The 245,821-nt window shown below is 45.1% G+C and overlaps 2 protein-coding genes across 6 annotated transcripts; one reads left to right on the top strand and one right to left on the bottom strand.

The window, feature by feature from the left end:
• Positions 1 to 66,190: 66,190 nt before the first annotated feature.
• Positions 66,191 to 85,650, bottom strand: SCD (stearoyl-CoA desaturase). Its single transcript, XM_084845150.1, has 6 exons — positions 84,968 to 85,650; positions 81,021 to 81,294; positions 76,841 to 76,971; positions 75,747 to 75,952; positions 74,186 to 74,418; positions 66,191 to 71,220 (listed from the first exon to the last, which is right to left on the bottom strand). Exons 1-6 carry the CDS (start codon positions 84,992 to 84,994, stop codon positions 71,021 to 71,023), a joined length of 1,071 nt encoding a protein of 356 aa, XP_084701276.1. The 5' UTR covers positions 84,995 to 85,650; the 3' UTR covers positions 66,191 to 71,020.
• Positions 85,651 to 117,249: 31,599 nt separating this feature from the next.
• PKD2L1 (polycystin 2 like 1, transient receptor potential cation channel) lies at positions 117,250 to 241,867 on the top strand. 5 transcript variants are annotated; one of them, XM_084845142.1, is made up of 16 exons: positions 117,279 to 117,419; positions 118,849 to 119,001; positions 152,227 to 152,340; positions 171,806 to 171,933; positions 172,501 to 172,754; positions 197,594 to 197,818; positions 208,127 to 208,355; positions 211,246 to 211,416; positions 212,961 to 213,142; positions 222,135 to 222,255; positions 232,413 to 232,511; positions 234,725 to 234,846; positions 235,040 to 235,157; positions 235,792 to 235,928; positions 238,833 to 239,034; positions 241,108 to 241,640. In XM_084845142.1, exons 4-15 carry the CDS (start codon positions 171,817 to 171,819, stop codon positions 239,002 to 239,004), a joined length of 1,947 nt encoding a protein of 648 aa, XP_084701268.1. In that variant the 5' UTR covers positions 117,279 to 117,419; positions 118,849 to 119,001; positions 152,227 to 152,340; positions 171,806 to 171,816; the 3' UTR covers positions 239,005 to 239,034; positions 241,108 to 241,640. The 5 variants fall into 5 exon arrangements, with proteins under 5 accessions (XP_084701270.1, XP_084701268.1, XP_084701266.1 ...); XM_084845140.1 differs by having other exon boundaries at positions 117,307 to 117,419; positions 238,833 to 238,959; positions 241,108 to 241,867; XM_084845143.1 differs by lacking the exon at positions 197,594 to 197,818 and having other exon boundaries at positions 117,307 to 117,419; positions 238,833 to 238,959; positions 241,108 to 241,867.
• The last annotated feature ends 3,954 nt before the right edge of the window (positions 241,868 to 245,821 follow it).

Here is a 245,821-nt window from a genome sequence, read left to right as displayed (position 1 = left end):
GTTTAACTATGTGATGTGTGAAGAAGTACTTCCTTTTAGCTGTCCTGAACCTCCCACCAATCACCTTCATGGGATGACCCCGGGTTCTCGTATTTTGACAGAGGGAGAAAAATGTCTGCCTAGCCAGATTCTCCACACCATGCATAATGTTGTAGACCTCTATCATGTCTCCCCTTACCCTCCTTTTTTCAAAGCTAAACAATCCCAGCTGTTGTAACCTTCTCTCATAGTGGAGATGCTTCAGCCCCTTAGTTGTCCTTTTCTGCACCTTTTCCAGCTCTGCAATATCTTTTTTTAGGTGTGGTGACCAGAACTGTACACAGTAATCCAAGCGTGGTCACACCATAGATTTTTTATAGGGGCAGTATGATGGTGGCAGTTTTATTCTCAATCCCTTTTCTAATTATGCCTGAGTGATATGAAATACAGCAGTGAGACTAAAAGGTGTGTTTTTACTTTTCTAATCATCTTGCTTTTCTTCAGTGTATTATTTCATTAATCACTTAAATAAATGCATATATCTTTTGGTCTGATCCAGCAAGGTGACTGTTACATTGTTATGACCTTCAATGATAATAGAGGGTCAAAATATTATTTTCATTTGCCATGAATCTTTTGAGTTTTATTTCAGCTTGGCTGGGTTACAGATCAGGTGTAATAGTTCTCCTCAAATATACTGATGATATAACTATTGCTTGCAGATTTTACCATGAGTTAAGGTGATGCATTTGGTAGCTTTTGCTGCTCATTTTGCGGAGATTATCTGATTGTCTAATTTAATCCTCATTGCTAGAGGGAGAGAGAGATGCATTCTCTACACAAGGATCATTTCTAAGTGAAATAAATATTTCTGGTCTTTAAATAATGACCGGGGTGTGTCGGGGCATTGGGAATATTATTGGATTCCTTGAATATTTGTGGCTGGTGATTAGCAATCCTAACAAGATGATATGCCCATGTTAATCAATTAAGGGACAAGGAATAGATACACATAAGACACAAATGTGGTCATCCACATGATCTGCTCACTTTCAGGGTGCTTCTAGATGGAGGGCTCCTAGTACTACCAATTAAAACGCATTGTGTACCTATTCTGTCTTTTCCTCCTTCATGGATGTTTTCTGGTAAGAAAAAAAGATGGAAGAAGCAGCTGGAAACCTGGGAAGGTTAAATATGAGGGCAGATAAGGACTTCTGGACCCCCATAAAATTCTGTATTTCGAACAAGGCAATTGCAGGATAAAAGCCTGGTCTTGATGCACCACAATCTCATGAAATACAACACTCCAACTGTGCAAATTGCATGTATAGCTTCCTCTCATAACACACAAATGCCATAATAAGAATGACTCCTGGAGTTACCATGCCTGAAAAATATTTTTCTGGAACCATCCTAATTTTCTGGCTACCAAACTCCCTTAGCGCCTTCTTCTCCAATGCTAATGCAGAATGTATTGATTCCCTTGTAGTAATTTCCTTGTAGATTTCCTAGTAGACACCAGATATGTCTACTAAAAATTTATGGAAAGGTTCACTCTTTCTCTGATTACACAGAAACTGTAACATTTATTTTATTAATCTGCTTATCAAATAAAGTTTTAATAGCAGACTAAAATTTGCCCATTGATTACTTGGCAGAACTGTGGTGGAGAGGCACAGGGCCATAGATGCCTCATAAATGCATAGGACACCACTGCCACAGTTAATGAAAAAGGATGGATCTCCCTTCTTGGTTATATTTAAAGCCAGAAGATACTGTGCTGTTCTGGCTTTTCTTCTGGCTATAATAACCGCAGACAACTGGTTGGGATGGGTTGGGAAGGGACAGGCCCAGCAGGTCATATTACTTGAGTTTCCAAAGACTAGCCTATCATGGCCAATGGGCTTGGGGGTGTTGACAACGACAGGACTCCCTCATGGCAATTTAGGAGGTGTGGCAGGAGGTGCCAGGATCAGGTTTTATACTGATAAGCAGCAGTAAGCCAGGATGGAGTCAGTCTGAAGTGATGGGGCTGTAGCAAGTGAGAAAATGGTGCCTTCACAGACCAAATAGTTACCTGCACTGATAGGTGGATTAACTTTGTTAACAGGATCTGGAAAGAAATAACATTAACAACAACATGTTATTTCTTTCCATGTACTGTTAACAAAATTCAGTGTTGGCCCATATTTACATGGATGGCATGTATAACTATATAAGTAATATTGAAACTCAACTAAATGCCTTGACTTTTCATTCTTGGATCTGGGCAAAAGTGCAAAATATTTTACTGAATAAAAAAGCTCAAGCCTGATGGAGTTTGGGATGAGTAGCTTCCTGAGCCTCAGCAGTCTGGGGTAATTGCCCTATATTGCTGGCTGCTGAGGTTTGGCGCGACAGGAATAGGAGTTGTTCATCTAATCCTGAACCTGATCCAATGCCGGGTGATACTTACTTCTTCCTGTCTATTGTATATGAGAGAGAGTTTGCGGAGAAGGGAAATTGTGCTCACAGAATGTGCACTTCATATCCCCTAATTTCACTCCTCCTAATATACTTTCTGCTATCAGGGCTATGTTTGTTTCTCAACTTAAAGGGTCCTTGGAGGGGTGATTAATTCAGATAGGAAGAATTTCCCTCCAATCCTAACTAATTCCACCACCACCACCCTACCATACCCAGGCTTTCAGCTTCAAAGTGGTCAGAACTCTTAAAAGTGTATACCAACATCATGTTGCGCATCTCCTGACCCTAATCCCCCCATAAACTGTAAGGAAATTGATCCCCACCCCCTTTCTCTTTTAATTTACCTTTTTTCAACTGACACCCAGTTGCTGTAGCAGCTCCATTTTGGCAGTTGGTTTTCTTTTAATTAATAAATTAATGTTTTTTCTGCATTTGTCTGGGGAGTCCCCCATGTATGTAGAAACCATTACCCTAATTATGGGAGGCCCCATGTCACTGCCGAACTGATAGGCATGGGGCAGTCAAGTTTCCCACTATAAGTTCTGGTTATGGTTTATCCCCACCCCCAACAGGAATTCCCCTGTTGAAGGCCTGGAACGGAGCCTTTCAGCACTGTTTGAGGCTAGTAGGGAAGACGGAAAAAGAACCCTTTCTTCTCTCACCTCCTGAAACCTCTCTGAATAATGCAGAGAAGAGTTTCTGGCCTCCTGGGGCACACATCCTTCCCCCAATCCGCCTGCAGTGTTGGTCCCACTGAAACTACTTTGACTTAACACAAGGGGCTTCAGACATTCCAACAAACACCGACAAGCAGATGTCCGAGTGACCAGTGCCTGCGCTGGCGCTTGCACCTATTGTGCTTCTGCTGAAAAAGAGCAAAAGCACAGAGCATCTTTATATATCCCCAAGTGAGCTCTCCTTTGGATGTTAAAGAAGCAGCATGAGTCACTTCAGCAGTTGCGTGAAGCTGGACTGGACTCAAAACTTACTACCCCTACCAAAGCAAAGCTGATTTCTCCTGCTGTAATTATCACTCTCTCCGCACTTCTGAAGAGCAATAGGGTTGATACCCAAACCATCATTACACTTACCATGTAGTGTGATCTCAGCTGAGTTAAGCTGTCTGAAGGAATGCAGAATGCATTGAACTGGGATGAATTTAGTGGCTAATTTTAGCCCCATACTTTCAACAGGCTGCAGAAAACTAGCTTGCTAATAGCATGGCAAGAACAGACTCCATCAAGCACTGAACCCCCTCGTACAACTTAGTTCCACACAGTTGAGAGGGTGGCAAATGAGATCAAGTGATGGCAGACCCTTGTTGCCTGATTCTGCCTAATAGCAAGTGCAATGTAACCCGAAAATGTATACGGACTCACACCAACAAGCACAGGTCCAATAAAAGAATGCATTGCCTAGTGTCTTGTGAGTGCAGGTATTTGTTTCTCTGACATCCTTTCCAGAATTCAAAACAGAGCAAAACAATTTCTAAATGCTGTACTAGAGTTGCATGAACTCCATATTTTCTGGGTCCCACCTTACCGAACCTTAGCCCTTGGTAATATTTTCAGACTATACAACAAAAAGATAGACCATACAGCAGAAAGACCCAATCTGGTAATGATCAGGCTTTAATGGCTGCCATGGGAAACCTATGGGAAGATATTAACAAGTCAGAAAACTAATATTAAAAGATGCAACCAAATTTCAGGAGCTTCTCTCTCACAGTTTTCTTCTTTATCCCCCTTATTGCTCCATTGTTACTGAACTGTTGACAGTTCAGTAATAATGAAATCACAGCCAAGAAGCTGTGATTTCAATGGGCTCATGTGAAATCAATGCTATCAAAATTATTATACCCATTTGGGAAGGTAACAACTGAATTGCTGGCTTTTGGTTGCCTGGTTAAGATCATAAAGGAGAGAGAGAGAGAGAGAGAGAGAGAGAGAGAGATTAAAGGTGAGTGCTGTATATCTTGGAAACCTTCAGCTAGAAGAAACTCCAGCTCCGCAATTAGCTCATCCTGCAAATTGGAAGTGATGTCCCAGAACCTTTATAAATAGCTTCCGTGGGATTCCTGTTGATTTATCCAAGTAGTGGTCTGAACTTTTGGAACCCAAAAGGGATCTGCCTTTGAGTGATCTCAGAGTTTAAATAAATAAATAATACATAACAATCCCAGGGGAAAAGAAAGGGGGTGATGATTACTTATAGCAAGGGAGAAAAGTACTTGATTCTGCACAATTGTATCCCAACTGCCTGTCTTCAGTGCAAAGCAAAGAACTGAATACTCACCAAGGATGGCTGAAGTGGAAGAAGGACACAAGAAGCAAGGTGCCTGGATAAAAGCCCATCTGAAACATAATCCACGCCCCAAAATAAAAGAAAGAAAGACTGCAAAAGAAGATCTTAAAATATTAGAAAGGTAATTTGAGGGGGAGGGAGAAACAAACTAGAAGAAGAGCGAAATGAGCTTCTAGCCTCTGCTCCTAAAGTGTGTAGAGAAGTTGAAAGACCCTGAATCCAAACTATGCTGGAGGACAATCAATCCTGAAGTGCAAGCAAAGGGGATTGGTGAAATGGAGCCACTGAAATTTGTAAGAAGAGATTATCTTCTTAATTAAAGATTTCCCCCCCCCCCCAGTGCTTCAGCCAATCAGGACTCAAGTGCCAGAGAAAGACTGAACTGATCAAAAGAACACCCCAGGTCCCTGAAAGACAAATGCACCAAGAAAGGGGATAGGGGGAAGGAAGGAAAGAGAGAGAGAGAGAGACAAAGCAATTCCCTCCAATAGTCATTGGCTGCGATCTCCACCATCAGCCTCCCTGTAACATCCCCAAAGGCAAGTGGGAAAGACTTAATAAAAATCTTTGATCTTTTGCCTTGGAGACCTCTGTTGCAATCAATACTTATATGCGTGTTTTTGTGAGAACATGAGAAGAATTACATGTGTTCTTAAGAAATGAGGGAATGGAGCTGCTTTGGAAAGAGGCTACTAAGAATGCAGAGGAAGACTGGAAAATTTATAAGTCATCCCTCAGAGTGCTGGACAGAAAAGGGGTCAGTACCAAAAGGCAGGTGACTTTCTCCTTTCTACATGATGTTCCTTCTGGCCTTTTCAGCTCCACTTTTGGAGCATATACTCTAGGAAGGGATAACACCAGCAAGGTAAGGATCCATGATCTGTCCTACTGACATGGATTCTCTTTATACAAATTAATAGTGTGGCACAGGACAAGACCACACAGAAGTGCTGCTATGCAATAATAAAACAGGGACGTAGGAATAGGGCCTAGGCAAACACATCCCCAAGTGGCTTACCATGGAACTAAATGAACATCTAATGCTTGTTTCTTTCTTAAAATATTAGTCTTTTTAAAAATGAAGAAGGAAGGTAATTGCAATCAAAAGACATTTGAGATGAGACCAAGAAGATCCTGTAGGGATGTTTTGAGGCTCCTCCCAGATGTTATGGGTACCATTTGCATCTCGTATTGCTGCTGCATTCTATTGCTGTACATAGAAGAATAAGAGTGGGTACACAGTTTTCGCCAGTTTTAATCTCTCAGAAGTTTTACACAGGCACACAGCTTTACATATACTTATGTGTCTAGAAATGAATGATCTTGCCATGACTAGTTGAACTACATGCAAATGAAACTACAGAGTTACATGCCCCACATTTGGAACTAGGAAGAACAAACAAGCAAGCAGGGAAAGCAAGAACGCTATCTGCTCCTCTCACAAACAGCACTTGGTAAAAACATTTGTCTCTTCCACACACTTTCCCCATTTCCTTTCAGATGTTTCTAGTAATTAGGGTGTACCTAAGTGGGGGGGGGGGTGTTCCATGACAATGGAAGGAGAAGTGAATAGAGGAGTACCAGATTTTTTATAAGGAACCAGCTTTGCTGCACTTTGGTCCATGCAGGGCTCCATGAGCGAGTGCTCCGCAGCAGTAAAAATTACTTCATGGAATATACTTCTGGGTGGGGGTTGGAGTGAACGTCATCTGACTGGCAGGGGCTGCTCAACCAATAAGAAAGGCTTCCCCCCTCCCCCCTTTCTGCTTTCCCCTGAAAGTCCAGCTGCACCTGCAGTTCAGGAGCAAGCTCCACTGAGCACAAGGGGAGTTACTTCTGCGTAGACACGCATATGCTTGTGCTGGAAAGACAGGGGTGGGAGAGAGAACACAGGGATGGGAAACCAGCCCCCTTTCTAACCCGATGCTGTGCAGGATCTCTATAATGAAGGTGTGAAGTAGTTACTTGCTAAGGCGATAAACCAAACAACAGAGAATCGGAGGCTCAAGGTCGCACTTCAGAGCATTTAGGGAATTCGTGCTTTAAGCTGTGCCATTTTAATTGAGGGGGATCTCCGTACATTCTGATGTAGGCATTCACGGGACAAACCTCACTGAGCACAATGGGAGTTACTTCTGAGTAGACACAGGGGAAACACAGGGACAGGAAATACCCCTTGACGAGGGTCATGGTGAAAGGCACACCCCTGGGCAGGGCTAACATACCCCAGGTAAATGTGGGGGTTGGGGCAGACAACTATACCGCCGAGAAACCTACTTGAGGAAAAGAATTGGACTTGAAGCAGTCTCAGGAAATCCGTTTTTTCCATGATAAATTCCAGGGTAGCTGCTGGATGGCCACAACATCATGTATCCCTAACAACCTCAACACACAGCCAGCTCAGAGTTAATCACTGGTGGAGACACCCCCTGGGTGTACTTAACATTTTTTTAAATCTCCACACGAGTGATATCAGTGTTGGGGCTCCTTCACACCAGGGTTTTATCCTGCGATTGAGATTGCTCCTTCATGGAAGTTTGCAGGCTCTTTACAAAATGCCGTGACCCTCCTGCACTAAATGCCCTTTGTTCCATTTTTAAATAGATCGCAGATAATGAGCTATCAAATTACCCGGTTGTGTTCCGCTTCAGTTTCTTTTGTGAAAAGAGGGAAAGCGGCAAGGAGAAGAGCGAGATCAATGAAAGATAAGACTCAGATACATGGGGCCGGTGTAGGAGGAAGGGCTTGTAAAGGGAGCCAGTGGTGATCCTGCATTTAAAACAGAAGCAGAAAGCCCTGTTTTAAATGCAGGATTTTAGGCTGGTGTAGAAATGCCCTTAGTGAGTCTTTGCAAATAGACTAGTACAAAAATGCTGGGCTGCACAAACACAATTGCCAAGTGATGAATGGTGATCTCCCACCCGCTCAGCACAGGAATCCTAACAATATTGATAGATAATCTAAATATATATTGCAGTTCACATCTTAAGGGTCAGGGGAGGAAACCCAGGTGTGGGGAGGGGGAATTGGGCTGCTTTTACTCTGGGAGTTGCAGCCCAAAGCATCTGGAAGGCACCAAGTTGGGGAAAGTTGGATTATAAAGTGCTGGAGGGAAGATTAGGGCCAGGGGTGTATGTGCCATGAACTTTAAAACTCCCCTCCCATACCAGGGGAAATTTCTGAAGGGGAAGCAGGCACTGTTTGTCTTTCCCACTACAGAAATCTCCCCACCCCCACAGTTAAGAATCTATCTTCAGTCAAATTCTGTGGTGGCAATGGCAGTGAAGAGATCATTGTGTCATTACACCGACTGTGTCTTTTGAATGGTGAAGGCCTCTGGTATAGTACCTGGGATGCAACAACATGAACATTTGAAGGCTCCCTGTGACAAATATGCTGGATATTTTCCAGTCCTTCTTATCCATGGATGCCATTGTTTTGACAGAGTCACAGACAGGTGGGACTAGTACATTGTCTAGTCATGTTATTATGGATACCCTTCTGCTTGTGCAGCCTGAAAACATGGACAAGCTGTTTTGAGGATTGAGAACCACCACTTGTTCTCTGGACCCTTGTCCATCCTGATGTGAAATCAGCCAAGGCTAGGCTGGGTATCTGAACCTCTGAGGTTGTCAGTGCCTCCTTGAGTGATGGTGTGGTTCCCACTAGCTTGAAGGAAGCAGTGGTGAGGCCACTGTTGAAGAAACATAGCTTAGATCTAGTGGTTTCTGATAATTACCACCCAGGGCCAAATTTATCATTTGGGCACTTGTGTTGGAGTATTGGACTGTGTGGAGACTTCTCAACTCTAGATAGTGTTGGATGGTGCTGAATATTTCGATCCATTCCAATCTGTTTTCAGCCTGGTCTTGAGATGGATACAGCCTTGGTCATCCTACTGGATGACATATACAGCGGACAACCCTGTTGGTTCTTCTGTACCTCTCAACAGCTTTGAGATCAACCACAATATCCTTCTGGGTTAGGCTTAGGAGGCATGGTATTACAGTGGTTCTGGTCCAGTACTGGGAGAATTGTGTTCCACTCCATGGCCTTTGGCTTGAAGTGTCATCAGTACGAGGATGATACTTAGCTCTGTCTGCCATTTCCATCTACTAATCCCAGGGAGGCTGTAGAACTCTTGAACCATTACTTGGAGACAGTTTGGGGATGTAATGTAAACAAGACAGAAGATAGAGGTTTACAACTGATCCTAGATGGGATTGCACTCCCCTTGAAGGACAACATGTGCAGTTTGGGAGTTCTCCTGGATTCCTCACTAACTGGGAAAGCTCAGATTGCAGCAGTGAGCAGCAGTGCCTTTTACCAATTTATGCTATTACAACTGTTTGAATAGCAATACAATAGGATCACACCAATAAAGGTGCCAGCTTAATTTGTTAATTTGTTCTTGGAGTTTTAAAAGAAGTTAGCTGGTGCCATAGGAAGGGTAACTCAGGGTGCAGAGTTAATTAGCAGCTCTGGAGGTATCAAAGAGCCTTGAGTGCAAATGGGGATCTCAAAGGGAAGGAATGCTGCCTACCAGCTTGGAGGAGCCAAATAAGTTTCCTTTCTAGCTGTGTGTGTGTGTGTGTGTGTGTGTGTGTGAAACAACACTAGCATGTTCAGTATGTATTGTAGTGGTAGTGGTTTCATTCTATTACAAGCCTGGCCTAATTTTCTCTGCTTTTTTATACTTCTGGCCGCTTAGCCAGAGGACTATCTGTTTTATTCAACCACTGCTGCTGACAACACCACCTGTTGCTATGCACTAGTGACATAAAGGCTGGATTACTGTAATGTGCTCAGTGTGGTTCAGAAATGGTTCAGCTGATATAAAACACATCTGCCAGAGTAGTGGTAGGAGCTAGGTGGTCAGATCATGTGATACCTAATTGTGTCATCTGCACTGGTTGCCAGTGTGTTTCTGAGCCCAATTTAAAGAGTCGGTTTTAAACCTCAAAGCAAGAGTGGGAAACCTTTTTCAAATTGATTCTGAGCAAAATTGTCAGGGGCCATAAGCCAGCAGTGGGTAGGGCCACCCCACTGCTGGCATGCAGCACTAATATCATTGCCCAGACCTGATTCATTAACACCTTAGGTATGGCCTCAGCCCTTGTATTGCCTCAGGAGGAGTACATCTGATGGTGCTGCATGCTCCTGAGGTTTGCTTCAGGGATACCTGTAACAGAGCATGTAGTGTTGCAGCACCTGCCCTCTGGAATGCACTCCCCATTGAAATTAGGCAAGCATCTTCACTCTTGATCTTTTGAAGTCTGCTCAAGACCCACCTCTTCATGCAGGCTTTCCCTGAGGGGTGACCCAGCTAGGTTGGCTATAGTCAACCAGTGATTATTTTATTGTGCTCTTGTCATATTTGATGTTTTTATCATTTCTGTTAACCACTTTGACAGCCTATTGGAAAGCAGTATAAAATTTATGTAATAAATAAATAAATATGCACTTGTATACACACACACACACACCACCCCTCCCCCACTGCTATTGGGCTTTTTAAGAGGCAGTGGAGACATTTAAAAAGCCTGATTGCAGCAGGGGAGGAGTGATGGTTGGACTTGATGGTCTTATAGGCCCCTTCCAACCCTACTGTTCTATGATTTTATGAGGGGGGTCACAGCAGTAGAGAGAGGAGGGTTAGCCCTTCCCTCCCTAGCAGTGTTCCCCCAAAATGGTTTATTTTAAAACTGGCCCTGTACTGTAATTGGGCTTTTTAAAACCTCTACTGTCACTAGCAGATGCTTTTTTTTTTTTAACCCTCATTTACAGTGTGGGATGGAGGAGGGGAAATCCCACATCTCCAATCTCTGTTTAGAGATAAGGGTACGGACTGGATGGGGACCTCCTACAGGCTCTATCCAGCCTGCAAGCCTCAGGTTCCCCATCCCTGCTTTAAAGCCTTATATGGTTTGGGTCCAAGTTACTTGATAGACTGTCTTTACTCATATCAGCCTGCCCACACTTTTGAGACAAGCAACAGAGGCCTTTCTCACTTGCCTGCCTTTTGACGCAGTTAGGTGAGTAAGTATGAGGAAGAGGACCTTTTCTGCAGTAGCCCCACTCCCTTGGAATGCATTTTCATCTGCCCTCATCCATCAGGCCCTCATCATTGCATGCCGCTAGGAAGGCCCTGAAGACCAATTTGTTTTCTTTAGCTTTTTCTTTAGCTGTATGTTATTTGGGCTCTTTATGGTTCTTAGCAGCCCTGGTACAAAGTGGGAGAGTACACTTGAGGTGGGAGAGAACATGTGCTGCCACTGCTACATCATGCCCCTTCCTGCCCATCGCATCACACCCCCACCCCTTTCCCCTTTCCCCATTGTGCAACCCTCTTCCCCTTACTTTTGCCACCACCACAGCAGCTCAGTGGAGAGCTACATGGCTGGAAGCAGCAGCTACAGGGCTCTTGCAGCAGTGGCAAACATAAAGGGAAGGGGGGCATGCAATGGGGTGGGTGCTCCAGAGAGCTCCACCAACCACTCTCTTGCTGCAGCAAATGCCACAGAGGGAGAGTGGCAGGCAGCGCTCTCCAGAGCATCCACTGGAGGTGGTGGGGTGGCTGCAGGCCCTCCTGGCACAGTTCACCGCTCCTCCGGTTCTGCTGCCTGATGCAGGTACCTCACCCTGCTTTATGGAAGGGCTAGCCCTGGTTCTGAGCTGCTTTCATTTACTGGATTTTAGTATTTTCTGGACTGGATATTTACTTTATTATCACTATCTTTTATTAAAATTTGAATGTTTAATATTGTTTTATTGTATTTTATTGTGAAAGCTGCCGTAAGAGGGTTTTACTCTTAATGGAGATCTTTAAAAATGAAATAAATAAAATGAAATAATATTAATTAAGAAGCTAGCTTTGAAGCTGAGCTTTTTAGTGCTATAGAACACAGTAGGGGACAGGTTCAGAGGGGAGAGAGAGAAAGAAAGAAAGGCACTTTTTTATTACCGTCCCTCCCTCTGAAAGCTTCAAGGCACACAGGAGTACTATAGTTAGGGCCTGTTTGATAAGAATACACACACACACACACGTAAATGAAGGTGCATTCTAAAGACACAGATACAAGGTTTCTCTACATGAGGCATTTATCGTGCGCTCATCATTCCCTACTCTTTGTTGTTTATAACATTGTGATGCTCCAGTTTAGCTTCTGTGTCTAACCAGCACTTTTGGCAAGTTTTTTTAGAGCAGGGAAAATGCAGCATTTAATTGTGAAAGTGAAAGAAAGCACTAGTTCCTCTTGTGTATTTGTGCTATTCCACTATGCCACACTGCCACCTAGAGGCTATGTAGGAGAAAAGCAGAAAAGGAAATGTTCCTCGCATAGTGTTCTGATCTCAATTCTGCAACAAAACCAAAAGTAAATACAGTGGATTAACAGCCAATTAACAGCCTCATGTAGAAAAGCTCACCCATTTCTGGCTGAAGACATAGATACATGTGTCAGTGTTACTTTTCAGACTTTTCTAATACACAGGATGGCTTGGAATACTTGTACACCTAATTTCAGCATTCTAGCTGGCATGTAACCCAGTATTTGGAATTTTACTTAAGTCCAAAGTAGGTGTTACAAGACAAGTTCCCAGCGTGTGTTTTTCAAATGATAAAAAGTCTTGGAGACTGTGGTCAGGAGTCAAGAAATGATGAGTGAGAAGAAAAGATACAGGTAACCATGATATTGAGGTGAAGTATCATCACCTGGTAAGATTTATAGAACCTTGCTCTCTGCAAGGTGAAGGACCAGTTAGGCTGGTTCTTCCCTGGAGGCTGATGGCCTTTAGAGGATATACACATGACATGGCTAGTATGCCTATGGAAGCTCTGTTTGATCTGTGGCATACGAAGCGTACCAGTGTGGCTGACATGATTGCTCCCGAACTTTCTATTCAGCTGAATAGAGCTCTATCAGCTCCATCCTACTCCAGGGAGTTTGAGGCAATGAAGCAACAGTAACAATGTCTGGGACATGAGTGAAGGAAGTCTCTATGTGAACCTCATTGACCACAGACTACAGCTCACTTCAGAGTCTATTCTGTGGTATTGATGGCAGAAAACAGGGAATAGTTTTCCACCCTATTTTCATCTATGCAGCACCATCCTAGGATGATCATAATGAGTCTCAAATAAAAAGAATTCAGAAGAGATTAATGTCCTGTGGAACATCCCACCATTTAATAGGTGATTATGAGAAGGTGGTGTGAATCAATCAATAGCTAATAAGGTAAGGTGATGGAGATAGATAGTGGAGTATCTTATTTATTTATTTATTAAATTTATTAATCGCCCATCTGACTGGTCACCCAGCCACTCTGGGCGATGTACAACCCACCATAAAACAATTTAAAACAATAAAATTTTACCATAATTTTTTTTTAAAAAAATACCCTAACCCACCCCAAATGCCTGCCTGAACAACCACGTTTTTAATGCACGACGGAAGCTCATTAAAGAGGGGGCATGACGGAGTTCCCTAGGGAGGGAGTTCCACAGAGTGGGGGCCACCACAGAGAAGGCCCTCTCCCTCGTCCCCACCAGTCTAGCTGTCCTGGCTGATGGGACAGAGAGAAGGCCATCTGAGGCTGATCTTGTTAAGCGGCCTGTCTGGTGTTGCTGGAGGCGCTCCTTAAGATAGGCTGGGCCGGAACCATATAGGGTTTTAAAGGTCAAAACCAACACCTTGAATTTGGCCCGGAAAACAACTGGTAACCAGTGCAACTCCTTCAGCACTGGAGTGATGTGATCTCGCCGGCGGCTGCCTTTAATCAGGCGAGCCGCCGCGTTCTGTACCTGCTGCAGCTTCCGAACTGTCTTCAAGGGTAACCCCACGTAGAGCGCATTACAGTAGTCTAAACGAGAGGAGACCAGGGCATGTACTACCGATGGGAGCAGATGGTCGGGAAGGAATATGATTATAAAAGAATATGGTAGTGTAAGGCTTATTACTAGAGACCTTCCAGACCAATTTTGCTCTGTTTTGTTTTAAACTGACACTTGAGCAGTGTTTATGTGCAGAAAATGTTGAAAGTTTGAAAAAGTTTAAAGCTTGAGCTTTAATAGCCAAACAGCATGTTAACAAGAATAGCCTCTCTGCCAGAAGCAAAAATGGCACTTCTTGCTGTTGCCACGTTAACACGCATAGCCTCTGTGCCAGAAACAAAGATGGTGGCTCCTGCTGGTCAGTTTTTTTCTCCCTCCCCCTGCCTCTGTTAAAAATGAAAAGCCCATCCCGGCCAGAAGCAAAGGTGGTGTGACCTGCTATCACCCCTTCAAAATGAACAGCCTCTCTGTCAGAGACAAAGATGGTGCCTGCCGCTGCATTTATCCTCCCCTCAAGCACTCCACATGCACTGTGCATGTGCAGAAAAGACTTCCCCTGACCGGAATTTGATGAGGGAAAACTTTATTGATATAAAAGTAAATAAAACAGGGAAGGAGGAGGAGGGGGCAAGATAATATTGGTGAATTATGCAGTTGAGCTATCACCTTCCTTGGATAAGGGCAAATGTGGCCTCCTGGAGGTGAGAGAAGAGGAAACCCTCCATGCCCTCCTCTGTCCACCTCCCCTTCCACCTCCCCTTCAACCCACCCCTCAAATGAATGTGAGGAGGGAAATCTGGTTAACTAATGAACAGAACACCATCAACCCCCCTCAGAAAAAGAAATAAATGGCAACAATGCCCTTTGGAATGTACAGCAAGCCCTTCCCCAATGCCCCTGATCTCCTCATCCTCCTATCTTTAAATGACACACCCCCCCAAAGAAGGGGCCTCCTCTTTCCTCCTCTATCTCTCAGGGGGTGCTCTGGCACCCACATCCAACTGTCTTTTTCTCCCCCCCCCCCCGAGAAGCCCTCTTTCCCACTTTCCTTTTAGGGTTGGGATCTTCATCATGACCCCATTCTTGCTGCTTCCCAATTCCCTTCCTCGGGTATCTCTGTTTCCAATGGCACTTTCTTTCCAGCCTGCCTAAAACATTTTAAATTATTATTATTATTATTATTATTATTATTAACAACAACAACAACTGCCATTACTGGATGAAGGAGAGTCGCAGCCTGGGAAGAGGCAGCCCCCACAAAGGCACCTCCTCCTCCTGGCTCTGCTCCAGCCTCGACTAGGAAGGTGCATGGAGCAGGCCAGGCCGTGATGTAGGCCAGGCACTTCTTCTTCCGCGGAGTCGGGAGCGCATCACCCGCGCTGTCTGCTGGTACAGCCATTTTAAAAGTTCAGCTCCTCTCAGGCTTCCCAATGGGTGGGATTTTCTTATCGCCCAACACTACACAGAATAACAATTCACAGTATGTTTTGGCCTCAGACTACTAGCACACATGGCGACAAGGGCTTTACACTAGTGAAACAGAAAGAAACAAAGCCGTGTGTGGGTCTCTCGCAGGGCAGTTAGGAAAGGAGACGAGTGTGGAGAGCCAGGCAGAGACAAAAGACCTGCAAGGAGGCCACTGAGCTCATTTGGGGACGCAGTGCTGACAGTCGTTGTCTTTATGAAAGAATGCACTGATTAAGTACTACACATCTGAGGCTGCTGCCAATTTTAGCAGGAATGAAAGCGATTCCGTTCTTCTGAATGTCACCCCGTTCCGTTCAAAATTTGTGCATACCACAAGCAGAACTAAGTTATAACAGAATGCCGAGGTAGACGCGCTCCTGTTGGGGGAATACAGCTGAAGAAGCCGCGGGCGCCCTCTGGTGGCCCAGATTATGATAGGCGCAGACAAGGAAAACGCAGCGTGAATTTCAGGGCACTCAAGCGCGACTAGCGCCTAACTATCCGGTGGTGTAATTAAATGCTGTCCTGTCCAGTATTCCAGGCCAGCAGCTTTTACACAGTCTTTTCTCAAAGTACTTGGAATGACTATGCAAACCCCTTTTCTCATTGGTCCATTGGACGTAACTGCCAACAAACAGCAGAAACAGTTTCTCATCTCAGGTCTAATATTTTCCTGGTACTTTGGCCATCCCCAGTGTATATAGACATATCATCTTGATGTTGTTTCTGTGTCTTGGTTGCCTATTGTAGGTGTTGTTGCCCCCTTTCTGACACTGGTCTGTAGGCTTCTACAGCTGAGATATAAGCTGTTAAATCCTCTTCAAATCCAGAGGAGTCCCCACGTGGCACTGAGCCTCTTGACAGTGTATTTGCTATAAGCAGAGTCTGTCCTGGGACAATTCAACATCAGCCTTATCAGAATGCTGACACTAACATTTCAGTTGTGTTTGAACATAGAAGAACTGTGCTGGGTCAGATCAAAGGCCTATCTAGTCCAGCATTCTGTTCCTGCAAGCAGAATGAGAACCAAAGTCCACAGGCAGGACATGAATGCACCAGCACCCTCCCACCTGCATTCCCAGCATCTGGTATAAAGCAGCATACTGCCTCTGATACTGGAGGTAATATATTGCCGTCATGACTAGTAGCCCTTGACAGACTCATCCTCCATGAATCTGTCTGATCTTTTAAAGTTGTCCAGGTTGGTGACCTTCACTACCTCTTGTGGTAGTGAATTACATAATTTAACTATGTGCTGGCTACTGTGTGAAGAAGTACTTCCTTCTATCTGTCCTGAATCTCCCACTATTTAGCTTCATTAGATGATCTGGATTCTAGCATTATGAAAGAAGTAAAAAAATCTCTCCATACACTTTCTCTCTACTATGCATAACTGTATGCACCTCTGTCATGTCCTGCCTTACCTTTTTCTAAGCTAAAGAATTAGCAACGGTAGATGGTCAGTTTGGCAGTCCTTTTCACTAGAGGGATTTGCCAGATTCCAGTGGATGCCTCAGATTTAGAGAAGATGGCTGCCCATGCTATCTTTGGGAGAAAATCTTCTAGTGTAGGGAGAATGAATGTTATCTAACCATTATCTAGCCAGTTTTAGATCCTGATTCTGATTTTTCCCACCTTAAAAACAACAACACTGGCACCATAGGTGCACACCATGTGGTTGGCTCTGTTATTTTATCTATTACCTCCATTTCTTCCATTCTCTTTAATTCAGATTCTACTTTGTTGAACAAAGCATGGTGAATACACACTCTCTGTGGTGTATATTCTCTATGTTGAATGCACACTATGTGGTTCAGCAATATAATTCAAAATAATGATTGTATGATTCTATGAAAATCTCTGATTCTATAGTAGTAGCGGGTTCTCTGTCACTGGAGGTCTTCAAGCAGAGACTGGACAGCCATCTGTCAGGGATGCTTTAAACTGGATTCCTGCACTGAGCAGGGGGTTGGACTCGACCCAAATGCCCCCTTCCAATTCTATGATTCTGATATCCACAGATTTTCCTTTTTGAAGTCCAAGATCTGCAAATGGTCCATGAACACATTCTATTTTTTGTAGAAGGCCCGTCTTGACACCCGTACTGCAGGTGAAGAAGTTATTATTGGCTTTTGGACCTGTAACCATGTTATTATTATTATTATTATTATTATTATTATTATTATTTGCATTTCTATACCGCCCCATAGCCAAAGCTCTCTGGGTGGTTTACAGAAGTTAAAACATTAAATACAATATAAAATACAACACTGATAGTGGTGGCTGGTAACTTCTATGGCTGGTGAGGCAGAGGATGGGTCACTACCTGGGGTAGAGCCAGTGTGAACCCAGAACTTAGCATGTATGGCAGAGGTGAAAAAGAAGGCTGCCCTCAGGGCAGCTGATGGCAGTTCTGAAGGGTTCCCTAGACAAAGTGCCTCCTGGTGTGCCCTCTCCTACACCAGTAGGTTTTCTTGGTGGAAGCAATGAGCAGGGACAATAGCATTGCTCCAGAACAACCCTTCCCAACCCAGCAAGCTAAATTTAGACCCTGGACCTAATGGTTTGCAGCCTTAGTATCTGTTCAGGTTGGAAGTTAAAGTCAGTGGTTGTTTGTGGCTTGTAATGCTTATACATGTTTTCTGCTTTAAAAAGATCTGGAGAACTTAAATTATTATTAACTGGCATGTTTGAAGCAGAAGTAGATCAGTTCTACGAGGATCTGCAGCACCTACTGGATAGTACGCCAAAAAAAGATGTTATTTTCATTACAGGAGACTGGAATGCTAAGGTGGGTAGTCAAACGACACCTGGAATTACAGGCAAGCATGGTCTGGGAGAACAAAATGAAGCAGGACACAGGCTGATAGAATTTTGCCAAGACAACTCACTGTGCATAACAAACACTCTCTTCCAACAACCTAAAAGACAACTTTCTACATGGACTTCACCAGATGGTCGACACCGAAATCAGATTGACTACATCCTTTGTAGCCAAAGGTGGCGAACATCTATGCAGTTAGTAAAAACAAGACCTGGAGCTGATTGTAGTTCAGATCACGAACTTCTTATTGCGCAATTTAGAATCAGACTAAAGAGAATAGGGAAGACCCACAGATCAGTTAGATATGAGCTCACGAATATTCCTCATGAATATGCAGTGGAGGTGAAGAATAGATTTAAGGGACTAGATTTAGTAGATAGGGTCCCGGAAGAACTATGGATAGAAGTTCACAACATTGTTCAGGAGGTGGCAACAAAAAACGTCCCAAAGAAAAAGAAAACCAAGAAGGCAAGATGGCTGTCTTCTGAGACACTGGAAGCAGCCCAAGAAAGAAGGAAAGCAAAAGGCAACAGTGATAGGAGGAGATATGCCCAATTAAATGCAAAATTCCAGAGGTTAGCCAGAAGACATCAGGAATTATTTTTAAACAAGCAATGCGCGGAAGCGGAAGAAGATAATAGAATAGGAAGGACAAGAGACCTCTTCCAGAAAATTAGAAACATTGGAGGTAAATTCCAGGCAAAAATGGGTATAATCAAAACCAAAGATGGCAAGGAGCTAACAGAAGCAGAAGAGATCAAGAAAAGGTGGCAAGAATATACAGAATATCTGTATAGGAAGGATAATAATATCGGGGATAGATTTGACGGTGTGGTCAGTGAGCTAGAGCCAGACATTCTGAAGAGTGAGGTTGAATGGGCCTTAAGAAGCATTGCTAATAACAAGGCAGCAGGAGATGACGGTATCCCAGCTGAACTGTTTAAAATCTTGCAAGATGATGCTATCAAGGTGATGCATGCCATATGCCAGCAAATTTGGAAAACACAAGAATGGCCAACAGATTGGAAAAAATCAACTTATATCCCCATACCAAAAAAGGGAAGCACCAAAGAATGTTCCAACTATCAAACAGTGGCACTTATTTCACATGCCAGTAAGGTAATGCTCAAGATCTTGCAAGGTAGACTCCAGCAATTCATGGAATGAGAATTGCCAGATGTACAAGCTGGGTTTAGAAAAGGCAGAGGAACTAGAGACCAAATTGCCAATATCTGCTGGATAATGGAGAAAGCCAGGGAGTTTCAGGAATACATCTATTTCTGTTTTATTGACTATTCTAAAGCCTTTGACTGTGTGGATCATAACAAATTGTGGCAAGTTCTTGGGGGTATGGGGATACAAAGTCATCTTGTCTGCCTCCTGAGGAATCTGTATAACGACCAAGTAGCAACGGTAAGAACAGACCATGGAGCAACGGACTGGTTTAAGATTGGGAAAGGAGTACGGCAGGGTTGTATACTCTCACCCTACCTATTCAACCTGTACGCAGAACACATCATGCAACGTGCTGGGCTTGATGAAGCCAAGGCTGGAGTTAAAATCGCTGGAAGAAACGTTCACAATCTCAGATATGCAGATGATACCACTTTGATGGGTGAAAGCGAGGAGGAGCCTCATGATGAAGGTGAAAGAAGAAAGTGCAAAAGCTGGGTTGCAGTTAAACCCCCCAAAAACCAAGATTATGGCAACCAGCTTGATTGATAACTGGCAAATAGAGGGAGAAAACGTGGAGGCAGTGACAGACTTTGTCTTTCTAGGCACAAAGATTACTGCAGACGCTGACTGCAGCCAGGAAATCAGAAGACGTTTACTTCTTGGGAGGACAGCAATGACAAATCTTGATAAAATAGTTAAGGGCAGAGACATCACACTGACAACAAAGGTCCGCATAGTTAAAGCAATGGTATTCCCCGTAGTAACCTATGGCTGCAAGAGCTGAGCCATAAGGAAGGCTGAGCGAAGGAAGATAGATGCTTTTGAACTGTGGTGCTGGAGGAAAATTCTGAGAGTGCCTTGGACTGCAAGAAGATCCAACCAGTCCATACTGCAGGAAATAAAGCCAGACTGCTCACTTGAGGGAATGATATTAAAGGCAAGACTGAAGTACTTTGGCCACATAATGAGAAGACAGGATACCTTGGAGAAGACGCTGATGCTAGGGAAAGTGGAAGGCAAAAGGAAGAGGGGCTGACCAAGGGCAAGATGGATGGATGATATTCTGGAGGTGACGGACTCGACCCTGGGGGAGCTGGGGGTGGCGACGGCTGACAGGAAGCTCTGGCGTGGGCTGGTCCATGAAGTCACGAAGAGTCGGAAGTGACTGACTGAATAAACAACAAATGTTTGATGTGGCATGTAATTGGGTGAACTTTATTCTGTGTTGTGTAAGATGTAATAGTTTTTTCCTGCAGGTTTGATGCAGTCTGTTTAGCCAAAATTAGTTGGGGGTGTGGCTGGCGGTTTGATGTGATATCTGTGAGTGAACTGTATTTTGTACTGGGGGGGAGGCTGCTCTGTGTTGTGTCTAAGCTGTCTTTATGTGGTCTGGGTAGGGGAACGAGCAAGTGAGACAGAAAAGCAGGGCTCTGCCCATGTAGCCCCAGCAGACCCACTGTCTGTGCATATTGACATGGAAGCTTTGAGCCATGGATATAATGTATCTGCAGAGAATTATCCCATGCAGTCAAGGGATCTCCAGAGTTCTTTAAGGCAGCGTCAGCAGGTTTCAACATACGAGGTGGATCGAGGGAATAAAATGTTCTTTCTGATATTACTATCACATCAACACCTGAATCAAAATGCTATGGGCTCACTGTCACTGTTTAGTTCTACCTTTGTTGTTAGCTCTGTCACAAACTGCTCACAAGCACCTTTCTCCCCCTCCCTGCTCATGATTTCCTCCTCCTCTCTCCCCTGCTCATGAACTCCTTCCCCTCCACTCAAATTTCCTCCCCCACGCCCAATTTGTGACTAACTCTTTCCCCCACTCACGACCCCCTTCTACTCCCCCCCTCACCTGCTGCTTCTGTCATGAACACCTTAGGCCCACGGCAGTGGGGAAGGAAAGGCCACAGTGGGGGTGGGGAAAGGAGTGGTGGTGAGAAAGGTGGTGGTGGCAGTGGGAGGAGCAGCAGCAGTGGGGAAGGAAAGGAGGTGGCAGCAAGCGCACAAAGGAAAGGAAAGGCCACGGCGGTGCATGGGGAGGACGTCCCTGGGGTCAAGTAGGGTCTGGCGGGTGCACCAGTGCATCCACGTGCATGGCATCGCTCACTTCTGCTCTGAACAATAATCTGTTCTCATTCCCAGCTCTCCAGTTACTGACCATCCAACTACCTTTCTTCTTAAGATACAGTTATCATCACATCACTCTTGTTTTTTCAGTTGATAACAGTTACATCAGACTCTAACTCCAAGAATCAAATATCTCATGCAACATAATCCTTCAACAATCTTGGTGGTGCTCTGATACTTCTGGACTATCTTAACTCTGATCCTTGACTTTCCATTGTGTCTTGTTGTTTTTAACCTTTCTCTCATCTAGATGACAGTTCCTCAGTCCCACGCTCTGGACTCTAAAGATGTAGATGATGGCACCAGTTGTAATTGCCTTCTATTTCTTCTGTTTACAGCTCCATTATCCCTTTCCACCTCAAAAGAATGTGGAGCTACTTGTGTGGCTACTGCTGCTTCATGACTCCAGCATTTGCCATTATCATCATCATCATCATCATCGTCTCCCCTATACTGCCCAGTAGCTGAAGCTCTTTGGGTGGTTCACAACCATTCACAAGATAAAAATACAGCATAAAAAATAAATATACAAAATGTAAAAAAATTAAACAGCTAAAAAACAATTTCAATAAAATACTAGACATGTTAAACAGCTGGCATAAATACCGCATCATATGCCATTAAATGCCTGGGAGTAGAGGACAGTTTTAATATGGCACTGAAAAGATGACAGTGTTGATGCCAGGTGGGCTTCAGTGGGGAGATCATTCCACAATTGGGGGGTGTCCACTGAGAAGATCCTCTTCCTTGTTGCCACCTTCCAAGCCTCCTTTGGAGGTGGCACTCGGAGGAAGGCCACAGACAGATGTTGATCAAAGTAGCTGGGTAGGTTCATGTAGGGAGAGGCACTTTGTCAGGTATTGCAGTCCCGAGCCATGTAAGGCTTTATAGGTTAAAACCAGCACCTTGAATTGGGATCAGAAACATACAGGGAGCCAATGCAAGCAGGCCAGAATTTGTGTTATATGCTCAGACCTTCTGGTCCCAAGTATTAATCTGGCTGCCACATTTTGCACAAGCTGCAGTTTCTGAACAGTCTTCAAGGGCAGCCCCACATAGAGTGCATTTCATTAATCTAACTTGGAGGTTACCAGAGCATAGATGCCTGAAGCCAGGTTGTCCAGATAGGGGCATAGCTGGGCCACCAAATGAAGCTGGTAGAAGGCACTCCATGCCACTGAGACCACATGAGCCTCAGGTGACTGTGATGGCTCCAGGAGAACCCCCAAGCTACAAACTTCAGGGGGAGTGCAACCCCATCCAGAACAGGTTGACCCCCCCCATCCAGTCAGAAGAACCACCCACTAACAACATCTCAGTCTTGTCTGGATTGAACTTCAATTTATTAGCACTCATCCAGTCCATTGCTGCAGCCAGGCACTGATTTAGCACATACACAGCCCCATCTGAAGAAGATGAAAAGGAGAAGTAGAGCTGCGTGTCATCAGCATACTGATGGTAATGCACTCTAAACCTCTGGATGACCACCCTCAGCGGTTTCATGTAGATGTTAAATAGCATGGGGGTCAAAACTGACCCCTGAGGAACCCCATACTGGAGAATCCACGGGGCCGAGCAATATTCCCCAAGCATCACCTTCTGGAGCTGACCATCCAAGTAGGAGCAGAAGCAGTACCTCCCAGTCCCAGCTCAGACAGTTGCCCCAGAGGGATTCTATCCTGCCCTATATCATTAAGATCTCAGGGTGGCATACAGATAAAATCAATTTAACCAGTATAAACTATTACAGGATATTAAATTACTAGAATTACAACATTAAAAATGGATCATGGCACACACTCCAAAGTCTAACCAGAAAAAGAAATAAATTGAAAACACTTGATTTAGGCAAAGTAGCTATGAATCTACAATATGTTAATCAGAAATATTATGAATTTGGAAATAAAAATTTTGGCTAATTATATTAGAAAGAGAAAATCACAAAATAAAAGATCAGAAATTAAAAATGACAAAGGGGAAAAAGAACATCGCAGAGCTTTTACAGAACTAAAAGTCCCCTTAGTAGTTGCCCCTGTGGCAGTCTTGCTCTCAGGCGCTGTAATGCCAAAAGATGGTGACATTCCCCTAAAAGACCGCGGGGAAAGGAGATCTGATACAGCTTTGAAAAAGGCACACGAAGCTGCAGCACTCTCCTTAAGGGCCTTAGCAGAATCAGCTTATTTCGCAATAGCTTCTATCTTATGGGTGGAAGATATCATAAACAATAAAGAATTAGATCAGACCACTTTATACAGAGGGCTGATCAAACTGTCTAAATCTTTTGACTTCCTGGCTGATGCCACACAAGGTGTACTCCAGTTTTCAGCTCGCTCCATGGCAGCTACTAATGTAGCCAGATGTTCCATTTGGCTCAAGCACTGGAATGCTGATCTTCCCTCAAGGGGAAATCTTGCCACTGTAGCCTTCACGGGGGCACACTTTTTGGGGAAAGGGCCTTAAAAGATGTGCTCATAGAAACTAAGGAGAAGGAAAAAGTTATGCCTTCCTCCTCTCAGCGAGAAGATAAAAATCCCCTTGCCTGATATTATGTATCCTTTTGCCCATTCCAGAGCACTAACCAGAATTCTTCTTGATCCAAAAGATAGAGGTTCCCAAAACCAGCATGGTCCGGATCCCACTTCCAGCCCAGAAGTGCCAATTCCTCTAACTCCTCTGCCAAACTCTCTTCTACTTTCCAGACCTCCAGGACTGGACAAAAACAGTTCTGACGCCAGAGAGCCCATTGTAGGAGGAAGACTCCAGCATTTCCTCCCAGCATGGAACAATCCACAGAGGATTGCTTGGTCCTGGACACCATCTCCTGCGGTCATCTCATAGAGTTTTGGAAACAACCCCCTCTTTGGTTCATCCCATCCCCCACATCACAATCCACTGTGATGTGGGGAAATGGAACACAGAGGGAAAATGCCACTGGCTGGAGCTCAAGGCAGTCCACCTGGGTCTCAAATCCTTCTCCCGCTAGCTGCTACATTCTCACGTCCTAGTCAGAAGAGACAACACAATGACACGAGCCCACATGATGTGTCAAGGAGGTACCAAATCCCGCTCCCTCCACCTGGAGGCCCAGTGCATCATGTTATGAGTCAAGCGGAACTTAGCCTCCATATCAACCCAACATATCAAAGGGACTCTGAACCATACAGCACACTAAGTCGGCAACAAATAGAACTGGGGGAATGGAGCCTACATCCAGCAGTCTTCCAGGAAATCATACGCTGCTTTGGTCCACTCACACTGGACCTGTTTGCATCCAGACACAATCACAAGCTGCCAAGATTTCTCTCCAGATTCCAGTCTTACAGAGCCTAAGGAATAGATGTGCTATACATCCACTGGCCAAAAGAATGGCTCTATGCATTCCCTCTAATCCCCTTGTTAGCCAGAGTTCTGCAGAAAATCAGAAAGGAACAAGTGACTGTAGTCCTAGTAGCCCCCTTCTGGCCTTGACCACCCTGGCTCTCCGAGATCCTAACCCTAGCAATTTAGGGTCCATGGTTCATGCCCCAGAAGTCAGAGCTCTTGTCTCAGGGTCCGATACTCTACCCAGACCCAAATGGCTCAAACTAGCCACCTGGCTGCTGAAAGGTCCATTTACTTAACCCTGGGCTATTCTGAGGATGTCGTATACACCCTGATGGCATCCCACAAGGACTCCACTACTAGAATCTATGAAACAAATTGGAAGGCCTTCTGCAGATGGAGTGAAAGGGAGAAACTTTATCCACGGGTGGCAGGCAGCAAGGAACCCTAGCCTTTCTCCAGGAAGGCCTCCAGATGTGTTCGAAACCAGGCACCCTGCACAGACAAACATCAGGCCTGTCATCAGTCCTTTCCAAACCAGGTAGGCAGCCACTAAGCTCATACTTTCACATCAAAAGATTCCTCCGCAGAGCAGCACTCCCACAGTCCATAGGTTTCCTTCCTGGAGCCTAGAAGTTGTACTTTCTGCATTGACTAAACCTCAATTTGAACCAATAAGATCTATCCTGCTACAAATTCTGTCACATAAAGTTCTTTTTCTGGTTGCCATCACATCTGCTCACAGAATCTCAGAGTTATCCACCTTCTCAATCAGAAAAGGCTGCATCCCCTTTGATAGGGATTCCATCGTCATTTGAACAGAACCGACCTTTATCCCTAAGGTCAACACGCTATTCCATAGGTCACAGGAGCTTTTTCTGCCTTTTTTCTGCTTTAAACCTTCTGATCCACAGGAGAGGGCCTGGCACAAGCTAGATGTCCACAGAGCAATTAAAGTTTACCTAAGAAGGACAGAGTCCTTTCAAAAACCTGACTCACTGTTTGTTTCCTTTCAGCCTATTGCTATGGGCAAGAAGGTTACCAGATCTATGTTAGCTCGATGGCTAAAAGCATGCATTGTTTTGGCCTATGAAGCTTCACACCTCCCCAACCATTAGGAGTCACAGCTCACTGCACTAGGGCAGCAGCCCCATCAGCCACCTTAAGTGCTAATACTCCCCTGGCAGAAATCTGCAAGGTGCCCACCTGGACAAGTCCTAGTTCCTTCATAAGGCATTACAAAATAGACACATATGCCTCAATGGACACCTCCTTTGGCAGGAGAGTCCTCCAGCAGATAGTAACAATACAATAGTCTCAGCTTTATATTTTTCCCACCCAAGCAAGGGTTTTCACTTTGTTGTTGTTCAGTCATTCAGTCGTGTCCGACTCTTCGTGACCCCATGGACCATAGCACGCCAGGCCTTCCTGTCCTGCGCTCTCTCCCGGAGCGTGCTCAAGTTCATATTCATTGCATCGGTGATGCTATCTAGCCATCTCATCCTCTGTCGTGCCCTTCTCCTTTTGCCTTCAGTCTTTCCCAGCATCAGGGTCTTTTCCAGAGAGTTTTCTCGTCACATTAGGTGGCCAAAATATTTGAGCTTCAGCTTCAGTATCTGTCCTTCCAATGAGCACTCAGGGTTGATTTCCTTTAGGATGGACTGATTGGACCTCCTTGCAGTCCAGGGGACTCGTAAGAGTCTTCTCCAGCACTACAGTTTGAAAGCATCAATTCTTCGGCGCTCAGCCTTCCTTATAGTCCAGCTCTCACAGCCATTCATTACTACTGGGAAAACCATAACTTTGATTAGACGGACCTTTGTCGGCAAGGTGATGTCTCTGCTTCTTACTATGCTGTCTAGGTTTGCCATAGCTTTCCTCCCAAGGAGCAAGCGTCTTTTAATTTCATGGCTACAGTCACCGTCTGCGGTGATCTTGGAGCCCAAGAAAGTAAAATCTGTCACTGCTGCCATTTCTTCCCCTTCTATATGCCAGGAAGTGATGGGGCCAGAGGCCATGATCTTTTTTTTTTAATGTTGGGTTTCAAACCAGCTTTTGCACTTCCCAATTTCACCCTCAACAAGACGCTCTTGAGATCCTCTTCGCTTTCTGCCATTAGGGTGGTATCGTCTGCATATCGGAGGTTGTTGATAATTCTCCCAGCAATCTTAATTCCGACCTGTGATTCATCCAACCCGGCGTTTCTCATGATGTACTCTGCATATAAGTTAAATAAGCAGGGTGACAATATGCAGCCTTGTCGTACTCCTTTCCCAGTTTTGAACCACTCGGGTTCCATGTCTGGTTCTTACTGTTGCTTCTTGACCCTCATACAGGTTTCTCAGGAGACAGGTAAGGTGGTCTGGTACTCCCATCACTTTAAGAATTTGCCACAGTTTGTTGTGATCCACACAATCAAAGGCTTTAGCGTAGTCAATGAAGCAGAAATAGACGTTTTTCTGGAATTCTCTTGCTTTCTCCATGATCCAGCGAACATTGGCGATTTGATCTTTAGTTCCTCTGCCTCTTCGAAACCCAGCTTGTACTTCCGGTAGTTCTCGGTTTGCATACTGCTGAAGCCTAGCTTGTAGGATTTTGAGCATCACCTTGCTGGCATGTGAAATGAGCGCAATTGTGCGGTAGTTTGAACACTCTTTGGCGTTGCCCTTCTTTGGAATTGGAATGTAAACTGACCTTTTCCAGTCTTGCAGCCACTGTTGAGTGTTCCAGATTTGTTGGCATATTGAATGCAGCACTTTAACAGCATCATCTTTTAGGATTTTAAATAGCTCAGCTGGAATACTGTCATCTCCGCTAGCTTTGTTGTTACTAATGCTTCCTAAGGCCCACTTGACTTCACTCTCTAGGATGTCCAGCTCAAGTTCAGTGACCGCACTCTCATTGGTATCAGGGACATTAATATCTTTCCTGTATAGTTCTTCTGTGTATTCTTTCCACCTCTTCTTCATCTCATCTGCTTCTGTTAGGTCCCTGCCTTCTTTGTCCTTTATCATGCCCGTCTTTGCACAAAACGTTCCCTTGAGCTCTCCAATTTTCTTGAAGAGATCTCTAGTCTTTCCCATTCTGTTGTTTTCCTCGATTTCTTTGCATTGTTCATTTAAGAAGGCCTTCTTGTCTCTCCTTGCTATTCTCTGGAACTCTGCATTCAATTGGATATATCTTGCCCTTTCTCCCTTGCTTTTCGCTTCCCTTCTTTCCTCAGCTACTTGTAAAGCCTCATCAGACAGCCACTTGGCTTTCTTGCATTTCTTTTTCTTTGGGATGGATTTCGTTGCTGCCTCCTGAACAATGTTACGGACCTCCGTCCATAGTTCCTCAGGCACTCTGTCTATCAGGTCTAATCCCTGAAATCTGTTCCTCACCTCCACTGTATATTCATGAGGGATATGATTTAGGTCATACCTGAATGGTTTAGTGGTTTTCCCTACATTCTTCAATTTAAGCTGAAATTTTGCAACAAGAAGCTCATGATCTGAGCCACAGTCAGCTCCAGGTCTTGTTTTTACTGACTGTATAGAGCTTCTCCATCTTTGGCTGCAAAGGACATAATCAATCTGATTTCGATATTGACCATCTGGTGATGTCCATGTGTAGAGTCGTCTCTTGTGCTGTTGGAAAAGGGTGTTTGCTATGATCAGCGTGTTCTCTTGGCAAAACTCTATTAGCTTTTGTCCTGCTTCATTTTGTACACCAAGGCCATGCCTGCCTGTTATCCCGGTGATTTCTTGACTTCCTACTTTAGCATTCCAATCCCCTATGATGAAGAGGCCATCTTTTTTTGGTGTTAGTTCTAGAAGGTGTTGTAGGTCTTCATAGAACCGATCAACCTCAGCTTCTTCGGCATCAGTGGTTGGGGCATAGACCTGAATTACTGTGATGTTGAATGGTTTGCCTTGGATTCGTACTGAGATCATTCTATCGTTTTTAAGATTGTACCCCAGTACTGCTTTTCCCACCCTTTTGTTGACTATGAGTGCTACTCCATTTCTTCTAAGGGATTCTTGCCCACAGTAATAGATATGATGGTCACCTGAATTAAATTCGCCCATGCCTGTCCATTTTAGTTCGCTGATTCCCAAGATGTCGATGTTCAATCTTGCCATCTCATGTCTGACCACCTCCAGCTTACCTTGATTCATTGATCTGACATTCCAGGTTCCTAAACAATATTGTTCTTTACAGCATCGGATTTTCTTTTCACCACCAGACACATCCACAGCTGAGTGTCCTTTCGGCTTTGGCCCAGCCACTTCACTCTTTCTGGCGCTACTTGGAAATACCCTCTGCTCTTCCCCAGTAGTATATTGGACACCTTCCGACCTGAGGGGCTCATCTTCCGGCGTCATATCTTTTAGCCTTGTGATACATTCCATGGGGTTTTCTTGGCAAGAATAGTGGAGTGGATTGCCATTTCCTTCTCCAGTGGACCACATTTTGTCAGAACTCTCTGCCATGACCTGTCCGTCTTGGGTGGCCCTGCACGGCATAGCTTATGGCTTCACTGAGTTACGCAAGCACCTTCGCCACAACAAGGCAGTGATCCATGAAGGGGTAAAGTTTTCACTTTAGCATGTCCCATTGTGGGATGCCTTCCTCACACCAACCTGGAAAATGGAACATTGGTACTTACCGAGAAGGTTCCTTCTGGGTTGGTGTGCAGAAGGCATCCCAACCACACCCTGCAGTACCACCAAGTCTATCTGCATAGGTAGTCAGGCCACTTGTCTCTGCACCTGGCTGGCCGGACCTTCTCCTAAGGATCCTCAAAGTTTGTTTTCTCAGATTGATTTCTAGATATTTTCTAACAAACTATCTGTTCCTCTGTGGTTCTTCCTTACCTATGATACAAAGAGATGTTTTCTTCCTCAATTTCTGAGCTTTAGCCATGGACAGAACTGGCTAGGAGGAGCTTCGGACCAGTACAGTGTTTAAAACTCAGTCACGTGGGTCCCTGCTTTTCCTGGGCGATAGGAGGAGCTAACCCATTGTGGGATGCCTTCCACACACCAATCCAGAAGGAACCTTCTTGGTAAGTACCAATGTTCCGTTCTGAGGAACTCCATGAAACAATTAAAAAATTAAGAGTAACAAAGCACTAAGCACAGATGGTTTCAGTGGACATTTTTATAAAGTATTTGAAGAACTTCCATCCCCATACCTGATGAATTTATTTAATCATGTTTTGGAAAATAATTCCATTCCAGCATCTTGGCAAACGTCAAGAATAGTTCTCATACCAAAACCAGGTAAAAATCCAAATGATCCAGATTCCTATAGACTGATCAGGATTGAATCAGGATTATAAATTTTTACAAGCCTCCTAGCAAATAGATTAAACAATGTGGCCTCAAATTACGTACATAAAGACCAATCTGGATTTATTAAAAATAGGCAAATAGCCGATCGTATAAGACAACTCCTCAATATAATTCATCATAGTACGAAATTTAAGACCAAGCCATTTGTAATTTCTTCCCTGGATGCTTCTAAAGCATTTGACAAGTTGGAATGGCCCTTTTTGCTTGAAACGTGCAAAAGTTTAAATATGGGCACACATTCTATAAATGTACTTCACAGACTCTATGACTCCAATCAGGCAATAATTCAGACTAACAACTATGATTCACCACCAATCAATATGCAGAGAGGGACAAAGCAAGGATGTCCTCTTTCCCCTTTACTTTTTGCTTTTTCAATAGAATCTCTAGCACATGCTATTAGAAAGGAACCATCAATAGGGATCCAAATAACACATTATTAATTTATATGCAGATGATATAGGCCAATCTTTGTCAAACCCCAAAAGTGAGTTACCAAGGATACTACAAATCATAGCAGAATATGGAAAACAGGCAGGTTTGACAATCAGTTACCTAAAATCCAATATTCTAAGTTTGAATATGGGAGCTGGCAACAGAATGGAATTGAATAAACTGCATAATATCTCAACATATTCTTCATACATAAAATACCTGGGAATCTAGTTACCTGGCAAGCTGCAAAAGATCATTAAACTGAACTACAGCCCCTTATTCAGACAAATAGAGAGCATATTAAGAGCATGGATAAAACTCAATCTATCATGGTTAGGGAAGATAGCAGCTATTGAAATGGCAGTTTTGCCCAAACTGTCTTATCTATTCCAAACCCTTCCTATCCACATGTCAGATGGTTACCTGAAAATATGGTAAAAATTAATTATGCCGTTTATTCACAAAAATAAAAAAATCTAGACTTACATATAACTTACTATATTGACAAAATAAAGCAGGGGTTTTTGGGATACCTAATATAGAAATTTATTATGCAGCTTACCAAATTACGCAGCTGCTGCAAATTATAAATCAAAAGCAAGAAAAATCTGGATTCACATGGAAAGAGACCTGAAATCTATAGAAGAAATACAAGGCTTGATACACAGAACAGTTGAATTTTAAAAAACCCAAAAAGAAAAGTAAATCCATTCCTTAAGTGTACATTACTAGTTTGACATAAGTGGGAAGATAAACTCATGCCTGACCCCATTATCCCCATTCTGTTACATCCCTTGTTTTACAACAAAGATAAGCTTCAACAATTCCAGTTATGGGGCTTGAAAGGTTTATACAGGATAACAGATCTATACATAGGATTAACCCCCCAACCAGGAACAGAAATCACAAATCAGCTACAGGAAGTAAAATTCAGTTGGATGCAAATAGATCAAATTCTCAATTTTTCTAATAATCTAACCATAAAGGCACAAACAGTATACCCACTAATGGAATATGAGACATTAGTAGAAAAGGAAAACATGGAAATCAAAGGAATAACCTAAATCTTATATGGGCTTATCTCTGATTTGCAACTTGGAAATACAGAAGGGATCAAGCAAATATGGTAAAAAGATCTGGGCATGCAAACTGAGCAAACAAAATGGGTAAAATTATGGCGACATTTGAAATCCAATAGATTTCCAATGAAATATATTTCTACAAAAATAAAAGAAATCACAATTACAGTTTTGTACAGGTGATGCTTAACACCACAAAAGTTAAACCAGATACAAATTAGCCACCCTTAAGTGTTGGCAGAACTGTAATATGACTGGTACATTTTTTCCTATGTGGTGGCTGTGTGTTGTTATTCAACAATTTTGGCAGGAGGCGTTTGTACAAGCTGGTAAAATAACAGGGCAAATGACTGATCTCTCTCCTGCTATAGGGCTGCTATCGATATATGACAAAGTGATGACAAACTACAAAACAAAGAACTACTGACTTTCTTATGGGCAGCAGCCCAGATGGAAATTGCAGCCAGCTGGAAAGGAACACACAAACCCACATTACAGCAACGGTACCTCAGAGTTTGGTAAATTGTTCTTATGAAAAAGCTGAACCAAGTCAAAAGAGCAACTAGGAATGTTAACTATAAACAAGGCTTCTATGCAACTTGGTATCAATTTATAATGCGTATGATTAGGCACAAGGAAACATTAAAACCACCACAGACTCATGGTCAATTATGGAAAAATTTCTTAGGATAATAGGATATGAAGGGAGTAGGATAAATGAACAGAGTATAGGTGAGGCAATCTCTGCATTGTAATGTAGGATACTGATGAGAGATGGTAGTCGGTGTATTCCCAAATTGCCTTATTGTTACTAATGTTTTATTTATTAAAAAGATAAAATAATAATTATATTAAAAAATACACGAGTGGATACTTGTTCATGTATGGGAATGGGCCAGTCTCCTGGGCCAGCTGAAAACAAACAGCAGTAGCTCTATCATCCACAGAATCTGCATACATAACAGCAGGAGAAGCATGCACTGAATTAATGTGGTTGAAACAGCTGCTGATGGACTTTGGAACAGATGAACAGAAACTGATTCAGATTATTGAAGACAAACAGAGCTGTATCACACTTTCTCAAACTGAGAAAATTCAGGCATGCACCAAGCATATTGGGGTAAAGTACCACTTAGTGTACAACTTAGCAGAGCAAGGGATTATTGAGATGAACTACTGCCCAATTACAGAGATGACAACAGACATCTTAACCAAGCCATTACCAAGAGAACACTTTGAGAATTTGCAGCTCAAGATGAAGCTTCAGGACTCTTGCATTCAATGTAGTGGGCTCTCCCAAACTGGAAGCATTCAAGATGAGGCTGGACAGCCATCTGTCAGGGATGCTCTGACTTGGATTCCTGCGTTGAGCAGGGGGTTGGACTCGATGGTCTTGTAGGCCCCTTCCAACCCTACTATTCTATGATTCTAATGTTGAGAAGGAGTGTTGGGAATATTGCAGCCTACACCAGCCTAAAATCCTGCATTTAAAACAGGGCTTTCTGCTTCCGTTTTAAATGCAGAATCACGACGACTCCTTTTTTCACATGCTTCCTTTCCCCCCCACCCCTTCCTCCTCCTTCTCACCATATCTGAGTCTTCCATTCTCTTTCATTGATCTCGCTCCTGTTCTTGCTGCTTTCCCTCTTTTCATGGAGGAAACTCAAGCGGAACACAATGGGGTAATTTGATAGCTCATTATCTGCAATCTATTTAAAAACAGAAGGGCATTTAGTCCAGGAGACACCTTGAATGATCATGGCGTCATGTAAAGAGCCCGCAAACGTCCGTGAAGGAGCAATCTCAATCGCAGGATAAAAGCTCAGTGTGAAGGAGCCCCTTGGCTACAAGTTGCAGGAAGGGGGCAGTGTTGTAGTTAGTTAATGGATGGGTATAGCTAGCCTTAGGATCTCTATATCCTACAGTGTGGTTTTAATCATTTCAGAATGCCTTGATTGCAACGTGAAGGTTAAGTTGATCGGCATTTGCCACCTGTTTGAGTTCCCTGCCCAGGATGGCTATTCTGTTTTTGTCTTCAGAATTGCAGTTTTCTGCCATCTCATACAGGCCTCTCACAAAGGACTCTTTTAGCACACCACTCATCTTTCCCTATTGGCATGCAGGGGAGTAAGTGATCAGAGATAACTGTGGGGATTCTGCTTCCATGCTAACCATCAGGCTTGAGGAAGGGCTTGGGGGGCTCACATGGGCCCCCACAGGCTGAATGAGCTGACCTGGAAAGCCACATTTGGCCTGTGGCCTCAAGGTTTCCCATCCCTGCTTGAGCCTAGCAAAGAAACCTTGCTGACCTTTCTTTTCATTCCCCAGAATCAAACTATCGTTCCCTTTCTTCTCACCCATCCTGACCCATGTCTCAGAGCTATGAAGCCATTGTACCCCCTGTTTTGAAGCCTATAACTGCCCTGGTGTTCAGGCACCAGTTGTTCTTTCCAATTCCTTAGGTGTCCCTCGTACTTGTTGATTTAAATTGAGTTCAATGTCTTATTTGCTTCCTCTCTGAATTTTCTGTTACCAGCTGGAGAGACAGTGCCCAGAATGATTTGGGCTGATCTTCCATAACAGAGGAGGGATCAGTGTTCTTCCTCACTGAATGCCACCCACACAATCTTCACACATTCTTCTCCCTCCGCCCCTCCCCCGGCAATGCGAAGAATGATCTCCGCGTTGCTCAGCACTGTAGCATGCGCTTGAAAGCAGGTAGAAGTGACAGCCGCCAGGAGCGTACATGCTGAAGCACACTTCTGTATCCCATCTCTACAAACTTGACAAAGGACGTAAGAGATTCTGTCTTCTTGGCTGAGGAGAAAAACTCACTGTATATTTTGTGGACAAGCATTTCTACATCAAAACTCAATGCCCTTATCTCATGTTTGAGGCAATTGTGGATCATATGACATTTGCATCCCACTTGTATCAGGTGGTCATTAAGTTGTTTCAGTTTTTGATACACTGTTTTCCAGAATTTGCAGAGGCATTGTCAGCCATATAAAGAGGACACACTGCTAACGCTGAGGCCGTTCTCCTGTAGAACGTTGGAGATCCATTTCACAATTGCCTCACTTGTCTTATCACTGTCATTGTAAAAAGCAAGCAAGCCATGCTTAATTCCCTCTGTCACAGAAAAGTAGTGCACAGTTACTGGGAAGAATTTCTTGTGTCCCTTGTTGGAGGCATCAGATCCAACTGAAACAAAAAATGTGCACCATCCAAGTCCTTAAGCAAAAGTTCTAGCGATTTTGGTGACAAAATATTTTCTTTTATGCTTGTTGTTTTTGTGTGTCCACAAGTGTTTGTACGGGGTACAGCAATACTATCTCAGTTCTGCCCACAGTACAACCTATGGTTGGAATGCCTCCCTAAGCAAAGGGAATTTTCCATCGTGTCTGAAAGAAGCAATTGTTAGACCACTTCTGAAGAAGCCCTCCCTTGATTCCCTGAACTTCAGGAGTTACAGGCCAGTAAGTAATTTACCATTTCTGGCAAGGTAATTGAGAAGGCAGTGTCCATTCAACTCCAACCAGTCTTGGATGGAATTGATTACCTGGACCCATTTCAAACTGGCTTCAGAACAGGATATGGAGTTCAGATAGCCGTGGTCACCTTCATGGATGATCTTCACCTGGGAATCGATAGGGAGAGTGCATCCCTGTTGGTTCTTTTGAACCTCTCAGTGGCACTCGATACCATCAACCCTTCTGGATCGCCTGAGGGAGTTGGGGGTTGGGGGCACTGCTCTGCAGTGGTTCCACTCCTTTCTTTCAGGATGGTTCCAAATGGTGTTGCTCGGGGATAGTTGCTCCTCAAAAAAGGAACTATTATGTGGAGTCCCTCAGGGCTCTACCCTATCTCCAATGCTGTTTAATATCTACATGAAACCACTAGGAGAGATCATCAGAAAGTTTGGGTCTGAGTGTTATCAGTATGCTGATGACACCCAAATCTATTTCTCCTTATCATCTCTATCCAAGGAAAGTATGACTTCTCTGAATGACTGCCTGAAGTTGGTAATGGGCTGGATGAGGGAGAACAAGCTGAAGTTGAATCCAGGCAAGCCAGAGGTGCTCATTGTGAAGGGTCCTGATTCAGGCATTGAGGCATGCCAACCAGTTCTGGATGGGGTTGCACTCCCCCTGAAGGAGCAAGTTCATAGCTTGGGGTTGCTTCTTGACCCAACGCTGCTCCTGGCACCCCAGGTGGAGGCAACGGTGAGGAGTGTTATCAACTTCAGCTGATATGCCATTCCTGGAACATGTGGACCTAATGATAACCTAATGGTAACCTAATGGTAATGGTGTTGCACATGCTGGTAACCTCTAGGCTTGATTTCTGTAATCTGCTGTACTTGGGGCTGCCTGTATATTTAGTTTGGAAACTTCAACTGGTACAAAATATGGCAGCCAGGTTGGTGTCTGGGACATCCCGTGGAGACCATATTACACTGGTTTTAAAATCTTTACACAGGCTGCCAGTTGGTTTATGAGCAAAATATACAGTGCTGGTTCTTACCTTTAAGGCCGTACATGGTATAGGCCCAAGGCACCTTAGGGAGTGCCTCCTCCCCTACTTCCCAGTCCGCTGCCTGATGTCCTCTGAGGGCTCTCTGCCGCAGCTGCCTAATGTGAGACTGGCAGCCACATGCAAGAGGACCTTTACCTTTGCCGCTCCTCAGCTGAGGAATGACCTGCCGCTTGAAATGCGCCTGCTGACCTCGTTGAAGGTTTTTGAGCGGGAATTAAAGACTCTATTATTTCAGCAGGCCTTCCCTTTGTACAACTCTTGTTCCTCTTGTTGACTATTATATACTGTTTTTATGCTGTATTGTTTTTATTGTTGGGTTTTTTGTTAAAAAAATTTTAGCTTTGTATGCCACCTAGAGTATTTGTATATACATTATAAATAAATTATAAATTGAATAAATAAATAAATAAATAAATAAACAAACAAACAAACAATCATAGCAACATAACAGTTAACACTCTCAGTTACATCAACCTGGACAGCAGACACACATGTCCTGGGGAGGATCTACATGGAAACGGAATAAGAGGCTCTTTCTGGTTATATCTGGATTTTTAAAAAATTGCTTTGGTCCATCAGGGGCACATGAAGCCAGAAAGGTAGAGTATTCCAGCACCTAAAAACCTGCTTTCATGGGTCACATGAAAGCACTTCTCATTCCAGTTGGCGGAGTAGAACTGAACATCATCAACCCCATCAACCCTGCTCAGAGAATGAGATAGGCTTGTTCCCCACCCCTGTCCATGCTCCCCACTGTGTGGGGGCAAGGGGAGGATTTCCTGCAGAAACAAGAGTTTGGGGCTGGGGAAGCAGAGGCTAGCAGAGGGAGGCAACTCTAGCCCTTTCCCTCCATGCAGGCCACCTGTCCCTGGGCTAGTTATTCACAATATGCCATGCAAAATAAAGAATACACAGTTAGGAAGGCTAGGGGGCAGCCAGTAGCGGGAGCTTTCAGTAGTGGCATTTTGCAGTTGTGTTACTGCGATCTGCTGAAAAGTAAACAATACAGGGAACCCCGGGAGACCCACCACCACCACTTTAGTTCCATGCTGCTCAGTCCTATGCATACTTCTACTCAGAAGTAAACTTCATGCTGTTCAAGGGAGGCAGTGTGCCTGAGTTTTGCAACTGTGAAGTGTCATTCTGCGCCTTTTTACTCAGGAGTAAGTCCCACTGTATTCAGCAGGATTTACTCCCTGGAAAGAGCACAGAGGATTGCAGCCTTGCTCTGTCTGCATTCATATACCATGAACCTTCCCACCCCACCCCTAGCCCCATTTTCTGTATAGCCTGGGATTGCCAGGCATGTGTGATGTTGCTCAATCTTGTATCAGGATCATATTCAAACTTAACTGACTGGAGGCTGACTGAGGGAGGACAGGAAGCATGCTTTTATGAATGGGAAACAGGGGCTAGTTACTGTGAATGGGGAAAGCTACTACTGTGTAATTCTGAAGGCTAGGAACAGAGCTTTTATGAACTGGAAAGGCAGGCTAGTTACTCTGAGTGGCGAAAACTACTACTTCACTATCCTGACTCCTCAAAAATGTGCAACTGCGGTATTCTGAATGGGAAACACAGCCTGTAGACTGTGCACCCTACTGCCAATGGGGAAAAAGAGTGAAGAGGGGGAAGGGGTGGCCCCACCCCTTACCCACATCACTGCCAGGTCACAGCCATGTTACAGAGGTAAGACCACAATTTAATGTGGGGGGATGGGGCACATTGCAGTGGAACCGCCTGCAAGCCACTTTATGTAAAAAATACAGACTAAAAGGACTTTCTGAAAATGGAGCTTTTCAAGAGGGAAGCTGCTGGTTGGCTGCAGATTGGCGACAACATCATCTGTTGCAAATGACCCTGATGTGCTCTCCCTTCACATTAAACTGGTCATGTAGATTGGCTCCAGGTCTTCCCCACTTTGGTGAGATGTGTTGTATTTTTCTATCATATCATATTAGTAGCAAGATGAATCTATGTAAAATATTGGGGGGGGGGGGAGAGCCTGAGTTTCAGCGGATAGTACATCAGACTTTCAGATCTCATATGTAAGACAAGGATGATGAATTCCATGAATTGGGAGAGAAATAGGAGCCTTGGAGAGGGTTGGGACACTAAACAGGTCATTCCTTCCCCTTTTTCTAGTTATTAATGGCTTAACATTTAATTTAATGGCTTAACATTGGCTTAGCATTGGATTTGATGTACACCCTGTTCATCTAGGGTGGGGAAACTTTTTTCCCATGAAGGGCTATGGACCCCTGGGAAATGGCAATCAGGGTCACAGCTGACAACAGGTGAAGCCAGATCCAATAGTGGGCAGAATTTGCAGAATGGCATAGTGTGCGTTCTCTCTGTCTCTCTCTGCCACCCCATGTGAAGTTAGGTCAAGAGCTGCATGAAATTAGGCTGAGGCCACATGCACTCCACAGGTTATCCACCCCAGTTGCATACATTTACCTCGGCTATCCACAAAGCCTTGCTGGCTCATGCTGGCCAGGGTCCGTGGTGGAGATTCCCTGTGAAATGCCCAGCAGAATGTGAGTCTTCTGAATTCCTCCCCTCCCCACAGCATGCACACACTGAAAGCAATGGGAGAGGGAGTTAATTACTGCAGCTCCATGCTGGCATAATGAATGAGCCCAGTCCTGCCCCCCCCCCCCCCCGGGGGAGACAGGGCTTTGGACTCAGAACACCCTGGCTGTATCTACACATAGCAGTTATACTGTTATCATACCGTTTTCATAACTATTGGTGCCCATTGGTGTCATGTGTCCCAATAGTTATGATAACGGTATAAATACTGTGTGTAGATTCAGCCTGTCTCAGGGCCTACCACCCACTGGAAGCACTGCTTTCAATAGATATACACCCACAGTTCTCAACAGGCAGCGCAGGGGCTGCTGGTGCCAGTGGAGAGGCACTACTACCCCATCTTAACTCCTTCTAACCTGAAGACCTGCAGGTCAAGATTTGCTGTCTTCATTGTTTACTTGTTTGTGTGTGTGCTTTGATTTTATTTTTCTGTAATTGTAAATGTTTGTTATAACTTTATATCGAGATTACAAATATTTTGAAATGGTCAACATTTGAAGTATATATCCAAACTTATAAAATAAAACTATTTTATATAAGGTTGGTGTAAAGGTTCTTCTAGTTTTTTGTCATCGCCATTGATATTGAGAATTGATATCTAAGCACATCCTTGAGCTTTTATGAGTTGTTTTTCTTTTTCTGTATCACTTGTTGATTTGCATTCCATCTGTTTAATACATTTTTTAAAAATTCAAATAAAAAATGACCTCGTTTCATCAGCTTTGCTTTCAGCAGACGTAGCCTAGCAATTGGCCAGGGGTAGTGGAAGGGGAGGAGTCTCCACCTTCATCACAGCTCTTATTTGTCATCGCTGCTCAGGTTTTCAATGGTGTAAAAACTTTTGCTGTGCCCCCCCCAACCGTCCCTTATTTTATGATTCCTATTCAGTTTGATAGAAATTTCTTTTGAAAAGAAATTCAAAGGAGAAGAACATTTCAGAGAAATTCTCATGAGTTGGGTTCAGGTTTCTTGTGCGTATGAGGAGGCCAAGGAGTGTGCAGAAGTGACCTGTCCTTCATTGTACAAGCATCTCTCTGGCAGTCTGTAGCCTCCTCAGCTTCCCACACTTTAATTAAAGCCCAGGGGAAGACATCATGGGGTAATTCTTCCTGTAGGGCTTTTTCAGATCAGGAAATGCAGGCAGCCTGAGATGCTTCAGAACAATGGGGAGATGTGGAATAGAAAGAATAAAAAACACAGCACCCTCAGCCACCTTGCAGTGATTGGGTAAACTCAGAAACATCACAAAAAGAAATTCAAAAGAAATTATTACACGCCCTGACAATGAGGCAGAAAAATGGAAGCCTCTTTCATAGGGGCTGAAAACTTTCAGGAAATCAGAGGACTGATTTTGGCACAGCACTAACTCCGTCTCTTCCCCATTGCTGGACACAACAACATTGCCTCCCTCATACACCTGCTACAGGGCTTTCAGGGAAGTAACATAATTATATTCATCTGCACTAGAGACAGAATATATCCTCAGTCAGCTCTCAGACATTTAATGTTTGGAAGACCCTGGGGAAGGGATGAACCCTGAAGAATGACAACTAGAATTGAGTCACAACTTCTCAGAAGCCAGTTTCCTCAGAAAAGCTGTGAGGTTTTTCTTTCCTTACCCCCCTAGAAATACAAAGCATCTTTGCAGAATTTTCTCAAAATTGTCTTCATTTGTTTTGGGGTGGCCACCTTCCATCTTCCCTCCACCCAATGCCCTAGAACTAGATATGGGGCATTGTGGAGGATGCAAAATGAGGGCCAGGCTGCAACACCGTTGTTGCTGTGACCACTTGCAGTGGCGGTGCAAAACCCCTCAGGGAAATAGAAAGAGGCTGTGCTACAACCTCTGTCAAGGGGGAGTCCCAACTGTAAGAAACTGTTGGAGAATTTCTCCTCCCCCTGGACAAGTTTGGTGAAATTGTCTACCCAATTTCTCTGCCCAAAAATAGGGTGGCGAATTTCGAGGGGTCACTTGCACATAGCTCTAGTAAAAACTGCTGGCTGGCATATTGGATAGTTAGGCGCTAGTCGCGCTTGAGTGCCCTGAAATTCACGCTGCGTTTTCCTTGTCTGCGCCTATCATAATCTGGGCCACCAGAGGGCGCCCGCGGCTTCTTCAGCTGTATTCCCCCAACAGGAGCGCGTCTACCTCGGCATTCTGTTATAACTTAGTTCTGCTTGTGGTATGCACAAATTTTGAACGGAACGGGGTGACATTCAGAAGAACGGAATCGCTTTCATTCCTGCTAAAATTGGCAGCAGCCTCAGATGTGTAGTACTTAATCAGTGCATTCTTTCATAAAGACAACGACTGTCAGCACTGCGTCCCCAAATGAGCTCAGTGGCCTCCTTGCAGGTCTTTTGTCTCTGCCTGGCTCTCCACACTCGTCTCCTTTCCTAACTGCCCTGCGAGAGATCCACACACGGCTTTGTTTCCTCCTCACCCCACTATCTATCTCCATCACCTTACCTCATAAACTATTGACTGATTCACACCACCTTCTCCCAATTCCCTATTAAGTGGTAGGACTTGTTCCACTCATCTCTTCGTTTTCATCTCTTCCATTCCATTCATCTCTTCGTTTTCTTCGAAGTTCATTAAGATCATCCTAGGGACCCACACAACTCAGACCTTGTACCTTCCAAACAATTCCTCTACATGGTACTGCACAGATGAAAGAAGGGTGGACTATTCCCTGTTTTCTGCCATCACTACCCTAATCTGTGGTCAATCACCTTCAGACTTTAGCCCTATGCAAGTTTTTGCCTGCTCATGTGTAGGGCTAAAGTGGGGAGGGGTGGGTGGATGCACACATAAGCCCTGCCCCCATCATCCCTGTATGCCCACCTGCCAGTTAGAAGTACAATAGCATTATAATGGTGTGAACCCTGCCTTCACAAACATGGGAGCTCAGCTGAATGTGCTTACACAGGCCTTTTCAACCGGGCTGAACGGGCAGCCAGGCAGGTGGAGACACTGGGGTGGGGCTTATATGTGCATCCCCTTCCCCTTCCCACTTCAGCCCTATATGCAAGCAGGCAGGCCGGCTGGCTGGCCGGCCGGCCCTTGCATAGGGCTAGAGCAGCGGTAGAGAACCTTTTTAGGGCCATGTGTGCATTTGACATTTTGAAAACGTGTCCTGGGCACCACTGCAAGTTGCCTTGGGGGTGGGATACAATGTTGGGAGTGCCTCCCCTTCTCTGGATATTCACTTTTCTTGCTGCTCCTCAGCCATATTTTTGGCAGGGGAAAATATTTCCCACCTCTGCTTAATGTCAACGGAGCTATATGATTGATGACACATGGTCATCAATTTTTCTGGTAAAAGAAGGGAGAGGGAGAGCAGGGCCATTGCACCAGCCCTGCTGAAAGAAAGGCTTAATTCCCCCCCCCCTTCACTCCTCATTCCTTTTTCCTTGTGTGTCATGTCTGTTTCTGTTGTAAGCCTGTGAGCAGGGACTGCCTTGTTTTAGGAATTATATATACAAGCTGCTCTAGGAGCTTTTTTGGCTGAGGGGTAGGATAAAAATTAGAGCTGTACACAAATGGTCCCTTGAAATTCTCCACCCTACTTGTGGGCAGAAAAATTGGGGGGATCATTTCACTAAATTTCTCCAGAGGGAGAAGAAATTCTCCAACAGTTTCTCTCAGGTAGGCCTCACCATTGGCAGGATTTGTAGCAGAGCTTCTTTGTTTTTTTCCTAAGGATTTTTATTTTTTTTATGCTTCTAATTGTATTGGCAGCCTGGCTCCCATTTTGCATCCCCCACAGTACAGATATGAAGGGGGCAGTGTTGTGTCTAGCTCTAGGGAAAAGGTGGAGCTAGTGCTGTGCCAAAATCTGTCCTCTTATTTCCTGAAACTTTTCTTTCCCCCATTGTTCTGCCTCATTCTCAAGGTGTTTTATGGGATGGGGAAGCCAAGGAGGCTACAGGCTGCCAGAGAGATGATTGTACAATGAAAGACAGGACGTGTACACATTCCTCAGTCACCTCCTAAGTAAGAAGAAACCCTAGCCCAACCCATGAGAATTTCTCAGAAATTTTCTTTTTCTTTGAATTTCTTTTCCAAAAAAAATTCTTTTTTAATCAAAGTGACTTGGAATGGTTGAAAAAATGTGGAAGAAAATTTTTGGCACAGTACTAATAAAAATACAAACAAACTATCCCGTTGAGGTAGGTTGGGCTAAGAGATGGTGACTGCCAAAGTGCACCCAGTGAGCTTCATGGCTGAGCAAGGATTTGAACCCAGGTCTTCCTGCTCCTGGTCTGGCATTCTACCCACTAGACCTTACAGATGATAACAGTGACTTGTAAGAGTTCTTCTACCCATTTTCACTTAAAAAACACTATATTTGCCACCAAAAGAAGTGTTCTGCATGCACTCTCTCTCGTTCATGAGTTGTCACTTCTCTCCATTTGTGTGTCAGCCATCTTGGAAAATGCCATGCACCAGAATGGGCATGTCTACCGAAGTTAGGTGTGTTCCTACATGGGCCTGAAACACATACAAATTTCATGATTCTCTGCAAATCTATTTTTATGGGCGTCTATTGCAGACCCTGTACTATTTATGTACTACATTTATATCCTGCCCTTTTTCCTCTCTCAAGGAACCCAAGGTGGTGTACATGATCCTTTCCATTTTAACTTCACAACAATCCTGTGAGGTAGGTTAGGCTGCATGTCAGTGACTGGCCCAAAGTCACCCAGTGAGCTCCATGGACAAGTGGGGACTAGAAACTGGGTCTTCCTAGTCCTAATCTCTAACCACTACACCACGCTGGCTCAAATAGCGAGGGAAGTCATGGACTCTGCCCAGTACCTGCCTTCCTATACCTTGCTTATTCTGGTCACAGAATAAGTTAATTAAAAAGGCACCTTATAAATGAGAGGTAGGGACAGCCGGAGAAGTGGAAAGGGACAACCAAGCTGCCAGGCAGGGCTGGCAATGGGCTTGCCTGACACTTCTGAGAAAAAATATTTGGAAGGTGTTGGAGCTGGTCAACTCTGTGGAATGATTCCACCTTCCCCAGGGAAGAGAGAGGTGAACAGGCAAGCTAACCTGACCAATGTGTCCAATGGGCTTCCTGGGCAAATGCACACCTTCCTCTGAACCTCCCTTTAGGGCAGTGCACACTGAAGGAGAGGCCTTCCTAAAAGGTGCCAAAACTGAGGAAGCCAATCTGGTCCTCCTGCGGCTGCTGCTGCCTCCTGTCAGCAAGTCACTCAGTTTTAGAGCAGACCAAACAGATCCCATATCGATAAAAGATCTGTAAACGTGGCTGAGGTGAGAAAACACAGAAGGATTACTTTATGCAGCTATGTCACATAGGCAAGGCTAGATCAGGCATCATCCGATCCTAATCAAACCTCCTAATGTGCCCCAAAGCAGGAAAGGGGGTGAAATTAGCCAAGGTTGGCACATCATTTGCACTGTGTCATGAATAGGTTTTCTCAATATGTATAGTTGAGACAGCCAACTGTATTAAGTACTCCTTTTGTGTAGCTTTTGCAGGAAGGGTGATCAAGTCCTTTGTCTTAGGGCAAGTGCCACTATTTTCAGCATTTGGACAAATTTTGCAGGCCTTTACTCAGGGTTTCACACTGGTTGTGACATCCATTCCTTTGTTTAAAAGCATAAAAAGTCAGGTTTCTAGTAGCATGTGGTGCTGCTTTCTTGGGGAAACTGGTTACAGGTGTGGCTGATTGAATCCCCTTTCAATCAGGGCATTCTCACCACAGGCATCTCCTGGACACTGGGTTCATCTAGTTCAAGGGCCAATCTCCCAAGGGAAAAGGCAAACACAGCATCCATTTGCCCTTGGACTAGCCCAGCTCAAGAGCGTCAGCAAGGGTACTGTATGCTGTGGTTCTGTCTGTCTTTCCTTGCGTCTTTTATCCACCAGACTAGCAGTAGCTTGGATGAAAAAGTCTGAGTTGCTCGCAGGAGGACACAAGCTTCATTTTAAAAAGGAACACATTTTTCCTGTGCTGCTGCAATCCAGGAGTGACAATGCCGCCTGGTATCCTGTTTTCAGGACTGGGTCATTCAGATCCAAGGAATGGTATACAGCTCTTTGAGGTCCTGCTAGAAATCCTCCCTTTCCCTCTATCCCCACTTTTTGTGTAAGCATGTGTTCAGGTAAATTGACTCTAATCTTTGAACTTGTATTTGGTGGAAGCCCTGGCCACTTCGTGCAACCTGCACGGGTAGTCCAATGGCAACTGGGGCACCTACTTGGTTGGTGTATCTCTGATGCCTCTTTTCTGAGCCACTTGTGATCAAGACAAGGTATCCAGTGACATTGTCTCAATGTATGCAGTGGCTCAAAGGCTTTCATCAGAAGGAAGACACCAGACATGCATATAAAGTAGAGAATATGTTGCAAGCTCGGGGTAAACCCCTACCCATGATCTTGTAAGCTATAGTGAGTGAATGCCAGGGGTAGTCAGATCACAACCCCCTCTGCATTAGAATAGCTTTCCCTCCAACCTCCTCCATCCATACCACTACTAAATGCTCAACCAAGCCCTCTATCCTCTTTCTTTTCCTACTCCCATGAGTGTTAGGGACTCCACTGCAGTAGTGTAGTGGCAAATTCAGAAGTGCAGGGCCCCTTCATGACAGCCACGCCCCCTCACAGCCACATCCCTTCTAAGATTGTACAACCTTGTAAGATATGCAACTTTCAACCGGGATCCAAAATCAGTGCAGCTGAGAGTAAGGCAGGGGTATTTCAATTGGACCCCTGAAAAAAAATGCAGGGGTGTTAAAATCTTTTTCACCCACTCAGTCACTCACACAACCATTTTAGGTTTTCAAAATATGATGCTCTATGGAAGCTTCACCCTCTCAACTCAGCCCTCATGGACAGATCCCATCTCATTTAAACAGCCCCCTTGCACACTCCCTTGGCGTCCCAACATTACCCACTGGCTTTCCCTAAGCTCCTCCTTCATTATATCTCCCCCCTCCCCCAACAGAAACCTCCACACACCCAGCTGGATTGAACTACACACGTGCGCGCGCACACCCACCCACACACCTTTCTCCGCTCCCCACAACTGATTTTTTTTTCTGTTTCCCTTCCCTCCACCAGGGTTTGTTTGCCCAGATACATGCCAACCTTTTACCAAAAAGTGTAGCTGACAGAGCAGGTTGCATTTGGCAAGTCTGCTTACTGTAGAAATTAATGTTCAAGAACTAACGGTGCAATCCAATGTTTATTTCAAATTAATCATAGAATCAAATTAAATTTACAGAGATCTTGGGAAGGCAGCTAAGGCTGCAGTCCTACACACACTTACCTGGGAGAAAACCCAATTGGCAATAGTGGGACTGACTTCTGAGTAAACATGCATAGGATTGTGTGATAAATCCTAAAAATTGGCACAAACCAACTCTTACAATGAATATTAATAATTCAATAGCTGAACAAGACATCATCTTGCTCCTCATTTACACCACCCATCTGCCTCCTCTTTTTCATGTTCATCAAGATGTGAAAGAAACTTTTCCATAACATTTCTCCAGCCCCCACCACCACCACTACCACTGTAAAGCACAGAAAGGCACTAATCCTAAGCACACTTACTGAGGGAGCTGGCGTACTGCTGTGTCCCTGTTCTCCTTTCCTGCCCTGGAACTGTGGGAGTGGGGTAGGAGGGTGCTCTAACTGGCTCTAGCTGCTGGTACTGGGGTATAGTTTGGAGAACTGCCAAGACCAAGTTTAAGCATCAGGAGTTTTAAGGGTGATGCAGAAATGAGCCCCCACCATAAACAAACCTCAGTTAAAGGTATGTAAATCAGCTTTACGTGTGTTTTTCAATAAAAGGTACAAAACAATGGGAGCATATTTTCAAGAGGAGGACAAGGGTCTAGGCCATTCACATTTCCACACCTTAAAGGCATATTATATCTAAATGGTGTGAGGAAAAAGGAGAACATGATGATGACGACAACGTGTATAATCAAAAATTAAGTTTCAAACAGCTATGTAACTTTAGATTACAAATTAAATTTAAATTTAGATTGTGGCAGAGACATGACTTTTTTGGTTATGATTCTCTGTAAAGTACCACATATATTGTAAACACCAAAGTCTGTGCATCTTCCGGAAGCAGCTAAAGACATGTTTTATTCAAACTGTCTTTTGGTGACCAGCAATAAGGAAAGATAAAGTAGATTGCTTAGCATATTGTTACCAACCCTTAGCCTTTGGGATGAAGTAGACTATACATCCCCCTTCATGGATCACTGCCTTGTTGTGGCGAAGGGGCTTGCGTAACTCAGTGAAGCCATAAGCTATGCTGTGCAGGGCCACCCAAGACGGACAGGTCATGGCGGAGAGTTCTGACAAAATGTGGTCCACTGGAGAAGGAAATGGCAACCCACTCCACTATTCTTGCCAAGAAAACCCCATGGAATGTATCACAAGGCTAAAAGATATGATGCCGGAAGATGAGCCCCTCAGGTCGGAAGGTGTCCAATATACTACTGGGGAAGAGCAGAGGGTATTTCCAAGTAGCGCCAGAAAGAGGGAAGCAGCTGGGCTAAAGTTGAAAGGACACTCAGCTGTGGATGTGTCTGGTGGTGAAAAGAAAATCCGATGCTGTAAAGAACAATATTGTTTAGGAACCTGGAATGCCAGATCAATGAATCAAGGTAAGCTGGAGGTGGTCAAACATGAGATGGCAAGATTGAACATCGACATCTTGGGAATCAGCGAACTAAAATGGACAGGCATGGGCGAATTTAATTCAGGTGACCATCATATCTACTATTGTGGGCAAGAATCCCATAGAAGAAATGGAGTAGCACTCATAGTCAACAAAAGGGTGGGAAAAGCAGTACTGGGGTACAATCTCAAAAACGATAGAATGATCTCAGTACGAATCCAAGGCAAACCATTCAACATCACAGTAATTCAAGTCTATGCCCCAACCACTGATGCCGAAGAAGCTGAGGTTGAACGATTCTATGAAGACCTACAACACCTTCTAGAACTAACACCAAAAAAAGATGGCCTCTTCATCATAGGGGATTGGAATGCTAAAGTAGGAAGTCAAGAAATCACCGGGATAACAGGCAGGCATGGCCTTGGTGTACAAAATGAAGCAGGACAAAAGCTAATAGAGTTTTGCCAAGAGAACACGCTGATCATAGCAAACACTCTTTTCCAACAGCACAAGAGACAACTCTACACACATGGACATCACCAGATGGTCAATATCGAAATCAGATTGATTATGTAATTTGCAGCCAAAGATGGAGAAGCTCTATACAGTCAGTAAAAACAAGACCTGGAGCTGACTGTGGCTCAGATCATGAGCTTCTTGTTGCAAAATTTCGGCTTAAATTGAAGAACGTAGGGAAAACCACTAAACCATTCAGGTATGACCTAAATCATATCCCTTATGAATATACAGTGGAGGTGAGGAATAGATTTCAGGGATTAGACCTGATAGACAGAGTGCCTGAGGAACTATGGACGGAGGTCCGTAACACTGTTCCGGAGGCAGCAACGAAATCCATCCCAAAGAAAAAGAAATGCAAGAAAGCCAAGTGGCTGTCTGATGAGGCTTTACAAGTAGCTGAGGAAAGAAGGGAAGCGAAAAGCAAGGGAGAAAAGGGAAGATATATCCAACTGAATGCAGAGTTCCAGAGAATAGCAAGGAGAGACAAGAAGGCCTTCTTAAATGAACAATGCAAAAAAATCGAGGAAAACAACAGAATGGGAAAGACTAGAGATCTCTTCAAGAAAATCGGAGATCTCAAGGGAACGTTTTGTGCAAAGACGGGCAGGATAAAGGACAAAGAAGGCAAGGACCTAACAGATGCAGATGAGATGAAGAAGAGGTGGCAAGAATACACAGAAGAACTATACAGGAAAGATCTGAATGTCCCTGATAGCCATGAGAGTGCGGTCACTGAACTTGAGCCGGACATCCTAGAGACTGAAGTCAAGTGGGCCTTAAGAAGCATTAGTAACAACAAAGCTAGCAGAGATGACAGTATTCCAGCTGAGCTATTTAAAATCCTAAAAGATGATGCTGTTAAAGTGCTGCATTCAATATGCCAACAAATCTGGAACACTCAACAGTGGCCGCAAGACTGGAAAAGGTCAGTTTACATTCCAATTCCAAAGAAGGGCAACACCAAAGAGTGTTCAAACTACCGCACAATTGCGCTCATTTCACATGCCAGCAAGGTGATGCTCAAAATCCTACAAGCTAGGCTTCAGCAGTATGCAAACCGAGAACTACCGGAAGTACAAGCTGGGTTTCGAAGAGGCAGAGGAACTAAAGATCAAATCGCCAATGTTCGCTGGATCATGGAGAAAGCAAGAGAATTCCAGAAAAACGTCTATTTCTGCTTCATTGACTACGCTAAAGCCTTTGATTGTGTGGATCACAACAAACTGTGGCAAATTCTTAAAGTGATGGGAGTACCAGACCACCTTACCTGTCTCCTGAGAAACCTGTACGAGGGTCAAGAAGCAACAGTAAGAACCAGACATGGAACCCGAGTGGTTCAAAACTGGGAAAGGAGTACGACAAGGCTGCATATTGTCACCCTGCTTATTTAACTTATATGTAGAGTACATCATGAGAAACGCCGGGTTGGATGAATCACAGGTCGGAATTAAGATTGCTGGGAGAATTATCAACAACCTCCGATATGCAGACGATACCACCCTAATGGCAGAAAGCGAAGAGGATCTCAAGAGCCTCTTGTTGAGGGTGAAATTGGAGAGTGCAAAAGCTGGTTTGAAACCCAACATTAAAAAAAAAAGATCATGGCATCTGGCCCTATCACTTCCTGGCATATAGAAGGGGAAGAAATGGCAGCAGTGACAGATTTTACTTTCTTGGGCTCCAAGATCACCGCAGACAGTGACTGTAGCCATGAAATTAAAAGACGCTTGCTCCTTGGGAGGAAAGCTATGGCAAACCTAGACAGCATAGTAAGAAGCAGAGACATCACCTTGCCGACAAAGGTCCGTCTAATCAAAGCTATGGTTTTCCCAGTAGTAATGTATGGCTGTGAGAGCTGGACTATAAGGAAGGCTGAGCGCCAAAGAATTGATGCTTTCAAACTGTGGTGCTGGAGAAGACTCTTACGAGTCCCCTGGACTGCAAGGAGGTCCAATCAGTCCATCCTAAAGGAAATCAACCCTGAGCGCTCATTGGAAGGACAGTTACTGAAGCTGAAGCTCAAATATTTTGGCCACCTAATGCGAAGAGAAAACTCTCTGGAAAAGACCCTGATGCTGGGAAAGACTGAAGGCAAAAGGAGAAGGGGACGGCAGAGGATGAGATGGCTAGATAGCATCACCGATGCAATGAATATGAACTTGAGCACGCTCTGGGAGAGAGCGCAGGACAGGAAGGCCTGGCGTGCTATGGTCCATGGGGTCACGAAGAATCGTACACGACTGAACGACTGAACAACAACAACAAGACTATACATCCAATTAATTAATTAAATAAATAATACATCAGATGTGGACAACAGTGATGATGTATTTTTTTCTATCTCAGATAAAATAGTCACCCTATCATATGGATCGAATAAAGCCTCATGGCCATGGGGCTTACTCTCAAGTATGGGCACTTACTCTCAAGTAAGTGCAAAGAAAATATATGGAGGAAATGAGTGTGTGGGGGAGAGGGAGAACAAGAGAAAAGCTGTTTTACTTAACAAATTTATTTATAGACCATTAGGGTTGCTGGTAATGTGTACTTTAGGCCCTCACCCTCTGCCAGAACAGCCAAGAAGAAATGCAGCAGGCTGCAGCCTTCCCCAACCTGGTGCCCTCCAGATTTGCTGGACAACAACTCCCATCGGCTCCAGGCAGCATATTGGCTATGCTGGCTGGGAGGGGGGATGATAGCATTTGCAATCCAACACATCTGGAGGGCACAAGGTTGGCAAAGGCTGGGTGAGAGATGCGATAGAGAAATTCTGTGGCCCCCACCCAGAGTTGTGCAGAGGCAGGCGAGGCAGCCACTGCATCGGGGCTCCCAATATCCACATACGTCTTCCTAGAAGTAAGCATATAGATTTCAATGGGGATTATTCCTAGGTATTCCTTATCATTTTAATTTAATTTTTAAAATTTCATTTATTTTTCACTCATATAGATGTCCTCCTTCTTCTCTCCACCCTCCCCATGCCCCACCCCCACCCTGCTGCCTTTTTTGGCTGCTGTCGCCACCACCACCCAACAAACTGACTAAGCTGACCTATCTGAGTCTGATGTTGGCCAGCATGTTCTCGGGCGCATTGCGTCTGCATGCTGGGTTGCCACCGCTCTACAACTGGCTGAGCTTGCTGGGGGCATGGGACCGACGATCAGGATCAGCATCTCCAGCAAGAAACTTAGCCTGGCCCACGTGCTCCCGCCCTTCCCTGAAACCAGATGGTGACGGTGCAGTCTCAGGCACTGGCGTGGTGGCAGCTCCTCCATCAAATTAACCCTTTGCTAGGCCAGGCTGCTTTGCCCAGCAGCCTGGGCAGGATAGGGGAGGGGGGAATTCACCGTTCTTCCTGCCCCATTCCTGGAGCTTTGGGGGGAGTAGCTGCTGTAGCAGCAGCAGCGCCTGCTCATAACAGCATCTCATCTTCCAGCTGCCTGCCCCACAGCAGTAGGCTGGGAGCAGGAGGGACCCGCTGCCTCTAAAATATCCGGGTTCTAAAAAATGTACCGGGTCTTCGTCCCGGTGAGACCCCCCACCCCTGCTCCACTCTATCCACCCTTCCCTTGCCAAACAGAGAGTTCAGTCATGTTGACAGCCATGTTTTGGGCTCTAGAACCAGCCTTGCCAAGAACTCAGCTAATTTCCCCACAGAAGCACAGATCTCATTGAAGGCTCACAGGCTCATCATCATTATTATGCTTGAGTTTAAATTGCTATTGCTGTACAAAGTTAATTACCCCAAAATCAACTTGTGCATTTTAAATTCATGCTTGTGATCAATAAATGTGCCAAGTGGCTTTCTCTGAAATCGTGTGTGTGGATTTCTGGGTGGAGTCTCCTCTTAACCACAGACACTCTATGGCCAATATCAAAAGATTCCTTGGTTTAGCAAATGCTTGTCTGTGAAAATGTGCACAGGGGTATAGATATGTCTACACAAGCAAACACATTTGGTAACATGCCCCTTTCCCACTGCTTGCCATGTGCATTAACTGCTGCCGCTGCCCCCTATTGCCTTAAACATAGAAGTACACTAAAAAAACAGCTGTGTTTGTGGATAACAAGTAAGAAATACCAGTGTCAAATATATGTTGTGCCACAAACAGGCAGCCCTAAGAATCTGGACTCTGGAAAGACAGTGAGTTACCAGAGGCAGGCAGCAGAAAATGGGACTGTCCCAGGAAAATCAGGACGACTGCAGGGTGTGCAAGAGGCCCCAGCCGGCTGGATGTAATTGCTCCAGTAAGTAACACTTCACTTACGGAGGAAAGCATTGCAGTAGTTCTGTTGCATGGCTGCTCTTCATTTCCTCAAAGGCTATTTGGGCAGGAATACCGAAGAACTCTCTCTAACTAGGGGCACAAGGTGCTCTCAGGCAGGATGAGGCAGCCCACTGGGGGGGGGCAGTTTTGGGGGTGCATCCCCTTGCTGAGGGCTGCATGCCAGGGGTGGGGCTGGAGCCAGTAGTGGACAGGGGAAGGGCCCAAGCATGAGAGTGGGGGGGTGGTACACGTTCTCAGGGCCACAGATCCACCAGGACCTGCCCAGACTGCAACCCTATTACCATGAGGGAGAAGAATGAGCCAATCAGAAGCAGTGTTAGAGCAGAACAAGCAACATTCTGAACAGCGAGTTGCTGGCTCAGGCCCTCCTCCAGAACAGAGCGCGCTTGTGCAGTTAAACCAGGGCGTTGCGTTTGAGAGACAGAGAGATCTGTGCTTACGACATGCTCTCTCACGAACGACCAGTTCCAGAGAGCTGCTTTTGCATAGGGAGGAGGAGGGGCCAAAGCACTGTAATAACACTGATACCAGGGATAGTAAATCCTGCCAGTGCTGGTGGTAGGATTTGCAGACCGTGTGTCTGCGTGTGTGTAATAATCAGGATAATACCTTTGAATATCAATACCAATGAAAAGATTTCAAAATAGTCAGCAAGCTTTCTTTGATATCAGGGCGGATGTTATGTTAAACAAGAATAGCAAAACGGGGTGGATGGGACATGGTAGAAAAGTGAAGAACACAAGGCTATTAAACTTTGCACATAATGAGATTCCTGCCAAAAGATTATGAAATGAGATGACCCTCCAGGTGCTTTTCATGTGCCCCTGGACCATAGTCAGGAAATGATTTTGCTGCATTGGGGTGAGCTTGGCTGACCTATTAGTTTATTAACACTATTTTGGACAGATGTCAAATAAATGGCTCTCTGTAGATGAGGCAATCAATCTTCTCGTCTCCAAAAACTTCATCCACCAGCAGCCATTCCACTTGGTTGCAACAGAAGGAGAGATGAGACAGTGTGGACCTTTCCCTTGGCGTGACTAGGTTCAACTGTCACTCTTCAGAACCGTCTCCTGCAAGGGCCATTCACCTGGCCTGGTCATTACCTAACTTCATTATGTGGCATGATGCAATGGTTTAGGCAGCAGTTACAACAGATAGTGTTGTACATTTTGTGACAAGGTACATTTTGGTCCTGCTTTTGCCTTATAAAGCTTATTTTATGGGCGGGAGAATACACACACACTTGTTTCTTTAACAAGATTGACTGATTTATAATCTCAGCAAGGATAACGGTATAGAATACAAAGTACATAAATGTAACATAAGAGCTTAACAAATAATAAAGAACCATAAACATAATTCTTTTTTAAAATCATACTCATAACTATTATCATCATTATCGTTATTATAAAAATAATTGTTGAAATAATAACAAACACTTGATAAAAAAAACTAAACCACGGTAAATATTAAGTAGCCCTCCAAAATAAATAGGGCCGGACTGCATCCTGACTTCATTTCTCATTCCAATGAAAAAGAAAAAGGTTCCATTTCTCTATAAAATTATTATCCATTGACCTCTCTTTTCTAACTGTAATTATATGGTTAATTTTGCCATAAAGGCCATGTCCCACGCCCTTACACAGCACTCATCTATTATTGGTAGATTAACTCCCATCTGTGACTAATTGCCATATATGCCACTATCAACAAATAAATCATTTCCATATCCTCTAGTGCCGCTATCTCCTTAATATAACCAAGTAGAAGTACTAATGGTTGTAAAGGAGGCTTATAGCCAAATTTTTTTCCTGACGACTCTTACCATTGACCAAAAACTTATATTTGGGAGCAGAATCAGTAAAATATGAAATATATTTGCTCTACTGCAGCCACATGTCCAACATTTATCTTCTACCCACATATAATTTTTTACTGAGTCTGGAAGGTGCTAAATACTACCTGTATACTGATTTATAAAAAGTCTCATTGCAATTTACAGCCATGGGGGATCTGGATCAAGACCACAGCATGGGGGGAGGCTTTTAAGCCTTTCCACTATCAAGTAGGAAGGAACCTCTGACCTTTATTTCATTCCCCAGAGTCAAACTTTTGTTCTCTTTGTCTGCTCCATCCCTAGTCCAGCCCCAGAGCCATTGAGTCCTTTGTACTCTTTGTTTGAAACTTACAACTGCCCTGGAATTCGGGCAGCAGTTGTGCTTTCTTTTTTGCTTGGCATCCCTCATGCTTGTAGGTTTGGCTCAGCTGTAAGGTTAACCTGGGGTTAGATTGTTACTTGTGATCCTTTCCTAGCATGACCCTCTGCTCCTCTCTGATGATAACCCTACATTTCCAGTTCCAGAACCAGAGTTCCTGGAACCACTTTCTTCCCTTGTTTGCCCAGAGAGATTTGTTTGCCATGTGCTTCCAGAGAAAAAGCTTTCCCCCCTTGGTAAAGCACCCATGGAGTCAAAAGCCAAGTTCCATACATTGCAGGGAAATGGCTTTCCCTGTGGGGCCATGCAGGAAGCTTGCGGCAAATGTGTGCGCTGTCGTCTTTGACAGTAGTATGGTAGTAGCCAAGCAAGGATCCTAGAGCATTGGGAAGCTGCAACCAAAGGCTTCAGAGGGTGCAGCCATGGACATCTTTGCTAGATCAGATTGCCTTCCGAATCCTCAATAGCAGCAAGGCAGGAAAGGGATCACATCATCTTTAGCTGAACTGCTGGGCAACTGCTTCTAGCCTTATTTTGCTTTTTATCTCCTGGCTCCTGGTGGGATGTCCCAACGGCCTGGACGGGCTCCCCACTTGCCCGCAAAGGGGAGGGCGGGCAGGCCTGAAGCTCTTGGCTAGTCTGGAAGATCCAAGCAGGATTTCTTGTCCTGTGCTTATATGTGCTGATGAACTCCAGGCCACTGTGAACCCCATGTTGGGGCTGCTCGGACTTTTTTTCCTGTCCTCCCAGGTCTCTGCAGTCTCCTGCTCTTGCCATGGCAATGGCTTGTGTATTGGCTGGGGCAGCGTCCAGGAATTCAGAGCCTAAGCGCCAGGAATCCCGCATAACATCCTGCCCAACTACTTCCACATGTGACCAAGCTGACTGCATCACTCAGACTCCAGGGAGCCCTTGGTGGCCCATTTCCTGACAGTGAATAAAGCAAATATCACAAAGACACTATGGGCTTTTCTACATGAGGCTGTTAAATCTGCCTGCATCTACTTGCAGTTTCATCGCAGAATTGAGATCCAAGCACTACACAAGGAGTGTTTCCTGGTTTTCTGCTATGTAACGTCTATGTAGCACTGTGGTATAGCGGAATAGTGCAAATGCACAAGAGGAAATTGCACTTCCTTTCACCATCAGAAATAATACACCATTTTCCCAGCTCTAAAAAAAGTGCTGTTTACAAACAGAAGTGAAACTGGAGGGTCACAAGGTTGTCTAAAGAACCTGCAAACAACCATGAGTGCCTTGTGCAGAATAAGTCCCTAGTCCTCTCTCATCCAAAGGAAATCAACCTGGATTTCTCCCTGGAATGTTTCCTGTTCTCCCTGGAATGTTTCCTACCTGAGGAAATGTGGTGTGCTTTAACATTACTATATTTTTCTAAAACCCTACGCTAGATGTTTGCTGGCATTTTATAAGCAAAAAGATTAACAAAGAGATCGTCTCTGTCTCCCATAATCCTGGAGCTTAACAAGGCTCACAACAACACACCATTCTGCTCTATGATGTAATTTGTTTGTCACATGCAGCAAAACAGGTGAAAGTTGCCTGCTCCATGGAAACAAATGAAACATTCCCATTTACTGGCAGTTGTCAGAAACATCTAACTAATCCACAGGGTATGGTGTCATACAGTCAACTTCAGTATAGACTGGCAGGGTGGGAGGGTTGGTGGGGGGACATGATAGCATTCATCAAGTACCTTTAGAGCTCTCACATAGAAGAGGACAAAGACTTGCTCTCTGCTGCCCCAGAGGCAGGACTAGATCTAATGGATTAACTTACAGGATGGTAAATTTCAGTTGAGCATTAGGAGAAACTTTTTAACAGTAAGAGTTTGTCACTGGAACTAACTGGAGGGGCAGTGGGCGCCCCCTCACTGGAGGTCTTCAAGCTGAGGCTGGGCAGCCGTCTGTTGGGGATGCTCTACCTTTGGATTTCCTGCATTGAGCAGGGGAATGAACTAGATGGCTGACAAGACCCCCTCCCAGTTCTGTGATTCTGATTTTAGGCCTGATTTACATGTTACTGTTGGCAGCAGAATGCGGGGGGGCACTCTCATGCTTCCACACCACTATGGCAACACATGGAGGGACAAATGGTCAGAGTAAATTGCATAGTCCCTGCCTGGGGCCAGGCTAAGTTTATGTAGGAAAAAATCACACCATTCAACCCACCCACATTGTAGTCCTTCCACTTACACTACACTTGGCCAGAGTAGATGGGGGTCAAGACTTGCTGGAAAGCAGCTTCCACGTCAGTGCAGTAATGTATGAATCAGGGGCCAATGCTCATATTAGGAATGTGGAGCCCTAGGAAGGAGCAGCTGGCCAGGCTGCTGAGATCCCACAAAGAACAGTTGTTGGGTAGCTGGGGAGTTACCTGTAAAGGCTGAGAAAGTGGTGTCAAAGAGATGAACCTGCAGATCTTTATTACCATAAGTTCTAAATAGGGTGCTACTTGCCACTGGCAGAGTGTGGGTCAGTACAGTCAGCCAGGGAAAAGTGCAGGATGCTGCAAGGCATACACTGAAGCCAGGACAATGCAATGTTCTGCTACTGGTCTTCAGATGTTCAGTGCAGAACTGGAAACTTGACTGATTCCAAAGAGCAGAGAGGTGGGGTCTGTGTCACTTGTGGGGCCACAGGATAATGCTTAGCTTTTCCTTGGCACGTTTCCTTACATGCTGAAAGCATGCCATATACACTATCTCAGCAGTCGTTACAAGAACTCTCTATCAGAGGGCAATATTGTTATCTTTGTATTACAGACATAGAGCTGAGACTAAGAACAGCCTATAGCGGCCATGCCCAACAACATCCTACATAAATGCCAACAGCCTGCTTCTTTGTCGGAGTGGGTGATCTGCAACAGAGAAACAGCAGGGGGACCTTAGCATTTCCTCCCCAAAGCTCCCTCCAGCTGCTTCCCTTCCCGTTCCCTGTGATTCCAGATATGTAATGTACCTTACAAATATTTGTCTATGACTACATGGGGGAGGAGGCAGGAAGGAGGAAGGTAAAGCACCCTCCCTCTGCTGCTGCTTTGCTCTAAATCTCCTCCTCCCAGTGATGCTTTGCTGTATGGCCTTGCTTTCACACATTCATGTGTGGCAATTCCAACAACAAGAAGAAGAAAAGGTGGAAGACAACAGAAGAAGCCAATGTGGCTTCACAAAAAGCTTAGGGATGACCTGAAAACAAAAAAGGACACATATAGGAAGTGGAAAGAAGGCCAAGTAACAAAGGAAGAGTACAGGCAGGTAGCAAAGAATTGCAGGGATGGCGTCAGGAAGGCTAAAGCTCAGAACGAGCTGAGGTTAGCGAGGGATGCTAAAAGCAACAAAAAGGCTTTCTTCAGCTACGTGCATAGTAAAAGGCAGAGGAAAACAATGGTGGTTCAACTATTCAATAAGGATGGCAAAACGATAACAGATGACAAAGAAAAGGCAGAGGTGCTCAGTTCCTACTTTGGCTCAGTCTTCTCCCCAAAGAGGGTCTATGACCCCCCTGGCAAAGGTGAAGTACAGGCTGAAGGGGCAAGATTTGCAGCTTGAGATCGATAGGCATATGGTCAAGGAACACCTAATTACTTTGAATGATTTCAAATCTCCAGGGCCAGATGAACTGCATCCTAGAGTCATAAAGGAACTGGCAGAAGAACTCTCAGAACCGCTGTCTATTCTCTTTGAGAAATCATGGAGGATGGGGGAAGTGCCAGATGACTGGAGGAGGGCTAAGGTCCCTATCTTCAAAAAGGGTAAAAAGGAGGAACCAGGGAACTACAGACCAGTCAGTCTGACATCAATCCCTGGGAAAATTCTGGAGCAGATGATAAAGCAATCCATCTGGAAGCACCTTGACAACAATGACGTGATTACTCGAAGCCAACATGGATTTGTCAAGAACAAGTCCTGCCAGACAAATCTGATCTCATTTTTTGATCAAGTCACCTCCCTTGTGGACCATGGGAATGCTGTAGACATCATATACTTCGACTTCAGCAAAGCTTTCGACAAAGTGCCCCATGATCTCCTGATGAGCAAACTAGCTCCAAGTGGGCTAGATGAAACAACGATCCAGTGGATCCACAGTTGGCTACAGAATTGGACTCAAAGAGTGCTTATCAATGGGACCTTCTCAAACTGGGGAGAGGTAACGAGTGGGGTACCGTAGGGCTCAGTCCTGGGCCCAGTGCTCTTCAACATTTTTATTAATGACTTGGAGGAGGAGGTGCAGGGAATGCTGATCAGATTTGCAGATGACACAAAATTGGGCAGGATAGCTAATACCCTGGAAGACAGATACAAAACTCAAAGTGATCTGGATAGACTGGAGTGCTGGGCAGAAAACAAGAGAATGACATTTAATAGGGATAAATGCCAAGTTCTGCACCTAGGAAAAAGAAACCAAATGCACAGTTACAAGATGGGGGATACGTGGCTCAACAACACTACAAGCGAGAAGGATTTTGGAACTGTTGTCGATCACAAGCTCAATAGTAGCCAACAATGTGATGTGGCTGCAAAAAAGGCAAATGCTCTTTTGGGCTGCAAAAGAGCCCAAAAGACTATTTTCAGCTTTCTTTGGGCAACCAGAAGTGGTCATTCAGGGATTTGGAGAAAGGTGCCATCAGTACACTGATGAAATCAAGCTCTATTTCTCTGAAACATCAGACTCAAGAGAGGCTGTTCAAGCCTTGGACTGGTGCCTGGATGCAGTGATGGGCTGGATGCAGGCCAATATACTGAGTCGGAATCGTGGCAAGACTGAGGCTCTGTGCGTGAGGGGCTCCCCTGTCCAGGAACTGGGTGAATTGCCTGATTTGGAGTGGGTTAAATTCCCCCCTGAAGGAGCAGATGCATAGTCCTGGAGTGCTCACTGAGCCAGCACTGTCACTGGAGGCACAGGTCTCTTCGATGGCTAGGAGCTCCTTTTACCAGGACCAATGGTTAAGGGCCATTACTAGGCACTTAACAGATTCAGGACCCAGGACCATAGGACACAGATCTGCATAAAAGTTGCTTATCATAGAATCATAGAACCATAAAATAGTAGGGTTGGAAGGGGCCTACAAGACTATCGAGTCCAACCCCCTACTCAGTGCAGGAATCCAAGTCAAAGCATCCCTGACAGGGATAGCTTGACCACTGGGATCTATGCATTGTTGTTCTTCTTCTTGTTGTTGTTCAGTGTTAAGTCGTGTCCGACTCTTTGTGACCCCATGGACCATAGCACGCCAGGCCTTCCTGTCCTCCGCTCTCTCCCGGACTGTGGTCAAGTTCATATTCATTGCATCAATTATGCTATCTAGCCATCTCATCCTCTGCCGTCCCCTTCTCCTTTTGCGTTCAATCTTTCCCAGCATCAGGGTCTTTTCCAGGGAGTTTTCTCTTCGCATTAGGTGGCCAAAATATTTGAGCTTCAGTATCTGTCCTTCCAATGAGCAGTCAGGGTTGATTTCCTTTAGGATGGACTGATTTGACCTCCTTGCAGTCCAGGGGACTCGTAAGAGTCTTCTCCAGCACCACAGTTCGAAAGCATCAGTTCTTCGGCGCTCAGCCTTCCTTATAGTCCAGCTCTCACAGCCATACGTTGCTACTGGGAAAACCATAGCTTTGATAATGCGGACCTTTGTCAGCAAGGTGATGTCTCTGCTTCTTACTATGCTGTCTAGGTGTGCCATAGCTTTCCTCCCAAGGAGCAAGCGTCTTTTGATCTATGCATTAGTAATCTCCAAACTGGATTACTGCCATGAACTTTATGTGGGGCTGCCCTTACAGATGGCCCAGAAGCAGCAGCTGGTGTAGAGTGCTGCAGCCAGGTTAGTAACAGGAGCAGCTTATCATCAGTATATTACACCTATGCTGAGGGAACTGCACCGGCTGCCTGTAGCTGCCAGGCCAGGTTTAAGCTTTGGGTACTCATTTACTAAGCCCTAAACAACTCAGAGTCAGGACCAGGATACTTAAGAGATCACCTGATCTCCCACCGGCCTGCTCAGTTGCTGTGCTCAGGAGATACCCTCCTGGTGGTGCCCAAGATATTGGAGGTTTGGTCTACCATGGCACGGAATAGGGCCTTTAATGCCACAGCACCCCCTCTCTGGAACTCCCTCCCACTACAAATAAGGCAGGCACCAATCCTTCTAGGTTTTCAGTCCCTACCGAAAACACTTTTCCCAACAGGCATTCCCAGAAAGGTAGTCTTGTCCTTTGTGTGAAGACTTTTTTGTGCTTTGCTGAGACATTTCTTTTAATATAAACAATTCACAAATATTTTTAAATAGATCAATTTAAATCACATGCCACCCTCACACATCTGTGCTTAAGAGGAAGAGCCTCCAAGATCAAAATATTCAGGTCCCAAGCAAGCAGGAGCCCCCTCCCCCTCATTTCATCTGTGCCCTATTTCAAGAAAGCACAAGAACACACCCCCTTGCATTGCAACAGCAGTCTCCTCTGTAACAAACTGAGCGAAGCTGACCTTCCTCTCTTCCCCGGGAGGTTACTGTCGGTCACAGGTTACTGAGGGTATTTGTATCAGCCTACAGCGCCTGACTGCAGCGTGGCCAATCAGCAGTCTGACTTCCTTGTCTGACTTGGCTCCACCAATGGGCATCAAGGTCTCTGTTTCATTCCTGCTTGTGAATTACTCACAGCTGTCTGTTCTCAGCTGTGGCTAAGCCTTTCCAGAGCTATAAAGCGAAGGGTAAAAATAACAACAACATGATGACAAGATGAAGTGTGTATGGAGGGAGGAGGGAGATGTGTAGACAGAGTAGGCCTACAAACCTGTGGCCCAATAAACTATTGGAATTGTGGCTGGTCCCTGAAAACCTATCTGTTTTTGCTGTCCCATGGAGGCACCAAAACCAGGAGATTTACTAAGCTTCTGGTAGTCTGTCATACACAGCCATTGAACTGCATGTGGTTGCATAAATATCACCACAGCTTGCCTGAAAAACAAAAGGGATCTTGTTTTACTGGACTGATGCTTATTTGAGAAAGACATTTTTCCATAGGTTCCATGTGTTTGCCTTGTTTCCAACAGTCTTATAGGCCCCTTCCAACCCTACCATTCTATGATTCTGATTCTTCCCACAACACATAAACTATGGAATCCGGTACCACAAGATGTACTGCCTTTAAAAGAGGCGGTAATCAGACCATTCCTGCAAAAGCCTAACCTGGACCCATCAGACTCCCTGCCAGAGGTGGTCTTGATGTTGAGTGTTGAGGACCCCTAGGAGAATGGTCCTGGGGGATCTCAACTTCCATGCTGAGGCTATTGTATCTGGGGTGGCTCAGGACTTCACAGCTGCCATGACAACCATGGGGCTGTCCCAACATGTCATCGGCCCAACACATGTTAAAGGACACACGTTTGATTTGATTTGCTCAACTAGGCAGGAGGATGGTGGTCTGAAAGTGAAGGAATTAACATCTGTCCCTAGATCACTTCCTTCTGGGGTTTAGACTCTCGGCAGCCTTTCCCCTCTGCGAGGGTGGGGGACCTATTAAAATGTTCTGTCCCCAGAGGCTAATGGATTCTGATGGATTCCAGAGGGCTCTGGGGGATTTTCCTGCTGGCATGGCTGGTGCTCCTGTCGAAGTCCAGGTCGCTCTGTGGAATGCAGAGATGTCTCGGGCGGTTGACACGATCACACCCAATAAACTGGCCAATAAACTGAAAGTGATTGCAAGGGTCAATAAACTGAAACTCAATCCAGACAAGACAGAGGTGCTGTTAGTGGATGGTTCGTCTGCCTGGCTAGGTGATATTCAACCTGTTCTGGAGGGGGTTGCACTCCCCCTAAAGGATCAGGTTCGTAGTTTGGGGGTGCTCTTGGACCCAGAACTGTCACTTGAGGCACAGGTGAACTCAGTGGCATGGAGCACTTTTTATCAGCTTAGGCTGGTATACCAACTACGCCCTTATCTGGACAGAGATAGCCTAGCTAGAGTTATCCATGCTCTGATAACTTCTTGTCCAGATTACTGCAATGCGTTATACATGGGGCTGCCTTTGAAAATGGTCCGGAAACTTCAGCTAGTCCAAAACAGGGCAGCAAGATTGTTAACAGGGACTGGCCAACAAGCTCATATTATGCTAGTACTTTTCCAGCTGCACTGGCTGCCAGTCCATTTCCGGGCCCGATTCAAAGTGCTGGTGTTAACATTCAAAGCCCTTAATGGCTTGGGGCCAGATTATCTGAAGGATCGCCTCCTCCCATATGTGCCTGCCCAGACTTTAAGATTATCCTCAGCGGTCCTTCTCCATGAGCCTCTGCCAAAGGAAGTGAGGCAGGTGGCTGCTAGGAAGAGGGCCTTTTCTGCTGTAGCACCCTGGCTGTGGAATGAGCTCCCTATTGAGGTTTGCCTGGTACCTATGTTATATTCCTTCTGACGCCAGGTGAAGACCTTTTTATTCTCCTAGGCGTTTTAGTATTTTAGCTTTCTAGTCTTTTAGCTTTGCTATTTTAAATCTGTATTTTAAATCTGCATTGCTGCTAGGTTTTATTCTGGTTGCATTGTTATATTGTGGTTTTAATGCTTTTATATTTTTGCATTGTTTTATTGTGTACTTTTTGGTTTTAATTTTTGTGACCTGCCCAGAGAGCTTCGGCTATTGGGCAGTATAGAAATTTAAATAAATAAATAAATAAATAAATAGTGATGGCCACCAAACCTAGACAACTTTAAAAAGGGATTAGACAAATTCATGGAGGAGAAGGCTATCAGTGACTCCTCATCATGTCGGCTGTATGCCTGCAGGATCACGTACAGCATTCCTATAAATTACCTGTTGCTGGGGGACAACAGCAGGAGATTACTATTGCCCTCACATCCTGTTTGTGAGAATCTCATAAGCATCTGGTTGGCTACTGTGGGAAACCGGACCCTGGACTAGATATGGCTTTGATCTGACCCAGCAGGGCTCTTACGTTCTTATTACTTTTGACTGGTTGTGTCCTTGTGTGGATCCAGACTTTTTCAGTAATTTGTAACCTTCCCACTATGCTCAGAGCAAGGGATATAAGCCCTCAAGGACACCCAGTCCTGGTGGATGGAATGAATGGATGCACTTTTCATGCGTCCAACTGCATATACACTGAACATGCACATGGGAGAGCTGGATCACAGTAGCAAACCCCACTCCCTCCTGCAGTGTGTAGAAGTGCATACAAATTGTATGTAAGCTTGTACATGCACATACACCTGTATGCATGTTGTAGATGTAAATAAAAATACATATGAGGGCAGCGTGCCTTTCTTTTATTTAAAATATTTCCTGGCTGCCTTTCAGGGGAGGAGCCCTCCCAAGGTGGCATACAACAATAAATTTTACATAACAAAAACTGATGCAGCAATACAAGCAATAGAAACAAAATAAAAACAGTAAAAATACAATCAAATCAGCAATAAAATTAGCAACAGCAGCAAAATTGTGATCCCCTTTATACATGTTTGTGGCATGCACAGTTAGTCATGTAAAAATGTTTCCACTTAGATGGCATTTACCACTAACCTCACTTAAGTTATGATCTGATTTTACTGTGATGCCATTAACTTCATTGATTACATATATTTGAGCTTTAACCTATCGAGAAAGTGTTGGATGGAGAGTTCTACAAGTCTACATGCCTGATCACCAAGAGCGATCATCCCCATACTCACCTTCCATTCAGTAGAGCTGAAGGAGCCTTCTGTGTATTAGAAGGCGTCTCCATTAGCCTTCTGCTACTTAAGGTTCTTGGTCTGAGCCCTGAGAGTGGAACAGGTTCTGGTAATACCCATACTGGCCAATTAGGAGATGCAGAGAAGTCTTAGCAATGCAAGGTTCTTACACAAATTTGGCTGTAACTTTCCTGTATGTTCTTGCCATCTGTTTAAGGAGGCACAGGATAATTGCTCCTTTGAAGTCACATCAAGATAAAGAACATACCCTGTGAGTTCTTACAGAGGGGGAGTGGGGAAGAGAGAACTCAGAGGAGTTAAGGGATGGCTTCTTTCCCTTTCTGCTGAGCTTTTGCAGGAAGTGGGAATAGCACCTCTCTAGGAAAGCCCATCACTTCCTTCCCTGGAGTTCCCTGGAGGTGGGGGAGGGCAGAGTTGGTGGTGACTACAAATAACAGCTGTGTAGAAAGCCGAGTAAAATGGGGAGCGAGCAGCATGATGCCTAGGGCTCAGGAAAAAACCTGGGAAAACCTGGTGGCTCCCCCCTGCCCTCGGGTATCTTTTTTGTCAAAATACGGTGCAGACCCCCAGTATTTCCCATTTTTCCAGAAATTGAACTATCCTGTGGTTAGAGTCTGTTCAGCACAAATGTATGTGATGATGGCAAACAAGGAATGGGCTAGGGTACACAAATGAACTGTGTTTTTAGTGGTGGTTTGGGCTAGGGATGGGTGAGAATTTTTTTCCACTCCGGTTTACCTAAGAATTTACCAAAATTCATAAAGTTCTCCATATTCAGAATGAAAAGACCTTGAGATTTAAAAAAAATCAAATTTGAGAGAAATGGATATAGACAGATTTACAATTGGTCTTTAGCCAACTTGGTTGTTGTGCCCCTGCTTTCACCTGGGATGCCCCCCACGCCTGTAAAAAAGAGATCACCTTAGGGCTTTGAGTGCTTCTATCTTAAAATTCGCCACCTCTTTTTTCTGACAGGTTTATCTTCCTGCCTCATATATGGCAGGCAGGTATACCACGATCCTCTACTGGCTGGGAGTAGCTATACCTATTGAATTTAGCTAGTGCAGATGGGTGAGACTTCTGTGGGTCCTGATTTTACTTGGACTGGATAATCTGTGGTTCCCTCCAACTCTGGTAATTTTAAAAAATGACAAGGAAGCAGCTCCCATATCTGGAGTGGTAGTAATTTATACAGGACGGCAGAAACTGGAACAGGAGGGGGGCGTTCTCAGACAATTATACTACAGCTACGGCCCTGATCTGTCAGGTAGTGGGGACACAGGTCTCACTAGCTTTTAAAGCAATGGTGGCCTAGGAGGTAATACAAAGGAGGATGTTCCTGTTCCTGCTTTCCCCCAGTTCCTCTTTGGTTGGTTGAGTCATCAGGGCTGCACTCCAAAGCTGCAGTGTTACAGAAATAAACTGCCTCCTGGTTCTCTTTCACCCTGCAGTTTTAAGTGATTGAACTCAGGTGACACACTGACTCAGGCTTGGCCAGCTGCAAAGTGCTGAGCTGGTGCTGTTACGTGTTCAGCTGCATGTTTTGAGACTGGCACCACACCCCTGGCATGGGGCCTCAACCAATTCTGAACTGAAATAAGCCTCGGCCGGCTTATGTCTGGCTCTTTGTGTACAGGACTGGGGCTGAAAAGTGCACATTACTGCAAATGAAAGGTCTTCAAAGCAGCTCATTCACTGTCGTTTTTCCAAGCAATGCTGTTAACGGCACATCAGCATCACCTTCCCTGGTAGCCCTAAGTAATTCAGGGAGGGAATGTTGCTGATTAAAGGAACAACTCAGATCAATTAATAGACACAATGGGCTCCCCTGTCCAAGTTTGGTTAGGCAACCGTGTGAGACACATGCAAGCATTGAAACAGGAGCTTGATTCTAAGGAATTAGTTTTCTACCTGGCTGTCCTGTATTGGAAAAGGCAGCTGGTTGGGCAGGAACAATCTGGGAGATCAGAACATACTGGATTTGGGGGGAGGGGGTTGCATGGGACTAAGCCTGTCTTTATTGCCTGCTGCTTTTCTAGTCCTTCCCAGCTTGCAGATGTGTACTTAAAAACGGGTGTGTGTTTTTAAACAAAGACTCCAAAGAAGCTGGAGCTCTCTCCTTCAAAGGAATAGATTGAAGAACAGATATCATGAAGCTTAGGAGGAGGGAGCCAAACAGGGAGATGGGAATTCATGGCTTTTTCTGAACACATGGCTAAGGATATGTCAGGGCTTCATGAATGTTCACAGAGGTCATGAAAAGACATCAACAGAAAGTCTGTCAAATTTGAAAATCAACCATTTTATTATAAACAAAAAACAAAACTTTAGATCAGCACAAACCAGACATTCAATTTGATATGAGAAGAAATTATTTTTCAGTACATAAAATATGGAAATATTGGAAATGGAAGAGCAAAGAAAGATCCTACACACACACTTCAAGAGCATTGGAACTTAGACAATCCACATTTACTTCCACAGTCTCTACTGCTCAGACATTTGGTTTTCCAGATTCTAATAAAGGCAAGAAATTATTTTGCTTGCTGGAGTCTGATGGTTTGCTAGTGTTACTACTACTTGAATATTAACAAATGGTTGATCTGACCCCAACCCACTTAAACTGAAAGACAGAGATGCAAGCCAAATTCGCCCTCAATATTCAACAGAAATAAAGTGCTGCACATCTCTGAACATCATGCTCTGTAACAGTTAAGCCACATTAGTACCCCTTTTGAAGATGGAGGGCCTTTGTCCTTTTACACATAAGGAAGTGCTGGCAGAAAAGAACAGAAGGGACTTGCCCATTGCTCTCACAAGGGGTCTAAGCTGCAGTTAGGAGCAGAACCCAGGATTCCCAGTGTCCAGGCTGCTGCTCTGACTGCTGAATTGCATGCTCTGATCAACACCCACATCACTCCAAGCCACACAACAGGACACAGAGAGTGCTTCCAGATGGATGGCTCCTAGTGCAGCTCATCCCAAGACACTGTGTAACTATTTTGTCTTTCCCTCCTTAACAGATTTTCTGTGGAAATAAAAAAGATGGAAGAAGCAGTGGGGAAACACAATAGGCTTACAAATGGAAGTCAGTGGCATGTGGACCACCCCCATGAATTTCCATGAATGCGGCAGGATGATTGCATAATAAAAGCCTTGTCTGGAAGCACCCTGAGAACAAGAATCTGCACTGCATGCTATGGAAAAGCAAACCACACTCTATTTTTAAGGGATGCAAACACCCCTTAACTTAACAGAAAATTAAGTACATTAAACACACGCATGTGTGCGCGCGCACACCTGGCCCCACAATATAATGCAGGTCAATAATTAATATGCAATACCTTTTGAAAAGTTTTTCTGAAATAGTTTAGCACAGAATGAAAATAAAATACTGCAAAGAGGTCTTGATACTCCTATGTAGGTTAAAGAAAAACGTAAGGCACATCAAAATAGTTGTCCTTTACCAAAAAGTGCCTAGGAACTGTTTGATTATGTACGCTTTCACCCTGCATCCAAATATTTGGATTCGCACGTCCATAGTAAGTTTACAAGCTTAACACCTGCATCAACAGCACTCGTCTGTGTGTGTGTGTGGGTGGGGAGCTAAGCTGTGCAGAGGTGGTCCATCGTGGTGGGGGGGAGAAGTTTTTGCTGGCCCCAATTTCTTTCATGTGCAGTTTAAAGGAGGGATCAATTTTAATACCTTGTGTTGGTTTGACATTGACATAAGTAACAACCTAATTCACAACTTGGCATGGCCACTGCTGTACAAAGCCAGGCTCCTTGTGATGACACAGGCATTCCACCAGTACCCTGCTGAATTCTGAACCTTGTCAAATTCAGTACAAATTTATGGAGAGATGAAAAAATGCTGTGAACCTTTCCTGAACTACCTCCACAAGAGGGAGGGCTGCTTCAATGTACTCCGGGTTGCCACTAAGTGTACACTGAAGCCCTGTTCAGTGTACAATTTAGCCAGTTTTGGTCCTTTGAGAAGTGTATTTGCATGAAGCACATGCATTCAAGCACCCTGTTTGTCACATTCACACATTACATTTTTAGGTGTGCACTTAACATTAGGTATACATCTAAAAAAGTAATGTGTGAAGAGGCCCCTAAGTGGCCTTCAGCAAAACTATTTTCCTCCCCTCCTTCGGCACTTCATGTGGCTCTCTAAAGATGCACTTAAGCAAAGGAAGAGGGAAATGAACTTGTACCAGAGAGTAAAGCCTACTTGAGGTCATAGCCTCTCCACATACCAAACTGGTCAAGTGAAAGGAATGAAGTGCATGTGGGTTTTGCAGTACTTCCTTGTACTTCTCTCTAAAAAATGGTGAAGTGCTTCAGATGGTACAATTGGTCTTTAGCCAACTCGGTTGTTGTGCCCCTGCTTTCACCTGGGATGCCCCCCACGCCTGTAAAAAAGAAATCACCTTAGGTGCCAGGCCTCCTTGGCTTCAGTGGAGGGTTTCTCAGGAAAATGTATTTATTTAAAATATTTCTAGGCCACCTTTCAGGGCAGGAGCCCTCCTAAGGCAGGAGACCTAATGGCTCAGACCAAACATCCATCTAGCCCAGCATCCTGTTTGCAACAGCAGCCAGCCAAATGCTTCTGGAAAGCTCAGGCACAGGGAATAAAGGCAAGTCATCCACTTCTACCCCATTGTTGTCCCCCAGCAACTGTTATTCAGAGGTGCACAACCTCTGGACACGGAGGGTTCATTTAGCTATCAAGGTTAATAGCCGTTGATAGACTTGTTGTCCAGAAATTGTATTTCTCCAGGGATCCTCTTTTAAAAACAATCTAAGGTAGTGGCCACAATCACTTCTCCTACAAGCAAATGTTATAAGTCAATCGTACACTGGATGAAGTAGTATTTCCTTTTGCCTGTCCTGGAACTACTGCCAAGCAGTTTCAGAAGGTGACCCCAAGTTCTCATGTTATATGAGAGGAGAGAAAGAATTTATCTCTGTCCACTTTCTCCAAACCAGGCATAATTTCACAACATTTTATATTATCTCAATCCCCAGTCATCTTTTTCTAAACTAGGAAAAACTACTTTAGGCTTCCTTTGTGAGGAAAATGCTCTAATCCCTTGATTGTTTTGGTTGCCCTTTTCTGCATTCTTGCAGCGTATTGATATGCCCAGCTGAACTCAGCCCAGCCATCTGATACCTCGTGTATTTGCTAGGGGCTGCAATAGCTGCTGACATCAGAAATACACAATACTTTGGCCAAAGTCATCTGGCTCACCAGCATTTCCCAGTAGTATGAATTACCAAGAGCAAGATCAGCAAAAGACCATAATATGGATGGAATCTGAAGAACTGGATTGAACAGACCTTGTGCTGAGCCTTTCATTTTGCATCAAAATGCTACAGCGGAACAGAAAGAGAGGCTGGTTTTCACCCACTTTAGGCCATGATCTTATACACATTTATGTGGAAGCCCTATTGAACTTAGTAAGATTTACTTCTGAGTAGGCATGCACAGAACTACATGTAGTCTGAGGAACATGACTCTGCAGTACAGCACAACTAACCTTTAGAGCAATAGGGATGGTATTTCACTTGGTTTTAGTTGGCATAGCTTCATTTAGGTTTTCTGTTGGTTTTGCTTTCTTTTGGGTTGGATTTTTTTCTTTTTTGCTGAGCCTTAATGCTTATCAATAAGCAATTCATATCTGAATACATCTGGGCACAGCAGAACAATCCAATGGCCCCACTATGCCAGCAGCTGCCAATGCTGACACAATGGGACTTAGTCAGTGTCCTGTTCTCATCTAGCTGTCATAAACTGAGGATAAGATTGTGCTGGCATTTGAACTGAGGACTGTTGTTCTCCCCTGGAAAAGGAGAATCTATTTGGACAACTTGTGCTCAAACTTTCAGTGGAGGGTCAAGAGCAGGAATTGGCTTCTCTTTCATCCTATTGACAATTTGTTAGAACAATCAACAGGTGGCATTTTACATAAACACAATACTAATCAGCAAGGTGACTAGATATTAAGAGGAGGGGTGACAAATGGGTGCAGTACAGAGAAAAACTAAAGTGATACATACATTTAAAAATAAACTGCACATGCCAGAATGCCCTATGCTTGGTACACTATAGTACAGAAGTTGTGTCCCTCACATTACAACAGGTCCTTGTATTTACCACTGTATCTGCTCCTATCAGTCATCAGTAGTAACTACTGAGATAATCAAACCGATTGTGAGAATGATGTAACCTTTGCCACTGTATTAAAAAAAATTCAATTTGGAACATTTTCTCAACCAAATCTGTTTCAGTGTCATCAAGCAATCAGCTCCTTTGTGTAGCTTCCCTACACAGGCATCTCAGAATCCTGCACAGACCTTTTCTTTTTTAGTCAGTGACCAAGTGCAGGAAAAGAGCAGTCATATCACTACAGCATGAATAGAAGTAATAAACTATCCCAGTTCCAGTTAATAAAAGCAACCCCTAATTCTGGGACTGGCCTGCAGGCTTCTTTGCTACCCTTACAAAAAGATTTTGTCCTTGCTCTTTCCACCCCTAGCCTTTACCTCAGTACACCCACCCCTTTCTCATTTGCCAAGGGATATCGGAGACCCTGGCCAAAAAGGTCCAATTCATAGTTTCTCTACAAGAAAAAGAGAGAGGAAAACTCCCTCTCCTCTCACTAAAGGCACCAGCTTCACGAGACAAGAAGCAGAAGACGTGACCAGTAGTGAAGCATGTATTCATGCTATTTCTGGAAAAAGAAGTCCCTACTTTGGTGCAACCCTGTTGGCTCAATCCCTATTACCCACTTCAGGGAAGTCAGCTGGTGGGTTGTTCCACCAGCTTCTAATGAGAGAGAGCACAGAGAAGATAAGAAAGATTTTGCCAGAGAGCAGCAGAACACAAGATTGGGAAAGGCAGCCCCCTAGACAAGTAAGGGAAAGTTACAGGCCTTAAATACATTGTTTCAAAAGACAGTGCTGGAATGGGTTAGAGTCATCACCTTGAGCATCCTGAAAGCATTGCTTGATAGTTAGTAAACAGAACATTAAACATATGCCCAGGTTGTTTGAAAGAGAAAGAGGAGGAGAGCAAAAGAGGTGAGGGAAGCAGACCTTCAGCCAGTCTTGTGGCTACCATCACCAGTCCGAATTTTCCGGGCCAAGATGGTCTTCTTGTCCACTTTCTTGCAGTCACTAGCCAAGCCAAGATAACACATAAGATCAATGAAGCCTGTAGTGAAATTCCACCGCCAGCCAAGCTCACTGGTTGAGTAATCAGAGGGGAAAGTATGGTGGTAGTTGTGGAAGCCTTCACCTAGGGATAAAGAAACAGGAAGTGAAATTGTAAGAGGCAAAGTTGTGTCTATAACTACTTTTCCTAGGAAATAAGAACTAGACTATGGAAAACAGCCAACTCTAGTCAATATTCCCACTCTTGGAGCAGGTGAAGTGTGTTAATCTGAAGCTAGCATATCTCTGCTTCCTACTGCTATTCTTCAATGTATTTGTCTTCTGTCAGCATCAGATATTTCTAGAGAGGTGCCTTATTCTGTACTATTCACATAGTTCAAATAAGAAGGAAACTCGGGATTAAATACTCCATCTTTCATAGTAGCATAATGTTTTGTAAAGTTCTGTGATGCTTCTTCTTTACTCTTTTCTCAATGGAAGTAACTATCACAGAAATATGCTTGATACAAAGGAAGCAGTCGTTCTTTTGTAGGGTTGCAATCCTGTACACACTTGTCATTAAACTCAGTGGGTCTCAGTGCTAAATAAACATGCTTAGGATCACACTGCAGAATGTACAGAGGCTGGAAAGGGCTGTCTTAGATAGAGTTTACCAGTATGGGGAGTTTAACACTGCTCTTTCAAGAGGAATTTGGACCCCTGTTCCCTAATCTCCTCTTTCACTTCTAACATAAGAGTTAACACAACTTAAGGCTTTATTAGAATAAGGTAACTGTTCATTAGAACATGACCAGAGACTGAGAAGCATCCTCAAAAGCACATCAACCCTCTCTCTCTCTTTCTTTTTTTTCCTATGAGAACTAGGCCTTTATCAGCCAAGAATAAGGGGACAGTTACTGTCAACAAAGTCTGAGAAGCCCTGATCTAAGTGGCAGCATTTTGCCCTAGATTCATCTTAAATATGAGTAGGCTGAGAATGGATGCATATTAACATAGTTCTGGGTTAAATATGTGCAGTAGCTCTTAACTCCTGATTTACTGATGGAACTAACATTTGAAGGGTCATTTCCACTGCAGGTTTCACACTTCCAAAACAGTCATTTGATCTTAAGTCTAGATTATTTCCTTGATGGATGATACAGTAGAGGGTGATGACTAGGATGGCCAGAAGTGAAAGAGAACAGGGCTCCTGCATCTGCAATAGCTATATAGAAGGGGGAATGTCAGCAGACTTGTACACCAGCACCAATTCTCCCTTCTAGACAATTATGAAAGATCAGCAGCCCCATCCTCTTTTGCACCTGGCCACCCTAGCAATGTCCCTCAGCAATTTGGGTACACCAAAAATGTGGGTACTTGGGCTTCAAAGCCAATGTGCAAGTATATCTTGTACAGACTTCAGCCCATTGAGAAGCTGGAAGAGGTGCAGGAGTAGCTTGGGAATTGTAAAAGCCTGCTAGAAAGCAGAGGTGAGCTTTAGGAGCCCTGAAATTCTGCCTTGGATTTTAATCCAAGGCAGAGAACAATTCCTTGCTTCTCTCCCCAGTTTCCCAAATGCCCTCTCTGCAAGCCCCACACTGCCCCAAACAGTGCCCCTCCTCCCCTTACCCATAAGGCCTTACTTCACCAGACAGTGGTGACAGGAGCAGAAGTAGCACACATGAGGCACAGCAGGCCAGGAGACCAGGGTGGCGGGGGGAATCCTTCCTTCTCTCTTCCCTACATGTTGATGCTGCCCAGGCTACTGCTGCCCATTCATGAAAGGTCTTAAGGGGAAGGTGGGGAGGGCATCTGGGGGAGTTGGGGGCTGACAGGGAACAGGCCCCTTTTCTAAATCTCACAATTGGCTCAGAAAATAAAATTATTTATTTTTTTAAAGAAGTAACACATTTTTTTTTCAGATTTAATCTGGGGTGAGCAGGGGCAAACTTGCCCATCCTTAAATTAGAACTGACAGACGTGCAGAAGGCCAAAATCTGTGCTGTGGGCATGAACAATCAGATGGGGGAAGATGGCTAGAGATGGGTGACTTTCCCTGGGCTCAAAGCAGAGTGGCTCAGAAAATAAGCTCAACAACGTCATCGTCATCAAAACCATAATCTTCAACGGAAAGCTAATAAGATTTTGGAAGTTGCCCATCTCTCGCCACAATCAACATCTGAAGGCAGCCACAGAGAGAGAGAAGGAAGAGGGGAGGTCTCTCCCTCCCTCCCCGGCACTTGACATGCTGGTCAAGCATTATCTAGCTGTTTGACAGATAGAACAGCCTGATGCAAAAGTAGGCAGTGCTCCTGCACCTTTCATTTCACCAAGTGTAGCTTGACATGTAAGGTACACCTGCTGAAATTCCCTCTTCTGCATAGTGCAGGAGTCCTGTTCTCTTTTGCATCTGGCCACCCCACGCCAAGGCAAAAGGCCTCAGTGGCCCTTGCGAAATGTAGTTTCCCCGGTAGATACTCCCATTTCAGTAGCCCTTGGAAAAACTGTATTTCCCCAATGGGCTTTTGTCCTAGTGCACTGTTGTGTAGCGGACTTCCCCTCTTCCTTCTCCCTGCAGCCAGAATGGAGCACTGCCGTTGCTTATCCTGCCCCATTGAGAACTGGGGATAAGCTGGGAATTCTTCCCCAGCTTTGATTGTAATTTGAACTGGAGAAGAATTTAGGCTCCTAATGCTCAATCCTTCTTTGAGGCAAGGATCATGAGCCCCACAAGCCTGTATCTGGGCCCTAGCTTGCTAGCCACTGCTGGCATCTCTAGGGGTGGCCTCTTTGAAAAGGCGATAGAGATGCCCAGATAATTTTTCAAGAAGCTACAGCTACTTACGAGTAAGGAAAGGGCCATGTGATGGCTACTCATAAATAAGGAAAGTGAAACAGGAAGTGGAAACAGCTTAGGGATAGCTGATAAAAGGCAGACAAAAGGAACAAGCCAAGGAGAAATCTCTGCATTGATCTGAAGGGAGAGTCAGGAGGGACGTAAAGGACAAAGGGTACTTGCCCTTGTCCTCCATCTGAGGCCACCAGGAACTGTTGTGGGAAAGGCAGGAGCAAGACAGTAGTAGTCCCCAACCTCTGCACCCCTCACATACCTAAGGCTCCAAAGACAACAAAGTGGTTTTCCCTGGGGTTGATATGCTGATCATATGGCCTGTTGCCATATATGTGGGCCACACTGTTCACCAGCCAGGAGGCATTGAGGAGCACCACGTAGCGGAGGATGGCAGCCAGTAAGAAGCTGTTGAAATAGGATTCGCCCCAGTAGTACCAAGGCACAAAGGACGGTATCAAGAAGCACATGATCACCACAGAGGCCTTGTAAAACCTGGAAGGAAAGATGAATGCACTGCAATTTACAAACTTGGGGTGGGGTGGGGATCACATCGGAATTCTACACTTTCAAAGTCTGAATTTTTAGTACATGCTCACATTTTCTGTAGGATTTCACCCTAAAGCAAGTATTTGTGTTAATGCTCAAATACAGAAAGCTTCAGCCTAAAGCAAAGGGTGTAAAGCAAAAGGGTTGGCAACGCAGACCCCCAATTGTGCCCGCCAGACTTCCACCCACCTTTGTTACTTTGCACACATCTTCCCCATCATCCCTGGCTGGGATTTCCTCCTCTCCCCTGCCCCTGCCTCAGATGTCTCCCCATTGTTCTGCTTCCTCATTAGGGCTGCTGAGGTGAGCATGGAGGCAGGCAGCAGAAGCAGGGAGTGGGGATTCTGAAGTAGGCAGCAGAAGGGGGGCAAGTAAAGGCAGAATTTGGAAAGGAGGAGGGGGTAAGAAGAGAGGAGAATGAGCAAGAAAAGACAGGATCCAGATGGGGGTGCTCCCAACAGTTTATGATTGGCTGCCGCCACTACCACAGCAATTTGTGGTGGTGCCCACGACACTTTTTCAAAATGTCAAATGTGCCCACAGGCCCAAAACAATTGCCTACCCCTGCTGTAAAGGTTCAAATGTTTGAATATTCGATTACCGAACCCGTAGTTCTTGAATCATGACATTGGAATTATGAATACTTAGCAGATTTTGAAAGTGTGTAAAATCCCATTACTTATCCAGAAATCAAGGGGAAAGCAAAATCAAGGGACTGTAGCAGCTGATGGCAGGAACAGAGTTAGTTTTAGGGGAAGAGGAGATCTTAATAATCATATGCATGTATTTTTGTGTAGAACAGTATCAGAGGAGGACTGAAGTGTGGTCCAAGGAAATGTGAGATGTGACCCCAGAGAGCGCAAGTGAGGCCAAAATGAAGACTGACAAGTGGGGAGGGGAAGGAATGAGCAGGCACTGCTCAGCTATGGCCATCTAGCATTATGGAGATCTTAATCTCACCATAGATTCAAGCTTTTTTTCCTGTTGATTAATTTCCCATTTCTGAACTGATAAATCACCTCAATATACAAATCAAGAGCCAATATGGCTTGAAAAACAAGGTGTGCCCTTCAATCTCAGTTTTACCAAGAAATATTTTCCTTCCCCTACCTATTAATCAACTGGATTAATTTACCAATTAAACAGACGATTGCTTCCTGCAACTGATGGTGAAAAGATGGTCCAGTGGGTATCTTTATTTAATAAAAGCAAAGCACTCTCCCCCGATGCTGTTGTTCTTCACCCCCCCATTCCAGCAATAACCCTTTGCTCACCTCCTCTGGAACATCACAACTTTGTCAGCCTTCAGGTCAGAGAGATCCAGCTTCTGCCCCTTCTCTATGACATCAGGGTGTTTGCGTACCAGCAGCCAGCCAACATGAGAAAAGAAAAAGCCCCGAGTTGCATTGTGGGGATCTGCATCCGTTTCAGAGAATTTGTGGTGGACACGGTGGTCTCTGGCCCACTCATAAATATCATTCTAGATGAAACACAAAGGCAAATGCATTATCAATGTTTTGAGATGGCTGATGTTGTTCAGTGGAGAGCTTCTCCAAGAAAACTCTTTAGATTTATACTCTGTGCTGTCCCAAAGAGGGATCTACAGGGAAGATACACATGCTTCCTTACCTCATTAATCCTGAATACAATACTCTAATGTAAGCAAATACTATGTCCACTTTATAGAAGGGGAAACTGAGACTGACATGGACTGGATAATGAGATGACCTAAACCCACCTTTCCCAACACTTGGTCCCCAGATTATGTTGGACTACAACTCCCAACATCCCCAGCCAGCAAAGCCAATGGTCAGGGGCTCTATTATATATGGGACTCACATGTCCCAGTTCAACATGCTATCCAGCATACCACACTTGACTTCAAGGCCAAGCACATGCGGGGGTGGGGGGAGAATCTTGCAATATTTTTTCCATAAAACTATATAGCACTTTTTACAAGAGATGGCAATGTCCTCCCATGTAATTTGTTGTTCTTTTAAATGGGGATGGGATGGGAATTGGCTAAATGATTCCATTTCGAGAGACCATGAATGAAGCCATGAAATCACAATCTATTTTGTTTTGATAGATTATTGAAGACCCATTAATTTGGTATTTTTGTTGTCAGGAGCTTTGCAGTTCTATCTTTCTGGATTTGGAAATAGTAACTGGAAAAGGAAAGAAATGAGAATGAGACACTTGTTTTTATAAAGAATGAAAGTGGGTAGTTTCCAGAATCCAAGTTCTTCATAAGATAACAAATTCTGCATGGAATTCCATCAGAGCACAATTGCAGGAGATATGCAGCTTTGTCTGCTACCCTCATGTATCCATACGATAGCAATATTGTCCATTAAGCAATTCCTACCTGGAAAGCCATGGAGTTGATGACAGCCAAGAATATTCGGAGAGGCAAACTGGCTTTGTAAGACCGGTGACTCCAAAGACGATGCGCTCCAGCTGTGATTCCCAGGCCACCCAAGACGAAGCACAAAAATGCTGCAGATAAGGAAGATGAAGGGAAGAAAAGGTCAAGAGGAAGTCTCCTCCATATCAGCATCGTCCAGCTCTCTGACACCCTCCCCCATAAAACCTCTGCTAAAAATATATATACAGTTAAATAAAGAACCTGGACTTGGATTTAGGAAAAAAGAAACGTGAGTAGAAAGAGGAATTTCCATTCAGCCAGGTTTGACTGAATATGGGGCTGGAAAACCATAAATTCTGTTGCATGATCTTTTACAGCCTTTCCAAGTTATCACTTTCTAACACTACTACTATGTGATTTTTGCACGTTTGTTATGTGGGATCCAGACAACTTCTGGTTTGGAGACATCATATATTCCCCAACATCAATCAGTAATACATTCTTGATGGGAAAATGCAATTCTTTCCACCACTAGCAAGGCTACTGCAATTTGGACTACTATCTGGAATTTGACCATGTGACTGCCATGGGCACCTACTGGACAATACCTGTGACATCACTGTTGATTAATTACCCAACTCCCATCCAGATTGCAAGCACCATGAGTGTTACTCTAGCATCAGGACTCAACCTGCAAACTGAGGCAAAATTATAAAGAGTTTCCCAAATTTCCCCCTGACACAGGGATGGGGAACCTCTGGCCTGAGGGCCTGATTCAGTTTGCCAGGCTCCCTAATCTGACCCACAGAGCTCTCAGAGCTGCACAGGCCCCCTTTTTCCACCACCACACCTCCTTGCCTTTTTCTCTTTCTTAATCCTCTGTTTGTTTGGGTTGTTTTGCTTTTGATTTCTGGCTGCCAGAATGCAATCTATATTGTTCTCACAAGTTATGGCCTGTTATTGTCCTCCGCTAACCTCCTGGCTCATGCTCTGAATTTCTGAAGCACTCTTTATGGAGGTTTTGCTTCCCAGGGTGGGTCTTTGTTCTCTGGAAAGTAATGAGCACCAATGAAGAGTTCCAAAGCTTTCTGGAGTGAAGAGCAACTCGCTTGACAAGCAAAGAACAGAGAATGAAGCAGGGTCACATGGTCCTGGCCTCTCTGCTGGGGATCCCACTCAGTCATGACTAAAGCAACATAAAGGTTCTTGATTTCCGTATGGTGGAGGTTTGGTCAGGGATAAAGTGTTCCCTCCTGATTTAGTTTATTTATTTCAGTATGTCCATTGATTATCTGGCTTTCTTGCTGCAGCTAATGATTCTGCACAGAACTTCCAGAGAACTTTAAAGCTGATGGGTGGATGGGAGGCAATGGAGATCTCAAAGTGCAATTTTCTTTCTAGTTTGGATTTTGGGATGCTATCCATACACAATTGTGAATCCATTCTGGGTTTCAGTCAGAACCAGCCAGAAGTCTAAAGGAGCTATCCATGCCCCCCAAAATAGGTTCAGCACCTTGGATAGCTCCTTTAGAGCTGGTTCTGACTGAAACCAGAATGGATTCACAGCCCCACTGAAATCAGAACCACCAGCCTCCACTGCTAACAGTGTTGGAAAGAATTCTGTATCCAGCAGGTACTGCTGGAGCAACAGAAGCAGTTAGAATAAAGAACTTGATATCTGACACAGAAAGTTAATAAACATACTTAAATTCTACAGGAGGAGACTGGAGAGCATTGAATGAGCACAAACAGCACAGGAGGCAAAGGAACCCTTTTTTCCACAGTTAAAACAAAGTACATACATTTGGAGATTCTTCCTTTTTTAATCATGTCTGAAACTCTGATCAGTTCTTTAAATTCTTCAAGTTTTAACAGACAAGCTGCTTTGTTTAGATTTCATAGGACTGCTTCATATGTAGCAAATTGAAACCAAGCATTATCTTTTGAGGGAAAGTCCGAGATGAGCTTAAAGGGACAGTATGTCAGGATTCCTCCGATTTCCACCTCAGATCCTTCTGCTGCATACTTTAACCAGGCAACTCAGATGTCATTATGTTGCAAGGGCAGGCCTTGCCCAAAATACAACTTTTGTCACCTGGGAGATATGCAAGATCCCTAAGTGAAGACTGTTACAGTATACACATGGAAGGGATGTAAAAATATGTTTTGGATGAGATGGAGTTGCAGGGGAAGTTCAGGTATTTGAGGGACTTCTCCTTTCCCCCTCATTTCTCCACCATATCTGGTTTAAAGCATATGGGAAGAGCAGGGCAATGAACAGACAAACTACAGGAACCCCTTCCATTTCATTAATGTAGAAACAGTTGGAATCAAACTATTTTAGCTGCTTAGGCAAATGTTTGCACTACTGAACTACAGTTTATTCACATTTAAAAGGGAATGACAGTTTGAAAATCCTCTAACCATTGTGACACAGTATATTTTAATTAGAAAAACCATTTGGCAAAAAAAAAAACCCAATTCCAGTTAGCACACTCTAGTTCTCATCCACCTTCATAGCTCCTGCTCTGTCACTAGAAGACACAGTTGATGAGCCACAAAATGAAGTCATCCCCCAACACTTTAAACTAACAGGAAGTCCCTAATATGTGATGTTGGGGTAAACAGAAGAGCTTGATATCCTTCTCTCTTTGATCCTTGCAGAGTACAGGAATGAATTAAATCTGATGGAGTGAACAGCACTCAGTCAAAAGTACATACCTCCATACTTGAGTATAATCTTCCCTTTTTCACTACAGTAACTGTAGTCCCACCACCATGCTGTAAGCTACTTTTTTTTTTTTTTTTACTCTGAGTCAAAAATATGGCTTGACATTAGCAGCAGCTACAATGAAAATAGATGACAAGACCTGGAGTGCATTCACAGATTCAGTGCAAACTGCAGGGGAACCACGCATGACCAGTGTGTTGAGAACTGGGCTGTAAGGCAATAAGGGACAGTGTGCTCTTACCAGTTAGGCATACCTTCAGGGCTGCTGTATAAGAAAGAGGCTGGCAATGCAGGGTTACGTTCTATTTTCAAACACTTGATCTCTAGTCTATACAGCTGTAGAGAGTAACTTATTTATCACAAAATACTAATGGTCTAAGAACAAGAGGCAAGTAAAACATTTCTTCTTTTCACTGTCTGTTATTATTTATTTACTTATTTGGCCCAGCCAGATTTTAAGGGCTGACTCAGGTTGTTGTTGTTATTTGCAGTGGAAGCAGAAAGGTTTGGCATCAGTTGAGTCTATACAAAGGCCCTTTGTCCTGAACAAAATGCCCAATTCTAAGACCATTTGTTTGGGCCTTTTCCCGGAGAAGCTGATGTTCTGCAGTGATGGCCTCTCCTTCTGAATCCAAAAACATCTGCATGCAGGCAGCTTTGGCCTTTGACAATAATGAGGGCAGTAGAGTGGCAAGTAGCAGGCTGACCACCTCATATGTCAGAGGACTTTGCATTACTGTGATTCCCCTAAGAAGTGGCTGCATTATAGCTACAGGCCAGGCCCATTCAAAGCCTTACACAGAAAGTTGCCTTATATCAAGTCAGAACATTAGTCCATCTAGCTTAGCATTACTGACACCAACTGCCGGCAGCTCTCCAAGTTTAAAGATAGGGGTCCTTCCCAGCCCTACCTGGAGATGTCATTGACTGAACCTGGGACTTGTTGAATGCAACATGTGCTCTACCTACCACCAAGCTACAGCTCTTCCCTGAAAACCCACAGCAGCCACCACTGAAGCCCCAGATCTCTACGCCATATGATGGCAGGGTTTAATCTGAGACCAAACGTCCTGGTGTAAAGGCTCTGGCATGTCAAGTCTTTACACAAACATGGATCAAAATTCCAATTTTGGTTGGAAGTTTAAGGAAAAGAAATGTATCTGAATGAAGAGGAGGCCAGTGGCAATCCAGATGGGTCTTCCAGTTGCCTTGACGAGGGACTTAATGTTTATTACAATATGCTTTTGAACCATTAAAGAACCCATGATACTTCCCAAAGGAGCCTGTTTCTCTGTTCACAGGTGACAATTAATCCTCCCCAAGGCCCACAAGGCCCTGAGAACTATAATGAGAAGAGCTAAATCCCATTGAGTGGAGCAGAAGGCCAAAGAACAGAGCAAAATAGTCAGACAATTCCTTCAAAGAAAAATTAGCATGTCCTTTGCTTACCCCACACCAAGGTGATAGGCTTTGCTGTAGGTATGAACCAGATGGCATACAGTGCAGATATGTGAAGCAGGGCCATAAGGATGATGTTCCTCCAGACGTATCTATTGGCAGGCTTGGGGCCCTCTTTCTCACGATAGCTGTCATCGAAAATGTCATCTGTCATGTCTCTCCCAGATCCCACATCCTCATATGTGGGATGGGCCTTTACCATGCTGGCTTCCCCATTCTGGGCCACATGAGCCAAGGCAGAGGTGGTGAAGAAATTTGGGGAAAGCTGATATAAAAGGCAAATTAAAAAAACAAAAACAAAGTCACATGCAGTCAAAGTCCCTGAAAGGACTGAGAACAAATAAGTGATTCTTCTTGTTTAGTTTCTCAACTTAAGCTCTTGCAAGTTGCACAACTCCACAAGGCAACTGCATGGTTCATATGGCATGTTTAGGCAGAGATGGGCAACTTGTGACCAGTTAATACATGTTTGAAAGTTTGAAACTACTAATTGTAGTTAGTTGTAATTGCAATTTATACAAATGTACTAGTTACTAAACTGTAACTACGCATAGGTGCTTCATGTGATTGGGAACCCTGATCAAGTAGGGTTCAAAAAAACATTCCTGGCCACCACTGAAACCTGGGCATCCAGGCTCAGGGCTGAATCCGGAAGTACACCCAAACTGCAAACTTTGTCTTCAGGGGGAGTGTAACCCCATCCAGCACAAGCTGAATCCCTATTCCCTGACCTACCTTTCAACTGACCAGGAACACCTCTGTCTTGTCTGGATTAAGCCTCAATTTGTTTCACAGAATCATAGAATCGTAGGGTTGGAAGGGGCCTACAAGACCATCGAGTTCAACCCCCTGCTCAATGCAGGAATCTAAGTCAGAGCATCCCCAACAGGTAATTGGTTCCATTGTCATATTGCTCTAACAGTCAGGACGTTTTTCCTGATGTTCAGCCAGAATCTGGCTTCCTGTAACTTGAGCCCATTCTTCCATGTCCTGCACTCTGGGATGATCAAGAAGAGATCCTGGCCTTCCTCTCTGTGGCAACCTTTCAAGTACTTGAAGAGTGCTATCACATCTCCCCTCAGTTTTCTCTTCTCAAGGCTAAACATGCCCAGTTCCTTCAATCTCTCCTCATAGGGCTTTGTTTCCAGTCCCCTGATCATCTTTGTTGCCTTCCTCTGAACCCTCTCCAGTTTGTCTGCATCCTTCTTAAAGTGTGGTGCCCAGAACTGGACACAGTACTCCAGATGAGGCCTAGCCAGTGCTGAGTAGAGGGGAACTAGTACTTCCCGGGATGTGGAAGCTATGCTTCTATTAATGCAGCCCAAAATAGCATTTGCCTTTTTTGCAGCCACATCACATTGTTGGCTCCTATTCAAAAATTCCAAGATTCTTCTCGCTTGTAGTGTTGTTGAGCCAAGTATCCCCCATTTTGTAACTGTGCATTTGGTTTCTTTTTCCTAGTTGCAGAACTTGTCATTTATCCCTATTAAATTTCATTCTGTTTTTTTCTGCCCAGTGCTCCAATCTATCAAGGCTCAATGTTGGGCTATTTCTATCAAGAGAAAATGAGTAAGGAAGGAATATTATCCTAGCAATGCTGCATCTCATAAATGAACACTGGTGTTGACAGTTGTTTGCTGTGTTAGTCCTAGAGAATTCAAAATTAGGATGGCGGTGGGCCAGTTTACACTGTTGGCAAAATAGGCATGTTTGTGCATTTCATAGAATGTTTTGACAAACATATCTATCTGTCTATCTATCTATCTAGAGAGAGAACCAGCAATATTTACTACTGCAAATTTGCATCAGGTAAATATTTGAACTCTCTATAGTGGGCAATTTGGCTAATGCTCAATTCTAGCTCGTAGAGAGTTCTGAGTAACATACAAGTTCAGATAATCATACATGAACACAAACTAGACAAACAACTATTTCCTTTCTGTGTCTTATTTTCTGGGACTGAGGGGGACACCAATTCCTAATTTGTGTAGATCTGTAGCATCTGTACAGTTCCCTGTCTGTTAAGAGCTACTCTTCTGAAGCATATATTCATTTGCAAAGATACTGTCACTAGGCGAGGTCTTTGAGAATGACCTGGATGCCACCTCAAGCATGGTAAAGAGAAATTGAGGAGAAGCAGCATTTTTAAAGGCCAGGTTGCCTTCCTGGTAACCTGTTCATTTCAGTATATAGCTAAAAACACTAGCAAGGCTATGTTTTCACTTAAAGCTCTTCTGTCATTTTTTGTAATTCAAAGAGAGACTAACAACCCAACCCTATGCATGTTTACTTGGAAGTAAAGTTCTAAGGGACTTCCTTCCAAAAGCGTAATAAGAGTGCAGCCTAATTTGAGGTTATTTCACAGAATCATAGAATAGTAGGGTTGGAAGGGGCATATAAGACCTTTGAGTCCAACCCCCGTCAAGTGCCAGGGGTGTTTTCTTTTAAGAGCTGTTGTGGTTTGGAAACCCCTTCCTATCACAGCTGAACCATGGGACTCCTGGATTTTGCTCTAACAGCACAATTCTATACGTATCTACTCAGAAGTAAGCCTCAGTGTCTTCAATGGGGCTTACTCCCAAGTAAGTGGGCACAGGATTGCAGCCTACAGTGTCGATTGTCTTATGAACAAAGCCATCGCTGTGACGCTTCCATTAGCCACACCCACAGGAAGCAGGTATTTTCTAGAGGTGTGCACAAATGGCCTCTCAAAATACTCCAGCCAATTTGTGGGCAGAGAAATGGGGAGGGGGGGGACACAATTTCACTGAATTCCTCCAAGAGGAAGAGAAATTCTCCAACAATTTCTCACCAATACGGCTTGCTATTGACCAGGGGCTCTAGCACAGGTTCTTTCTTTATCCCTAAGGATTTTTGGTTTATTGCATTGCTTCTATAGGTGGCAACAGCATCAACTGTGGTGAGACTTCCACTTTTTTGAGGCATAATTTTGAATTTATTTTGGTGGTATTTTTGAGCTTACCTAAATCACTGCGAGGTGGCCAAGGGCGCTGTGTGCGTTTTCTCTCTCTATTACACATCTTTCCATTGCTCTGCAGCCTCACAGGCCACCTGCAGTTTCTAAACTGAAAAGGCCCCATGGGAGGAATTGCCTCATGATTTCTTCCTCATGATGGCTTTAACTGAAGTGTGGGAAGCAGAGGAGGTGACAGGCTGCCACGGAGATTACTGTATAATGACATACAGGACACTCATGCACACTCCTCAGCCACCTCACAAGTAAGGTAAGCACAAGAGCTCCAAACCCAACACATGAAAATTTCTCCAAAATTTCTCTTCCTTTGAATTTCTTTTAGAAAGCAATTTCTTTTCTACCAGATTAAATGAGAATGGTTGGGGGAAAAAACGTGGGATTAATTTTAGGCACAGCAGTACTATTTTCAGATCTTCTTGAGCCCCACCCCCTTGTGCGGATTCATCGTCAATTCGTTTTGTTAATCATGTTATGGGGTTAAGCTCCACACAATGGCTACATAATTAGCATAGAAAATGAATTAATGTTAAGTTATTAAAAACCTTTTAAAAGCAACCCTGTTTTTAAGCGGGTGATGATGCAGAAATGAATGGCATTATGAGTGTTGGATGTCATTCAAGACACCACAGCAAAATACTAAAAATAAAGAATGCTTGGGGAACCAGAGGGATTCTGATGAGTTATTTGGGGCTGGGATGCAAAGGGCCTGTGGAAGCAGTTATTTGAGAATCGAACTGACAAGGAATGAATGAATGGGCGGCTCTCTCGTGAAATAAGGGGCAGCCTCAGAGCGCTGAGTCTTCCTGTCATGTAAACGATGCTCTTTAAAAAACGTGGACCATCGAGCGGCAGAATTGCAGGTGCGCTGGGGAGTTATCGGCGCGCTCAATCGCGTGGGACACAAACATGAACAATCTCACCGAGAACCGAGGCTTCTCCTTACCTTCCCCTGGGATAACTGGGCAGGCATCGGAAGAGGACTCGTTCTGCCCTGGGCTCTTTCACGAGATCTGGGGTTCTCCGCGCTCTTAACGGCCAGCGAGCTGCGCTGCTGTTTTCTGTTGCTGTTTCGGCTAGCAACCGCTTGCCTGATGTGACGACCTGCAGTTACTGCTGCCGCTGCCGCCGCAGATGGAGGAGAAGCGCTGCCGTTACTGCCGCAACTTCAGCGGTCCTGCAGGTTGGACTCGACACCAGTTCTTTGCCTGCGGGCGCCTTTCGCAGAGATACTTAAGTTCCCGGAAAGATGAACTTAAGTAACCCGCTAGGAGTTGATTCTCTCTCGCTCTTTTTTTTATAATGGTGACCTCCAAAGAATAAATAAATGGCTAGGGCTGCCTTCCGATCAGGGTCCAAACACGCGGAGCGACCTTGCTCCTGAGCTGGAAAGGGCTGCCGCGGGCCGGGTGCTGGTGACGCTTAAGCGGCCGCGGAGCGGGGCGCGGAGGCTCGGAGACGCGCGAGGCGAAGAGGGGAGGATGCCTTGGCGCTCGCGGAGCGCTCCTGTTGGCTGCGGGGAATTTGGTGCCACCTCAAAGCGTCCTCGGCATTGGCTGCCCGCAATCTGCTGTTGGACGGCGGTGTTGCGACTGCCGGTGCTTGGATTGCATGACCCTCGCGTTGCGTTGCGGACCACGTGCGCGCCGCGGGATCCGGGCCGCCCCTTGGCAATGGGGAGGGGGGAGAGGGAGGATCACGCCGCTCCCGCGATCGGGAAGGCGATGACCTGCAGTTACTTTCGCTACCGAGGTGGGTCAAGAGATCTTTCCGTTCGCTGGGTCCCGTGGAAGCGAGAGGGGCGGCGCGCCGCCACCGCTCCGCTCCGCTCCACTCCGCTCAAGGTGCATTTCAGACTCGTCTCAGCTCCCCCGAGAGACTAGCTGGACGGAATGCTGTCATCGCCTTGTTTTCCGCCCGTTAATGATGGGTGGTGGGGAAGATGAGGAACTCACGGCGTGACTCGCGGAAAAACAGCCTCTCGCTGTTACCCTTTATGGGCTGGGGTTCTACGAAAATACACCCACGTGTACCCCTAGCTGTGCGTTTTGAATCATTGTAGGCCCAGCAGGGATAGACAATGAGCAGAACGTCTGGGCTTTCCTTTACCCAACTTCGTTGCATTGTTGGGGCGTATTGTATTGCACTGTGCAATACGCACTGCACACATCGTTTGTGTTGTATCGTGTATCGCAGTATTCCAGCATAGTTACTGTATCGTGGCGTGCTCGTAGCCAGGTTGCTTGTGTGTGTGATGTGTGCCATGACCCCAACATGGAGCAAGGCCGGGATTCGGACACGGGAGGAGGAGCTAGCCAGATCAGGAGGCCGCATATACCCCTTGTGGAGGCGCTGGACCCAGGCCCCAGTACTGAACCCAAGCCTGAGGCCCCTGAACCAGGACCCCCAGAGATAGTGGCCCTGAGTCAGATTCAGACCCTTGCCACCACCGCCGCCAGGAGTCCTGTGCTCCCCAGTACCCGATCACTGCAGCAGGCAACGCAGTGCTTGGGCGGGGGGGGGGGGGCTGCCCCTTTAAGGCGTTTTCACTTCTCAGCAAGGGGCTGGAACTTGGGAGGAGGGCGCCCACTGTTACTGGATCCCCCTCCTTCTTCCATCCATGGTCTCTGCCACCCCAGGACTGGACTGCGTGTATGTGTTGGGCAGGGAGATGGTAGAGTCAGTATGTAGTCTGGTGTTCATGTACGAATGTTTGGGTTAAGCTGAGACCCCAGAGAGAGTCTGTAGACAATCCATGATTTATTTATTTATTTATTTATTTATTTCTATACCGCCCAATAGCCGAAGCTCTCTGGGCGGTTCACAAAAACTAAAACCAAACAACACACAATAAAACAATTTAAAATATATAGAACATTAAAACCACAATATAACAATGCAACCACAATAAAACCTAGCAGCAGTACAGGAGTTTAAAATACAGATTTAAAACAGCAAAGATAAAAATTTAGAAAGCTAAAATGCCTGGGAAAATAAAAAGGTCTTCACCTGGCGCCGAAAGGAGTACAATGTAGGCGCCAGGCGAACCTCACTAGGGAGCTCATTCCAGAGCCGGGGTGCCACAACAGAAAAAGCCCTCCTAGTAGCCACCCGCCTCACTTCCTTTGGCAGGGGCTCACGGAGAAGGGCCGCTGATGATGATCTTAAGGTCCGGGCAGGCACATATGGGAGGAGGCGATCCTTCAGGTAACCTGGCCCCAAGCCGTTAAGGGCTTTGAATGTTAACACCAGCACTTTGAATCGGGCCCGGAAATGGACCAGCAGCCAGTGCAGCTGGAAAAGTACTGGCGTAATATGAGCTCGCAGGCCAGTCCCTGTTAACAATCTTGCTGCCCTATTTTGGACCAGCTGAAGTTTCCGGACCGTTTTCAAAGGCAGCCCCACGTATAACACATTGCAGTAATCCAGACGAGAAGTTATCAGAGCATGGATAACTGTAGCTAGGCTATCTCTGTCCAGATAAGGGCGTAGTTGGTATACCAGCCTAAGCTGATAAAAAGTGCTCCGTGCCACTGAGTTCACCTGTGCCTCAAGTGACAGTTCTGATATGATATCCCAACAGCTCAGTCAGTCACTGCCAAATGCATTATTGCTAGTCACTTTCAGTGCATTACACCAAGAGAGCCAGTGCCCTTCAAACTGTTGCTAGGAAGATGAGCTTTAACTGAGTGCGCAGACACCAGTCCCAACCTTGCACTATTATTTCCAGAAAGCTTTGTCTCCACTCCCTTGGCCCCCTGCTTCCTCCCTTTCTCCTTTCCTTTATCTACAGCTTCCAGTTGCTGCTACTTCTGCCCATTTCCTCATGTTCTTTCCAGCTCCTTCACTTTCTCTCCAGCGTAAATCTGAACAATAGTTATATGGAAAAACAGAGCTCCTCGGGTCCTACGTAAGCTTACTAAGAGGGCAGGAAGCAGAGTGCTTGGTATTAACTGAGAACATTGCCTCATTTTGTGGCAAGCTCTGACTAGCCTTCCCCTTTGATCAATGCTGGTGGGGGGCTTTGAAGAAGGGCAAAGTGCTCTGAGGCCAGTACGAAAGGAGCACAATCCTCCTCCCTCTCTTCCAGCCCACGCTGTACTGTAACTTGTAGCACAGTGCTCGCTGGAAGAGAAAGAATCAAGTGACTCCCTTCTAGCACAGTGCAGCAAGATGTCACCCTGTGAGCCGTCACAACCTAGGAATCTGGTGACTGACTCTTTTCTTGCTATGCGGTGTTGCAGTGTGGTTCTTCTGTGGCTGTGATGTATGCAAACAGGCAAAGAAGAAATGAATTAGAAGACATAGTGTCATTTCAGACCCCACATTGTGCTCCAAAGTGTTGCCAATGTGAGAGTTTGACTTTGCACTAATAGGTATCGTGCTCAAATCCAGATCTAATGGTGTAGAGACAATCAGTGAGATATGGTTATCCTTGGATACAAAAACTACATGAAAGGTGTGTTGGGAGTGGTGTTGCTCTAGATGACAGAGTACATAGGGGCCAATAAACTAGATAACCTATAAGGAACAAACCTCTCTACAGAAACAGTGTTGGTAGAAATACCAGACCCCAACAGTAATATAGTAGTTTAGCCTTTTAAAAAGCTGCAGGCTCCCCCATTATCATGTCTAGTTTGACCTTGGTGCTCCATGGCACTGGTGCCCGGGATCTGGTGTGTGTCAGTCTGAACACATTAGTAAGCTGAAAGTTGAACAGAAAGTACAACATGGTCACATTTAATTTCAAAAGAGAGGTCTCAAAAGGAGGTTGAAAGGGAGAGTTAAAGGAAGGCATATTTTAGAGATTATTTAAAGCCACAATAATAGACCATCAGTTTGAATGTATACCACAGATTAAGAAAGGCACCAACAAGTCCAAGAGTGTGGTTAAAGAGCAGAATTAAGGAAGCTATAGAAGACAAGAAAGGTTCCTTTAAAATGTGAAAGTCTTGCCCAAATGAGGAAAATGAAAAGGAGACAAACTCTAGCAAAACAAATGTAAGTTAGCAAACACCACCACCACCACCAAAAAACCCACCAAAAAAGAATTTGAGGATCATATTCTGAAACTTTAGTTGCTCCAAACTGAAGTGGTCAGACTGTTGACAGGGACTGAATGGAGGGAGCAGATTGCAACTGTTCTCCAAGAACTGTCCTGATTCCCAGTCAACTTCCGGGCACATCCAAAGTGCCAGTTTCAAAGCTCTAGGGAACGCGTCCTCTTATGTGCACCTTCACAGGCCCAGAGATCACCAGGAGAGGCCTGATGTTCTCAGAGGAACTGCACTAGCAATCTGACATTATGGTGTGGTTGCAAAGATCAAGGCCTTTCCATCATGGCACCCACTCGATAGTAATCCTGGGCTATGGGAAGCCATATTTATGGCTTTCTGAGGGCTTTTCAGTCATAAAATTGTTGATTTGGTTTATGCTATTATAGACAGGGTTCTATTCTGCTGATTTTGAGTGTTGATTGTTGCTGTTTTAATAGCTTATTCTAATCTTTTCTAAGCTATATGGTTAACCTGTGTCTGGGCTGTACCACTTTAATTGGCAGATGGAACTCATATGATTGAATGTTCATACAAATTGTTGTCATCTATGCACATAGAAAATTACATGTTGAAGAGAAGCGTTCTTGCTTGCCTTTTCTTTGACATGCTAGTTCTCCATGGGCAAGGACTTTTTCTTAGGAAGGAACATTCAGTCATGTGAGCCCCATCTGCAGTAGTACACAGATTTATTATTTTTCAGTTAATATTAGGTCTCTGCCTCATCAGGAAGGCCAAGCACTGTGGAGGAGGAGGAGGAGGAGATGACTATAAAACATTGCAGTACTAGCAAGGAAATCCACCCCATGATTCTCTGCTCTATTCCCCATCCTTCTGTGTCCTGCTGCATCTCATGTCTACTCCAGGTGGCTTTTCGAATCCATTCCAAATCCTATTTATTTATTGCAATAGGATATTTTAGGAAAGATGACGCCTGTGGCCACGTATTTGCACAGGGATGTGTATAACCCTACTTGTGCACTTTTCAGTGCAGATAAAATTCTTACCTTATCAGAAGCCTGCGAAATCACTGAGATAGCACATGGGGATTAGGACAGGCATTCATCAGCCCACTGTCTCCTCACCTTCATCCCAATTGCTCTTTGTATCATGGCAAATTTCCAGCTGCTTCTAAGTGACCTAGGCCAGGAGCACCACCTCTCCTCAACCCCCACTCCCAGCAAAGCAATCACTTAGACTGTACTTTGCAACATCCACCGAACCCTGGGAGCATTGGAAAGAACCAAGCGGTGTTGTGTAAATGGAGCTGCACAATGGGCAGCATTGTTGACTCTGGCTATTTGCCCTCATTGAGGATGATCTCAGAGCCTGCCCCCTTGGCTTGCTTCAATGGTTCCTCAGGATCTGTAATAGTGTCTTTTGACTTGGGCAAATAGCCCCAAAGGAAACACTGTACTCATTATATGGCCTAGCTCTCTTCACCACTGTGTTCTGCCAGCGTCTTTCTACCCACATCACACAGCAGTTGCACATTCTCCTGTGCAAGCCCCACTGAAATGAAAGAACTACAGAAGAAAGTGCAACGGTGTTCTTCCACAGGAGAATGTCCCAGTGGAATATACCCAAAGTTGGGACTTCCACCAAGTAACAACCAATGTTGAGTAATTATAGGAAGCAGAAAGCCCACTACTACAGGCTTTTTTCCTTGGGCAGAAGCCAAAAGCCTGGCAAATGTAGAACAATGACAGGTCATCAGCAAGGGGAGCAGATGCTACTATGGTAATTGCTGTACTTTGTTCCTTTCTTTTGACTGCATTTTTTAAATAAAAAAAAATTAAGATGCAAAGGAGGACCTTTGCATCTTCAACTTTGGGTCAGATTTTCCCCTCCTGTTTTCCTACCACCACCTGCTTTTTGTAACATCTTCCCTGATGAATGTCAAGGGCTCCTTGGCAAGAGTGTTGGACTAGGAGCTGGGAGATCCGGGTTCTAGTCCCCACTCAGCCATGGAAGCTCACTGGGTGACTTTGGGCCAGTCACAGACTCTCAGCCCAACCCACCTCACAGGGTTGTTGTTGTGAGGATAAAATGGAGAGGAGGAGGATAATGTAAGCCGCCTTGGGTTCCTTTCAAGAGGAAAAAAGGCGGGGTATAAATGCAATAAATAAATAAATAATAGCCAAGTCCAGACGCAGACAAAGGGATTCTTTTCAAAGCTTTATTCTTCTTTTACAACTTAACAACTCTACAGGTAGCAACTAGATCTGAGCAGCAGCATCCCTATGCCCTAAGTTGGAACAGTTGGTCCCCGTTTGAAAGGCAATTACTGGCAGACCCCTGAATATAAGGACTAGGGAGAATCCCTCCCTTTTTCCCTTGGATCCTCTGGGTGCAACCGTTCTTTGAGCGCGAACCCTTTGGCGCCGCTCTCTGCGTCTGCGCCGCACATCCACCCAGTCTGCTATCTGTGCTGAGACACTCCCTGGACTGCTTTCTAAACTAGGAATGTGGGTGGGAGGAATCTCTGTCAGCTGTTGGTCCTGGGAAAAAGGAGCGCGCTCCTCTCCCGAAGGAGCGACTGCTCTTCCTCAGCAGCAGAACTACTCTGGGAATCTATGGGCTCAGTGTCCACCCTGACAATGAAGAGATCTGGAGCTCTCAAAAGCTTGTACATTTTTTGTCACCTTTGTGTTGGCCTAATAAAGACATTACACTAATATGGAATTTGTATTTTTCTTATAGACAACATGGCTACCTTTGGTTAGTGCAGTTCTTGAATTGTGATCCAAAGACTACCGGTTGTCTCTGATTCACTTTCTAGTGTAACCCACAGGTCATAATGAAAATAACAGATGAAAATGCTGAAGAATTTGGGAGCTTCTTTAAAATTTCTATTGTATGCTGAAGACACAACCCATTTGGCTTGCCTCTTCAGCTGTGCAAACTGTTGCAAAGAAAACTTTAAAAGAATCACCTACCCACTCCAAGCTGAGTGCACAGTTCTCCATGCTGGATTTTTATTTAAAACATTTCTACTCCCACCTGGTCATTACATGCAATTCATCATTTCAAACAATATTTACCTCAGCAACAAATATATAAAAAAACATTAGACACAGCACAGAAAAGGTTGGAAAGGAGCACAACATATGAACAGATGTGATTAAATGGCTGGGGGAAAGCAGTTTTTATCTGGTGCCTAAATTCTACCAAAGTAGATGCCAAGAGCCATGGGAAGGAAGTTCCATAGATAAGGTGTTACCATCTAGGGCTGATTGGGGGTGGGGTGGGCTGGGGGATGAAGAGATCCAGGGTGCCAACAACCTCCAGGCAGGCAGCAGCAATAGTGCCTGGGCAAGGTTTGGCATGCATTGGCCAGTCCAGGTTGCGGCTCTGTGCCGTTTTATATCACAGTACTTTTTCCTACTGTGAGAGACAGCAAGCTGAATCAATCAGCTCACTAACTTGGGGGGAGGGTGCACAGCCAATGGGGGTATTGGAGCTGTTAGAAGCTTGCACCTTCACTGCTCCCCAGCCCTTATTGTCTGTGTCCACCCCAAAGCAGTGTCTGATTGGTTCAGCTCACTGCCACTCTCACATTGGAGCTTTGGCATGACGACTCTGTTTTAAAAGAAAGGAACCCATTGGTTCTCTTCGTGCTGTTGCGTGGGGGGGAGTGGCTGACTGACCAGGATGGGGGAGGGAGGGGGATAGCAGGGTAGCAACCCTATACCCACTTACCGGCAGTAAACCACTGAAATCGGTGGGACTTACTTCTGAGTAGGCATGCATAAGATTGCACTGTGACTTACTCACACACCTACATCTAGGCAGGCAAGCAGGCATTCTCTCTCTCGCACACATGCACACACACAGAGCGGAGTTCTGCCTCTCACACGCTGGCAGGCATTCTCTATCACATACAGAGATACAGACACAGAGCCAGGCATTCTCTCTCCCTGCCTCCGCCTCACACTCACCAATTCCTGTATATATATACACACACACACACACACACACACACACACAGATGCCTACTAACTCCCTGCCCCACTCTGCAATTGCTCCATCCAGCCTATGGCCACCCAATACCTCCCTCCCAAACTTCCCAGGCACTCAGGGGCATTTGTCCTTTTTTTAACTTACTGGTCAGCCAGGGCACACTGAAAAGTGAAGACTCAGCTTCCAGCCACCGTTATTATTTTCCTGAGAATGCCTGGGCCTCATCTTTTTTCTTGTATTTCCTTCTCAATCTTATATTCTTTAACTCTTTTCTCCTTTTACTCTCACTCAAGGCTACTGCAATATTTTCACTCTCACCCAGCTAGCACAAAGTGTTCACCTCACCCTTCAACTTCTGGGTGTTGTGTGCTGGGACAACTGTTCCGTAGAAGTTCTGCACAACAAGAAAAAGCTCTTTGTCATGCTCGGCCAAGCCTCTTGCCCTCACCACTGTAATGCTGGCAAGGGGTGGGTTTGGGCAGAGGAGTTCAGAGGCCACCCGGAAGAATAGGATCTTGGAGGCTGGGTGCCCTTGTCTCTTGGGAAGGCGCTAGCCCGTTAAGCCCCTCAGCAGCAAGCAGACCCAAAGTGGATATGACTTTAAAGACATAGGTAGAAGAAGCTATTTCTTGCTTTCCTTCATTTTTACTCTAAAATAAGCAAAGAGACCTGATGCAGATCAGGACCCCAGTGTGTGTGTGTGTGTGGGGGGGGCCTTTAACCATTCTCCCTGTGCCTTTTGGTGGACATGGCCAATGGGGACACAGGAGCGGTGATGGGGTAGTCTTTTTGCTGTTCCTGTGCCCTGATTGGCCATCCCCCCCCCCCGACAGAGTCTGATTGGTTCAGCTTTGCTGCTACTCAAAAGTTAATCATTATTATTATTTATTACATTTCTATACCGCCCAGTAGCGAAAGCGCTCTGGGCAGTTTACAAAGATTAAAAACATTTAAAAATACAGTATACAGAGATGAAAAGCCATTTACGTTAAAAAAAAAAAATGAACAGACAATCTACACAAGAGAACATATATCTAAAACAACTTCATGCAAGCAATCTCAATCAGACAACCATAACCATGAGACAATCCAGGATCAATTAAAATATATCATATGCTGCCAAATGCCTGGGAGAAGAGAAAGGTCTTAACCTCGCACCAAAAGGGTAACAACGTTGGTGCCAGGCAAGCCTCATTGGGGAGTTCATTCCAGAATTGGGGGCCACCGGCGAGAAAGCCCTGTCCCTTGTTGCTATCTTCCAAGCTTCCCTCAGAGGAGGCACCTGGAGGAGGGCCTTAGATACAGATGTACAGATCAGTTCATTTCGGGAGAGGCATGCCATCAGGTTGCAGTCCCAAGCTGTGTAGGGCTTTATAGGTTAAAATCAGCACCTTGAATTGAGCTCAGAAGCATATAGGCAGCCAGTGCAAGCGGGCCAGAGTCGGTCTTCTATGTGCGGACATACTGCTCCCCGTTTTGAGACTGGCTGCTGCATTTTGCAGAAGCTGCAACTTCTGAACCATCTTCAAAGGCAGCCCCAAGTAGAGCGCATTGCAGTAATCTAACTTGGAGGTTACCAGAGCATAGACAACTGAAGCCAGGTTACCCTGTCCAGATAGGGGTCTAGCTGGGCCACCAACCAAAGTTGGTAGTAGGCACTCCATGCCACTGAGGCCACCGGAGCCTCAAGTGACAAAGATGGCTCAAGGAGAACCTGTACGCTACGAACCTGCTCCTTCGGGGGAGTGCAACCCCATTCAGAACAGGTTGAGCACCCTCCATCCGGTCAGAAGAACCACCCACCAACAGCATCTCAGTCTTGACTGAATTGAGTTTCAGTTTATTAGCCCTTATCCAGTCTATTGTTGCAGCCAGGCACCAATTTAGCACATCCACAGCCTCACCTGAAGAAGATTAATAGGAGAAACAGAGCTGTATTCCAATATACTCCAAAACTCCAGATGACCGCACTCAGTGGTTAATATGTAGATGTTAAATAGCATGGGGGACAAAACCAACCCCTGTGGAACCCCATACTGGAGAATCCATGGGGCCGAGCAATATCCCTCAAGCACCACCTTCTGGAACTGACCATCCAAGTAGGAGCAAAAACACTGCAATGCAGTGCCTCCCACTCCCAACTCAGACAGTTGCCCCAGAAGGATACCATGGTTGATGGTATCAAAAGCCATGGAGAGATCTAGGAGTATCAACAGGGTCACACTCCCCTGTCTCTCTCATGACATAGAATCATAGAATAGTAGGGTTGGAAGGGGCCTACAAGGCCATCGAGTCCAACCCCCTGCTCAATGCAGGAATCCAAGTCAGAGCATCCCTGACAGATGGCTGTCCAGCCTCGTCTTGAACGCCTCCAGTGTGGGAGAGGTCAACATACAGGGCAACCAAGGCTGCTTCCATGCCAAAACCTGGCCTGAACACCGACTGAAATGGATCTAGATAACCAGTCTCATCCAAGAGTGACTGGAGCTGGTTGGCCATCACCTGCTCAAGAACCTTCGCCAGGAAAGGAACATTTGCCACTGGTCCAAAATTATTAAGATTTTCTGGGTTCAGGGAGGGTTTCTTCAGGAGTGGTCTCACCACCTCACCACTTTGAGGTCGCCCAGGACCACTCCATCTCACAATGAGGAATTAATCACCTCCCTAGCCCAGCCAGCTGTTCCTTCCCTGCCAGTTTTTATAAGCCAAGAGGGACAAGGATTCAATAAGGAAGTGGCTGCATGAACCTGTCCAAGCACCTTGTCCATGTCCTTGAGCTGTACCAACTGAAACTCATCCAGGAGAACAGGACAAGGCTGTGCTCTTGATACCTCACCAGATTCATCTGCTATAACACTGGAGTCTAAGACCCAGTGGATACAAGAGATTTTATCCTGGAAGTGCCTAGCAAATGCATTACAGCAGGTCTCAGAGGGGTCTGCAGTGTCCTTAGAGCCAGAAAGTAATAGCCCCTGGACAATTCTGAAGACCTCCACTGGGCAGCAGATTCAATACAGGCAGCAAGATTATGGTTTTTTTGCCACCCTCACTGCCCCTGAATATACTCTACCATAGGCACACACCAGTGTTCAATTGCATCCACTAGGATTTCTTCTCCATCTGTACTCAAGCCATCTAATTTGTTTCATCTCTCTCAGCTCCGGGGTATACTATGGAACAGTATGAGCTCTACTCAGGAGAGGGTGTTCAGGAGTGATCATGTCAGCTGCCCAGATCACTTCTGCATTCCACAGATCAACCAGGGCTTTGACAGGAGAGCTCACCATATCAGCCAGAAACCTCCCCAGAGTCCTCTGGAAACCATCTGGATCCATTAGCCTCTGGGGGCAGACCATTTTAATAGGTCCCCCACCCTTGCACAGGGGAAAAGCTGCTGTAAGTCTAAACCTTAGCAGGCAATTATCTGACCATGACAAAGGGACTGATGCAAAGCCCCCCACCTTCAGACCACCATCTCCATGTCCAGTCAAGAAAACCAAGTCTAGAGTATGCCATGCTACATTTGTTGGGCCAATTACATGTTGGGACAGTCCCATGGTTGTCATGGAGGCCATGAAATCCTGAGCCACCTGAAACAAGGTGCCCTCAGTGTGAATGTTGACATCCACCAGAACCAACCACCTAGAAGATCGCAAAAGCGCACCCGAGACCACCTCCATCAGCTCAGATAGGGAGTCTGTTGAACAGTGGCATGCACCAACAGAATCCCCAATCTGCCCCAACACAAGGTGCAAACACTCCAGACCACTAGTCACATGGACAAGAAGCCTGCAGAGAGAGATGGAATTCCTATAGACCACAGCAGCCCTCCCACCTCAGGACTTCCCTGATGCTGAACCAAGAGAGACCAACTCCTCCCTGCTCACCCACCCAGGTGTCAGTTATGCATGCCAGATCGGCTCCCTCATCCACTATTAGATCATGGATGAGGGAGGTCTTATTTTGAACCCATCTGGCATTTAAAAGCAGCATCTGGAGACCTGAGGGCAGGCTGATAGGGCAACTACCACACCTGTGGATGGGGGGAGGGCCGGAACACGGCACAGCCATTAACTGTCTGGGCTGTGTTCCACTAAGCTGGCTAGCCCTCCTCCCAACACCATATATCCCTTGACCCGTAACCACACTAATTGGGGCCCCCTCAGGTACCCCATCTTGGCCACATATCCTCTCTCCCAGGCACGTAACAGGTTCCTAAGCAAAAAACCCAACCAACTCCCACACATAGAAGCCACACAACCAATCAACCAATGTTAGGCAACCCTGCCTTTGGTGGCAGCACCTTCAGGGGTGCTGCCACTGGGCACTGCCACCCCGCATCAGAGCTTGGCAGATAAGAGCAGCTCAAATCAGCAGTGATTAGCCCAAGGGAGGTTTTTTTTCCTACTTCAGCTCCAGCTGGGGGGTGGCTTCTCTCTGGCAGCAACACAGTCCCAGGCAGGGCCAATAAGGTGGTAGGTTGGCCCACCTGTCACTGTACGATGTCTGGGCTGCCTTCCCCAACCTGGTCCAAGTTCAGAATGAAAAAAAACCCTTTCCTTTAAATGGCACACTGCAAGGCTGCAGCTTTGACCAGCTGCCTGCCACCGTGCTTCCTTTTACCAGTGAGTTGAAAGGAGGAGGAATTGTCACTGTTGTAGAAAAGCTGCTGCCTGTCACGGGCTATTGGGGGTTCTCCCTGGACCATGGGAACCCAGAGCTGCACCCTGTGGTCCAGCCCTGGTGACAGAACTGCTCAGATGTAGACCAAGGAGCTGCATTGACTCTGCAAAGAGAGAGAGGGTGCTTAAGCATGACTGTGTCAACCACCTGGAACATCTCCATGTTCCACACAATGACCAGGGCATCAACAGGAGCACCAGCCATACTATTGGGAACATTCGCCAGAGCCCTCTGGAATCCATCAGAATATACTGGCCTCCAGGGCCATTTTAAGAGGTTCCTCCACCTACTACATACTAGGCTAGGGCTGGTAGTGCCTTTCCCATGTGACCCATTTCTTACTATATATGTCCTCAGATTATCCCAGAAAAATGCAGAGGCATTTTCTCCATCATCCAAACACACCTAGAAATTATGAAGTTTGAATAAGAAATTAGGAGAGGGAACAGAAAATCTGTACAAAATAATATTTCACACCTATAACAAGCTGTCTCATGAATAAAATAAGGGAATAATGGAAAGAAACAGGGATTAGGGAGGAAGCGAGGGGGCAAGAGGGGGAGGAGCTCAGGAGGGAGAAGGAGCTAACACTGAGACCCAGTTTTAAAAATCCCCTTTAATACTGGGAACTTCCTGTAGACCTATTTCAAATGACGATGGCACCTGTTAAAGCTAGGATCAAGACGTCTGTTTCTCAGTAGAGAAATGACATACGCCTTGCGTCACATGATATTCTTTTGATAGTAATAACTAGATGTTCCTTGAAAAGCCCTGAGAATTCTTTGTACCATGATTGCATTATGTTTTTGGCAGTTTGGCAGTTTGTAAAACATTTGAAGCACCAGACACTGCTGAATTTCAAATGACTAGAATATTTGCTGATTGTGCTGTAAGAAAGAAAGAGAAAGCCACTGAGATACAAAGGAAAAAACAATATTGCACAGGCTACACAAAGATATCACAAAGAATTTCCAATAGCCATGTCTTTCACACATCTATATTCCAAACAACTATCATAGTAGAGCAGTGGTCATATATGCAAACTTACTTGAGAGACAGTTGCATTCCAAGTTAGCATGCACAGAATTGAGCTGCCTGAATAAAATGCATGTCAGGGAGGAACTGCATTTTCCTACATTTACAAAATATTGCAAAGTAAATGCTAGGAAAATGCAATATTCCTACAGCAGAGGTGTTACTTTGAGAAAATATGTCTGGATCAGATGCAACAAATGAGTAACAACTGCACAACTGCTCATTACTGAGCAGCAGACACACACGCTGACCATAAAGGCCCAGGGAAATCTATGTACAGAGAAGATTCCTTTCCCCAAATCCTGCATAGAATACAGACTTCATGCCAGGTACAATAGACAGAGAGGGAGAGGCAAAGGTAAGGCATGCCTCCATGAACATGTGGGGGCTAAAAATAGGTTTCATTGTAACATGCAATTCTACCCACTTTTATGGTATACATTCAAGCAGCGACATTTGCCCCTCTTGAGCCCATGCAGCTAAATCCATAAACACACATCTTCCCTCAGTGCCTGCACTTTCCAAGATGTTTAACAGCAGTCTAATGTGGAGAAATTAAGTAGGCTCTGCCTTCAAAGCCCTCAAATGTTGCTATCTAGTGATGGAAAGAGATATAGCCCCTTTTCTAAGTACCCTCCATGTGTGCTGTGAATGTGTGTGTGGGGGGGCGGGGGGTGGAACTGTGTCAACTGGCCCTGCCCTCCATGCCAATATGTCTGCTGGCTTGGCTTCACCCTTCTGACCTTTTAACATTTGACAGAAGGCCTGAATGGGATGCCTGCATGCATAGAGCTGTATGCCTGTAGGCTGCCATTCAAACCTTGTTCTGTATACAGTAGTTAGTGGCATCACTGTACCGGTTGTGCATCTGTCTTTTGTTTTGGCGCTGTTACAGAAATTTGTGAGTGGGGAAGTACTTGCCCTCTTAGGCATCTAAAAATGCAAATTCTGGAGTTAGATTTGAGCCCTGGTCATCACTTCTCTGCAGAGCAGCAGCTGGGGTTTTCAGGAAGTGCTGTTCTAGCCTATTAGTGAACTTTGCTAAACCAAAGAATCAAGTATGAGATGCTTGGTAGTTAAACTATGGAAGGGAAGGAAAGGAAAGGTTCCTCCTGTGCAAGCACCGGGTCATTACTGACTCCTAGAGGGTCGCTGCTTGCGCTGGCATTTTCATGGCAGACTGTAGCAGGGTGGTTTGCCATTGCCTTCCCCAGTTGTGACTACCTTTTCCCCAGTAAGCTGGGTACTCATTTTACGGACCTTGGAAGGATGGAAGGCTGAGTCAACCTGAGCCGGCTACCCGAGACCCGGCTTCCACTGGGATCGAACTCAGGTCGTGGGGAGAGTTTCGGTTGCATTACTGCCACCTACCACTCTGCGCCACATGAGGCTCTATGGAAGGGAAAGGTGGTGGCTATCTCTTTCCCTCTTCCACTGGTCACTGAATATTGGTCCTGGCCTGGCTGCCTGCCTCCAATACACCCATTTGTTGATCATCACCAATACAGAATGCGTTGGCATATATGATGCAACCCAGAAAGTGTCTTGCTATAGTATCATATCAGTAAAGAATTGACCTTTACAAGGTCCCAGTAATTACATAACCAGGAGGTTTCAAATACCCATATTACAAATCCACCCACACAAGGAAGGTCACAGCCATTCCATACTTGATTGCTAGAACATCACATGATATAGTCAGTAACTGTCAATTTTTCCTGTTTTTCCAGTGCTTGAACAGTGATAGCCAAGAGATCGAGGAATGTATGTGGACAATATGTAGAATATAGTATCTAGTATTCAGAATCCCAAAGTTTTTGGCTTTCATCTTAAAACAAGAAAATATGTTTTATGTTTGTGAATGTGGGGATAAATCTGAAATACTATTGACAACTTCTGTTAAACCCTTTTACAAAACAAGTTTTCAGTTACCAGAGGATGAGATCTCTCTTCACTCAGTATAGTTCCCAGACCAACTTCATTACTCCAATCTATTTCTCCAGTACTCAATGTTTTAAAAGTAGAATATAAAAAAAATATATTTTTGAAAGAACACACACAAGTACAATAAAATAAAATGTGCAAATTAGATAAATTCATGCAGATTTGTATAAGTTATTATACATTCAGAATGTGTGTTTTTTGGTTGCACAGTCTCAAAAATGTTTAGAGATATTTATTTATTACATTTATATCCCACCTTTCTTCCATCATGGAACTCAAGGTGGCTATATGTGGTTCCCAGGTAGTCTCCCCTCCAAGCACTGACCAGACCCAAATGTGCTTTGCTTCAGCAAGGTGGCTGCCTCATGTGCCTTCAGACTATGCCCTGGGACATTTGGGCACTAAAGGGCAAGGAGTCCATATTATTGTACTGCATACACTACAAGAATCTGGCTCCATCCAAAAAACAAAAGTATTGAGCTTTCTGACATTGATAAATCCGTACCACAAAGCTACTAAATCCTTACCACAAAGCTACACTGCAAAGTAATGTGCCTCTGCAATCACAGTCAAGGGCACAGCCCAAGTCCATGCCTGTGATCAATAACATGATACTGAGTAAATAATTTTTAACCATTTTATTTCAGAATCCTCCAGTCTCCAAGTGCTTAAGAGAGAATTCCTTACTTCAGTTCTAGTGAAATGTATTAAACTTCTATAACTTCTAGGGTGGTGAGGTTAGGATCTGTCCTGGGCACATAACCTGCAAGTTCTTTAGGTTCTGACTGTAATCACTGAGTGTGGGCCAGGGTGCTTGTGGTACAAATTGGGCAGCAGGGTCAGGGAGGGGGGAGAAAACAGTGTAACTTCACTGCATTGACTAGGCTGTACCTGTACTCATCTCCCTCACAAATGCACCATACAAATACAAGGAACTCCAGTTTCCTTTCAAATGTTGAGATACATTGTTCAAAGAAACCCTATTTCCCTCCATACGTTGGATTGATACATTTGTCGCCAAAATCTAAATGCAGTTCTGTGTACACTGAGCCAGAGGGCGGTGTCAGCAAGAAGGGATAAGCTGGCATGACTCAGTACCAGAAACCATTATAGAGTTCTGGAGGAGCAGTTCAGCCACATTAATTGTAATATTTAAGGGTGCTAAAATTACATTATGACAGTTCCAGGAAAACAGGAAATCTTCATTCCTGTATGGCAGCTCACTTATCACAACCATGGTTGAAGCAAACAATCATAGATTTTAGAAGGGATGGGGGAAAGTCAAGACTGAAAAGAAACCCGTAGTCCCAGGTGCTACATTATTCGTCTAAACCAGTAAAATACCCTCAGCACAGTCCAAAGGTCCTGGTTCTCAGCTTTCCAAAGAACTATGCCTGGGTATTGACATCATAAGCTACTTTATAAACATCTGTACATAGTTCTTCATACAGGGAGGGCAAATCAAAACCCCAATTTAAGAGGATGGCCCTACCATTAGAATGAATCCGCTGCCTTCGGTAGCTGTTTTGAGTGTCATTAAAAGGACAGCAAACTGTTAGTTATTTAGGGTGCAATCCTACCTGGATAGTCGTTAGCCTCCAAAATTGGAGGCTGCCGACTATCCTATGTAGGGCGGCTGGAGCACGGAAGGGATCCTCTCCTCTGTGCTCCAGCTGCCCTGCATTTTGGCTAGCCAGGCAATTTTGCCCATCTAGGCATGGCTTTGGGGAGGGGGACAGAAGGAACCTGGAGACCCTATTGGAAGCTGTGTAAAGTAGCTTGCATGGTCTCCTGCCCTCCCTACGCCCAGGATCTCCCCCCTTTCCCCTTTTCCCCATCTCTGCTCTCTGTTTCTGAGCACGGAAACGTAGCCAGCACGGAGAGAACTGCACCGGCTACAACAGGGAGGGGGTGGGGAACACGGTTTCTGGGCTCCAAGGTTGGACCTCGGGTTCCATCCTTGGTTCCCAAAAACCAAACAATCCTATATGTCCCCACCCAAGATGCTGTCTAGGGGGCATAAGATTGCTCCCTTAATTTATTATTGTTGCATTTCTACCACCAGGGAGTGGGAGAGGTGTTTGTGGGATTTTCTGTCTTAGGTGACCAGCTTTGGGTACTATACACCTGACTGGGGCAGCGGAGAGCAGCATTTGTTGCTCCACCTCTGGCAACAAAATGTCATGGGCACATGAGTGACACAAAGCCTTTGCAGATGACCAATATTCAACATGTCAAGGGGGAGCTGGAATTTTGAAGGATAGTGCTTGCACAGAGAAAGTCTACATACACTCATCTTGTATATATGTACGTTCTATGCAGAAGCTCTGATCAATGTGTTGAGGTCAAGAGCAGAACGAACAGGTGCAATCCAGCTCCCTCCTTTACAAGTAAATTCTTTCAACTTTTTTGTTTTCTATACAGGGCTATAAAAGTTTCAGATTGATTGAAAGTAGATGGCACTACTTTCAAAGCTGTTCCTTACTGCTCATTTTTAGATTGCAGTGACCTCAGGCAAATGTTTATACTCTCCGCTTGGACAAAATGCATACACACCAATGTGTTCACTATAGGAGGGATACATTGAATCAAAGATTTAACCAAATTCCTCTTAGAAACATAGGTAAGGTCTTAAAATAGCCATGTTGATATAATGCATTCATCTAGAAGGCAAAACAAAACACCACACAGGCACACACACAGGCACGCACGCACGCACACCAATGAAAGCCAACAAACTAGACTCTAGACAAGGTGAGATCTTTCACACACAACTTTTAGTAAGAATGTAGACAAGATTCTGATTGTTTGGTCTAGCAGAATGGAAGGAAGGTTGGCTCAGAATGATGCAAAGTTAAGGTTGTCTGCTGATAAATGGATGTCAAATACATATAACAGCAGCAGGGAAGGTTATGAATCTCCCAGGATATCTTTAATAACTAGTCATGTCAAGGACAAAGAAGGAGGGAGGTTGTGTCTTCACCAATTCCCAGATTTTTTAAATTGTAGCTGGGCAGGTCCAATGGCCATTACACAGGTGGTTTATTTCAGCACATGATTTCCAGTACAATTGGACTGCCAAGACTGTGACCATCCCCACAAACCTCAGCTGTGCTCCTCTCTCTCTCTCTCTCTCAGGCCCAATTCTCATAAACAGCACTTGAGGGGATAAAACCGTGAATGGTCTGTACTACTTCAGACTTCCAGTGATCACACAAGACCAAAGCCAAAAGTAACAAATAAATCCCTGCACAGAGAAAACTAGCATTTCATGGAGAAAGGTAGACTAGAACCCTTCTCCCAGAATCTAATCTCCTATGTGCAAGGCTTTAAAAATATTTATTTTTGGTATTTATTTATCTATTTCATTTTTATACCACTGAATAGCCAAAGCTCTCTGGGTGGTTCACAAAATTAAAACCACAAAAATACAACAGAAAATACAATATAAAATATAATAGATTAAAAATACAGAATAAAAATACAGCCAGGGTAAAACCTAGCAGCAGTGCAGATATTTAAAATGCAATAGCAGATTGAAGACAGCAGAGCTAAAAAAACCTGGAATGCTAAAAATGCCTGGGAAAATAAAAAAGTTTTCACCTGTCACCAGAAAGAGTACAACATAGGCGCCAGGCGAAGCTCTCTAGGGAGTTCATTCCACAACCAGGGGGCTGCAGCAGAAAATGCCTTTTTCCTGGTAGCCACCTGCCTTACCTTAGGGGATTCATAACCTTCTCTGCTGTTGTTATATGTATTTGACATCTATTTGTATGGAGGAGCATTACATTATGTGAGCCTCCTCTACTGTCTACCTCCTCATCTGCTGTTTTTGAGGACTTGGGCTGGGAGGTAGCAAAATTCTGGGAGTGCATTTGGAATGCACAGGTTTCTTGAAATAAGTAAATCTCACATTAGTTTTTCATGGATCTGAAGACACTGATATGATTGACAATGAGAGTACGTCTGTGTTTTTTAGAAAGTCACATCAGAAGCAGTAGGTGATGCTCTTTGTTGCTACCTAGAGGATAAGCAAGATAGGAACCCCGTTCAGCGTTATTAAAGCAAAACACTTCTCTGCCACCTGCTGGACAAAGTTCTTTATATATGTTATAAGTCCGGACATTAATTTCAAGAGCAATCCTATGGCTGCTAGACAGCAGCTAGACGGCCATAGGATATCTGGTTTTCCAGGAACCGACCTCCCCCCACTTCCATGCTGCCTCAGAGGCAGTGCAGAACAGCCCCGTGCTCCGTGCTCACAAGAGGAGCGCAGAGCGGCCGAAAAGGAGCATGTCTGGGGGCGTTCTGGGGCAGGGAGGGTGGAAATGCCTGTACGACACATCCAGTGTGTCATACAGCGGCCTCCACCCCCGGTTGGCCCTCCCATGGCTACACAGCCGCAATCAGCTGTCTAGCCGGAATTTTAGGGCAAGAGAAGCTCGAAGGGAATGATCCCCTCCTGCTTCTCCTGCCCTGCATTGGATAGGCGGTTGCCTCCGAGTTCGGAGGCTGCCACCTATCTGAATAGGATTGTGCCCTAATTTGATGTCAGTTGAACACAGTTTCCCACAGAGAGATGTCCTTTCCTAAGGCATGCATTACTAGGCTGGAACGAGTTCATTTATCGAAGAACCTGCAATTTTGCATGCAAACAGCTTAACACCTTTTGAAGAAGTTTGTACAGGTATGCAAAATTGCCATTTCTGAGCCAGGGGCGTGCAATTGTGCCAACCTATTTGGCACAAGCAGAATTCCACCACTGACAAAAGAGGAGGAGAGGGCACTATGTGCCCAGCAATTATTTGTACTGGCAGTCCTTAGTCATCAGCAGAATGCTTTTAATCAAAAGTCATCTCAATACTGTATGCCTTAAGAGGTTGTTTAAGGCACAGAGAGAGCAATCCTATGGTCCATAGACATTGCCTGAGGGGCCATAGGATACTGGGGATTCCTCCCTCCAAGATCGTAGACAGTGCTCTGACCTCAGAAGAGGGAGTCAGAGATTCTCACCCTCTCAGCCACTGCACCAGCTGCTCTCTGAGGCTGGAGAGGCAACCTTGGAGAGGGGGGAAATGGGGCATTTCGGTGGGCAGGGAGGGGAGGAGACCAAAGAGCCCAAGATATGAGCTGTCCTGAGGCTTCTCCAGCCTCCTTCCCTTCCCCTCCGAGATGCCATTGCCTTCGGGCAAAAAAGCCCATCTAGTGAAAAATGCAGGGTGGGAGGATGGGGAGGTGAAGTCCCCTCCTCCACTTCTCCTGCCCTACATTGGATGACTGGAAGCCTCTGAGTTCAGGGGCTTCTGATTATCGAGGGCACAATCAACTGAAATTTAGACAGAAAAAGTCTTACAAGTCCCAGCATTCCTGAGTCAGCATGGCTGGTTAGGGAATGCTTGGAGTTGTAAGACATGTTTCTGTCTAAATATGCATAGGATTGTGCCCTAAGGCTGCAATCTTCCGCACACTTTCCTGAGAATAAGCTGCATTGAATTAACTGGGATTTACTTCTGAGTAGACATGCATAGGATTGTGCTGTACACATTTATTGTAGATAGACTCATTTAGAAATTAATTATTCTAAAACAAAAGTAATGAATTTTGGCCAAAGACCAAAGTTCATAAATTGGCACATTGAGGGACAAAAGATTGAGCAACTCAAGTCATTTATGTACTTGTTCCTTGTATTTTTTGCCTCTTAGGGAGCAATCCTATGGCCGCTAGACAGCAGCTAGACGACCATAGGAAGTCCTGTTATCGGGGAACCGACCTTGTAACCCGCGCTCTGAGGTCGATTCCTGGAGAACTGACCTCCCCCTACTTCCACGCTGCCTCGGAGGCAGTATGGAACAGCCCTGTCCTCCACACTTGCAAGAAGAGTGCAGAGCAGCTGGAAAAGGCCATGGCTAGGGGCGTTCTGGGGCAGGGATTGCATAGTTGCCTGTATGACACATCCTATGTGTCATACGGCAGCCTCCTTCCCCCCTCCGTGGTCCTGCGGCTAGACAGCCACAATCGGCTGTCTAGCCAAAGAAGCAGGGCAGGAGGAGCATGGAGGGAATGATCCCCTCCATGCTTCTCTTGCCCTGCTTTGGATAGGCAGTTGCCTCTGAGTTCGGAGGCGGCTGCCTATCTCATTAGGATTGTGCCTTTAGATATGGAAAAATCATAAACAGGTGACAGAGTAAAAAGTGGAATCCTATTTTGCTTTGGTCTTCTCTAGAGATGTAAAATTTCCAGGAATTTTGAAGCCATGGGGAAAAAAATGTTTCCCCCACCCCCACAGCCATCCAAGAAAAAGAACAACAGAAATTTGGGAGAAATTTGAAAAATAAGCAATACTTCTTTTTTAGCACTCTTCACAGATCTAAAGTTACTGTGTTGCTTTAAGACAGCCTTCCCCGACCTGGTGCCCTCCAGATATTGTGGGCTTCAGCTCCCCTCAGCCCCAGGCAGCATGGCCAATGGTCAGGAATGCTGGACATTGTAGTCCAAAACATCTGGAGGGCACCAGCTTGGAGAAGGCTGATTTAGGAACATAAAGCAGCCTTTCTGTTCCTAAAGTTATATTATGTATAACTTGGTTTGCTCGTAACATTTTCCTTATATTTTTTTTAAATTAAAAGTACACTCAGTTAGTAAATTTGTTATTATTGTCTGAATAAACTATGACTTTAAATTTAATATACCAAACATGATAGTTTTATGAGCAAATCAAGTTGTACATAACATATTTTAGGTTGCTATTTTACCTGTCTGACCAGAGGGAACTTCAGCAGGTAGTCCCTGAAACTTCTGAATCATCTAGAAGCCCGAAGAAGTCAAAAGAACTGGAAGCAGAAGAAGACTGGTAAACAGCATCTGTTCCTGTTTGTAAGGAAATTTAGGGAAATTCCTAAATCTGTTCCTGCTTGTGGGGTGGAGCTTAGGGAAATCTAATCTGAAGGAAAAGCTATTGAGATATTATTTAACTGGGAAAGACTCAATTTAGGAGTGGTAAGCACTGCAACCGTATTTAATTTAAGAACCTTTAGGGTACAGTCCTATGCATGTTTAGACAGAAAAAAGTCCTACACTCCCAGCATTCCTCAGCCAGCATTCCCCAGCCAGCCAATTATTTACAAAAATATTCGATTTTGTAAATAATTTCCATTAATGAACATCTTATTTTTTGTTCATTTTGAAAGGTTGTTTCTAGTGGTAATGTTAATCCCATGCCTACATATGAAGCAAGGAGGAGGAGGACCCACAGTATGAAACACCAACCAAACAAATCAATGGACCCCTAGGCGATGTATATTGCAAGAGGCAAAATTATACATTCCGAATTAAAAATATAAATCTTTTACTGTAAATGTGTGGCATACGTACACCCAACAGAACTTGCTTATACAAGTAAATACACAAGATCTCTAATTAACATTGGACGCTTCTTAAGAATGCAATGAGGTGTAGTAACAACCATACACAATTTCAGTTCAAAAATCTCTCTATGACAATAATAAACATTGGTAGGTTGTATTTAAGCTACACTTAATACAGACATAACAATACTGTGGACACAGGGTGTCTATTGTAAACAATATGCAAATTGCTTCTCAAGAATGCAAAAGGGTGTAACGCCGACCGTACACAAAGTGATTACAATTCAAGATGCCTCTTACAACAAACAATGGTAAACCACAGTAATTTTTCCTGTTATCCAAGTATATTCCAGGTCAGACCTTACTCCTAATCAGAGAAAATGGAAGCGCATGAGCGTGTGGGAGGTTATCTGTGGCCCACAGTGAACTGTCTTCCCCTGGCATGGTGTCCTAACTGCCATGCCAGGAGCCACATCTTCTCTTCAGAACCTGCCCGTGCCGGGAGAGCCAGCCCTTCCATGAGGCAGGGTGAATTCCCCACCTCCGGCGGTGGATCCTGAACAGCAGGAGATCCCACGTCCCCACCACCACTGGGAGAGCTGCACACCCCGCTGCTGCCAGGAGAGCTGCTCACCATGTCGCCACCACCCTATGCTTCCCTTGAAAGGCTTCTTAGAGGGAGGCATAGGGCAGGCAGCCACTCCAGAGAGCCCTGCTGGGCACTCTCCTGCAGCAGAAAGCAGCCAGCATGGCTCCTCAGAGCAGCCATTGCTGCCCACTCTGTTTCACTCTGAGGACCTCTCAGAGCAAGGCATGGGGTGAGCGGCTGCTCTGGTGAACTGCACCGGCCTCTCTCCTGCAAATGCCACAGTATGAGAGGGCCTGGTGCTGATGCCTTGCTCTGAAGATCCTCACAGCAAGGCATTGGCCCACCTGGCACTCCATAAAGTTGTGACGGCAGCTCTCATGCCACGGCAAATGCCACAGCAGGAGAATGGCTGGCAGAACTCTCCAGAGCACCATTCATTCCATGCCTGACTTTGAGGACTCCTCAGAGTGGGATGACTCTGATAAGCATCCCATCCGGTGGACTGACTTGCTGGGAAGGCTTGCCGGTTGCTCATAAGACAGAGCAGCCAGCACACCTTTCCAGAAAGCCCAACCCAAATGCCTCAGTGTGTGGGGTCCTTCCTCAGAGTGGACATTAGTAGAGAGGTGGCCTGGGAGTCACCTGTGCTGGTGCAGCACAGGCAGTCTTCAGGGCCATGTCACACTGAGGAAGGACCTCTCATAGTGAGGCATCGAGGGAGAAGTAGGCACTGCTGTCACTTGGGGAAGAAAGGGGACAGTTGCTGCCAGGGTGTGTGTGAAGAGAGGGGTCCTGTCACTGTCATGACCATCACTGGGTGGGAGAGGGGGAGAAGAGAGGGCAGTGGTGAAACTTCCTGCTTCAGGAAGCAGCAGGTCTTGTGCCAGCCCAGCATGACTGATGAGGACAGAGGACTCACAGATGTCTGCGTTCCAGGCATCTGTATCCCAGGATTCACAACAGTTGGAGTCCCAAAGATTCAGACAAAGTACTGGACTGAGGAAGAGATGGGGAGTCTGTATCAATCTACAGAAGAGTCCAACGGCTCAAGCGGGCGTTGGCGAGCAGCTGATGAGCGCTGCGGGGCTGACCTTCCCTGTAGCAAGCTGAGCCGCAATTATGTGCAAAATGGCTGGGAATAGGGGAAAATGGGGGAAGAGGGGAAGAGCTCCTCCCTTTTCAATGAAGATGCAAAAATCCACAATTATCCAGTACAGCATCTGAAGGCTCCCTATGAGAACATTCCATCACCGCAATTTCACCCCATTCCACCAAATGGTCAGGGAATTATAGCTTCCACCCCCTTTTTCCTGTATGTGCACTATTCATTGAAGAAGCTAAAATCCACAATTATCCCCAACAGCATCTGAAGGCTCCCCATGAGAGCACCCCAGCAATGCAATTTCGCCCCATTCCAGCAAACAGCCAGGGAGTTATAGCTCCCACCCCCTTTCTCCTTTTCTGTCCACTTCTCCCTGCTTGCAATGACAGGCTTCCCTGCTGTCATTGACAGCCTCCTGTGAGCATGTGATCCTGGTTCCCAGATCACTACTGCAATAAACCAGTAATGTGAATTTCTGTAATGGCAAAGTAAAGAGTAGAGGGAAAGATCCCTATTCACAACTCTGAAAATATGCACATTCAAAAATGCACAAAAGTGCAAAGCAAAAAATAAAAAATAAGAGGAAGAGAGGTAACTGCCAAATAGGGGGAAATGGGGGGATGGGGGGAATTTTCAGGTTTCCATGAAAAAGGAGAACTGTGCAGTACAGCACTTGGAGGGTCACCCTGAAGGCACCTCACCTGTGCGATTTCATCCCATTCCAGCAAACTGTCAGGGAGTTATAGCTCCCAGCCCCTTTTTCCTGTTATGCGCACTTTTCAATGAAGAAGGTAAAATCCATCATTAAGCCTTTCACTCTGTTTCAGATCTCCCACCATTGCACCTTGAATGACTCAACCTTCTTTCAGTCTCCAAGGAAAAAGATGCCTTCCGTTTTCTTTTTGTTCACAACCCGTCTCCTGCCATGCCTTCCTTCAATGTGCAGTCCTGGGGTGGAGGCGGGAGCTGCAGAGAAAGGACGTGGGGCAGGCAGGAAAGCCGGGAGGGGGTGGAGGCAGAGCTATGGGAAATAGTTCGGTAAGGGGGGAGGAGGTGGGGGGGTTGGGGGGGAAACAGCCTTAGCGTGACCAGTTATATACTGGACATGGGAATGGGGGTGCTGCAAGGCTTAGCATGTCACATTAATTGGGGGGTGGGAGCGGGAAGAGCAGGAGAGTCTGGTTCAGAACACCAAGCACTCCAACCTATGGAGCCTTTGTGCCGCTGTCAAGTCATCGTTCTTAGCCCAGAACCACCTCTTGTTCTGCCAAAAGTACTGGTAGAGAAGTTTATACCTGCGCTCAAAAGCATGATCTAGGTTGTTGTTAAGCAAGGAGAGGGAATTAGCAGGACTGGCATGCAGCAAGTGGGATGGAGCAGCAGGCACAGAGAGGAGAGAAAGAGACAGACATGATTTTTGGCTCCCAATGCAGTGCCGCCCAGCACCACCAGGCCTCTCCCCGCTCACACTCAGGAGAAAAAAAAAAAGTTTAAGTGCATCTCACCACTTTAGGCGCCTTATTCGGTGATGCTGCAACTTTATCATAGTCTGCAGGGCAGTGATTGCACTTCTAGGTGCCTCCGTCCCTCCAGAAATGAAACCAGTTTCTCCCAAACTGCCCCTTCATTACCCATATTAATGGCAAGGTACCCACTAGGCCACAATATTGTTTTCTGAAGTATGCAACTGTTCTTGAAAGTGCAGCTGGCAAATGACCCTGTTGTTAGTCTTTATTAATACACAAATACACTGAGAGGAAAGGAAGCACAAACATGTTGTTATTCCAGACAAAGTGTCAGTCCTTGCTGGCTGACTGCAGCAGGCAGACAATGGCTGCAATAACTCGCTGGCTGATAGGCAGGGTCATAAACCTGTCCAAGGCCAGGAAAGGAGGGATGCCCAGAGATGGGAACTTTACCAGTTCAAACAAAGACGAGATGGCGCAGCAGAGAGAAGTCGTTTTTCCAGTCCAGAGTCAAAACACCATTTGCTGTATTCATTCCATATCCCTTTTTGGTTGTGCTTGGGTCGGATTGGCGACAGAGGTGGTGATGGACATGTTTGGGCTTCATCTCTGCTGGTTGACTGGTGTGTTATTTGTCTTTCCAGGTCTTGGATTACCCCTCTTGGGCCATCTGCATCAGCATGGTCTGCTTTGATTTCCTCACTTTCATCAAAGTACACTGCGCTGCTTACTGTGATACTTCCAGTTCTTGGGTCTAATATTCTGTAGCCTTTACATCCTGAGGCAAAGCCAATCATTATTCCTTCCCTGGCTCTGTCATCCACTTTTGATCTCCTCTCTTTTGGTATATGAGCATAGGCCTTGGATCCAAACACTCTGATTGTAAGGGAAAAACTGGAGGCTAAAATTTCAGGGTCCCTAGTATTGTATACCTAGGCACACTTACTTTAAACAGCCTCAGCTTGGCCCTGATGTTGTAGGTGAGATTCCTTTGGGGACTGAGATAGAGTATTCACATTCACTCAGATTTACTTAAATTCTAAAAATAAGGACTAACACAGAGACATAAACTAAATGCATTTATTAAAGAAAGATAAAGTTTCACAAGCACACAAACCTTCCACAAAGCAAAGATAAGGCATACTCACACATCCTGCAGCTGTATGCCTACCACTCACACCTGTACTTTACCAGCAAGGGGATCCTGCTTTTTCTGGCAAAGATGTGGAACTTTCTTTACAATACAGGACCTCCTAAGAGGCCCCATAACCAGGAGAAAGACACACCCAGTCCCATTAAGCATGGACTTAAATATTCTTCCAAACTTGGTGACCTCCTTTTATTATATATTCTAAAATCTTTGCATCTATTGGTCCATGTCACATTATAGGTCACTCTCTCTTCACAAAGTTCAACCTTTCCCCAAAGTTCTCTACCCTATTTCTGACTCATGTTGTTCATGACTTAGTTCTGCTTTCATGTGGTCAACAGCTCCTTTTTCTTCCCTTTATTTCTAGACAGGGGAATCCCAAACTACAACGTGTTCTTTTCTATGACCCCTTACCTATTACCCAGGTTATTTTTATAAGGAAGAGACAGTTGGAAGGTTATCAAGACATCTCTTATCAATTTATATGTGGCATCTAGCAAGCTTCCAATACTTTTTGCTCCCCTACTTGTCCCATTACCCCTTAGCGTCAACCCCCCTATAAGCACCATCTCTTACCCCTTAAACTCTAAAATGCCCATATCCCATATTGCACCCACATGTAAATTGCAAAGCCCAAGAAAATCATTACATGATGTGTTTCATACTTGGCTTTCATCCATGTCACAGCTCAAAAGGAGTCCTGCCTGTTGCTTTGGTAGGCAGTCTGTTTTGCAGTCATCACCGTCTGGGTATGCTAGCCCTGCCCAGGGGTGTGCCTTTCACCGTGACCCCAGTCAAGGGGTGTTTCCTGTCCCTGTGTTTCCCAGCACAAACCAATTAGTGTCTACTCAGAAGTAACTCCCATTGTGCTCAGTGAGGCTTGTCCCCTGAATGTCCACATCAGAATTTACAGCGATCCCCCTCAACTGAAATGGCACAATTTAAAGCACTAATTCCCTAAAGGCTGTAAAGCGTGATCTCGAGGCTCCAATTCTCCATTGTTTGGTTTATTGCCTTAGGAAGTAACTACTTCACACCTTCATCATAGGGATACTGTGCAGCATCTGGTTAGAAAGGGAGCTGGCTTCTCATCGTGTTCTCCCCCTGCCCTCATCTTTCCCAGCACAAGCATATATGTGTCTACTCAGAAGTAACTCCCATTGTGCTCAGTGAGGCTTGTCCCCAAAATGCATACTGCAGGGAGTCACTGAGATTCCCATGAACTGAAATAAACCTATTCAGGAGCTTTAATGTCGAAGCTTTGATTGATCCAGCATGGCAGCTAGAACACTGTTCTTTTTCTACTGATTGTTTATTTAACAAAGTAAGTAATGCGGGGCAGGAGAAAAGGAGATTGTTGGGCAGGGAGAACACTCTGTTCTTTTAATGATTGTCGCTTAAAGAAAGTACTTAATGCATGTGCAGGGAGGAGAGAGAGAGAGAGAGAGAGAAGGGGTGATTTTTATGGAGACAAAAGGTATTTCCCAGCACAAACATATGTGTGTCTACTTGGAGGTAACTCCCATTGTGGTTAATGAGGCTTGTTCCTGAAATGCAGGTGCATCTGGAGCTTCAGGGGAAAGGAGAAAGTGGGGAGAAAGCCTCTTTTACTGGTTGAGCAGCTCCTGCCAGTCAGATGACGTTCACTCCAACCCCCACCAGGAATTATGTTATATGAAGCTATTTTTACTGGTGCAGAGCACTCGCATGGACCAAAGCCCAGGAAAGCTTATTCCTTTTTTAAAAAATCTGGTACTCCTCCATTTGCTTCTCCTTCCATTGTCATGGAAACACACACACACAGAGCTCAAAGTCACCCAGTGAGCTTCATGGCTAGGTGGTGACTAGAACCCAGGTCTCCCCAGTTTCAGTCCAACACTCTAACCACTATACTACAGTGGCTCTCATATTTATGTTTTGCCTTTCCTCCAGAAACGAAAGATCTCCCCATTTTTACCCTCACAACAATCTTGTGAGGTCAGTTAGGCTGAGAGCTAGTGACTGGCCCAGACCATCCAGCGAGAAATGGGAGGCATTTGCCAGTCCTCTCATGCAGCAAAACATCCTGGACCAGCAGTGGCTGTGTATGCCTGCATGCCTGTTTGGCTGTTGTTTGAATGAGGCAGTGGGTCAGTCTATGTCTCTTTCTTGAGTGTGTGTAAGAGAGAGCTTCATTGTGTGTTTATGTCTTCTGTGTCTGTATGCTATAAAAGGGGAAGCTTGTGCTTGTATTTTAATACTCTACCCTAGAAGAGATATTATTCCTTTGCTTTCAGGAAAGCATGGAAGATGATTTGCACTAACATATATAGTGAAAAATGTTTTTGCATTATTATGGTACATCGTTGACTGTGAGTGTTTGCACAACTGTTGTATGTGAGTAGGGATGTCGGAGAATTCCACCACGGACCCCAATGAGAATCCGAGAATCTAAAGAATCCGCCCCCCCCCCCGGAGTCCGTGATGGAACGGAACACTTACCTCCGCCTTCCTGCGAAATCCTCTTCGGCTGGATCCTCCAGCTCTGGAGCGCCAGCGATACAGCTGCCATGCCGTATCGCTGGCTGAGGGGGATTGATGGCGGACGCCATTTGCAGCCGTAAATGTCTTAGTTTAAGCTAAATGCACCTGCATTTAGCTTAAACTAAGACCTTTACGGCTGCAAATGGTGTCCAGGACGCCATTGGCGTCCGCAGTAAATCCCCCTCAGCCAGCGATACAGCATGGCGGCCGTATCGCTGGTGCTTCGGAGCTGGCTGGCAGCTCCGTGGAATCGCCGCAGAGCGAAGCCGGCCAAAGAGGATTCCAGGGGGAGGACTGGATCACCTCCCCCCAAGGGCAGATTCCCGGCTGGATCAGCAGGTAAGGAATCCACCGATCCCTATATGTGAGTTCGGTACTGGGGGTAGAGTAGGGGGCCCTCTACAGATGGCTAGCCTTGGGGCCTATCTGTCATGCCCCAACTGGAGTCCTCCTTCCTCAGAGGAGGAGCTAGAAGTCCCAGAAGCCCAGGGTATCCCAGGCCAGGGACTGCCATGAGATCCACAGGAGCCTGAACCCTTGGAGGAAGTGGCTGCAGGGCCATCCTTGTCAGGAGAGAGGGACTCTGCCTCTGGGGCAGAGGCTGAGCCACCCCCTGATCCCTGGGAGCATCGTTGCCTCAAGTGACAGGCTAGCAGGGCTCCTGTGTGAAGGAGTGCTCACCTCCAGAAGAGGTCTCCTCAGGAGAAAGGGACTCCTCAGGAGTGCGCTATTGGAAAGCGAGTTCTGATTGCTGCCGCTGAGCTCTGGGTGGGGTCTGGCTGGCTTTGGGCTTAAAAGCCTTCACTGGAAGCCCAGCCAATGTTGGAACAACTTGGTCCATCCAGCCTCTGCTGTGTGCCTTGCCTCCTGAATTGTGTCCTATGACTGATGCTCTATTTTCTGACCTTTTGGACTGCTCAATGACCCTGCTTCTGGACAGCCTAAGGTGCCTGACTGATTTACTGTGTTTGACCTCTTGTTTGTGATCTTGATTACTCCTGCTTCTGCCTGCTTCTTGTTGCCTGACTGCCTGACTGTGTTCTGACCTCTGCCTGGATTTTGATGAGTCCTGCCTTAGCTTAAACCTCCTTGGACAGAAACCTGTGTGCTTAACCATTTGCTTGCCAACTTGACTACTCTATTGTATCGCTTCCTGTACTTGCTTGCAAACAGCCAAGATTTGATCAGGACACCATCATGGCCTTGATCTGGGCTTGAGGATATCTTCATAGGACATCATAATTAGCAGCAGCAGCAGCATGATCTTGTATGGTTGAGTGAGTTCTCAACACCCCCCCCCCCCATTGTGCACTCATGATCTTAACGTCACTTGATACTCTGTGGAATGGGAGTTGTTGCTGGAACAGGAGAATGTGGGTCCAAAGGAGTGCTTTTGTGTGGCTGTGTGATTCCCCCATCCCCTCCCTCGCACACAACAATCTTAAAGTTTAGGTGCATCAGTTTCTCCTTTCTGTGGTATGGGCTGCTGGCTGTTAGGGATTCAAAAGACTGTTCCGCCTCTGGTGACCCCCACCAGCACCATGGCTCTGCCTCCAGTGGCATATCCTCTGCCCTGCTCATCAGATTGGCCACTGGCTGCTACTGAATACGCCTTTATTCTTGGCATATTGAGACCAATGCTTCTCAATTTGTTCATAAATGATCTGGAATTAGGAGTGAGCAGTGAAGTGGCCAAGTTTGCTGAAGACACCAAATCATTTCAGGTGGTTAAAACAAGAAGGGATTGTGAGGTGCTCCAAAAGGATCTCTCCAAACTCGGAGAATGGGCATCCAAGTGGCAAATGAGATTCAGTGTAAGCAAGTGTAAAGTGATGCACGTTGAGGCAAAAAATTCCAACTTCAAGTATAGCCTGATGGGATCTGAGCTAGCGGTGACCAACCAAGAAAGAGATCTTGAGGTTGTGATGGACAGCTTGATGAAAATTTTGACCCAGTGTGTGGCTGCTGGGGGGGGGGGGAGGAGTAAACTCTATGTTAGGCCTAATCAGAAAAGGAATTGAGAATAAAACTGCCAATATCATACTGCCCCTATACAAATCTATGGTGTGACTACACTTAAAATATTGTGTACAGTTCTGGTCACCACACATAAAAAAAGATATTGCAGAGCTGGAAAAAGTGCAGAAATGGGCAACTAAAATGATCAAGGGGCTGGAGCATCTCCCCTCTGAGGGAAGGTTACAACAGCTGGGATTGTTTAGCTTGAAAAAAAGAGGGTAAGGAGAGACATGATAGAGGTCTATGAAATTTTGTGTGGTGTGGAGAATGTGGATAAGGAGACATTTTTTCGCTCTAATACTGTTGTTGGGAATATTGCAGCCTCTTCTGCAAGTTACAAGAGGGGGCAGTGTTGCAGTTAGTTCATAGCTAGCCTTAGCCCTTAGGATCTCTATAGCCTACAATTTTCTGCTCCCCCCCTTCCTCTCTCTCCTGCCAGAGGTGTAGAACACAAAGAAATGGACTGAACAACCCCTTTTGGAACCCCACGCTGTGCCTGAATACTTGTGAGTAAACTATTTTTCTTTCTTCACTAAATAAAGGTGTGGTCTCTCTTTTAGCAGGTGGGACTGGTAAACGTTTATTCTGTTCCTTTCATTTTTCTGTGTGAGCTGCCTTTTTAACAAGAGGCAGCAATTCCAAATAATTCCCATCAAGTTATGGGCCCAGTCATGCAGAGCAGATTTTACTAGACTGTTTTCCGGTTTGTTTTTTTCCCTTCACACACAAAGAGAAGGCTAGCTTAAGTTTTGTTTTTTGTGTGTTTTTGCTGCTGAACACTTTGCAAAATGGCCTCAAACACTAATGGGGGTTTCCTTGGAAGATTTCCAAAACTTCCAAAATAGTCACAACTTTGAGCAATGGAAAAACAAGGTCAGTTGTCATATTAGAAGCACATAAAGTTTCAGAGGGCGTTACAAAAGATAAACCAGAACCTGCAGCTGAAGCTCAGAAATGGCTGGAGAAAGATGCAATAGCTAAAGTTTTTTAGTTTATGATGCATTAGATGATGATCAGCTAATGTAAAAGACTCTAAAACATGCAAAGAAATGTTAGGCTGCCTCCAGACTACATTTGGATTTACAAGTTCTAAGAGTCAGTCCGTCCGGATGAGAGAAATGTGTAAACTGAGGCTTAAATCCAGAAGAAACTGAGAGACATATACCAGATTTGATCACAATTTTTGATAATGCTAAACCAGTCAGTTTTAGTTTAAGTGATGATCAAAAATTGTGATTTCTGGAAGTTTTATCTCTGTCCTGGATAGGAGAGGTGGGCTAACTTTTAAAAGATGCCATTTCCTCCTTGAGAGAGGAATGCATAGACCAAAATCTCCCTGTTAATCCCCAGGCATCTGAATCAAATTACCTAGTGAGTGGGAAGAAGAGGGAGAAAGCCCCAACCAGGGAAAGATTCAAGAACCTATCACAGCATTGTTTTAACTGTGATGGCAAAGGACGTTTTGAAAAGGATTGCCCTTCACCTAGCAACAAGATCTCCCAAAACTTTACACAAAGAGAACAAAAGAAACCTGTTCTTCAAAATGCTGGAAATAGAGGGAGTAATTTCCTTTTGGATCACAAGAACTTCATGGCTACTAGCCATGAACCAAAAACAAAGAATTGGATTATAGATAGTGGATGATCCAGCCAAAATTCATTTTCCAGTGAATTTTTTTTTGAACTCCACAAAAGTGCTTCTGGAAAAGTCCAAACAGCAAATAAACAAACTATGAAGATTCAAGGCATAGGGAGTGGAGTACTACAATGTCAATTGCCTGATAAAAGTGTTGCTAATATAGCAAATGATGTGGTGTTCATTCCTAAGTTGAACTGCAAAATGCTGAGTGTGTCTGCATTAAACAAAAGAGGTTTTGCAATACACTTTGAAGACAAAAAGTGCACAGTAACCAAAAACAATGTTTTATTTGCGCAGGCATTTGAAAATGGAGGTGTCCATGAGTTAAGTCTTCCAGGACAGCAAGCGAATGTGACCAAGTGTGTGGAGATGAACATAGCCTGCACGTCTGGCACAGAAGACTTGGACATCTTGGAGCTACAGAACAGAAACCTTGCAACAGATAGCAAGGTAAACTAAGTGATGGTGACAATACATCTAGATGCATATCCTGTGTAAAGGCAAAGGGGACCAGGCCCTCTTTTCCACCTCAAATTGAAAAGAGAAGCACCAAAGTGCTAGATCTTGTCCACAGTGATCTCTGAGGTCCAACTGATATGCCTTCATTAGGGAAGAATAGGTATGCTTTAACATTTGTGGATAACTGCGTAATATATCTACTGAAGGAAAAGAGTGAAACACACAACATGCTGAAGAAATACGTCGCCATGGTCAGCGACAAGTTTGGCAAAAGACCTCCGGTACTGTAATAAGAGAATGGCGGCGAGTACTTTTTGCACCACACCCAAGCATTCCTGGATGAACAGGGCATACTGCACAGGAGGAGTGTGGCTTACACTCCTGAGCAGAATGGCACTACCAAAAGAAAGCTGAGATCTCTCCTGGAGATGTCAAGATGTATGCTGGCAGATGCAGACCTACCTGATGGATTATGGGGAGATGCCATCATGACAGCCATCATGACAGCAACCTATCTCCAAAACAGATTGCCAACCAAGGCACCACATTAGGGATGGCAGAGAATTCCGCCATGGATTCCAGTAAGGCCGGATTCTTTAGAATCTGGGCCCCAGAATCCGTGGTGGAATGGCCTCCTGCCCCCCCGCAGAATCCCCCCGGGATGGCACTTACCTGGGGCGAATGCGGCAGCTCCGGTGGCCGGTCTCCTGGCCGGCTGCAGACACCACTGCCATTGCTGTCCTTGCAGCCATGATAGGCTGCGTAAGAATTTACGTAGCCTATCACGGCTAACCCCCCCCCCCAAAAAAACCCAGCGTACGCAAATGGCGGTGGCTACGGCGGCCGCCATTTGAGTTCCCTATTTTTCGCCGATTTATCTTACGTAAATATTTACGTAAGATAAAACGGCAAAAAAAGGGGGAATGCAAATAGCGTAGTGGACGCTTTTTATGTTCCTTTATTTTTCACCATTGTAGCCTATGTAAATATTTACGTAAGATAAAATCGGCCAAAAATAGGGAATGCAAATGGCGGCCGCTGTAGCTGCCGCCATTTGCGTATGCTGGGTTTTTTTTTTCCTGGCCGTGATAGGCTACATAAAGACTTACGTAGCCTATCACGGCTGCCTGGCTGGATGCAAATGGCTACAGTGGCAGCCATTTGTATCCGCATCAGCCAGTCCGCAGCCGGAAATCCAGCTGTGGACAGCCCTGGCCGGCTGCTCCATGGAGCTGCTGCAGAGCCGGCTGTCGAAGATTCCGGGGGTGGGGGGGACCGGATCGCCTCCCCCCCCCCCCGGTCGAGGATTCCGGGGAGAGGGATGGAGCGCCTCCCCCGCCACAAACAGAATTCACGAAAAGGTAAGTGACTTTCGTACATCCCTACACCACATAGGCACCATTTCAACTATGGTTCAATAGAGTCCCAAATATGGAACATAGCATATTTGGCAGCAAGGCCTATCCTTATATACCAGATCAAGAGAGGCAGAAGTTAGATGCCAAAGCAGAAGTGACTGTGTTAATTGGCTATGCTTCAGGAACCAAAGGGTGTAGAGTGATGAATTTAAAAACAGGTGAAGTCAGCACAAGATAGCCAAAACAAAATAGAGCTGAGAAGAGGGGAACTCTGTTGGACAGCTCAGAGAAGCCTGATGTCAGATACAAGTCCCTCGCCAGTGCACCAGACCGTCTAGCGGCTTGTGTAGTGAACGGCCGGTTGGCAGGGGTCTGACAAGCAGCACGTGAGGTGGGCCCAGGTAAGTCCGCCCATTCCTACACATGGTCTATTTTGATGAACAAAATAGAACTGACAAGAGAAGAACTGTATTAGACAGCTGAGAGAAGCCTGATGGATACAAGTTCTTCACTAGTGCACTGGAGTACAGAAATGGGACAACAGAAACACATCCTGAGCCAGAGATGGAGCAGGAAGACGAGGTAGATGATGGAAGAAGTAAACCAGAAGCTGAGGGCAGTACAGCTGAAGAAGGGGATGTAGATGTTCAGACAGATGTGCTGGAAGATACTGTGACAGCAGATCAGATTCCAGAACCAGCTCTCAGACGCTCATCACAACCCAACAAAGGCATACTAGCCCAGGGACTGTCCTACCTTGCAACATTGGTACCACCCAATGAACTGTCATCTTGGGAAGAAATTGAACAAATGCCGAAGGCTGAAGCCAGCCAGTAGAGGGAAGTGGCCCAAGAGGAAATATAAGCCCTGCACAAGAACAAGATGTAGATCTTAACCAAACTACCACCAGGCAAGAAAGCTGTAGGATGCAACTGGGTCTTCAAGATAAAACAAGGTGCAGAAGGCGAAGTGGAACACCAGAAGGCGAGACTAGCGGCCAAAGGTTTTCTGCAGAAGTATGGAGAAGACTTCGATTAAACCTTCACCCCTATTGTGAAATACAGCCCTATCAGAGTACTCCTGAATCTAGCAGCGTCCAGAAAGATGCAAGTAAGGCACATAGACATGAAGACTGCTTTTCTACATAGTACATTTTCTACATTTTTCTACATGCTCTGCATAACAGAGCAGCTATATATGGAACAACCTCCAGGTTTCACAAATCCGAAGCGAGCAAATCTTATGTGCAAACTCAAGAAAGGGTTTTATGGACTTAATGTCAGGGGTGTCTCTGAGCACAGGGAGTGGGAGAGTAGTTCAGATTCTGAACAAGAACCGCCAGACATGGGGGAGGTAGTTTCCCAGGCATGTTCAGACATGGCTCGGCAGGCCTAAACAAGGAAGTGGAAACAAAAGAATTAGGAAATACAACTTACTATTTAGGCAATCAAATGGAAAAAGAAAGGGATGGTTCCTTTCTTCTCAGTCAACAGCAAAAGATTATTGAACTTTTAGAGACATTGGGACTTGAAGATGCCAGCACTGTGGCAACACCTATAGAAACAGACTTCCACAAGAAGGAAGATGGAAGTGAACTTTTGGCAAACAGTAGCAAGTACAGAACAGCAATAAGTACACTCCTATACTTAACCACTACTACTAGACCAGACATAGCAACTGCTGTAGGAATCCCAAGCAGAAAAACCAGCTCACCCACTGAAACAGACTAGGTCGCTGTTAAAAGAGTGGTTAGATACTTAAAAAGGACTATGGACTTTAAAGTAAAATTGCCACCTAGTAGTAATCCAGAACTGGTAGGCTACACTGATGCAGACTGGTTCAAGGAGAACTCCAACTACAAATCCACCACTAAGTACTTGTTCATGTATGGGAATGGGCTAGTCTCCTAGGCTAGCCAAAAACAAACAGCAGTAGCTCTATCATCCACAGAATCTGAGTACATAGCAGCAGGAGAAGCATGCAGATAATTAATGTGGCTGAAACAGCTCTTTATGGACCATGGAATAGATGAACACAAACCTATTCAGATTACGAAAGACAACCAGAGCTGTATGAAACTTTCTCAAACTGAGAAATTCAAACACGCACCAAGCATATTGGAGTGAAGTGCCACTTAGTGCTGATTTAGCAGATCAAGGGATTATTGAGATGAACTACGCTCCAACTGCAGAGATGACAGCGGACATCTTAACCAAGCCTCTACCAAGAGAACACTTCGAGAGTTCGTGGCGTAAGATGAAGTTTCAGGACTCCTGCACAGAGATGTAGTCATGGGGGGGGGGGGTGTCTCACTCGGTCGAAACCCTGACACTTTGCTAGGGCTGGGTCCGTCCTATTCCCAGCTCACAATTGCTGATATTTTATATTGATATCTAATCCCTTCTGGACAATTACTAAATTCTTTGCCACAGCTACTTCCTTGTAGCAGGGAGTTCCATAATTTAGCTTTCCTCAAATTAAGTACAGGCTCTGGAGGTATTATTACTCAGCCTCCTCATTTCAGGAAGAATTTGCTGATCCAGATGCAATAAGTCTGAGTGTGCTGATGGATACTTCTCTTCATGCCCATCAGGCTACCTGCCTCTCCTGGTTTTAATTTTATTTCTTAATATTATTTTAACTTGTTTTAACTGAGAGATTGTCCTGCTGCAAAGCAAAGTGCTGCCCTTTATTTGTGTTCAAAAATCTTTATTTGGGTTCAAAAGAGTGTTTTTTAAAATTTTGCAACTCAGATCTTGTACCTAGGTTCTGGGGCTAGTTATTTTTCTATTAGTTTCACCAGTTTGGCTTCTAGGAAATGAGTGTTTTGTGACCGGCCATGCCCACAATCGCAGCCATTCTATGAATGACCAAGCCCCTCCATAACAGCCATTTGGTGAGAGTGCCTGTGACACTGTCAAAACTCCAAATGTGCCCACTGACGCAAAAAGGTTAGCCACTGCTGCTCTAAGTAGAGAAAACTTTTTTGTATTGTTCTTCTCCTCCCCCACATTCCTCTCAGTCTTCTTACCTGTCTCCTGTCATTTCTTCTCCCCTTCTTCTTTCACACTTAACTTGTACCCTATCCCCAACTGCCAGTTTCTTTCAACCCTCCTTCATGCTGCTTTTACATGCATTTCCTCTATTCCTCTATACATTCCTCTCTTATCCCCTTCCCCTTTATTCCCAGTTTTAAAAAATATTATTATTGTTATTAAAAGCATTGGTCTTGCTCTCTGTTGCACCCCCACTGCCATACCTATCTATGCAGTGTGAGTGGTGTGGCCATGGCACAGAGCAGTCAAGCAAGGAGTACTGGGCAGTCTACAGCACTGAGACCCACCTGAAGCTCAGCTGAGCCCCACTAGTGGTCCCGACCCACAGGCTGAGAAACACTGCGATAAACATTGCATGCCAAACAAAAGCCCTTCTTTAGCACTTCCCCTGTAATGGGTTTTTCAAAAGCATTAATCTAGCAAACGCTACAATTCTATGTTCATTATCTCTCCAGATCTGATACTTGCCCCTTGTTTATTTACATTTTTGTAAAAAAAAAAAAAAAAAAGGCATCCCAAGGGCAGGCTATAACAAACCTTTGGGATTATCAAATCCCAAACAAGATGAGGAAGGGATGTCCCCTTACATAAAAGATTAAAAGCTACAGTTCCTGCATGAACTTAATATGTAGCCAGCTTGATATCACTTTACTCTGTTTCCCCAAGTAACCAATGTTAAACTACTGTTATCATGGTTGTTATTGTTCAGTTGTTAAGTCGTGTCCGACTCTTCGTGACCCCATGAACCATAGCATGCCAGGCCTTCCTGTCCTCCGCTCTCTCCCGGAGCGTGCTCAAGTTCATATTCATTGCATCGGTGATGCTATCTAGCCATCTCATCCTCTGCCGTCCCCTTCTTTTGCCTTCAGTCTTTCCCAGCATCAGGGTCTTTTCCAGGGAGTTTTCTCTTTGCATTAGGTGGCCAAAATATTTGAGCTTCAGCTTCAGTATCTGTCCTTCCAATTAGCACTCAGGGTTGATTTCCTTTAGGATTGACTGATTTTGACCTCCTTGCAGTCCAGGGGACTCGTAAGAGTCTTCTCCAGCACCACAGTTCGAAAGCATCAATTCTTCGGTGCCCAGCCTTCCTTATAGTCCAGCTCTCACAGCCATACGTTGCTACTGGGAAAACTATAGCTTTGATTATACGGACCTTTGTCGGCAAGGTGATGTCTCTGCTTCTTACTATGCTGTCTAGGTTTGCCATAGCTTTCCTCCCAAGGAGCAAGCATCTTTTAATTTCATGGCTACAGTCACCGTCTGCATTGATCTTGGAGCCCAAGAAAGTAAAATCTGTCGCTGCTTCCATTTCTTCTCCTTCTATATGCCAGGAAGTGATGGGGCCAGATCCCATGATCTTAGTTCTTTTAATGTTGAGTTTCAAACCAGCTTTTGCACTCTCCAATTTCACCCTCAACAAGAGGCTCTTGAGATCCTCTTCGCTTTCTGCCATTAGGGTGGTATCGTCTGCATATCGGAGGTTGTTGATAATTCTCCCAGCAATCTTAATTCCGACCTGTGATTCATCCAACCCGGCGTTTCTCATGATGTACTCTGCATATAAGTTAAATAAGCAGGGTGACAATATGCAGCCTTCTCGTACTCCTTTCCCAGTTTTGAACCACTCGGGTTCCATGTCTGGTTCTTACTGTTGCTTCTTGACCCTCGTACAGGTTTCTCAGGAGACAGGTAAGGTGGTCTGGTACTCCCATCACTTTAAGAATTTGCCACAGTTTGTTGTGATCCACACAATCAAAGGCTTTAGCGTAGTCAATGAAGCAGAAATAGACGTTTTTCTGGAATTCTCTTGCTTTCTCCATGATCCAGCAAATGTTGGTGATTTGATCTCTAGTTCCTCTGCCATTTCGAAACCCAGCTTGTACTTCCAGTAGTTCTCGGTTCACATACTGCTGAAGCCTAGCTTGTAGGATTTTGAGTATAACCTTGCTGGCATGTGAAGTGAGCGCAATTGTACAGTAGTTTGAACTCTCTTTGGCGTTGCCCTTCTTTGGAATTGGAATGTAAACTGACGTTTTCCAGTCTTGTGGCCACTGTTGAGTGTTCCAAATTTGTTGGCATATTGAGTGCAGCACTTTAACAGCATCATCTTTTAGGATCGTAAATAGCTCAGCTGAAATACTGCCATCTCCGCTAGCTTTGTTAGTAATGCTTCTTAAGGCCCATTTGACTTCACTCTCTAGGATGTCCGGCTCACGTTCAGTGACCGCACTGTCATGGCTATCAGGGACATTCAGATCTTTACTGTATATTTTTTCTGTGTATTCTTTCCACCTCTTCTTAATCTCATCTGCTTCTGTTAGGTCCCTGCCTTCTTTGTCCTTTATCATGCCCATCTTTGCACAAAACGTTCCCTTGAGCTCTCCGATTTTCTTGAAGAGATCTCTAGTCTTTCCCATTCTATTGTTTTCCTCGATTTCTTTGCATTGTTCATTTAAGAAGGCCTTCTTGTCTCTCCTTGCTATTCTCTGGAACTCTGCATTCAGTTGGATATATCTTCCCCTTTCTCCCTTGCTTTTCGCTTCCCTTCTTTCCTCAGCTACTTGTAAAGCCTCATCAGACAGCCACTTGGCTTTCTTGCATTTCTTTTTCTTTGGGATGGATTGAGTTGCTGCCTCCTGAACAATGTTACGGACCTCTGTCCACAGTTCCTCAGGCACTCTGTCTATCAGGTCTAATCCCTGAAATCTATTCCTCACCTCCACTGTATATTCATAAGGGATATGATTTAGGTCATACCTGAATGGTTTAGTGGTTTTCCCTACGTTCTTCAATTTAAGCCGAAATTTTGCAACAAGAAGCTCATGATCTGAGCCACAGTCAGCTCCAGGTCTTGTTTTTACTGACTGTATAGAGCTTCTCCATCTTTGGCTGCAAAGGACATAATCCATCTGATTTCGATATTGACCATCTGGTGATGTCCATGTGTAGAGTCGCCTCTTGTGCTGTTGGAAAAGAGTGTTTGCTATGATCAGCGTGTTCTCTTGGTAAAACTCTATTAGCCTTTGTCCTGCTTCATTTTGTACACCAAGGCCATGCTTGCCTGTTACCCCGGTGATTTCTTGACTTCCTACTATTCCAATCCCCTATGATGAAGAGGCCATCTTTTTTTGGTGTTAGTTCTAGAAGGTGTTGTAGGTCTTCATAGAACCGATCAGCCTCAGCTTTTTCGGCCTCAGTGGCTGGGGCATAGGCTTGAATTACTGTGATGTTGAATGGTTTGCCTTGGATTCGTACTGAGATAATTCTATCGTTTTTGAGATTGTACCCCAGTACTGCTTTTCCCACCCTTTTGTTGACTATGAGTGCTACTCCATTTCTTCTAAGGGATTCTTTCCCACAATAGTAGATATGATGGTCACCTGAATTAAATTCGCCCATGCTTGTCCATTTTGGTTCGCTGATTCCCAAGATGTTGATGTTCAATCTTGCCATCTCATGTTTGACCACCTCCAGCTTACCTTGATTCATTGATTTTGCATTCCAGGTTCCTAAACAATATTGTTCTTTACAGAATTGGACTTTCTTTTCACCACCAGACGCATCCACAGCTGAGTGTCCTTTCGGCTTTGGCCCAGCCGCTTCACTCTTTCTGGTGCTACTTGGAAATTCCCTCTGCTCTTCCCCAGTAGTATATTGGATACCTTCCGACCTGAGGGGCTCATCTTCTGGCGTCATTTCTTTTAGCCTTGTGATACATTCCATGGGGTTTTCTTGGCAGGAATACTAAATGGAATACTTGCCATTTCCTTCTCCAGTGGACCACATTTTGTCAGAACTCTCCGCCATGACCTGTCCGTCTTGGGTGGCCCTGCACAGCATAGCTTATGGCTTCACTGAATTACGCAAGCCCCTTCGCCACAACAAGGCAGCGATCCATGAAGGGGGTTATCATGGTGAATGCTTTTATATCAGTGAAGTCATGGGCGTCATTAGTAGAGGCTCACCTGGGCATGGGCTCTGAATGTTTTTTGAGCTGTGCCCCAGATCTTTTGAGGTGTCCTAATGGCCATTTTTTTTACATTCTCCCATTGACTTGCATTGGAAAACAGAAACAGCCATAACTCTTTATTTTGTATGATAAATACATGACATTTGGGGACCTGGTAGCCCCCATGGAGCTGATTGAACCTGCTCAATTTCAGGCAGTTAGGTCCAGTGGCTTTTGTGCTACTCACCGGTACAACTTGCTATTTTCAAGAAAATGTGTCAAAGCAAAGAGTTATAATTTTTTTGTTTGTCCACATACATGCATAGAATTTGGTAACCTGGCAGCCCCTTTGGAGCTGAATGAACCTGCCAAATTTCAGACAGTTGGTCCAGTGGCTTTTGCGCTAGCCACGCGTAAAGTTTCCTTTTCTCAAAGACTAAAACAATAAGTAAAAACTGCCAAGCCACACAGGGGATTAGAGAGCATAATCAGAAGGTATTTAAGGTGACCATTAGGAGGTCACTATCTCTAATCTCTGGTGTAGGGGTTTTTTAGGTGTAACCCCCCCCCCCCAAAAAAAAACTTTTCTCCTCTTACATGCCCACTGTTGGGAGCTTGCTTGCAATGAAATTTTGAAGAGGGAGAAGGAAGGGAAGAAAGAGCCTCATGTGAAATACTGGTTTTCCCACAGCACCTGATTTTACTGCCCCAAAGTGGAAGCTTTGGATTCTGCAGAAGTTTAGTAGCTTTGGTACAGCAAAGGATCCAATCAACCTCCACAAACTTTTTTCTCCCCCTCCACTTTAATTTCTCTGAAATAGCTGTAGGACTCAAATTATTTCAAAAGGGGGGTTAGGACTATGTGGCGTCATGATCGAGGAACTGCTCAGGCTTTTAAACAGGTTCTACAGTTTGAAAAAAGCTAGAAAAAGCCCTCCGCCACCTCACCTCATAAAGTTAATTTAAGTACGTGCAATCCTTACAAACTTTCCACAGCCTCCTTTGAAGTACTACTTTTCTGAAAGGAGCCACTTGGCTTAGGGAATTCTCTCTACCCACCCACCCCCCGCATTTCCAATCACCATTCTTCTTTTCTTCCCTCCCCCATCCTGTTCTTTCTTTCTCTCCTTTAATACACCCAGAGCATATCTGGGGGAATTCTTAAAGAGAATTATCTTCAGTGGGCAAGAGAAGTTCTGAACTGCATTTGACTTGATACAAACAGACAAGAGGGCTCGTTTTTCTCCTCCTCCTCACTTAAGTCTTGGAGAAAAGTGGGTTCACATGGTTGCAGAGAAACAAATCTGGGGCTGTTTTGTCCGTCAGTTGCCATTATCCCGCAATAGGAAGGGCTGTAGCTCAGTGGTAGAGCACATGCTTGGTATGCAGGAGGTCCCAGGTTCAGTCCCCAGCATCTCCAGGTAGGGCTAGGAAAGAATCCTGCTTGAAACCCTGGAGAGCCACTGCTGCCAGTCAGTGTCAGCAATACTGCGCTAGATGGACCCAGGGTATGACTCACTATAAAGCAGCTTCCTATGTTCCTATGAACAGAAAGCTGTAATAAAAATAGTAGTTTTTGGTTTGTTTTTTTAAGTGGAGGGAAGATAAATACTGCTCATTTATACAATGCTATGTATGCCTACTCAGAAACCCCATTATATTTAATGAGGCTTACCTTCAGGAAAGTATGCATAGGATTCCAGCACAAGTTACTTTTGCAGGGAGGTTTGCACCTTGATGTTCTGCATGTTTACTCAGAAATAAGTACTGAGTTGTGAGCATGGTACTGCAGGCTTAATACAGTGCCTACCCAATTCCATCTAATGAATTGATTACCCTTTCAACTCAGTCCTATGTATGTTTTGTCATTTGTGGGTTTTTTTTTCATTTTGCATGAACTCTGGCTTCAGGCAAAGGCACTTAGTACATGCTCAGAGTTTCTCCATAAATGAGCCCTAGTTTTGAAAACAGACTCATTGGCTGAAACCTGGTGAAGTCTTGGCACAAATGAAGTTATGGGGAGGAAGATATATTGAGAGCTTGTGCATAACAAGGAGGAGGTAGAGGAGAGTTGCACAAAACAAGACATTTGTTTTTATGAAGAGCTGCTGGAGGGTGGTAGGATGGGGGGTGGTTGCACAGAGGGGACTAGAATTGGTAGGGGGAGGATGTAAGTGCTCAGTGGTGAAAGAAAAGCATTCTGCATATGCTCAGAGGCACTCTATATTTAAGAACATAAGGAGAGCCATGCTGCATCAGATCAAGATCCATCTAGTCCAGCATTCTGTTCACACAGTGGCCAGCCAGATGCCCACGGGAACCCCACAAGTAGGACATGAGTGTAATAGCACCTTCCCTCCCATGTTCCCCTGCTGCTTATATTGGTGAAATGTAAATAAATTCTAGTCATTCATTCTAAATTTGCATGCATGTATATCCTTCAGAAACTTTGCAGGTTTCTTACCTGGGAGACACTTCTAATGACCTGTACATTGTCATACAAATTTACCCAAAAACTATTGGGGAAGGGATGAATGGAAGGGAAAGCAAATCACTCCCTCCCCCCAAATTGGAGAACTCCCTTTCCACATGAACTGCTGCACCTATCCTTCTGAAACTTTGCTGGTTTCTTACTTACGGACAACTCTAGGCTGTCTGTAATTTTCAGAACAATGATCCACAAGGAAAATAGGGAGAGAAGTATGTCCTCTTTTGGAGACCTCAAAGTGTCAAGGCCACCCTTGCACAAAAACCCTTGTGGCTGTCACTCTGAAATTTGGAGACATGATCTCCTCTGATGGGGCAATGAATCCTGAAATGTTTATCTAATTCTTCCAAATAATAAAAAATGTTACTGGCAGTTCCCTTTAAAAGAAAATCAAAATATAAACCCTGCACCTATTTTTCTGGCATTGGGCAGGTGTAATCCCCTTCTAGGCAGCTACTGTGCCTGAAATTATCGTCCAGGTCTGGCCAAGAGAAAAACTTAGTTTAAAAAAAAAAAATCTCCAATGGTAGTCAACAGGAAGCATAAAGACTCATTTTTCTAAACCGTGACTCAGGTTTGGTACTGAGCTGAAATGGTCCGACTACAAATTGGCCCAAACAGAAGCGTGATGTTTTCCAAAATGCTGAATCAGGGTCTGAGTTGAAGTGGGGTGGGCGGGTCACTGCACACTTCTTATGTATGTATGTAATCTATACCACACACACAAGCATGCCACATGCACATACTGCACACCACACACACACACACACACACATATATATATATATATATATATATATATATATATGAGGTGCTCATGGATCACTGCCTTGTTGTGGCGAAGGGGCTTGCGTAACTCAGTGAAGCCATAAGCTATGCCGTGCAGGGCCACCCAAGACGGACAGGTCATGGCAGAGAGTTCTGACAAAATGTAGTCCACTGGAGAAGGAAATGGCAACCCACTCCAGTATTCTTGCCAAGAAAGCCCCATGGAAAGTATCACAAGGCTAAAAGAGATGACGCCGGAAGATGAGCCCCTCAGGTCGGAAGGTGTCCAATATGCTACTGGGGAAGAGCAGAGGGTATCTCCAAGTAGCGCCAGAAAGAGTGAAGCGGCTGGGCCAAACCCGAAAGGACACTCAGCTGTGGATGTGTCTGGTGGTGAAAAGAAAATCCGATGCTGTAAAGAACAATATTGTTTAGGAACCTGGAATGTCAGATCAGTGAATCAAGGTAAGCTGGAGGTGGTCAAACATGAGATGGCAAGATTGAACATCGACATCTTGGGAATCAGCGAACTAAAATGGACAGGCATGGGCGAATTTAATTCAGGTGACCATCATATCTACTATTGTGGGCAAGAATCCCTTAGAAGACATGGAGTAGCACTCATAGTCAACAAAAGGGTGGGAAAAGCAGTATTGGGGTACAATCTTAAAAATGATAGAATGATCTCAGTACGAATCCAAGGCAAACCATTCAACATCACAGTAATTCAAGTCTATGCCCCAACCACTGAGGCCGAAGAAGCTGAGGTTGATCGGTTCTATGAAGACCTACAACACCTTCTAGAACTAACACCAAAAAAAGATGGCCTCTTCATCATCGGGGATTGGAATGCTAAAGTAGGAAGTCAAGAAATCACCGGGATAACAGGCAGGCATGGCCTTGGTGTACAAAATGAAGCAGGACAAAAGCTAATAGAGTTTTGCCAAGAGAACATGCTGATCATAGCAAACACTCTTTTCCAACAGCACAAGAGGCGACTCTACACATGGACGTCACCAGATGGTCAATATCGAAATCAGATTGATTATGTCCTTTGCAGCCAAAGATGGAGAAGCTCCATACAGTCAGTAAAAACAAGACCTGGAGCTGACTGTGGCTCAGATCATGAGCTGCTTCTTGCAAAATTTCGTCTTAAATTGAAGAACGTCGGGAAAACCACTAAACCGTTCAGGTATGACCTAAATCATATCCCTGATGAATATACAGTGGAGGTGAGGAATAGATTTCAGGGATTAGACCTGATAGACAGAGTGCCTGAGGAACTATGGACGGAGGTCCGTAACATTGTTCAGGAGGCAGCAACTCAATCCATCCCAAAGAAGAAGAAATGCAAGAAAGCCAAGTGGCTGTCTGATGAGGCTTTACAAGTAGCTCACGAAAGAAGGGAAGCGAAAAGCAAGGGAGAAAGGGGAAGATATAGCCAACTGAATGCAGAGTTCCAGAGAATAGCAAGGAGAGACAAGAAGGCCTTCTTAAATGAACAATGCAAAGAAGTTGAGGAAAACAATAGAATGGGAAAGACTAGAGATCTCTTCAAGAAAATTGGAGATCTCAAGGGAACGTTTTGTGCAAAGACGGGCATGATCAAGGACAAAGAAGGCAGGGACCTAACAGAAGCAGATGAGATTAAGAAGAGGTGGCAAGAATACACAGAAGAACTATACAGGAAAGATCTGAATGTCCCTGATAGCCATGATAGTGCGGTCACTGAACTTGAGCCGGACATCCTCGAGAGTGAAGTCAAGTGGGCCTTAGGAAGCATTAGTAACAACAAAGCTAGCGGAGATGACAGTATTCCAGCCGAGCTATTTAAAATCCTAAAAGATGATGCTGTTAAAGTGCTGCATTCAATATGCCAACAAATCTGGAACACTCAACAGTGGCCACAAGACTGGAAAAGGTCAGTTTACATTCCAATTCCAAAGAAGGGCAACGCCAAAGAGTGTTCAAACTACCGCACAATTGCGCTCATTTCACATGCCAGCAAGGTGATGCTCAAAATCCTGCAAGCTAGGCTTCAGCAGTATGTGAACCGAGAACTACCGGAAGTGCAAGCTGGGTTTAGAAAAGGCAGAGGAACTAGAGATCAAATCGCCAACATTCGCTGCATCATGGAGAAAGCAAGAGAATTCCAGAAAAACGTCTATTTCTGCTTCATTGACTACGCTAAAGCCTTTGATTGTGTGGATCACAACAAACTGTGGCAAATTCTTAAAGTGATGGGAGTACCAGACCACCTTACCTGTCTCCTGAGAAACCTGTACGAGGGTCAAGAAGCAACAGTCAGAACCAGACATGGAACAACCGATTGGTTCAAAATTGGGAAAGGAGTACGACAAGGCTGCATATTGTCACCCTGCTTATTTAACTTATATGCAGAGTACATCATGAGAAATGCCGGGTTGGATGAATCAGAGGTTGGAATTAAGATTGCTGGGAGAATTATCAACAACCTCCGATATGCAGACGATACCACCCTAATGGCAGAAAGCGAAGAGGATCTCAAGAGCCTCTTGTTGAGGGTGAAAGAGGAGAGCGCAAAAGCTGGTTTGAAACTCAACATTAAAAAAACGAAGATCATGGCATCTGGCCCCATCACTTCCTGGCATATAGAAGGGGAAGAAATGGAAGCAGTGACAGATTTTACTTTCTTGGGCTCCAAGATCACCGCAGACGGTGACTGTAGCCATGAAATTAAAAGACGCTTGCTCCTTGGGAGGAAAGCTATGGCAAACCTAGACAGCATAGTAAGAAGCAGAGGCATCACCTTGCCGACAAAGGTCCGTCTAATCAAAGCTATGGTTTTCCCAGTAGTAATGTATGGCTGTGAGAGCTGGACTATAAGGAAGGCTGAGCGCCGAAGAATTGATGCTTTCGAACTGTGGTGCTGGAGAAGACTCTTACGAGTCCCCTGGACTGCAAGGAGGTCCAATCAGTCCATCCTAAAGGAAATCAACCCTGACCGCTCATTGGAAGGACAGATAATGAAGCTGAAGCTCCAATATTTTGGCCACCTAATGCGAAGAGAAAACTCCCTGGAAAAGACCCCGATGCTGGGAAAGACTGAAGGCAAAAGGAGAAGGGGACGGCAGAGGATGAGATGGCTAGATAGCATCACGGATGCAATGAATATGAACTTGAGCACGCTCCGGGAGAGAGCGCAGGACAGGAAGACCTGGCGTGCTATGGTCCATGGGGTCACGAAGAGTCGGACACGACTGAACGACTGAACAACAACAACAACAACAACATATGAGGTGCGCTTATGCAAATGTGTGTTATGGGCCTGTGCCCCGGATCTTTTAAGGACCTAGCAACGCCCCTGAGTGAAATACTAATAAAATACCAATTATATAAATTATATAGTAATTTATAATTATATATAATACTTAACATTATATATAATTATAAATTAGTATTATATAATATTAATGTATAATTATAAAAATACTATTTTTATTCTCCAAACTGAATACCAATTTCTGTATTTCCAAAAGATGAAGTCTCTCCTACAAAACAAATATAACATACAGGCACATTTCTACTGCTCACTCTGCTTATGCTCAAAACCCTTCAGTATCAGCACAAGTACAATAAACCGTATTAGGGGTTGTGTGAGGCAACAATGCAAAGACGATACCGAGCACAACCCTCCCAGGACCCCAGTGCAGACTAGGGTTGCCAAATCTGACTGAAGTTATGCCTGGAGATTTCCTTCTCCTGCACCAAACATTTTACACAATACCAGACTGCTAAAATCTCCAGGATTGCTTTCAACATTCTCCTGGAGATTAGAACTGCATGAGTTATACTTTTCAGAACATTTGTGCTTTTTTTTACTCTATCAAGAAAGAATTAATATTAAACACTTCAGATCCCTACATAGCCGTGTAGCTAGATCCTTTTAGGCCACACATGATCTCACATGATTTTAACCACAAGGTTTTTGTGAGGATAAAGGGGGGTTGAGGGAAAGGCATATCAGCCATTGAGAGCTCCTTGGAGGGAAGGAACACACATTTGAACATAATTCCTTGTAGGGAGGGATGGGACAATGGAGTACATATTTGAACATCAAAGCCTGCTAGGTCAGGCCTACCTTTTTATTCCAACTGGCCCTTTTAGAGGAACCAGACCTCTTGCAAAGGGAGAGTGGATTTGCCCTTTAGAATTGTGCCTTCCTAATGTGGCAGTTGGTTCCTCTATGGCCTTGCCTTAATAGAGAAAAGTTAGCCAACAGGAGGGAAGTGGTATCCAAAAGGTATCCAAGGGGCTGGCCTTACTCAAGGCTCACCGTATTTATGTTACAGGCTGAAAATTGCCTTATAGCTTCTGGCAGCCTCTGCTGAAAGCTTTGATAATTCCCTGGGAAGGGGGCCCCAAAAGTGAAACCAGTAATTTGACTCTCCCTGCACTGAGAAGACTGGAGCCAGGGAGCCTTGCCGTGGGAGTCTCTAGTCTGCAGGCCCCTCCACCTTGGAGAGCGAAGTAATGGGACGGGCTAGATGACGAAAAGAAAACCAGGATTAATGAGTCAGTGACTTAGCCTAGGTCACATGGAAATATTTAGTTGATTCATTTAATGCGATTAAATATTTAAATGCTTTTTACTTTTTCTTCTTTCTGGGGGGGGGGGAGTGGAAATCCCATTTGACCCTCCACTGTTATAATGGTAAGGAATCCTTGGCTTGGACTGGTGTGAAAAATCGTGTGTGTGTGTGTGTGTGTGTGTGTGTGTGTGTGTTTTTCTCCCCTTTCCTGCCTACAGCACTGGTCCTCTGAAGAGAACAAACTGGAGCTGGGCAGTCCCTTTTAAAATCCCCAGTTCCCTCGCAATTATAACATTAGCCGCTACATGCGCTATTGCACTTTTCTTCTCTTTCACAACGTAATTTGACCCAGAAGTATTATTTTTCTCATGTGAGAGTGAGATCTTTCCTCTACCCGCCCCCCTTCTAAACTCAGAAGAGCACATTTCCAAAGTCTAGGTTCATCTTTGCAATCATGCCAGAAATAAATGGGGAATATTCATTTGGTAAAGAAGCCAGTAGGATTGCAATCTTTTACTCATTGTTTAAGGTTCCTCTTGGAATGCTGAGTTTGTCCATTAAATCCAACAATGTTTCAGTATGTTCTAAGGGGCAATCTCCATCCCTTAGTTGAGCAGAAAACAATTCTTTATGAAGCTGAATTTGATTTTGCATCTCTGTTTTCCCATATAAATTTTTCAGAGCTAACAACATTTATTTTGCACTGTTTTCATTCTTTACATGAATTGGCTGTGAATCTGCTAAGGATTTATCCTTATATTTTTAAGGATTTAGCCTTGCAGTCCTTTTCATTGAATCCAGCAATGTTTTCAGCACCTTCTGTGGGGCTGTCTGTCCTTGTGATGTCCAACAGCCCTTCATCCTCCAGCTGCATCTCCACTCTGTACAGCTGTGTGTGGAAGTTCCCTGACTGAAGCTTTGCAATCAAGGCATGAGTGTTCACACTTGCCTGAGCCATGGTTTCCTTTCCTCAAAAACCTTTAGCCTTAAACACCTTTTTGATATTCTGGATCTATAACCTGTTAGAGTTATATTTGTTTGGTAAGTTATATCGGCATAGTTTCAGCGTGCAACTGGTGCAAGGCAAGTGCTGTAGAAAGAAACATGCATATACTGCTACTTCAGAAGCAAACAGCATTGTATTGGAAGTTCATAGCTCCTGGGAAAACAAATAGTTTTTGAAGAAAAGGTTGAGAGCGGCTATTATGGTTGCACTGTTCAGGCAAAGGAACACTTACTACCAATGAAGAAGGAAAAGGGAAGGCCTGAGAGCTACATCAAAGAGTAGTTACAAGAAAATCTAGTGGAGGAAGAACACAAGCGTCTTTTTGTCTATCACCCCCTACACACACACACGCGCGTGCGCGCACACTCAGATGAAAAACGTTGCTTTACTCCAGCAATGACAAGACATGGCAAGCCAGGCTCCAGTAGGCACCATGCAAAAATGGTGCCCGTGGGCACCCAGTACAATCCAACAGCCCCTGCTAGTAAGTCAAACCACAGTGGGCTGTTATGTCATGAAAACCAGCTCACTGTGTGACAAATGTATTATCCTTACATTCTTACAAGCAGACTTTCCTACCTGAGACAGGAGACACAAGAATGAAGCCATACGTCTCCTTGCCATAAGCATCCATAGAACTGAGGCTTCTGACAGGTAGGTTTTTGCCTTTGGTGATGGTGGAGGACCTCTTCAGTGCAGACACCCACTTAGACAGGTGGGCATGTGCCTTCTCACAGCACCACCATTTGCATATACTGTAACTAACCCTAAACCTACATTGTTTCATACTGGCCGTTTTATGATTCTGTAATTTGTCTCCGTGACTTTCAGATTGTTGCCATGAGTGCCACAAAAAAGCATCTGCTTGCCTGTTCATAGGGCAAAAGTTGCCATATTGAATGCAGGAGTTCTTAAGAGCCTCCATTCAAAGACTAGTCTCAGGAAACAAGTCTAAAATTTGATTTACGGATCTCAAACGCTCTCTTGGTGCAGCTGTATTTAGAACCTAGCCAATAGTGTTTGGAGATGTGCCAGGTGCCACTCACCACTGCCTGCAACCCAAGATGTCCAATGAACATCCTGCCTCTTCTTTTCCCTCCCTCTCTAGAAGCCAGGCCACAAAAGCCAATATCCTAACAGCCTTTTCTCCCTATGCTGGATTTCATGACTGTCATCTGCACGGAGGAAGAGATCCTCCCCTGGGTGTAGCTATGCTTACTGAAGAATAGAACTTACAGCTGTTCCCAACAATGGCCTGTGCCTCCATTCTATGCCTGTCACCCAATGAATTGGTATAAAAGAGGCAACTGAGCAGAGTGCAGAGCAGACTAATGTCACCCCTATTGCTGACCTGCCTGTTTTACCAGCCTCAGCAACTGAATTAAAAAGAAACTTCTGCTTGCTATATAGCCATGAGTTCTTCCCAACTAAACAACAGAGCTGAGAGCCATTTCCAAGCACAAGAAGAGCATGAACTGGAAACTCTGGGGAAGAAAGCATGGGACAATCCTGTTTATAATGGTTCACCTTCCTCCTCACTGAAAATCAGGGCTATCTACAACCCCAAATCCATCCTGGAAAATCCCTACGAAAATATTGAGAAACTGACTGACTCCCTACCCTACAAAAAGGAAACAAAGAATGCTGAGGAAGTGAAGAAAAAGAAGAACCCTTTTCCTGGATGCTGCTTCTATATCTTCAAAGGCATCCGAGGTAACCAGGGTGGGGTAAGGTGAGGTGAAGCAGAGTTTGCACATTTAGGAGAGGGCCAGCAATTTGTGACGGCTCCAATCTCCAGGCGGGGAGAAGCAAAAAAGTAACTTCTGTACAGTGCTTACTGTGGAAATATTGTGCAGTAAAATGCCTTGTCTCGTGTTTCTTTGTACTGTGTCAACAGTGTTGTGTGATTAACAAGCTGAAAAATAAGAATGGAAATGGAGAAGGGAGACAGTGATTTTCTGCAAGCTATGGCAGGGCCCACAGAATTTCCTCTTTTACAGCTGGGGAGTCCAAGGCTCAGTGGTCACAACCTTCAAACTAGTTGAGGTGAACAGTGCCAATGTAGTTTCCCAGAGCTTCAAAGAGTTGCAAGGGAGCGATCTTATGCACACTCATTTAGGACTAAGTCTCACTGAACTCAGGTCGGGCTTGCTTCTATATAAACATGCACAGCTGTAAAATCAGCTTTCTTCCAGGTAGCTGGGCTAAATTAGTTTGAGTATCATGTGTACAACAACTGGAGATTATATCAGTCATACTTAACCAACCGTTGTTGTTCACACCATTTGGAGATGGAGTACCCTTTGTAAATGTTTGTGATGACTTGAGAGTTAATTAATTTTTACAGTGCATTTTGGAATGATGAGGGTCTGGCTGTATGCTAATAGAGAAGGGGATTGTAATAAAGACATGAGCAGTTTACAAATATGAGACTGGATGTCAAATTATGTGGGGGGTAACTTTTTGAAAGTTCCCTGAAACAGTTTCAAACCTGCTTGGAGCAGACATATTTGGGGCTAAGAGGGTTTTTTTTACCTCTTTGATAAGGGGGTGGTCTGTGTGTGGAGGGCAGGGTGTTACATTTGTTTTTGTTTTGTTTCTTGCCTTCTTATAAAATGTAACTTGCCTGAGATGTCTGGATCTGTTTACTCTGCTGGGAATTTTTGCAGGGCACCTACTCAGTGCTTGTTGCTCTGAAGTGTAGTGTAGTTGTTAAAGTTTTGCACTAGGCTTGGGCTGACCCAGGTTCAAATCCCCACCCAGGCATGAAGCTACCTCACAGGGTGGTTGTGAGGATAAAGGGTGAGGGTGGGGGAGAACCATATATTCTGCCTTAAGCTCCTTGAAGGAAAGACAGGATATAAATGTAATAACATAAATTTATGAGCTCTAGAGAGCTCTGCCGGTTTCCCTCACTACTGCCTTTACTGCTAGCAAATTGCTGGCTGCGTTGTAAGAAGGCTGGGTGACAGCATGCATTAAAGTAGTCAAGACACACTCCCTAGCTCTCCCCCCACACACACACACACTCACGCACATATACACATACATACATATACACACATTGCACCTGGCAAAATGAGGCTATCACATAAACCTAGCTAGGGTTGGGCTGTCACATGAAGGTATGGAATGGGGGGAGGCGGAGACAGGCTAATAGCTGCAGCAGGACCCACGATAGGTTGCAGGGGATTGGAGAGGGAAAGGGAGCAAGCACCATAAACCAAAGGAGGGAGGGGAAGATTGACCAATTCAAATGGCCAGTCCAAATTATAGTCAAGTATTTAAAGTATTAATTTACCAGACAAAAACAATATATAAAGATAATACCACTAATTGCAAGAACTACTCTCTCCCAGAAGTTTTACAGAACACCACTGAGGCAGATCGCGTGCTGGCACCTCCACCCCACAGCAAATTCTATGAGTAGACCAGACATTTGAGCAGGACTTAATGTGTAAGGTTGCCACTTTTGTTAACAAATGTTCTGGTACTTAGAATTGAGTACCTCTGACCATATGCAGAGCTCATTTCAAAGGGAGGATGTCTTTCCTAAAAAGTTCAGAAGGGCAAAGTTCCCCCAAGCATGTGCTATGTGCCTCACCTTTGCGAAAGGAATTTGAATGGCAGAAGCCTCAACGAGATTGCACTGCCAGAGAAGTGGCTTAGGGTGAGTTGACAAGCAGTTATTCAGTGAAGGGAGAGGCGCTTGGGCAGATCAGCTCATCTGGGTGGCATCTGGGTGACTAACACACCTGCTATCAGCTTTGTTAAATGCACCCGGGCAAATGATGCTGGCCCCCTCCATGGTCCTCTTATGCAGTAGCACGGTGGGCAGGCATTTTCATGCACATTGTAAAATCTTCACAGTGCACTTGCTCCAACAATCACCACAATGAAAAGTTCTGGTAGCTGTTGGCCTGCGCCGCTGAGCCCCATGTCCTTGTTCCTGTCCAGAAATGCCAGCTGCTAAGCGAATAGACAGTGAGAGAAACTGTGTCAGGAGTTTTTATGACTCTGCTGACAACATGGCCCAGTGGACAGCAACTAGGCCAGCAATCCCACCAGCCCAAATCAGTGCTACAGCGGGAGGGCATATAAGCACAGCTGCCCTGTGTTGTATTTGTGCAGCCAAGTCCCCCCACCTCCAACAATGCCCTGGGTAGATGTAGTTTAGGTAAGAGCAAGCTGGTGTGGGATAGCAGTAGAATCTTGAGTTGAATGTAGGAAACCAAATACAGGCTGAAGCTATTGGAGATGTGAGGCTGATAAGCTGAGGAGCCAGAGAAGACATTTTTTCCAGAGCAAAAATTAATGTTTCGCAAAATTAAAAATTCAGCAACATTTGACATTCAAATTCAGAATGCAAAGTTTTGAATTTGGAATTGTAATTGGGATTTTAAATGTTAAATCAATCATACCTCAGAACTGGAGTGTTTTAGATTTGCTGACAAAACAGTGTTATTTCACAATAAAAGAAAAATTAATGAATAGAAAACAGTAATTAAAGCACACACACACACACAGCATAAGGGGAAATTCATCATTTATTCACCAGTAATGCTGATTGTGCTGCACAGGAAGGAATTACAACCCGAGGCCACAATAAAGAACTTTCTAATTAAGTAGCTCTGAAAAGGTTTAATAGGCATTTAGCCATCCACACTGGTGCTGCAGTTGCATTTTGTATTGGCTAGGTGGGTGGAGAGACAAAAGACAAGTCTGGAAAAAGACAAGAGGACTATACAGAAAACATTGCAATGCAATTATTGGCAGCAATATAACTAGATCCTCCCTAAAAATGAGTGAACAATTTTCACTCATAGCAATAAACAGCTAGAAGGAAGCAATCTTAGTGTGCACTGCCCGTTACTAAATACTAGGGCTGTGCACCGCTTCGGTCCAAAGCCCAAATAACAGGGGATGCAGGCTGATTCGGAGGTGCCTTGTCACGATCAGAAGCAGATCACAATAGCAACGAGGTGCCCTGAAGCGAAATAGCTCATCAACAAGGCACTGCGTCCACCTCAGAGATTCATAGCTCTTCTTATGCCTTCTGAGCAGCCCAGACAGGCTGTCTCCAAAATGTATCAACTTGTGAAAGATCACACAGAGCAGGAGGGGGGAGGGGGAAGGGGAGAGGAGGCGGAGGTGCCAAATGTATCAGTTTGAGAGAGATCCAACCACTGAGAGGGGCAGAAGACAAGGAGGGGGGAGGGGGAGGGGGGAGGGAGGGAGTGAGCTTTGCATTGAGTCAGCCTCCGTTTGCTCATTGTGAGAGAGGTAGTGTTACTGGAGAGGAGAGGACTAGAAGCTAGAGCAATGGTCTCCAAAGTGGGGTGCATGCCCCCCGGGGGGAGCTCAAGACAATCCACTGGGGTGTGCGATCCGCCTGATAATTGAGCAGCCTCCTGCTGCCCTGACGAGCTGCCATTGTGTGCGGTGATGGCGGCGGCAGGATGGGACGGGAGCTGCAAGAGAAGCTCCAGGGCATTTCTCTCTCAGCTCCAGTGCTATCCTGCCTCTGCTGCTAGTGGGCCAAAAATAGTGGGCCAAACTGTCTGAGGTTTGGCAGGAGGGATGCCCTCCAGAGGTGCTGAAAGTTCCCCAAATTTCATATATGTATCTTGAAAACATAAAAAGTTATGGCCATTTGTGTTTTCCCATGCAAGTCAATGGGAAAACGCCAAAAACAAGTGATTTGGATGTCTGAAGCTTGCTTCGGATTCAGATGCGAGTCAAAGTGGATGGGGTCTGAATTGGTCTGAAGTGAATCGGGGCCACTTCAGAAGGTCTGAAGTGGCATCTGAAGCGAAGCGGGGGGTCTGTGCACAGCCCTACTAAATACCACTGTATGCTTTCAAACACAAATGTCAAAGATGGAATTTAAATACTACTGATTGTCAAAAGAAATATCAAATATATCATTAGCAATTATAATATGCAGTATTATATGTATATACTACCGTCTATAAAAATTTATGAAAGAAATCTTTCAGAGGGCTTTTTGAGAGCAAATTCATTTTAGCTCTTAATATCTGCACATGCACACACACACACACACACACACACACACTGAGATGATTGCTCTCTTAGAACAGCAAATGTGTGAAATGGCCTGATCTGCCAAAGCAATGCAGCTTCATACATTACTTAGAGAAAATATGCATTTTGCAGTGGTGGGCTGGGGTTACATATATGTCTTTCACAATGCGTGCACATTGGTCATCCATGCGTTGGAAAAGGTAATGACTGGGTTCTCATTACACAACATCCCATCGTGGCTGACCTGTCATGTCATGTGACTCCAGACGAATTCCTGCAGGATGGCTTGTGTGTGGGCAACAAGCCACCCTAACAACCCATGGCTTGGTGTAGGGGTTGTTCTACCCATGATAGGTTGGCATGTCATCCGAACCTGGCACTACCAACCCATCCTGGGTTGTGGGCAATGGTGAGGGAGCTGCTTGGCAGGAGCAGCAGACACCCCTGCCACTCTTGCCAAGCAAGTTCGCCTATGCCATAGTGACAGCCCCTCCACCAAAGCCGAAGCAGCATTTTGGAGGGGCTGTTACTCGTTCTGCAACCCTTTCTAAGTTTTTTTTTTGTGCCCTGACATTTGGAGAAAACAGGGCAGGAAATTATTTTTTAATTATTTTTTTCCATGCCAGGAATGTGCACAAATGTTTTTGTAACTTTTGGGGGTGGGGTGTGTTTTTGCAGAGGTGTGCAATTGTGGCTGTTTCAGCCCTCAAAGGGAACAAAGTGTTCTAGGAAACATACAAGGTAATTTATAAGATGGGGCTGCATATAGGCTAGTTTGACAGCCTCTGACAGCTGACAGGTTGAGAGGGAAAGGGGACAAAATTGGCCCCTTAGCAAAGTTCTCCTTAAGTTTTAAAGTGTGGGATTTACACTTGGGAGGGGTCTCCCCTTCCATTCTACATGTTTTACAGTGGCTCCATTCCTTCTTAGAGGGGCGGACCCAGAGGTGGTTCTAGGGGACTTCTGTTCGACTCCCTGGCCATTGGCCTGTGGAGTTCCTCAGGGTTCTGTTTTGTCCCCCATGCTATTTAACATATACTCAAAACCACTGGGAGAGGTTGTCCGGAGTTTTGTGGGTCAGTGTCACCAGTACGCTGATGACACCCATCTCTCCTTTTCCTTTCCATCTAATTCCAAGGAAGTTGTTCTGGTGCTAAACTGGTGTCTGTCGGCAGTAATGGACTGGATGAGGGCAAACAAATTGAAGCTTAATCCAGATGAGGTGCTCCTGGTCAGCTGAAAGGCAGATCAGGGAATAGGGATTCGGCTTGTGCTGGATGGGGTTACACTCCCCCTGAAGACACAGGTTTGCAGCTTGGGTGAACTTCTGGATTCAGCCCTGAGCCTGGATGCCCAGGTTTCAGCAGTGGCCAGGAATGCATCTGCACAGTTAAAGCTCGTGCGCCAGCTGCGCCCGTTCCTTGAGATGTCTGCCTTGGCCACAGAGATGCATGCCTTCATTACATCCTGTTTGGATTACTGTAATGTGCTCAACATGGAGCTGCCTCTGAAGAGTGTTCGTAAACTTCAGCTGATTCAAAGAGTTGCTGCCAGACTATTGACTGGGGCTGGCTACAGGGAGCATACAACTCCCCTGCTAAAACAACTACACTGGCTCCCAGTCTGTTTCTGGGCACAATTCAAAGTGCTGGTCATGACCTATAAAGCCCTATACAGCTCAGGTCCAGGTTATCTGAAAGACTGTATTCTCCCCTATAAGCCTGCATGTGCCCTGAGATCCTCAGGGGAGGCCCTTCTCGCAGTCCCGCTACCATTACAGGCTCGCCTGGTGGGAACGCGGGAGAGGGCCTTCTCGGTGGCTGCCCCAAGGCTCTGGAACTCCCTTTCCAGGAAGGCAAGAGTAGCACTCTCCTTGGTATGTTTTTGTAGGCAGGCGGGCAAAAAAAAAAATTTGTTCCGGCAGGCCTGTGGGGATAGATAGTCTGGACCTGATGGATATGATGGATTGATACTATTTATATTGTTGCTGGCTTTTTTAAATTCTAAAATTTTATACAATTTTAATATTATTGATTTAATTATATTTTTAACTTTTGTATATTTCTATTTATATGTTTTAACTGTACAAGTTTTTAATGTTGTAAAGCCGCCTTGAGTTCCAGTATTGGGAAAAAGGCAGGATATAATAATAATAATAATAATACCCCTCCCCAAGTCTCCCCCAAGTGGTTTTAAGGGTGATCTAGAGTCCACCTTATTTTCAGACCTCCCCTTTTATTGCAAATGGGACCTCCAAAAATGGGATGGACCCTAGATCACCCTTAAAACCACTTGGGGGAGCCTCAAGGAACAGTGGAATGGAAGGGGGAACCTCCAAGAGTAAGTTCTACACTTCAGAACTTGAGAATAACTGTGCTAAGGGTGCAATCTGGTCCCATTTCCCCTGTCAGTGGGTAATTGCGCACACTGACAGCTGTCAAATTGAGGAAAGGGGATCAGATTGCACGCTTAGCAACCTGATCCCCAAGGTGTGAAGTGTGGACATATATAATTTGACAGCTGCAATTGCGCACCTTCACAATTATAAAAACCAACACCCCCGACAAGAAATTACAAAGTCATTTGCACACATTCCGGAGGCCAAAAAGATAATGGGGAAAAATGGAGCCATTTTGCACAAATGTCAGGGCACAACATTTTTTTTTAAAAAGCTCTGAATGCAACTGAGGTTGCAACTGGAGCGGGGAGGGGGACTTGGTGGCAGACAAGATGGGTTCTGCTGCCAAGGCCCTGGGATATGTGCCAGAGCCAGCTAGAGGACCGAGGGGGAAGGAGAAGGAGAACACCCACAGTAAGCTTGATTGTCTGTCAGGCTCGCCATGGGTTGTTTCGATGACAACCCACAACGCATAGCTTATTTCGCAGGGTGGGTTGTCATGTTGTGCAAACTCAACCGAATACATGAAGCAACCTCCCCCACAATTTGCTACTTTCTAAAATGCAACAAACAGACATAACCACCTCACCTGATCACAGTGAAGATGGTTATGTTTGTTTGTTTGTTGCACCTCATTGGATAGCAGTGAGGATTAATACAATAAGGAAATGTTACCTGGCCTGAGCATTAGGGGTACGGTTGAGCCAGGCCAAGAAACAACAACTGCAAATGCATTTAGGAATAACTTGTTCAGTACTGTGGCAATCACTGAGAAATAAATCAAGACAGAGAGCCACACCTAATTTGTATACAGTAGTTTCACACAACTAAGAGATTGCCAAAGTTGCACAATTGTCAAGTTTGGATGTAACGCTAAGCCACCCCTGCGAATCAGCTGAACAACCCATGATCGGGCTTGCTGTGGCTTGTTCTCCCTCTCCTTTCTCCTCAGTCCTCCAGTTGGCTCTGGCACATCCCTGAGGGGATTTTGTGGCAAAAACCGTCTTGCCCCCCCCTCTTCTATTGCTACCTCTTTTTGTTCCCCAGCTTTTAAAAACAATACTTTTCAGTCTCTTAAAAATGCACAATTGCAGTCGCTCCAATTAATGACCCTTTTCATTCCTCAGCAATTTTTTTGCCACCTCAAAAATGCACAATTGCGGTCACAATTTTTAAAATAATTTTTGTCAGTCTTCCACAAGTGCAGTAGCACATTCTTGTGGCTGTCCAATATGCCTGAACAATTGCCTTGTCTGTTTCAGCCGTCAAAGTGAGCAGCAAAAGAGAGTAGGTAACATACAAGCAAATTGACAAGATGAGGCTGGATATAAGCTAATTTGCACACAAAGGACCGGGGAGAAATAATACTAAGGGGAAGGAGGGACCCAGTAGCACAACTTTTAGGTGTTGGACTGACATTTCTCAGTGTCGCCCACCTTTTCAACACTTCCCCAAGTTTCCAGCTTCTCCAGAAAGGGGAGATATTACCTCCACCCCCATTTTCATGGCTCCATTTCAGAGCACTTTACACAAATTTAATGGCTGGTAAATAAATAGAGGTGAAATTTGCACAAATATAATGACTGGGATATGCATGGCAGGGAAATTTGTGCACCTGCACCAACTGTTCCATTACTGCAGATGTGCAAATTTCCCCTCCATTTACTTTCCAGCCAATAACTTTACACAAATTTTGCCTCCATAAACTTCCCAGCCACTAAGTTTGTGTACATTTCCCTTCCATTTACAAGTCTCCCCAAATATGCTAATTTTCCCAAACATTAAAAAAACCCTAAGTGGCAGATCAAGACAGAGCAAATGGGGTGCCAGCACAAGCAGTACTTGCACTCGTGCGCACGCGCGCACACACACACACAACAGTAGGCCCCATTCACTCTGTCCAACTCAGCTGCCTTCTCGGGGGGGCGGGGGTGGGTAGAACTGTCAGAGAACTGCAATAACCGCAGCAGTAAGTGCTGCGAAAAGGAGCTGCAAAAAGTGGGGGGAGGTAATATCTCCCTCTTCCGAAGTAGCTGGAGACTGGGGGCACTGTTGAAAAGGTGGGGAATGCTAAGAAGTGTCAGTCCAACACTTAGAAGTAAGAGAGGCAGATACTGCCAAGGGGGAGGTATTCGTGCACCTATGCCTTTGCCCCCCCCCCCATTTTTCAGTGCTTCTGAATTGTGCTGCTGGGTCCCTCCTTCCCCTTAGTATTATTTCTCCCCTGATCCTTTGCATCTGTGCACAAAGTACAGGCAAGGCTACACATACTGGCCAGCCATAAGAGTATACTTGCACCCTTGCAAAAGACCGGGAATTGAAAAAAATAAATTATGATCCAGTTGCATGGTTTTGAGGCACCATATTAAAAAAAAATGCTGAGGAAAGAATGACTGTCCTTCCAAAGTGCTGCTTTATCCAAATCTATGATGTGACCATGCTTGGAATACTGTGTATAGTTCTGGTCACCACATCTCAAAAAGTATATCGTAAAGCTGGAAAAGGTAGAGAAAACAGCAACTAAAATGATCAAGGGGTTGGAATAACTCCCCTATGAGAAAAGGTTACAATGTTTGGAGCTTTTTAGCTTAGAAAAAGGGCAAAAAGAGGGGATATGATAAAAGTGCATACAATTACGGTGGTGTGGAGAAAATAGTTGGGGAAAATAATGCTAGAACCTCTCATCATACTAGGACCCAGGGTCATCCAATGAAGCTGAATATTGGGAGATTTGGGCAGAGAAAAGGAAGTACTTCTTCACATAGTGCATAGTTAAACTACCACAAGACGTACTGATGGCTAATGTGGATGGCTTTCAAAGGGGTTAGGCACATTTATGAAGGAAAAGGCTATCAGTGCCTACTAGTTTGGATGATGGCTACATATTATTTCCAATATCAGATGCAGTATGCCTTTCAATACCAGTTGATGGGGAATACTTTCCTCTATTCCCAGGCATTTGATGGGATGCGATGGGCTCTTTAATGCATCAGTTGAATTGTTTATGGTTGTCACTGATGTTTTAGCCATTTTGATATTTAGTTGTTTTATGAGGTGGCGGTATTTTAGTGGATAATTGCTTTTAGCTGTTTTACATTTTGTGTGTTTTAGGTTTGTTTTAAATCTCCTTGAGTCTTTTTTTTTGAGATAGGTGTCTAAGAGATTTAATAAACAACAACAACACATGCAGAAGGGTGCTGTTACACTCATGTCCTGCTTGCGGGCTTCCCATGGGCACCTGGTTGGCCTCTGTGGGAACAGAATGCTGGACTGGAGAGGCCTTTGGTCTGATCCAGCAGGCCTCTTCTTATGTTCTTAAAAGTTTGCACATAGGAATGCAGAGACTGGTTGTCCAAATTAATGTGTTGGCCTAGTGGAATGTGGCCATAGTCCAGCCCAGGCTATTTGAGCTAGTGCAGGAGTGGGCAGAAGGTAGATCTACTGATAGATCTGTGTAATTTGCAGGAGATCTGCAAGGGTTTCAGACTCCCAGTTGTCTAACAGTAACAACTAAATTAGGTTGCTTGGGGGAATGCTTAGAGGGAAACTAGGAATTGATTTTGTGCGAAGGGACTTGTGAGCTTGGTTCTGCTACTGATCACAAATTCCTGGACTTAGCATATGCTCAGAGGCACCATGTTCCTTAATTCTTAGCATGGGTCTGCTGGCCTGAGCCACCATTTTGTACGTGGCTCCACTTGGTGGACCTTAAGGTTCTAGTAAAAAAGCAAGTAGTCTGCCCACCCCTGCGCTAGTGCAGTCAATTGTGCAAAGAAGCCAGGCCCATGTGAGGATGCCCTTTGATGACCAATGTTTACTGGAGCTCTGGTCACCTGATGGGAAAAGGCAAGGGCAGTTTCATGGGGCAGGTATGATGTGCCTTTTGCAGTTTTCTAAGAAACCTAGGTCTTTAAAAAGAAAAAAAAGTAAGCTTTTTAATCACAAGTATGATTGCACATCAGTGCACATTAGCCAGGCTTTTAGCCTTCCTTATCACAGATCACTCTGTGCTGTTCAAATCTGAGTGCTTTCGATTAGGGGTGTGGAGCTATATCCATCACTGAGCTCCAAGTCTGGGTGTCCTTAGGGCTGAACCACTTGAGATTATATGAAAGGAACAGAAGCCCCTTTGGATATTGATGTGGGCATACCTACTCAGCTTTCAAGTGGAAATTCATACATACTTCGGATGAAAGTTTGACTGAGAATGGCAATAACAACAAGCCATTAGTGGAACAAGCTGTTAAGCCCTTTAATGGTGCAATGTAGCTCATCAGCAGTGAGCAGATGAAAGAAAAGTTAAGTGAACAATTTTCAAAATGAACCCAGCCCAACCCATGAAGTTAGGTTCTTGACAGAACCTAACAGAAACTTGTTTTGCACCATTGAAAACTATGGGGGGAATCTGATTTAGGCTTAGATTTGCAGTTGTGCACAATATGATTGACCCAAACCAGATCACAGCCAGTGGCTTAGTGGAGCCAGGACTCACAGGGATGCAGCCCCAGCACTTTGTTATTAGCAGGGATCGTGATGTCATCTGCCACCCCCCTCAGACATCCCTGTTGCCTCTGAGCTTAGCTGTGATCTTCACAGTGACTGGAGGGAAATCAGTTTTCCCAACAACAATATATTGTTCCCTGTTATGAGGCAAAGTATTTTGGGGTGGCCTGGTCTTGAATGGGTAATGAAGACCCATTCGTTTTACAAAAGACCTGCTCCTGGTGGAAATAAAATGGCTAGAACTGGTTTGCTGATACGGATCAACACAGCTGCCTGCAAACTTGGACTCTCCTTGGGGGCAAGGCCATGGGAACTGTCAAGATGAGCGCCTGCAATTCAAAATTTACCACTACACCACTGGCCACAGCTCATCACCATGCTCACTTTGGCTGTTCACCCTTCCTCTCAGTATCATTTCTGAGGTTCAATGACAGATACACCATTCCATCTCTCTCCCAACTTTTACCTGCATCTGTGGCCAGAATATTGCTGAAGGCGCTGGTAGTAGTATCCAAGACAAATGTCCCATCTGTCCTGTACATGGACCAGCCCTGGAGCACACTTAGGTTTGGTGGCATATCGACTGGGGAAAGGGTTGATTTAGCATTGTTTGCCGTACAAAACTCAAATCCTCAGCTTAAAATAAACTGTGTAAATAAAAATATGCACATTTTCCAGTTTTGCATCCTTCTAAATTGGCATGTTTTCTTCTGAGCCCAGTCTCTGGATTTTTGCAAAACTCAGTAATATATGAATGAGGAAGTAGCAGTTGAGGTGCGTGGATAGGAGGATATGACAGGGAATAATAAGGGTGGAGTAAGGCGGACCTTCATTTGCATAGATTTAAATATATTTTGACAATCATAAATCTCTCCCATTTCAGAGAGCCTGAGGAGTCCTGGTGACGGTCCCCCAGGGTTTAAGGTACTCCTTCTAAATGCCAGATTGCTAAATGGAAAAACAATAGCCACCCAGGACTTGATCTTAGATGAGCATGCTGACCTGGCCTGTATCATGGAGACCTGTTTGGATGAGACTAAGGAGTAAGGGCCTCTCTACACCAACCTAAAATCCTGCATTTAAAGTGGGGCTTTCTGCTTCTGTTTTAAATGCAGGATCATGACGACTCCCTTTTTCACGTGCTTCCTTTCCCCCCTCCCCTTTCCCCCTCTTTCTCCCCCAATCTGAGTCTTCCATTATCTTTCATTGATCGCACTCCTCTTCTTGCCACTTTTCCTCTTTTCAGGAGGGAACTCAAGCGGAACACAACAGGGTAATTTGATAGCACATTATCTGCGATCTATTTAAAAATGGAACAAAGGGCATTTAGTGCAGGAGGATCACGGCAGGGTCACAGCATCATGTAAAGAGCCCGCAAACTTCCATGAAGGAGCAATCTCAATCGCAGGATAAAAGCTCAGTGTGAAGGAGCCCTAAATCTCAGCTTTGCCCACCTGGGTTCTCTGTCTTGCAGCAGGCAGGACTCGGAGGAGGGGCAAGGAGGTAGAGCTGCAGTGATCTATCATGATTCTGTCCCCTTGACCAGGTGCCCCATCCCATGGTCTTCCACCTCTTGGGGATTTTCCTGTCAGCATGGAAAGGAACCAAGAAGACGTTAAGGCCAACACCCACTGCTTCTGGCCTGAGGACAGAGAAGCCACAGCCTGAGATAGTTCTGTTTAGAAGCCTCTTGTTTAAATCAAAACTTGGAAGTTTGTTTGGAAGGCAGAGTCTGTGGGGTACAGTCCACCAGCTTAGAAACAATGCTTTGCATGTAGAAGGTCCCAGGTTCAATCCCCAATATCTCCAGGTAGGGCAAGGAAATAATCCTCCCTTAAACCCTGGAGAGATGCTGCAAGTCACTGTCGACAATATTGGACTAGGTGGACCAATGGCCTGATTCAGTATAAGGCAGCTTCCTATGTTCCTGGGTGGCTGACCTGATCACTCCTGCTGAGTTGAGCCAAACGGGCTCCCTACTTTGCCTTGACTGCATCCTGTTTGGACTCTGTAATGCAGTCTATGTGGCTGCCTTTAAAAAGTGTTTGGAAACTTCAGCTAGCCCAGAATGTTTGTGGCAGACTGTTGACCAAAGCTAGGTATATGACTCCCTTGTTACAACAGCTTTACTGGCTATGGGTCTGTTTCCAGGCACGATTCAAAGTGCTGTTTATGACCTATAAAGCCCTAGATAACTCAGGACCAGACTATCGGAAACACTGCATTTTCCCATATGAGTCTGCCCCAGGTTTTAAGTCCTTCAGGAGAGGCCCTTCTCTTGGTCCCACCACCACCATCAGAGGCACGTTTAATGGGGACCTTGGAGGCATGTTTAGTGGGGCCTTCTCAGTGGCTGCTCCCAGGCTCTGGAACTCCCTGCCAAGGGAGGCTACATTGGCACCCTCTTTGTTGACTTTCTGCCAGCAGGCAAAGGTGTTTTTATTCAGGCAGGCCTTTGATGTGTACATGGTCTGCAGCTGAAGGGGGCTTAATCCCTTCTGATTATCCTGTTTTTAAACTGTGCTTTTAATTTATTTGTTTTTAAGTTTTAAACAAGATTTTGTGTTAATCCGTATTGTATTATTGTTAGCAACCTTGAGTACCATTTTTGGTGAAAGGCAAGATATAAATGTATTTATTTATTTAGCCATGTGTGTTAGAAACCTACTTCCTTAAAATGTACTGTGCAGTCCTACAAGATGTCTATTCAAAAGCTGAGTTCACTGCAGTTTATTCCAAGTTTGGGATGGCAGCCTTACATTCTCAGGCTCCAATGCAAAAACTGAGAAGTGGCCCACTTTGTTAAGCTGCTGGTTTCGGTTGGATAGGTACCTTTAATCCTAAACCCATTTCCATTGCAATGGACCATCTGATAAAGGACATACACCATTTCCACAGTCTGAGCTGTGGCTTTTAATGCTGCCATCCACAGCTCAGATTTCTGGGGTAGTTCTGTTCACTTCAGTGGGAACACGCTGGAGCAATCCAGTTGTGGATTTTTAATGCCTAAAACAGCAAACAGGTAAATCCAGAAGCACAGTGTTCATTTATTCCTATTATTTCTCTCTTTACAGGACTTTGGGGCACAACTCTGACTGAAAACACTGCTGAGAATCGAGAGCTTTATGTAAAGACCACGCTGCGTGAACTGTTAGTGTATATCGTATTCTTGGTGGATATCTGTTTGTGTAAGTAGTATTGTTGTTTTCTCTGGAGCTGCTTGGACTTTGACACCATTTTCCATGGTGTGCTATTTCTTTTCTTCTTAAGATCAGTCACACGGGCAATCCATTCTTTTGATGGGGATTGTTGGATAACCAGAACAACTGCATTGTTCCAGATACTAGGGAGAATGTCCTGTAGCCTGATCAGTTCCTTTTTCTCTGCTCTCTCCCCTTCCTCTTCCTTCTCCTTCCTCTTGCCTTGGCAAAAAGTGCCATGTGCTCTCTAATGATGTGTATAAAAGCACTAATAAAGTAAGGGTGCAATCCTAAGAGATCTGCCCTGGGATCTGCCCAAACTCAGAGGCTTACGAGTATCCTATGCAGATCGGGAGGCGCCTCCTGTTCTGCACTTAAGCTAAATGGGTGTTTTTGCCCATCTAGCAGAGGCTTTGGGGAGCAGGAGGGAAGGAGGCTGGGGCAGCCATAGGATTTATTGTATGGCTGCCACCCGGGTCTCCTCCCTCTCCACCCCCTTTCCCCCATCTCCGTGCTCCATTTTCTGAGTGCAGAGAGGTAGCTGGCATGGTTCTCTCCATGCCATCTATGAGGGGGAGGGGGAGGAGCAGGGAGTATGGTTTCAGAGCCAGGAAACAGAACAATCCTATGCCCCCACCCCAGACACTGTCTGGTGGGCATAGAATTGCTTTCCCTGTCCATTTGAAGTCCTTTTAAACAGTCTCTAGCCTACGTTTATTGCCCCCAATACTAAATGCTGTGTTGCCACACTTTCTCTGTATAAAGCAACTCTGCTGTAAGTCACACCACACTTTCCAACATGGGTTATGGGCCCAGGAAACAGTAGTTCCTTCTTTAAATAACTAGGGACTGCATGTGTTGTCAGTTTTATGGCTGAAGTCACACACACAGCAAAATGAGGTTTGAGGGTTTTTTTCCTTTTTGAATTGGAATGATGACTGAGAGCAGGCAAACAGTGATCCCCAAACTAAATGTAGAGAACTGTCATGTATGGTGCTTCAGACTGAGAAACCAACTCGAGGTGGATGGGATACTTGAATCACTGGATAAAGAGCGACCTGGCATGGAAGAAGAAGCTGTTGCAAGATGCAGCTCCAAAGGTGTAAAGGCTTACCAGACGATCAGATTGTGCATACAAAAGGAGAAAGAATGGCTGCAGATATGCTGAAAGCACTGCAGAAATTATATGGGGAAGATGAGATGCACAAACAAGTTTTATTGTTTAGAGAACTATTTCCTACAAGCTTAAAGGAAGGAGGGGATGCTGGTAAGCATACTGCAAGTCTACTAAATATGCAAGATAAGCTGGCCACATCAGAGCAAATATTAAATGATCAGCTAAAAATTGGACTATTTCTAAGCTCCTTTCCACAAAGCTACTCCACATTTGTTTCAATGTTGAAAGAGAGTGTTAAGTGATTTGCTAAGCCCCATAAGGGGAGAAGCACTGAGACAAGAGGCTCATGAGCAGGCTGAAACACACAGTAGCTCAAGTTACATGATCACCAAAAACAAGCCCAAGGGTGGGCATTTTGAAAGCCCATCAAGGCAAAGCCAGCAGTTACAAAGAATAAAGCACTCACATGCTTTAAATACAACAAAAAGGGCCACCTCCAGAGGGAGTGCCAGGGCAATTTTAACTCCTCCAAGGGGACACAGAGCCCAAAGGATCATAATCAGCATAAAAATAAAGATCACAGAACTTTTAATATAACCCAAAGAAGAAATACCAATGTTACAAGGCTGATTGACAGTGGAGTGTCTTCACACATGTCCTCTACTGCTATTCTATGCCCTGAACTAAACCCAGATGCAAAAAGGAGCGTACATTTAGCTGATGGAAACCCTGTTGCCATAAAGGGCAAATGAAAGATAGCCCTAAGATGCAAGATTGAGAATGTGTGCAAGCAGAGGAAGTACATTTCATTCCTGAACTGAAGACAAATCTGCTGAGTGTATCCACACTGACAAGAAACAGGTTTGATGTACACTTTAATAAGAAAGACTGTACAGTTTCTTTTGAAGGTCAACTATATGTCAGAGACTTCAAAAATGGTGGAGCCTTTGAACTACACTGCCAAGAAGAAAAGGCTAATACTGCCAATGTACAACCAAGGATAGCTCCACGCTATGGCACAGGTGGTTTGCATATCACAACATGAATGCCATTCTAGAGCTGAAGAGGAAGGACTTGGTAAGAAACAGTGATATAAAGAGTACACTAATTGTGATCATAAATGTGTGACAGGCATAAACAGGAAGGCAACCAGGGCACCAATCCCCAAGCAGAGTCAGAGACGCTCAAGCAAGTCTCTTCAGTTGATTCAGACCAATCTGTGTGGTCCCATTCAGCTAGCCTCAGCTGGAGGGAACAGATACTTTTACAGATGATTTTTCCAGGTACCATGTGAGCTACCTGCTAACATAGAAGACCCAAACTGCACATATGGTGAAGGAATATGTTGCCAAAGTGTCCAACAAGTTCAACAGGAAGCCTCAAGCTATCCAAAGCAACAGTGGTGGTGAGTACATATCCTATCACAAACAGGCATATTTGAGAGAGCAGGGAATAGAACATAGACTGACAGTTTCATACACCCCAGAACTAAATGCTGTTGCAGAAAGAACTAATGGACATGGTGAGGTGTACGCTGCTAGACACAGAACTTTCCAACAGACATTGGGGAGAAGGCGTAATGACAGCCACGTACTTATGAAATAGACTGCCAACCAAGGCCACTGACAAAACTCCCTATGAGTTGTGGCAGGAGCGAAAGCCAAGCATAGAGCACCTGAGAGTATTTGGAAGTCGGGTCTATGTGGACATTCCAAAGGAAATGAGATTCAAGCTGGACTCCAAAGATGAAGAGGCACCATGGTTTACTATGTTCCAGGAAGCAAGGGATACAGAGCTCTAAGCCCAAAGACAGACAGGAAAACTATAGGCAGAGTGGTGTACTTTGATGAATGAGAAAGAAGTGACCAGAGCCATGGTGGTGACAGCTGCAAAGAGGTTGATGGTGACAGTGTCAGCAAAGAATTAGAATAGTATTGCCTGACACCCAGAGATGGAGACATCACCAGATAAGGAAGTACAGGTGGAAGCTCCCAGAGAGCCAGCAGAGAGACAGAGGTTGTTGTAGAAGCAAATGATACTCCTGAACCAAATCCCAGACACTCATCACTGTCCAACAAAGGAGTTCCAGCCGAATGACTCACCTACCTCACAAGGTCATTGTTACCACAAGAACCTACATCATGGAAAGAAGCAGAAGAGATGTCTACAGCAAAAGCAAGCAAATGGAAAAAGGCAGTACAAGAGAAATTAAAAACAGAATGTGGACTTTTACAAAACTGCCGATCGGCAAAAAGGCCATAGGCCGCAAGTGGGTTTTTAAAGCCAAGCAGTGTGCAGAAGGAGAGATACAGTGATACAAGGCCAGGCTCATTGCCAAAGGCTGCTCCCAAAAATATGGTGAAGAAGACTATGATGAGACTTCTGCACCAGTTGTGAAACATGCTATAATAAGAGTGCTCTTAAGCCTAGCAGCCTCAAGAAACATTCACATAGAACACCTTGACATAAAGACTGCATTTTTGCATGGAAAAATGGAAGAGTTGTACATGAACAACCCCCAGGATTTACAAGTGACAAAAACAAGTATCGCATGTGCAAGCTGCAGAAGATCTACAGCTTAAAACAAGCATGGAACAACTGGGCAAGGTGCTGACCAGCCAAAGCTTTAAACAAGGTGAAGCTGACCCCTGCCTCTACATCCATTATAGAGAAGGCAGGTGGACATTTATACTGACTTACATTGATGACCTGATTATATGCCATGACAATCAAAAGGACAGTGCAGAAATTGTATTCCATCTAAACAAAGAGGTGGAAGTCAAACATCTAGGAGATGCCAGTTACTATTTAGGAATACAAACTGTTAGGGGAGAAGATGGCAGTTACCTTCCTAGTCAAAAACAAATGATCCTAGCGTTGCTAGGGAGCCTATGACTAAAAGGTGCTAATCCAATGCCTGCACCAATGGAAACAGGTTTCCACAAGAAAAGGGAACCTACTGAGCTGAAAACAACGGCTATAGAGAGGCTATAGGTAAGCTTCTGTACGTAGCCACAATCACTAGGCCTGACTTATCCACTGCAGTAGGCATAGTATGCAGGAAAAGGAGCTCACCCAGCCCAAGAGATTGGACTGTGGTCAAAAGGGTAGCAAGATATCTGAAGAGGGCTGCACACTTAAAACTAAGACTGCCAGCCACCAATAGCCCTAAACTAGTGGGATACACGGATGCAGATACACAGATGAGGATATTTCAGAACGCAAATGCATTAATGGACATATATTTCCTTATGGGGGTGGAGCTGTGTGTTGGGCAACCCATGAAGAGGCCACAGTCACCCACTCATCTACTAAAGCTGAATATGTATCAGCTGCAGAGCGTGCAGAGGCCTTATGGCTTAAGCTGCTACTTGGGGTCTTGGGAGTTAATGGGCCCATACCTATACAGAGGATAATCAAAGTTGTATAAGAGTCTATCAGAAAAAGGAGTGCACGCACCAAGCATCATATAACAAGGGATCTACAGCAACAGGGGCTTGTTGAGTTACACGGTTGTCCCACAGGAAACATGACTGCAGATATACTCGCCAAGCCATTAACCAAAGTTAGTCAACAGGGTCTGTGAGAGAAGCTAGTGGCTTCTCCACACAGAGCTTTTGTCGTGCTCTTGAGATGGCTCTGTCACAGAAGTTTGTGGGCTCTTTAGACGACGTCATGAACCTCCAGGGCGTCTCCTGCCATTTCCCCCAGCCTATCCCATGTTTTCCCCAAATGCAACAAATGTGGTATTTTTTCCAGCCCATGGAATAGGAGCACCATGACCTCCCCGTGAAATTCTCCAATAGCAGAAGAAACCGCTGTGTCTGGGCAGCTGTGGGCGTTTGTTTTCAGTTGCTGGGGGTGCGGTCAGGATGACGAGGGCATTGAGGATGGGCTGCGAGGCATGTTGCACCCAGGAGATCCTGAGCGGGGATCCTCTTGGCAAGGAGGGAAAAACAGGTGGGAGGGTTCCTTGAACAGAAGGAGACTGAACAGATTTGACAGCCATGAGGGCAGGAATCGCCCGCCAACTGTGCTCTCTCCCTTCCTTGCAAGAAGGGGAAGGTGCACAGTTGGAGGGCAACTCCTACCTCCGCTCAAGTCCTGCTGAGGAAGGACTTTCCTCAATTCAAACCACATGTCTGCTATGTAAATGCTTGACCACATTTCTCAGTTGGAGGGAGAAGAGGGTAAAATGCCTCCCTGCAAGGAAGGGAGACAGATCTAATCCCCCCACCCCACCAAGCCCAGAATCAACGTCCTTTGTTGATTCAGAGCACCCCATTAAGTTCAATGGGGCTTACTTCCAAGTAAGTGTGCCGAGGGTTGCAGACCTACAGCATGAACTCATGTCTACTCAGAAGTAAATCATAGCTTTCCTGGGGGCTGCAAGGAAACAGTACAGCACAAGTTAAGAGATGAAAACAAGGCTACCCCCCACCCACTCCTTTGCACATATGCCAAGGAGGGAGGGAGGGAGGGAGGCACTCCTTTGATTCAAACTATGTCTTCTGACTCTGAGTGGCAACCATCTAGGACAGCATGGAAGAAGGTGGGGCAGACATCTGCACAGGGTTGGCATGTATGTGCATACAGCCATTGAATGGACTTGCACTCATGCCTGTGAAAACATCCATATGATTAGGAAGCCAGCCAGCCACTATCTCTTCTCCTAGCCCACCTTACAGGGTCGTTGGGAAGCCAGAATATGGGGGAAGAGCAGCAACGGCGTGGGGGGGGCGGGGGGAGAAAGCCAGCAGATGGGAAGCGTCCTGTGGAAGCACCATGAGGACCCAAGCAAACGTGTCTGGAAGGAGGGTTCCCTCCACCTTTAAAGTCACCAGAAGGGCTTCCGACTTCCCTCCCGCTCGGAGGAGTGGAGGGATGGGCGGAGCCATCAGCCATGTTACAGGAACCAGTGATCAGCCTTCTGTCCTGATTTTTCTATGCAGCCACAAAAAGGTATAGAGCGGAGGGAAGCGTTATGAGAGATGCCTGTATAAAGGGCCAGTCTAAATCCCGGAAAGGATCCAGAATCAAAAGGACTGGTTTGTAGACAGCCTTAGTCTTGTAGACTCTGGAACAGGTAGAATTGAGAAGGGCAATCTTGAATAATAGGAACAACTCCTCATGCTTCCAGACACTAGAATCATAGAATGGTAGGGTTGGAAGGGGCCTACAAGGCCATCAAGTCCACCCCCCTGCTCAATGCAGGAATCCAAGTCAGAGTATCCCTGACAGATGGCTGTCCAGCCTTGTCTTGAATGCCTCCAGTGGGAGGCGTTCAAGACCTCCCACTGTGGGAGAGCCCACCACCTCCCCAGGTAATTGGTTCCATTGTCATATTGCTCTTTCAGTCAGGAAGTTTTTCCTGATGTTCAGCCGGAATTTGGCTTCCTGTAACTTGAGCCCATTATTCCGTGTCGTGCACTCTGGGATTCTATTGCACTAGAGGGCAATAGAATTCCTGACATAGGTAGTCATACAGGTAGGGATGGTGGAGAATTCCACCACAGACTCCGTGGCGGAACAGAACACTTACCTCTGCCTCCCCGCGGAATCCTCTTCAGCCGGATCCTCTGGCTCCGGATTGCCAGCGATACGGCCACCATGCCGTATCGCTGGCTGAAGGGGACTGACTGCAGACGCAAATGGCGTCTGGGACGCCATTTGCGGCTGTAAAGGTCTTAGTTTAAGCTAAATGCAGTCGTAAATTGCTGCATTTCGCTTAAACTAAGACCTTTACGGCAGCAAATGGTGTCCTGGACGCCATTTGCATCCACAGTCAGTCCCCTTCAGCCAGCGATACAGCCGGTGGCTCTACGGAATTGCCGTGGAGCAGAGACAGCCGAAGAGGATTCTGGGGGAAGGAACGGATCGCCTCCCCCCCCCCCCCGTGGGCGGATTCACCACGGACCAGCAGGTAGGGAATCCGCCCATCCTTACATACAGGGCAACCAAGGATATTTCTGTGCCAAAACCAGGCCTGAACCCTGACTGAAATGGATCCGGATAATTGGTTTCATCCAAGAGTGCCTGGAACTGGTTGGCAGCCACCCGCTCAAGGACCTTGCCCAGGAATGGAACGTTTGCAACCAGCCTATAATTATTAAGGTTTTCTGGGACTAGGGAGGATTTCTTCAGGAGTGGTCTCGCCACCGCCTCTTTCAGGCGGCCCAGGACCACTCCCTCTCGCAAGGAGGCATTAATCACCTCCTTAGCCCAGCCAGTTGTTCCCTCCCTGCTGGTTTTTATAAGCCAAGAGGGGCAAGGATCCAATATACAGCAGAAGTGGTTATACGAACCTGTCCAAGCATTTTTTCCCACGTCCTCGAGCTGTACCAGCTGAAACTCATCCAAGAAAACCAGACCAGGCTGTGCTCTGGACACCTCACCTGATTCACCAGCAGTAAAGCTGGAGTCTAAGTCCCAGCGGATGCAAGAGATTTTATCTTGGAAGTTCCTAGCCAGTGCATTGCAGAGGGCCTCAGATGGTGCCGTAGTGTCCTTAGGGCCAGAATGTAATAGGCCCCAGACAACCCTAAAAAGCTCAGCTGGGCAGCATATGGAAGACTGAATAGAGGCAGTGAAAAACATTTTCCTTGCCGCTCTCACTCCCTTTGAGTATACTTGGCCATAGGCACACAGAGGCAATGAGTCAGGATGAATACAGCCAAACACAGACTAGAGCCCATGTTAGGGCCTATACTGTGGCAGTGATGCTGGCAAAGAAATCCGTCTTTTCTCAATCATTACAACTACAAAGAATCATCCAGTGGGGCATACAATAAAAGCTTCTGCCATTATCCAGCACTGGAGACATCCTTTTCTTCCTGGGCCGATCTACATTGCGCCCGCCATCGCAATGAATTCGGTGTCCCGTCGGGTTAAAACGCTCTCGCATTAAAACGTGATTATTCACACTCACCCATTTTCCCCGTTGCAGTGTTTCATTGAATGCGTGAGTTCATTTCACACTCAAGCACTGTGCTGTTTTCCTGCTGTTTTCCTGAACAGCTTCAGGAAAACAGCTTCACAACTTTGAATCTTTGAAGATCATGCCTGAATTAGAAAAAAAAAAACATCGCGGAGAAGCCCTGATTCTGCGAGGATAACGCCTTAATTAAAAAAAAAAAAATTCCTGAGCGGGGGATAGGAGGGGGTAAAACTTAATCTCATTTGAAGGGATAGAATAACCCCCTGCTCAGTGCAGGAAGCCTGATTCCCAGGCGGTCACCAATCCAGCTACTGACCAGGGCCGACCCCGCTTCACTTCCGAGATCAGACAAGCGTGCGCACATCCAGCCCTTTGCTTGTTGCTGAGAAAATGGGGGCTGCTGAGGAAGCTATGCGATCAGTAGCCGGAAGAAGACATGGGGCCATCGAGAGCTGTGATTGGACAGGAGGGAAATACAAACACCGCCGTATATGGACAGGCGGGGGAGGGGACTACGACTGGATACGGTAGCGAAGGCGGAAAATCAGAGCACTTTAAGGGGAAATACTGGGATATTAGGGTATTGAAAGCAGGAGCATGGAAGTGGGAAATTCTGGTTCCATTTCGAGGCGGGTATTGCATAGTGTGAAAGGCGGGCGGTGAAACCACATTGGAAGCGAAAAAAGGCGGTAAGTGTAGATCCAGCCCCTGTTTTGTTGAAGTACTTAGGAGCCTATTGCATCAGGGCCCCTGTGATAGGGGTGGAATACTCAGTGTCCTCTGTGACTCTTTTGCTAGACACTTTGTGGATAAAATTGCTTGCACCTGCTACAAGAGGTGTAACCTCGGCAGCTGTGTGTCCTGCTAAGATGGATCCTTTTTAGATTTTGCAAGCTGAGGATGTGGACAAGATCTTGGGAAGTGTGAGGCTAGCTACTTATGCCCTCGACGCTTGCCCATCCAGCTTATAAAAGCAGCTAGAGCAGGCCTTGCTGAGTGGGTTGTAAGAGTTGTTGATGCCTCCTTAGGGGAAGACATTGTGCCATCCAGTCTTAAGATGGCTGCAGAAGAAGCACTGTTTTTGTTTTGTTTTTTAAACCTTTTGCTGACCCAACAGCTCTGGATAATTGCTGGCATAGCAGTTCTCAAATATTCCATTCATGGGCAAGGTGCTCAAGTGTGATTTAGTGGCCCAGTGTCAATGGTTCTATAAGAAGATCACTGCTGAGTCAGACCAAAGGCCTGTATGGTCCAGCATCCTGTTTCCCACAGTGGTCAACCAGATGTCAAAGGGAAACCCACAAGCTGAGCAATAGTCCTGTTTGGCTGTTGTCCCCTAGTAATTGGTATACAGGAGCATCCTGTCTCTGATTCTGAAGGTAATATATAGCAACCACTACTAGTAGCTATTGTTAGCATTATCTACCATGAATTTGTTTAATCCCCTACTAAAGCCATCCATGTTTGTCACCGTTACCACATCTTCTGGTAGCAAATTCCATAATTTAATTATGCACTGTGTAAGGAATGGGTTCCTTTGGTCTGTCTTGAATCTTCCACCATTCAGCTTCATGGGATGACCCTGAGTTTTAGTATTATGAGAGAGGAAGAAAACTTATCTCTATCCACTTTCTCCACATCATGAATAATTTTATGCACCTCTATCATATCCCCTCCACTTACTCATATTTTTTCTAAACTAAAAAGTTGTATTTTTTTCACATAGGGGAATTGCTCCAGCCTCCTGATATTTTTCTGCACCTTTTCCAGTTCTACAGTATCCTTTTTGAGGTACAATAATCAGGACTTTACATAGTATTCCAAGTGTGGTCACACTTTAGATTTGTATACAGACACTACAGTATTGGCAGTTTTATTGTTAATCCCTTTCCTAACAGTCCCTAACATGGAATTCAACTTTGTCATTGCTGCAACCCATTGGGTCAACTTTTTCATTGAACTATTCACGATAGACCCAAGATCCCTTTCCTGGTTAGTCTCATTTACTTACACTGAACTGCCATTTTTCCATTTTGATGCCTATTCAACCAGTTTGAAGATATCCTTTTGGACTTTTTTAGCATTCCCTTTTTGTTTTTACTACCCTGAATCATTTGGTGTCATCAGCAAATCTGACCCCTTCACTGCTCACCCAGGTAATTAAACAAAAAACACCAGTCCCAATACAGATCCTTGGGGGGGACCCACATCTTCTATCCCTCCATTGCGATAACTGCCCATTTATTCGTACTCTCTGTTTCCTGTTCTTTCACCTGAGAGGAAAGACATAACTATTAGGAAGCTCTGGTTGCCACCAGGCAGAGCCCAACCCCTGCCCCTCTCCATGCTCCACTGCTCAGGGAAGTTTAATGGAAGAGATCAGTAATGTCAGATAGTTTACCCTACCCTCACATCCACCGATTGTGAACCAGCAATATTGAAGCCCAGGGACAGACCAACAGGTGGGCAGACGGGAGGCGCCTGGGTCCTGCATGGAGGGAAAGGGCTCGAATTGCCTCCCTCTGCTAGCACTGTTGAGTCAGTAGCAGCTGCTGCTGCTGCCTCCGTTTCCCCCACCCGAACTAAGCCGCCTCCTCCTAGGGATGGACGAAAGGGACTTAACTGGTCCCGCAGCTTGCTTCGCGGTGGGGGGGAGGCGCTTCGGTTCTCCCCCCGAAGTTCAGGCGAGGGGGGGGAGGCGCCCCGCCTCGCCCGGCCGAAATTCAGGCCGGAGGGGAGGTGCCCCATCCCTTGCTGCCGAAATTCAGGCTGGGGAGAGCGCCCTGTCTACCCAGCCGCGAAAAAAAAAGTAAAGTAAAAAAAAACAAAACCACACCCGTGATAGGCTACGTAACGATTTACGTAGCCTATCACAGCTAGATTTCCAAAGTCAGCCGTGATAGGCTACGTAAATCGTCACGTAGCCTATCACGGGAGACTTTGGGGGGGGGAAGCGCGTATGCAAATAGCGGCGCCCATGGGGTGCCACCATTTGCGTTCCTTAGTTTGGCACGTCTAGTCTACATAAAGATTTACGTAGACTATGGCAAAAATAAGGGAACGCTATTTCCGTTGCCCTTATTTCGCCGTAGTCTACGTAAATCTTTACGTATACTAGACATGCCAAACCAAGGAACACAAATGGCGGCGCCCCATGGGCGCCGCCATTTGTGTACGCGCTTCCCCCCCCCCAAAGTCACCCGTGATAGGCTACATGACGATTTACGTAGCCTATCACGGCTGACTTTGGAAATATAGCCGTGATAGGCTACGTAAATCGTTACGTAGCCTATCACGGGTGTGTGGTGTTTTTTTTTTTACTTTCTTTTTTTATTTTGCAATGGCGGCGGCGGCGGCCGGTCAGAAGACCGGCCGCCGCCCCCGCCAAAACGCCGCTGGGACCCACCGCCGAGAGGGACATTCGCACGAGGTAAGTCCCATCCCGGGGGGGGGGGGGGCGGGGGGCCGGTGGAGAATTTCACCACCAGTTTCGGGGGGCCGAATGCGTTGGCATTCGGCCTCCCGGAGATTCGTGGAGAAATTCTCCGCCATCCCTACCTCCTCCCCACAAACACACAGGAAAATCCTAGACATAGGGGACTATTCTGAAGTCCCCTATGTGTGCGAATGAATCAGGAACTGTTATCTGTGAATGGAAAAAGCAAACTGCTGTGTTACTCTGAAGGGGTGGCCCAGTGCAATTGCATGATTGGGGAGGTTTGTTCCCAGCCCTGTCTATGCTCCCTTACTGTACTGGCTTCCCTCTTTCCTTCCCTTCCCTTCTCAGTATTCCTTAGTTGTAGGTGTATCGTGCAACCGCGAAATACCGTGGCTGCAGGCTCCTGCTACTGGCTGCCCTTTCTCTTTCAGTTGTGTGTATCCTTTATTGTGCACTACATATAAATGGGCTTCTCCACTATTATGAATGAAACAACGCTACTGATATTATGAATGGGAAAAGGAGGCTACCTATTGTGAAAGCAGCCCTCCTGCCAATGGGGGGAAAGCGGGAATTGCGGGGGGGCAGCCCCACTCCTTGACCACATCACTTGCAGGTCACAGAGGCATGCCCAGGATGTAATGCCTGGGGGACAGAGCATGCTGCTGTGGAACTGCTCCAGAGCCGTATTTAAGAAATACAATGGAGTAAAAGGACTTTCCAAAAATGTGCATTTTGGGAATGGATGCTGTGGATGGTGGCAGATTGGCAACAGTGTCATCTGCCACAAATGACCCCAATGCGCTCTACCACCACATTAAATTGGCTGTGTAGATTGGCCCTTGATTTCCAGAGCTCAAGTTGGTGATAACTCATAAGCTTTGATTTGTCCACTTTTTACTTATAGTTGGGACATTGATTCCTGTATAACCTCTCAGCCTACACACTTTTAAGTTTCTCTTCCAAACAGGTCATTCTTACCTGCTCCTTTAGACAGTCATGGTTCTATATACCTCTGCTGATGCCTACTCCCCATGGGGTATAAATGCAGGCTATACATTTAAATAAATAATAAAATATATTCACTTGCAAAACAGAGTTTCAGTCATTAATGTCCTATCTAATTTTTAAAAATCGCCTGTTTACCACATGTGAATGGGGTAGGTGGGTATCCTTGCTGGCTGTCCTTTCCATGAAGGTTCACTAAAGCCTAATTCTGAGGCATTCCTGGAAGTAGTCAGATTTATTTTTAATACTGGCTTTTGGTGGTTAACTTATCCTCCATGAATCTCCTCTGCTCCTGCTTGGAATGCTGTATTTTATATCCTACTGGCATGAAATGTTCAAGCATTCTATTCCCCCTCCCACAGATCAGACCTCTTACACTTCAGATATATAGGACAACCAGCCCCACCCAAGACAAAAAAAGATGAGACAGATATCCTTGGTTTGGTTGACCTGACGATGCACAATTGGCTAGCCGACTCCACTGAACCGTGATCAGGCAGATTTAGCTAGCTCATCCACTTGGCCCTGATGTGGCCTGGATCCTCTCACAGTTAATGAAATTGGAGAAGTAGCGTATCAGAAATTCAAGATGTGCCAAAACAAAGCATTGGGGCAATCGCAATACTAGGGCATCTCATAGAGGGGTGGGTGGGCGGGCTGGCAGCTAGGCAGCTGCAGCTCCAGTAGCAGCTCCAGTTGTGCTGGTGGATATCAGTACCCAATGTGGTGGCGGTGGCAGTATGCCCGAGTGTGCTGGGCCTGGTTCTAGTGGCCTCTGGAAGGGGAGGAGAGGCCTGGTCCTCAGCAGTGCAGTAGCAGCAAGCGCAAAACATCTGTGTTTTCCTCACCAACTGCTTCCTCCTCCTCTCCTGCTCACACGGCAGTTGGTTCTAGTGATCATTACTGAGTAATGGAAAGAGGGGGCTGTTCCCATTTCTTAGGAATATCAACATTTTCCTGCAGTGTCCTGAAGTTTGAGATGTGTGGTTAAAATGCCCATAAAATGCTGATGTTTCCCCTTTAAATCCCAGAGGACTATCCAGAAAGAGTGGCCAGGATGATAACATAGATGGTGGTTCCTATTGTACTCTCTGGATAGATTTAATACAGCTCTGTGCCAAATACGAAAGCATTTTGTGTGGGCACAACAATGGCTGTTTGTTTTAGGAAGATTCATTATTATCTCAAAGGAGCACCTGTGATGTCTCATAGGGCAACAGATTATATTTCATGCACTCTGCAATGGAGCAGTAATAGTTATCGCTTACAAACAGGGGCACGAAGCTCAAATCACTCTTCTCATACAGTAATGACGTTTTGTCCTATGCGAAACAGAAGCTTTGAACATTTGTTTGTGTAGGAGGATGCCTATCAGTTTTTTCTTAGAAGTCAGCTATTGGTGTTTCAACTTAGCAAGTGCTCTGCCTGCATGCATGCAAGGATGCGATAAGTCCTATACCGCTTACAACAGATCCCGCCCTTTGTGGAGTAGCACAGGGTGGCCCATCCACTGGAGGGATGAGACATTTGTCCTGGGAGCCAGGTCTGCATGGGCCACGGATGGGCTGGAAGGGCTGCTGCCACCCCTGCTTGTTATACTGCTCTTCGGGGGGCAGCTACTCTTCAGTTCTGCTTTCTTCCCCCAAACTCCTGGGGGTTTTCAGTCTGGGGAAGGAAAGGTCAAGCACATTGCCCAGCAAAAGCAGGGTCTGGGCCACTTCTGGTGGCAAAAGATGCAGTAAGGCTGGGTTGGGGAAATCTGCAGACCCATGATTGGAAATGGGGTGGGGGTGGATGGAAGAGAGCAGTAGACACTTCAGCTATTGTCCAGAATAACAAAATTAGCACTCTACTGATTTCATGGTATTCAATTTTTGTTGCAAAACTTGTTGCTTTGAGGGAAATGTAGGAGTTTATTTTTGGCTATGGTTTTATTTCTCAGCCAAGGACACTTTACCCAGGCCCTGCTTTAGACGAGTCCCTACAAACCTCACCCCATGGTTCTTGGTTTTCTGCCCACCTTCTTAAATGGAATAGCACAGTCGCTTTGTAAGTAAAACCACACAAAGTTTATTTAAAAGACATTAAGACAAAAGTAAAGAACAGCTACCATGATACTTTGTGACAAAGTTTATAACAGGAGGAAGAAACAAGACATACATTAGCCATTAAACCTGTCTGTTAGCAGAGGGAACCCCCTGACGGGAACCACACCCCTTAGTATCTTGCATTCTCTTAATACCCCATTCAGTGCATCAAACTTGGTAATATGTGTTCCGAAATATCATTGGCTTCTGTACTTAGGATGCCCTTTAGACTTTTAGGCCACAACACCACCTGTTTGTCCTCTTTGTAACTATTTTCTAACTACAGAGTCAGCAAATGTCTAGTTCTTGTACCTTCGTTGGTTCCTCTGTTTGTGGCCTTCTTTGGGTTTGCCACTTTATCCTTCTTTGGCTTTTTGGCCAAACATACGCTATAGCTGTGCTGTGGGCCTTTATGATATACCTTCTGACATGTACTGTGGTTATACACCAGCAATATGATTAATAGGCTGATTAATATGTGCTTACTAAGCAATGTATGCTTGTATATAAAGTTTCATGTATTTCCATTCTCCTTCAGAAGGAAAATGCATCCACCAAAAAGCCTTTCCTTCCACTCTTCCATGCATTTTTTGTGCCCGTTCACAGCCCTTATTCCCCAGCTACTGCTGCTTGGTCACCAATTTTTTTTAAAACTTGAAAAGGCTTCTTCACCCACTCAGGGATCATGTAGTGAACATGATGCCATCACAGCACACATCTGAGCTGACACTCCCTATCTTGCCGTGCTGTACTTGTGGTTTCATTACCTGCCAGTTCTACCTGACAAGAATGTTGCCTCGATCCAGTTACTAAAAGATACCTGCAACACTCCAGCATTTGGGAGCCCCAGGCAATCTGTCCCAAGATGGACCTGGGCCCAGTCTACATGGAAACAGAATGAGAAGCATTGCTTTTTGAGCTTGTATATGCGCACGTTCAAAGCATCAGCTGTTAAAATGAATAAAGCTCTGCATACCTGTGCATCTCCACTTTTTGGCCCGCTGTTCCCCCCCACCCACCCCCATGCAGCTTTGAATCAACAGGCTTTCCCCCCTCGCTTGCTTTCAGTGGAGGAGTTACTTCCAAGTAGACATGCAAACATCCTCCTTCCTTCTCCGCCCGCTCCCTCCGGTGGCGGCAGCGCCCCTAAGCCCAGGTGAAGTAATGCATAGCTGCGCAACAACGCTCCTCCAGAAAAGTGCTATTGTGAATGACTGAGCAGCAGCAGCTATAATAACAACAACAACAACAACAACAACGGTCCTGACAGGATTAGGGGTCATTTGGGGGCCATCAGCTCTTAAAACCAATAAAGCTCTGCATACTTGAGAATTCGGAAAAGCGGGAGGGGAAGGGCATTGTAGGAATGAGTGTATAATTATGATGCTGCATGGAGATTTATTTATTTTTTACAAAGGGAACCCCAAAGCAACCTGACTTTCTCAGGAGTAAGCCTCATTTAAAAAAAAAGTGATTCAGTTCTGAGTAGACATGGTTATCCATGCCAGTTCGTTGTTCCTTGAGGCAAATAAATTAAAAGGGAGAAAAGAGAGAACTGGACCCATTTATATTTCCTCCACCACCCCCAGTAGGGACAAGCGGAAGGTTAAGTCCTTCCATTCCTTCCCTCTCCGGCTGTTTGAGGCTTGCTCTCTGCCACTCTCTCCCCCACCCCCTCACCCCTGCAGGTGGTGAACTGCAAAAGAGGACGAGTTACTTCCAAGTATGGATGCTTAGTTTTAAAAGGGCAGGCTTGAGGCTTGCTCTCCACTATTCCCCCTCCCCACTCCCACGCCCAATGAATACTATAACAACAGGCAGGGGAATTCTCCCAACCCCTCTGCTCCTGTACTTGGCAAAGTGTGATCTGAAGTTACTTCTGGGTAGACATGACTCAGCTCTCCTGGCACCCACCCCTGCCACTTTCCGTTCTGCCAATCAGCACTGCTCCAGCAGCCCACAGCGAGGGCAGTTCAGCTCACACAGATCCTGAAAGCACTCTGAAAGAGCCATGACGGGATAATCCGTCAGAAAAGCAGTTTGAGAAACACTGGATTTTAGAACTAGAAACAGCGTGCTGGCTGCAGAAAAGGGCATGCGTCATCTGACACTATCAACTGGGGTGCAGTAGAACTGGTATAAAAGCCCCTGTGTAGAACTGGCCCTGGAAGCAGTGCCAGGGAGTGTCATGAGAAGAGACTCTAGAGAGTCCTCCCACTTTGCACAAAGCTTGGCAAGGTCAGAGACAGAACATGCTTGTGCAAGGGATTTTGGGATGTTTTCATTCTGTGTAGGGCTTAGCAATTTGTACTGCCTCTAACCTGATGGGGCTCTGTACCAACTAGGGATGAATGGATCCATCTCCATCCAGGGCATGGGGGAGCGCAACAAGCTCCCCTGCCCCTGCTCGTGCAGCCTGGACCCACTCGGCGAACCGCCCCTCCTCTCCTTGCTTGCCGCCCTGCCCCTCCTCTCTGCGCCAAGGACTCTGACAGTCAAGTCCTTGCGCTTTATATGCACAAGGGCTTGACTGCCAGAGTCCTTGGCACAGTGCACCCTCCAAGTGCTCTACCCCTGTCAAAGAAGCCCTTGACAGCCAGGAGAGACAGGACAGGTCCTGGTACGGCCACCCCCCAGCACTCTAGCCCTGGCCTCCTCCCAAGGAGGAGCGCTGGGGCGCCGCTGAGGCCTGTCCTGCCTGTGCTGGTAGTCAAGGGCTTCCTGGACAGCCAGTGGAGGCAGAACAAGTCCTCAGCGGCACTCCCAGCCGCTCACTGAGCTCTGGGGTACTTGGCGGCCAGGTCCATCAGTACCCCACAGCTCAGCGAGTCGGGTTCAGGAGGCCGGGGGGGAGTCCCGTGCCATCCCTAGTACCAACAAAGAGTGACAGTAATGAGCCACACTTGATGGTTCTCTTAATGGGTCTGGGCAATGGGAAATGCCAGATGTCGCCGACCTCCAACACCAGCCATTAATTCAGCCTTGGAACTAGAATAGAATCTACTAATAATACAGGTTCGTCTCCACCCAAGTAAATAGAAATATTCTCCATTTGCATTTACAAGCCAGGTCACAATTATAATGTAGAATAATGGAAGCATTTCAGGGCTTGATTTGAGTTGGGGACCAACAGTGAAGGGATCTTCCAGGTGCTGATCTCCAGGAACAGAACTCCAACCTCTCATATATTTCATTATCTAGGACTATCTCTCTCAGCACATGTTTCAGAGCATGTACTGAGTGTGTACATGTATGACTATAACCAGCCCCCTGCATCTAGAGTTGGGATGTGGAGTTATTAAAAAAGGAAATTCTCAAGGCACAATTACAAACAATTCCAACAAGAAAAAAAGGTGGAAGACAACAGAAGAAGCCAATGTGGCTTCACAAAAAGCTTAGAGCTGACCTGAAAACAAAAAAGGACACATATAGGAAGTGGAAGGAAGGCCAAGCTACAAAGGAAGAGTACAAGCAGGTAGCACAGAGTTGTAGGGATGGTGTCAGGAAGGCTAAAGCTGAGAACGAGCTGAGGTTAGCAAGGGATGCTAAAAGCAACAAACTTGAGAGATACATGGCTCAACAACACTACGAGTGAGAAGGATTTTGAAATTGTTGTAGAACACAAGCTGAATATGAGCCAACAATGTGATGCTGCTGCAAAAAAGGGAAATGCTATTTTGGGCTGCATTAATAGAAGCATAGCTTCCAAATCCTGGGAAGTGCTAGTTCCCCTCTTCTCAGCACTGGTTTGGCCTCATCTGGAGTACTGTGTCCAGTTCTGGGCACCACACTTTAAGATGGATGCAGACAAACTGGAGAGGGTTCAGAGGAGGGCAACAAAGATGATCAGGGGACTGGAAACAAAGCCCTATGAAGAGAGACTGAAAGAACTGGGCATGTTTAGCCGTGAAAAGAGAAGACTGAGGGGAGATATGATAGTGCTCTTCAAGTACTTGAAAGGTTGTCACAGAGAAGAAGGCCAGGATCTCTTCTCGATCATCCTGGAGTGCAGGACACGGAATAATGGGCTTAAGTGACAGGAAGCCAGATTCTGGTTGAACATCAGGAAAAACGTCCTGACTGTTAGAGCAATACGACAATGGACCCAATTCCCTAGGGAAGTAGTGGGCTCTCCCACACTGGAGGCTTTCAAGGTGAGGCTGGATGGCCATCTGTCAGTGATGCTCTGACTTGGATTCCTGCATTGAGCAGGGGGTTGGACTCGATGGTCTTGTAGGCCCCATCCAACCCTATGATTCTATGTAATCACTGCAAATGCTGATATGCCAAAGGATATATCCTTAATGCATAATTGCCCTTTAGGGTTTCTTATATATTAGAAACTCTATTAAGCATAAATTCCTAGTGTGACAAAAGAAGGATGGCAACCCATGCCTCTGCCCTCAGAGATACTTCTATTTTGAGACCTTGTTGAGTCACAGAACTTCCAGATGCTACTTTCTTTCTCTTGTCTGTTTGTTTGTATTACATTTCTGTGCTGCCCAGTAGCTGAAGTTCTTCCATTCTCTCTTCACTTGTTCCAAAACTACTCAGCATAGAAAGCTGTTGGTTGGTTTCAAAGAATACAAGATACAAAACAGGCAAGGTGTTAACTTTGTATTCCCATTGCTGTATGTGTAAACACGATTTTGCCATTGTTGTAAACTTTAAAGTTCTACATCTCTTGGAAACAGATAAATCTTACCTAATAAAGATTTTCCTGTAATTCAAACCCTTGCATATTCCTATATGAATAGAATTTGCTCCAGTAAAAGACATGACCTTCTTAAACCAGTATTGTATATTTCAAGCCAGTCAGTTTCACTAAATCTTATTGAGAATTTGCATGTTGTTGTTTTCTCTAGTGACCTATGGGATGACCAGTACAAATGCCTATTACTACACCAAAGTGATGTCTGAACTTTTCTTGCAAACCTCTTCTGACAGCGGTGTCTCCTTCCAGACTATTGGAAGCATGACCGATTTTTGGGAAGTGAGTACCTACAAGCTTTGGATGTACTGTGTTTCCTGTGTCAGGTTCTGTAAGCAATTTAAAAATGGTTGCACTGACTGGCATAAAACAAACAAGCAACCCTGATAAGCCACTTTAACTCTGGCCATGTAGCAACCCTACCCAAGGCCAACAACTGAAAGCTGATTTGTTCTTTTTTAGTTTCTGCAGATTTTAGTCTGCCTGCCGGGGTTGAATGTACATGTGGGTATTCAGTTGTGTGAATCAGCACAAGCTGATGCACAAGAAAATATGTGGGAAAATTTATACAGCTCGTGCAATCAACCTTCAATGACTAGTACACCTGCCAGTAAATAACCAGTTCATCCCCTTTCCCCAACACACGCAGGAGGGCCCCTCTCTCTGGTACCCAGAGCTCTGATCTTTTCCCCTCTCCCCGCAAGGAGAGCACTTCCTTTTTACAAATGGAGACTCTCTTCTTTTGCAGTTAGAATCCAATAATACAGCCCTGCCCATTTGGCCATATGAGTTAAACATGGCTGTCTTAAATCACATGCATTTCTTCTCCTTTTCTGCCTATTTCCACAGTATACACAAGGCCCTTTACTGGACAGTTTGTACTGGACCAAATGGTACAACAATAAATCTCTAGGCCACAGCACTCAGTCATATATCTATTATGAGAACTTGCTGCTTGGTGTCCCACGACTGCGCCAATTGAAGGTCCAGAACAACTCATGTGTGGTGCACGATGACTTCAAGGAAGACATCTCTGGCTGCTATGATGTATACAGTGAGGACAAAGAGAACAGATTCCCCTTTGGACTCTTCAATGGAACAGCGTAAGTGGACAATAACCTCTGCCTCTTTGAGTTTCACAAGCTCCAGGTCTAAAGATTCTCTCCACTTTAGGAATGCAAAATTACAGTCTACTCCTTTTATAGATACACTGGCATAAGATAACTTTGTCTTGTTATTTTATTTATTTTAAATGCTTATACCATGCCTTTCTTCACCGTATGCTCAAGGTGGCATACAAAATACAATCTCATAATAACATAAAAACCGTCAAACTACAAACATATCATAAAACGTAACCATAAACAGAGCAGTATTAAAATACCAAGCCAGAAGAACATGCAGCCAAATGCCTTCTTGAACAGCCATCTTTTAACTAAATGCTTAAAAGAGCCTAGTGTCAGGGCCTTACAGATCTCACCCGGAAGAGCATTCCCAAGGTGGCTTCCACCCCAGAGAAGGCCCTACTCCAAATAGTTGGCCGTTGTCCCTCAAATGACCAAGAAATATGGAGCAAGCTGTCAGGAAATGAGCAGAGTATGCAGGGAGGAATATATGGAAGAGAGCGATCCTTAAAGTACCCAGGTCCAAAGCCCCTCAGTGACAATACAAGATAAGAAGCAGGAATGTAACTGCTATGAGACAGGGCAGGGATATAACTTTTACTTCTCCCCCTTCTTTACAAGATTTCCCCAGAAAAATAATTACTGATACACTGCCACCAGGCAGGATGAACCTCTTGACACATCCTAATCTGTCCAGCTGTTTGGGAGTTCCTGACATAACTGTTTGGGAGTTCCTAGCCCAGCCCTAGGGAAAAAAATAAAAAGAAAAGTGCTTTAGATTTTCTTCTCAAAAGCCCAGAAGCACAGGACTTAACAACACCTTATAAAAATCCTGAGAACACAAGCAGTAGTTTTGTAACCATGCAGTACTTTGCATGGGGAAGAGTTTAGTGAGAATTTCCTTTTAAAACAATGCAGCCAAACGCTGAAATATTAAAAAGGACTATATTTGAGGGGGGGAACAAATGGGAAAAAACACATGGGAAGGCAACAAACACACAAAGAGAGAATTGCAAATAAAATAATCTAACTGATCTAGTTACATGTTGCCCGCTGGAGTGGAGTCTTAGGTTCTGGAGCATATGCAAAGTTCACTGCAGAGAGAACGGTCTGAGAGAGAGCATCTTGGCCTCCTGCTAGAAGGAACATGGAAGGCTCCAGAAAGAGTGAGTGAACTCTTACTTTTATAGGAATCTGAGTTCAGTAAAAGCCAGCTCCTTAGTTAGGAACAATTGTTGTTTTGTCCAATAATGCAATAGCCTCCATTTCTGATGCCAGTGGCCTAGCCAGAAAAATGAAAAGTACGTAGTAGCTGGGCCCAGCTTCCTAATGACTCTAACTTACATCTCAACACTGCCCAATCAGTTTGAATCAGTTAGCCTATTCAAAAAATGAATTTAAGGTTTTGCTCACATTTTGGAGGACAAAAAGGTGAGATAAGCCTATTCAAGGCAGGGTGGTAAATCACCAGATGCTCTAGGGGGCACTGTTGAGTTATATCAGGAGTTTGTTTTTATTTCCAAAGTGAAAATTACACAGCCCTAGCCATAAATATGGGTCCTTGATAGAAAAACTGGTTTCCAAATGATTATAGAAGATCATGAGCCCTTCTACTTAATGCATAGAAAAAGAAGTTTGTGGGAGGTAGGGGAGGCTCAAGCACTAATAAAGCTACACCCTCTGCAATTTCCCCCAATCATGAGAGAAATTCACTTTGCACATGCTCAGAAATAGTCTTCATTATTGCTTAACAGGCCAAATATATTTACTGTATTTAAAACATGTATATCCTGCCTTTTATCAATGATTTCAAGGTGGCTTACATGAACTGAAACAGATAAAACAGCAAAAGCAACCAGCAGATAAAGGCACATTAAAAGTCAGAGCTTGAAGTAATTAATATATTCATAATGTTTTAAAGTGCCTGGGCAATTTCTTTTCTTTTTTTACTTGGCACCTAGAAGACAGCAAAATTGATGTCAGGCATACATCGGGCGGGGAGGGGATTCCACAGTTGGAGTTTCCGCTACCACAACCCAAAGCTCACTCCTGATGGAGGTGGTGGAGAAGGGCACTGGCCAATGAGTTCATTGTGCACCCAAGAATTGTGTACAGAGAGAGGATAACACGGGGCCAAGAATATGTCTGCAAGGGATGCTAATGGAGAGAGGGAAAGCAGAGGAAGGGCTTTCCCCCTATGGAAACAGTGAGAGAACTGTCCGCAGTAGGAACTGTGGTCAGGGTCATGGGGGCCTAGGGCATAATGGAAGCCAAGCAAGACAGAGAGTGATCAAGTGTACTGATGATGACAGAGAAGTCAAGAAGGATGAGGATAGAGTCAAGGTCAAGGAGGATGAGGACCTTTGGATTTGACAGGAGATCATCAGAGATTTTGGTGAAGGGCAGTTGGAGTGCAGATAGCAGAAGCTGGGGGGGGGTTCTCCAATGACAATGGAAGGAGATGGAAGGAGAAACTAATGGTGGCTTACCCAGATTTTTCAAGGAGCTGGCTTTGGTCCACGCAGGGCTCCATGAGTGAGTGTATCACACCAGTAAAAGTTGCTTCACAGAACATACTTCTGGATTGGGGGCGGGGTTTGGAGTGAACATCATCTAACTGGCAGGGGCTGCTAAACCAATAAGAGAGCCCCCCCCCTTTCTCCTTTGAGAAAATCCTGGGAGGTGTCCTCCCCTGTCTCAACAGAAATCACTCTCTTTCTCTCTCTCTCTCCCCCTGCCTACCTTCATTAATTAATTCCTTACAGTGACAATCATTAAAGGAACACAGTGTTGCCTCTCTCCTTTTCCCTGAAGCTCCAGATACACCTGCATTTCATGAACAAGCCTCATTGAGCACGATGGGAGTTACTTCTGAGTAGACAGACACTAATTGGTTTGTGCTGGGAAACACAGGGACAGGAAACACAGAAATAGGAAACACCCCTTGACCAAGGTCACGGTGAAAGGCACAGCCCTGGGCTACCAGAGCTAAATGCAGGGGCTGGGGCACACAATAACTATACTGGGGAGAACCCAACTTAAGGAAAAGAATCGGACTTTAAGCAGTCTCCGGAAATCTGTTTTTTCCGTGATAAGCTCCAGGGTGGCTGCTGGGTGGGCACGACGTCATGTATCCCTAACAACGTCCAAATACAGCTAGCTCAGAGTAAATTGCTCATGGAGACACTCCCCAGATTGTGGTTCTGTGGGTGGACAGGGATGAACTGAAGGAGGAAACCACTGAGTCTAAGTAACAGTCAAAAGTGATGAATGAGAGAAGAGTGTTTGGGGAAATGAGCTGTAGAATACATGTCACAGAAAAACAGGACACAGAATGTGTACAGGATTGCCTGTGTACAATATTGAAGAATATAAGCCAGTGATCAGATGGAGGAAATTCCACAACAGAGGAGTCAAAGGGGAGTATTCAGATGATCAATGGGGGAATGCCTCTCCCACCCTGGAGGCATTCAAGATGAGGCTGGACAGCCACCTGTCAGGGATGCTCTGACTTGGATTGCTGCATTGAGCAGGGGGTTGGACTCCATGGTCTTATAGGCCCCTTCCAACCCTACTATTCTGTGATTCTAAGCAATGCAGCGTGGCTGTTTTCCCCCATCCATTCTGGTCACACGACCAGGATTACCCTAATTACCCACTCCATGTCGCGAGTTGCCATGTTGTCTGACCCTGGTGCTCAGCATGGCCATTGTGACTTTTCACCCACCCTACAACCCCTACTGCAAGCCATGGTTAGTCCAAAATACAATCTCTCTCATCTACGATTTAATTGTGGATGAGGGAGCCAGCCTGGCATGCATAACTGAAACCTGGGTAAAAGAACAGGGAGGATTAGTCTCTCCCAGCTGTGTCTTCCCAGGAACTCAGTGCAACATTAATATAGAGGGCTGTGGAAGGGATAAGGGGTGCTGAAGTCTATCTTGATTCCCTCTCCAGATTTCCTGTCCATTTCTTCAGTGTTTCTTTCTTGTGATGGGCACTTGGGGCAGATCAGGGATTCTGCTTGTATACTGTCCATCCTGCTGCTCATCAGCTGCTTCCTGGCTGAACTGACAGAGATGGTCTCAGGATGATTGTTTTGGGAGACCTCAGCATACATGCTGAAGTCATTGGATCCAAGGTGGGCCGGACTTCAGGGCAACCATGAAAACAATGGGGCTGCCCCAACATGTCACTAGCCCAATTCATGTGGCTGGACGCACTCTGGATGTGGTCAGGAGGATGGTAATCTGAAGGTGGGAGATTTAACATGTCATGGTTAGATCATTTCCTGTTGAGTTTTAGTCTTTCAGAGGCTTTCCCACTCTCCACTGGTGGAGGAACTATTACAATAGTCTACAATACAATAGGAACAATTACAGTACAAAAGGAACTATTACAATAGGATTCTTTGACTTAGATTCCTGCAGTGAGCAGGGGGTTGGACTCAATGGTCTTATAGGCCCCTTCCAACCTTGCTATTCTATGATTCTAGTCTGTCCCCAGAAGCTAATGAATCCTGATAGATTCTGGAGGATTTTCCAGCTGGTATGGCTGGTGACCTGATTACTCTGTGGAATACGGAGATATCTTGAGCAGCTGACATGATCATAGGATAGTAGGGTTGGAAGGGGCCAACAAGACCATCGAGTCCAACCCCCTGCTCAATGCAACAATCCAAGTCAGAGCATCCCAGATAGATGGCTGTCCAGCCTCATCTTGAATGCCTCCAGTGTGGCAGAGCCCATCACCTCCCTAGGTAATTGATTCCATTGTCATATTGCTCTAACAGTCAGGAAGTTTTTCCTGATGTTCAGCCGGAATCTGGCTTCCTGTAACTTGAGCCCATTCTTCTGAGTCCTGCCCTCTGGGATGAACAAGAAGTGATCCTGGCCTTACTCTCTGTGACAACCTTTCAAGTACTTGAAGAGTGCTATCATATCTCCCCTCAGTCTTCTCTTTTCAAGGCTAAACATGCCCAGTTCTTTCAGTCTCTCTTCATAGGGCTTTGTTTCCAGTCCCCTGATCATCCTCGTTGCCCTCCTCTGAACCCTTTCCAGTTTGTCTGCATTCTTCTTAAAGTGTGGTGCCCAGAACTGGACACAGAACTCCAGATGAGGCCAAACCAGTGCTGAGTAGAGGGAAACTAGTACTTCCCGGGATTTGGAAGCTATGCTTCTATTAATGCAGCCCAAAATAGCATTTCCCTTTTTTGCAGCCACATCACACTGTGATCTACAACAATTTCAAGATCCTTCTCGCTTGTCATGTTGTTGAGCCACGTATCCCCCATCTTGTAACTGTGCATTTGGTTTCTTTTTCCTAGGTGCAGAACTTGGCATTTATCCCTATTAAATTTCATTCTGTTATTTTCTGCCCAGCACTCCAGTCTATCCAGATCACTTTGAATTTTGTTTCTGTCTTCCAAAGTATTAGCTATCCCGCCCAATTTTGTGTCATCCATGAATATGATCAGCATTCCCTGCACCTCCTCCTCCAAGTCATTAATCAAAATGCTGAACAGCACTGGGCCCAGGACTGAGCCCTGTGGTACCCCGCTCGTTACCTCTCCCCAGTTTGAGAAGATCCCATTGATAAGCACTCTTTGAGTCCGATTCTGTAGCCAACTGTGGATCCACCTGACTGTTGTTTTATCTAGCCCACTTGGAGCTAGTTTGCTCATCAGGATATCATGGGGCACTTTGTCAAAAGCTTTGCTGAAGTCAAGGTATATTATGTCCACAGCATTCCCACAGTCCACAAGGGAGGTGACTTGATCAAAAAAAGAGATCAGATTCATCTGGCAGGATTTGTTCTTGACAAATCCATGTTGGCTCGAGTAATCACTGCATTGTTTTCCAGGTGCTTACAGACTGATTGCTTTATCATCTGCTCCAGAATTTTCCCTGGGATTGATGTCAGACTGACTGGTCTGTAGTTCCCAGGTTCCTCCTTTTTACCCTTTTGGAAGGTAGGGACAGCCTTAGCCCTCCTCCCGTCATCTGGCACTTCCCCCGTCCTCCATGATTTCTCAAAGAGAATAGACAGTGGTTCTGAGAGTTCTTGTGCCAGTTCCTTTATTACTCTAGGGTGCATTTCATCTGGCCCTGGAGATTTGAACTCATTCAAAGTAATTAGGTGTTCCTTGACCATATGCCTATCGATCTCAAGCTGCAATCCTGCCCCTTCAGCCTGCACTTCGCCTTTGCCAGGGGGGTCATAGACCCTCTTTGGGGAAAAGACTGAGCCAAAGTAGGAATTGAGCACTTCTGCCTTTTTTTTGTCATCCATTATCATTTTGCCATCCTTATTGAATAGCTGAACCACCATTTCTTTCCTCTGTCTTTTACTGTGCACGTAGCTGAAGAAAGCCTTTTTGTTGCTTTTAGCATCCCTCGCTAACCTCAGCTCGTTCTCAGCTTTAGCCTTCCTGCCGCCATCCCTGCAACTCTGTGCTACCTGCCTGTACTCTTCCTTTGTTACTTGGCCTTCCTTCCACTTTCTATATGTGTCCTTTTTTGTTTTCAGGTCATCTCTAAGCTTTTTGTGAAGCCACAGTTGCTTCTTTTGTTGTCTTCCACCTTTTTTTCTTGTTGAAATTGATTGCACCTAAGTGCCCTCTCTCTTTTTGCAGAACCCATGCACCTACTTGGTATACATCTGAGCTGAGGGCAATAAAGCAAGTGGGATGACAGCTAGAACAGAAGTGGAGAAGAACTCATGCTGAGAACATCTCTACATTAAGCCAAAAACCTGCAAAACCCCACATCCTTTCCAACGCTTCCTTCTTTCAGTTTCTTTGCAGGATTAGGAAGGCCTCCTTTACATGGCAGACACCTGGTTTGAACTAAGGGAGTGCCTCCCTCCCTCCTCAGCATGTGTGCAAAGGGGAGGGAGTCTTGTTTTTGTAGCTTAACTTCAGCTGTACTGTTTTCTCGCAGCCCCCAGGAAACCTCTGACTTACTTCTGAGTAGACATAAAATGTAAGATTGTGCTGTAAGTCTGCAACCCTTGGCACACTTATGTAGGCATAAGCTGCATTGAACTCAATGGGACTTACTCCTGAGCAGACGTAAGATCACCCTGTAAGTCTGCAACCCCCAGCACACTTACTTGGGAGTAAGCCCCATTGAACTTAATGGGGTGCTCTGAAACAACAGAGGACATGGCTTCTGAGTTTGGTGGGTTGGGGGATCAGATGTGCAGGGAGGCATTTTACCCTCTTCTCCCTCCAACTGAGAAATGCAGAGGCAGGAAACGCAATTGGCAGGTGATTCTTGACCTCGCTGCTGTCAAATCGCATCCTGACCCAGCCCCCAACAACTGGAAACAAACACCCACAGCAGGCAGACACAGCAGTTTCTTCTGCTATCGGAGAATTTCGCACTGAGGTCATGGCGCTCCCGTTCCATGGGCTGGAAAAAATACCACATTTTTTGTGTTCGGGGAAAACCCAGGATAGGCTGGAGGAAATGGCAGGAGACATCCTGGAGGATAACAGCATTATCTAAAGAGCCCGCAAACTGCCGAGAGAGCCATCTCCATAGCAGGATAAAAGCTCCATGTGATGAACTCCTGAATCTGATTGAATAGCTTAATGCCCATTATTGAGCCTCTTTGCTAGTGAGGGTGGCAAAGACAGATTTGTGTCCACCACTGCTGCATCTTCACCATGCCATCCATCTGAGCTTTTCTGGGTGATGAGGGGCCTCTTACAATCTGGCCCAGAGAGATAGTTGTTTGTACCCTCAGTGGCACTTGTGACAGGTTTGTGAGACACTTTGAAGATCTGCCACAACTTAGATTCCACAGTTCATGCAATTCCAGTAGCGGAGGTGTCCAGGACACTGTCCGATCCAGTTATATGGGATGAAATTCAGTTGTTGAGGCCTGAGGATGTGATATGCTTGAACCTTGCCCGTCTTGGGTCATTATATCTAATTGGAGGGGATATCTGGTTGGTTCCAGGATGTTGTAAAGTCCTCTGTGAACAAGGGGGTTCTTTACCAGGTTCTTTAAAAGAGGGAGTGATTAGGCCACTCCTGAAGAAACCTAGCCTGAACCCAGAAGATGAAAACAAAGATACGTTGGTTGTCAGTATTCTTTTCCTGGGGGTCGGGTGGGGGGGTCACGTCACAGTCAAAGAACGGTGGGCTAGCTCAGAGCTCCCAACCATGACACAGACATCTTATTAAAAATAGCATGTCAAATTGACTAAAAAAACCCAATTAAACTGGCAAGAAATTGTGCTTCAAAGTCCTCAGACACATAGAGAATATGATCTGAAATCATATTTTGGATCAAGAAATAATGCAGCAACGTGATGATTTTTTGTATGTGTGTGGTTGGTGTTTTGTAAATTGTTGGCATTACTATAGTGCCTTGGCTAATATTTATTTTATTCTGGGAAAGGCTGCATGGGCAGGAAGCTCATGGCACATGACAGCTAGTAGTAAGAGGATTCTGACATAAGTAAATTGGGCTACATGCCTTTATTGTAATTGAAGCCCATTGACCTCTGTGTCCTCTACTTTAATTTAGTCAAAGGAGTTGCCCTGCTGCAGAATGCATGGCTTGGGAACTCTAGATACATGCAAATGCCTTCCTGACTACCAAGTCACCACCCACAAGAGTACCTTTAAACTGGCCAATCTAGAGTCTTGGCTGGAAACATCCTGAAGCATCCTCACCACAAGATAGATCAGGAGGTTAAGGAACCATGTGGGCCTCAGTTGTGGTACTCTTTGTTCTGTATACCTCCACCTAACTGTCTCTCAGAAGCATGCCTTTTGTAATGCTTAATCAACCAGCATCAGTTCAATCAAGTAGCAAGGAATGTCTCTGAGCTCCCCTTTCATTCCCCAGAGTTAAGCTATTGACCCAGTTGTTCTACCCCATCCTGAGTCTGCCCCAAATCATTGCCCCTTTGTTTGGAGTCTCTAATTTCCATTGAGCTGGGACACCCAATGCTAGTTTGCTTTTTGTTTGTGGGCCACTGATCTTTTGCAGGCCTCTTAGAATCCTGCAGAAGCCATGCCTTGCAGTGGATTACGTCACTGTTTATGAATCGCTGAGCCTCAACCTAACAGCTGACATGGACCCCTAATAACAACATAGCCAACCATTTAGTCTCCTCACCATCTTCTACTCAGAATCATCTTTGCATAGGCCTAATCTGGCTGGGTGACCAAACCAAAGCCCATAATTTTTGGCTAAAAGGCTGCAGCAGCAAGGGCAGCCTGTGCCTGTTGTGAGCTCCCAAGTATAACCACTATCATCTCTTCCCAGTCTACATACTTTGAACCAAGGATTATAATGCAAGGTTTCTAGAGGGACTCACAGCAAAGGTATCTATCCAAAGGCAAATAACTTCTACATCTCTTACATAATAATTCTTTAAATCACACATTAAAATTTATATTGCTTCACATTTAAGTACCATTGCACATAGTACTTGATCAGTAAAAATAAGTCCAAATAAGTCCAAAACTAAATTTCCACTTGCCAGTCTTTCCTTTGCAGCTCTCTCTTTCTCTTGCAACTTTCTCTGCTGCTTTATCTGGTTGCTTTATGAAGATAGGTTGGATCTTTGCTGAACTCATTGCCTTTCCAGAGCAGTCTTCTTGAGAAAATGGCTGCCAGTCATTTTCACATATAAAGGAGTTTCAAGTCCTTTATAACACAAAAACAACATAGCCAGAACAAACTCTTATAATATGTTAAGGGCATCTCTACACCAGCCTAAAATCCTGCATTTAAAGCGGGGCTTTCTGCTTCCATTTGAAATTCAGGATCACAACGACTCCCTTTTTCATGTGCTTCCTTTCCCCCCTCCTTCTCCCCATATCTGAGTCTTCCATTCTCTTTCATTGATCTCACTCCTCTTCTTGCCACTTTTCCTCTTTTCACGGAGGGAACTCAAGCAGAACACAGCGGGGTAATTTGATAGCTCATTATCTGCGATCTATTTAAAAATGGAACAAGGGGCATTTAGTGCAGGAGACGCCTTGGAGGTTCATGGCGTTGTGTAAAGAGCCCGCAAACTTCCGTGAAGAAGCAATCTCAATCACAGGATAAAAGCCTGGTGTGAAGAAGCCCTAAATCTTCAACAAATTGACTTTTAAAGTTGAGAAAGGTCTAATTACCAACCTGATCCTAGGGGTCAGGAAAGGAATTTCCTTACAGAAAGGAATTAGCTAGGCCCACCTTTCCCTTTATCCACCAACTCCTTAATACCCAGAAGGTAGAATCTCCTTTTTACTCCTTACTCCCTGCCCATAGTGGTGGGTGCCCCACACTTTGATATATCCATAATTCTTAAAGAAATATACACATGTGGGCTACACAAGTACCTGTGACCAACCAGGAAGTGGGGCTCTTTGGGTTCCCCTCATTCTGAAACAAAGTAAATATGGCCACGTTGACTCTATTTCTTCCTTTTTCTCCTAAAATCACTCTAAATCCACCCATTCCGCCCCTCACGTGGCCCAACCTGTGCCATCAAAACTCAAAGAACCCCCTGCCACGTATATCCTCCGAAGCCCTGCCTAACCATTGTCCTAGTGTCCTCCTTATTTGGCAAACTGTCATTTCTCACCTCCATCTTCCTCTGTCTTTATTATTGCTAGTAGAAATAGTCTGCTGTTCTAGTGTTAGGGGAGTTGGTTTACTAATCTAACCTTCTTTCTGTAGATGTTTATTGTAAAATAAAGCTGTTTTATTTCCTCATAATCTTTGTCACTGAGCTAATTTTCCCCATTTCGTTGGAATATAGTGCATGATGCATCTGATGAAGTGGACCATAGTCCATAAAAGCTTATGCCATAATAGATGTGTTAGTCTTAAGGGAGCCATAAGATGCTTTGTTGTTTTTGTAAAAGGTGGGCAGGAGAGGATCAAGGCTTATGGCTGAACCAGAGTTTAATTTTCTGGACTGCACATTTGTCATTTGAGTTGCAAAACCATGTGGAAGCTGGGCTTAGTCCCTGATGAAGAGCCCACTGGGAGGCTTTTTATATCATACCTGTGCATTTCCACACAGGGATTCAAAACCAATTAACTGTCCTAATATATTACATCTTAACCAAGTGTTTAAAAATTATCTAAATTTTACATATTGATTAAAAAAGCTAGATTGAAAGCCACATCCAGTTTCTTTAGCAAAACTTCATATGAGATAGCCATGTTGTCTTAAATTGGACAATGCTAAAGCTCACCTTACTCTGAGGAAGAGGATTTCTGTTGTTTATTCGGTCAGTCGCTTCCGACTCTTCGTGGCTTCATGGACCAGCCCACGCCAGAACTTCCTGTCGGCCGTTGCCACCCCCAGCTCCCCCAAGGTCGAGTCCGTCACCTCCAGAATATCATCCATCCATCTTGCCCTTGGTCGGCCCCTCTTCCTTTTGCCTTCCACTTTCCCTAGCATCAGCATCTTCTCCAGGGTGTCCTGTCTTGTCGTTATGTGGCCAAAGGACTTCAGTTTTGCCTTTAACTTCATTCCCTTAAGTGAGCAGTCTGGCTTTATTTCCTGGAGTATGGACTGGTTGGATCTTCTTGCAGTCCAAGGCACTCTCAGAATTTTCCTGCAGCACCACAGTTCAAAAGCATCTATCTTCTTTCGCTCAGCCTTCCTTATGGTCCAGCTCTCACAGCCATAGGTTACTACGGGGAATACCATTGTTTTATCTATGCAGACCTTGGTTGTCAGTGTGATGTCTCTGCTCTTAACTATTTTGTCAAGATTTGTCATTGCTGTCCTCCCAAGAAGTAAACATCTTCTGATTTCCTGGCTGCAGTCAGCGTCTGCAGTAATCTTTGTGCCTAGAAAGACAAAGTCTGTCACTGTCTCCATGTTTTCTCCCTCTATTTGCCAGTTCTCAATCAAGATGGTTGCCATAATCTTGGTTTTTTTGAGGTTTAACTGCAACCCAGCTTTTGCACTTTCTTCTTTCACCTTCGTCATAAGGTTCCTCAGCTTCTCCTTGCTTTCAGCCATCAAAGTGGTATCATCTGCATATCTGAGATTGTTAATGTTTCTTCCAGCGATTTTAACTCCAGCCTTGTCTTCATCAAGCCCAGCACGTCGCATGATGTGTTCTGCATACAGGTTGAATAGGTAGGGTGACAGTATACAACCCTGCCGTACTCCTTTCCCGATCTTAAACCAGTCCGTTGTTCTGTGGTCTGTTCTTACCGTTGCTACTTGGTCATTATACAGATTCCTCAGGAGGCAGACAAGATGACTTGGTATCCCCATACCACCAAGCACTTGCCACAATTTGTTATGATCCACACAGTCAAAGGCTTTAGAATAGTCAATAAAACAGAAATAGATGTTTTTCTGAAACTCCCTGGCTTTCTCCATTATCCAGCGGATATTGGCAATTTGGTCTCTAGTTCCTCTGCCTTTTCTAAACCCAGCTTGTACATCTGGCAATTCTCGTTCCATGAATTGCTGGAGTCTACCTTGCAAGATCTTGAGCATTACCTTACTGGCATGTGAAATAAGTGCCACTGTTTGATAGTTTGAATATTCTTTGGTGCTTCCCTTTTTTGGTATGGGGATATAAGTTGATTTTTTCCAATCTGTTGGCCATTCTTGTGTTTTCCAAATTTGCTGGCATATGGCAAGCATCACCTTGACAGCATCATCTTGCAAGATTTTAAACAGTTCAGCTGGGATACCGTTATCTCCTGCTGCCTTGTTATTAGCAATGCTTCTTAAGGCCCATTCAACCTCACTCTTCAGGATGTCTGGCTCTAGCTCACTGACCACACCATCAAATCTATCCCTGATATTATTAACCTTCCTATACAGATCTTCCGTATATTCTTGCCACCTTTTCTTGATCTCTTCTGCTTCTGTTAGGTCCTTGCCGTCTTTGTTTTTGATCATGCCCATTTTTGCCTGGAATTTACCTCTGATGTTTCTAATTTTCTGGAAGAGGTCTCTTGTCCTTCCTATTCTATTATCTTCTTCTGCTTCCGCACATTGCTTGTTTAAAAATAATTCCTTATCTCTTCTGGCTAACCTCTGGAATTTTGCATTTAATTGGGCATATCTCCCCCTATCACTGTTGCCTTTTGCTTTCCTTCTTTCTCGGGCTACTTCCAGTGTCTCAGCAGACAGCCATCTTGCCTTCTTGGTTTTCTTTTTCTTTGGGACGTTTTTTGTTGCCGCCACCTGAACAACGTTGCGAACTTCTGTCCATAGTTCTTCCAGGACCCTATCTACTAAATCTAGTCCCTTAAATCTATTCTTCACCTCCACTGCATATTCATTAGGAATATTGAGTTCTTGGTTCTAAGGGAAGCAAAAGCCGACTGTAGTCAAACGTGTACCCTGGATTTTAGGAAAGCTGATTTTAATAAACTCAGAACAATGATCAGTAAGGTCCCATGGCAAGCGACGCTAACAAGAAAAGGAGTCCAAGATGGGTGGGAGCTTTTAAAAAAGGAAATTCTCAAGGCACAATCACAAACAGTTCCAACAAGAAGAAAAAGTGGAAGACAACAGAAGAAGCCAATGTGGCTTCACAAAAAGCTTAGGGATGACCTGAAAACAAAAAAGGACACATATAGGAAGTGGAAAGAAGGCCAAGTAACAAAGGAAGAGTACAGGCAGATAGCACAGAGTTGCAGGGATGGCATCAGGAAGGCTAAATCTCAGAACGAGCTGAGGTTAGCGAGGGATGCTAAAAACAACAAAAAGGCTTTCTTCAGCTATGTGCATAGTAAAAGGCAGAGGAAAGAAATAGTTGTTCACCTATTCAATAAGGATGGCAAAACGATAACAGATGACAAAGAAAAGGCAGAGGTGCTCAATTCCTACTTTGGCTCAGTCTTCTCCCAAACACTGTGACCTTACTGATCATTGTTCTGAGTTTATGAAAATCAGCTTTCCTAAAATCCAGGGTACGCGTTTGACTACACTCGGCTTTTGCTTCCCTTAGAACCAAGAACTTAAGTACAACATGATCGATGCCATTTTCACCATCTTAGTCTATGTAAGTGTTTATGTAGACTAAGACGTGCCAAAATAAGGAACGCAAATGGCGGCGCCCATGGGCGCCGCCATTTGCGTACGCACGTTTTTTTTTTCTTTTAAATCAGCCGTGATAGGCCACGTAAACATTTACGTAGCCTATCACGGCTGACTGCAGGGATGCAAATGGCGGCGGCTACGTCTGCCGCCATTTGCATCCCTGCTAGCCAGCGGCCGGATGTCTGGCTGCTGGCGGAGCCGGCCGGCGGCTCCGCAGAATCCCAGTGGAGCAGAGCCGGCCAGCCAAAATTTCGGGGGGGAGGAACGGTGCACCTCCCCTCCCGCCAGAATTTCGGGGGGAGGGACGGAGCGCCTCCCCCCCCCACGAATGTCACCCTTCGAAAAGGTAAGTGACTTTCGTACATCCCTAGTATAAAGTCGTTTCTTAGGTTGTTGGAAGAGAGTGTTTGTTATGCACAGTGAGATGTCTTGGCAAAATTCTATCAGCCTTTGTCCTGCTTCATTTTGTTCTCCCAGACCATGCTTGCCTGTAAATCCAGGTGTCATTTGACTACCCACCTTATCATTCCAGTCTTCTGTAATGAAAATAACATCTTTTTTTGGCATACTATCCAGTAGGTGCTGCAGATCCTCATAGAACTGATCTACTTCTGCTTCTTCAGCATCTGTGGTTGGGGCGTATATTTGGATCACTGTGATGTTAAATGGCTTACCCTGAATTCGAATTGAGATCATTCTGTCATTTTTTGGATTGTATCCAAGCACTGCTTTAGCCACTTTATTATTAATTATGAAGGCTACTCCATTTCTTCTGTGGTCCTCTTGTCCACAGTAGTAGATCTGGTGGCCATTTGATGTGAAGTGGCCCATTCTAGTCCATTTCAGTTCACTGACACCCAAAATGTCTATATTTAATCTTGACATCTCCCCAATAACCACATCCAATTTGCCCTGGCTCATGGATCTTACATTCCAGGTTCCTATGATGTGTTGATCTTTAGAACATCGGATTTGTCGTTCACCACCAGTACCATCGGCTGCTAGCCATCCTTTCGGCTTTGAGCTAGCTGTGTCATCACATCTGGGGCTATTTGAACTTATCCTCTGTTCCTCCCCAGTAGCATTTTGACCATCTTCCGAGCTGGGAGTCCCATCTTCCGATGGTATACCGACATATCTCTGGTTGTACTGATCCATCATGGGCTGTTTTCACATGTCAAGCTTTTGAGCCTCTCTTGCACTATTTATATTGGCTTCTATGCATTGTTCATGAGGAAGATAAAGTGAATGGGAAACATCTGTAATTCAAATGATATCCTGACAAATACACAGTTTATATTCTCATGACATCTTATCATGATGTCATGATAAGACATCATGTCATGATAATGTCATGTCATGATAAGACATCATGTCATGATAATGCCACCCCAGGCATTTGGGGTGGGTTAGGGTATTTTAAAAAAAAAAAATTATGGTAAAATTTTATTGTTTTAAATTGTTTTATGGTGGGTTGTACATCGCCCAGAGTGGCTGGGTGACCAGTCAGATGGGCGATTAATAAATTAAATAAATAAATAAATTATCACAGCAAAAGCTGCTTCATGTCTCATGAGAAAGCAGGCTTGGGCTTTTCCAGTTTCATTTTAAGCTGGCTGTAAACTTTAATTAGCTGAATTGGTATATTAACTAAAAGTTTGTTTGTTTATTTATTTATTGCATTTATATCCCGCCTTTTTCCTCTTGCAAGGAACCCAAGGCAGCTTACATTATCATCCTCCTCTCCCTTTTATTCCCACAACAACAACCCTGTGAAGTGGGTTGGGCTGAGAGTCTGTGACTGGCCCAGAGTCACCCAGTGAGCTTCCATGGCCAAGTGGGGACTAGAACCCGGTTCTCCAGGCTCCCAGTCCGTCACTCTCACCACTATACTACACTGGCTCTCTTTCAAAGTTAAATTTGTGGCAGCCCATTTTAATTATTGGGGACGTGTGTTATGGGAACGCTTTATTTTCGGTGCCAGGTGAAGACCTTTTTATTTTCCCAGGCATTGTAGCATTTTAGCTTTCTAAACTTTTAGCTTTGCTGTTTTAAAAATCTGTATTTTAAACTCCTGCACTGCTGCTAGGTTTTATTGTGGTTGTATTGTTATATTGTGGTTTTAATGTTCTATATATTTTAAATTGTTTTATTGTGTGTTGTTTGATTTTAATTTTTGTGAACCGCCCAGAGAGCTTCGGCTATTGGGCAGTCTAGAAATGAAATAAATCATAGAATCATAGAATAGTAGGGTTGGAAGGGGCCTACAAGGCCATCGAGTCCAACCCCCTGCTCAATGCAGGAATCCAAGTCAGAGCATCCCTGACAAATGGCTGTCCAGCCTCATCTTGAAGGCCTCCAGTGTGGGAGAGCCCACCACCTCCCCAGGTAATTGGTTCCATTGTCGTATTGCTCTAACAGTCAGGAAGTTTTTCCTGATGTTCAGCCGGAATCTGGCTTCCTGTCACTTGAGCCCATTATTCCGTGTCCTGCACTCTGGGATGATCAAGAAGAGATCCTGGCCTTCTTCTCTGTGACAACCTTTCAAGTACTTGAAGAGTGCTATCATATCTCCCCTCAGTCTTCTCTTCTCAAGGCTAAACATGCCCAGTTCTTTCAGTCTCTCTTCATAGTGTAGCAGAAATCAGAGTCAGAGAGACCACGGAGTGAAGGAAAAAGAGATTCTTCTTTATTTAACGCGCGGGCTTGAGGCTGGAATCGTTTCCAAAGAGCCAGAAGCCCCGAATCACAGTAATACATGACTTTTATAGATATGACAGCAAGCAGTTTCCCCCTCCCCTTCTCTCACGGTTTCTAACTGCGAGGTCTATGAAAATGGGTAATAGGGCATGATTTGCAAAGAATGAGACCTTGATATGTATCCAAGCAATATGCAAGCCAAGCAGAGGACTGGAACATGATATGCCAGTGTCAGAGAGACCCAGTCCTGTCAATAATTTGGGGAATTTCCACATTGCTGTTTTTGCTATCTTATGCCAGCTCAGCAAGGACATTTCTGATTTTTTTACATGGCTGCTACATTCCCCCCTTTAATGCATAATTTTATTACAATTATAGCATTAAATTACACAAGAAGTTGGCAATGCATAACACAGGATTACTATAGCACTTTTACTGTATATCTTGCTGAGCTATTAAAGCATAGCGGGCAGCTGTTTTGGTGGCCGAGGCAGTAAACTGATATTTCAGGCAACGCATGAACCAGGGGATGCAGAAACACAACAGCATTCCTACCACTATTACTGGCAATATTAGAACGAACAATGCTTTTAGCCATCTGAGGTCTGGAAGCCAAGAGGTCAACCAATCGAGCCAATCATGTTTTCCTATTGTTATATCTGCTACTATATTACGCAGATTATTGATCTGCATATTTACAGCGTTGCTGTTATCAGTTAAATTAAAACAACAAAGCTTCTGGTGTGACTCACATCCCAGATGATGGAGAAGGAAAAGATAATCTATACCAGCTCTGTTTTCTAAGACGGCACCTCTTAGGTCACGTAATTCTTTATTTAATAATGACAGAGCTCGTGAGGTGGCATTTATGCTTTTGGCTAAGCCACAGGCTAACCTGTTAATCTCCAGACCATCAGCCAAGGCTAGGCCTGGCACTCCAACCAGAGATGCTGCTAATGCTAGTTTCTCTGAATCAGAGTACAGACTCACATGACTAGTACAGCTCTCAGTCAGCTGGAGTGCCCGGGGCTGTCGTTGGCAAATTTTCTCAGGCCATGGGGGAAGGACTGGTACCAGACGGCTAAGGCAACATGGGTGGTTATCAGACAAATTGGCAGGGATGAAAGACCAGGTACGGGAACCACAGGTCCACAACCATCCATGAGGCAGAAGTATATGTGCATAATTAAAGGATATGTTTTGAATTTCATTACAGTGGAAGGGGGGTCCAGGGATAGCTTTACATTTTCCAGAAGATTTTTGACAATTAATCATACGAGCACAAGTGGCATTTATACCAGCTACAATGGGAGTGCGTAAAGTAAATTCAGTAGGAGGCAGAGTTTTTGTAACTGCGCCCCAGTTTGCATTTTGGGAATAAGTCAAATTTATATGGTAATGGCTTAACATAGTATCATTTTGAATCTCATCGGGATGCCTACAAACAGGTATTAAACAGGAACTAATGAGTCTATTGGCTGGTATATCTTCTGGCAAACAAAAATGCTTTACTCCAGTGATATTAGCTAAGTGAAGCCAATAATTATCAGCAAACCTTAAGGGCATACTCCCCTCTCCCAAAGCAGGCCCCCCTTTTGCGCACAATACTGAGGAGGTGCAACTTATCACTACTAACATCGCAACATACATGTTTAATCTTCTTTGGGATCTGACCGTACGCAGGGCAGCCATTTACCCGGCAAGCTGCAGTAAGGTCTAGTCCCGCTCTTCAGTTCTCCAGCTGCAGGTCTGACCGTACGCAGGGGGAACAATTTCCTGGTTTGTCCCCAGTAAGGTCTAGCCTGAGTCTTCTTTTACTGCTTTTTCTTTTTCAGTACAACTTTTAAAGGATTGTCAGGATTTCTGTTTGCAATCCACTCCCCCCCTTTTGCTTTCTTGACTCGCATCCAATGTATCCAAGGTTTAACTCCAGCTACTTTTACAGCTGTAGGGGTGGAAAGTATAACAGTATTTGGTCCTTTCCATCTGGGAGTTAAAGGGTCATTTTTCCAATCTTTGACCCACACTTCGTCTCCCGGCTGGAAAGGATGGATTTCAGTAATAGGAATTGGGGGTCTATTTTCCAAAATATACCGACGCTGGGCTTGAAGAACTTTGCCCAGTGCCTGAACCTCTTGGGTTAAACTAACATTGGCCAATTCTTGCAGGTCTCCCTTTAATCCTACTAAAATTTGGGGAGGCCTGCCATACATTAATTCAAAGGGAGACAGACCAGTAGTTTTGTGTGGAGTGCATCGAATTCTGAACAGAGCTAAGGGCAGCATCTCTATCCATTTTCGCTGAGTTTCCTGACACAGCTTGGCTAAGTGGGTCTTGAGGGTCCGATTCATCCTTTCCACTTGTCCAGAACTTTGCGGACGGTACGCACAATGAAGCTTCCACTGAATGCCTAATAAATGGTTAACTCCTTGCAACACCTGGTCAACAAATGCAGGGCCATTATCGGATCCAATAAATAGGGGTAATCCGTGTCTCGGAATTAGGTCTTTCATTAAGGCTTTTATAACTTCACGTGCTTTCTCAGTTCGGGTAGGATAGGCTTCTACCCATCCTGTGTAAGTGCACACAAAAACTAGTAGATAACGATAATGGCCTACCCTAGGCATTTCAGTAAAGTCAACAACTAGGGCCTCAAAAGGAAGAGTGCCAAGTTGCTGAATGCCGGGAGGGGGTTTCTTCCCTTGTCTGGGGTTATTTCTGGAGCATTCTACGCATCGCATAGATGCTAAATTGGCATAACTGTGTAGTCCATTGATGTAGACCTGCTTTTGTAGTAGTGCTGCCAGGGCACTTTTTCCCAGATGGGTAGCTTTATGTGCAGTCTGGACAATGCTCCAAGCTAGCCATTGTGGCACATAGATTCGTCCATCTGGCAGTTCCCACCACTTCTGGGCTATTTTCTTAGCTTGCAGGGTCTCAACAGCCATTTGATCCTCTTCTGGAGTGTAGGTTGGACGCACATCTGTCAAGTTAACTTGGAACAACGGGGCTTCCGAGATGGTCATCTCAATTTTTTCTCTATTTGCTCATCTCTGAGGGCAACTTGCTTGGCTACGTGATCTGCCCATCGATTGCCTTCTGCCACCTCACTTGTTCCCTTTTGATGCCCTCGGCAATGTATTACTGCCACACGTTTGGGGTGCCATACGACATCTAATAGAGCCGATATTTCTGTTATATTTTTGATACCTTGTCCGGTGGAGTTTATTAATCCTTTCTCACGGTACAATGCTCCATGGGCATGGAGGGTGGTGAAAGCATACTTAGAGTCCGTATAAATATTGACCGTGAGTCCAGCAGCCAACGTCAGGGCTCGAATTAGGGCAATTAATTCTGCCTTTTGGGCTGAAGTTCCCACAGACAGAGGATTGGCCTCGATAACCTTGTCTTTAGTTACTACTGCATAGCCGGCGTATCTTTTCCCATCTCGGACAAAACTGCTTCCATCAGTAAAGTAGGTGACGTCTGGGTGAGGCCAGGGGCTATCACGCAAGTCTGGACGACTGGAATAAACTTCATCCATAGTTTTGATGCAATCGTGCTCAGGCTGACCTCCTGGTTCTATTGGCAGCAGCGTGGCCGGATTTAAGTTGGATGACACCTCTAACTTGATACGTGGATTTTCACAGAGCAGAGCTTGGTACTTGGTCATGCGCTCGTTGGTGAACCAGTAATTTCCTTTATACTCCATTAGCGTGAGTACTGCATGTGGAACCCGGACGGTTAGTTCTTGTCCCATTGACAACTTATCTGCCTCTTTAACCAGGAGGGCGGTTGCGGCAATGGCTCTCAGGCAAGCTGGCCAGCCTTTGGCAACTACATCCAACTGCTTGGATAAATATGCAACAGGTCTCTGCCATGATCCAAGTTGCTGTGTCAGCACCCCTACAGCTACATTGTCTCGTTCATGGACATACAACAGGAAAGGCTTAGCCACATCAGGAAGTCCTAGAGCAGGCGCTTGGAGTAATGCTTTCTTAATATCTATGAAAGCTTGTTTTTGTGGCTCTCCCCACTGAAACGGATCTGCCTCTGAACCTTTGGTAGCTTCATACAGAGGCTTACTCATTACAGCAAAGTTGGGAATCCAGATTCTACAAAACCCTGCAGCCCCAAGGAACTCCCGCACCTGCTTCCTAGTAGTTGGCTCTGGCAGGGCACACACAGTCTCTTTCCGTTCAGGACCCAATTCTCGCTGATGTTGAGATACTATGAACCCTAGATATCGTACCTGGGTTTTACAAAGTTGTGCCTTTTTCCGGGATACTTTATATCCTCGTTCCCACAGAAGTTGCAACAGTTCTTGGGTGCTTTGCCAGCATTCGAGTCTTGATGCTGCTGCTAAGAGCAAATCATCAACGTACTGCAACAGAACTCTTTTCCCGGGTTCGGAATGAAAATTTTGGAGGTCTTGACTTAGGGCTGTCCCAAATAATGTGGGGGAGTTTTTGAAACCTTGGGGAAGACGGCCCCAGGTCAGTTGGGTCTTCCTCCCAGTCATGTGATCTTCCCGTTGAAAGGCGAAAATAGCTTGGCTCTTAGGTGCCAGTCGGATACAAAAAAAGGCATCTTTTAAGTCTAAGGTAGTAAAGTGAGTTGCTTCAGATGGAATCAATCCCAATAAGACATAAGGGTTCGGGACCACCGGATGTATCGTCACTGTTGCTTGGTTGACCAGTCTGAGATCTTGTACTGGACAGTAATCTTCTGTGCTGCCGGGTTTCTTGACTGGCAGAAGGGGGGTATTCCATGGAGACTGACATTCTCGAAGGATACCATATTGTAACAGACGGTTTAGGTGCTTCTGAATTCCTAGCACTGCTCGGCGCGGCAGTGGATACTGACGTACGTGCACTGGTATTGCTCCTGGTTTTAATTCAACTACAACAGGGGGCACACATCTTGCCATTCCTGGTGGATTATCTTCAGCCCACACTCCAGGCACATGGAAAGCCTGCCATGGCTCTTCATCAAGTACTGGCATGGTCCAATGTAGCCTCCACTCTTCTTCCTGTGGATATGTGAGTGACAGGAGCTGACCTTCTTGGGGCCTGCGGAAGGCGACAGCTGTTGTTCCATCTTCTTCAAAGGATATTTGGGCCCTCAGCTTTGACAACAAATCACGTCCCAACAATGGCATAGGGCATTCAGGTAAATATAAAAACTGATGTTCTACTATGTGGCTTCCAAGCCGACAAGTCCTTTGCTGCAACAAATGCTTTTCTTCTACTGCACCAGTTGCCCCAATCACCCGCACTTTTTGATGGGTGAGGGGAGCAACGGGGTAGGTCACCACTGATGACGCTGCTCCAGTGTCAATCATAAAATCTGTGACCTTACTGATCATTGTATGTACAACATGGTCGCTTTCCCCCAGAGTTCCTGTAACTGCTACTTTATCCACTAAGTCATCTCTGTTGGTTAGGATCAAGTCAAGGATAGCCGATCCTCTAGTTCCTTCCTCTACTTTCTGTAGGAGGAAGTTATCTGCCACACAAGTCAGGAATTTCCTGGAGGGGCCATGTTTTGCAGAATTTGTCTCCCAACAAATATCGGAGAAATTGAAGTCCCCCATTATTACTACATCATGCTTCCTTAAAACATTGGCTATTTGCTTTTCAAAAGTTTCATCCTTGTCTTCTCCTTGATTGGGTGGCCGGTAGTAGACTCCGACCACCAGGTTCCTTTTATTCTTTGCTCCATTTATTTCAACCCAGATGCTCTCGATGAGGCTACCAAGCTCATCCTCCTGTATTTCTGTGCAGAGATATGTATTTTTCACATACAGTGCAACCCCACCTCCCTTTCTGTTCCTCCTGTTCTTTTTGAACAAGTTATATCCTTGAATTGCTGTATTCCAGTCATGAGAGTCATCCCACCAAGTCTCAGTTATACCTATCAGGTCATAATTTCCCTCTTGTATTAAGAGTTCAAGTTCGTTCTGTTTGTTTCCCATACTCTGGGCATTAGTATATAGACATCGAAGACCATGTGCTTCATAGTCTGGCTTTCTTCCTACATGTGTCTGAAGACTATTATTGGGCGCTATCAGAGCTATTCTCTCCATTGCAGTGCATGCGCCTATGTCCATTGTTACCCCCAACATTACATCTCCCTTCCCTGTAGGATTCAGTTTAAAGCCCTCCTGATGAAGTTCTTCATGCTGTGGCCAAACACATTCTTCCCATCCTTTGTGAGGTGCAACCCATCCCTAGCCAACAGCCCATCTTCCAGGAAGTATAGCCCGTGGTCCCAGAATCCAAATCTCTCTCGTCGGCACCACCTTCGTAGCCAGTCATTCACCCGGAGTATTTTTCGTTCTCTTTCTATCCCTCTTCTAACTACTGGAAGGATGGATGAGAAAACTATCTGGGCCACAAAGTTCTTGAGTTTCCTTCCCAAAGCTTCAAAGTCTGACGTGATCTCTTCGTAACTCCGCTTGGCGGTATCATTTGTTCCCACATGGATGAGAAGAAAGGGATACCTGTCAGTGGGCTTTATGAGTGCAGGCAACCTTTCAGTCACGTCTCTAATCTGTCCTCCCGGGAGACAACATACCTGGCGAGTCCATGGGTCTTCGCGACATACTTGGGCCTCGATCCCACGCAGCAAGGAGTCTCCCGCTACTACCACTCTTCTCTTCTTCTTCTTGTAGGCCTGGGTTTCATCGCCTCTGTTTGACTGACCTTTAGCCTCTTGCTCACTATCATGCATTCTCAAGAATCCCCTGTGATTCTTCCTCTGCAGGCTGTCCTCCAGTCTCATCCGCAAGTACCTGGAATCGGTTCCACAGCTCCACTGCTTCCACTGGTGCAGAGTGGCATCTAGTTCTTCTTCTCCTAACTGACACCCTTTTCCAAGGAGTATCCTCTATTCCATTTTTCTTCACCTCAGCATTTCCCACTGCCTCATCTTGCTGTTGCTCTTCAAGCTTCTGGTCTGCCCTTTGCTGCTGTAGTTCCCCCATTCTGTCCAAGAACTCTTCGTGTTCTCTTATTCCCTGGAGGGTCGACAGTCGCCGCTCCAGTCCACTTACTTTTTCCTCCAGCAGCGTGATCAACTTGCACTTGTTGCAGGTGTAGGCCATGTTGTTCTCAGGCAAGAAAACAAACATTGCACACACCTTGCAGGTCACCACCACTGGAGAGTCTTGGCCTTCCATAGCCTCTTTTCCCTTTTTGTGTCTAGCTTTGTGATTGTTCTAGACTAGCCTGTGCCTGCTCCTCTACTCAGTAGAGGTTAAAAGCAGAGTCCCACTGGTGTGAAAGTGTGTGTTACAAGACAAATAAATGGAAAAAAGTTAGTTAAAATAAAAAATAAAAATAATTAAAAAAAATGTTAGGGGCCTCCCCCTTGACCTCCCCTGCTGAACTCCCCTGGCCAACTCCTGTTTGCTCCCCCTGGTCGCTCGCTCTCTGGGAGCTTGCCTGCTTCTGTAGTCCCTGGACCAGCTGGAGCAGCTTGCTCCGCTCTGCTCTGCTCAGCTGGGAGGCAGAAAACAGACTGAAGCTTCCCGCCCAGTCAGCTGCTGGGAGTACTCAGGCCACACCCCTCCAATTCAGTTGGAGCTCTCAGAAGCACCTTGTGAGCTCACAGCCAATCAGAAGGATAAAGGGCAGCCCCCTGGGCTTCCTGCAACCCACTTACCTCTTAGCCTCTGTCTCCTTTGTCTCCTTTGTCTCTTCAACCACTGCAACTCCCCTGGCCAACTCCTGTTTACTCCCCCTGTTCGCTCGCTCTGTTCGCTCGCTCTCTGGGAGCTTGCCTGCTTCTGTAGTCCCTGGACCAGCTGGAGCAGCTTGCTCTGCTCTGCTCTGCTCAGCTGGGAGGCGGGAAACAGACTGAAATCTTACATCACATGTTTTCAACCTCAAACGTCAAGAAATGGTAAATGATCTTTTTAACAAGAACACATTACTGGTACTGCGATGGCACTGGGGAAACGTTTTGGGGGTTGGGGAGTCATTAGCATTAGCATCCTGAGCCTGGAATAGATTGCATTTTCTCCCCACCCATCAGCACTCTCTTTCTCTCCAATGTGTTCCCTGTGCAGGTGGCAGTATCACACAGAGGAAGACCTTGACGGCTCCTCTCACTGGGGCAGATTAACAAGTTACAGTGGAGGAGGGTATTACATAGATCTCAAAATGACCCGGGAGGATAGTGCTGAAGCTCTGCAAGTCTTGAAAGAAAACTTGTGGTTGGATCGGGGAACTCGCGTGGTTTTTATTGACTTTTCTGTGTATAATGCCAACATCAATCTCTTCTGTGTGCTCAGGTAGGTGACATCTCAACTGGCAATTCTAGCTGTTCTCCCTTCTTCTGTCCATTTCTGTTAAATATCTTTTGCCATTTTGCTGTTCTTTTACTTCTCCTTTCCAGCCATATGTAGCATTTTAATGAAATCATTTAAACCAGTGCCATAATCAAAAGTTCCAGTCCTAAACAGCCCACTAAGGTCCATAACATTTACTCATTAGCAAACATGTGTAGGATTACAGCCTAATAAGAACATAAGAAGAGCCCTGCTGGATCAGACCAAGAGTCCATCTCATCCAGCATTCAGTTCACACAGTGGCCAACCAGCTGCGCACAGGAAACCCACAAGCAGGACATGAGTGCAACAGCACCCTCCCACCCATGTTCCTTAGCGACTGGTGTAGATAGGCATACTGCTTCTGATACTGGAGGTAGCATATAGCCATCAGGAGTAGCAGCCATTAATAGCCTTGTCCTCTGTGAATTTGTTTATGGCCAAATTGGTGGCCATAACTACATCTTGTAGTACCAAATTCCATAGTTAAACTATGCACTGTCTGAAAAAGTACTTATTTATTTTTTATTTATTTTATTTAAAACATTTCTATCCTGCCCTACATCATTAAGATCTCAGGGTGGCGTATAGAAAAAATCAATTTAAAAAGTATAAAAAATAAATAATGTTAACACCTAAAAACATATTAAATTATTAAACAAACTAATACCAGTTAAAATCTAAAACAGTGCAACAGTTAAAACAATGTGCTAGGGAATGCATTTAGCCCTCAAAGCCTTTGGTAAAAAGCCATGTTTTTACTTGGCGCCAAAACAAGACAAATATCTGTGCCAGTAGGGCCTCCAAGGGGAGGCCATTCCACAACCGGGGTGCCACAGCATAGAAGGCCCTCTCCCATGTCCCACCATAGTGTATGTCTCGTACTGGTGGAACGCAGAGGAGGGCCCCTCCAACAGATCTCAGTCCTCAGGCAGGCATATATAGGGAGAGGCACTCCCTCAAATATCAAGGTCCCAAGCCACTTAGGGCTTTAAATATCATCACCAAAACCCTGAATTACGACCAGAAGCATATTGGCAGCCAGTGCAATTCCTTTAAAACCGGTGTTATATGGTTTTTATGAGGTGTTCCAGTCAGCAGTCTAGCTGCTGCATTTTTCACTAGCTGCAACTTCCAAGTCATCTTCAGGGGCAGCCCCATGTAAAGTGCATTGCAGTAGTCTAATCGGGAAGTTACCAGCGCATGTACTACTGTGGCTAGGTTATCCCTGTCCCGGAAAGGCCATAGCTGGTGGATCAGCGGAAGCTGGCCCCAAGATCTCCAGGCCACGGAGTCCACCTGGGGCTCCAGTGACAGGGATGGTTCTAGGAGTACTCCCAAGCTATGCACCTGCTCCTTCAGGGGGAGTGCAACCCCATCCAGGACAGGTCACCTACCCAATTCCCAGATTTGGGAACCATCAATCCACAGAGCTTCCATCTTGCCAGGATTTAGCTTCAGTTTATTGGCCCTCATCCAGCCCATTATAGCCTCTAGGCACTGGTCCAGCACCTTCACTGCCTCATCCGACTCCAACAACAAGGAGAAATAGAGCTGAGTATCATCAGCGTACTGGTGACACCCCACCCCAAAACTCCTAATGACCTCTCCCAACAGCTTCATATAGATGTTGAACAGCATGGAGGATAGAATAGAATCCTGTGGCACCCCACAGCTTAATAGCCATGGGGTAGAACAGGAATCCCCCAATACCACTCTCTGGAATCGTCCCTGCAGGTAGGAATGGAACCACTGTAGCACAGTGCCCCCAACTCCCATCCTGCAGAGCTGATCCAGTAAGACACCTTGATCTTGAAAGATCCAGGAAGATCAACAGGGTAGTACTCCCCTGTCTTTCATCTGGGGTAGGTCGTCAGTCAGAGCAACCAAGGCCGTTTCAGTGCCGTACCCTGGCCTGAAACCAGACTGAAATGGGTCCAGAAAATCAGTTTCCTCCAAGAACATCTGAAGCTGCCCAGCCACCACACGCTCAAGCACCTTGCCCAAAAGGGGATATTGGCAATGGGGTGAGATAGTTCTCACACACCTCTAGGTCTAGGGAGGGCCTCTTCAGGAGAGGGTGCACTACAGCCTCTTTCAAGGCAGCAGGAACCACCCCCTGACAGAGCGAAGCATTTACCACTCCCTGGACCCACCCAGCCAATCCACCCCTGCTAGATCGTATAAGCCAAGATGGGCAAGGGTCGAGCTTACATGTGGTGGGCCGGACTGATTCATACACGTTCTCCACATCATCAGGCTCCAACAACTGAAACCTGTCCCAGGAAACACAACCGGACAGAACACTGGACACCTCCCCAGATTCTGCAATGACGGTGGCATTAAGTTCTGAGCAAATATGAGCAACTTTCTCCTTGAAGTGCCTAGCAAATTTACCACAGCAGATGACCAAGGGTTCCAATCCCAGTTTCTCTGAGCCTGAGCAAGATCCCAACAGGCCCTTCACCACTCGGAACAATTCTGCTGTGCGACATTTCGAGGATGAAATAATAAATGTATAATAGGATTTTTTTGCCATCCTCACTGCCGCATTATAGGCACAACAAAGGGCTGATCTACACTTACGTTTTTGTACGCTTCCAGTGAGCTTTTGTTGCCCGTCTTTCACATTACGCCATCCCCGGTTCGCATTGGAACTGCAATTTCCCACTTCCCTGATACCACTTTCAATACCCTGATATTCCAGTATTTCCCATTCATGTGCTCTGCTCTTCCGTGTTCATCACCATATAAGGTTGTAGTCCCCTCCCACGCCTGCCAATATACGGTGGTGTTTGTATTTCCCTCCTGTCCAATCACAGCTCTCAATGCCCCCCAGCGACCTTCCAGCTACTGATAGGCTAGCATAGCTTCCTCAGCACTGGATGTTTTATCACCAACCAGCAGAGGGCTGGATGTGCGCTCGCTTGTCTGATCTCGGAAGCTCAGCAGGGTCAGCCCTGGTCAGTACTTGGATGGGAGACCGCCTGGGAATCAGGCTCCCTGCATTGAGCAGGGGGTTCTATCCCTTCAAATGACACTAAGTTTTCCCTCTTCTATCCCCTGCTTTGGCTTTTTAAAATTATTATTATTAAGACATTATCTTCAAATCTTCAAAGAAGCGAATCTTCGAAGAATTGTAGCTTCTCCAGCCCAATTGCTCCACACACTTGCCCGGGCAAGCCCAGGCAAGCATAATTTTTTTTCACAGTCCCCTCCATGCTCACAGCATGGAAAGAAACACACACACATATCTCCCATCCAAGTACTGACCAGGGCTGACCCCGCTGAGCTTCCAAGATCAGACAAGCGCACACACATCCAGACCTCTGTTGATTGGTGATAAAACTTCCAGTGCTGAGGAAGCTATGCTAGCCTCTCAGTAGCAGCTGCTCCTCTTCCTCGTGCTGGCTGTCAAAGGGTGACATGGGGAAAGATCCTGGGCAGACACCCCCAGCCTCTCCCCGTGGCCTCCAGCGGGGGGTGGGGGAGAAGAGGATAGGTGCCTCTTTCTTCCCTCCACCCCCACCTGCTACAGCAGCGGCGGCAAGGGACAAGGTGGTCATTTTCCCTAAGGCCAGGAAAACTTGCGGAAAACGACCAGCCTCTCCCGTGCCACTGCCACTGTAGCAATGATGGGGGGAGGACGAGGGGCGTTGCCTTCTTCCCCTCTTCTTGCTGAGGGAACTGATGTTGGGGGGGGTGGAATGGCAACTTCTCACCGGGTTTCAAGCCCCAACAGGATACTCGCGCCATCCCTACACACACACAGGGATAGAGGAAGAGAGGGATGGTGGGCGGGGTAATGGCTGAAACAGGAAGAGTTGCCGCTCCTCCAATGAGAGCAGCATTCCTTGAAAACAGAAAAACAGCACGGCGCCAGAGTGTGAACCATGCTTGCGCATTTGAGGAGGTACTGGAACGGGGAAAGAGGGTGAGTGTGGATAATCACTTTTTAATGCAAGTGCATTAAACCCAAGAGTGTACTGACTTCATTGTGATGGCGGGTGCAATATAGATCGGCCCAAAGAGTCTTTGCTAATCATCAATCATACTCTCTCCAAGACCTGCGCCACCTGCACTCTAGCCATCATCCAGCCTGTTTCATTGCCTGTAGATCTTCTGTAAACCAAGGTGAATTATGGGCTCCACAGCACTGGAGTGGGCGCTTTGGAGCGATTGTATCAACGGCCCTTCCCATCTCACCATTCCATAGTCATACCAGAGCCTTGACCAAATCGCCAGCCTTATCAGTCAGAAAATCCCCCAGAGCATTCAGGAATCCATCAGATTCCATAAGTCTCCAGGGGCGGACTTTGATGGATCCAATCTGAGGGCTTGAAAAAATTACTTGCTCATCTCTGCCACCCTCCCCCACCCCCAAAAGCCATGCAACCCTCAGCCCCCAAAATAACTCCCCCTTTTCCTTTCCTAACCTTTTAATCAGTGGAGATAGCAGCAGCAGCAGAGATACACAGTAAGAGGAGAGGAGGGACATTTTTTTCCCCATAGGGAGCAAGGTAGTAGGTGCCAGGTCAATTAGGCCCTTCAAGCATTCCTTTGGAACACTCAAAAAGCCCCTTTAGGATTTTCGAGGATTTGACAGGAACACAGAAAAGGCCCGATACATTTTCAAGCTGAGCACCAGGCTGCTCTCCCATTCCTACAATCTAGTCCATTGTTGTAATCCCCATATTGTCACCAAACGTGAGGGTAAAGCTAAGATTTGTAAAACAAGTGAAGTTATGGCAGCTTGTCTTACACACACACACATTCAAGAGGAGTTTGCCTGTAAACATGTGCCAACACATCCAGCAACATGTCACATGTGAAGACACTCAAAGCATCTGTAGCACTTCACACAGAAACATGAAGCATACACAGCAACATGTCCTATGCAAACACACAGCACTACTTCACACTCAACAATTCACATGCAGGCACATTTATTTGTTTTCTTTAAAAAAATATATACAACTTTTTTCACCAGATAAACTCAGTGGGTCTTACAAAGCTAAGCCCCCTATACAATAATATAAATAACAAATAATAACATAAAAATAATCAAATTATCATAAAACACAACCATAAAATAACAAGCCAGGAGAACATTCAGTCAAAAGCCTTCTTCCTTCCTTCTTAGAATCATAGAATAGTAGGGTAGGAAGGGGCCTACAAGGCCATCGAATCCAACCCCCTGCTCAGTGCAGGAATCCAAGTAGGGATGTACAAATTGTGTACCTTCGGTGCTGCTTGACTTCCGCAGGTTGTGGCCAGCGCTCCATTCCACCATTCACAAGCTCCCTGAATTCTCCTCTTTTTTTTCCGCTGCAAAAATTACGAACATAAATCCGTACCAACGACCGTAATTCCGGCCCAGCCATCTCTGTGAGTCTGCATAACTTCCGTAAGAATCGCTATTTTTTGTAAATGTTTACAGGTTTTTTTTTAATTGAAATCCTCCGTCTCCATTTACTTTCACCAAAACACTTTCTCTTCCTAGGGGCTTCCCAAAAGAAGGCTGTCTTAGGTGTGCCTGTGAGTGATAAACTCTTTGTTTAAAGCAATGCTGTTTTAAAGAAAGAAAAAACCTTTTAAAATGACCATGCAGGTTCTGGAGCTTTTTTCTTTCTTTAAAGGTTTTTTCTTTCTTTAAAACAGTGATGCTTTAAACAAAGAGTTTATCGCTCAGACACACCTAAGACAGCCTTCTTCTGGGAAGCCCCGAGGAGGAGGAAACGTTTCGGCTGAAAGTAAATGGAGATTGAGGATTTCAATTTAAAAAGAACACCCACAAACAAGGCGGTGAGCACAATTCATCTTTAAAAAAAACCTTACGTATTTATTATCGGAATATCCTACACTGCATTTTTATTTATGAAACTTTCGCGATTCTTTGAGGGTGACAGAAAAAAAGCCGCATGACTGCTGGCTCTGCAGGACCTCATGGTGCAGTTCCGCAGAGGATTCCATGGCATGGACTGAAGGGAATTCGATCCCATTTCAGTCTGTGGTGGAATTCTCTGACATCCCTAAATCCAAGTCAGAGCATCCCTGACAGATGGCTGTCCAGCCTCATCTTGAATGCCTCCAGTGTGGGACAGCCCACCACCTCCCTAGGTAATTGGTTCCATTGTCGTATTGCTGTAACAGTCAGGAAGCTTTTCCTGATGTTCAGCCGGAATCTGGCTTCCTGTCACTTGAGCCCATTATTCCATGTCCTGCACTCCAGGATGATCGAGAAGAGATCCTGGCCTTTCTCTCTGTGACAATCTTTCAAGTACTTGAAAAGCGCTATCATATCTCCCCTCAGTCTTCTCTTCTCAAGGCTAAACATGCCCAGTTCTTTCAGTCTCTCTTCATAGGGCTTTGTCCTCTGATTATCTTTGTTGCCTTCCTCTGAACCCTCTCCAGTTTGTCTGCATCCTTCTTAAAATATGGTGCCCAGAAGTGGACACAGTACTCCAGATGAGGCCTAACCAGTGCTGAGGAGAGGGGAACTAGTACTTCCCGGGATTTGGAAGCTGTGCTTCTATTAATGCAGCCCAAAAGAGCATTTGCCTTTTTTGCAGCCACATCACATTGTTGGCTCATATTCAGCTTGTGATCTACAACAATTCCAAGATCCTTCTCGCTTGTAGTGTTGTTGAGCCACGTATCGCCCATCTTGTAACTGTGCATTTGGTTTCTTTTTCCTAGGTGCAGAACTTGGCATTTATCCCTATTAAATGTCATTCTATTGTTTTCTGCCCAGCGCTTCAGTCTATCAAGATCACTTTGAATTTTGTTTCTGTCTTCCAAAGTATTTAGCTATGCCGCCCAATTTTGTGTCATCTGCAAATTTGATCAGCATTCCCTGCACCTCCTCCTCCAAGTCATTAATCAAAATGTTGAAGAGCACTGGGCCCAGGATTGAGCCCTGCAGTACCCCACTCGTTACCTCTCCCCCGTTTGAGAAGATCCCATTGATAAGCACTCTTTGAGTCCAATTCTGTAGCCAACTGTGGATCCACCGGATCGTTGTTTCATGTAGGCCACTTGGAGCTAGTTTGCTCATCAGGATATCATGGGGCACTTTGTCGAAAGCTTTGCTGAAGTTGAAGTATATTATGTCCACAGCATTTGTTCTTGACAAATCCATGTTGGCTTCAAGTAATCACTGCATTGTTTTCCAGGTGCTTACAGACTGATTGTCTGTGGGGCCGCGGTGGCTTAGTGGTTAAGATGCTGAACTGCAGACCGGAAGGTCGGCAGGACAGCAGTTCGAGACCCGAGTGCCGCGTGACGGAGTGAGCTCCTGTGTTCAGTCCCAGTTCCTGCCAACCTAGCAGTTCGAAAGCAAAGAAATTGCAAGTAGATAAATAGGTACCGCTTCGGCGGGAAAGGTAACAGCATTCCGTGCACCTCAGTGTTCAGTCATGCCGGCCACATGACCACAGAAGCATCTTCAGGCAGCGCTGGCTCTTTGGCTTAGAAATGGAGATGAGCACCACACCCTAGAGTCGGACACGACTGGTTGGGGACACCTTTACCTTTTTACAGACTGATTGCTTTATCATCTGCTCCAGAATATTCCCAGGGATTGATGTCAGACTGACTGGTCTGTAGTTCCCAGATTCCTCCTTTTTGCCCTTTTTGAACATAGGGACAACATTAGCCCCCCTCCAGTCATCTGGCACTTCCCCTGTCCTCCATGATTTCTCAAAGAGAATAGACAGTGATTCCGAGAGTTCTTGTGCCAGTTCCTTTATTACTCTAGGGTGCAGTTCATCTGGCCCTGGAGGTTTGAACTCATTCAAAGTAATTAGGTGTTCCTTGACCATATGCCTATCGATCTCAAGCTGCAATCTTGCCCCTTTAGCCTGTACTTCACCTTTGCCAGGGGGGTCATAGACCCTCTTTGGGGAGAAGACTGAGCCAAAGTAGGAATTGAGCACCTCTGCCTTTTCTTTGTCATCTGTTATCGTTTTGCCATCCTTATTGAATAGCTGAACCACCATTTCTTTCCTCTGTCTTTTACTATGCACGTAGCTGAAGAAAGCCTTTTTGTTGCTTTTAGCATCCCTCGCTAACCTCACCTCATTCTCAGCTTTAGCCTTCCTGACGCCATCCCTGCAATTCTGTGCTACCTTCCTGTACTCTTCCTTGTTGCTTGCCCTTCCCTCCACTTCCTATATGTGTCCTTTTTTGTTTTCAGGTCACCTCTAAGCTTTTTGTGAAGCCACTTTGGCTTCTTCTGTTGTCTTCCACCTTTTCTTGTTTGTTGGAATTGTTTGTAATTGTGCCTTGAGAATTTCTTTTAAAAGCTCCCACCTATCTTGGACTCCTTTTCTCATTAGCATCACTTGCCATGGGATCTTACTGATCATTGTTCTGAGTTTATTAAAATCAGCTTTCCTAAAATTCAGGGTATGCATTTGATTACACTCGGCTTTTGCTTCCCTTAGAACGAAGAACTCAAGTATAACATGGTTGCTTTCCCCCAGAGTTCTTGTAACTGCTACTTTATCCACTAAGTCATCTCTGTTGGTTAGGATAAAGTCAAGGATAGCCAATCCTCTAGTTCCTTCCTCTGCTTTCTGTAGGAGGAAGTTATCCGCCACACAAGCCAGGAATTTCCTGGAGGGGCCATGTTTTGCAGAATTTGTCTCCCAACAAATATCAGGGAAATTGAAGTCCCCCATTACTACTACATCATGCTTCCTTGAAACGTTGGCTATTTGCTCTTCAAAAGTTTCATCCTTGTCTTCTCCTTGATTGGGTGGCTGGTAGCAGACTCCGACCACCAGGTTCCTTTTATTCTTTGCTCCATTTATTTTTATCCAGATGCTCTCAATGGGGCTACCAAGCTCTTGTATACAGGAAATTCTTCCTGTATTTCTGTGCAGAGATATGTATTTTTCACATACAGTGCAACCCCACCTCCCTTTCTGTTCCTCCTGTTCTTTTTGAAGAAGTTATATTTTGAACAAGTTACTAGAGGATCAGCTATCCTTGACTTGATCCTAACCAACAGAGATGACTTAGTGGATAAAATAGCAGTTACAGGAACTCTGGGGGAAAGCGACCACGTTGCACTTGAGTTCTTGGTTCTAAGGGAAGTAAAAGCCGAGTGTAGTCAAACGCGTACCCTGGATTTTAGGAAAGCTGATTTTAATAAACTCAGAACAATGATCAGTAAGGTCCCATGGCAAGCGACGCTAACGAGAAAAGGAGTCCAAGATGGGTGGGAGCTTTTAAAAAAGGAAATTCTCAAGGCACAATCACAAATAATTCCAACAAGAAGAAAAGGTGGAAGACAACAGAAGAAGCCAATGTGGCTTCACAAAAAGCTTAGGGATGACCTATGCCAGTCAGGGGTCTCATAACTGGCACAGTGAACAATGCATGAATGGAGCATTCCTGGGTTGTTTACAAAACCAGATGCAAAGCAGAAGCAGCAAGTGGGGGCGGGGGAGGCAGTATTTTTCTGATGCACATTTTCCAAAACTTTGCCTCTGTTTTTCTATTACTTTTTTATAAGGAAGAAAAAGAGGTTACATTGTCACAGCTACTGAATGGACTCCCAAAGGGATGACTCCCTTTGGTGATGACCTGCCACTCAAGGCAGTATTCCTTTTATGCACCTGCCGCAGGTGATTATAGTTTGGTAGGGGCTACCAAGTCAGGGCTGTGTCTGTCTAGGAGGCAGAGTTTCTGGGGCCAACTTGCTCATGAGGAGAAGGTAAGAAAAGCAACCAGATGGCAAATGCACACTCACTTTCTTTTTGGGCGGATGGTCTCTACCCTCTTCCCACCTCCTTGCTGATGCTGATGTTTCAGTGCCTAAGGCAATGTTCCTTTTTATGCCCCTGCTCCAGTGCCCACAGAGAAGGTTTTTAATGTGCAATTTGACATGAAGGGCAGCAGGGTCCAGACAGCAGAATCTTTGACACTGTAGATTTTTACAACCATAATTGGAAATAGGAAGCTGCCTTATACCAAGTGAGATCATTCATCCGCAATGGCTCTCCAGGGTTTCCGAAAGGGGTCTTTCCCAGTCCCACCTCACAGTTGAACCTGGGACCTTTTGTATACAAGCATGCGCTCTACCACTGAGCGACAGCCCTTCTCCAAGTATTGCAGAATGATTACAAAACCAATTTTCAGAACAGTCCATTTAATTTTTTTGTCACATAGTCTGCTGTCTTTCTATTTATTTATCACCCTACTTTATGCATACCAAGGGAATATGCAGCGTCAGCCTTAATCCATGCATTCTCTGCTACCTAGGTTGGTGGTTGAATTCCCAGCCACTGGTGGTGCCATCCCCTCATGGCAGATCCGAACAGTGAAGCTCCTCCGGTATGTCAGCACTTGGGATTTCTTCGTTGTCTCTTGTGAGATTGTCTTCTGTGTCTTCATCTTCTACTACATTGTGGAAGAGATCTTGGAACTGCGTATTCACAGACTTCAGTACTTCACCAGTATCTGGAACATCTTGGATATAGTTGTCATATTGGTGAGATTTCTTACAAGTAGTATTAGGAAAGTAGGAAAAAAGAGGTGGAGTGGCAAATGAGGTGGGCTACAGAGCCCAGACCTGAAAGCATCTATTGGTTCATTGGTTCGTTAGCTAATTGCCAACTCTTGTTTATAAAATAGGTCTTTATCTGTTTGCTTACTACATATATGAAAATGAAACAATTGCATATTTTTTCCCTGTTTACCCATGCTTCCGTTCTTCTCTTTGTTTCCGTTGTGTTTAACTTTAGATCATAAGCTCCTTGGGGCAGGGATGTGTCCTCTTGTAATTTGTAGAAGAGGGCTGTTAGGACTCTGTAAAGTGCCATATGGTACCAGGTGTAATAAAATAAAATAATATAATATTACCACCAGTGTACATGGTTAACGTTGCAGAGCAACTAAAAAAATATAAATTCCCTGATCTGAAACAATCTAAAATTTGACAGATTTGGAGACAACAAACTGAGGAGAGTGAAGGGAAGGATAACATAGGAAAGAGTAATGAGGAAATGTGCATGTGTGTATAATCACATATATTAGTAAATATATATTATAAATAAAATATGTCATCCACTTTGGATGAAAACTAAGATACCTAGTAGAAAGACATAATATTAAAATATAGTATAGTAGTAGTAGTGTAGAATGATCTTAGAGAGCAATCTTATGGTCCCGAGACAGCATCCCAGGGGCCATAGGATTGTTCAGGAGAGCCCTCCAAGATCTTAGTCACAGTTCTGACCTTGGAGGGGTTTTCCCAATATTGGAGCCCCCCCTCCTGGCTCATAGCCACCACAGAGGTTTCCATGGTGGCTCCCTCTATGAGGGTGGACCTCCAAGCTCAAGAAGCAGGAGAAGGGGCATGTTGGGGGTGTAGCTGTGGGTGGGAAGGGAGTGGTCATGGATCCAAAGCCCTCTCAGCCCCCAACACTGAAGGGAAGTTAGACCATCTCTGAGGCTTGTCTAACTAAATTTCCCTTTTAGGGGGAAAAAGAGGTAAAAGATGCCTCCACCATTCCTTCCACCCTGCCGGCAAGAGCCTGGCAGGGGTTTGGATAGAACAGAGCCTCCAAGATCAGAGTGCTGGGCTGTTTGGGCTTCTCTCCCATAGGATTGCACTGTTTATTTGGGAAATATTCAGGCTCTGTTATTTCTAAAGAGGAAAATAGTTCCATAGCTCTGGAGAAGCCATTGATATCTAAATATGATGCACAGATAAATATATTTTAAGAGAATGGTCTCAACTGAGCTAGGTGTAGATTTTTCTCAGGACCACAGCTGAAGAAGAAAAGGTTAAATTCCCTCTCCATGCCTGCTGTGATCCCTGGCTGATGCTATTTGCATTTTTTTAAAACCTGCATGTTAAATACAAAGATGCTTTTAACATCACATTTACTTATTGACCTCCTCCTGCACTACAATGGCTCACACTGATGTGATGTGTTTGTGGGATTGTGTCATGTCTGCGTGACTGATATGTCAGCACTGGCAGCATGTTATGTCATGATTGGTGCATATTGGTAATGTTGACATGGACACTGTATGAGTGTCTGCTGGTGATACTACATCATCTCTACTTTAAAATGATATTGTTCTGCTTTTGACTTTGCTGCTGCAAGTGCATAGGATCCCAACTACATTATGCTTCTGTTAGCATCTACCATAGGCATACCTTTGCTCATCCATGACTACAAATAACAGAAACACACCAGTCCTAGTGCAAAAAACCACGTGCACACAACGCAACAGATGGCAAACCGTTTCATTTAGCAGCATAGCAATCTCATCTCAGACCAAGGGGAGAAAAAGAAATAAGCAGCAAATCTTAGAGAGTTTGTGACGTATTACATTGGTTTTTGCCCTCAACTCAGCAGGAGGGTGTAGCACCGCATTCTGCATTCTGGGAATATCAATGCCCATTAGGGAAGCACTTTTAACTAACAAGCTATACATCTCTTCATGGTCATCTCTTCATTTTGCACAAAAGAAAAGCCATGGGACAAATCAGACTATCTGAAAATGTGTGTAGCTGGGGAGGGGCCATAGCTCAGTGTGATAGAGCCCCTGCTTGGCATGCAGAAGGCCCCAGGTTCAGTCCCCAGCTTCTCCAGGTAGGGCTAGGAAAAAAACCTGCCTGAAACCCTGGAGAGCTGCTGCCAGTCAGTATTGACAATACTGGGCTAGATGGACCAATGGTTTGACTCAGTATAAGGCAGCTTCCTATGTTCCTATGTTCTTTAAAAAATGAAAGGAAACCTCAGAAGGTTATACTTTTGAACAGAAAAATGGCAGGGTTGGGGTAGTGTTCAATCATTTTCTTAACAGCATTTGTTCACTCAAAATGACCTATATCCCAGATGTTTTTCCCACCATGGCATTCCAGGTGCATGTTTACAAAAGTATCCAGAATGTGGAGGATGAAGGAAGTAGTTAAGGGGTGATTTTGAACAAAAAAGGTAAAGCACTCACACACATACAATACCTCTGTAGAAAAACGTAGTTTCCTGAGCTGCTTTTCATTAAGAATAACATCTCAGGGCTTTGTTATACACATTTGCTCATACTGTCACATTTGTCCCCAGAGCAATATGATAAGCAGTTATCTTCATTAAACATCCTTATAACCTCATCTATGCAGAGATAATGTATATTTCGATCCCTTAATTGTCAGTTACAGGTATTTCATCTGGTAAGTCTAAAACACAATTCCACCCGAAACTCTTTTTAAAAGAATGCATCGGAATACTGCGACTAACCCTGTGTGACAAGGTGTAGTTGCACAATGTGGCTATGCAACATCCTCATGGAGGACTGCCACAGGGCCTCTAGAAGCACTGTGCTCCACTCTCTGCAGAATTTTCATTGAATCCCAGATCTTTTCTCAGCTTTCTGTTGTAGCCATTGGATTCCACATCTTTCGCACAATTGAAGTCAACAGGTTGATGGGGCAGCTGCTGAGAAACCCCAGCATCTATGCAGACTTTGAGTTCCTGGCTTTTTGGCAGACACAGTACAACAATATGAATGCTGTCAACTTATTCTTTGCCTGGATCAAGGTACCTTCCTGGGTTCCTCTTGTCCTTCCTCTGCTTATGGATTTAATCACAATTTCAGAGCTAAGAACTTTACTCCTACTAAGAGGACAGAGAGGTGGGAAGATAAAAGAGCATCACATACAAATAAAGAATGACAAGGAGGACATTAGAGGAGATCTATGCAAATAATAGATCTCCTCTAATGCGAATAATACTCGACCTTGGGGGAGCTGGGGGTGGCGATGGCCGACAGGAAGCTCTGGCGTGGGCTGGTCCATGAAGTCATGAAGAGTCGGAAGCGATTGACCGAATAAACAACAACAACAACATGCAAATAATGAAAGTATAGAAGGAAAGGCTGAAGGAGAATGAAAACTGAGGGGGAGGGGCACACCGACAGTTTCAAGGAGAAGGGTAGGGGGTTGTTGGTATCCAGTGGGAGCTGGTGGAGTGGCTGGCAGACAAGTCAGGGCGTTCTTGAACAGCATATTGCTTCTGCCATGAGCTCCCTGGGTGGCCTTGGGCAAGCCCCTCCCTTCATTCTCTGCTTCAGCACCCACTCCGCCCTCTGCAAAATGGGGATAATAGCACATTCATATCCTGCAGCGTGTCACTTCAGGGATTACAAAACAATACATGTGAAACAATTTGAATACTCTAATATACTGTGTACATACTAACTTATAATAATAAAGGAGGATGTGTGGGTGGGGTGCGTGTCTGTCAGCCCCATAGCGCTAAGATTGTGAAACCAAGATACCTGAAACTGTCCATAGGGCTGTGCACCTCAGCATTATCTGGTGTTCAAAACACATCCATTATTTTTAATTAATTGAAATGTGTCCATGTGTTTGAAATCTACATTAGCATCTTCAATTACTATGTGGCAGACTTCCCTAACCAACAGATAGCTTTGCAGTCCATACAATTTGAAGCCATAGGGGAGTACTCTGAGGGACAAAGTTATATGGTTGCACCCTTCCCCTACTGTGGGTCAGCCCCCCTCTCAAAGTAGTAGGACCCCCTCCCTTGAGGGGCTGTAGGAGTGCACCATGGCAGGGGCCGTGCCTAGGCGTGCCAGTGGGCTTGGCTTTACACAGATGGGGCAGGCACAACATGTCTCACTCTGTCAGCAGTGTAACTTTGCTTGGAGGTTTCACTGTATCAGACTAAGGGCGATTCCAACCTGTGTGAAGCCGGGTACGTAATAATAATCATAATACAAACCACAGCCAGAAGTGCAGGTTGGATCTCAGAAGAAGAAAAGAAAGAAACCCCTGGTACTCTCCTTTTCTGGGAACTATCAGGCAGAGTTATGCAGCCCACAAAGCCCACACTGGTCCCTCGACTCCTCAGCCATGTAACGGAATGGAAGGGGAACAGCATGCATCTAAATCCTATAATTAGCACTCTTCCAGTGTTTGTTAACTGAGATAAAGACTACAATGGCCAAATGTTTGTTCTTAGCATCCCATCTAAGTTAACTTATCTTTGCTAAGAGAGAGTATTATTACTTGGTGACCCTTAACTTGCACTATCTTTTCTCCCTCCCCCCTGCCATCTAGATATTCAAATACATTAGCTTTAACAAAACGATGACACAGCTCTCCTCCACATTAGCCCGCTGTGCCAAGGACATCCTGGGCTTTGCCATCATGTTCTTCATTGTCTTCTTTGCCTATGCACAACTGGGATACCTTCTTTTTGGAACCCAAGTAGAAAACTTCAGCACCTTTGTTAAATGCATGTGAGTGTATTCCCTCCTTTCTTCTTCTCTTTCTCCTCTAAGCTTTTGGTCATATGTCATCCACATGGGTTGATAAGCACAGCATTGTTTGGTGCCACACACCTGCTCTCTGGTTGTAGTATAGTGAGAGCTTGATTGTGTAGGTTGTATTCATTTCATTTGTTACATAGAATCATAGAATAGTAGGGTTGGAAGGGGCCTACAAGGCCATCGAGTCCAACCCCAAACTTGGGGTTGGATTGCCCAAATATTGGGCAGTATTACATTTTTAATACTGCCCAATAGCCAAACTCTCTGGGTGGTTTACAAAGATTAAAAACCTTGAGAATTACAGTTTAGCTACAACAGTTTAGCTACAAGCATATAAACAGACAGCAGACACACATACACCCAAACAATACCCCATGACCTGATTAAAAACGTATCATATGCTGCCAAATGCCTGGGAGTAGAGAAAGGCATTAACCAGGCACCGAAAAGATAACAATGTTGGTGCCAGGCGAGCCTTGCTGGGGAGTTCTTTCCATAATTGGGGGGCCACCACTGAGAAGGCCCTCTCCCTTGTTGCCGCCCTTTGAACCTCCCTTGGAGAAGGCGCCCGGAGGAGGACCTTAGATGCTGAGCGTAGTGTACGGGTTGGTTGTCAGGAGGGGCGCTCCATCAGCTATTATGGTCCCAAGCCTGGAAAAGCTTTATAGGTCGAAACCACCATCTTGAATCGGGCTCAGAAACATACAGGCAGCCAGTGCAAGCAGGCCAGAAGCAGTGTTATAGGTTCAGAACTTCTTATCTCTGTTATCCATCTGGCCACCACATTTTGCACAAGCTGCAGATTCTGAACCATCTTTAAGTGCAGCCCCATGTAGAGCACATTGCAGTAATCTATCTTTGAGGTTACCAGAACATAGGTGATAGAAACCAGGTTATCCCTGTCCAGATAGGGGCATAGCTGGGCCACCAACCAAAGTTGGTGGAAGGCACTCTGGGCCACTGAGGCCACCTGAGCCTCAAGTGACAAAGCTGGTTCCAGGAGAACCCGCAAGCTATGAACCTGCTCCTTCAGGGGAGTGCAACCTCAGCCAGATGATGTTGAGCACCCTCCATCTGAACAGAAGAACCACCCACTAACAGCATCTCGGTCTTGTCTGGATTGAGCTTCAGTTTATTAGTCCTCATCCAGTCCATTGTTGCAGCCAGGCACTCAGCTGTGAAGTATGTAGGATTGGTGAGTGAACTGGACAGGAGGATTGACTAGATGACCCTTATGGTTATTTACACCTCTGTGGTTCTATGTGTGAATCTCGTTACATTGAATCCCAGTCTACAGAATGGTTGGTTAGAGCTGATAATTATAATAGCAAACACACAGGGAAACGGTAAATCCCTGTAACTAAATCCCTTTAGCCTTACCAATACCTAAAATATCAGCAACAGTTATAATAATACTTTGCTACCTATATAATATTATGTCTTATGAGAATGTGAATCATTAAAATACATTATAAGCATTACCGCATCTACACTAGTGTTTGTGAAAAGATCATTCGTGACGAGATGGAGACAACCACTAAACGTGGTGGTTCCCTCTTTATTTTGTGTAAAGAGGGAGGGACCCATGGATTCAGCTGGATATCTTTCCAGTTAGTCCTTTAACAAACAAAGCGAGGGTGCCAAGCATGGTGCCAAGCGACAGCCACGAACATGATGCCAACCCCAGGGGCAAGGCTTGCCAGCACATGCCTCAGAAACAGTTCAACAAAACCATGTAGGCAACCCACAGAATTTATCAGACTCCAAATGAAACATCAGCAAACTCACACTTCTTTACAAACAAAAGCACAGAAGATAGTTCTCATCTCAGGTCCTTTTCAGTCCAGTGCCTTTGATCTCTCCACCCATCTGGTGGGACCCTTGAGTACTGAAAAGGAATAGTCAGGTTTTCCCCAAGCTGGGAATTTCAGGATGACAGCCACTTCTGGACATCAATGTTGCGTCCGCCAGGTGGATTGTCCAGGCCTTCTCGCTGCATGACCTTACTCAGCCTCTTCCTCCCTTGCTGCTGCCTCATGCTGTTGGGATAAGGCCTTTTATCCTTCCTGCATATAGCCGGGGGTGGCTCCCTCCTGTCTGGCATTTGCTTGCAGCTGTTCATTAATGAACTCACCTGTGTGCCTCCTGCTTGAGATCCCAGGAGGATTACAGTCATCTTCCCCAGTAGACTGGGTAAATTCCCAGGGCTTGGTTACGGGGAAGAAAGAGCTGGTACCCCCTCCCCCCTACAATAATATTCTAGTTTTATTAATATTTTGTATACATTCCAACCTTGTATACATTTGTATACATTCCAATGATAAACATAAAGGAGCAATTTACTGCAAAAGTTATTCAAAATGCAGATTTTTAAAAAATAGTTTCTTGAATCTAAACTTGTCAAATTCTAATTATGAACATATGAATCTTGACACCCAGACTTAGTCATGCTTAGAGTCGCCCCATTGATTTAGTCGTGACTAAGTTAACTTTTACTTATCTCAGTGGGTCTTTTCTAAGCGTGACTAAGTCTGGATCCAACTTTCAGATTCAGCTATAACCATAAGAGTTTAGTGCAATAATGTGTGTTGTGTCATTTTTATCCAATTGCAAGGGTAGTAAACCTGCTTTCTCCATCCAGAGTTCTCTGAAGAAATTCAAACTGTGAAAACTTAGTTCCATATTTTGTAATCTTGAAACTGAACCCAAAATTCAACATTCAAGTCTTGTAAAATTTCTGATTCAAATTCAGATCTCACTCATCTAAACAGTTACAGTTTAAATTAGTTTCACCTCTACAGCAACACAGGTAGGAACCATACATGGTAACTGTCCTCTTGGTTTTATTTGGATTGTTTTTAATGGTTTTACTGTTGCCTTTATTTATTTTTCTTTAAACTGCCTTAAAACCCTTCTTGGATTAAAGGTGGTATACAAATTTAGATGTTTATGACAATAATAATGGCTTAGTATGTGGAGAGTGACAGTTGAATAGATACTGTAGAATTAATAAATGTCTTCATCCTCATATGGAGGATGGATTTACAAGCTGAATAGGGTAGCATTCAACAACAAACTTTTACCTATGCAAAATGTGTTTATTTATTGGATTAACAAAGTTAAAATGCCAAAACATCAGAAAAACAATAATCAAAATTACATAAAAAGTTTAAAATTGGGCAGCAGAGAAACCATAAAACCAAGATTTTTTTTAAAGGCATAGAAGCTTGGAAAAAAGCCTGAGCAAATAAAAAAGTTCACCTGGAGCTAAAAAGACATCTGGCTTGGTGACAAGCAGGTCTTCTGGGGAAAGTGTTCCAGAGACAGGCTGCCACAACTGAAAAGGCCTTATCGCTGGTTCCCACCTGCCTAATTAGTGAAGTGGGAAGGGGACCACCTGGAGAGAAGGGCTACTAAGGTAGGCCATAGTATCTAGGCAGGGTCATGTGGGAGAAGGTTGTTCTTAATGTCCTGTGGTCCCAAACCATTTAGGACTATGAAATCACTATCTTGAGTTGAGCCTTGAAATGGACCAGCAGCCACTTCAGTATAGTTGTTTTAAGACTGGCAAGATTTGTTCCATGTGCCTAGGCCCAGTTAGAAATCTAGCTGCTGTATTTGGTGCTAATGGCTAGGAATGGCAAGCTGCTCAAGGTGGGGTCTCAAGGCTCAAGGGGTTCTGATTCTACACATACACACTCCAGCCAATTTCTTCCTCCCTTCCCCCCATGCCAGCCTGTTCCTCCAAGGCAAAAGCTTATCTTGGAGGCCAGGCAAGTGACAGTGCAGCGGCTCCTTGGATAGGACACGCCTTTCTGCCCCTCTTCTTTCTCCCATGCTTGCTTTGTTCAAAAGATGCTGTGGCAACTTCTTCCACCTGGAAGAGTGGGAATTGGACTAAAGGTCCCACTGTTGTCAGCCACTGGTATTTCTGCCACAGATTTGGATAGCATCTCCATCAGCTTGGAACTGAGCTTCAGTTTATTGGCCCTCATACAATCTATTACTGATCTCAGATACTGGCTTAACACATCCTATGCAAGTACATACTCTGATTCTCATGACACTCCTTCATGTAGATTTGACCTGAATTAGTCGTAAAGGAGAAACAGAGCTGGGTGTCATTAGTGCAGTATTAATATTGTACTCCAAATCCCTGAATGATCTCACATAGTGGTTCCATTTAGAAACACACTCCTGTATATCACCTTGGTATCTATAATGATGAAAAGTGATTCATATATATATTTTAAATAATTTAATACATAAATAGATGTTGAACAGCATAGGAAACAAGACAAAGCCATAGAGGACACCATAGCTGCCATGGGCTAGAACACCACCTTCTGGAAATGGGTTTCCAAGTAGTACAAAAACCACTGGAGCATAGTGCTGCACTCTGCACATTGGACAGTTGCTCCAGAACAATATTGTGGCCGATGGTGTCGAAGGTCACTAAGAGATCCAGGAGAATTATCAGTTTATTTGTATGCCACTTTTCCATGGTAAAACCACGCTCAAAGCAGCTTATAACAACATCAGTACATTTACACAATAGAATATAACATTTCCAAATAATTAACAGTTACAAACCATAACAAGGTTTAAATAATCATACACATAAAAACATCTCACACTGATAAATATACACCAGGATTAAACAATCCAATAATAATTATACTAAGGTCAAAGAAAGGAGAAATAAACAAATCCAAACACCAAAAATAACCACTGGGGCAGCAACCTTTGTAGCTGGAGTGAGTTAGTCCGGGCCCTACCCTTCCAGGCCAGATGAAAAAAGCTAGAGAGGCAGGAACGGAGTCTTGCAGGACTCACAGCTAGATAATCTCTAGGCAGTGTCGCACTCCCCATCCTTCTCTTGGCATAAATTTCCAGAACCACCCCCTACACACACACACACACACACACACACACACACTAAAATGCTATATATTGGGGCAGTCCTACTAGGTTCCTATTCCAGGTTTGCTGGAGCCCTGAATAGGAGTGCTCTTGTTAAGGCTTGGGGATAGATTGCTACATTTGGTTGATGGTAGGGATGGATGAGTAGCAGGCTGTTAGCCCAGAAATGAATTGGGGCCCTTAAGTAGCTAAATTGAACGTCAAAGCCACTTGTGTTACGGTCAGTGTTCAGTTGCACTGCTCTGAGAGCCTCAATTTCCCCTTTCCAGATGATTCCTTTCTATCCCTGTCCCCCTCACTCATAGGCCAGTTTCTTCCTTACACCCAACCCATTACCAGTCCACCCCCGCCCCCACTGCAGGGGCAAAAGCTTACCTTGACACAGGGTATGTTAGAGCAGAACCAGGGTGGGCAACTCACCCAATCTGGGCTGGACTCCTTGCCCCAATGCTCCAATGCAAAAACTGAGCAGCAGTATTCACCTATGCAAGTGCCCTTACTCTGTATCTTATGACACTCCTTCATGCAGGTTTCATTCATTCCCTCTAATAGTAAATTTGTGTGGCTGAGTGCCTAGCAGTTTGGAAGCAAAACAGGGCCACCTAAAAATGGGGTAGTACTTTCTACATACTTTGGGGACTCCCCACATATGTATGTTGGTTATCTAAAAGAAAGAGACGTTAAAAACAAAACAAAAAAATGATTCAAAAAGGACATATTGGGGATGTCAGGTGTGCATTGCAGGGAGAGGGGACGAAAATGGGATGGCATGGGTAATTTGGCCTGTTTGAGCCCCTAACTGCTTATAGTAGGGGTGCAGAACAGTTTCTGGGTGGGGGGAAATTGCCCCCTACTGGGCTCCTCACGGGCCAGATGATGTCAGTGGGCAGAGGTCATCCCCTCAGCCATTTTTGCCTTTCTCTCATCATGAAGAAAGAGACTTGGCTGGTGCTGGGAGGTTCCAGCTGAGTTACCTGCTGCATTACAATATCCTAGAAGGAGAGACTAGATTCAGACCATTATCTGTGAGTTTGTATTATTGTTCCTTCTGTTACCCTGTGCAGTGCAGCCCTCTGGTGGAATGCCAGCATCTGAACCCTTTTTGACCCTGGTGAGGCACCATAGGGAGATTCTGAAGGGACAAAGCGAAAGGATAGGGTTGCTGCCCCTTCAAGCAAGGTTCGGATGACATGGCAAGCCACACCAGCGAGGGCAATTCGGGAAATCCGGCTGGCACGCAACCAGCACGTGCAGCGGGGTTAACAAAGGGAAAAGGAAAGGTTCCTCCTGTGCAAGCACCAGGTCATTACTGACCCCTAGAGGGACGCTGCTTTTGCTGGCGTTTTCATGGCAGACTATAGCGGGGTGGTTTGCCATTGCCTTCCCCAGTCGTGGCTACCATTCCCCCAGAAAGCTGGGTACTCATTTGACCGACCTTGGAAGGATGGAGGGCTGAGTCGACCTGAGCCGGCTACCCAACACCCAGCTTCTGCTGGGATCGAACTTGGGTCGTGGGGAGAGTTGCAGTACTGCCGCCTACCACTCTGCGCCACACGAGGCTCATGGGGTTAACAAGCCACTGTGCAAACCAAGTCAGAGATTGTAAAGGAAGGTGCTGAGGGAACTGTGAAGAGGAAGAGTCAGAAAAGAGACATCCCGAGGGGGCTGAGAAAAGACCAGGAAAGAGCAGCAGCCATGGCAGCTTCTTCCGCCCTCTTTTTTGCTTTGCTTCCTCCCTCCTTTTTTTCCCTTCCTTGTTAAAAATAAAAATCCTAATTCTTGTTTTATAAGTTGCTCACTAGTTCCCCCCCCACACACACACACACACCTCTTTTCAGGGAATAGGGGTCATAGTGAGAAGGGAACAAAGAGGAAATGGAAAAAGGGAAGTGGGGGGAGAGATGGAGGAAGCAAAACAAACATTCAGATGAATGAAAAATATAAAGTAAGACTCTAAACTGTAAAATAGAGGGAAGGGACTCCAACAGTGATATGGTCCACACATGTAGGTTATATCTTAAGACCTGTCTCAAACTGTGCAGTCCAGGACTCCGAGATAGCTGTACGAGGCTTCAGTCCCTGGTGGTTGGTTGGTGCTAACTGGCTGAAAGGCGGGACGCTCTTTCCTGGTCTTTTCTCAGCCTCCTCAGGGACTCTCTTTTCTGTCTCTGCTTCTTCACAGTTTCTTCAGAACCTTCCTTTACAATCTCTGTCTCCTTCTCTCTCCTCCCAGTCTCCTTAGAATCTCTCCTCACAATTTCCCTCAAAAAGGGTTAGGATGCTGGTATTCCACCAGAGGGCTGCACTGCACAGGCTTACACTTCCAGTATTGAACTTAGGGTGCAATCTTATGAGTGTTTAGACAGAAGAAAAAGTCCTACAACTCCCAGTATTCCCTAGGTAGTATGGCTGGTTGGGGACTGCTAGGAATTGTAGGACTTTTTTTCTGTCTAAACAGCCTTGTGTGGCGCAGAGTAGTAGGCGGCAGTATTGCAACCGAAACTCTCCCCACAACCTGAGTTCGATCCCAGCGGAAGCTGGGTCTCAGGTAGCCAGCTCAGGTCGACTCAGCCTTCCATCCTTCCGAGGTCGGTAAAATGAGTACCCAGCTTGCTGGGGCAAAGGTAGTCACGACTGGGGAAGGCAGTGGCAAACCACCCCGCTCCAGTCTGCCATGAAAACGCCAGCGAAAGTGGCGTCCCTCTAGGAGTCAGCAGTGACTCCGTGCTTGCACCGGAGGAACCTTTCCTTTTCCTTTCTGTCTAAACACGCATAGGATTACACCCTTAGTGGTCTTATCTTATGCCTATCAGTATGGCAGTGAAATGGTGCCACCTACAGACAAGGTAACAAGAGGGAGGGGTGGAAAGAAAACCATTTCCCTTTCCCACTCTCCAGAAACACTCCCTCCCCCCCTACTAATGAAGCGCTCCAGCTTAGGTAAGGTGGCCATGGGTCCAACCTTACTCTCTGGACAATCCAGGTCCAACTATAAAATCAGACATGGAGGGAGTGGAGGGACTCTAAACTTTCAATAATATACAGGGTGGTCCAAGGACTTTTAAATGTTTATATTTCTTCTTTTTACACTTTTAAACTGAAGCTGTGGCTTCATTGTATGCTCAATAGCCCCAGCTGCCATGCATATTGAAAACTGGGTCGCAAATGCCCCTAGCAATGATGCCAAATGATAACATACTGTTGTTCCCTGGGAAATTGGATGGGAAATGATGGTGCCCCAGGCACACAGCAAAGCTGGATCTTGGGTTTTAAAGTGTAAAAAGAAGGGGGATTTTTTTCAAAGCCCTTGGGCCACCTCATATATTACTTGTATGAAGGGGAAAAAAACACCCCAAAGCCATTTGACTTTTTTTCTTCCCCCTCCTGAAAGTATTTTCAGGAGGCCAGAGCTCTGGTGAAGGGAGCACATTCAACACAGCTTTACAGTTCTATAGTGCATGGTATTGTATTTTTATATAAATTACAGTAATTGTTTCTAGATTTGCATCTATACATATGAATTATTCACATATGCATATTTTGTGCAAATTTGTGTTCTCTTTTGTCCTCTTCTTTGATGATGCACATGTTGCCACCCTAGGTTTGGGTCTGTCAGCCTAAGCCTGAGCCTGTATAGTACAGCAAGGGAATGTTTCAGGAAGGTGAGAAAGGAAAAAAATTCCTTTTTCCTTTCCCTCTTCTGACATCTCTCTCACCCCTGCAAGTCCGGAATTTTTGCTGCATGCCTCCGCTTGTCCATGATCCCTATCTGAAGCCCTTTAGCACTATACAGCACAGTGAGGGAAGGTTTCAAGAAAGTTCAGGGTGGGAGATGTTCTCCAAGCCCTGAACAGCAAGCACTTCAGCGTTCCTGCTTCAGGCTGGCTCAGGCCCTGACCACAGGCACTTTTTAAGGAGTTAGGTATGCAAAATGTTATAGGGCCCCACGTGTTTATCCTTGTTCATCCACTCTGTGTTATTCTGTGCTACAAGCCATCCAATCATATATTGCTGACCTCACTCCCTTTCCACTCTACAGCTTCACCCAGTTTCGAATAATCCTCGGTGACTTTGACTACAATGCGATCGACAACGCCAACAGGGTCTTGGGGCCTATATATTTTGTCACCTATGTCTTCTTTGTCTTTTTTGTGCTATTGGTAAGTTGTTGGTGTGTATTTTTATTGCCTCCCATTTACAGAGATTGCTTGAATTAATTTCTACCTGAATAATTTGGTATCCAAGGATAATTTGGATCACAGACTATATAAGGATCAGATATAGCCTCCATCAGAACCTCACTCTAGAGCTAGGCAGCTGACATGGTTTAACCCTAACTTACTTACCTTCTCTATATTATTACTTTATTCACATCCAGTAACTTGATTGGCTAAGGATATCAGGGATGCTTCGAGACAGAGGGCTCCAAGTGTTATGAATTAGAAGGTATTGTGCAGCTATTCTATTTTTTCTTCCGTGATGGATTTTCTATAGTAGGAGAAAAAAATAGAAGAAGTTGTAGGAAAATACGGGAAGGTTACAAATGGATGGCAGTATTGTCTGGACTCCCTGTAAAATTGTGTGAATGTGGCACAGTGCTGGCTTGATAAAAGCAATGTCTTGATAAAAGCAATACGCCAGGTCAATGCTTGGCCCCTTGACCTTGCACTAGCTCTAGAAGTCATCGCACTTTATCTGAGACAGTAACACCAACCTAGATCATGTGTTCTCTTCATCGGTTACAAAATCAGGCAGTTATGAACAAGTACATGGAAAGGAGGGGCAGGTAACCTCATGAAGCCTTAGCAAAACAGAGAGAGGAGCAGAGGTGTTAGTATCTTGGTGCTGTGGAAAGATGTGGAACTGTGCAAAGGCCTACTGGAAACCCCTCGGTTTTGGAATGGAAGCTGTTCTCAAGTTACAGAAAGGCTGGCAAACAGACAAATGGGTGATCGTCCTAACAGCTCAATGTAGGGCCTTGGCCTGTTTTTCGAAACTCCCCCTGTTTTATAGAAGCTGAATGTTGTAAACATGATGACACAGGGAGTATGCGACAATGTGGATAGACTTGAAAGAATTCTCGTACATGTACAAGAATCAAAGTCTCTGTGTATCAAAGGAGACCTCATGCATTCTTCTGTATTTATACGAGAATTGAGGATTGCCCAAAGCAGCTCCTAGTAAAACCAGCAAGTCTCAAGGGAGGGAGAGGAAGAATGTGCTGGATGACTGGGGAAAGGGTGGATTGTCTCTGCTTTATTGTTGTTGTTGTTGCCCCAACCAGGAGTGAAAGAGAGTTTCAGTCACATACACACCCATCATACTAGCACTTATAAGCAATGGAGTGTAGGAGAGGGGGCTTCCTTCCCTTTCTCTTCTTAGTTTGCCTAGGTGAATTGTGGGTTGCTTTCCTTTCAGCAGTGCCACTAGAAAAATGGAGTGGAAAAGGTCAAATTGTGAGAGCAGTTGAGGGTTGTATAAAGAAAGCAGAGAAGCCCCCTCTCCCTAATATTCCTTTAAACTAAGGCTAGGTATGAGGAGTAGTGAATATGACCATCATGCTGTTCCCAGGCATTTTCCTGAAGTGAAATGGCTTATGGTATTGATGTGAGAAAAGGTTGGGGGAGGAGTACAGGAGTAGGGTAAGGACAGACAGACACCTCTCTCTCTCACACACACACACACACACACACACGCACACAAAGAGTGCTGAACAAAAACAGAGAATTTTGAGGCTCTGAGATGAGGATTCCAAACTGATAGCCTGGCGTTACTGGTCTGAGGCAAAACCAGGAACTTGGCTCAAAGCTTTAAGAGATTTTTAACTGAAGACGATTTTTCTTCCACAAATCCATTGGTTTGGTGGTGATGGAGAAACCTACTCTGGAGAGTTTTCTCAGAAGGTAGAAAATGTCCCTCTCTGTTTTAAAGTTTTAATGCTTTTCATGTGCTCTATGTTTATGTGCCCCTTCATGGATTACTACCTTGTTGTGGCGAAGGGGCTTGCGTAACTCAGTGAAGCCATAAGCTATGACGGACAGGTCATGGCGGAGAGTTCTGACAAAATGTGGTCCACTGGAGAAGGAAATGGCAACCCACTCCACTATTCTTGCCAAGAAAACCCCATGGAACATATCACAAGGCTAAAAGATATGACGCTGGAAGATGAGCCCCTCAAGTCGGAAGGTGTCCAATATACTACTGGGGAAGAGCAGAGGGAATTTCCAAGTAGTGCCAGAAAGAGTGAAGCGGCTGGGCCAAAGCCGAAAGGACACTCAGCTGTGGATGTGTCTGGTGGTGAAAAGAAAATCCGATGCTGTAAAGAACAAAAATCTTTAGGAACCTGGAATGTCAGATCAATGAATCAAGGTAAGCTGGAGGTGGTCAAACATGAGATGGCAAGATTGAACATCGACATCTTGGGAATCAGCGAACTAAAATGGACAGGCATGGGCAAATTTAATTCAGGTGACCATCATATCTACTACTGTGGGCAAGAATCCCATAGAAGAAATGGAGTAGCACTCATAGTCAATAAAAGGGTGGGAAAAGCAGTACTGGGGTACAATCTCAAAAATGATAGAATTATCTCAGTACGAATCCAAGGCAAACCATTCAACATCACAGTAATTCAAGTCTATGCCCCAACCACTGAGGCCAAAGAAGCTGAGGTTGATCGGTTCCATGAAGACCTACAACTACAAAAGCGAAGAGGATCTCAAGAGCCTCTTGTTGAGGGTGAAAGTGGAAAGTACAAAAGCTGGTTTGAAACTCAACATTAAAAAAAACTAAGATCATGGCATCTGGCCCCATCACTTCTTGGCATATAGAAGGGGAAGAAATGGAAGCAGTGACAGATTTTATTTTCTTGGGCTCCAAGATCACCGCAGATGGTGACTGTAGCCATGAAATTAAAAGATGCTTGCTCCTTGGGAGGAAAGCTATGGCAAACCTAGATAGCATAGTAAGAAGCAGAGACATTACCTTGCTGACAAAGATTCGTATAATCAAAGCTATGGTTTTCCCAGTAGTAACGTATGGCTGTGAGAGCTGGACTATAAGGAAGGCTGAGTGCCGAAGAATTGATGCGTTCGAACTGTGGTGCTGGAGAAGACTCTTACGAGTCCCCTGGACTGCAAGGAGGTCAAATCATTCCATCCTAAAGGAAATCAACCCTGAGTGCTCATTGGAAGGACAGATAGTGAAGCTGAAGCTCAAATATTTGGCCACCTAATGCGAAGAGAAAACTCCCTGGAAAAGACCCTGATACTGGGAAAGATTGAAGGCAAAAGGAGAAAGGGACAGCAGAGGATGAGATGGCTAGATAGCAGCACCGATGCAATGAATATGAGCAGAGAGAGTGGAGGACAGGAAGGCCCGGCGTGCTATGGTCCATGGGGTCACGAAGAGTCGGACATGACTTAACGACTGAATAACAATGTTTATGTGCCCTCTGCTTTAATGTGCTCTGTGCCACTTCAGTTCAGATTTAAAAAGCAAAATCATAAAATCATAAGCTGAGACTGTTTATACATCTTAAGTGCTAACTGAGACTTTGTACCTGGAAGAGGCAAGAGGCCAGTTTGCATGAAGAAGATTGGCTGGGGATTAAAACTTAGAAAGATAAAAGAAATGGTATGAAAGAAGATTAATTTGGTCATCTCTTTCTGGCCAGAATCCAGGGCCATATTTTAGATCTCATCAAATTCCTTCAGCCTTTTTCAAAATGTCCCCTCATTCCATTTCCCTCCCTGGAAGTCTTTGTTTTCAGAAGGGGTGCTCCAGCTAGAAGAACTAAATTAGAAATTGGAAGCTAAGGCAAATGCCTTAACTGATGTGTCCAACATTGCACAACATCACTGATGATGTTGTGCAATGTCAGAAATTGTGCTTCCTTACAACTTACCCTCCATGCATCCACACTTTTCCTTGGCCTTTCAGACCCAAATCTAGATGGGGAGGAAGGACTGCCTGAGAACAGCAAAGATGCCCGACATTGTCCTGGTCCTATATTGCTTATGAAGCATCTGAGCCTTACTGTTTTGCTAGAGGAATCCTACTGTGAGCTTACCCATGCCTGTTTCTTGGTGCCATCAGTAGCTGGCAGGATGGGTTAAACAGTGAGAGGGCCTTACTTCCAGAAGTCATAAGGCAATTCAGGACCAGGACAACGTGGGCATCTTTGCTGACCAAGGAAAAGTGTGGGTGCATGGAGCGTAAGTTGTAAGCAAGCAAAATTTGTGGCATTATGCAACATCATCACTGATTACATGGCGCATCAGTGAAGGCATCAGCCTTAGCTTCCCATTTCCTGGCTTTGTGGAACCTGAGCCAACATGAGAGCACCTTAACTCTGCTCTTAAACCAGCAGGTTCTGTGATCACTGAACTTCCCTGGTTTTTGAAAAGGAAATTTATAATTACCCTGTTGGCAATCCTACCCCCTTCCAGATGCATTTGAGTCTGCGTTCTTGGAAAGTTTACCTATATGATCATTGGGATTAGAAATACTTAACAAATGCTAATCATGATGTCGTTTCAAGAATCAGGATTCTAAAATCCCAGGAAGAACTTCCACAGATGGAGGAGGCTCTCCTCTGCAGACAGTCGCCCTCCACATGTAGAAAGTGAAGAAAACAGCAAGGAAAGAGATGGAAGTAGAGAGCATATCCCCGCTTCCCTTACATGAGAATGACTAAATAGGGCTAGATTCTCACAACCATCTTAATGAGTGTAAATACAGTGTGAATACGTGTTGGATGTAACATGTGAATATACCCCTAGTGTGAAACACGATCCTTGCATGTCCTTTTCCCACCACACAGAAAGTAAAAGCAAGGATTGGAACCCTTTTGCTGCATTTCTGCTTTCAGAAAGGTGGTGTGAGGCCCTGATCCTTCTGCTCCCCCCCCAAAAAAGGTGCATTCTATCCCCAACCCTCCCAAATTTTCTGTGGGTCAAACTGCATGTTATTTTAAAGAGGTAGCTAGTTTTTTTCCTTTCTTACTCAAAAGTAAGCTCATGGGACCTCATATGGATCTGGTCTATAGAGTAGTGGGTAGTGGGCTTTAATCGTTTGCCCTATGCCTGCAATTTCCATTACAAATGGATGGCTTTTTGGCAATGTAAATTAAAGTTGGGGGGACACACACGCCCAAATTGGTACCAAAGTTGGAGGGGGAAGGGCAAAGGATTACAGTATCCCTAACCCCTCTACCATGCTAGGGTCCCAATCTGTACAGCCACATGTAGGCTGAATCTACACTTACCGCCTTTTTTCGCTTCCAATGAAGTTTCACCGCCCGCCTTTCACACTACGCAGTTCCCGCCTCGAATTGGAACCAGAATTTCCCACTTCCGTGCTCCCACTTTCAATACCCTAATATTCTGGTATTTCCCCTTAATGTGCTCCGATTTTCTGCCTTCACTACCGTATCTGGTCATAGTCCCCTCCCCCGCCTGTCCATATGTATTTCCCTCCTGTCCAATCACAGCTCTCGATGGCCCCATGTCTTCTTCCGGCTACTGATTGCATAGCTTCCTCAGCAGCCCCTGTTTCCTCAGCAACAAGCAAAGGGCTGGATGTGCGCGCGCATGTCTGATCTCGGAAGCTAAGCGAGATCGGCCCTGGTCAGTAGTTGGATGGGCAACTGCCTGGGAATCAGGCTTCCTGCATTGAGCAGGGGGTTGTTCTATCCCTTCAAATGAGACTAAGTTTTACCCCCTCCTATCCCCCTCTCCGGATGTGTTTTTTTTAAATTAAGGCGTTATCCTCGCAGAATCGGGGCTTCTCCGCCATGTTTTTTCTTTCTAATTCAGGCATGATCTTTGAAGAGTCGAAGTTGTGAAGCTTAATCTACATTGCGCCCGCCATCGCAGTGAATTTCGTGTCCCGTCGGGTTAAACGCTCTCACATTAAAACGTGATTATTCACACACACCCATTTTCCCTATTGCAGTGCTTCATCGAATGCGCGAGCTCGGTTCACACTCAAGCGCTGTGCTGTTTTCCTGCTGTTTTCCTGCGCACGCTTGTCTGATCCCAGATGCTAAGCTTCACAACTTCAAATCTTCAAAGATCATGTCTGAATTAGGAAAAAAAAAACATGGTGGAGAAGCCCCGATCCTGCGATAACGCCTTAATTAAAAAAACACACACATCCGGAGGGGGGGATAGGAGGGGGTAAAACTTAATCTCATTTGAAGGGATAGAACAACCCCCTGCTTAGTGCAGGAAGCCTGATTCCCAGGCAGTTGCCCATCCAACTACTGACCAGGACCAACCCCACTTAGCATCCAGGATCAGACAAGTGTGCGCAGGAAAACAGCACAGCGTTCGAGTGTGAACCGAGCTCGTGCATTCGATGAAGCACTGCAGTGGGGAAAATGGGTGTGTGTGAATAATCACGTTTTAATGTGAGAGCGTTTAACCCAATGGGACACCGAATTCACTGCGATGGCGGGCGCAATGTAGATCGGCCCATAGTCTCACCTTGTGAGGTCACATTCCATAACTAAAGGGATGGGCATTGCGCATAGAAGCACTCTGTAATAGAATGAAAACCTTGGAATACTGGCAGCATTGTTGCTTCAGAGTGAAACTGAGCATGCCCAGCATAATTTTGCTAGCAGTTGCTGCCATAGGCTTTCATGGGGCAGAAACACCTTAATAACTTTTGGATCGCTGCTCAGAGTTTCACCGAACCATGAAAGGCACACCTCGTCAGCAAGCCAGAATAATGTACATCAGTACTTTTCACCAAAATTTGAAAGATATGCCAAGTCATGGCTTGGAACAAAAAGTACAAAGACGTCAATTTTCAGCACCTTTTAATTTGCTATAACTAGCAATTTTTATCGGATCGCTTTGAAATTATACATATCATAAACCTCATCAGGTAGATCCAGCTCAAGTTATTAGCTCAATAGCTGTCATTTTTATAATCGTTAGAAATTTGAGACTTATAAGGTGGAACCATGTGTGTGTGTGTGAGAGAGAGAGCGAGAGAGACTCACCATAAGACTCACTCCTGTGCTCCTTTTATGACTGAGGTTTTGATATGACAGAGCTGTACGAAATTATAGATGGGAGGGCTGTTAGAGAAACAAGCATTACTTTACCTTTCTCATAATACTAGAATTTAGGATCATCCAATGAAATTGATTCTAGGTGCAGAAATAATAGAAGGAAATACACAGGTAGGAAAGAATAGACCCGAATCTGACCAAACACAAGTTAGAGCTCACTATCAAGCCTACTCTGTGGTAGGGATGTACGAAAGGGACTTACCTTGTCCCGCAGCTTTTTTCATGGTGGGGGGGAGGCGCTTCGCTTCTCCCCCCGACGTTCATGCGAGCTGGGGGTGTCTTCCCGCCTCGCCCGGCTGAAATTCAGGCCGGGGGGGAGGCATCCCTTCTCGCCCTCAGCCGAAATTCAGGCCGGGGAGAAGCGCCCCGTCTCCCCGGCCGCGAACTTCAACAGAAAAGTAAAAAACAAAACAAAACACGCCCCGTGATAGGCTACGTAACGATTTACGTAGCCTATCACGGCTAGATCTGCAAAGTCAGCCGTGATAGGCTACGTTAATCGTCACGTAGCCTATCACGGGTGACTTAAAAAAAAAAAGCGTACGCAAATGGCGGCCCCCATAGGGAGCCGCCATTCGCGTTCCTTATTTGGTCGCTGTAGTCTATGGCGAAAATAAGGGCAACGCAAATAGCGTTGCCCTTATCTTCGCCGTAGTCTACATAATCTTTACGTAGACTACAGCGACCAAATAAGGAACGCGAATGGCGGCTCCCTATGGGGGCCGCCATTAGCCGTATGCGCTTTTTTTTTTAAAGTCACCCGTGATAGGCTACGTGACGATTTACGTAGCCTGTCACGGCTGACTTTGCAAATATAGCCGTGATAGGCTACGTTAATCGTCACGAAGCCTATCACGGGGGCGTTTTTTTTTTACTTTTCTTGGAATGGCGGCGGCAGCAGCCGGTCAAAAGACCGGCTGCCGCCCCCGCCCCTGTCAAAGCCCTGCCGAACCGCCGCTGCGACCCGCCACCGGGAGCGACATTCGGGAAAGGTAAGTCCCATCCCGGGGGAGGGGCGGGGGGGAGAATTTCTCCCCGAAACTACTTCGGGGGGCCGAATACGTTGGCACTCGGCCACCCGAAGTTTCGGCGAGAAATTCTCTGACACCCCTACACTGTGGTGGTTATGGTGGCAAAGAGGGAGTTCTTCGCCACCAGTATTGCATCTTCTCAGTGTTATCCAACGGAGCTTTTTTGAGTGGTTCATGGCCTGCTGCAATCTGGGCCAGGGAGAGAGATGGTGAAACCCTCAGTAGCGGACTGTGACAAGTTTGTGCACCCCTTCGAAGATAAATTTGCTCATGTCTGTCACAATTTGGACACCACAGTTAATGTAGTCCCATCAGTAGAGGTACCCAGAGCACCAGCTGGTCTAGTTTTATTGGCTGACTTCCAGTTGCTGAAGCTAGGGATGGCGGAGAATTCCGCCACGGATTTCAGTGAGGCCGAATGCACTGGCATTCGGCCCCCTGAAACCCGTGGCGGAACGGCCTCCCACCCCCCGCCACCCCGCAGAATCCCCCCGGAACAAAACTTACCTGGGGCAGCAGTGGCAGCGGCTCCGGTGGTGGCGGCTGGTCTTTCGGCCGGCTGCTGCGGCCGCCATTTGTGTCCTGCCAGGCTGCCGTGATAGGCTACGTAAGTATTTACGTAGCCTATCACGGCAAAGAGCAGGGACGCAAACGGCCGCTGCTCTTTCCGTGATAGGCTACTTAAGTATTTACGTAGCCTATCACGGTAAAGGCAGCCACGCAAGTGGTGGCCACTACACTATTTGCGTGGCTGCCTTTACCGTGATAGGCTACGTAAATACTTATGTAGCCTATCACAAAATGAGCAGCGGCACAAACGGCGTAGCGGCTGCCGTTTGCATCCCTGCTCTTTGCTGTGATAGGCTACGTAAGTATTTACGTAGCCTATCACGGCAAAGAACAGGGACACAAACGGCGGCCTCTACGCCATTTGCGCCACTGCTCTTTCCATGATATGCTACTTAAGTATTTACGTAGCCTATCACGGCAAAGAGCAGGGACGCAAACGGCGGCCTCTATGCCATTTGCGTCCCTGCTCTTTGCCGTGATAGGCTGCGTAAGTATGTAGCCTATCATGGCAGCCTGGCAGGACGCAAATGGTGGCCACTACGGTGGCCACCATTTGCGGCCGCAGCAGCCCGGCCGCAGCCGGAACTCCAGCTGCGGATGGCCCTGGCTGGCGGTTCCATGGAGCCGCCGCGGAGCAGAGCCAGCCAGGGAGGATTCCGGGGGGAGGGACGGAGCGCCTTCCCCCCCACGAATCACACCTGCGAAAAGGTAAGTGACTTTCATACATCCCTAGTTGAAGCCCAAAGATGCAGATGTGGTGCTCAGACAAATCTGGTCAACCTCCTTTATGCTTGACCGTGCCCTTCATGGCTTATTACATCTAATAGGGAGGTGTCCAGCTAGGTCCGGGAGGCTGTAAATTCCTCGAGAGAGGGAGGGTTGCTGACTGCTTTAAAGGAGGTGGTAATAAGGCCACTCTTGAAATAGCTTAACCTCGACCTGGAAAATATTGACAAATATCAGCTGATTCCAACATCCCCTTCCTGGGCAAGGTGCTTGAATAGGTAGTTGCCAGTCCACCCCTGATCTAGATCCATTTCAATCCAGCTTCAGGCCTGGCTTTGGAAATTGCTTTGGTTTGCCCTGTGGGATGACTTCTGCAACGAGAAGGACTGGGGAGTGTGACCCTGTTGATTCTCCTGGACCTCTCATTGGCTGTTGACAGTATTGATTATAGTATTCTTCTGGATAGGCTGTCTGGGCTGGGTATGGCATTGCAGTAGTTCTGCTCCTACTTCTCTTGGCCTCTGCATGTACAGGGGGTCCTGGTGGGCTCCTCATTCTGTTCTGAGGTGGTCCCTTTTGACTCAGGCTCTGGTGGACTCTGGGAGTTGGGGACAAACAATAGGGAGGGCTGTTACTCTCAGAGGCACCTGCCTGGCCACGGTTGGGCAGAACGCTGATCTGGGTGGGGTTTCAGTCTGCTCCAACTGCAGCCTTCTCTTGTACTTATCTTGTTTATTGGAGTACCTAAATGAGGTCAAGAATAACTGAGGCATTTCTACTTCTTGATAAAAGAAAACAATGTAACAAAATGACACTCCTCCACTCTCACTTGCTCAGTGGAACAACATGAATGCTTTTATGTGTCTGGATGGGTCTATTTGATCCTATGTTTTCCTTTCTACAGAATATGTTCCTGGCTATTATCAATGACACCTATTCTGAAGTCAAAGAGGAGCTTTCAAACCAGAAGAATGAACTGCAGCTCTCAGACATCCTGAAACAGGTTCTTTCATTTGCTTAAAAATAACTTTCCTATACTGTGGATTAAGTTTGGTAGTGTTTACACATTGAGTGAATGCTTGTCATAATGCTTACAGAAAATGATAGTTCATGAGGAGAGGGAAAGCTGAGCTTTTTGTGTGAAGATCTTGATAGAGGAAAATGGAACCTAGATTAAGAAGACCAGTACCTCTGGAGTAGGGATGGGCAGTAATCCGGCTGCTCCTGAAGAAACTTAACCTAGACCCAGAAGTGGATAATAACTATAGGCCGGTTGCTAACATCTCCTTCTTGGGTAAGGTACTCAAGCATGTGGTTGTGGATCAACACCAGGCATTTCTGGATGAAGTTGATTTTTTAGATCTATTTCAATTTGGCTTTAGGCACAGTTTGGGGCCAGAAACTGCCTTGGTCATCCTGTGGGATGACCTTTGCCAAGAGAGATAGGGGGAGTGTGTTCCTGTTGGCTTTCCTGGACCTCTCAGTGGCTTTCGATACCTTTGACCATAGTATCCTTCTGGAGCGGCTGTCTGGGTTGGGAATTGGGGGACACTGTTTTACAGTGGTTCCATTCCTACTTGGATGGCTGCTTCCAGAATGTGGTGCTGGGGGATTATTGCTCTGTTCAATGGCAATTACATCATGGGGTTTCACAGGGCTCAGTTTTATCCCCCCTGCTATTTAACATCTACATGAAACCACTGGAGGTTATCCGGGGGTATGGACTGAGGTGCCATCAATATGCCGATGACACCCAGCTCTCTCTCATTTTCATTAAACCCAGGTGTGGCAGTGGATGTGCAGGGCAATGGCCTAGATGAGGGCCAACAAACTGACCCCTGAAAGATCAGGCACGCAGCTTGTGGGTGCTCCTGGATTCATCACTGTCACTTGACACCCAAGTGGCCTTGGTGGCCAGGACAGCCATTTATCACTTAGGTTGATATGTCAGCTGCGACCCTATCTGGACAGAAATAGCCTGGCAACAGTTATCCATGCTCTGGTAACCTCCCGGTTGGATTACTACAATACGTTGTTTGTGGGGCTACCTTTGAAGACAGTTCTGAAACTTCAGTTAGTTCAAAATAGAGATGGTAGGTTATTAACTGGGCCTGGCCAATTCGACCACGTGATGCCATTTCTGCGTCCGTCTTGAAGCCCAATTCAAAGTGCTGGTGTTGACCTTTAAAGCCCGAAATGGCTTGGGACCAGAGTATCTAAAGGCATGTCTCCTCCTGCATATACCTGCTCGGACCCTTAAGTTAACTTCAGAGGGCCTCCTCTGGGTGCCCCCACCAAAAGAAGCTAGGTGGGTTGTTACAAGAGAGAGGGTGTTCTCAATGGTGGCACCCCACTTATGGAATAAACTCCTCAAAGAGGTTTGCCTGGCACCTATGTTGTTACCTTTTCTGTGCCAGGCAAAAACCTTTCCTTACTCCCAGGCATTTTAGAGACCTAGTTCTAAGTTATTATGGCTGGTTTATCGATTCCTGTGCTGTTTATTCATAGGATCATAGAATAGTAGGTTGGAAGGGGTCTATAAGACCATCGAGTCCAACCCCCTGCTCAGTGCAGGAATCTTAAGTCAGAGCATCCCTGAAAGATGGCTGTCCAGCCTCATCTTGAATGCCTCCAGTGTGGGAGAGCCCACCACCTCCCTAGGGAATTGGTTCCATTGTCATATTGCTCTAACAGTCAGGAGGTTTTTCCTGATGTTCAGACAGAATCTGGCTTCCTGTCACTTGAGCCCATTATTCCGTGTCCTGCACTCTGGGATGATCAAGAAGAGATCCTGGCCTTCCTCTCTGTGACAACCTTTCAAGTACTTGAAGAGTGCTATCATATCTCCCCTCAGTCTTCTCTTCTCAAAGCTAAACATGCCCAGTTTTTTCAGTCTCTCCTCATAGTTTTGCATGATATTATATTTTATTCTTTTAAATATTTGTATTGTAGTTATATTTTTAACTGTGTTTTAAAATGGCATTTTAGTTTTTTAACAGGTTGTAATCTGCCCACAGAACATTAGTTATTGGGCAGATTAGAAATGTACTACATAAATAAATGGTGAAAGTGAACTGATTTGTCTGAAGAGGTCCAGCAATCCATGAGTTTATTGATGCCATTTTACAGTCTGTTAATGCTGTTGCCATTCTTCTCTCTGTTCCCAGCAGTATGAGACAGCTAGGCTTAGCTTTTCTTTGCATCTCTTAACTCCAGGGCTATAACAGGACACTGATGAAGCTGAAGCTGAAAAAAGACCGGATCTCTGATGTGCAGAAAGCTTTGCAGAAAGGACACAAGGAGCTAGAATTTGAGGATTTTAAGAACAGCTTGAGAGAGTAAGTGCTTCAGAGCTTGCCACTTTCTCAACTGTCCATCATTCTCCTAACTGGGATCTGCTATCAAGCATTTTTTAATATTAGAGTTCCTCACATATCTTACAAAAGAGCTTTCCAGACCATTTTGCCAAACCTTTAATTTGGAATCCAAAGGCCCTGTGTTAGTGCCTCTCCCTTTTTCTCTCTTCCTTAGGCTTGGTCATGCTGAGCATGAGATCACAGCAGCCTTTGCAAAGTTTGATAAAGATGGTAATCAGATTCTTGATGAAGAGGAGCAGAAGAGAATGAGAAATGACTTGGAGGAGAAGAGAGTAAGGTCAAGGGGAAGGGATCTGTCTAATATGCACTGGTTATGTTCCCAAACTTTCACATGTTGAGTCCATGTTGCAAGGTCAGAATTAGGCAGTACTTTGCAGGTGGTGGTAGGGGGACACTTTTGCCAGTTTGACCTTGGGACTGGTGCTTCTTGTCATAATGAACAAGGTCATTAGCTTCAGGCTGTGGGTGAGATGTGGATGGATAAGCAGCAGCCTGTTGGTGCTTGGAGGTGAAATTCTTTGAAGGCATAGTAGGGCTGGGGAGAACTAGGGAACCCAGGAGGCAATGGGCAACTGGGGCAACTGTGGTAAGCCCTGCAAAACAGAGCCCTATTGTGGCACAAGAAATGACAAGGCCAGGAAGCATGGTTGAGAAGGTTTCACTAGCCTCAGGAGCTTCTACATCCAACTGAAGGGTGCTACAATGCAAATGTAATAGTTGGCTAGAGCACTAAAATGGCCAAGATCAAGCCTTCAAAACAGAAAGGCGTTTCTCCCTGCAGTTCTCCCAATGAAGAAACATTAGCACAGGAACAAAGCACGTTGGTCTGTGACTGTGATACTGAGTTTTAAAGAACATGGCAAAATCTTACTAGAAAAAAATGACTGTTGACATTTCATTTCCCAGGTAGCTCTGAATGCAGAAATTGAAAACCTGGGGAAATCCTTTAGGGGAAACCGTTTGGATGACACTCTTGCCTTTGCAGATGCAAAGAACAATCAAGCTGACAAAAGTAGCTTGGTGTCCGAGGAAGAATTCCAAATGTGTGTATTATTATTTTATTGTATTGTATTAATAATCAAACAAACATATTAAAATACACATACAATATACATCCTGTAACATGTTCACAGCATATACATATATGGGCTGGATCCAGATTTAGTTGTGTACAACTGGGTTGGCAGAAGTGACCTTCCCACCCCCTCCCCTCCACAGCAGCCCCTCCAACCCCCTGAAAATGCTACACAGATAGTTGGAGGACCCTGCTGAATGAGGTGAGCTGTTGTGCAAGGGGGGGGGGGATCCCTGACACTCAGGCAGAGGTATCTTCTGTGTATGTATCTTTTTATACAAAACAAATCATTTTAATGATCTTTATTCTATCTCAATGGCAGGTATTATTTAATCTTCCTTACTCTTACAAAATAAATCTTTGTTACTCCTCAGTCTAGTATAGCATTAAATCAAACCAATCACACAGAGCAAGATTGATACTTCTGCTACAATACTGAAAGAATGTCAGTAAATCCCATTTTTCCTGTACTTAATCCTACCATCTCTAAAACATAGCATATATATTAATTTTAAATATGTAATCACTGACCAACACTTGAACTTTCATTGCATAATTGATGGTACCTCCAGTTTCTTCCAGTACCAAGCTATTTATGCAACTATGAGCAAATAATAATTTCTATTTTTTGTTTTGAGCCCAACTCTTTCAAACAGTATCACTGAGTCCAATGGGATCTCTAGTCCTGTAATTAGCATTTTTTATTAAATTTTTGACACCCAGACTTTTATATCCATGGGTATTCCGAGCATATGTGCCCTTCCAATCACCAACAATTGGAAGATGTATCAGGATAAATCTGTTTAAGTCTCCAAGGCATCAAATACCATTGAACCAAGATTTTAAAGTAAATTTCAGCAAACTGATATAGTTCACCTTTGTGTGTTCTAAGTGTACGTGATATGAGGCCACATGCCATGTGCTCTATTATCTGGAGTATGATATTCCTGTCAGGAGATCTGCAATCAGATATCGCTGATGGTGTGCCGTGACTGGGTGCAGAGTTCTATGCTTCATTCTGAATTCTGTGCTTCATTGTGGCAGAGCAGGCAGGACAGGAGGAACTGGGATAGTATTTTTTTGCTCTCAAATTGAGTTCAATGGGTGCTTTTCCAGTGACACCACCTCTAGAGTCAGGGCAATACTGCCCTGGTGTTAGAGGGGGGATTAGGATTTGGAGGGGGCATAGGATTTGGCATATACCTACTCATCCCCTGTCTCTGCCCTATTTTGGGCCCTGTGCTGGCAATGGAGATATGCCAGCATATATGTGACATTGCAGCAGGGCATCTCCACCAGCAGGGGCGTATTTTGAGATATGCCACCATAGTGGGGCTTTCACCATATCCTGAAGCCCCCAGCTGGCATATCTTGAGCATAGGATTGCACCCTGAAGGTTAAAAAAACCTGCAATTTTCTTGGTAGAGATGGGAGAGGAATTAGTTCACTCTGCATGTTGGAGCGAACTGTCCTTGATTGCACCTCCCAGATATCATGCAAATTGGGACATAGGCTCAGCCCACATTTTCTTGAAACACATATCAGTCTTGAAATGTACAACTCACAGTTTTATGAGGTGGTCTGAGGGCTGCTCTTTAATCACCTTGTAACATAAGGAATTTTTTTAAAACTTTTTTTTAAATTTAAAAAAAAGTTAATGTGGATTAAAAAAAATACTGCACAATGGATGGAATGAAACTGGACAGTCTTTGAATTGGTTACATGTGCAATTGGTCATATGTGCAATTTGAACTGACTCAATTCAAAGTATTGACCGGGTTTGCACAACACGACAACCCATCATGGGTGACAAGCTACAGTGGGTTGTCATGTTGTCCAAACCCAGATCAATTCCCGGAGGGTGGCTTGTGCATGGGCAACAAGCCATGCCAACAACCCATGGCTTGTTCTTGGGATTGCTGTACCCACAATGTCATCTGAACCCACTGCCAACTCATTCTGGGTTGTGGGCATTGGGCAGTGAGCTACTCAGCAAGAGCAGCAGAAACCCCTGTCACTGTTCCTGAGCGCGGCCACAATCACTCTTTACAATCGTGGCCGAGCCGCTTCACGTGCCCCTTGCCTGTGACAGCCCCTCCAACTCTGCCCAAATGCCATTCGGAGGGGCTGCCACTGGCTCTCCCTGTATCCCGCCGAGTCCCCCAGTCCCTGCTCCGATTTCAACCCCGGTTGCGATCAGAGCTTTAAAAAAAAAAAATCTTCCTTTTATTCTCGCAAAATGGGGCCACTTTTCCCCCCCGTCCCTGTGGAATGTTCATAAATGTACCCCCTTTTCAGTAGTAGTAGTAGTAGTAGTAGTAGTTAATTTCATTTTCGGAGTAGTGCTAGTGCAGGCTTGCCTTTCTGGAGCTTGTATGTTTGAGCTGTCAAACATACAAGGTAACAGACAAGACTAGACTGTATATAGGCTGATTTGACAGCCTCTGACAGTTGACAGGTGGGGAAACAGGGTCTAGATCACCCCCTTAGCAAGGTTATCCCCAGGGTTTTTGGTGTTGCCTGGACCCTTGGGAGTACCCTGCTAAGAATCCGCACTTGCCCCACTCTCCAGCAACTCTTTTTCATAAAAGCCCTATCTCCGACCTCAAAGTCAGGAAACCAAACAATCCTATGGCCCCACAGATGCTGTCTAGGGGCCATAGGATTGCTCTCTTAGGGTGTTAGTCCAATGTTAGTCCTACTTAGAGTAAACCCATTAAAATGAATGGGACTGAGCACAGACTAACATTAGATACAACCCTTAATAGTCACATACAGCAGCAGAGAGGATGACCTAGGGAACGTCCTAGTCTATTGGTAAAGGTCTAGTGTGTCTACCATGGTTTCCAGATATGCTTATTTTCTTCCACAGACTGCTGCAGCGGGTGCTGCAGTTGGAGCATTCCATTGGCAGCATCATATCCAAGACTGAAGCCTTGGTGGTTAAGCTGGAGGGCCTGGAGAGAAGCAAACCAAAGAACAAAGATCCAGTGTTGGAGGTATTTAAGCAGATGCTGGATGGCCATCTGTCAGGGATACCGTAGTTGCATCTGGCATTGCAGATCATGCACTGAGTACGGGGTATTTATTTATTTATTACATTTTTATACCGCCTAATAGCTGAAGCTCTCTAGGCAGTTCACAACAATTAAAACCATAAAATACAAGACAATAAAATGCAGACAATAAGTACAGTATAAAATTTTAAAGTTTAAAACTACAGTATAAAAATAAAACTAATAATCAAACAGAAGCTAGCAGCAGTGCACAAATTTAAGATACAGTCCCAGATTTAAAACAAACTTATAGTTAAACTAGATGAACTCAACTGTCTCTTCCAACTCTGTGATGATTTAAGCAAGCAAAACAGTTATCCTTAGGTCCAGGTTGCAGTGGCCTATTTAGCCTAGAGAATCCGCTCTTACCAGCTACCCAGAGCAGAGGGGCAAAGACTTCCACTCTGTATGGAAACACTTTTTTTCACACAGTAGAAATATAGGAAGCTGCCTTATAGAGAGTAGGGTCGCTGATCCACCTAGCCCAGTACTGTCAGCACCAACTGGCAGTGGCTCTCCAGGGTTTCAGGCAGGTCTCTTTCCTACCAGTACCTGGAGATGCCAGGACCTGAGCCTGGGTCCTTCAGCACGCAAAGCAGGGGCTCCACCACGCTGAGCCACAACCCCTCCTACGTCGATCTGTGGAACTCAGCCTTTGAAAGGATCAGTGATCAAGTAGCTTATGTAAGTTCAAACAAGTGGGGAAAACATTCCTAGGCTCTGATCCAGGGAAATCAAGCACCTATTTTGATAGAAATTACAGAGCTTCCAAGAACACGTCTCAAACCCAGAACAAAATGAAATGACAGAAATACTACAGTGGAGAGGAGGGCTTCTAAGTTAGGTACAGAATGGTCCACCCAGCCCAGGATCCTGTCTCCACCAGTGGCCTTATACAGATGCTTTTGAAAGTTCTACAGACTTTTATCACTGCCATTTACTCCTAGTGTCTGGCAATTTAATATATTAAGAACTGGCTAAGTATTAGATAAATGCACTGAGCATCTTATTTTGCATCAGCCCAATCCAGCAGGGAGTGGTGCATATGCAGAAATACAGCGTCCATGCACACCTCTACTGGTCTACCAGGAGCTGTGTGTGCAAAGGGGGTGCTGAATACATAATTCCTACTGCTGCATGTTTGCACACTGATAATATATTTGATGTTGCAGCCATAGTTCCCAGCCCAATGTTGGTAACTCAGTCTGTAACCCCACATGCTGAATGAGACATCCAGAACTATTCAGCACCCTTTTTGCATACACAGTTCATTTGTGTCATTTAATTTCCCTCTGGGTTTCAAGCCTGTTTGTGCAGGCTCTGTAATTTCTGTCAAAATATGTGGAATTGCCAGTGCGTAGCATTCTCCCTATGTCCAGAAGATTCTTTGGGGGGCAGATAAGGGCAAGCGCTTTGCACCTTAAGGCTCACATTTCCCTTTGGAGGGGTGTTTTAAGGGAATAAACAGGTTGCTCCCCTTAGAAGGCTAGCCCATTGCACCAAGACTCACTCACTCACTCTCACTCACTCTTGTCTCTCATATGTTTGATCAGTTGCCGCCCTAGAACCACGGTAGCACTGAAAGAAATTGCCATTGGTCTTGATAAAGTGTCCATGGCAACTACCTCATAGCGCACCATTACACCTCTTCCCACATGAGTTCTGAGCAAAAGAAAGACTATGAGTTCTGATGTGGAACCAGTGTGTGTGTGTGTGTGTGTATACACACACACACACACACACACACATCATGATTAAAAATACAATCAACAGACCTAATGAGCTGAAACAGCAATAAAAATGGCAGTAGACGAAACACCTCAAAGTTACTAATCATTTTTAAAAGCCTGGGCAATTAAAAACAAGGTCTTGTCCTAGTGCTAAGAAAAGCGACACCGAGGAGGGCTTTGGAGAGCCAGGGTACCATTACAGAGTGTGCCTTTTCCACGGTCGCCACCCATACAACCTGAAAAGGTCGGGAGACTTGAACACGGAAGGGCCTTTGATCCGATTTATTACCGTGCATCTGGTGTTGGAAGAAAAGGGGAAATAAAGCCTCTGAATTAACAAATGTCTTTACCTTGCCTGCAGGAAGAACAACTCAGTCTGGCCCCTCAGAACACTGTGTGGGCTATCACAGAAGAAGACAGACCAGAGGTGGCACGTGTGCAGAAGAACGTTAGTGTGAACTCTTTGAATACTAGCAATGCTGTCTACCCTATCCTGCCCAAGAGAGAGCACCCAGACTGTCTGATGCACAAGAACATCTAATCACAAGCTAATATATACTTCTAGCTAATTTCTGAATAATCACAGTACTAATTGCCATTCCTGCTGTTTCACTACTTTTAGGGTAAAGCCTAAACTAGGTATGGCTTTAGTCATGTTTTTAACCCCATGGTCAAGACTGTCCATCTCTCTTTAAAAGCAACTGAGGGGCTCCAATCCAGATCAGAACCCTGCAGAAACAGGAATTTACCTCTTCATGTGCACCATTTTCCTTTTTTTTTAAATCTATTTTTATTTTATTTTTATAAATGAAATAAACACTATCAACAGTATAATCAGAATCTTCAGTTTCCAACATTACAGTATTCTAAGAAAAAGAAAAAAGGGAGGATAGCAAAAGAAGGAAGAGAAAAAAAGAAAAAACAGAATTATATTAAACTTCAATAAGGACAAACCAAATATCCAAACAGTCTTATAGCACAGAAATAGAAGCAAACAATCCATTTCCGTTGGCCATAAATTACCATTCAGTTAACACGTATTAATAAACATTAAAGGTTTAGCCAACAAGGAATAGTAATAATAATAATCCCATAATGATGATGATGATGATGATGATGATAATAATAAAAAGGGGGGAAGAGAAGTTTAAGAAAAGGATAAAAACAGGAACAAATCATTTGTATATTTTAAGTAATATATCTAAAAATATATTTATATGTGTACACACAAATACACACACAAATATGCACTTTGTAATGTGCACCATTTTCCTGGTGAAAATACTGCCAAGCTGCCCTGACTTTTTTTTAGAAGCATGTAATTTTTTAAAAAAAATTGGGAAAAATAGGAATGGGGATAAAATCGGAATGGGGAGAAATCCTGATTTGGATTGGGGGACCCTGTGGCTGTTTTTTGGCAAGAAGGAGACATATCCAGTCTCAAGTATGGGATTCAAAAGAACAATTAAAGTTACATCTAGTTTGGCCCCCAGAAGAGATAAACACAGGGGGCAGTATCCAACACTGCCCCTGCGCCTCTGCTGATGGTGTTGTGTCACCAGGACCCACGGCCAGTGCAATGGGAAGCTTGTGCTTCCTAGAGCAACCCCAGAAACGAAATGTTTCTAGTGCCGTTATGTGAGCTCCACTGACTTGTTCCTTTCTGGAAATGAATGGCTCAGTTTGTTTCAAAGGTTGATCTGGAAGTGCTAGCTTCCTGTCATGCTGGAGGTGAGTCTCACAGACACTTGGGAAGCATTGGATACTGCCCAAGTACTACACTCATGCTTATCTATTTGGTTACATGTGATCAACTGCAATGGAACAGGACAAATAGAGCCTTTGGGCTTTGGGGAGTAATTCAAATCTGGATCCAAATTCTGCAGCTGGCTTCTGTATTTTTCAAATTGACCTGAGTCCTGGCCAGATCTGAAGCCTCAAGTGAAGCCTAAAATTTGAAGTTGTTACTTTGCACAAAATAGTTTTTCTATATGGATTTTGCTTCAGTATAGAGAAACCATATGCACCCTGCACATTGTAATAAATGTAGTGGACTGCTATGTATTCTAGGTGCTGTAAAAACGAAATATTTCCCACATCTCTTTCAAGGAACAGACAAAGGAGCATGTAAAGCTTCCATCTCAGGCAGGAGAGTCCCACCACGTGTACACATGGCAAACTGTGATAAATACATAGATAGAAGTGGCAAATGTTTTTTGTTTTTTTTAATAGCGACCAGAACACATACCAGGCCACTATATTTATTATAATATAGGACATAGGTTGACACTTTATAGACTGAACAAAATAGTTGATTGAAATCCAAAAATGATTGCTAAATTATCAGAAGAGTGTCTAGTATACTCTTTCTTGCATACAAATCAGACATGTTCACTTAACTATACTAGCCATCATTGCCCCTTTTTCCACGTTTAAGCTATCCTAATTCTAGTTGCTGTTAATAAACTGAGAATTAGTTCTACGTAACCTTTTCTGACCAGTGATTTCAGGTAACCCAATCAATGTACACAGGATTTATGGAGAAAGTCTTTATCCTAGAATTTCATAAGTTGTTTTTATTCTTCTCTCCCAATAGAGCCCAAAGACATATGCAGGCCTATATACAGGAAACATTGCACCCCAGGGCTGGACTCATTGCTGTCCCCTGCCATGTTATTTTCCTGGGTCCCTCTAACCCCTTCCTGGACCCTGTGATGCCTAACAAAGTCCACTTGCCTTGCTCTCCAGTTGGGTGTTTTGCTTGTGAATGCCACCATCAGCTTAAGGCACCTTCACGTACTGTGTAGATTTGTTATCTGCTCTGATCCAATACAACTCCACTCAGTCTTGTCTGGGGCGTACCCTCTGTCATGTATGTGAACCAATACACGCATCTCACAGATGCTTGGTGAACAGATTAGCTCTGATAATTTGTCATGGCCTCCTGTCCCTGAAATGGTGCTCTTGTGTGATATGTAATTATTGTCTCTCCAGGTTAGTGTTAAGACCTTCTTCCTATGTGGCTATTGCTATGCAGTGTGATCATCTACTGTATTTTCCATTGAGATATCTTGTATTCCTGTAATAATGTTATACTCCTAGTTATAAGGCATCATGTAACGTGAAAGGGAACAATGTGTGCACAGCCTGGATAATTTTCCTTCCTCCCCTGCCCCCGCTTGTGTCTCTGAATGTACAGAAGTAACAGATTTCTTACTGGCCAAATAAATACCCAATGACCTTACCAAAATGAAATGCAAAATGATTGGTTTAAATGTTCCAGTCCATATGTGGAAGTCTCCAAGAAGCACTTTCCTGGCAGGTTTAACACATGTGTCCCATGTGTTGGCCTAAATATATACAGTTCCTCCATGCCAGCTCCAGAGATCACCACAGATGTTGAACACTGATGTGAACATGCTGCATGCTCTTGGGCTGATGTATGGAAAGAGAGGCTTTGAAACATTTCCTATATCATGGAATCCCATTCTGGGGAAGTGCTTTTCAGCAGCTTTCACATGGATGCTGTAACACTAAAACTGGTCCACTCCTTTCACATCCCTCTCTACAGTTATTGAGCATCTCACCCAATAAACCACTAGATGTCCCTAGTTCGCCACCTTTATCTGCATTGTATATTTATTTCTGCATTTCTCATCCTTCCTCCAGTCAATGCAACAACTTTGTAAGTGTTCTTTGTAACCCAAGCTTATGTAATAGTTAACTTCTACCTCTAGGTTTTTATAGGACAGGCCACAGCATCCATATAGCTTCAGTTAGGGCAAATCTAACATTACATTTGTCAGAGAAGAACTTCACTAAAAAAGCTGGTCTAATAATCCCATATCATTTTTCAGATCCAGTCCCCTCCATTTTTCCAGGATGATTTCCTCTATAGCATATGGGCCCTCGGCCTGTCTTCTGAGTAGCCTGCGGTACCACAGGGTGCCTGGCCACTTTACCCCACTGCCCAGTCGATCAGCCATCACAGTTTCTGCAGTGGGAAAACAATGATTGCAAGTGGGGAGGCTCTAACCTCCCTCTCTCCCCAGCAATCCCGATCAAGACGCTATTTCTCCACTGCTACTAGTAATAGAAAAACAATGATCCTGGTTAGGACTGGATGGAGGAAGATCACTGGGGAAGTGTGTGTGTGCGCGCGCGTACATATGTGAGTGTGTGAGAGATAGACAGAGTGGTGTAGTGGTTCCAGGGCTCATAGGGACACAGCACAGGCACTTTTTGAGTAGCAGGGAAGCTGATGTCATCTGCCCCCCCACCCCTTAGACCTTCCTGTTCCCTCTGAGTTTAGCTGCAATCATCACAGGACTGGGTGGGAATGAATTTTCCCAGCAACAAGATATTGGTCCCTGTTTTAATGCAAAGTATTTTGGGGTGGCTTGGTCTTGAATGGGTAATTAAGACCCATTAGTTTCACAAAAGACCTGCTTCTGATGGAGATGAAAACTGCTAAAACTGGCTTGTTGATATGGATCAGCACAGGTGCCTGAATTTTTGGACTCTCCTTGGCAGCTACTCTACTCTGTGTGTGTGTGTGTGTGTGTGTGTGTGTGTGAGAGAGAGAGAGAGAGAGAGAGAGAGAGAGAGAGAATGGGTGTGGCTGTGTCCTGGCCCCACCAGTTCTGCCCACTCATGCAGCCCCTGAAATTATTCTAAATTCTAGGACACCTCCCCCTGACCCCCTAGAACTATTATGATTTAATATTAGGGGTGTGCACGGACCCCCCAACCCGCTTTGGACCACTTTGGCCCAATCCTGACCCACTACAGACTCCCGAGCCGAAGTGAGATCCAGACATCCGAATTGCCACCTACTGAGCTGCGCAAGCTCCCTGCTCCTTACCCGGACCTGTCGCAACCGTCCACAGTCGTCGGCCTCTTCAATGGAATCGCAGTTTTCTTTTAAAAGGGCAACTTGTCTATTTCTGTATATCAAATGTTGTGCAAATGGCAGCCGTAAGGCAGTCATTACGCAACACTGGAGGTATAAATGGCCCAGGGTCTGGGCAAGGAGCAGGTGGCTCACGCAGCTTGGCGGGGACAAAAATTTCCTG

This window comes from Heloderma suspectum, chromosome 3 (assembly GCF_057233095.1).
Source record: "Heloderma suspectum isolate Gila_16-S chromosome 3, 16-S_ref, whole genome shotgun sequence".
In the NCBI taxonomy this organism is placed as follows: domain Eukaryota; kingdom Metazoa; phylum Chordata; class Lepidosauria; order Squamata; family Helodermatidae; genus Heloderma; species Heloderma suspectum.
Note: the sequence above shows the minus strand (reverse complement) of the source record. Positions and strands in the feature narration are given on the sequence as shown.

What these genes read in the sequence shown, in the direction of transcription:
- SCD (XM_084845150.1), bottom strand. Translation starts at nt 84,994, where the DNA reads ATGCCTGCCCAGTTATCCCAGGGGAAG. An exon ending in TCAACTCCATGGCTTTCCAG is followed by an intron (nt 75,953 to 76,840) that starts GTAGGAATTGCT and finishes TGTTTCATCTAG; the next exon opens with AATGATATTTATGAGTGGGC. An exon ending in GTTGTGATGTTCCAGAGGAG is followed by an intron (nt 74,419 to 75,746) that starts GTGAGCAAAGGG and finishes CTTTCCTTCCAG; the next exon opens with GTTTTACAAGGCCTCTGTGG.
- PKD2L1 (XM_084845140.1), top strand. Translation starts at nt 171,817, where the DNA reads ATGACCAGTACAAATGCCTATTACTACACCAAAGTGATGTCTGAACTT. An exon ending in TATTCTTTGCCTGGATCAAG is followed by an intron (nt 211,417 to 212,960) that starts GTACCTTCCTGG and finishes CCTGCCATCTAG; the next exon opens with ATATTCAAATACATTAGCTT. An exon ending in TCCGAGGAAGAATTCCAAAT is followed by an intron (nt 235,929 to 238,832) that starts GTGTGTATTATT and finishes TTTCTTCCACAG; the next exon opens with ACTGCTGCAGCGGGTGCTGC.